The sequence below is a fragment of the Thalassophryne amazonica genome, chromosome 17 (genome assembly GCF_902500255.1).
Source record: "Thalassophryne amazonica chromosome 17, fThaAma1.1, whole genome shotgun sequence".
In the NCBI taxonomy this organism is placed as follows: Eukaryota; Metazoa; Chordata; class Actinopteri; order Batrachoidiformes; family Batrachoididae; genus Thalassophryne; species Thalassophryne amazonica.
The window spans coordinates 34,862,682-35,088,800 of record NC_047119.1 but is presented as its reverse complement, the minus strand read 5'-3'; the positions used below and the strand labels follow the sequence as shown (position 1 = coordinate 35,088,800).

General features: G+C 41.0%; 8 protein-coding genes and 1 long non-coding RNA gene across 13 annotated transcripts in view; 5 read left to right on the top strand and 4 right to left on the bottom strand.

Annotated features, from left to right (window-relative positions):
* The first annotated feature begins 28,811 nt into the window (after positions 1–28,811).
* slc5a1 (solute carrier family 5 member 1) lies at positions 28,812–50,254 on the top strand. The gene is made up of 15 exons (XM_034192869.1): positions 28,812–28,978; positions 33,058–33,129; positions 33,412–33,516; positions 33,712–33,771; positions 34,793–34,897; positions 34,995–35,100; positions 39,318–39,398; positions 39,505–39,713; positions 40,749–40,884; positions 41,761–41,868; positions 44,154–44,304; positions 45,536–45,704; positions 46,707–46,922; positions 49,568–49,673; positions 49,759–50,254. The coding sequence occupies exons 1-15, from the start codon at positions 28,847–28,849 to the stop codon at positions 49,974–49,976; spliced, it is 1,974 nt and encodes a 657-aa protein (XP_034048760.1). The 5' UTR covers positions 28,812–28,846; the 3' UTR covers positions 49,977–50,254.
* A 19,531-nt stretch (positions 50,255–69,785) lies between these two features.
* On the top strand, positions 69,786–84,558 carry rnf208 (ring finger protein 208). The gene is made up of 3 exons (XM_034192874.1): positions 69,786–70,188; positions 70,313–70,423; positions 82,458–84,558. The coding sequence occupies exon 3, from the start codon at positions 83,430–83,432 to the stop codon at positions 84,216–84,218; it is 789 nt and encodes a 262-aa protein (XP_034048765.1). The 5' UTR covers positions 69,786–70,188; positions 70,313–70,423; positions 82,458–83,429; the 3' UTR covers positions 84,219–84,558.
* si:dkey-106l3.7 lies at positions 78,584–103,720 on the bottom strand. 3 transcript variants are annotated; one of them, XM_034192871.1, is made up of 8 exons: positions 102,757–103,720; positions 91,400–91,561; positions 89,770–89,944; positions 89,590–89,666; positions 88,781–88,825; positions 87,093–87,187; positions 85,132–85,199; positions 78,584–81,209 (listed from the first exon to the last, which is right to left on the bottom strand). In XM_034192871.1, exons 1-8 carry the CDS (start codon positions 103,345–103,347, stop codon positions 81,145–81,147), a joined length of 1,278 nt encoding a protein of 425 aa, XP_034048762.1. In that variant the 5' UTR covers positions 103,348–103,720; the 3' UTR covers positions 78,584–81,144. The 3 variants fall into 3 exon arrangements, with proteins under 3 accessions (XP_034048762.1, XP_034048763.1, XP_034048764.1); XM_034192872.1 differs by having other exon boundaries at positions 91,409–91,561; XM_034192873.1 differs by lacking the exons at positions 78,584–81,209; positions 85,132–85,199 and adding an exon at positions 86,427–86,882.
* Positions 103,721–105,755: 2,035 nt separating this feature from the next.
* Positions 105,756–119,897, top strand: fam166b (family with sequence similarity 166 member B). Its single transcript, XM_034192163.1, has 5 exons — positions 105,756–106,198; positions 109,769–109,992; positions 110,597–110,751; positions 111,065–111,191; positions 119,281–119,897. Exons 1-5 carry the CDS (start codon positions 106,134–106,136, stop codon positions 119,493–119,495), a joined length of 786 nt encoding a protein of 261 aa, XP_034048054.1. The 5' UTR covers positions 105,756–106,133; the 3' UTR covers positions 119,496–119,897.
* A 7,331-nt stretch (positions 119,898–127,228) lies between these two features.
* Positions 127,229–148,604, bottom strand: LOC117529389 (iporin). Its single transcript, XM_034192158.1, has 11 exons — positions 147,994–148,604; positions 138,568–138,681; positions 137,114–138,437; positions 136,278–136,413; positions 135,211–136,197; positions 134,443–134,519; positions 134,139–134,313; positions 132,890–132,995; positions 132,750–132,796; positions 131,792–132,440; positions 127,229–128,341 (listed from the first exon to the last, which is right to left on the bottom strand). Exons 3-11 carry the CDS (start codon positions 138,380–138,382, stop codon positions 128,230–128,232), a joined length of 3,558 nt encoding a protein of 1,185 aa, XP_034048049.1. The 5' UTR covers positions 138,383–138,437; positions 138,568–138,681; positions 147,994–148,604; the 3' UTR covers positions 127,229–128,229.
* A 1,677-nt stretch (positions 148,605–150,281) lies between these two features.
* Positions 150,282–153,809, bottom strand: LOC117529393 (liver-expressed antimicrobial peptide 2). Its single transcript, XM_034192164.1, has 3 exons — positions 153,609–153,809; positions 153,029–153,168; positions 150,282–150,363 (listed from the first exon to the last, which is right to left on the bottom strand). The coding sequence occupies exons 1-3, from the start codon at positions 153,672–153,674 to the stop codon at positions 150,330–150,332; spliced, it is 240 nt and encodes a 79-aa protein (XP_034048055.1). The 5' UTR covers positions 153,675–153,809; the 3' UTR covers positions 150,282–150,329.
* scarb2c (scavenger receptor class B, member 2c) lies at positions 153,299–199,325 on the bottom strand. Of its 2 annotated transcripts, XR_004566007.1 has the most exons (14): positions 199,131–199,325; positions 186,610–186,767; positions 184,148–184,292; positions 180,953–181,144; positions 180,659–180,750; positions 179,916–180,035; positions 177,186–177,364; positions 176,737–176,855; positions 171,439–171,512; positions 170,332–170,383; positions 170,022–170,174; positions 166,794–166,904; positions 164,629–164,637; positions 153,299–153,311 (listed from the first exon to the last, which is right to left on the bottom strand). XR_004566007.1 is itself a non-coding variant. In XM_034192162.1 (12 exons), the coding sequence occupies exons 1-12, from the start codon at positions 199,251–199,253 to the stop codon at positions 166,848–166,850; spliced, it is 1,464 nt and encodes a 487-aa protein (XP_034048053.1). In that variant the 5' UTR covers positions 199,254–199,325; the 3' UTR covers positions 166,680–166,847. The 2 variants fall into 2 exon arrangements, 1 of the variants encoding a protein (XP_034048053.1); XM_034192162.1 differs by lacking the exons at positions 153,299–153,311; positions 164,629–164,637 and having other exon boundaries at positions 166,680–166,904.
* On the top strand, positions 167,782–170,010 carry LOC117529394. The gene is made up of 2 exons (XR_004566008.1): positions 167,782–168,567; positions 169,727–170,010. It is a non-coding gene; the product is annotated as an uncharacterized LOC117529394 (long non-coding RNA).
* Positions 199,326–202,858: 3,533 nt separating the features above from the next.
* The window catches only part of rai14 (retinoic acid induced 14), a 102,546-nt gene continuing 79,285 nt past the window's right edge, over positions 202,859–226,119 (top strand). Inside the window, exons 1-2 of one of the 2 annotated variants that reach the window (XM_034192159.1) lie at positions 202,859–203,149; positions 211,106–211,187. In XM_034192159.1, the coding sequence (XP_034048050.1) occupies positions 211,152–211,187 (36 nt within the window). In that variant the 5' untranslated portion in view covers positions 202,859–203,149; positions 211,106–211,151. The remainder of the gene's footprint in view (positions 203,150–211,105; positions 211,188–226,119) is intronic. The other variant, XM_034192160.1, reaches the window with a different exon arrangement.

Sequence of the window (226,119 nt, the reverse complement as noted above, 5' to 3'; positions counted from 1 at the left end):
TTCACGCATTATTTCAGTGGAACTTGTTAAACAGTCAGTATGATGTGTAAATATACTGTAAGGTAAACTCTATGTTCTACAAATGGAAATAAAAGTTGAGTTGCGATACTGTAAGGGTCAATTTATAGTTCAGTTTGTGTGATGTGCACACAAAGTGTTAGCTTCTCCGGTGCCACTGTTCCCATGTTGTGCACCTGGGTTTCAAATTACATCCAGTAGGGGGCAGATGAGAGCCTGAGTATGTGTAGCATTCACACGCTGGAAGATTATCTTTGCAATGTCACGCCAATAATTACAATACATTTCAAAGTCAAGCAGAGTCCAAATATAGTTCAAATGCGGGAGACTGCAAACAAGTTCCCGGAGGTCAAAACATTCATCAAATGTATTATTTTTTGTCTAGAAGTCACCTCTTCTCTGTACTTTGATGTCCTTTGTGCAGCTAACAGGTAGTGAACCTCATCTTAAGTTTTAAAGATGCATGAAAAGAATGGATGGAGCAATTACAGGATTGGGACTAGGTCATTTGTGTGCAGGTTCTCGCATACTTAAAGCTAGTATAAATTGACCCTAATGGAGATAATGAGAACAAGAGAGGAGGAGGAAAACCTCAGTCCACTCCTCCTCTTTGCCTTCATATTCAGTTAAGAGGGTGATGTGCAAACAACTCAGCTAAGGGCTTCAGGCTTTATGGGATGTCCCCAAAAAAATAAAGAAAGAAAGAAAAGAAAAGAAGAAATTAAAAGAACTATATTAAAAAAGGACATTAACTATGAATAAAACAACTTATGCAAATTTTCATGGTGTAGTAAATGTATTTTTGCGTGTTTGCTGTGTTGGAATGCATCTGAGTTGAGAATATTGATTGATGATGAACTGATATCGAACATTGCTGCAGCCCTCACTGTCATGAATATAATTCTTAATAAATATTTAAAACACCCCAGCAACATCAAATGGTTACTTGGAGCTGACTTTCATAATTGCTGCTATATACACTGTATAAAATCATGACATTAAGGGCCTATATATCCCACCTGGTGCCAAGTGACACAAAGTAGTGTACAACGCAACGGAAGTCCTATCCTGCTATCCAACAGATGCCATTGTCATTTTCACACCAAGCACCCACGTTCTTTAAAATGAGAGAGCACTTCCACTCATCTGTGTGACCATAGGTGTGTTCAGGGCTGGACTGGGACCAAAAAAATGGCCCTGGCATTTTTGGCAATGGCAGCCCGCCATGGTTATTTAGACGATATGTGAAGGTGCACGACATACCAGAGGATATATGTGCACATTATGTCGTTGTCCAAGGTGTATGCAGCTTCATTGTGCTCCTGCCTGTAGCTTAAGCCTCTCTTCCCTATGATTTTCACAATCTCCACTGCACATTCCAACACCTGACGTCTTTTCTTAACCTGCTCACAGTGTCACGTCAACTGTCTTCCCTCAAGGAGGTGACACACACGCACACACACACACACACACACACACTAGGGTGACCACCTCCAAACCAGCAAAGACGAGGTTGTGCACAAAACTCTATAGGCTAATATTATTATGCATGTTTTAAGTCTGACTGAATAAAATGAGTGTTGTAATAATTTCCTATGTTGAGCATTTTCACGTGTTTAGTCTACAATTTCCCCAGATACTATTTAATGAAGTTCTGTCTCTAATAATTTTAAATCGTTTTTAAATTGTATTAATTCTGTTTTCTAACTGTTCTTTTTCTTACTTTTTACATTTTCTGTTTTAACTCATTATTATTATTATTATTATTACACAAATCCCAAAACATTTTCATTAACTTCACAGGCGATCATCATTTATGTATGTCCTTCTGACTGTGTGCAAGCTTGTGTATGTAGGCTCCATCCCCCATATATACACACACACAGACACACACACACACACACATAGCCCTCCGCCATCTCTACGTCAAACATCCCTCTTCATAGTCATTTTGGCTGCTTCTTACCAGGCTGACAGTAGCTATTCTGACCTCCTCCCCAATCTGTCACAGGATCACGTCTCTCTCCTATTCCAAATCCCCCTGACTAGCTAATTATTCTCCTTCCTTCTCCAGCACTACACCTGCTGCCGCCGTCGAACTTGTGGTGGCAAAAGTTTGGCACACTTTTCTGCGTCCATATGTAGGGTTTTTAGCATTTTTTTTTTTTCCTCACAGCTTTTCTTGCACTTTTGTGTTTTATCCATTTCCACTCACTTTTTTTTAAACAGTGAAGTTGTGTGTGAGTATTTTATGTGTTTTTATGAGCCAGTTGTTGAAGAAGAATTTCTGTGACCTTTGTGGGACAGACAATAAAGTTTATTCTATTCCACTCTATTCTTGCCAACTCCGGTCAGCTGAAATGGCAAAATAACCTTGGGCTGAGATATTTCATTTGATTAGCCCAATGTCCTTCAAGACAATCAACCAATGGGCGTTACGGTCAATAAAGAAGATTTATAATATACTTATTTGCTTAAATTATGACAGGCCTGGGCTGGCCAAAAACTGCGTGCCAGCTCAAAAATGTGTGCCGGTACACCAGATGTCCTGTCCGTGACTGGGTGTGTTGGTGTTAAATGAGGTGTGGTCTGGTCCAGTGTTTGTGCTTTGATGTCTATGTGGTGCCAAAAAGCAATGGCACCACAGACCACCAACAGCCTGGTCTTTAGTTGAGCGCAGAATTGTTCTGTATTTATAGAACAGCACAATACACAGGCACGTTCACAATGTACACTCTGTACACTCAACAAAACTAAATTGAAAACAAAAGTGAACCATAATAAAACTGTAATGGAAAAATACAAAACTACACCTTGCTGCTTCACCTCAGGGACCTTTGGTGGCCAATTCCCAATGCAGAGCCAGAGTTACTAGGGCAATGCCAGATGAAAATCTTTTTTTTAATGTATTGCCCAAAACACACCTATGACTAATTAAGCATAAATACAACCTCAGGACAACCTATGGCTTATTTAGTGCTCAGTTTACACCACATGTAAATAGCAAAAATGAAATGGTTGTGCCAGAAATAAAATAAATAAAAAAATAAATGCACCTGAATGGAGTTAAATGGATATGGTTTTAAAAGTTGCTACACCAAAGACAGACTTTTCTAACTGCACAGAATTCCAAATGCTATTTCCAGTGTTGCTTGCTTTCCTGAGATAATTATTTTAATCATTTTAATCAACATATGAGTAATTGGGGGAATAGGGTTAAATGCAAAAGTCAGGGATTGAGAAACCTTTCCTGATTCATTATTAAGATCTGAAATTCCAACTTCCCAGTTGCTATCAGATACAGCAGACATTTGAAGGCACAAATGCACCAACTTGGATCATTAGATCACATGGTGATGCTTAACAACTCATGCAGAAACACTCCACATAATCTGACAGTGGAAAATCATCAGTGCTGTAGGCACGATATAAACTGGAGGAAAAGTCAACCCCAGATTCATCTGCACCACTGAGACATTCAAAATTTAATAAGGCAAAAAGGGTTGAGGGCAGTTCTAAGTAGTTCACAAACACCAACCAGCACCAATAAATGCCCGGCATTACGATATAAGCTGTGGAACGATTATCGGTAATCCCTGGCATGTTTTCTGACCCTGGGTCACATCTGAGTCCCTGAAAATCAATCAGATATTTTTCTAAAAGATAAAGTGCAGAGATGTATGTTTCTTCAATAATGTGCCTCCTCCCATCCAGCTGCCTCCTTCCTCTGTGACCTCCAAGTCTCCCTGCCCTCTGACCCCCTTTAGACCTCCTCATCTGAGTTTATCTAAATGCTCCCATCTGCTCCTTGGCTCCAAACTGCCCTTTGAGTCAACTGCACAAGCCTTGGGGCAGTTAAGAAAAAATTCCAACACGTTTAACATTCTTTGAGGAGTTTCAGCATCTCCTCTTTCACCGACTCCAAATCTGATCTTTGCCACAATAAATCCAGTCTTGTGATCCATGGAAGCCATTTGTATCTCCACGAAGCAACTCTACTTCCTCTGTCCGCTCTACAAGAGGGGTGCCCACAGCCAAGGCTCATCCTCGTATCCTCCTCTGAATTCAGTGTCTCCCTCAGCTGCTCCCAAATGAAGTCCAGACACATGATTTAACTTGTGCCCTTTTGAATGTCCCTCGTCACCATCCCACCGCTGCTGATCTCTTTGACTTCCTGATTGATATCATCAACCCCTCCCTGACATCTGGCTGTGAACCATCTGTGTTAGAGTCAGTCAGAGTGCTTCACAAAGCCTTGACCCATCTGACATCCATTACAGATGCTGAACCAGCATTTACTCGGTGGTATGTCAATGATCCAGGAACTGGACCAGAACCCACAACAGGAGCTACTGTTATTCTGGTTAAAACTAAGACACAAGACAGGCCGATTCACATTTAATCATTTTCAAATTCTAAATATTTATAAAGAATAATTATCAATGAGAGAGGATTTTTTTCTCTTCAAAGAGGCTTTAAGTGTTTGCACTTAAATCCTGAGCTGCTTACAACAGAATATTGGAGTTATGTAAGTGCAGAGAGATGGTCTTCAGGATTACTGAGATGTACAGTATGTTGCCAAAGAAACAGTCCTGTAAAAATGTTTTAGGCATTTCAGAATTCAGATAACAATGTGGTGTGTGAGCCATCCATTTTCTATACCCGCTTACTCCATTTAAGGGGGCTGGAGCCTATCCCAGCAGTCATAGGATGTGAAGTGGGGTACACCCTGCACAAGACCACCAGTGTTGTGTGTTGGGGGGGTGTGGCTGGACATTTTGGTGTTCTTTTCTTTTCTTTGCTCTCCAGGTGGTATGAAAACTGATTTGTCTGTGGAGAAGGTGCTGGCTGAAGAGTCCTTCACCCTCATCAACGTTATGTGCAGCACCTGTGGATGGTGCTCACGTGCAACCTTAAAGACTTTCAGCTGAAGCAGATAATGAGATTGCGTTCTGCATTTAAGCCATGTGTGATTCAAGCAGAATTGCCGGGAACTCGACCTTGTGATGTTCGTTTGTGAGACGCTGAGGACCGCGCCTGGGTTTGACACATCGTGCCTGTGAAGGAAGAAGGGTGAGGGACACATGCTGTCAGCACACATCTGAGATGATTAATTGTTTGACTAATTGTTGATAGTAACTTGGTATTTTGTTACGCAGTAGATTTGAATTGTGATGAGAATTGTGCAGCTCGTTTCTCACTGCCGTGGCGTGCAGGAGTGGTAATCCTCCACCTGTTGTGAGAAGCTGCTCATTTACATAAAGCTTAAATACAGACCTGAATGTGTTGCTGATAGTGTGTGCCTTTTGAAGGATATTGATTGTAGCTGCTGACTTACCTCACCTTTTCTATCCTTCGCAGAGAGTCGGTTTGTCGTGTCCACCTGGGGGGTGTTTGGCGGTAAAGTGAGTCCAGAAGCGCCGGGCTTCGATCCTTTTAGGCGCTGGAGAGCGTGCCAGCCTTCACTCCACCAGACTGACGCATTTTTTTGTTCATACACTTTGTTATGCACCAGAGGGTGGAAAAATAAATTGTTTTGTTATTGGAACCGCTTTCTGGTTATTTTAGCGCTGGGTTCCGTCAGACGCAGGTCCGCTCCTCAACCCGCGTCGACACATAACAGTAGTTCCCAGCCATTCCATAATGGACCCAGCGGCAGAGGCGGTTCCATTCGCCGAAAGAGTTCACGAACACTTGGAGAAAATATGGGAGCAATTACAGCATCTCGCAAACCAAATTGAACAAACAGACGCCTGTGTTACGGAGCTTGCAGCGCAAGCCGTTCCGCTTCCTGCTGCTCCAGCTGCGGCACCATCGATACCGGTGCAGATAACTCCGTCACCCAGAGATTCGGCGTTTGAACCGATTATTTGTCATCCGGAGCCTTATGCGGGAGACGTTGAAGCCTGTGCTTCGTTTTTGATGCAATGTTCTCTGGTGACGTATCTCCAGGTGTTCTGGGACAGGTGAAATAATACACACACACACACACACAAAAAAAAAAAAAATATTGTATGGGTTAATGTTTTGTTTTTTTGAATAGGGGTTATAATTTGTTTGGGAGTCAGAGGCGTGTCTGGTGGAGTGAAGGATAGGCGGTTAGAAGCCCGTCTGGACTCACTTGATCGTTGTTTTTTTATGTGTATTTAGGTATTTTCTGTTTGGGTCTGGGGTCGTTTTGTTTTGTTGTTTTTTATTTCCCTACTTCCCTAACCCCAACCTCACTTGCCCCAAGACCGTTCGTCTTGTGGGTTGTGGGGTGGTGCAGGTTGGTCACGCTGAGCGTTCTCAGAAGACCTCTGCACCTAGGGGGGGTTGTTAGGGGCGTTTTTCTTGGTTTGGTTAGGGCCCAGTTCCACTCCAGCCTCGGTGGGCCTTTGTACCGTTCGTCATTGGTGTTGCCGGGGTGTGGTGCAGTGGGAACATACCTCAGTCGGAGGGGTGGGCCGATCTGTTGCCGTTCGCCATTTCGGTAGTTCCACCCCTCCCGAGAGGCTGGGGTATGGTCGAGTTGGGGCATCGGACGTATTTCCGGTTTTCCGCTGCGCCTAGGGGTTGGGGCTGGGTTAGTTTTTCCTGTTCCCTTCCCCGGCTTGATGTTTTGTGCCGTTCGCCAAAACTGAGCCGCCGAGGGGCTCTGGGAGGGACCTGGGGTCTTTCGGGGTGCCGGGGAAGGTAACAGGGTTTAACGGTTGTTTTATTTGCCCCCGGGGTTGTTTAGGGTTGTCCTCCGGGGGTTGGACTTTGATTTTGTTTTGTTTCCTTCCGGGTTCCACCTCCAGGGTTGATGGGACGGTCCTCTGGGGGGGAATTGGTTTGTGGGGCCGACTAGCCGAGTGTGGCCGGGTCTGGGGTTCCGGGGTTGTGGGGAGGGTGCCTCCTGGGGTTTGATGGTACAGTCCTCTGGGGGGCGCTGTTTGCTCCATGTGTACCTGGGGACCTTTGTGGGATTCCGGTTCTGGCTATTCCTCCTGGAACCGGTGGTAAAGGCCTTCTGGGGGGTGTTGGGCTCTGCAAGTCGTTCTGGGGGGGTTGTTTGTTATTTTTCTTTTATGCATTTATGTTTGTATTGTGTTTGTGGGGCTGTGTTGGGTTTTTGCATTTGGGAGTTTTTCTTTTCTTCCCGGGGTTGGATGGGACGGTCCCCTGGGGAGGTTTTGGGTGGGTTTTATGTTTTTCTTTGTATGTTGGATTGTACTAGGGACTGTTTTGGGGTTTTTGTTGATGCCAGCCGGCCTTCCAGCTGCGGTGCCCTGTCCTGCTGTCTGTGGTGGACCTTGGGAGCGTTATGCTGTCTGCTTCTTGACGAGGACCCCGGAGGGAGGTGCTGTTCTCGGACCTGGTCTGTTCGGTCGCCGGGAGGCTTCCCGTTAAAGGGGGGGTACTGTTGTGTGTTGGGGGGGTGTGGCTGGACATTTTGGTGTTCTTTCTTTTCTTTGCTCTCCAGGTGGTATGAAAACTGATTTGTCTGTGGAGAAGGTGCTGGCTGAAGAGTCCTTCACCCTCATCAACGTTATGTGCAGCACCTGTGGATGGTGCTCACGTGCAACCTTAAAGACTTTCAGCTGAAGCAGATAATGAGATGGCGTTCTGCATTTAAGCCATGTGTGATTCAAGCAGAATTGCCGGGAACTCGACCTTGTGATGTTCGTTTGTGCGACGCTGAGGACCGCGCCTGGGTTTGACACATCGTGCCTGTGAAGGAAGAAGGGTGAGGGACACATGCTGTCAGCACACATCTGAGGTGATTAATTGTTTGACTAATTGTTGATAGTAACTTGGTATTTTGTTACGCAGTAGATTTGAATTGTGATGAGAATTGTGCAGCTCGCTTCTCACTGCCGTGGTGTGCGGAGTGGTAATCCTCCACCTGTTGTGAGAAGCTGCTCATTTACATAAAGCTTAAATACAGACCTGAATGTGTTGCTGATAGTGTGTGCCTTTTGAAGGATATTGATTGTAGCTGCTGACTTACCTCACCTTTTCTATCCTTCGCAGAGAGTCGGTTTGTCGTGTCCACCTAGGGGGTGTTTGGTGGTAAAGTGAGTCCAGAAGCGCCGGGCTTCGATCCTTTTAGGCGCTGGAGAACGTGCCAGCCTTCACTCCACCAGACTGACACATTTTTTTGTTCATACACTTTGTTATGCACCAGAGGGTGGAAAAATAAATTGTTTTGTTATTGGAACCGCTTTCTGGTTATTTTAGCGCTGGGTTCCGTCAGACGCAGGTCCGCTCCTCAACCCGCGTCGACACATAACAACCAGTCTGTTTCAGGACCACGTAGAGACAGACCAACACATTCATACCCACTGTCCATTTAAAGTTTCAAATTCACCTAATCTGCATATCTTTGGATGTGGGAGGAACCAGGAGCACACAGAAGGAATCCACGCAAACAGGGAGAGAACATGAAAACTAAACACAGAAAGGCCTCAGGTGGGTAGTGAGCCCACAACCTTCTTGCTGTGAGACAGTGCTTACCACTAAGCGTGATTTATTTTATTTTTTCAGTTAACAGAACATCAAATTTGATACAATTCTGTCCCAATTAAACTCAACTCTTTATTTTGGTTTTTACCTTCAGTGAACTGAGTGGGAAAATTTGTGAACTCAAATACTTATACAGTAGTGTTCAGAATAATAGTAGTGCTATGTGACTAAAAAGATTAATCCAGGTTTTGAGTATATTTCTTATTGTTACATGGGAAACAAGGTACCAGTAGATTCTCACAAATCCAACAAGACCAAGCATTCATGATATGTACACTCTTAAGGCTATGAAATTGGGCTATTAGTAAAAAAAAAAAAAAGTACAAAAGGGGGTGTTCACAATAATAGTAGCATCTGCTGTTGACGCTACAAACTCAAAACTATTATGTTCAAACTGCTTTTTTAGCAATCCTGTGAATCACTAAACTAGTATTTAGTTTTAGTTTTTCATGATTTCTTCACATCTGCGAGGCATTAATTTTGTTGGTTTGGAACCAAGATTTTGCTCGTTTACTAGTTTGCTTGGGGTCATTGTCTTGTTGAAACACCCATTTCAAGGGCATGTCCTCTTCAGCATAAGGCAACATGACCTCTTCAAGTATTTTGACATATCCAAACTGATCCATGATACCTGTTACGTGATATATAGGCCCAATACCATAGTAGGAGAAACATGCCCATATCATGATGCTTGCACCACCATGCTTCACTGTCTTCACTGTGAACTGTGGCTTGAATTCAGAGTTTGGGGGTTGTCTCACAAACTGTCTGCGGCCCTCGGACCCAAAAAGTACAATTTTACTCTCATCAGTCCACAAAATATTCCTCCATTTCTCTTTAGGCCAGTTGATGTGTTCTTTGGCAAATTGTAACCTCTTCTGCACATGTCTTTTATTTAACAGAGGGACTTTGCGGGGGATTCTGGAAATAAATTAGCTTCACACAGGCATCTTCTAACTGTCACAGCACTTACAGGTAACTCCAGACTGTCTTTGATCATCCTGGAGCTGATCAATGGGTGAGCCTTTGCCATTCTGGTTGTTCTTTTTTTCCATTTTGATGGTTGTTTTCCATTTTCTTCCATGTGTCTGTTTTTTTTGTGTCCATTTTAAAGCATTGGAGATCACTGTAGATGAACAGCCCAGAATTTTTTGCACCTGCGTATAAGTTTTCCCCTCTCCAATCAACTTTTTAATCAAACTACGCTGTTCTTCTGAACAATGTCTTGAACGTCCCATTTTCCTCAGGCTTTCAAAGAGAAACGCATGTTCAACAGGTGCTGGCTTCATCCTTAAATAGGGGACACCTGATTCACACCCGTTTGTTCCACAAAATTGGCAAACTCACTGACTGAATGCCACACTACTATTATTGTGAACACCCCCTTTTCTACTTTTTTTTAATAATAGCTTCATAGCCTTAAGAGTGTGCATATCATGAATGATTGGTCTTGTTGGATTTATGAGAATCTACTGAATCTACTGGTACCTTGTTTCCCATGTAACATTAAGAAATATACTCAAAACCTGGATTAATCTTTTTAGTCACAGCACTATTATTCTTCTGAACACTACTGTATGTGCCGCTGATATTTTTAAAGAGGAAAAACATGTCCTACAATAAATTTATCGGTCTACTTCTCTTACAGTTTCATTTATTTATTTATTTTCTTGAACAGGAATTGTCCCATCAGTGTGGCCAAGATATGATAAAGTTATGGAGGCAGTACGAATCCACCAGCATCAACAACCAGGAGTTTTGAGTACCATCTAGAAAAACAGCAGTTCACCAGTTCACTTTTTCCACATTTTATTAATGTTACAGCCTTATTCCAAAATGGAGTAAATTCATGTTTTCCCTCAAACCTCTACTCACAACACCCCACAATGACAACATTAAAAGTTTTTGTTTTTTTTTGCTTTTTTGTTGGTTTTTTTTTTTGTGATATAATAAGAAATCACATGTACATAAGTATTCACAACCTTTGATCAATACTTTGTTGATGCGCTTTTTGCAGCAATTACAGCCTCAGGTCTTCTTGAATATGATGCCACAAACTTGGTGCACCTATCATTCGACAGTTTTGCCCATCCCTATTTGCAGCACCTCTCAAGCTCCATCAGTTTGGATGGGGAGCGTCGGTGCACAGCCATCTTCAGATCTCTCCAGAGGTGTTCAATCAGATTCAGGTCTGGGCTCTGGCTGGGCCACTCAAGGACTCTCTACCATAGAAAACTGATTGGTGGATTGCTGCAGAGATGGTTGCTCTTCTGGAAGGGTCTCTAGGCCCTTCTCCCCCGATTGCTCAGTTCAGATGGGTGGCCAACTCTAGGAAGAGTCCTAGTGGATCTGAACTTCTTCCATTTATGTATGATGGAGGCCACTGTGCTCATTGGGACCTTCAAAACAGCAGAAATGTTTCTGTACCCTTCCTCAGATTTGTGCCTCCAGACAATCTTGTCTGTGAGGTCTACAGACAATTCCTTTGACTTCATGCTTGGTTTGTGCTCTGACATGCACTGTCAGCTGTGGGACCTTATATGTAGACAGGTGTGTGTCTTTCCAAATCATCTCCAATCAACTAAATTTACCTCAGGTGGGCTCCAATTAAGCTGTAAAAACATCTCAAGGATAATCAATAGAAACAGGATGCACCTGAGCTCAATTCTGAGCTTCATGGCAATGGCTGTGAATACTTATGTACATGTGATTTCTTAGTTTATTTTTAATAAATGTGCAAAAATTAGATTTACAGAATTCTGATTCTGAAAAACTCAAAAGAAAATTTTTTTCACACTGTCATTTTGAGGTATTGTGTGCAGAATTTTGAGGAAAAAATGAATTTCAGTCATTTTGGAATAAGGCTGTAACATAAAATTTGGAAAACATGCAGCGCTGTGAATACTTTCTGGATGCACCGTACAGTCTCAAGTCTTCATGAATATGATGCCACCAGCTTGGTGCACCTATCTTTGGGCAGTTTTGCCCATCCCTCTTCACAGCCCCTCTCAAGCTCCATCAGGTTGGATGGGGAGCGTCTGTACACAGCCATTTTCAGATCTCTCCAGAGACGTTCAATAAGATTCAGGTCTGGGCTCTGGCTGGGCCACTCAAGGACATTCACAGAGTTGTCCTGAAGCCACTCTTTTGATATCTTAGCTGTGTGCTTAGGGTCATTGTCCTGCTGAAAGATGAACCGTCACCCCAGTCTGAGGTTAAGAGGACTTTGGAGCAGGTTTTCATCGAGGATATCTCTGTACATTGCTGCATTCATCTTTCCCTCAATCCTGACTAGTTTAGTGTCTTCCAAACATGACGCCTGGCATTCACACTAAAGAGTTCAATCTTTGTCTCATCAGACCAGAGAATTTTGTTTCTCATTGTCTGAGACTCCTTCAGGTGCCTTTTGGCAAACTCCAAGTGGGCTGCCATGTGCCTTTTACTAAGGAATGGCTTCCGTCAACTGTGGGACTGTATATGTAAACAGGTGTGTGCCTTTCCAAATCATGACCAATCAACTGTATTTACCCCAGGTGGATTCCAGTTAAGCTGTAGAAACATCTCAAGGATGCTCAGTGGAAACAGGATGCACCTAAGGTCAATTTTGAGGTTCATGGCAAAGGCTGTAAATACTTATGTACATGTGATTTTTTTTTTTAAATAAATTTGAAAAAAAAAGTTCTTCACATTGTCATTATGGGGTATTGTGTGTTGAATTTTGAGGAAAAAATGAAGTTCATCCCATTTGGAATAAGGCTGTAAAATAACAAAATGTGGAAAAAGTGAAGCGCTGTAAATACTTTCCGGATGCACTATATATATATATATATATATATATATATATATATATATATATATATATATATATATATATATATATATATATATATATATATATGTATGTGTGTGTGTGTGTGTGTTTGTGTAAAAACAAGGAATCGGCAAGGGTATTAAAAAGGTATATGGAAGTAGTAGTAGTATATATATATATATATATATATACACATACAAGTATATGTTCCATTTGCTCTCAATAGACATGAAAATTGTCCATATGCTCCTCCTTAATAGAATGACCAGAATAAAAATGGCCTTTTCAAACAAAATGCCCCAATTTTTTCCATTCCAGTTTTCAAGTACATCATGAGCACAGCTGTAGCCATTTCTCCATTTATTTAATTTTATCTCCATTTCCATTGTGACATTCTATTTCCTCACCACACTTAAAGCAATTATTCTTTTCCATCCTATGCAAGTACTTCGTATGTTCCATTAACGTACAAAGATCACCAAGATAAGATTTCAGCACAGCAACCCATAAATAAATAAAGCATACATTTACGGCTTAGTGGTTAGCACTGTTGCCTCAAAGCGAGAAGGTCATGGGTTCAATTCCTGCCTGTGGCCTTTCTGTGTGGAGTTTGCATGTTCTCCCCATGTTTGCATGGGTTTTCTCCGGGTGCTCCAGTTTCCTCCCACATCCAAAGGCATCTTTAAATTGTCCATAGGTGTGCGAGTGGGTGTGAATGTGTTTGTTTGTCTGTTTGTGGCCCTGTGACAGACTGGCGTCCTGTCCTGGGTGTACCTCGCCTCACGCTCTATGACTGCTGGGATAGGCTCCAGCCCCCCACGACCCTTAATTGCACTAAGCGGTTGAAGATGACTGTGTGTGTGTGTGTGTGTGTGTGTGTGTGTGTGTGTGTGTGTGTGTGTGTGTGTGTGTGTGTGTGTGTGTGTGTGTGTGTGTGTGTGTGTGTGTGTGTGTGTGTGTGTGTGTGTGTGTGTGTGAGCATACATTTACAGTACTGTGCTATGCTGCCACCTGGTGGCAAAGAGACAACAGGCTCCATTCCCTCATGGCTCCATGCAGAACAAACAGTACAGACCTCCCAGTTTCCTGCAAAATGTGAGGTATAAACAACATTCCAGTTACGAGAAAACAACTGATATGTGTCAGCAGACACAGATGCCAATAAATCCAACCAATCCTAGTTCTCTACATGAGACGGTAAGTGTGATCAGAGGGATATAAAATTTTTGTGTACATCTGGAACTGGGGATCCCCCCCATTCACCAACACTGCAAGATAGGCATTTTTTTCAGTCCCCTAGTCATTTTTCTCATAGACCTCATTTAAGAATAAATTTAAAAAAAAATTGTACATGATCCCACAATCTGACTACAGGTTGGGATAATTATGGTTTTTATTGTTAAAATGTTTTATTATTTTTAAAGCCATATTATTACTCATATTTTTTATTTTAAATTATTTATTTGCATTTTGATTGAAGTCATCAGAAGATGAAGTGGCCTTTTGCCCATCAACTGTAGACTTAAAGGCGAGAATACACTTTGTCATCTCTTTAAGAAGGTCCCTTCTTTCTATATGGCTTACAGAAATATTATTTTGTAATGTAATTATTTTTACTCACTTTGTGTGTGCGTGTATTAAAATTAGCTGGTCGACTGCAGTGCTCAGCTCAGTCAGATAATCCTGTCTATGCCTGTGTAGTTAGTACAACAGTTCATAGAATACTACATCCTATTTTAACAGTAGGCCTCATAAAATCAAATATGTCTGAAATGTCTCGACCTGGTCTGGTGCCATTGGGAGGGCAAAACCTCCTCTTGGGTTTCAAATCAGAGCGCTCACCTACGGTGACCGAGCTTTAATCTGCACAGAGCAGTGGCCTCATTCCGATGATTGATTCTCATTCAACTGAATATTGATTGCCCCCTTTTAGAGATTTCAAGAAGCCATTTGTAACAAAACCAGGCGGATGTTTTCTCCATATCACTGCTGTACATCCACATCACCCAGGCTCAAGCATTGCAGGAGGATGTACTGATGCTGCTATGTTGTTTTACACACCCCCATCCCATCCATCTTTTTGACAGGCAAGATGGTATTACTAAAGGGGTCAGGTTGTGAAATGAAGTTATAGAATTTTAATAAATCATTTTTATTTATTATTTTGCCTGTATTTGATAGAACAGTGAAGACTGATCTGAAACTCATCTAACAGGTTTCCCAGCTCAGGCTTCAAGCCATGGATGCTGCATACCAAATGATGATGATGATGATGATCACATCCTCATAGTCCATTAGATCACCAACAACCCTGAGTGACATCACACCAGTGATGTCAAAGTTACTTTTTTAGTTACTTTTTTTTTACAGTAAATACAGTTTAATACAGTAAATTTATGCGGTTACTTCATTAGCAGCTTTATGCAATTACTTTATTAGAAGCTGCCGAAAACTTGCAACTAATAAGTAATGTAACTAATAAGGTAACTAGTAATCTAACTTGGTTACTCTTAAGATTGATCAATCAGCAATGTAACTAATCAGCAAAGTAACTAATAGTTATTTTTCTGAGTACTAAATCTTTAAAATAACCAAGTTAAATTACGAGTTACTTTATTACATTCAGCAGCTGCCGACAAGTTGTCTGCAGCTGCTAATGAAGTAACTGTATAAAGTAACTGTGAAATATAACTGTATAAAGTAACTAATGAAGTAACTTTTCGAAGTTGCTTTGGCAACACTGCACCACACATGCCTGTTTTGCAAAGAGTTTAGGTCACTGCATAAATTTTGTTTTATAAAGTGAAACAGGTTAATTCTGTTATACATGCTGACAATGAGATGCTCCAGATTGTGGCAGTGAACAATTTGTGTGGTATTGTCAAAAATTAAGCTACAAACATGCAACAACAGTAACTTCTACACAAAATAATAAATATATTTAAATTCAAAACCTGTTGAGCCGTGGCAGAGGTATTGAGTAATTAGAATTCACGATGAAAATGACTTGCAGCATTGCTATACATTCAGTGTTTAAACACCAACTTGAAATATTTAAAACAGAGTAACAGCTTTTACTTTTTAGTATTTTTTTTCAAAGTTTTGGTGAAACATTTACAGACACTGTGCTGAATCTGACTTAAATCGATTCGAAGAATATTTTTCTTCATTCTCCTTCTTGCTGCTCCGTGATAGTCAAAGGGCTTATAACCTTGGATACAGATGTCAGTGTTATAATGATAAACGACCCTACACACTGCAGATTCACAGGGTCAAAGTAGACTGGAAACACTGTGCCATTTCTGTTATTGGAGTGATACAGTGGATTTTTTTCCCAGGAACAAAGAGTTAAATACAAAAAATAAAGTACACGAGGCAAACGATAGTATGCATTTCCTTCTAAATGATCATAACCCCATTATACAATATATTTTTATTTACATGATCAGGGATATGTTAAAACTAAACAAAGGCTTTAAGGTAAATTATACTGAGTCTGATGTTTGAAGGTAACCCAAAATCAGTGGTGATGAGTAAATGGTGATGTATTACACTATATTAGCATGTTAACAGTAACTAACTACAGGCATATCACTAACCAGTTCTTCAGAATAGTTATTTTGTAAATCTCCTATATATTTGAGCACTGGCCTAAATCAGGGGTGGGCAATTCATTTTTACAAGGGGCCACATAGGGAACCTGAATTATGTCCGAGGGCCACACCATCGATAACTCGGCTGTCTCCCATTACAAATTTGACCAAAAATTGCCTATTTAATAGCTTTTATAGGTAATTTTTATTATTGTAATAATATGTAAATATTTAAATATACCTAAATAAACCTCTCTAATGATTTGCAACACACAAGCTTGACATTTTTAATATATGTAATAATAATCAGACCTCATGAGGGCCGGACAGAGATGTGCAAAGGCCCGCATGTGGCCCCCGGGCCGCAGTTTGCCCAGGTCTGGCCTAAATTTTCACTTGGTCCGTGACTCACCATCAATCATTCCACCAGGTCTGGTGCAAACTGGAACTAAACAAACAGACAGACACACAGAACTGAAAATAATACCCCTGCCTGCACCATTGTTGTCATTTTAATAAACTAAATTGATGCGCCTCAGAGTCTGTCTTTCTGGAATTTTTATACAAAAGTACAACATTAATGGTATTAGTTGCCTTTTAGATATGAAGCCAAATATTTCCATATTTGGAGTGAGGAATAAATCAGTTGAACCATACTCCCAAATATACTGCAGTGCCTGGTTTCTTTGACTTTATGATCCTCTTGACTTTCATTACTCTACAGAGACCCCTAGTGGTTGCTGATATTTTTATTACTTTAAACTTTTTTTTAGACCACATGCCTTTCTTGAAGAGTGAAGTGGTTTTAAGTGATGGTGATTGGAACAACTCTGAATTCAGATTTTTGTGCAAAGTTACGTCTGCTGAGACGCCAATAAATTACAAATGTGAACAGAAAACAATGTGGCATCCTTTTTCAAAGACAGGCACACAGACGAATGTATCAGAAGAAAGAAACAGAAAGAGACTTCTGCCCTTCTTTACAATGGGCCCTTACAAATTCTCAAGTGTCTTAAGATGAAAAGTAGTGTTTACTATGGGAGTGGTTGTTGGGGAAGTGTCGTGACACGGACCCACAACAGGGGGCATTAATGAAGGGACAATGGAATAACCAAAAAGTAACAATTTAATGTTGTGAAGGTGCACAACGTAATACAGACAGATACAAATATGCACTATATCAATCCGACAAAAAGGTGACGTGTGGCAGGCTCGAAGATAGGAGACGTCTGGTGCGAGAAGAGCCGGATCCCACACAGGCCTCACCACCAACGGACCTGAAGAACACCGGAGCCGCCAAGCCCTGCGCCCCAGGTGGCCACTGTCTTCAGCAGTCAGACCCGGTACTGCTGGCAGAAAACAGAAACAGTTCTGGATGAGTGTGAGTTCGCACACTCAGTAATCCCACAGTCTGTACACAATGAGGAGGGAGAACCTCCACCTCCAGCAACAATTTCACCAGTGCAGCTCCTGTTGGTCTCTTTCCTGGATGGAGTGAGAGGTGAAGAACGCCGTCCTCTCACTGTCCACCAATCCAGCCTCCGACAGAGCCTGCAGGAACACGGCTGCACACAGAACAATGTTTTGGACAACAATAATCACAGCAGAGAAGATTACCTGTATGGTAGAAGATTTCTCGGCGAGGAGGTGGAGTTGCAGTCCGGTCTTTGTAGTGGTGGTGATGGGTGACAGCTGGTGTTGATAGGTGACAGCTGTCACCTCCAGCCGCTCCAACGCCCTCTCGTGCTTGGAGCCCGCACTCCAAGCAGGGCGCCATCTGGTGGTGGTGGGCCAGCAGTACCTCCTCTTCAGCGGCCCACACAACAGTGGTGATGCTATGATGAAAGTACTTTAAATTACTTTTTATTTGCTGTGGACTTAAAGTGTGTGTGTAAATATAAATGTTTCCTTGTTAACGAACACACAAACACATATGGGTGTCATGCCTTTTATTCAATCCCAATGTATGTATTTCATTGTAAGATTTTTGAAGCACTTAATATTAATAATAATAATAACAATAATAATAACAATTCATGACCATTTCATCATTTTTGAAGAGTTACAATTATGTTAAGAAACACCTCTTTAGTATGTCGTATCGTATGGTATGTAAAAGTTTATGTATAAATACAGTAGCAAGCAGTGATTGACGGGGTCAGTTCAAGCAATGCACAGTGTGGGCGTGGAGGTTGACATAAATACATTTAAATGTAATGAGTACAATAAAATCTTCTGTTTTGCTGCATGCTCGTGTTAAGGTATGCCACAGTTGATAATCAATCTCACCCTCTCCCCTACCTGTCACACTGACAACCTGCACGTCTGACTTCAGATCATCCATAAATGTCCTATATGATCATCTTCTCTTTCTGTCTGGTGGCTTCATATGGCAGTTACAGCCAAAGCTACAACCCCTGGCAAAAATTATGGAATCACCGGCCTCGGAGGATGTTCAGTCATTTAATTTTGTAGGAAAAAAGCATGATGATGTAATGACAGCCATCTCCCCAGTGCCTTTACCTGACATGCAGCCCCATATCATCAATGACTGTGGAAATTTACATGTTCTCTTCAGGCAGACATCTTTATAAATCTCATTGGAACGGCACCAAACAAAAGTTCCAGCATCATCACCTTGCCCAATGCAGATTCGAGATTCATCACTGAATATGACTTTCATCCAGTCATCCACAGTCCACGATTGCTTTTCCTTAGCCCATTGTAACCTTGTTTTTGTTGTGTGGGCCGCTGAAGAGGAGGTACTGCTGGCCCACCACCACCAGAGGGCGTCCTGCCTGGAGTGCGGGCTCCAGGCACCAGAGGGCGCTGCCGCCTCACAGGAGCAGCCGGGGTGACAGCTGTCGCTTATCACCGACGACAGCTGTCATCAATCATCAGAGCTACAATGGTATATCAGCAAGACGGCATCTCCACCTCATTGCCGAGATATCGTTCTACCTGAAAGGTAATATCCTCAGCCTGACAGCTCGATAGAAAGCCTTTTTTTTGTGATTTTGTGAGTGATAACAGACTTTTTCTCCAACGAGAGGTGGAGGTAGCTTCCCTGCCGTGCAGATTGCTGGGTGCAGACACACCCACGTTTAACTGTGTTTTTGTTCCTCGCCAGCAGTACCAGGTCCGACACGCGGAGGCAGTGGCCACCTGGGAGTTCGGGACTTGGCGGCTCCAGTATTCCCGGGGTCTGGTGGCGGAGGAAATCGTGTGGTTCCGGTTCTGCTTTGGACAGGCGTCTCCTATCCTCGAGCCTGCCCACACGACACCTTGTAATTTGACCTTCGATCTATTGTGTGATCTGTTGTGTTTGTTGTGCATGTTCGCAACAGTAAAGTGTTGTTATTTGACCTATTCCATTGTCCGTTCATTTGCGCCCCCTGTTGTGGGTCCGTGTACTTACACTTTCCCAACAGGATATCTCGGCCAGCGTCATGGATCCCGAGGGGCGTCAACCGGCTGTTGAACGGCCAATGGAAGAACAGGGTGCACAGGCGTCCGCAGGAGGGGTGATCGGTGAGTTGCAGCGGATCCTCACCGCTTTCACGACTCGGTTGGATTTGATGACCGAGCAGAACGTCCTCCTGAACCGCAGGGTGGAGGCTCTCGCTGCGCAGGTGGAAGCGCGCCCTCCGGGCGCCGCTGCGGCTCTCCCTCCCGTCGACCCTGTGCGTAACAGTGACGTTCCACTGGTCGTTCAACGACCCCTCCCACCTTCCCCGGAAGCATACATAAGCCCCCCAGAGCCGTACGGAGGCTGTGTGGAGACGTGCGCGGATTTCCTTATGCAGTGTTCGCTCGTCTTCGCACAGCGTCCCGTCATGTACGCGACTGATGCTAGCAAAGTAGCTTATGTGATAAATCTGCTTCGTGGTGAGGCACGCGCTTGGGCTACAGCGCTCTGGGAGCAAAATTCACGGCTCCTTCTGACATATGATGGGTTTGTGAGGGAGTTCAGAACAGTGTTTGATCACCCAAATAGAGGAGAGACCGCTTCAGCTGTGCTGCTGTCAATGAGACAGGGGCGCCGGAGCGCAGCTGCCTATGCAGTCGACTTCCGCATCGCGGCTGCGAGGTCAGGCTGGAATAGCACTGCCCTCCGCGCCGCCTTTGTAAACGGACTGTCACTGGTTCTAAAGGAGCACCTGGTGGCTAAGGATGAACCGCGGGATTTAGATGGGCTTATCGATCTCGTCATATGATTAGACAATCGGTTGGAGGAACGCCGTCGGGAACGAGACGAAGGGCGTGGCCGGGCACGCGCCGTCCCTCTCCCTTCCGGTTCCGATCGCGTTCCGCCCTCCCCACGCTCCACGGCCCCTGCGCCTCGTGTGGTTACAGCTCCCCCTGTTGACGAAGCTATGGACACGAGCAGGGCCACATTTAGAGCACCAAGTAGACAGAGGAGGCTGGACCGCGGGGCGTGTTTTTTTTGTGGCTCGATAGAGCATCAATTGAGAGACTGCCCCGAGCGGTTAAACACCAACGCCCGCCCTTAGAGACTGGGCTAGGGGTGGGCCGAGACTTTCACGTGGGACACACCCACATTGCTACACGACTCCCAGTTACAATCCTGTATGAGGATTTAACCCTGAAGGCCCCAGCACTGGTGGACACAGGCTCTGAAGGGAATCTGTTAGACAGCAGATGGGCCAGGGAGATAGGGCTCCCTCTGGTGGCTCTTACCTCGCCTGTGCAGGTACGAGCACTAGATGGCTCCCTCCTCCCTCCAATCACGCATAGGACACCACCTGTAACTCTGGTGGTGTCAGGGAATCACCGGGAGGAGATCGAGTTTTTTGTGACTCCAACTACCTCCCGTGTGATCTTGGGGTTTCCCTGGATGTTGAAACACAATCCCCGGATCGACTGGCCGTCCGGGGTAGTGGTTCAGTGGAGCGAGACCTGCCATCGGGTATGTTTAGGTTCCTCGGTACCCCCCGGTTCCCAGGCTAAGGAGGAGGTCAGAGTCCCACCCAATCTAGGGACGGTGCCCGTGGAGTACCACGACCTGGTTGACGTGTTCAGCAAGGATCTGGCGCTCACCCTTCCCCCCCACCGTCCGTACGATAGTGCCATTGATTTGGTTCCAGGCGGTGAGTTCCCGTCCAGCAGGCTGTACAACCTCTCACGGCCTGAGCGCGAATCAATGGAGACCTACATACGGGACTCTTTAGCCACCGGGTTGATCCGGAATTCCACCTCCCCAATGGGTGCAGGTTTCTTTTTTGTGGGTAAAAAAGATGGCGGACTTCGTCCATGCATTGATTACAGGGGACTGAACGAAATCACGGTTCGCAATCGATACCCGTTGCCCCTGTTGGATTCGGTGTTCACGCCCCTGCATGGAGCCCGAATATTCACCAAGCTAGATCTTAGAAATGCGTATCACCTGGTTCGGATCCGGAAGGGAGACGAGTGGAAGACGGCATTTAACACCCCTTTAGGCCACTTTGAGTACCTGGTCATGCCGTTCGGTCTTACAAACGCCCCTGCGACGTTCCAAGCTTTGGTTAATGATGTCTTGCGGGATTTCCTGCACCGATTCGTCTTCGTATATCTAGACGATATACTCATCTTTTCTCCGGATCATGAGACCCATGTCCGACATGTACGTCAGGTCCTGCAGCGGTTGTTGGAGAACCGGCTGTTTGTGAAGGGCGAGAAGTGTGAGTTCCACCGCACATCTTTGTCCTTCCTGGGGTTTATCATCTCCTCCAACTCCGTCGCTCCTGATCCGGCCAAGGTTGCGGCGGTGAGAGACTGGCCCCAACCCACAAGCCGTAGGAAGCTGCAACAGTTCCTCGGCTTTGCTCATTTCTACAGGAGGTTCATTAAGGGCTACAGTCAGGTAGTTAGCCCCCTGACCGCCCTGACCTCACCAAAAGTCCCCTTCACCTGGTCGGATCGTTGCGATGCCGCGTTCAAGGAGTTGAAACGGCGCTTCTCGTCTGCACCAGTTCTGGTGCAACCCGATCCTAGCCGCCAGTTAGTGGTTGAAGTGGACGCCTCGGACTCAGGGATAGGAGCTGTGCTGTCCCAGAGCGGGAAGACCGATAAGGTCCTTCACCTGTGTGCCTACTTTTCCCGCAGGTTGACCCCGGCCGAACGGAACTATGACGTCGGCAATCGAGAACTCCTTGCGGTGAAAGAGGCTCTTGAGGAGTGGAGACATCTGTTGGAGGGAGCGTCCGTGCCATTTACGGTTTTCACTGACCACCGGAACCTGGAGTATATCAGGACCGCCAAGCGGCTGAATCCCAGGCAAGCCCGCTGGTCACTGTTCTTCGGCCGTTTTGACTTCCGGATCACCTACCGTCCCGGGACCAAAAACCAGAGATCGGATGCCTTGTCCTGGGTACATGAAGATGAAGTCAAAGCGGAGTTGTCGGATCCACCGGAACCCATCATCCCGGAGTCCACTATCGTGGCCACCCTCACCTGGGACGTAGAGAGAACCGTCCGGGAGGCCCTGGCACGAAGCCCGGACCCCGGGACTGGGCCGAAGAATAGACTCTACGTCCCACCAGAAGCTAGGGCTGCAGTCCTGGACTTCTGTCACGGTTCTAAGCTCGCTTGTCATCCCGAGGTGCGAAGAACCGTGGCAGTTGTCCGGCAGCGCTTCTGGTGGGCGTCCCTAGAGGCCAACGTCCGGGATTATATCCAGGCCTGTACCATCTGCGCCAGGGGCAAGGCAGACCATCGCAAGGCCTCGGGATTGCTACAGCCGCTGCCCGTGCCTCATCGCCCCTGGTCCCACATCGGCCTGGATTTTGTCAAGCTCCCAACAGCCCAGGAGACAGCGGACCTCCTGGTCCACCACGTCGTCCGGCTGCATGGGATTCCAACAGACATTGTCTCCGATCGTGGTCCCCAGTTCTCCTCGCACGTCTGGAGGAGCTTCTGCCGGGAACTGGGGGCCACGGTAAGTCTCTCATCCGGGTATCATCCCCAAACCAACGGGCAAGCAGAACGGGCCAATCAAGAAATGGAGCAGACCCTGCGTTGCGTGACAGCCGCGCACCCGGCGGCCTGGAGTACCCATCTGGCCTGGATCGAGTACGCCCACAACAGCCAAGTGTCATCCGCCACCGGCCTCTCCCCTTTTGAGGTGTGTCTGGGGTATCAGCCCCCGTTGCTCCCGGTGGTTGAGGGAGAGGTCGGTGTGCCCTCGGTCCAGGCCAACCTGCGGAAGTGCCGTCGGGTGTGGCATGCCGCCCGTTCTGCTTTGCTGAGGGCCCGGATGAGGACAAAGGCCCATGCAGACCGGCGGCGGACCCCGGCTCCTACGTATCGTCCTGGGCAGGAAGTGTGGTTGTCAACCAAGGACATTCCACTGCAAGTGGCCTCTCCAAAACTACAAGAACGGTACATAGGTCCATTTAAAATTCTCAAGGTCATCAGTCCCGCCGCAGTGAGGCTTCAGCTTCCGGCCTCACTGCGGATCCATCCCGTGTTCCACGTGTCCAGGATTAAACCACATCACACCTCACCCCTCTGCACTCCGGGTCCGACACCACCTCCTGCCCGGATCATCGATGGCGAGCCGGCTTGGACAGTGCGCCGGCTTTTGGATGTCCGACGGATGGGCCGGGGCTTCCAGTATCTGGTGGACTGGGAGGGGTACGGCCCCGAAGAACGCTCCTGGGTGAAGAAGAGCTTCATCCTGGACCCGGCCCTCCTGGCCGACTTCTACCGCCGCCACCCGGAGGCGCCAGGAGGCGCCCGTTGAGGGGGGGGGTCCTGTTGTGTGGGCCGCTGAAGAGGAGGTACTGCTGGCCCACCACCACCAGAGGGCGTCCTGCCTGGAGTGCGGGCTCCAGGCACCAGAGGGCGCTGCCGCCTCACAGGAGCAGCCGGGGTGACAGCTGTCGCTTATCACCGACGACAGCTGTCATCAATCATCAGATCTACAATGGTATATCAGCAAGACGGCATCTCCACCTCATTGCCGAGATATCGTTCTACCTGAAAGGTAATATCCTCAGCCTGACAGCTCGATAGAAAGCCTTTTTTTTGTGATTTTGTGAGTGATAACAGACTTTTTCTCCAACGAGAGGTGGAGGTAGCTTCCCTGCCGTGCAGATTGCTGGGTGCAGACGCACCCACGTTTAACTGTGTTTTTGTTCCTCGCCAGCAGTACCAGGTCCGACACGCGGAGGCAGTGGCCACCTGGGAGTTCGGGACTTGGCGGCTCCAGTATTCCCGGAGTCTGGTGGCGGAGGAAATCGTGTGGTTCCGGTTCTGCTTTGGACAGGCGTCTCCTATCCTCGAGCCTGCCCACACGACACCTTGTAATTTGACCTTCGATCTATTGTGTGATCTGTTGTGTTTGTTGTGCACGTTCGCAACAGTAAAGTGTTGTTATTTGACCTATTCCATTGGCCGTTCATTTGCGCCCCCTGTTGTGGGTCCGTGTACTTACACTTTCCCAACAGTTTTTTTCTGTTTAGGTGTTAATGATGGCTTTCGTTTAGCTTTTCTGTATGTAAATCCCATTTCCTTTAGGCGGTTTCTTACAGTTCGGTCACAGACGTTGACTCCAGTTTCCTCCCATTCGTTCCTCATTTGTTTTGTTGTGCATTTTCCATTTTTGAGACATACTGCTTTAAGTTTTCTGTCTTGATGCTTTGATGTCTTCCTTGGTCTACCAGTATGTTTGCCTTTAGCAACCTTCCCATGTTGTTTGTATTTGGTCCAGAGTTTAGACACAGCTGACTGTGAACAACCAACATCTTTTGCAACATTGCGTGATGATTTACCCTCTTTTAAGAGTTTGATAATCCTCTCCTTTGTTTCAATTGACATCTCTTGTGTTGGAGCCATGATTCATGTCAGTCCACTTGGTGCAACAGCTCTCCAAGGTGTGATCACTCCTTTTTAGATGCAGATCTGATTTGATGCAGGTGTTAGTTTTGGGGATGAAAATTTACAGGGTGATTCCATAATTTATTCCTCAGAATTGAGTGAGTCCATATTTTTTTCCCTCTGCTTGGTCTAAAAAGTAACCGTTACTGACTGCCACAATTATTTTTCCTGATTTCTTATAGTGTTTCTTAAAGCCAGAAAGTTGCCATTTGAAATGACTTTAGTTTTGTGTCATGTCTGTGATCTGCTTTTTTCTACAAAATTAAACAACTGAATGAACATCCTCCGAGGCCGGTGATTCCATAATTATTGCCAGGGGTTGTATACAACAATAAAAAAAAGTTATTAGAATAATGGCTCCCTTGTTTTACAGGAAGAATGTGTGTTCTCTGAAGTATTTCCTTGTTTAGACTTAGACTTAGACTTAGACAACTTTATTCATCCCACCAGGGGCAATTAATTTCAGCAGCCTGCATACCGGCACATCACAAAAAAAAAAACCCCAAAAAAAACATACTACATCCACATAAAATGTGCAACATACTACATCCACATACCCATACATCCACACCTTACAAGGAATTTAAAAGACGGATAGCAGAAGGAATAAAAGATTTTAACAACCGATTCGTCCTGCAGACAGGTGAAACATAACGATGGCCCGAAGGCAACAAAGAAAATTCACCTGCCAGCACATGTCCAGGAAAAGACAAAATACAATTTGCCTTCCTCACCATTTGCTGTTCACAAAAACTAGCTAGGTCTCTGGTTTCCACTCCAATGATCTTTGAACATGTCTTTGTGATACTATGCAAGCTACTTTTATCTTTCAGTGCCAGGCTAGGAAACCAGCAGATGAAAGAAAAACATAAAAGACTTTCAATAAAGGACTGATAAAAACGACCCATAATAACAGAACTGACAGAGAAGGACTTCAATTTGCGAAGGAGGTACACTCTCTGTTGCCCTCGCTTCACAATGTCTGCCGTATTTACGTCGAATCTCAACTTCTCATCAAAAAAAGTGCCCAGATATTTATATGCAGGAACTTTTTCTACAGCTTTCCCATGAATAATGCTGTCTATAGGAAACCCTTTGTTACGTCTAAAATCAATTATAAGCTCCTTCGTTTTAGATACATTTAACTCCAAGTGATTTGTATCGCACCATGAAACAAAATCAGCAAGGGCCTCCCCATGTCCTGACTCCTCTCCCTGAAGAAGGGACAGCAAAGCAGTATCATCAGAGAACTTAACTAAATAGCTGCGTTGCCTGACACTTCTGGATTCATCTGTATATAAGATGAAAAGCAAGGGGGAAAGAACACAGCCCTGTGGTGAGCCTGTGGACAAAACTAAGGAGTATGAAACGCGTCCATTTACCAAAACTCTCTGTCTCCTATTTGTTAAAAAGTCCGCCAACCATTCAACCATCTGGTGAGGCAATTTAAAATCACACCTTAACCTCTTAATTAAAAGGCAAGGCTGCATCAAGTTAAAAGCTGAAGAGAAATCAGCAAATAAAAGCCGAGCATGAGCTCGAGGCTTTTCCAAATGTCTGTAAAGACAGTTGAGAATAAAAAGCTTAGCATCTTCTACTCCTTTACCCGCCTGATATGCAAATTGAAGTGGATCAATATTCCCTTTCATATTTGACATTATCATATTCTTCATAATTTTCTCAAAGACCTTCATACACAGTGATGTAAGTGCCACAGGTCTAAAATCATTAAATTGTTTAGGAAATTACTTTTCGGGACAGGAATTATAAGTGATGATTTCCATAAATCTGGCACTCGGCCGCAACTATACTCAACAAAAATATAAACGCAACACTTTTGGTTTTGCTCCCATTTTGTATGAGATGAACTCAAAGATCTAAAACTTTTTCCACATACACAATATCACCATTTCCCTCAAATATTGTTCACAAACCAGTCGAAATCTGTGATAGTGAGCACTTCTCCTTTGCTGAGATAATCCATCCCACCTCACAGGTGTGCCATATCAAGATGCTGATTAGACACCATGATTAGTGCACAGGTGTGCCTTAGACTGCCCACAATAAAAGGCCACTCTGAAAGGTGCAGTTTTGTTTTATTGGGGGGGGATACCAGTCAGTATCTGGTGTGACCACCATTTGCCTCATGCAGTGCAACACATCTCCTTCGCATCATCCATGAAGAGAACACCTCTCCAGCGTGCCAAACACCAGCGAATGTGAGCATTTGCCCACTCAAGTCGGTTACGACGACGAACTGGAGTGAGGTCGAGACCCCGATGAGGACGCCGAGCATGCAGATGAGCTTCCCTGAGACAGCTTCTGACAGTTTGTGCAGAAATTCTTTGGTTATGCAAACCGATTGTTTCAGCAGCTGTCCGAGTGGCTGGTCTCAGACGATCTTGGAGGTGAACATGCTGGATGTGGAGGTCCTGGGCTGGTGTGGTTACACGTGGTCTGCGGTTGTGAGGCTGGTTGGATGTACTGCCAAATTCTCTGAAACGCCTTTGGAGACGGCTTATGGTAGAGAAATGAACATTCAATACACGAGCAACAGCTCTGGTTGACATTCCTGCTGTCAGTATGCCAACTGCACGCTCCCTCAAATCTTGCGACATCTGTGGCATTGTGCTGTGTGATAAAACTGCACCTTTCAGAGTGGCCTTTTATTGTGGACAGTCTAAGGTACACCTGTGCACTAATCATGGTGTCTAATCAGCATCTTGGTATGGCACACCTGTGAGGTGGGATGGATTATCTCAGCAAAGGAGAAGTGCTCACTATCACAGATTTAGACTGGTTTGTGAACAATATTTGAGGGAAATGGTGATATTGTGTATGTGGAAAAAGTTTTAGATCTTTGAGTTCATCTCATACAAAATGGGAGCAAAACCAAAAGTGTTGCGTTTATATTTTTGTTGAGTAAGTGACCTCTGAAAGATATAGAGGAGGACACTACTGAGTTGCTCACCACAATACCTCAGTGTACGTCCACAAATTCCATCTGGACCACAAGACTTCCTTACATTAACCTTCTCCAGAAGTCTTTTCACACTATCCTCGCTAATGATTATACCATCGTCAGTAGCAGAGGAAGTGCTCTCAAGGGGGAGTTTATCTGCAACCTCATAGTTCTCAAACCTAGAATAGAAACAGTTAAATGCATTCGGCAGATCCTCATCGCAGCTCCCCTCTACTTTAATTGGTGCTCTATTATTATCCTGTTGGACATTAGTAACTGAAGCCATAGATTTAATGCCTATCCTGGCTGCCCGCAGATCACCACTACTGTACATATGTTCTACCTTGTCTTTGTAAGCTCTTTTAGCTTTACAGATTTCGTTCCTAACCTCCTTGTTAATTTCTTTCTTTTCCACATTATCTCCTATATAAAAAAATTTTTTCTTCTTATTTAAAACACTCTTTAAATTTTTGGTGACCCACGGTTTATTATTGGCATAGCTAATAATATTCTTCTGAGGAATGTTGATATCCACACAGAAGGATATATAAGAGGAAACAGTCTGTGTCAGTTCATTCAGATCAGAGCATGTATCATAGAAAACCTCCCACACAGTCCATTCGAAGCAAGCCTTCAGTTTGTCGATGCAGTCTTCGGACCAACACCTCACAGTCTTTATAGTCCGCTCCCGACGTCTACAGACTGGCTTATAAGTCGGCAAAAGAAGAACACTATTATGGTATGAGGCTCCGAGAGGGGGCATACTGATGGACCTATAAGCTTTGGCTACTGAGCCATGCAGGTTGATTATTAACAGCACTATTTGCTAAAAGGTCCAACATTTAAAAAAATTACTTTCACAGCCACACTGTTGAAGCAGCAAATAATTACACACCAAGACAGAGTATCAATGAGTGACATATTTAGTTATTAAGTTACATAAAGACATTCTCTGTGGCTCTTCCTCTCTCCATCACTCCCAAACACGCCCCCTCGAACTTGCTGGACCAAAGGTGCATAAGTGTTCGCAAAGGTGATATACTCACTTACACAACTCTGCTCCTGCTCTCTGGTCACACTCTCAGGAAAATGGCAAACGATTACTTTGGGTTCTCCTTTCGGAGTACTGCCAGAAGCAACACGACTGTGGCGCTCAACAATCCGGCAGATATAGCCGTTATTGTGGTTTACTTTGTGGTAGTCTTGGCAGTGGGAGTATTGGTAAGTGTGGCATCTTAAGATAACCAAAATTAAAGTTACTCCTTGTGAACAGGTAATTCTAAAGATTACTATAATGATAAATGCTGTATTTTTAATTGTTTTTTTCTCTGTTACCAATACAAGCATTTTGTCTATTTGTTTGGAGTAATTCATGGTTGAGGATACAACAAATAACCAGTTTAGATGTTTAGATGTTTTTCATCCTCCTTTTCAAGAAATGTATGTGGAACACTGTGATCTCATTCAGTAATGTTGAATGTTTAAAAATGGCATAGTTAAATACTTAGTTTTATTGAAATATTTAGGTAAGAATTAAGTATAAAGCTAAATAATTAATAAATATGAAAATTTTGATATATATTACTCTCTAAGGAGAAGTAATTAAGTCCTATATAAGCCATGAGGCTCATTGTTGCTTATCTCCGGTGTCACAGACCGAACGGTCTGCCCCTAAAAATCGGTCCGCCTTTTGCATCTGCGCATGCATCATTTTGGACCACAGCGGCACGTCTGAGACGGCGTCTCTTCACCCAAAGCAATCAAATGGATTAATGGGATTATTAACCATCAGATGATAAAGGTAAACCCTCTTAAATCATTCTAAAGTCAGTTTTAAACAGAAACTAGGCTGTTTTAAGCAGAGACAAGGCGAAATTCCATGACACTTTGAAATGTCCAAAGCACAGTGAACACATCAGCTAGCAGCTCGTTTAGCCGTGGCTAAACCTTTTATGATGAAATAATGCTGAATTTATGTGGAAATGACAGTTGTGCTAAAGCTTCAAATATCTGTCGCTGAGATAGATGATGACTGGTGTGCAGTTCAAAGCAGAAACAAGGTGTTAATCCATGAACCGCATCATTGCGGGGACCGTTCGGTCGGCGACACCAGATTTAAATCACTAAATGTTTCGCTAAATATTTAGGTTCAACTTTTAACAAAACATTCCTAAATATATAGCTAAATGTTAAACTAACTATTTATCTAATCTTTACAATAGGTAAATCACTACAGCTGCTCCCTTGATTTTTCATACAGGGTCACCATAGTAGATCCAAGGTGGATCTACACGTTGATTTGGTACTAGATTCAGACCAGTTGCTTTTTCTGATGCAACTCTATATTACATGGAGAATGGGAAGGAGTGGGTTTGTACCAGGAACCTTCCACACTGGAAACAAGTACACTATCTGCTTGGCCTAAATATTTATCTCATTCAGAAATATGTAGATTAGAAGTATTTAATTTTTAGCTGTATTATTAACTACAGTAAATGATTCATGAAATATTTAGCACAGAATCTACACTGTTAAGTGTTTTAACTTTTGTTTGTTGGTTGTTTTTTTATTAACTGCAGACTCAAGTAATTCTACTATTCTTGTACTTTTAGATCGTACTGCGGTGTTTGACACAGTAGACCACACTATTCTTGCTAACATTTTGCCTAGCATTTTGTGAGCATTACAGGCGTGGCTTTAGAGTGCTTCAGTTCCAGCTTATCCCAGAGAACCTTTTCAGTCCACCTTAGTGACTCTGCATCGTCCTTATAGATAAATGTCGTTATGGGTAAATGTGGAAAAACTAAAAATATTTCAACATATATTAACTGTGTCCCATATATTTGGGCAAAATCAAAGCCATTGTTTCACAAATTTTAGAGATTTACTGTAGGTATTGCTCAAGTATGCTGAAATATGAGCATCAACAAATACTTCATTTTTGTTTACCACTTTTACAACAGAACATTTGATTCACTGAGACATAAAGGATTGTTTTGTTATTGTGCTATCACAGCATTTTGTTACAATTTTCTCACATCAAAATGTTCATATTTATTTGTTTAGTGTATAGTAACATTATAGTCAACCTTTTGAGTAATATTCAAAGATGTAGCAGTTTTTTTTTTCATGTTCCCTCTCTTTAAGACAGCTGCTAGATCTGTGCAGTATCAGGTCTGTTACTATAGAGGGTTTTCATGTGACGCATCGGTCACATCATTTTGTGTCCCGCGGCCATTCTGGATTACAACGCGGTGGCCACTGTGATACGCTACGTGCATTTGGCGAACACTTGCTGAAGCTTTAACGTCGGTGTGAAGAAGCCTTACGGCACCGTGGCGCTGAGAGAGATCCACCCCTAACAGAAATCCACTGCTCCTAGAATTTTATTTTATTCGGCAATAAAATTATATAAGAATACATAAAAATACCGCCAAGGATAACACAAGAACGCTTCCAATACGGATGCTTATTTACATTATGGTCCTCAAGCACCGAGCTGCTGATCCACAAGCTGCCCTTCCAGCGCCTGGTGAGAGAAATTGCTCAGGACTTCAAGATGACCTCCGCTTTCAGAGCTCCACTGTGATGCTCTGCAGGAGCCCGGCGAGGCTGACCTGGTTGGCAGCTTCCTAGTTCACAATATCGCAGTGTGACACTGTCGGTTAGTTTGTTACATCAACACTAAATTCACTATCTGGTACAAGATACGGATCCACTGAACCAACTGCTACACATCTATCACAATAAATAGCTTTATCTCGAGGATTTAAAGCATCGTCATAACTGTACATTCTCCCCATTTTTCTATCATGCGCCAGCCTCCTTGTAATCCAGAATGGAGACGGCACCTGTCCTGCAGCAAATCGGTCACGTGATTGAAAACCCTCTATAGTGAAAATGTCTCTCTATAAATAAACTTTGATGTTTGGAGTAACAAATTTTAAATAGAGCCTCAGTGCTGTTATTTATCTAGCTACTGTACAGTATGAAAACTGCATTAAAAAAAATGTAGCTGTTCAAAATTACTCTATTTGCTCTCAGTTACATACGTTTACTATTCTGATTTCTATGAAATAACTGTTTCACAAGCTGAACTCTGCTGCTGTAAATTGAAGATAAGCAAAAATGGCAGCACAAGAGAACTGTAACAGGAAGATTTTGATTTCAATTCCAGCTAGACCTTTAGAAAAGCAAACTCAGTCTCTGGCTTGGCCGACAGACAAGTTGTGGGTTGATCTCCACCCACCTAAACAACGTAATGGCTCGCACTTTAGTTCCTATGCCAAAGCACGTCTTGTCATTATTACAGCACAATTATCCTTGAACCAGGTCTCAAAAAGAAACATGAAAAAAGAAACATGACTGATAATATGACAAATTTTAAAACTCTTAGAGATCTGACATTGACTTTGGCCACCCTGGTTCTGGTATCTGACAATTACTCATTCAAAAGTGGATTCAGATATGGAACATGGAATGTTAGTCTTCTGCTATGAGCAGTGCTGCCACAGCTACTTTGAAAAAGTAATCCAATTACTGATTACTGCTTGAGAAAGTAACTCACTTTACTGATTACTCAGTTTTAAAAGTAACTAAGTTAGATTACTAGTTACTCTATTAGTTACTTTCAGCAACTGCCGACAACAACCCCCTTGCCATTTCAACATGAAAATGACAACCCATTTTGCCAATACTCACTTTATAGTCACCCTTTCTTGACTTCAATGAACATAAATACATATTTTATAAAAAATAAAATAAAGACATGTTTCTTGACCTCATAATTTACTGTTGACAGCACTGTAATGGTAAATCTTACAATTTCTAATCAACATTGTTTATAAATGTAACTATTAAATTCTTTCTAACGTTTTTCTAATATTTAAATTATTTCTAAACATTTTAGTTGTTGAAATTATTATTATTATTATATTAGTAATAATAGTATGAAAAAATGTCCCCCCCCCCCACCGCTCACGGGCCGCATTTAATGCTGCAATTGAGCCACAATACAAAAATAATAGTAGCGCACAGTGACTTGGAGAAGTAACTTTAATCTGATTACTGATTTGGAAAGACTAACGCGTTACATTACTCATTACTGAAAAAAAAAAGGTCAGATTAGAGTAACGTGTTACTAAGACACATTACTGGCATCACTGGCTTTGAGTATATCCATACAACCATGAATCACCACAGGAATGGTAGCAGTAAGAGTAGGTCCTTGTTGCTGATTATATATATATATATATATATATATATATATATATATATATATCTTTGTGCACACATTGCAGGCTATGGTACGCACCAACCGATCCACTGTCGGTGGCTTCTTCCTTGCAGGCAGGAGCATGGTTTGGTGGCCGGTAGGTAACAAAATGCTCTGAAATCATCATGTATGGAATCACTAATGGTATGGCAGATATACCATAAATTCAATCTGGCTGATACATTTTTATTGTCTTGTGTTATTTGCGTAACATTAGTGTTTATTCATTTAATTACACCTATAATTATACAACATTACATATCATAAGCCTTCCCACTTACTCACCAACTACGTCCTGATTTCAGATGTAGTACCTGCTTGGTTACTGAGTTTAGTGATTATGCATATATTTTGACAAATATGACCTAACACTCCCCAGATAGGAGCATCACTCTTTGCTAGCAACATTGGCAGCGGCCACTTTGTAGGGGTTGCTGGGACTGGTGCAGCTTCAGGAATTGCCATTGGAGGATTTGAATGGAACGTGAGTAGTCTCGTCTGATGGAGCAATTATACTGTTATCACTTCTTACACATTTTTAGCCTGTGACGCATATATTATAAGTTACAGTATCTCTACCAGGCGTCTTGATAATCCATGACACTTTGACCCTGCACTGTAAAAAGGTGGGAAAATATGGTGATATATTTTATTGATTAATGGTGTGACTGTGTTTCAGGCTCTTGTAATTGTGATCTTACTGGGATGGCTCTTTGTGCCCATCTATATTAAATCTGGGGTAAGCAGAACACATGCACCTCCTGGTGGAAACACAATCTTTTCAATACTTCATATTTACTCAATATTTAGGCAGATTTCAATGACATTTGTAAACTTGGACAGCTGACAGACTCCAAAAATACACTGTTGCAAAGTTTTAAATAAGCAAAATGTTGTTTCTTTGTCCATTCATCCAAGGGCCACACCAAATGATTGTAGGCCATTTTCAACTGTTTCTCAGTTTAAGAAAGCATGTGTGTTGTTTTATAGCTTTGTAATAACATGGTAATAAAGGATAATTACACCAACATTAGTGAGTAAAAGTACTGGCATTATGTACAATACATAGGAGGAATTATCTGCTATTAAGAATCACAATTAGAATAGATATTTCATTTGAATGAAATATTTATATTTTATTAACTTGAATTTAAACTTAATATATATCACTGCCCATACCCACTTTTTTATCAGATTGCTTGTGTTGTATGAACAATACTTAGACCATTTTGATTACTTTTATTTCTGATATTTATATCATTCTAAAAAATTAAATGACTGATCATTTTAGTTAATCTTGTACTTTTTGCCATAAATGAATTAAATTTTTTAAATTTTAATTACATATCATTGAAAACACAGAAATAATAAGGTAGCAATGAAGTTATACTAACATACCAACTTCATGTTCTCCCATTATTTGGTATTTTCAGTGGAGTATCTTCATAAACACAACTACATTCTATGATCTTACTGTGTGTTATCACAAAATAAGTTTGAATTTTATTTTCCATTTTGCAATTTCTTATCTGACTAGAAGACAAGATTGATGTGGTGCAATAATAGTGAAACAAGGCTGAAAAATGTACCTGCTTATACACTTATTGATAACCGTCATAGATGGTTTATATCACCATATTATTAGTAGATATCTCATTATTGCCATTTTAGCACCAGGCTGCAAAAGTGCCACACCAAAAACAGCTGATTACGACTAAGTCCACTACAAAGAAAACCTGATGAATTCTGGTTATGTTTAGGTGGTCACCATGCCCGAGTACCTGAAGAAGAGGTTTGGAGGACAGCGAATCCGCATCTATCTGTCTGTGCTGTCTCTTCTCTTGTATGTTTTCACCAAAATCTCAGTAAGTCTCAATCACACTAAATGTGTTTATCTCACATCTTTCACTTTTGAGGCAGTGCTTAATAATTTAAATGATGCGCTTTATCCTTTCCACTCAGGCGGATATGTTCTCCGGTGCGATTTTTATCAATCAAGCACTTGGGTGGAATATTTACATTGCTGTTGTCGCACTGCTGGCTATTACAGCACTCTACACCATAACAGGTCAGACCATTTAGCGCACATTCACTTCCTTTTCTGCTGAATGCACAAATTGGCCATTTCACTCAGAACACAACTATAAAAGTCTTATCTGCTTTTGAAACGTAGAATGACTGTATAGGTTAAAGTCTTTCTGGAGCTTGCACCCATACGAGTGCGTGCACACACCCATACACAAACAAATGGGTATCACAACAGGTCTCTTTGTGATTATGCATAGATAAGAGGAATCGGCCTTCTGTTGCTGTTGTACAGACGTATTACCACCTTATCTTCAACTTTACAGCTTTAAAGAGAACTTACATAATTCTGAATAATGAATTTATTATGATAAACTGGATGGAAGTGACAAACTCAGATCCAGCCTTCAACAACTTCTGAGCTGGCCTAAATCAACCAGATTATTAATTTCATGTGGTTGCTTTTATTTTGATTGAGTGCAATAACTTACAAAGTGGGATGCACTCTGCTGTGCAAATAGAAAATTATCATGGGGTGATTCTGCGCCAGGCCTGTTTGGGAAATCAGTTACCAGACAAGCTATAGTGTGGATGAACAACAATATAGTAAGTCCTTTTGGCTGCTTCCTTCTTTTCACTCGGGGTTGCCATAACAAATCCAAGGTGGATCTGCAAGCTGATTTGGCACAAGTTGATTTGGCACGTTTTATGCCGGATACCCTTCCTGACGCAGGTGCGCATTACATGGAGAACTGGCAGGGGTAGGTTTGAACCAGGAACCTTCTGCACTAGAAATGCCTGCTTAACCATTTGGCCATGCAGTTGCCATTAAGCTGACCTGTGTTGCTGTAAAACCTACCATTAAGCACTAGGGAAGTGTGGCCTGAGCTGCTTGGTCTGGTACCACTGCAACCTGGACCTGGATAAGCAGCAGCAAATGAATGAATGAATGAATGCCAAGCTGAAACAGTTACTGTTGCCAAAGAAAAAGATAATAGAAGATAGATAATTAATAGGACCAAAAGTTAACATAAGTCAAGGAAAGCAAACATTTGTTTAATAAAACTGTAATAAAATTAGGTGAACATGCTATAGTAGAAAAACTTAAAGGTAGCAAGCTGAAGTACATTTGTGGGGTGAATTTTTGGACTGGGTTAGGTGAAGAATTTCAGAGAATATTGAGTACTTAAAAAGATGTACAGAGGGAACACATGAAGAATGTATTCACATATAGAGGGGTTATGTCGATTAGATTGGTTTATAATTTTCTTATTGTTTGTATATTTATTGATATTTTTCTGCACTGGATCTGTATTAGGATAACACAAAACTTGGAGATTTACATGGCGATGTAATAAAACTCATTTAATTTAATACATGAATACTGAGAAGGGGGTATGAATTTATAATTGTATACTTCATTCCACTTCTTTGGCTGGTCCTGTGACTCATATTTTGAAGTGACATATATATAAAAATAAAATAAATAAATAAATAAATAATAAAAATAATGGAGCAGAAGGTGGTGCTAATGCTCCATTAAGTTGGATGCCAACTGCCATAAAAAAGAAAACAATCTGAATTAGGAGGACGTGCCTGAGTCTTAGAGAACATGGCCACAATAAATATAGGGAATAATCTTCAGACTCCTCACCACTCGACTGGTTCACAGTTTGTGGGACAGCCAGAACCACAAAAAAGTAAGGTTAGGCTATCTATAATGTTTGAAAAATGTACAAGAATTTCAAAAGGTTTAATTACATTTAATGAGGTAAAAACATGCACATTTAGCTCTGAACAGACTTTTTTTTCTGTTCAGGGGTGACAAGAAGCAGTTTACTCTTGATTTCTCTGTGCCTGGCACAATAACTTGAATGTTAGCTTCTACCTAACACAATGCTTGCATCATAAATAACTAATCTGAAAATTGTATTTGTTTTCCTTCTTGTTGTATCAAGCATTAGCACCATGTGTCAAAAATATATGGAACTTACAGACTGATAGAGAAGCTTGAATCTTCGACTGGACTGGGTTGCTTGACGCAAGGACGTTTCGCTTCTAATCGCAGAAGGTTCCTCAGCTAAATTTCTTGCTCTGGTAGTCTGACTTCTGTCTCGACTCTTGTAGAGAAGAATGACGTAGAGAGGTTGTAGGGAAGGTTCTTCTCTACAAGAGTCAAGACAGAAGTCAGACTACCAGAGCAAGAAATTTAGCTGAGGAAGCTTCTGCGATTAGAAGCGAAACGTCCTCGCGTCAAGCAACCCAGTCCAGTCGAAGATTCAAGCTTCTCTACTATGGAAACCACCTGGACAACTGAGAGCCTTCACAGAAACTTACAGACTGATGTGATGTTTGTCTTGATTTTTTTAAATTTATTTATTTTCCTCCTCATAATGCATTTTTGGACAGATGTGAGTAATACTCCAGTGCATTATATAGACTGGAAAATATGGCACAAGACTTTCCATGGCCTGTAGGATTGAATTTGACACCTTGAACATACTCATCTCCAGTGAATGACATTATATAGTTTTGTACATCACTAGCTATAATAAATAACATACAACCCCTGGCAAAAAATTATGGAATCACCGGCCTCGGAGGATGTTCATTCAGTTGTTTAATTTTGTAGAAAAAAAAGCAGATCACAGACATGACACAAAACTAAAGTCATTTCAAATGGCAACTTTCTGGTTTTAAGAAACACTATAAGAAATCAGGAAAAAAAATTGTGGCAGTCAGTAACGGTTACTTTTTTAGACAAAGCAGAGGGAAAAAAAATATGGAATCACTAAATTCTGAGGAATAAATTATGGAATCACCCTGTAAATTTTCATCTCCAAAACTAACACCTGCATCAAATCAGATCTGCTCGTTAATCTGCATCGAAAAAGGAGTGATCACAGGACTGACATGAATCATGGCTCCAACACAAGAGATGTCAATTGAAACAAAGGAGAGGATTATCAAACTCTTAAAAGAGGGTAAATCATCACGCAATGTTGCAAAAGATGTTGGTTGTTCACAGTCAGCTGTGTCTAAACTCTGGACCAAATACAAACAACATGGGAAGGTTGTTAAAGGCAAACATACTGGTAGACCAAGGAAGACATCAAAGCGTCAAGACAGAAAACTTAACGCAATATGTCTCAAAAATCGAAAATGCACAACAAAACAAATGAACGAATGGGGGGGAAACTGGAGTCAACGTCTGTGACCAAACTGTAAGAAACCACCTAAAGGAAATGGGATTTACATACAGAAAAGCTAAACGAAAGCCATCATTAACACCTAAACAGAAAAAAACAAGGTTGTAATGGGCTAAGGAAAAGCAATCGTGGACTGTGGATGACTGGATGAAAGTCATATTCAGTGATGAATCTCGAATCTGCATTGGGCAAGGTGATGATGCTGGAACTTTTGTTTGGTGCCGTTCCAATGAGATTTATAAAGATCACTGTCTGAAGAGAACATGTATATTTCCACAGTCATTGATGATATGGGGTTGCATGTCAGGTAAAGGCACTGGGGAGATGGCTGTCATTACATCATCAATAAATGCACAAGTTTACGTTGATGTTTTGGACACTTTTCTTATCCCATCAGTTGAAAGGATGTTTGGGGATGATGAAATCATTTTTCAAGATGATAATGCATCTTGCCATAGAGCAAAAACTGTGAAAACATTCCTTGCAAAAAGACACATAGGGTCAATGTCATGGCCTGCAAATAGTCCGGATCTTAATCCAATTGAAAATCTTTGGTGGAAGTTGAAGAAAATGGTCCATGACAAGGCTCCAACCTGTAAAGCTGATCTGGCAACAGCAATCAGAGAAAGTTGGAGCCAGATTGATGAAGAGTACTGTTTGTCACTCATTAAGTCCATGCCTCAGAGAGTGCAAGCTGTTATAAAAGCCAGAGGTGGTGCAACAAAATACTAGTGATGTGTTGGAGCGTTCTTTTGTTTTTCATGATTCCATAATTTTTTCCTCAGAATTGAGTGATTCCATATTTTTTTCCCTCTGCTTGGTCTAAACAAGTAACCGTTACTGACTGCCATAATTTTTTTTTCCTGATTTCTTGTAGTGTTTCTTAAAGCCAGAAAGTTGCCATTTGAAATGACTTTAGTTTTGTGTCATGTCTGTGATCTGCTTTTTTTCTACAAAATTAAACAACTGAATGAACATCCTCCGAGGCCGGTGATTCCATAATTTTTGCCAGGGGTTGTACAAACTGATCTACTATTTCATTGCACCCCAGGTGGATTGGCTGCAGTGATCTACACCGATACCTTACAGACCATCATCATGATTGCTGGATCATTCATCCTTATGGGCTTTGGTAATATGGTATTTTCCTTTTTGTTTTTGTGTCTTTTAAACAAAATTTTATCATTTATTATGAAATCAAAACTGAAAGGTCCTCTGATTAATCACTTGTTCCACAGCTTTCCAAAAAGTGGGTGGCTATGAGCGTTTCCATGAGCTCTACATGCAAGCAATCCCTTCTATCACGGCTAACTCCAGCGCCAACTGTTACACGCCTCGTCCTGATTCCTTCCATCTTTTTAGGGATCCAATTACAGGAGACCTGCCATGGCCGGGGATGGTGTTTGGACTCACCATAATAGCTGCCTGGTATTGGTGCACTGATCAGGTACTGCTAGAACTACTATGTGACAATACTGGTGTGGTTAGCACTGTTGCCTCACAGCTAGAAGGTTCTAGGATCACTTCCCACCTGGTCCTTTCTGTGTGGAGTATACATGTTTTCCCCATGTTTGCGTCGGTTTCTTCCAGGTACTCTGGCTTCCTCCCACTTCCAAAGACAAGCAAGTTAGGTGAATTGGACAGTTTAAATTGATTGTAGGTGTGATTCAGTTTGTGGCCCCGTCCAGGGTGTACCCTGCCTCTCACCCTGTGACTTCTGGGACAGGCTCCAGTCCTGCTGTGGAACATAATTGGAGCAAGCAGGTATAGAAAATGAATAAATGGACTACAAATATGAAGGTACTGCTGACACCTTTTACCAAATATGTGATATTAATACAGTGTACATCTGTTCTTGCACATGGGCACTCAAGTGGCCTTCGCTGGCCTGCTGTAAGAGGGCATGTGCTTTTAGTTACACTTTAATGCAACCACAGAGATTTAGACAAGATTAACAACCAGACAACACTGATTCTCACTGAAAAATAATATCCTTATTCAAATGTTGCAATTTTTTTATCATGTTCAGTTAAAAGAATTGAATTGCCTCCACCAAATATGTTATATTATTAACAGCATTGTTTTACTGGATAGATCTTAGCAGGATTATGCAAAAACTAACAAACCCATTTTAATATTACTTAGTGGATTAGTGGGGCATACCAATTCAGATTAAGAGGCAGATCCTGACTATGATCATTAATTCTGGACTTTGACCTGGATGACACAATCGATGTGATTTGGATCCAGAGCAGTACCATCCCAGCTGACCCACCAACTTCAGCATCCCTGCATCGCTCTTGGGGACTGAGATGTGTTAGAACAGTGCAGGCACATAGTTCAGTAATCAACATCAAACTTCAGCTAATGGTTGGCAACTATTAAGTTAAATAAATGTCATGATCAATGCCATTTGTCAAATTTGCCATTTGCCATATTGTGTATTGATGCTTTCTTGCTGTGGTGTATTATTTCTCTTTAGGTGATTGTCCAGCGTTGCTTGTCAGCTAAGAATTTATCTCACGTTAAGGCTGGTTGTATCTTATGTGGCTACCTGAAGCTGCTGCCTATGTTCCTCATGGTTTTCCCTGGAATGATCAGCAGGATCCTCTATACTGGTGAGTGTGTTGTAGCTGATAATATTTCTATTAGGTAATTGTGTTGGCTCAAGTTCATATGTTGTATTTTCCAGAGTATAAGTTACACTGGAGTATAAGTTCCACCAGAGTGTAAGTCACACATTATTTCTGTACGTGGAACCCACTTTTTAATCACAGTGTTCCCCTGTGAGTGAGTTTAGCAATGAACAGGAACTCAGTGTAGCACATGTGCACGCCACAGTGTGTGCTGTTATCTAACATAAAGACTTTTACATTCCAAAAACAAGCAACATGGACAAATAAATGTGTATTTGACAATATATAGGATACTATTTGATGCAGTTTGGACAAAAGAAATCATCAGATGAACATGGATGGAGAAGTAAACAGTGGATTTATACAGGAAGCCCTCAGCCTGTGGTGTGTACCATAAGGACTTTTAAATTCCAAAAAAAGGGCAAATAAATGTGCAATGGACAATATACTGGATGTTATTTGATGCAGATGAACAAGGACTGCTAGACCACAGTGGTGGAAACACAGTAAAAATGTGAGTACATTTCTTTTTTTTATCAGCTCTCTAATTTATGATATTTGTGCATTTTTATAGTGTACTTATATTATTGGGATTTATTCTGTTATTACTGAAGGTTATTTTGTTTAGTGCATTAATTCCTGGGAAAGCTCTAGATAAGCAGTTATTATTACTGAACAAGTGATTTTTAAATATCATTCGTACTGTAAAAACTGGGTTGTAGGACCTCCTAAACTACTAAAAAACCCAAACAAAAAAACAAAAAAACACAACTTATACTTTGGAAAATAATTGTATACATGTGTAATGTCTAATTTATTGTGTTAGTGTATAAACACAGCTTCCTGGTTTTATTCTAGATGAAGTAGCATGTGTCGATCCGGTCGAATGTGAAAAATACTGTGATGCCAGTGTAGGCTGCAGCAACATCGCTTATCCCAAGCTGGTGGTGGATCTCATGCCTGATGGTGGGTGATCCCAAAACCCCTTGTCTTGCTTTGCAAGTTACAGATGTCTCATTTTCATTTTTATGTTCTCTCACTACAATCACAGTATGCAGAACATCATAAAGTTGTGCCGCCATCTGTGTGTGTGTGTGTGTGTGTGTGTGTGTGTGTGTGTGTGTGTGTGTGTGTGTGTGTGTGTGTGTGTGTGTGTGTGTGTGTGTGTGTGTGTGTGTGTGTGTGTGTGTGTGTGTGTGTGTGTGTGAGAGAGAGACAGTCAAAACATTCTTGTGTTTTAGGGATTCTGTGCCTACTAATGAAGCTAACTGGCATTTTGAGAAACATATAAAAGTTATAGAACACCAGAAAGCTTACATTTAAATATACCAGAGGTACATATTGACAACATGTACTCATGTGGCGCATGCGTTATGCCCTTCCTGACTCAACTCCAGATGGACGTGCATTACACAAAAATAAATGTTGGGCAGTTGTTTTGATTAATGATTGGCATTTGGCTTATGTCTAAAACAGGTTAACCCTGGCAGTGCCGGGTACCCCAGCTATATATATATTACAATTTACAACACGGGCACCTAATGTGGAATAGATGATGCAAAATATCACAAGGATGTTTGCATCAATTTTCATACTACTGAGAATACCCTCATGTTGGTCTTGTGGCCACATCTAATCAGTGGTGTGCAGAGGAACAATCATATTTGCGTCACTATCACGTGGAGTAGACAATCCAACACGTGTGTCACTGTGATATTTGCACTGATTTGGAAACGAACAATAATGTAGGGTCATTACATTGACATTTACAATGACCACCGCCCACTTAGACCTCCTACCTTCATTTGCATAACATTGCAATTATTAGATATATCCAGTATATGGTGGATGCTGCAATCTGTGTGGAACAGATGGTGCAACAGGTGTTACACTGCATATTATCATTTATTTAGAGGTAGAATTGATATATGATAGACACTTAATATTAACAGATGCCGCCCTTACCGTATGGTCAGACAAGCTACAAACAGCCGCCCTTACCGTATGGTCAGACAAGCTACAAACAGCTGCTGTTTGTCACTTGATGGGCATTCCTGGGCGTTCCCAGCTTGTAGACTTGATCTTACTGTGCATAATGTTTAATGATATATTATAATGGTTGAGGAAACCCGACACTGTCAATAAGAGGTTTTCTCCATGCTCCATGAACCAAAGTTTGATTTATTTCAGTAAAACGTGTTTCACAGTGACACTCCTGTATCAAATTTAGCTTGCTAACATCTAGATAGCAGGATGTCTTCTACATCACCTCAGATGCATTATTAACTGGTTACATAAACCAGTAATAAAGAAAACTGTAAACCAGTTAATAATGAAAACTGTGTTCTATTTACATATGACTTTTTTGGTATACAAATTACACAAGAGTATAAGTCACAGGAGTAATTATGCTTTCCAGTCATTTTAGTATTGCATAATTATTTGCAACTGTGTTTGTATGGTATTCTACTGGTCAGTACACTTACAAAGAAATTACTTATTATTATTATTATTTAATAAAAAAGATAGCTCACATATATACTTTTGTTGGAAATGACTTCATGTTGACATGCCAATAAAAAAGGGGGGAGGGGCATCAAGCACTACTTTTAATATAACTCTGGGATGCCTAAAACATTTGCACAATCACGCTGTCTTCAATCTGATTGCCAGTCACCGTGTAGCATCGCTAACCATAAGCATAAAACAGCATTCTCGTTTATTTTGCTCCACCTAGGTGGCAGTATAGTATCTACTTGACTCTTGTTGCTGTAAAATGTCCACTCTGAGTGAAAACGAATGGCAGTTTGTCTATTTGGTTCTGTGTCGTGTAGGAACTATCACACTGAATAGTGATTTGTGGAAAGTTCATACATACACTATGTGAATACCTCACATGGAATCAATTTTTCAACATGACTCAACTATGATACTTACACACATTTGATTTTAATTTTGGAGATCAGACTATATCTCTCCAGTTCATAGTAGTGGAAATGTCATCATGTGGAGTAGATGGTGATAATTACCTTGATACACTTCCCATTTTTACATTCCAAACGGAATACTTTGGCTCAGGGTATCACAGCTAGTAATCATAATTCCAGCGGCCTTCCATGGACAAGCAGACAGCACATTCTGATTGGGCCATCAGCCTACCTCAGCATCCTGATGGAACAATATGCACTCAGAGTGCATCTTATCACTTTTATTTTCTTTCACCTCTAAATCTGTCATTGGACCTGTTTTAGGCCTGCGAGGTCTTATGCTGTCCGTGATGCTCGCCTCTCTGATGAGCTCCCTCACATCCATCTTTAACAGTTCCAGTACTCTCTTCACCATGGACATCTACACAAAGATTCGTCGTTCTGCCACTGAAAAAGAGCTCATGATTGCCGGCAGGTAAGAGAAGCATGTTTGATCAGTGGTGGGCACAGCTAACCGAAAAGTTAGCTTTGATAGCCATTAAACCGCTAACTGAAAATTTAGCTTTTATATCACTAAACCGATAAACTGCTAAAAAATGTAGCGGAAGTTACCACTAACAGCTAGCTTTTAGTATTGACTTGGTTGCGGCCACATCGAATTACACTGTCGGCTACTGATAAGCCAGTTTCAAGTTTAAGCGCCGCAGGGACTGCTGGGCAGGATCACAAACACAAAACAGAGACACAAAAAATAAATAAATAAAAAATAAAATCCCAAACACTGTCATCATCTTTATCAAAAACAGTAAATCGTAGTATTAGAAGTCACAGTTTATCTGTCTTACCCAGCTGTGGCTCGTTATAGCTGGTAACTGGTTTAATTGCTCCAGTTAACTCTGTTGTGCGTGGTGCCGACAGACTGGTGTGCACGTTGCAGCTTCTTACTTGAACTTGGACTTTATTTCTCAAACTCCGCAACACAAACATTCCTCAGCTTCAGGCTTGCAGACAGCTGTAACTTTTGATTCGGATAGACATTTACAACTGGTTGCTGGACATGTGCTCCAATAACGCAAACTCTAAAAACACTTGCACACACTGCATCACAGAGGAGGAGTTTGAGAACACTTCATTTCCCATAATGCAGAGTGGGTTTTATGCATACATTACCCACAAGGCTAACCTCTGCCTGTAACAATATTATATATTTATAAACTGTTACCGCAGCTATGGCTCAAACATTTTGCGTTCATAAACACAAAAGAAATGTATGAAAAATAAATAAATAAAAATACTGGCTTTTGAGCTGCTTACATACCGTTTTTGAGCAGTGTCTTCTCTTACCAGTGCTTGTGTGCTTTTACCTGTGAACTGGAAGTGTTAGCTAGCTCTCTGATTTCATACACAGGAACTAACATGTTTGATTTTAGGGTTTATAAATGTTTTTGACAGTTAAATTTACTCACTTTTCCTGTAAAAAATGTTAGTGGATTGAAAGTTAGCTGAGCTAAATTTAGCGGAAGCTAATTGGTCCGCTGATGGTTTTCAAAGTTAGCTGAAAAGCTAATCCGCTAACGAAAATGTTTGCTTTGATCATTAGTGGTTAGCGAATTAGCAGAATTGTGTGTTTTATGTCATTCCTGATGGTTGTTAAATGTCATCTTCGTTATAACTACTAACATGCGTGCTTGTGCTTTTGTTTACAGATTATTTATGTTGGTCCTGATTGGTATAAGCATAGCATGGATCCCTATAGTGAAGTCAAGCCAGAGCGGTCAGCTCTTTGACTACATCCAGTCTATCACAAGCTACCTCTCTCCACCCGTTGCAGCTGTGTTCACTCTTGGTATCTTTTGCAAACGTGTCAATGAGCCTGTGAGTTATTACTTCAATCATCTCTTTGTTTTCCCATTTAAATGAACACAATTTATGTAGTCTCTGGTGACATAATTGTGAAAAAAAAGGTGGGCAGTTTCATTCAGTGGATTACAAGGATGTTAACAACCAAGGTCTGAGGTAACATTGCTTTATTGCTCTGAGTTACTGGGTAATTGCATGACATCTGATGGTAAATATGCTGAAAACACATTTATTGATGATGATTTGTAAAGGCAAAATCCTGAAGTTGTACAGAACTCAAGTGATCAGTTTGAGTTATACTTCAATTAGCAGTCACATCCAGACCACTCAATAAGCTGTTTTTGGAAACTGTTGGAGAATGTCAAATTTGCATATATTTCATATCAAATCTAGAAGATGTCTTTTAAGATACTTTCACCAAATGGTCATCAGTGTTGCCTCCTCTACCACAGAAAATTCTGAATTTGTGCCTCGTCAGATCTTTGCCATAAAATGCGAATGATAAACACTACAATAAAAACAATCCATTTTTTTAATGATGATCTATTAAAGAAATACACTGGCTATAGCATATTCTGCCATGCAAGTAACTTTAAGAATGAATGTGAAAATCCACATTTACCAGAAAAACAGGAAAACAATTCATTACACACAACTAAACAAAGAATCTGCTTTGCACTTTTCCTTTTATCTCTTTAAAATATGTATGCAAGGTAAGTTTTCATTTGTGTCTTATAGCCATCTGACCTTATGACATCACAAAAGTCTGATGGGGACAAAACTCGGAATTCTGACTGCTCTCTTCTGTTAGTGTATTTCCTCATGCTTTAACACTTGCAACACAGCATTTCTTTGATCAGTTACAAGCCAGACACGTGGTACCAAGGCCAATCATTATTACATTATAGGACTTCTGTAACACTGATTAGTTACTTTATCACTGTTGTTATGCTCAGATAGAATAACATTTTATTGAGTTAATTTACTGCTAAGCTAAAGTTTTTTTCTGTTCCTCAGGGAGCATTTTATGGCCTCACAATCGGCCTGTGCATTGGCCTGACCAGGATGATTGCAGAGTTTGTCTATGGGACAGGCAGTTGTGTTGATCCCAGTAACTGTCCAACTATCATATGTGGAGTTCACTACCTCTACTTCGCCATCATCCTGTTTGTGATCTCCTGTATCATCATCTTGGCAGTTTCCCTCTTGACCAAACCCATCGATGAGATACATGTACGTGACTCCTGTAAGATAAGACAAAACAAGACAAAAGTTAATCAGATTTTGTTAGTAACAATCTGTGGAACAGCATAACATAATCAAAATACAAAGTAAATGCAACTCTATGGAATTATAGTTCCACAAAAACAAAGAAGTCAGTTTTCATGCTTTTGTACACATAACATAATGGATATGGACTCTTCTGTAAATGCTTGCTTCAGCTATTTCACAACTTGCTGACTTACCGGTAATTATTTCATCTTCAAATCTAAATCTAAATCTAAAGAATAATAATAATAATATAATAGTAATAATAGTAAAAATAATAATAATTATTTAACTATATGTTTCTCCTCTTCAAGTACGAGGTCTGTTAGAAAAGTATCCGACCTTTTTATTTTTTGCAAAAACCATATGGATTTGAATCACGTGTGATTGCATCAGCCAAGCTTGAACCTTCGTGCGCATGCGTGAGTTTTTTCACGCCTGTCGGTTGCGTCATTCGCCTGTGAGCAGGCTTTGTGTGAGCAGTGGTCCACCCCTCTCGTCGGATTTTTATTGCGAATAAATGTCTGAATGATTTGGAGCTTTGCTGCATTAAATTTTTCCAGAAACTGTGAGAGACCTCCAGGTGGACACCATTCGGAAAATTCAGATGGCTTTCAGGGACGATTTTATGGGGATTACACAGATTAAGGAGTGATCCAGCCGGTTTAAAGACTGCCCACAGCATCTGAGAGCGCGGCGCACTCCGAGCGCCAATCGACAGGCTGACACCCCGCTGTAACAACCAGATCATTTCCAACGTGAAGGCTTTGTTGATCTGGGACGTCCTCTGACTTCCACAAAAATGGCAGAAGACGTGGACATCAGCATTTTTTCGGCACATTCCACTGTTACAGGAGTTTCTGTCATGGAAAGAGAAGCGGAGGGATGCGCCACGGAGCCGCTTATGGCGCGGGACAAAAGCACCTCCGTGTTGGTCTCATAGGATGGCTTTCAGATGGCTTTCGGTGGCTTTTCAGTCGTGTGACTATCCGAGAAATTGTGCATGAGCTGGACATGCCAGAACATGTCCTGTGAGGCTTCATCACAGCGTTGCTTAGGAAACGGAGCGGGACGCGGTCAAACTTTATCTAAGTTCTGGGTCTTTTAGTGAAGCTTAGGGCTAGTGGCCGGCGATCACCTTATTATTTCTTCTGTTTTTCTTGTTGCTTAATGCCTACAAAATATACAATACTTGTTGTCTTTCTGATGTCTGATTCTGTTTTTTCTCTCTGTTTGAGGTGCGGCTCCATCCAGAGATGGGTGTGGTATCTGTTTCTGCAACCCACCTGTTCGGTGCACCAGCAACATTTCCTGTATATTCGTTTTTTGAATTGTTTTGTAAATTGTGTAGGTAGCATGGCCCAAGCAGGGGGTCACCCTTTTGAGTCTGATCTGCTTGAGGTTTCTTCCTCAAATCATCAGTGGGAGTTTTTTCTTACCACTGTCGCCTGTGTGCTTGCTCTGGGGGTTGGTAAGGCTAGACCTTACTTGTGTGACGGGCCTTGAGGCAACTTTGTTGTGATCTGGCGCTATATAAATGAAAATAAATTGAAATTGTTATGACAGAAAAACTGCCTGCTTCACTGGATTAAAGGTTCAGTGTCTCATTCCCAGAGCAAATGCTATGGCCATCAAATAATGTGTTTTTAACCTTTTCAACATTATTTATGACCTTTTCAGCATTATTTATTTTATTAACTTAGACTTTGACAGAAACATGCGAAAAATAACTTTGATATTACAAAAATGACAACATAAATGTCATTTTTTGTCTATTATTCTTGCTTTCGATGCATCTAAAACCAGCCAAAATGAATTACAATAGGGTTTGCCAATAACATTTTAATCGTATAAAATCCTATAGCTTCAGAGGGCTAGCTTCAGTCCCCTCGACCCCGGCGGTGACCCGTGATCACGTAAATTACCTGACACTAAAATGGTCCTAACTAGAGCCTTGGTGAGAAGTAATGGCAACATTAGAAGGGGGTATATGCTTTAGCATCCCGACATTTTATGGAATGTGCTGCAAGCCTGAAATGCAGTAGATGATGTATAATAACAAATTAAATTAACGTGACCACACAAAACATGAAATATCTGCAATGGAACAAAAGTCATGTAAGAATTGTGGGTTTTTCTATGCATTTTTATAACAATTTTGGGGTTGTACACAAATTGATACAAGGTGTTTTTATATCAGTTCTAGGACAGGTACATTTGAAATATAATCAGTTTTATGTCATCAGCAGCTTGTTTCAAGACTGATTAAATATTCATCACTAGGGAGCTAATTAATAAGGATTTTAATGCAGAAAAGTGGCCAACATCATCATTGTTTGATTTTGCTCTTTGACTTGGTTCCTGAAGTTATCCTTCATTGTGTTTCTCCCATATTACACATCAGAAGTCATTTTATTGCATTTTTTTCTTGTGCATTCAGAACTGACATTATCCATACTTACAGAAAGTAATCTGACTGCATTACTTTAATATTGTGATACTTGGATGAGGTGACTAGTGATTAGTATGTTTAATGGAACACATCGTACCCGTCTCAACCCTGAACCTCATACTGTACATTTCCATCTCGATTCCCTATTATTTTGTAGTTGTATCGTTTGTGTTGGAGTCTGAGGAACAGTAAAGAGGAGAGGGTGGACCTTGACTTTGACGAATGGAACGAGAACCAGGAATCCAATGATATGGAAGAAGAGGGTAAAGGTGTTCACACAATGTCTTCTATAAAGACAGACACACAACTTGACACAGAAAGACAAATTTTTGCCTTCTTCATTCACAGAACCTGAAGAGCAGAGAAAAAGCTTTTTTAAGAAAGCACTGGACTGCTTCTGCGGCCTGGAGAAGAAAAAAGGCCCAAAACTAAGTGCAGAAGAGCAGGCGGCAATCCAAAATAAGCTCACAGACACATCGGAGGTGCCTTTTTGGAGGAACATTGTCAATGCTAATGCTCTCATCCTGCTGTGTGTGGCTGTATTCTGCCACGGTTTTTTTGGTTGAGACCAAAAACACTGAAAATATCAGTGGACTCCAGCTGACTTATAACTCTTGGCTAAGACAAAGTGGATAAATTATATTTAAACCGCTTCTTCTGATATGAATGTATGTCATCTGTGGCATAATCACCAGCTCATTCAACTATGCTCCTCTCAATCTGTCATTACCCATAATGCAACATACTGCTACGCAAGTGCATGCGTCAAAAATCCTTGCAAAAGTACTAGCGTTAATTTTTTTTTGTTTTAAGAATGCAAGCATAAATGCACTGAAAATCTTGCTAACAGATCCCTAACCTGCAGTGATCTCAAGACAGCCATATTCCTGAAATATCTCATGTTAGCATTTATTTTGTGAATTCATGCATAACAGTAGGTAGAAGCACCCGACACAAGTTCAAGTACTTTAGTGGAAACCTTTTTTGTGAAACTGTAAGTAGATATATAAATAATGAGATGGAAATAAGGGTTTTATTTTTCCCCCGTCAAGAGTGCCTTGTTTTGTGTTAAAATTTATTACGCAGGTACCAAAAAGCACCTTGTGGATTTATACAGATTTTTCAAAGGAGATGGCGTTCCACATTCGTCATTTTAGAAGATTAACGTAGCTCACACCCAGAGTGCTAGTATACAAATAATGAATGTGTATGAGTTCAATGGTACGAATATTTCATGAGGTGAAAGCTGAAACATACCATTCAATGAGGCGATGCCGAGTTAAATGTTATTTCCAGCTTTCACTGAATTAAATATTCATTCCATTGAAAGAATGTAAAAACATTCATTATTTGTTTTATATAACGGCTAAAATAGATCCTTGACATTTGATACTGTATTAATTTATAAACAACAGAAAAGAGACTTACATTTTGGTGTTCCACTGCTGCTAAAGTCCAACACGAAATTTAAATAGCAGTCCAAACTGTGACGCGTAGTCCAGTGATGCTGTGCACTGACTTCGCACCCCGCCCCCACCAAAAAAAGACTTTGTGAAGTTCCTCAGTGCAGCAAAATCACGTCTGCTTTTCATCTGAATGACTTTTCATGCCTCCAGATGGCTTACAGTGGAGTGGATTTTGTGTGTGTGTGTGTGTATTAGAAGAACTAGCACCGTCAATTAGCTCTTTGAAATCGTCGTCCGGCAGCAGCACAAACTCCGCCATGTTTGTTTTTAAAGCTAAGCACTGTCCCACTTGTGTGTGTGTGCACGCACACACTCACTCTAGTGGGATGGCGCTGGTGGTGGTGGAAGCGTGCTCTTCTTTTCTTCTTTTGGCTACTCCTGTTCGGGATCGCCACAGCAGAAGCATGCGATGGTACCAAACATATGGAACCAAAGTGCACTCTAAATGCAACAATGGGACAAATAATCCATGTCACGTGACAGACAACCCACCAATCAAATGGCAAGGATCCACTCAGCCGTTATATAATACAGTAAATGACACAGCTATTCACAAAATGTCCTACACCAGGGTTTCTGCAATGGAAGAATGCTGATTTTATGACAGAACAGCAGCATTTATCACCCAATCAATATACTCGATTATTGCAGATCATAAATGTACATAAATTAGATACATGACAAAAAAAAAATTAGGTCAAAGGAATTGTAACAGAAATGTATGTGGTGTGGTTATAAAGAGCTTAAAGAGACCTTCAAAATGGTGTTTAAATATTTGTTCTATGTGAAATATGAATAAAGTTATGAGCATTTGAAGTTCTGAAGATCTTGGTAATTTATGTCTTTGGTCTTAAAGGAAAAACAACCAAAAGCTGTGACCAGTTTCTCATAATTTACATTTCAAAATGAAGGTACTATGTCAAACCTAATTATTAACTCATTTTAATGTGTGTTTTGCAATGATCTGTCATTTAAACACTGTTCTCAATTTTGCCATGTCTGCTGTCTTGCCAACTCGGCATTTTGGAGGATCATACAAATATGCATTTGAAGGCTTCAATCACCACCAAACTTCGCAGAAAGGTAGATTATTACATGAATTAAATGTTCTATATGATATGAAAACCGATCTTACTCACCTTCAAGATGAATTTCTTTGACATTTTCAATGCAAAGTTTCAATCACGAAATTTTCTAACTTAAACGCGTCACAGGAATGCTGTTCAATAACGAGGTTGCAGGGGGGATTTCAACTACCTCATCAAATGGGGAATTTTTGATTGCCAAAAAATAAATGCATTCCACGAAATGTGAACTCAGCACGACTCCCTGGAAAGTCTCTCAGTCCAGGTACAGCTGATACATCCACAGCAGTGGACGCCATAATTATGGTAGGTCATATGCACATGCCTACATAAATGTAACTATTAGGACCATTGTGAAAAATTCTACGACGTGCTGTAGCCACAAGCAGGCCAACAGCATTCACTCAGTTCTAGTTGTTAACTCTACCTGATTCTTATTGTAATCCTGTCCCTTACAAAGTACAAAGTCAAACTATTTCTCAATTTAAATTTATTCAAAGTCACACTGAAAAGCAGGCCTGGATTCACATAGATGCAGCCCACACAGGGGCTCCATCTTGTGAGAGACCCTGAACAAAGCCCCACAAGTAGTTTTTATAAACAACAATGTAGGCGGTACAGCGGTAACCATGCTTAAATGTAACCATTTAAGCATCGCAAACACTTTATATAGTAAAAAATAATATGTATATGTCGCGGACACGAACGAGCGAAGCTCTTCAGCATCTCATCATGTCATTTCCGGTTTGCGGTTTCATCTACCATCGGTTTGTGGCTTTTTAGGACAATGTTGTCCGGTTTGTGGCTTTTTCCCCACTGGGCAGATTTTTTTTGTGCCATTTCCAGTTTGTGCCTTCGTCTATCATAGAGCGAGCTTTGTGGTGCTACTGTTGTGTGGGCCGCTGAAGAGGAGGTACTGCTGGCCCACCACCAACAGAGGGCGCCCTGCCTGGAGTGCGGGCTCCAGGCACCAGAGGGCGCTGCCGCATCATGGGAGTAGCCTGGGTGACAGCTGTCACCCATCACCAGACACAGCTGTTCTACTCAGCACCGAGGTATATCAGGAGGACGGCGTCTCCACCTCAGTGCCGAGATATCGCCTTGAGATAGAGGTAAACTACTCTGCAGCATATTCTGTATATTTGATAATACGTGTTAAACCTTTCAGGACAGCTGACTACCGAAAGCCAATTGCTTGGATAAGTACTCACCTTCCTGTTTTAACGTGACGAGAGGTGGAGGCGGCTTCTTCCCTCTCCGTGTTACTGGGTGCAGCCGCATCCACACCTGTGTGTTTGTTGCTCTCTCTTGCCAGCAGTACCGGATCCGACGAGCGGAGGCAGTGGCCACCTGGGACTTCGGGACTTGGCGGTTCCAGTATTTCCAGGGTTCGGTGGCAGAGGAGATCTGGGTGGTTCCGGTTCGACTCGGACGGACGTCTCCTACCTTCGAGCCTGCCCACACGACACCAGCAGAATTCGGCTTAATCCCAAATTGTTGATTGTTGTATTGGTTGTGCTCGTTTCACAACAGTAAAACTTGTTATTTACCTTCTCCATTGTCCGTTCATTTGCGCCCCCTGTTGTGGGTCCGTGTTCCTACACTTTCACAACAGCTACATGGCGCTTCGCTCATAAAATATAACAAATAAGCACACAGATATATCTAATATAGTTGTGTCTGTCTCAGCACTTAGCTTTTAGCATTTACCATGAAATAAGTGGACGACTCTAGCATGCAGTGCACCAGAACAGAATGAAGAACAGCAACACTTGCTACAAACTTGTAAAGTCAGACACTAACAAGGCTATGGGTTGCCGTGGAGCCATGTCACTTCCGGCAAAGTGGCCAATCCGAAGGCGAGAATTCATACTTCCGTGACTAGCCGTCCGATGCAAGCCACCTCAGACTGCATCCGCCCTTTTCGGGTTTCAAATCCCGCAAAACCTCGGAGAGGTCACCGCGCTGCGAGATCTCAGTAACATTAAGAACTGCATTGAGACGCTCTGATCACGCTGCACTTTAACCACTGCACATGGACAACAGCATTAACATCGCAACATAAAACTATTTTTATATTGTGCCTAAAACTCTCATGAATATATTCTCTGGGTTTATAGACGTTATTGCGTTTGTTTTATGTAAACATGCGAGAATCACAGGCTGTCTCTCTGTTATTTTCAATGGGAGCTGCTGTGAGCTACGCTCGCTTCCTGTTCATGTCATTCTGGGGGAAAGTGGAGTTTGCTGTTTAACGTCTTGATTATTGTTCTTTACAACACTGTTTGTCCTCTTTGTTCCAGACTAATATATACAATATGTCTGAAAATTGGTTTCCGTTTATTAAATTTGTTATGTTTTAGCAAGTTTTCAGGGTATTATGCATGCAGTCTCTTATTAATGTGATGAAAAGCATAAAAAAATACATTTTTGTAGTATAATATTCATTTACAATTGCCATCGTGTGGATTCTCTATGTTGTTTTGACTGCAGCAACTCTCTGGCACGCAAGGGATTATGGGATACATGAAAACCCTGGATTGATTGTCTGTTGAAATCAGCTGGTTTTGTTTTGTCTCTAAGTTGCTTCTAACAGCCAGCTGATAGCGCTCACTGCCTCAAACAATGAGATTTATACTCCAAGCTGGCCTGAAATGAACCATTGTACATTAAATTGACTTTACTGACGAGTCTGACCCCTTTAAAAAGTGACCAAATTACATGTATTTGTATTGAGCTTGGAGATGTCATCGGCCAAAAATGGCAACCAGGGGGCGCTTGGTGTAAAGTCCGCAGCAACCCACAGTGAATTCATTATTTTTTTTTTCCCCTAGTAACTGTGTAGAACCAGCTGAGCAGTTGTCAAGGGCCTTTGAGTTCAATTCACCACCATAAAAGTGCTTACCAGTTATTAGAAGTAGCCACAAAACGCAGTTAGCTTTTAGCATGAAGCATACGGTCTGTAAATCATTTAAAATAAAGCTGTCTACCAAATGAATCACTGCAACTAACAGAGAGCTATCTAATTATCACTATACTCACAGACGAGGTCAAATCCAGAAAGAAATCACAAGGATGAAGGTGGATGTAAATTAAGGTATTCATCGCTCCACTCTCGGCAAAATGGAGGATCTGCTTTTAAACTGCTTGCTTTCCTATTATTCACCACTAGGTGTCATGAGACACAATTTAACTCAAATCTAGGGCCAGAACACTGTGTATATACTGTGTAAACCTAGAGGTTTGAAAAGTGGGATTGGGATTACAGGATCTTTGTATTAATTCACTGAAGTAGGAAAACCACTGAAGTGGGTAAGGTCCTAAATCGTACATTTTCAGCACTCTGTGAGTCATCAATGTAAAATGCTTTGAGTGTCTGTGTGGAAAAGGTCTAGAGAAATGCAGTCCATTTATTTGTATAACAGTTTATGTTTGTTAGCTTCTTGTTCTTTGCTGTTGTGGTTGCAAACACATCCTACTTTTGTGTTTACTACAAATATGGGGTTTGAAATTAATAAATTCATATACAAGAACAGAGATTCCAGATTGACTTCTTGCTACCTAAACAACCTTTGCCTCAATTACGAGTACTATTAGCTGGCATAGCTTTAGCAGTCAGCTGATTTTGCTATAAAACATTTTGAATAAAAAATAAAACTGTTAAAAAAGAGACAAACAAACGTGTCCCTGTACCATTTAAATCTGTTTTATAATACATTTCATGGGTAAAGAAAATAATATTTACATCACAGAATCCTCTCACCTTTACCTGTTTGCCGTTATAGAGGGTTTTCAATCACGTGACCGATTTGCTGCAGGACAGGTGCCGTCGCCATTCTGGATTACAAGGAGGCTGACGCGTGATAGAAAAATGAAGAGAATGTGTTGTGTGGGCCGCTGAAGAGGAGGTACTGCTGGCCCACCACCAGAAGGCGCCCTGCCTGAAGTGCGGGCTTCAGGCACGAGAGGGCACTGCCGCCTCAGGAACAAGCCGTGGTGACAGCTGTCACCCATCATCCGTGACAGCTGTCACTAATCATCACATCTGGTATAAAAGCAGGAAGACACCTCCACCAAACTGCCGAGATATCATCTTCATCTGGAGGTAATACTCTCAGCCTTTTTGTGAGATTTATAAATCTGTTATTGTGAGTGTTTGCAGGAGAACCGGTCGTTTTTGCGGAGGCTGTGCAAGACAGCGCTCCTTTTCATCTGAGACCGCTGCAACGTGTTGAGTGAGAGGTGGAGGTGGCATTCCCACCATTGTTACTGGGTGTTCACACACCCACCCTTTGACTGTCTTTTGCTTTCTGCCAGCAGTACCAGATCCGACACGCCGGGAAGGTGGCCACCTGGGGACTCCGGGACTTGGCAGCTCCAGTATTCCTCGGGTTCAGGTGGCGGTGGAAATCGTGTGGTTCTGGTTCGTTTCCAGACGGGCGTCTCCTATTGTCGAGCCTGCCCACACGCCACCTTTATTAATTGACTGTTGCACATTCTGAATCTGCTGTGTTTGGTTGTGACATTCACAACAGTAAAGTGTTATAATTTGTCTCCTTCCATTGTCCGTTCATTTACGCCCCCTGTTGTGGGTCCGTGTCACTACACTTTCCCAACAGAATGTACAGTTATTACGAGGCTTTAAATCCTCGAGATAAAGCTACTTATCGTGATAGATGTGTAGCAGTTGGTTCAGTGGATCCGTATCTTATACCAGATAGTGAGTTTAGTGTTAATGTAACGAACTGGCCGACCGTGTCACACTGCGATATTGTGAACTAGGAAGCCGCCGACCAGGTCAGCCTCGCTGGCCTCATGCAGCGCATCACAGCGGAGCTCTGAAAACGGAGGTCGGTCTTGAAGTCCTGAGCGATTTCTCTCACCAGGCGCTGGAAGGGCAGCTTGTGGATCAGCAGCTCGGTGCTCGAGGACCACAATGTAAATAAGCATCCGTATTGGAAGCGTTCTTGTGTTATCCTCTGCAGTATTTTTATGTATTGTTATATAATTTTATTGCCGAATAAAATAAAATAAAATTCTGTGAGCAGTGGATTTCTGTTAGCAGCGGATCTCTCACAGTGCCACGGTGCCGTGAGGCTTCTTCACATCGACATTGAAACTTGTGCAATTGTTTGCCAAATGCACGAAGTGTAATCACAGCGGCCACCGCGTTGTAATCCAGAATGGCCACGGGACACAAAATGACGTGACCGATACGTCATATGAAAACCCTCTATAGCGCTGCAGGCTACAGCAACATAGTGGAACTCAATCCTTAAATTCCCTAAAGTTAGCTACACCAGTTGACTGAAAAACTGACATTTATTCAAAATCCACCAGAGATTCTAACATTCTCTGACTGATCCGGTCACTGGTATCAACCAAACAAATTCCCACCACTTACATAATGCATGATGTACTTTCTAGCTTTGGTATGCTTTGAAATTCTAGCATGATTAAAAACGGTTCCTTGTCAGATTACAATAAACTCTCCCTCAGTTTTTGAGCCCTTCTCCACCAGGGGAGCCCAACACAACAGACTAATGATGAACAGGCATGTCGATTGTGACCACCAAAGTGCGCTGTGGTGTACTGGAAATGGTTGCTAAGTTGCTTCAGCAAACACTACAAGAATTCAAATTGTTATTCTAATTGTTATAGTGCTTAGTAATGAATTTTGCTTTTTCTATGGCTAAAATAATGTTCACCTTGTCCACTGTGCTTGTGCAACAACTAGATCGCTGTCACGATGTAGGAGTCAGCCAATCAGAACCTGATGCTGAGGTTTAGAACTCCATGACTCGATCACCTCATAGTTGATAAACATGTCTGGATCCAGAACTTTGTGTGAAATGGTGGGGCTGAATAAATAAACCCATGAACAAGAACCTAGTCGAGTTCAGAAACAGGAGAATGAACGTTTCACTTTTAAAAACAATGGACAAAACACAAATGATAACCACTGGACATCTGACAAGCAAGACAGCGGCGGACCTAAAGGAGATCATACTTTAACCTGACTGTATCAGTTGTTGTGTGTAAAGCAGATTTTCCTGTTGTTGTGTCTGTAAGCTTTGCAAAATGCTCGAAATCTGCATTGTCAGATGGGAAATAGTGATGATTGTTTTCATGTAGTACACAATTAATTTTCCAAAATAAAATATACTTTTTACTATACACAGTGTTAAATAAACTCTGTCATAGGGTTAAAACGGGTTTATCATGTGAGGATAAGTTGTATAACTTTAAGAGTATTTACAGTGTGATAGATTTACTGCCCCAGATTGTGTTTTACTCTGCAAAATTTACTGTGTAGCCACTTTTAAAATGCTTATTTACACATTTACAAAAAACAAATTCAGCCAACCCACCACTAAATAATCATGCAGAATCCCACTAAAAACCTCTGGAGCCGCCGCTGTATTAAACGCAGTGTGAAAGGATCAAGGGTGTCTGTTTAAATCGGTGTGGTGTGGTCTGGCTCACACTGCATGTGTGCTTGTCAGAACTGCAAGATGGGGGATAAAACAGTAAAAATTATGAATGTACGTACAATTCAGATCCAGGACAGATCTATCAAAAGATGCACTTACTATAGAAGAATATTTCTGATTGCTTCATGTCATCATTTATGGCTTATATATGATAGCCAAAATTGTATTAAAAATTATCTGTTGCTATTTTTGTTTGTACCTAATATATATATATATATAGAGAGAGAGAGAGAGAGAGAGAGAGAGAGAGAGAGAGAGATACATACTTTATTAATCCTTAAAATAAAGTATGCTGTTCAATTCTAACCATTTTAAAAAATTTGATGGTGTGTGTACTACATTTTCCTTGAGGCATGTTGTATCATTATGTGTGTTCAAAGTCCATGAGTCGTGTTTTTTTCCCCAAATCTGTGCTCATTATGTTGTCCTAACTGTTAATGAATAATGAACGTTTCAAGGATTAGCAGCTGTGGATTACAGACAGTACAATTTAATATTTTTATGCCCTCTCGGGCCCACTGTCATCATTTCTCGGTTAAAAAAAACCAGGATACTAATTTATTGACAGAGTTGTCACCACATTGTTTCCTTATCTCTAACCGTTTTTCCCCACTCGACGACACACCCGCCGAGGATCAAACTCTGGTTATTGGCGACTCTGTTTTGCGAAATGTGAAGTTAGCGACACCAGCAACCATAGTCAATTGTCTTCCGGGGGCCAGAGCAGGCGACATTGAAGGAAATTTGAAACTGCTGGCTAAGGCTAAGCGTAAATTTGGTAAGATTGTAATTCACGTCGGCAGTAATGACACCCGGTTACGCCAATCGGAGGTCACTAAAATTAACATTAAATCGGTGTGTAACTTTGCAACTCTGGGCCCCTCCCCAATCAGACCGGGAGTGACATGTTTAGCCGCATGTTCTCCTTGAATTGCTGGCTGTCTGAGTGGTGTCCAAAAAATGAGGTGGGCTTCATAGATAATTGGCAAAGCTTCTGGGGAAAACCTGGTCTTGTTAGGAGAGACGGCATCCATCCCACTTTGGATGGAGCAGCTCTCATTTCTAGAAATCTGGCCAATTTTCTTAAATCCTCCAAACCGTGACTATCCAGGGTTGGGACCAGGAAGCAGAGTTGTAGTCTTACACACCTCTCTGCAGCTTCTCTCCCCCTGCCATCCCCTCATTACCCCATCCCCGTAGAGACGGTGCCTGCTCCCAGACTACCAATAACCAGCAAAAATCTATTTAAGCATAAAAATTCAAAAAGAAAAAATAATATAGCACCTTCAACTGCACCACAGACTAAAACAGTTAAATGTGGTCTATTAAACATTAGGTCTCTCTCTTCTAAGTCCCTGTTGGTAAATGATATAATAATTGATCAACATATTGATTTATTCTGCCTTACAGAAACCTGGTTACAGCAGGATGAATATGTTAGTTTAAATGAGTCAACACCCCCGAGTCACACTAACTGTCAGAATGCTCGTAGCACGGGCCGGGGCGGAGGATTAGCAGCAATCTTCCATTCCAGCTTATTAATTAATCAAAAACCCAGACAGAGCTTTAATTCATTTGAAAGCTTGACTCTTAGTCTTGTCCATCCAAATTGGAAGTCCCAAAAACCAGTTTTATTTGTTATTATCTATCGTCCACCTGGTCGTTACTGTGAGTTTCTCTGTGAATTTTCAGACCTTTTGTCTGACTTAGTGCTTAGCTCAGATAAGATAATTATAGTGGGCGATTTTAACATCCACACAGATGCTGAGAATGACAGCCTCAACACTGCATTTAATCTATTATTAGACTCTATTGGCTTTGCTCAAAAAGTAAATGAGTCCACCCACCACTTTAATCATATCTTAGATCTTGTTCTGACTTATGGTATGGAAATAGAAGACTTAACAGTATTCCCTGAAAACTCCCTTCTGTCTGATCATTTCTTAATAACATTTACATTTACTCTGATGGACTACCCAGCAGTGGGGAATAAGTTTCATTACACTAGAAGTCTTTCAGAAAGCGCTGTAACTAGGTTTAAGGATATGATTCCTTCTTTATGTTCTCTAATGCCATATACCAACACAGTGCAGAGTAGCTACCTAAACTCTGTAAGTGAGATAGAGTATCTCGTCAATAGTTTTACATCCTCATTGAAGACAACTTTGGATGCTGTAGCTCCTCTAAAAAAGAGAGCTTTAAATCAGAAGTGCCTGACTCCGTGGTATAACTCACAAACTCGTAGCTTAAAGCAGATAACCTGTAAGTTGGAGAGGAAATGGCATCTCACTAATTTAGAAGATCTTCACTTAGCCTGGAAAAAGAGTCTGTTGCTCTATTAAAAAGCCCTCCGTAAAGCTAGGACATCTTTCTACTCATCACTAATTGAAGAAAATAAGAACAACCCCAGGTTTCTTTTCAGCACTGTAGCCAGGCTGACAAAGGGTCAGAGCTCTATTGAGCTGAGTATTCCATTAACTTTAACTAGTAATGACTTCATGACTTTCTTTGCTAACAAAATTTTAACTATTAGAGAAAAAATTACTCATAACCATCCCAAAGACGTATCGTTATCTTTGGCTGCTTTCAGTGATGCCGGTATTTGGTTAGACTCTTTCTCTCCGATTGTTCTGTCTGAGTTATTTTCATTAGTTACTTCATCCAAACCATCAACATGTTTATTAGACCCCATTCCTACCAGGCTGCTCAAGGAAGCCCTACCATTATTTAATGCTTCGATCTTAAATATGATCAATCTATCTTTGTTAGTTGGCTATGTACCACAGGCTTTTAAGGTGGCAGTAATTAAACCATTACTTAAAAAGCCATCACTTGACCCAGCTATCTTAGCTAATTATAGGCCAATCTCCAACCTTCCTTTTCTCTCAAAAATTCTTGAAAGGGTAGTTGTAAAACAGCTAACTGATCATCTGCAGAGGAATGGTCTATTTGAAGAGTTTCAGTCAGGTTTTAGAATTCATCATAGTACAGAAACAGCATTAGTGAAGGTTACAAATGATCTTCTTATGGCCTCGGACAGTGGACTCATCTCTGTGCTTGTTCTGTTAGACCTCAGTGCTGCTTTTGATACTGTTGACCATAAAATTTTATTACAGAGATTAGAGCATGCCATAGGTATTAAAGGCACTGCGCTGCGGTGGTTTGAACCATATTTGTCTAATAGATTACAATTTGTTCATGTAAATGGGGAATCTTCTTCACAGACTAAAGTTAATTATGGAGTTCCACAAGGTTCTGTGCTAGGACCAATTTTATTCACTTTATACATGCTTCCCTTAGGCAGTATTATTAGACGGTATTGCTTAAATTTTCATTGTTACGCAGATGATACCCAGCTTTATCTATCCATGAAGCCAGAGGACACACACCAATTAGCTAAACTGCAGGATTGTCTTACAGACATAAAGACATGGATGACCTCTAATTTCCTGCTTTTAAACTCAGATAAAACTGAAGTTATTGTACTTGGCCCCACAAATCTTAGAAACATGGTGTCTAACCAGATCCTTACTCTGGATGGCATTACCCTGACCTCTAGTAATACTGTGAGAAATCTTGGAGTCATTTTTGATCAGGATATGTCATTCAAAGCGCATATTAAACAAATATGTAGGACTGCTTTTTTGCATTTACGCAATATCTCTAAAATCAGAAAGGTCTTGTCTCAGAGTGATGCTGAAAAACTAATTCATGCATTTATTTCCTCTAGGCTGGACTATTGTAATTCATTATTATCAGGTTGTCCTAAAAGTTCCCTAAAAAGCCTTCAGTTAATTCAAAATGCTGCAGCTAGAGTACTGACGGGGACTAGAAGGAGAGAGCATATCTCACCCATATTGGCCTCTCTTCATTGGCTTCCTGTTAATTCTAGAATAGAATTTAAAATTCTTCTTCTTACTTATAAGGTTTTGAATAATCAGGTCCCATCTTATCTTAGGGACCTCATAGTACCATATCACCCCAATAGAGCGCTTCGCTCTCAGACTGCAGGCTTACTTGTAGTTCCTAGGGTTTGTAAGAGTAGAATGGGAGGCAGAGCCTTCAGCTTTCAGGCTCCTCTCCTGTGGAACCAGCTCCCAATTCAGATCAGGGAGACAGACACCCTCTCTACTTTTAAGATTAGGCTTAAAACTTTCCTTTTTGCTAAAGCTTATAGTTAGGGCTGGATCAGGTGACCCTGAACCATCCCTTAGTTATGCTGCTATAGACTGCTGGGGGGTTCCCATGATGCACTGTTTCTTTCTCTTTTTGCTCTGTATGCACCACTCTGCATTTAATCATTAGTGATCGATCTCTGCTCCCCTCCACAGCATGTCTTTTTCCTGGTTCTCTCCCTCAGCCCCAACCAGTCCCAGCAGAAGACTGCCCCTCCCTGAGCCTGGTTCTGCTGGAGGTTTCTTCCTGTTAAAAGGGAGTTTTTCCTTCCCACTGTAGCCAAGTGCTTGCTCACAGGGGGTCGTTTTGACCGTTGGGGTTTTACATAATTATTGTATGGCCTTGCCTTACAATATAAAGCGCCTTGGGGCAACTGTTTGTTGTGATTTGGCGCTATATAAAAAAATTGATTGATTATCTGTAGTTCAAGCTACAGTGTGTAGAATTTAGTGTCATCTATTGGTGAGATTGCAAATTGCCTTATGCAACTGCCAGTCATGATTTTGTTTGTTTCATTCCATGTCTGTGTGACATACTTTGCAATAGTCTGCGTGAGAACTCATAACCTCCAGGACAAGAGGCAGACACTCTAACCACGATGCAAAAACCCATGGGCTCTAGTGTCTGTTCTAGAGCGCCTTTCGGATTGCACAGCACCTCCTGTTGGCCTCCCTTAGATTGCTAATCAATGCCCCTATTCCTACACACTGTAGCTTTAACATACTGAGAACAGCAGCACCTTTAATGTGCACGATTAGTGAATGATTTATGGTTTGTGCCCCAGACTAAAGTGTTTTTCTCTGTGTAATCCTGATTCTTCACCAGCTTTATTTAACTTTAAATCAGCTTTGATAATATGTGTGGCAGTGATTTTCCTAACAAAGCGCAGTGGAAGGTACGAACATGGTGGCCTCAGTAAGAAAAGGCACTTTGCTTGCTGCATCCCAAATGCCATCTGTCAGCCACGGTACCCGCTCTGATGAGTAATGAGCGGACCATATATGTTTAGAAATCCTTTAAAATTGCCAACAAACACACACTTGACAGTGATACACGACGTGTTATGAGAACAGGTCAGTATTTGAAAAAAGGAGCCAAAACGATCTTTAGTAATGATAAATTCATAATATACGTTGTTAAATAATACTCGTTTGAGCCTGCCTGGTCGGTATGTTTGTTTCATTAAGTCCAAACCTTCCTTTTGGAGAATGACATTCTTTGCTATTATGTTTCTTTCCAATAGAGGCTGAAAACCAAGAAGGGAAAAAACATATAGGAGAAAGAATTAAACATGTCCAAAACTGCGGTGAGTGTCATATTATAGACAACTTCAGGGTCCTGTGAACCTTTGTGCACGTGGAGTGGTTCTAGTTGCGTGCTAATGTGGTGTTGCATGGACATTTGTTGTTTCCTCAGTTATTGGGAAATTAAGGACCTTCTGGGATGAGACTATCAGTCGGACATAACCTGGGTGTGATTCGTCCTGGGACTTGGAAAAAAAAACGTATATATACATTAACTTACATTTGAATGCCTTCGGTGACCACATTTCATGCTGGTTTGCATTTCTTTTCTTTGTGCATGATGAGCAGTGATGCCATTTTCATTATACATACAACTGCCAAGTTGAACCACAATTCCAAGCACGCAGGGGATGAAAACTGTTGACTTATTCAAAATGGCTGATCAAACAGCATCCGATAAAAACTACTGTAATTATCACGAGATAAAGAGGGATATCATGACGTCAAAGCTGTACAGGATGCAACTGATGAATAGGGCAGTGCAGTCTCGTTTTAACCCCTGCGTGACATGGCGGGATTTGACCATTTCCGGGGACAGCCGGCACGAACGCAGCAGCCTGGGTATTAGTCTCTCCCCACAAACAGCGTCACTTCAAATGGAAAAATGGTGTACTATTATGTTTTCGGCTGTAATCACTGAAGCAGTGGCAAGAAGTCCAGTTTTTCGGTTCCCATTGGAGAAGGGAAGACGAGGCAAATGGGAGAGGTCGTGACGGTAAGTGTTAACCTAGACCAGAGTAGCTGCATTCTTCCACCTGCACAGCTCCCTCGAAACGTTTGAGCTCTGAGTTATAAACAAACTGCAACACATGTCCACTTTCCACTGCATTGTCATTTTTTTCTTTGCATTTTCACTGTCACTGCATATAATTTGCCCAGAAACTCAGATGGTTTCTGATGGGGGCTGTACACAAATTACGTCATATTTTACCCCGTTAGCTCCCGCCCTCAAACGAGACTGTGCTGCCCAATTTCAAGCTCAAAGGGTAGGGTTAGCTTTGAGCAGAATCCTACATTTGAGTAGTTTAAATCACAATAGGTGCCATACTAACAGAAATTCGTGGTTTGCACACGGTACCATATCAGTAGCACCAGCATAACTGGCTAGTAGCCATACTAGCTAGCTAGCACTACTCTTCAGGCTATTTATGGAGCTAGATCACTATCAAGGGCAACCGTGATTATTGCATGCCTGTTTGTCACAGTTAGAAGCCGTGACATTCTGAATGCATATGAGATCCGGACTTTACGAGCAAAGTTGGGTCAGATTACTTTGAAATGTACCCATCACTGTTAAAATGTTAATTCATTTAAAACTAGAAGCACTCAGAGAGTGCAAACCTCCGCCAAGGCCATGGGGTCACTGACGCCATAACATCTACACGCCGTGGAATCATTGAACCTAAAAAAGTCTAACAATGTTTGCTCAGTAGTAAAAAAAGTTTCATCTGCTGTGACTGGATAGCATGTATCCTTAGCGCTTGGCATCACAGTTTATTGCAAATTGCACCTTTCCCAGAAGCTACTGTCACCTGAGCACTGATATTGATATTGCATGTGCTTGTAGACAAAAACAAATGAGAGAAATTCAATTTATTATTCGACTAAACAGCAAATATATTCATTTTTTAACATTTATGAAACACTTCTCTAAACAAGGAAATAGGGTCACTGACCCTAAAGAGATTCCCTCCTTGGCACAGTGATCTATTTCTTTTTGTCTCTTTCTCTAAAATTGTATATAATAATCATTAGATTATTAATATATAAACAAAAATAAATGTAAGAAATATTACAATTTGAAAACAAATGCACCCGAACGTGATGACAGCTGCAACTGCTTAATGCTAACTTTAACATTGAAAATGCCATAGACATGCTAACACATTAGCATCGGGATCTGGATCATGATCCGGATCACCACTAAAATTTAATCACTTGTTCCTCTTGTCATTTCCAACCACTCCACAAAATTTCAACTAAAATAAATGTAAGAAATATTACAATTTGAAAACAAATGCACCCGAACGTGATGACAGCTGCAACTGCTTAATGCTAACTTTTAACACTGAAAATGCCATAGACATGCTAACGCGTTAGCATCGGGATCCGGATCGTGATCTGAATCACCACTAAAATTTAATCACTTGTTCCTCTTGTCATTTCCAACCACTCCACAAAATTTCATCAAAATCCTTTCAAAACTTTTTGAGTTATCCTGCAGACAGAAAGACAAACAAACAAACGCGACCGAAAACATAACCTCCTTGGTGGAGGTAATGAATTATTAGGTTACTTTGATATTTGTAATAGGGTAATACAAATAGTTCTACCTTATTTTATTTTGAGATATGTAAATTTGAAATCAACATCAGAATTTGTGTCTGCTAACTTGACAGTGAAATAAACTTACAGGACTTACAGACTCTGATCCGCTTCAATCTATGATATCCAGGGATAGGCACCAGCAACAATGGGCGTCAGGGCCTGTATAGAAGTTACTTCATCATTAACAACAGGGTACAGCACACAAAGTGTTGCAGTTCCTACAGTGCAAATTATTAACATTTCTGCCATTCTTTTACATCTGAGGGTTCAAAGTGCTTTCGTGATGCCTCATGTTTACCCATTCACCAGGCTACCATAGAAGACCTTCTCTGCTACAAAGCTATTTGAGCTTAGTGCCTTGCACACAGCACCGCCGTTCGGCATAAGCAGACTACGCAGCCTGCGTGGGGCACCAACCATGTTGCACTAGTTTGCAGGGCCTCCAATTGACTGAAAAATGTGTTGAAATTATTACATTATTACATTTCAAAATCAATATTAATTATTTATGAATAGGCCCATCGTTTTTGTCTTTAAACATTGTGTAGGCCCCTACCCCATTACTTAATTGGGACAAATTAACAGTTTTTTTGCCTAATATAAAGCCCCCATCCACCCCTGCCCCGATTCCCTGAAATGGTACAGCCCTGTTTGCGTCTTTCTCTGTTCGCTGTGTCGCCTAACCAGGGTTGCCAGATGTGACGATTTCCAGTCCAATAAATGCTCAAAAATGCAAGGAGGCACTAAATCCTGCGCAATTTGAACTGAGTTTAGTTGGTGGGGGAACTGTAGAGTGCTCCATTCCCCCTTAGGGTAAGGAAAGGGTGACACCTGCTGGTAAACTTTTGCATTTGTTGTGGTTGTGTATGGTTTCTCAATGCCACTACTGTTTTGCTTGATGTGTAGTATTGAGCATTTTAATATTTAGGTATTTTTCTATGTGTCCATAATTTAATATAATATAATGGTTTCATGTAGTTTTCCTATCATTATGGAATACACCGGATACTAGATAACATAATATAATGAAGTGTTTTACGGGGGGGGGGGGTTTCTCTTGTATGGGGGTAGGGGGGCCTCCCTGAGCAGTTATGCTTAGGGCCTCCAAAAACTTAGCAGCAGCCCTGCTTGCACAAGTACATTTTGTTGTACAGACAAGAGTCAACACATAGCCAGTCTATACACAGGTACTGTGATTGCTATAAGGAGCAGTGGCAAAAACTCCAAATGTTTCCGAGGAAAAACTGACAGTTGTCAGGAATGTGGTTCCTATACACAAAACAAAAATGGTGCCAAATAGCACCAAGAGTGATTCTTTTAGAGCAATTAATGGTGCTATATAATACTTGTATGGACTGGGTATAGACTGTAGGGGCGTAGCTTAGGTGCCTTGATTGGCAAGGAAAGGTTTATTGACCTTGACTTTGTGGATCCTGCGGTGATCTTTGTGGAATCAACTGGATACCCTGTTTGCAGCCCTTGAAAAGCTAAATGATGAATCAGAATGTCTGGGATTACGATCATCTTGGATCAGAATAAGATCCAGGATGTCAGTGACTTCCTGGATTCAGCCATCTGAAGTGTATCTGTGTGATGAAAGTGTGTTATGTGTCGGACGCAGCCCGGAGAACCGACCAGCGTTTGAAGGACCCAGTATGAAATAAGCAGAGCACGGTACAAAGGATAACAGAGTTTAATAAACATAACAGTGATGTGATACGAAAACAACAAAAGAGTGCGCGGTCTGGCGTGGTGGATTGCGGTGCGCTCCCAGCAGCGCTAACGGTCCGGAGCCAGAAAACTGTTCGGACCCAAGGACCCCTCCGACACCCCCCAGGTGGCCGCGACAAACCGAGTCTGTGAAAGAAGAAATCACCATGTGAGTCCACACTCACACAGAGAGACCACCCAAAGGTGCACAAACAGCAAACACTTCCTGGCTTAATTGCAAATCAGCTTCCCACCCTGCAGGCATAGAACACCCTGTTCACAAAACTCCACTGCAGTGAAAGCTGATTTAAACGACTAACATACAGCTCAATATAATAAGGTGTGAGGGACACTACATTTACTGACTGTATAAATGTTAGTCACAAAACCAAACGTACCTCAGGAAGTGTGCTGACGAGCGTGAGACCTCACCCCCTCCTCTTTCACAGACCATGCATCAAACCTGGACGTTCTCTGCATCCACTGATGGGAGATGGCTCTAGAGAGGACAATCTCACCCGTCTGGTCACAAGGTCGAGTCTCTGGCCAATACACACTGTGTACTCCAGTCTTAAATGCCACCATGTTCCAATCCATGTAGATGCACCACAGCTGTGAGTCCTGACGAGCCGCAGGTGATCAGCCTCAGGTGATCAGGGTGAGGTCCTGATAAACTCAGCTACACAGCCACTCAGTCCCAAATGCGCACCACCTGGGAGGAAAACCAAAAGACAGAAACAGAAGACACACAAAAGCCAGCCAGGCACGCCAGCCACAACAAAAGTGCTGAACTTGTAGAAACTTTCACGTATCTCGGCAGTGACATCCATGACTCTGGGTACTCTTTGAGATCAAGAGACGAATGGAAAGAACTCATGGAGTCAATGCAAGATGATTTTGTGGTGTTGTGGATGCTGGGACACGAGGTACCAAAGCATGCTACCACATCTGAGTTGACTTGATTGACAAGAGTAGCTGGGAAGCAGACAGACACTCCTTTGATTCATGGACAATACGCTTTCTCACTCCAGTAGAAAGAAATATGTCAAAGTCTAAATATTTATGGGCCTACCGTAATTGCATTGCTTTTCATACCATCATGCATTTGATGTCCACATTATGTAAGCACAACCCTCTTATCCTCATTGAAATTCAATATCAAACCTTTTTTTTTTAGAACTCTGATCTGAGGATTATTATTGGTCAGCAGGGCCGCTTGAGACTACACTTACTAAAATCCTTGTTATGCAATAACAACATACTGGATGTCCAGATTTGTGCCATAAGCTTAAGACACCTCCTTTGGATTTCTGAGTAAATTTATAGACATAACATTTGGCGGTTGAGTCTCATTAAAGGATTTAAAACCTCATGAAGGAGCCAACACAAATAACTCCTCTTTAAATGTATGAATTGATTCTTGAGCCTCAGTAATTTTTATATTTCCAGTCAACAGTTACGTATTTATAGTAATTTCATGGCTTGTTTGCCCTTTTCAGACGTGCTGCTCTCCTCATATTAGATTTAATTGCATCAGCTTCCTGCATTTCCCGCATGCCTGCAAGACAGCTGCACAAACCACATGCACACATGTGCATATGTGTGTGCGCATTAATATTGCATCGAAAGTGCAAAGCTTTCAAGCAAAGTAATATTCAGGTTCTTCATTGGCTGAAATATCCTCTCTGGGTGAAAAAAAAACACCCTTTGTGATCAAGCCTGCAGAGGCACTGCAGCGTGCACTGCAGAGAGAGAGAACAGGAGAGAGAGACAGACAGAAAGAGAGAGGAGTGAAGGGGTGGGCAGATGAAACAAGCCATATACATAGAGAGGCATCCAGAGAAAGAGACAGAGAGAGAGAAGGAGAGAGGGGGAGAGAGAGTGTGTGCACGTACGTGTGAAAAATGTGCATGTGTGATTGAGTGTGTGTGCATGTAGTGAGAGAAGCAGACGCAGAGGAGGAGAAATGAACGGCTGCTGAGATACAGGAGGGCTAAAAGCAGAAGAAAAATAGAGCGATAGGTACCCCCCCACCGCCCGAGACCAGAACGAAAAGAAAGACCAGGGGGATTAAGAAAGAGGTCACATAGGTCAACGCATAGAAACCGCTGACTGAAGGAGGAAAGAAGAGGTATGGAGAAAGAAATTCTCGAAGGAGATGGTCAGCTGCATATGAGAAGAGAAGGAGCAGGCGTGAGAGAGTGAAAGACGAAAGGTACGAGAGGGGAACGGAGGGCAAAAAAGGGGATGTGGTGCATTATCAGTCAAAACATGACGCATCCACCTTGTAACAGCTTCCTCCGTCCTCCATCTTTTCCTCACTCCGCTGCTGCTGATAGAATGAAAAGAGAGCGTTTGTCCTCGCGGTAAGATGCCATCCTGCGCCGTCACACCAAAGAGGAAGACGTGTGCCGTCTACGACGTTGTGAGGAGCTCAGAAATTGGGAAAGGTGAGAGTGAGGCGTTCAGTTTGAGATCTGCATGTTACAGTTAATGCTTTGCGGGAATCAAACCCACGTCCTGCTGGGATCTCAGACAGTCAGAGGTGCTTTGTTTTGATGCATTGCATTAATCTGGGATTTGCACGGTTGTTGCATCGCGGTTGTCCATTTTGCAAGCTCACACCTGCACACTTGTTTGCAGACACATGTCGGGACAGAGTGTTTCTCTTGTGATATTTGACAAACATCCGCTCAGGTGGCTGGTGGCGGGTTGGGGTGGGGGTGGGGGTGCTGACGGGCATGGGGCAGAAACAGCCTTTTCTGTAGCTGTCAGCAGCACTGGGACATCGATGCTGCAGAGAGGATGCTCGCTACACCGTGCTCTGATTGCATAACTGCTGGTTCTGGACGCACCCCTCCCACATGTGAAGCAGCACAATGAATCCGGTCCAAACATTCACATATTTAGATGCCTGACCTCCTTCACGCAGACGATTTCACTTTGGCTCTCGTGTCACATGAGAACAACAATCGCTTCTACGTCGACCCTGCACGAAGACGACTTTCTTAACAAAAATCGAACATCTTAATCAATCAGTCCTCTGCTGTACTTATTGAGCAGCTGTGCATTTACACATAAAATGTCCATGAGGTCTGTTTCAGGCTGGGTGAGCTCCTGTCGCGCTGCGCTCTGCCATGTTGCAGAGACGGAACAAAGAGCACTTGGCTGTAATGAATTTCGAGGCAAAATGGCCGATGTCTTCCATAAATGACAAAAGTCTGAATTACTAAAAACATCTCCTGCTCACAAACTCACTAAGCACTTTAAACATTGTGCAAAAACACAATCATTGCAATCGCCAACATGTAGGAGTGTGCAAACACAGGTGGAGTGAGTGGTCCAAAACTCTCACAGTCACTCTTCATATCATGATATAATTCCTGAGAAAATGAACAAAATTTGCATGTATCATCTGCATATATACAACACTCTGTAATTTTAAGCGATTGACAGTTCACCTTTGTGAGCTACTGTCAGGCCAGTAAATCTGTGGATTTTTCCTGAAAACATGTTAATGCCGTAACATGTTATGTAAAAAAAGTGCACCATACCCCCTGCACATTCAAGCAAAGAAGTCGGGATGTTTTTGTTTGTTTGTTTTTTAACCAGCCTCAGTATGAATATAGCTGACATGTTGCTGTTAGTATGTGACACAGGGGTGCAAAACTGTCCTCTGGTCAAGAGAAAACATGAATGATTGAGCAAACAAACTAATGAAGGAATAGGTAGCCACGTAGATCGGTTGATGCATACAAACGTATATAGATGATGTACTCACAACCTGATATCCACACCTTGAATGGGTGGAGTTGGCACATATTAACAGCCAACTGTGCTCACAACCTAAAGTTAAACTCTAGATGTGTGTAGTTCACTTGTTTTATTTGACGTAGCACCTAAACTATGCTGTGAAATACTGAGTGACATGCAGAGGTTGTTTCTGGAATCCATATTATTATCACTGTATTATTGTTAATTATTGGATTGATAGGTCAGATTGGGCGTCAAACTTTGTTGTCCCTTACTGTCATTTCCTTTGTTAGGGCAACATGGTTGCCAAAGCTCCTGGTTCAACACCACCCCTGCCCATTCTCTATGTAATGTGGAGTTGCATCAGGAGGGACATCCAAATCAACATGTGGATCCATCTCAGATCTACAGTGGTGATCCGGAGTGAAAATAGGGAGAAGCCAAAGGGACTTAATAGTGTCGTATTCTTGGCCGTACCTGAGTGAGTGAAGATAATGGATTTGTATTCGTTTGGTGTTTGCCATTGTGCTAGTCTGCTTTGTGTAAACCTCCCAAAATTTCCTGTATATTTGTATTGTCGAGTGTGTCGGTAGCATGGCCCAAGCAGAAGGTCGCCCCTTTGAGTCTGGTCTGCTTGAGGTTTCTTCCTCAAATTATCAGAGGGAGTTTTTCCTTACCACTGTTGCCTGTGTGCGTGCTCTAGAAGTTGGTAAGGTTAGACCTTAATTGTGTGAAACACATCGAGGAAGCTTTGTCGTGATTTGCCGCTATGTAAATGAAATAAATTGTATTGAATTAAATAAATTGAATTGAAATGATCAGATCTCAGAAGCTAAACAGAGTATAGGTCTTGATGTGTGAGGGGGTGGGAGACTTCATAGGAAGACCATGTACAGTACAGGTTTCTCCTGGTAAAACTGGAGTTGTGTGAGGAAGGGCATGCAGATCTGTACTGATCCGCTGTGACAACCCTGATGAAAATACGGGCAGCTGAAAGACAAACAAAAGCATCTGCTTATTGTACTTATACCCTGCTTTGTTGTGATTTGGTGCTATATAATTTCAATTTATTCAATTTATAAAGCGTCAAATCACGACAACATTTCCCCAAGGCACTTCACACAAAACACAAAACAGTTCAGAACAATTTAAAATGAATTAAATACAATAAGTTAAAAACACAGTTAAAAAAGCAAAAATTAAAAGTATAAAATTTAAAAAGAGTAAACACACTATAGCACTGATGGAAAAATAGTCTTGACTTGAAGGTCTCCACAGTATCGGACTGTCTTATCGACACTGGGAGACCATTCCACAGTACTGGGGCATGATATGAAAAGGCCCTTTGAATGACAAACTTTTTCTTCACCCTCAAAACACAAAGCAGTCCTGCATCATGTGAGCGCAAGGCCCGGGACGGTACATAGGGTTTAATCGGATCAGCTGAAAAAGTCGGTGCCAGTCCATGAACAATTTTATAGGTGAATAATAGAACCTTAAAGTCTGATCGCACAGAGACAGATAGCCAATGGAGGCATGCCAAAACAGATGTAATATGGTCAAGCCTTCTGCTCTGTGTCAAAAGTCTGGCAGCAGCATTCTGAACTAACTGGAGACCTCTGATACTAGACTGAAAATAGGACATTACAATAATCTAGTCTGGAGGAAACAAATGCATGAATCAGGGTCTCAGCATCAGCCATGGACAAAATGGGACGAATCCTTGCTATATTTCACAAATGGAAGAAAGCATCTCTCGTAACATCCCTACTATGGGGACCAAAGGACAACACAGGGTCAAAAATCACCCCAAGGTTCTTCACCCTGTCCGTATGATGCATATATAAATGAATTTAAATTGAAAGTTAGACCTTAGATGTGCTCTCTGAATCTCAATCTGACGCTTGGGGCTCGGTCGGAACAGCTGATTTGCATTACTTGCGTAACATGCTCACTACCTGATTTTAGGGCCTAGGTGTGTGCATGTAGCATGTATAAATGGCCTGATGTGCGTAGCCTTAGGTGTGGGTAGTTGATTTGTATTATTCGTCGAGTGTGGTCACAGCCAAATGGTGGGTTTTTTGTTTATGTAGGGGACTTGTGTTATTCCTAGGCTACGCTCACAACCTGAAGTTGGACTCTGTCTGTATGAATTTGACTTGTATAATTTGCCTAATACACTCACAACCTGGAGCTAACGTCTCGTTTCTATATACTGTGTCCATATTATATGCCATCTTGTGTTCAATGCAAGGAATTGCATTTCTTTATGAAGGTGACAGCAGCCATGACAGGCTAATTTTGCCTGTTTTTCATCATCCAGATGTTTGGAATATGTCTACGGAATACTATAGAGATAAAAACAAGAGGCGAGAAATTCAACTCTTACAGCTACTAAACATAAGTGATATCGCAATGTGCTAAAGTTACAAAATGAACTTTCTGTTCACTTCTCAAACTATACTTAGTAACTGAAATGAAGGAGTTAGCTTATTTACTCTCCAAAACACATTAGCTTTCCAAAGCTCGCTTCCTGGCACACAACATAAATAGTTTCCACAGCAAAAGTTCAATTTTTCAGTGTAGTATTGGAGGTAAATTCCACAGACATCATGAAGGTTTCCATAGAAATGAATGGTCATCACGGCTACGTACAGCGGTATGTGGGAAAGCGCCATAAGTGGTGGGTGTGTGAATTTGACACCAGTGAATAGGACATCACAGGACAACTCATCCTTTGATGAAGTTTTGGTTATTAGATTGTAATTATGGTGAATTCAAATGCATTTGCAGACATTTCAGATGTACTTTTAGAACAGATAGCCATCAGCAGAGGCAACCTGGTGACTCATTTATGACACGAGGCTTCGTCCAGAGAGAGAGAGAGAGAGAGAGAGAGAGAGATGAAGGAAGAGAGTGCAAATGAGAGAAGATAGGAATGTTCTCGGAGAATGAATCAACCATGACCGATAGTATGCATATTAAAGCCTTTTCTGGTTCCTCGTTGGCTCTCTTCTCCCCATTTGTTTGTGCATCCGCTGGAATGCACAGGGCGGTGCAGGGTGTGGACATTTATGTGTGTCTGCAGCACTGTGTGTGTGTGTGTGTGTGTGTGTGTGTTTAATGAGGAATTTGCTGTTGTGTTCAACTCATCGAGCATCTTTGTCCTCCCTCTCCCTCCTTCTCTCCTGTTGGGCGTCTTGCTTATGATGGAGAGGTCAAATGCCTGCCATGATTTCATTAGTGTGTTGATTCGTCAGCAGATCCAGAGCTGTGTAGCCTCTGTGATAATGTGGCGGCTGGAGGAGAGAAGAGCTCCTTACGTAATCGTCGATTAGGATGAGACAAGGCCGGCCCAACAGCCGGCAATCTCCACATGTTATCAGCCCGCTTCACCAAATCAGAAAAGAATTTCAGCCGCTTCATCTGCTTCAAGCTCAAAGGCTCGTGCAGACCGGACACTGAACTTTGACACCGTCAAAGATTTTTGTTAAAAGCTGTTTACACCAGAACAGGTGAAGAATGAAGAATTTTCTATATTTTTATGAAAAAAGGTAAAAACAGAGATGGGATGAAGTCACTGTCAAGTCATTCTCAAGTCATGAATCAGCAAGTCTCAAGTCATGAATCAGCAACTCTCAAGTCTCAAGTCAGCTTGCAAACAATTGGTGGTCATTATGACTTGAGACTTGCTGATTCATGACTTGAGAGTGACTTGGTCCCACCTCTAAAAAAAATAAATAATAATAATAAAAAACCTAATAATAATAATCCACATCTGGGTTCCAGTGATCACTGAAATTAAATGTGTCCGTCCTCTTAATAAGATTGATTGGTCTAACAAAATTCATGGAGCTCAGTTGGAAAACGTTTGAGAAATTGACTGAAATATATATATATATATAAAAATGTCCAAAATCTTTATGGAAAAAGAAAGTTAAAAATAAATAAATTAATAAACATCCACATCCACATTCCAGTCAACACCAAATTATCATTATCATTAATGACTTTAAAAAACAATAATTGGGTGAACAAGTTTGAATTTATTTTGGTTCTACTCTAATTCCCACAAGGTCAAAATTATAAATACAATCACAAATATATACATACACCCCCACTAATATTTGGTTAAGCATCCCTTAACAAGCTGCACCTCGACCAGACACTTTTGGTAGCCATCATTAAGCATCTGGCATAATTCTGGCTGGATATTTGATCACTGTTCTTGGCAGAATTGATAGAGTTCATTTAAATTGGTTGGTTTCCTGGCACAGACCCTGCTTTTAAGCGTAGTCCACAAATTTTCACTCGGGTTGAGGTTGGTTCTTTGGGACTCCATTCCAGAAGCTTAATATTATCCTGCTTTATCCAACCCAGAACCAGTTTGATGTGTGTTTTCGATCATTGTCCTGTTAGAACACCCATTTGTGGTCAAGTTTCAACTGTCTCGCTGTTAATTTGAGGTGACGTTGACAAATTTGGAGGTAGTGCTCCGTCCACTTTTTGCAATGCAATAGTACCACTGGTAGCAAGAAGGCCCAGAGCATGATGCTACCACCACCATGCTTGACAGTTGGTACAGTGTTCTTAGTTTGAAAGCCTCACCTTTAGTACTCCAGACATATCCCTTGTTATTGTGGCCAGATAGCTCAATTTTTGTCTGGTCTGACCATAAAACTTTTCTCTGGAAGGCATTGGTTTGTCTATGTTGGTAGCTGCAAATTTCAGTCTAGCTTGGAGGTGTCAATTTTGGAGCAGGAGGTTCTGTCTTGGTCGGCTCCTTCTCAGTACATGGCGATGTAAAACTCACTTCACTGTGGACAGTGACACTGGTCTTCTAGCACTTTCCAGTTCATGGCAGGCTTGAGCCTTGTTGGTTCCTGGGTTGTTCATGAACATCGTAACCAATTTCCTGTCATTTGCGGGTGTCAGGTTGGATCTTCTTACAGACCTTGACAAAGTGGTGACACATCAAGGTAACTTGTACATATATACATTTGTTTGAGCTATTTATCTTGGAATCTGCAGTAGAAACGGCTCCAAGAGACCTTTCCAACTTGTGTAAATCTACAGTTCTCCTTCTTAGATCTTCACTGAGTTCCTTGGACTTTCCCATTCTTATGAGTATTGGTCAATCCAATGAATGCTGTTGGACACATGCTTCTTATGCTGGAAAGAGAAACTGCCAGTTGTAGTCAATAATGAGGAATTAATAGGCCTTTTGGCCTCATCACATTACAATGAAGACATTGTAGAACCACTTCAACACCACTTAATAAATGAATGTATGTGTATATTTGAGCTTATATGTATAGTTTTGGCCATCTTTATTAGACAAGGTCCAAAGTACAGTGCATCCAGAAAGTATTCACACCGAATCACCTATTCCACATTTTATGTTACAGCCTTATTCAAAAATGGATTAGATCTTTTTTTTTCCCTCAAAATTCTACACATAATACCCCATAATGACCACCTCCGTGTTAGTCTCACAGGACGGCTTTCAGGTGGATTTCAGACGGCTGTCGGTTGCTTTTCAGTCATGTGATTATCCGAGAAATTGAGCATGAGCCTGGACATGCCAGAACATGTCCTGTGAGGCTTCATCACAGCGTTGCTTTGCGCCATGCGGCTCCACCGCGACGCACGGAACTCTGCTCCTCTTTCCATGACAAAAACTCCTGTAACAGTGGAATGTGCCGTTCATTTCTAAACTGGACGCTGTCTTGATCCGGTATGTCATCTGACTAGCACAGGAATTGTGAAAAGACGTGGACATCAGCACTTTTTCGGCACATTGAGACAGACATGCGGAGGAGTACCGCGCATCGCGGTGGAGCCGCATGGCGCAAAGCAACACTGTGATGAAGCCTCACAGGACATGTTGGGGCATGTCCAGCTCATGCTCAATTTCTCTGATAATCACACGACTGAAAAGCAACTGACAGCCGTCTGAAATCCACCTGAAAGCCGTCCTGTGAGACCAACATGGAGGTGGTTTTGTGCCGCATAATGAACGGCTCCGTGGCGCGTCCCTCCGTTTTTCTTTCCATGAAAAAAACTCCTGTAACAGTGGAATGTGCCGAAAAAGTGCTGATGTCCACGCCTTCTGCCTTTTTGTGAAAGTCAGATGACGTCCCGGATCAACAAAGCCTTCACGTTGGAAATGATCTGGTTGTTTCAGCGGAGTTTGAGCTTGTCGATCGGCGCTCAGAGCGCGGCACGCTCTCAGCAGTTGTGAGCGGTCTTTAAACCGTCTGGAGCACTCCTTAATCTGTGTAATCCCCATAAAATATATTTTTATGATATGCAAAATAAGATGTTAAATTGCAGATATCAATTTTCTGGTGCGTTTAACAAGGTGCTAATGGGATGCTACGCGGGCTACAGCCCCATCAAGCACCACCGGCAACAGCGACAGGAACTAGGACACGTTTTATTCCTCACTGTTTTATGAAATGTGCATGAATGCATACAGAACATACAAAAGAAAATGCAGAGCAAGAAAATGGATATTTAGGGTTTTGCAGCACTGCAGTGTGAGCAAGAGCACAGCTGTGTGCGTCAAGAGATTCATCATAAAAAGATACAGTGCATTAAAAAACAAACCTTCCTCCCTGCAGCAACGCACACATTAAAAGTCACGATGGGGCTCATACGGGTTGTTTCAGCAGTTCAGACTGTTAGGTGCACCTCTCTTGTGTGAACCACAAAGGTCGGAGGGGAGGGGTAGGAAACCACTGAGACGTGCACAGATAATGAAACCAGAAATAGAACCCATGACCAGCACTGTGTTGCCTCTCCTCTTTCTCTCTTCCTCACCATGTACATCACCTCATCTGCTCAAGAATTTCTTTTTTTTTGGCCTCTGATGAATCATGTCTGTTGACAACCCAAAGCTGAGAATGAAAGATGCGTCATCCGCCCACTGCTGTGTGTCAGCTATTGTGTTTGCACAAAAATGATCATCCGCGCACTTGTTCTTTTTTCCGAAACCCACACATGCTGCATGATAAAAACGCTCCATGCAAGAATCCACTCAAATCATGGCTGATTCTTACGCATGTTAATGTCTGACTGACGCAAGACCGATAGCAATTGTTAACAGGTAGCCTGAGGAAGCCAGAATTGGGCCGCAACAGTGTCACAGTCACCTGCTGTAGCCGGTTTGTCACAAGTTTTTAGTGTGCATTTTTGGAATGTCTCACAAACAGCTGTTTATTCAAGGAAATGGAACCAGAGACTTATTATACCTACATAATTATCCAAAATATGTGTGAGAATATGTAGAATTTCTGATTCAAAATAAAGGATATTAAAAATTCTTGTCACTACACTCAATTAAAGAAACATGTTTGAAGTTGTTCCATTTAATCAATGAACTGGAAAAAAAATTCCAATTTACCAACCAGGATTTTTGGGTCCAGGTGACAAAACCAAATGCAGTATTTAAATTTTTACTGTGTATGTGGCGATAACGTTGTTTTTTATTATTATTATTATTATTTTATTTTATTTTTTTACTAGATTGGTTTAAAATTTCCAAAACCACTGATTAATAATTGGGCAACACAGACCCTCTTTAGAGTGCATACTGTAGTTCCACCCAAAATGCAGTATACCTTGTAATATTAAAGGAAATAGTTTTCTCCAATTTAATATATGTGCTACTACTACTACTAATACTACTACTGCTACTACTACTACTTGTCATGATTCATGGTGTCTTGGCCCTGAAGGTTGTAGGAGGCATATGCAGACTCACAGACACAGGTGCAGGATTAAGAAAAAGGGCTTTATCTGGTAAGCAGGCAACAGGTTTGGTACACAGGATATCAGTCAACATAGTGGAGGTACAGGCAGGCAGCAAGCTGAGGCAAAGTCCAAAAACAAGCAACGTTCCAAATACACAGCGTCAAGGAGTTCACAGAGCTGAGGCAGAGGCAGAGTCAAAAAATGAGCAGAGTTCAGGGATTAGACAAGGCAGAGATCGATAACACAAGCAAGGTCAGAAATACAAGAAGACAAAACAGGACTATGGTGTGAGGCTGGAAAGTGCAAAAATACAACAAGCTGGCGAGGGACTGTGAGACTATTAGGCCTTAAATACTAGTGGAATAGTCAGGGTGAGAACAGGTGTGCTGTGCAGAAGGTGCTGGAAGGGGGTGTGACCAGGGAAGACAGAGGTAAGAGCAAGAGAGTGCACTGAGGCAAAAGCAAAGTGAACTGGGGCAAGATAACTAAGTGGCAGAAAAACCACCGGTGCAAAACGTAACATTCTTGACAAACCATAATAAACGTGAACAAAACAAAAGGACAAAACTAAGAACTAAAGTGGCGAGTCAAAAAGTGGAAACCCAGAAAACTAATGATTATAACTAAAACTAGATTGGACCTGTTACAGAAAAATGAATACAATAAAAGTGGCAAAGCTAACTATTGGTTAAATAGAGAATAAATGCTGAGCAGAAAATAAAACCGGTGACTACATAATGAAGCAATGAATAACTGACACACAATAAACAATAACAGAAAATAAAGCCCAAGACTAACAGAACACAGCCTGACACTAAGACACTGAAGATAAATAAAGCAAAACCAGAGAATATATAACTACTACAGAAGATCATGAATAAATGAATGACTACACAACTAAAGGATAAACAACGCATGAACCGGTTACTACAGTATACACAATGGAAAGCAATAAACAAAATCTTAAAAGACAAAGTATGAATATATGGGAAATAAAACTAGAGAACCACAGAGGAAATAAATCAATAAACTAATACCTAAACCCTGAACCGGGGCCAACTATGACACTACTACTACTACTAATAATAATAATAATATTTTTGCCTTAACAATCTTTTGTTGTTGTTGTTAAAAAAAAGCACGAATGCACCCATTGACAAATATGGGCCCAGTCCCGGAGCCTCGCACCCCGCCGCTGCAATTGGCCTGTTTCATTTGTGATTAAATTCCTCTTATAAATAAACCCGCCTACTTCAGTAGAATATTCAGAGTACATGATGGAATATAACCATAAAAAATACATTTTAAATAAGTTATTTTAAAATGTTTGGATTTTGCCATTATATGTATAATACTATAGGTTGCATTCCATTCAACAAAACTTTATGTATGAATAAAACATCTTCATGTTATGATGATCATTAAAAACCTGTTTTAAAATCATTTATCCCCTTATTGTGTTCTTCACAAACTACTACATGCAGAGTTCACATTTGCATAGATCCAAATTTTGTGTTTTGACTTCAAAGTAGAACAAATACTAAAAGTGGCTGTACATCAAACGTGAGGAGAGCAGGTTGTCCATTAATCAAACGGTCGGTGGTTTGATTCCTGCTTCTTGTTGCCTATGTTTTGAAGTGTCCTTGAAGAAGAGGTTGAACTACAAATATCCTCCGATGTGTCTACTTCTGTGACGGGTGAATGAATGTGATTGAAAGAAACTTCCTGTAGGATGAAAAATGAGTAAGCATGCATTAGCTGGATATTTTGTAGCATACTGGCTACAACAAAGCAATGTGACCCATTTGCACTGTGCCCCAGAACAAGTGGCAAGATATTAATTATTGTCTGGCCATCACAGGGTGCAACATTCATACAGGAACAGTTGAGTGAAGTATTCCATATTTATAGAAAACTCTCAAAGATTTATAGCATCTATAAAGAATATGTGAATTTAAAGCCACAATGTGCAAGATTTAGGGGTGTTTCTTAGCAGAAATAGAATATGCCATTCATAGCCATCTGTTTGAATTTACCTATTTACCTGCACTAACAAATCAATCTGTTTTCATAAACTTACAATGAGGCCTTTATATCTAGTTGGGAGTTGGCCCTCCAGTGGCCAGTAAGTGTTTTGAAATGAACTATCAATACACTTACTGGCCACTTTATTAGGTACACTTTGCTAGTACTGGGTTGGTGCCCCTTTTGCCTTCTATTCTTTGTGTCATACTTTCAACAAGATGTTTGGAAACATTCCTCAGAGATGTTGGTCCATATTGACATGATGGCATCATGCAGTCACCCATTCAACCAGTCTGCCCATTCTCCTTTGACCTCTGATATCAACAAGGCATTTTTGTCCACACAATTGCCGTTTACTGGATATCTTCTCTTTTTTGTACAATTCTCTGTAAACCCTAGAAATGGTTGTGTGTGAAAATCCCAGTAGATCAGCAGTTCCTGAAATACTCAGACCAACCCATCTGGAGCCAAACTCCGTGCCACGTTCAAAGTCAATTAAATCCCCTTTCTTCCCCATTCTGATGCTCAGTTTGAACTTCAGCAAGTCATCTTCACCACGTCTCGATGCCTAAATGCATTGAGCTACTGCCATGTAATTGGCTGATTAGTTATTTGTGTTAACAAGCAATTGAACAGGTGTACCTAATGAAGTGGCCGGTGAGCGCATATTGCTTATTGCAACAGAAGCAAGGGAGCATGAATCCCTTTTGCAAAATAAGTGAAAGCATGATGGGAAATAAAATCATGACTAGTGATGCCATCATGCCTCTGCAGCCTCACCACTAGATGACACTAAATCCTACACACTGTAGCTTTAATGTCAATTTGCAATCATAGATGTAAGTATTTCCTTTACAAAACTGTGACAAAAATGTACTTTCCTAACATGTCTTCAACATTTTGCATATCACAGCAGCTCAAAGCAGTTGTATTTTTCTCATTTCACAGGTTCATGGACCAAAGGAATCTTGGGGTCAGCAGTTAAAAGTCTGTAAACAGAAGACGGACACGGAGGCATCCTTCAGCCTGTTATCAACTGGGAGGACTGTCTGAAAGTTCAAACCTCCTTCACTCCCATTTCTGAGGAATTCAGACACCCTGGAGTGAAGGAATCACTCCAGCTTTCTTATAAAGAACACCTCCCAAAAAAGGACCTTGTCGTTCTTCTTATCAGCAAGCCCCAAGAGGGTCATACAGGGTCAAAAGATCACACTGGGTCAAGAGCAAGGAGAGATCAGAGGTTATTTTTTTTACAAACACTCAAGAATGTGTTTAAAACACCTGCTGCCAAAAAAACTGAATGTTAACCTCTGACTTAAGTTTCCCTTGACAGGCCACAGAACGCTCGAACTTTGCTGAACTACCTGATCACAACCTCACCACCAACTTGTACTGTATGTATATATATTTATATTTAAGTGAGCATCAGTGTGTGTATATGAGATTATTTATCGCTGAGTAAGAACATATCTTTGTGCTAAAATACTAAATGTCCTTGTTTACAAGCAACTGCAAATATTCATTACAGACAGCACAGAATCATCGGCATATGTGAGTTACCAGATTTGAAAAAAAAAAAGGCCTTTAAGTGATTAACACTGTTCAGATTTTATAAACTGGACTGTTATATCATCTGTACATATCAGCTGACAGAGTGTAAGATTAACAGATAGTAACAGCTTCAGATTCTGGTGCTCTGGCTGAGCTCTATCTGTCTTCGCCTCACAAAGACTCAGGCTAACAGCAGCACCCGGCCAGGTGGCACCTCTGAGGGAATCATGAACGGAATCATCCGGCCTCATGTTCCCTCGAATGGCTGACTTCAGAGACAAACCTTGTCCACATTTTCTAAACCAGGCAGGGGTGTCCAGCCCTAATTAGAACCTCAGTCTATCTGTCTTTCACGCCCAAAAAGCACGAATGTCCTGCCTTAGGCGTCAGACCGTTACCATCCCTATGGACACCGTCAAGATCATCCAGTCGGAGAAGTTCCCCAGAGAGTGTCCTGTACCGGTCACACAGCCACGCTATGCTCCGCCTCCCAGAGTGGCTTGGGATGGTGGAGGTGAGGGTGAAATCATTGTCAATCAGGCCTGCAGTGATTTAACCCTGGAAATGCCGGGGACTGGCATTGTTCCACCCCGGCCTATGGTGTCTCCTCCAGCGCCTGTGACTCACAGGGAGCAGAGCTTCCTGGCCCAGCGCAAAACTAGTGCCAATGAAATATGCTACCACCAGTTCCACTACAAGATGGAAGATGTTATAGTTAATCAGTATGTGCTTCGATCCTCCTCCACTTCTTCCTCCACTTCCTCCTCCTCATCTTCTGGGCCTGTGATGCCTTGCGAGCCACTGGATTGCCCAACCTGCGGACACACCTACAATTTCACCGGTAAGCGCCCACGTATCCTGTCCTGCCTGCACTCTGTGTGTGAGGAGTGCCTGCAGATCCTCTATGAGTCCTGTCCCAAGTATAAGTTCATCTCATGCCCGACATGCCGACGTGAAACAGTGCTGTTCACCGACTATGGCCTGGCTGCTCTGGCCATCAATACCAGCATCCTGAGCCGTTTGCCGTCTGACCCCAACGGGCCCGTGCAGTGGGGCGGGGATGCCGACCGCAGCTGCTACCAGACTGTGCGCCAATACTGCCAGTCAGCCTGCACCTGCCAGATCGCCAACCCCTTGTCCTCTTGTGGCATCATGTAGACGAGGTGGGAAACTGCAGGCATGATTCAACACGGCCCGACTATTTTCATCTAATCTCTCACCATCCTGCCAATCCCTTCTCTCACATACAGTAAATAAATCTTCTCACAGATCTTATCTCTATATATTTAATAGCACAGATGGATGCTGTGTGGGACTAATGGATGGCAGCAGTTCAGTAAATAATAAATAAATGTATTTTATGTATGGACTGAAATCCTATTCACCCTCTCTCGTTTGGTTGGATGTGTTTGTCATTGACGTCTCTTTACATGGGAATGCCATGGGAGGACTGTCCCCCAACCTAGGTGAATAAAGATCAAATAAATGACTAAATGACCTCTGTGTGCCAGTATGGGGTATTTGTTACACCTGTTACACAGTAGAAAGAATAGAACTGCAGAATATTACATTTCCTTTGCTGACAGTGACAAACCTACCTCCTCTACAATAAAGACACATTTCAGATTGAACAAGGGAGCATTAAAAATCAATTCAACATTAAAATCACCATCAGTAACTTACAATTTCATACTGAGCAGAACAAACCAAATTATAAACTGGAGACCCCTAGATATCTGGACTGTATAGTTCCTGCACCAGTTTCCTTGTAATGTTTATACTGTTAAATTACAGTGACAATAAGTCAGAGTAAAAAAGAATCCTGATTGAGACAATTTGATTCATTTTTAAACTGCACAACATCAGGATTTATATACCTTTATATAGCTAAATACAGCTGTGGTTTCATGTCAAGTCCCACAAATTCTACAACTGTTTTCATAGACTCTCCATTGCTTTAAGCAAAATTTTTGCCACAATTGACATTTATGGATACAGGTGGGGTCTTCCGACAATACTCTGCTTACATTTCATCCATATTTGAGTCTGTTTTCTGAAAACGTACACATACCAGTGAAATGGAGCAATATCACCGATAATCTTGCGGGCAGTGTAGTCAAAGTTGGAGCAAGACAAAACCTTAAAGCAGAAGTACACAGAAAAGAACATCAACACTGGTGGACTATTTTAAGAGGGTATATGGGTGATTCTTTAACTACGGGCACTATTGGCCTTGTAAATGTAATTTCCACCACACCATTGCCTTACAATATAAAGCGCCTTGGGGCAACTGTTTGTTGTGATTTGGCGCTATATACATGTGCTCTGATGTCACTGTTTATCTCCATAGAAACTACCCAAACAATCTTTCATACAAACTGTTTAGGGACATTACAGTGTTGTGGTGGAAATTACGGCAATAGTGTGGGACAACTACATTTTGTTTAAAAAAATCACAACAGTTGTATGACATTGAATACCCCAATTATGTTTTGATTATTTTACCGATATTTTATTCAGAGATATTTTAAAACATTAGAAAAAAACGTTTCTTTACCATTCATTTTTATCATTGAAGATCAAAAGTCTGGGTGTGGGACAAGCACAAAACGGCAATATTTGCATATAATGATGCTGAAAAAAGGTGAAAAAGTCATCATAGACTACTAGAACAAATTTCTTAACACACTTTCATTGTAAAGATAACTATAAAAGTGTGAAATTTCCCCTTTTTTCTGTTTTTCATACAATATGATCAAAGGACATAATAAGTGCCCGTAGTCTAAGAATCACCCATATATGTACAGTAATTTTGTCGTGAAGACTTGACTCCATCTGAATATGCAAATGTATTTAAATAGTGTGGTTGTGTCATGTTGATGGTGCCATAAGTGTGTACTGTGTTTGATACTTTTCTTTTAAACTTTGCATCATCAGTGTTCATCGTGTATTTTTGACAGCGAGCTTTAATACCTGTTTTAAAGACATATGCTGACCTATATTAGCGTTCTAAAAAAGTGTAAAGTATGGCCCCTTTAAGTGTCACGGTTTGATTTTCACAGCCTTTAGTTTACAAAAGACTTGGACACAGTAGGTCTTGTACCAACTCAGACAATTGAGACAAATTTGGTATTAAGGAAATTATCAAAGCCATTAAAATGAATCTTGAGGATAAACGCTCCATGAAGGTGGCTTGAAGTTGAGGATGTGTAACCAATCTTTATCTTATTTTGCGAACAAACAACAGCATTTGATGGATATGGAGCATCTTGACACAGAGTCAGCACAGTTTTTCATTACTATTAACACAGTAGGAATTATAAAGAGAAGACAGAATTACAATATTTGATAATTCTAGTGTAACATAAAGTGCATTTTTTTAATCAAACTACACATTTTAAAAATGCCATTCCTGCAATCAAGTGTAGTTAATCTAATTGTGTCAACCGGTCCCACAAAATTTGTTAAAATGAGCTTTTCACATTTAAACAATCAAGTCTTAAGGAATTGGTTGACATAACTAGATTAAATAAACATAACATCAAATTTTTTTATCATAAGAGTGAAATTACAACATAAAATTATTTTCTTTACATCAATTCGCTACCAATTTTTTGCGTAGAAAATGACAGCATAAATAATAAAAACAACGACACAGTGCAAAATAAATAAACATGGCAGTATGCTATGCATCCTGTAAAGCTTCCCATAGATATGTGCATCTCGCAGTGCACTCATGCAGGTTGGATTTTCTTTTGCCTCTTGAAGAGTTGGCTCAGCCGTCGCCGTGCTGTGCTTTTCTCCAGCGAATTACTCTGTTGGCTTCACAGGTCAAACACAAGGATTTGTCAGACAAAGACGAGACATGACCATCGGCAAATATAAAAAGAGAAGTGATGCCTAATGTGTGTGCTTTGTGAGGAACAGAGACTGAAAATGAACTCTCTGCCTATGTTAGCTTAGGACCACTGCGTCAGTGTGACCGCGTCAGAGCATAGTGTACGCTTCCTCAGAATGTCACGCTTCACTCACCTCGCATTGTCTGCCACAGTGTACACTTCTCTTCTCGAAGGGATTTTTATTTTCCAGGTCCTGTTAGGTTTATTTTTCTGCACCTTTGTGGGCTCCTGAGTAGACACAGTGACAATTTGATGAAATATAAGTGATTAGTACAGAAAATACACACAGCTGATTTCCCACCATTCTCATTATGAGTGAGTAAATAAGTCCCATTAGGCCAGAGCAGACGCAGTGTCTTGTCCAAGGATACAAGTAGCCTGAAGCAGAAATACATGGAATCGAACCACCGGTCTATCAGTTGGTAGTCCAGAGCAGGTGGCCCTGTGCTAATCTCATTATGAATCATTATTTATTCTCAAATGTTGCATGTGCTCATCCTTGTATGCATGAGTGTTCGCGTTTCCGACATCAACGCCACATCCCGTGTCGTCAGCTTCCCTCAAGGGAATTACATTTCTTACGATTATTTTCCTGTCTGTGCCTCAGTTTGAGAAGTGAGAAGGTAAATGACATAACGCAGGGAAAGTCATAAGCAAAGCCTACTGAATCCGGGGATACACACCAGTGCCAGTGGGCCTCAGGGCCTATAAATTTATGTCTTCTTCTCCTTCCTCTTCTTCTATATTTGCTAGCCATGGTTTAGATGTACAAACGTCTGTCCTACTGAAGCATAAACTGTTATTAAAAGCAGCTAAATATTTAATTGTTATGGATTATTAGCCTTGTTGATGTCATTTGACAAGACTCTGTTGGTGTATCTGGTGGTTTGTTTGTTTATACAGTGCCTTGCAAAAGTATTCAGCCCCTTGGTATTTCAAATACAAAAAGTAAATCAGGCATCTCAATATAAAATTTCAAAATTATCTCTCTTAGACTCAAACTGAAAGTAAATCTCTACATCTTGATATAAATTAATAATGAGTTTAATTGCCAGTTTTCTTCAGACAAGTCAGGGGATGGATACATGAACATTTCCAAGCCACTGAATATGTCTTGAACTTTATTTACATCAGTTATGAAGAAATACAAACAATATGGCACTCTATGTTAAATCTGTGTGGAGTAGACAGTTCTCAGAAACTGAGTGACTGTGCAAAAGGAGAAGAGTGAGGAAAGCCACCAAGACACCCAGACAACCCAGAAAACATTACAGGCTTCTGTGGCTGTGATTGGAGAAATTGTGCATAGTGCATGTTTTGCATTTTGTATCCCCAGTTATACAGTTTCACGATGAAGTGGTATAGAGGAGGGTTTTCTTAAAAAGAAGACCTGAAAGTTCATCTACAGTTTCCCAGAAGGTACATCTGAGATGCAAGCCTAGATTTAATATTTTGGTGAAAGAAAACCCTTCCACTATGTAGCTCGTGTTTGCATTCAAATACTGCATTAATTAAATTCATTGTTTTGTTCCCCAACTGAATAGATAAACCCCAAAAGACAAAATATAGCGACCAGGTTGAAACGTGTCCAAGTTCGCCTTTAATAACTGATCGCTGAAAGTTTGTATCAGCATAATGCTAATAACGTTAACCCATGTGCTAGTTCAATTAAATAAGAAAAGTCAAACTGACTGAATGTTTACCTGTGCCAATTTCTTTAAATAACAGCCATCAAACTGAACATCATAAAATCTTTTAGAAACAAAAGCGGCAAAATTGTTTGATAAGTGCAATGCACAAATAACACCCTCAATTACGCACCTTGAAAGTTTTCTTCTGTGACACCATCTTTGCTTCTGCCCCATTCTGTTAATAGAATTACGAAAAAAATTTTGACTAAATAAACGTTTACTTCATTACACTTCAATCAACATTTTTGTGGCTTATCTAAAAAAATTACATTTTGTTCAAAAACAAATAATACTTTAAATAATTGCTTTTTAAAATTCTCACCATTTTGAAATTGTTGAAAATGTTTATCTTCAAAACACTTGTAAAACTAGATGATACTGTTTCATAAAATTCTTTCAATACACTGAATAAAGGAACTGCACATCCATAAAACGTTTAGCTTTTAAAAATATTTGAAACACTAAACAGTAAGCTCCATGCTAGCTTCTGTTTGTGGCTATCACTAGCTAGCTATTCCATGTTACCTAACTTTATGAAATACCACCCTACCGAAATTTAAACCGTTCTTAAAAACATAGTGTTATAATTTGGAATATTGTGCAAAACAATACTAGGGAACACAAATACACTTCATTTATGTAATAGTTTAATTAACTGATAGCAGAGATGATTAGCATGTACTGTAGCTGCCTTACAAACGAGCCCGTTAAGCTTGCTTGCATATAAACTATGTATTTGACTGTGTATTAATTATATTTATTGGTTTGATAATGCAGTTGTAACTTTTCATAGCCCCATCCTGTCAACACAGCGGCTGCGGCACCAAACTTCAAGCAGCCCCTCCCATTTCAACGGACATATTGCAAATGCTGTAATTAGAAATATTCTATAACTGATATTTTAAAAGCCTTCATTATGTATAGTTGAAGGTATTTTACCTGCTTTTTCTGATCTTCCTCTTCTGTCAGGTCATATGCACTGACACAGTGCCCCCTGTTGTCTGCTTTCAACATCCCTGCAGCAAACACACAAACACTTTTCCTTCAAACAGCCTAGACATTTCTATTTTACCTTATCTTAAATATCTAAACAAAGCATACAAATTGAGGATGACTCACTTGAGTGCAGTGTGGTCTCTGATAATGATCGCTGCAGAAACTTGTGATTAATATAATTATTTTCTTGCTGTGTTCCACTGGTAATATCCACCTCATCTACATTTTCTGAAAGTTCTTCACAAGAAAACAGGTAATCTTCTGCAGCATTGCGGTCATGTTGGCAATCATTTGGTTGCTAAGAGAATCAAATGGTAAAGAAGAGAATGGTGTTAAACCATAATTCATCTAAAGGCCCGGCTGCAAGTGGGTAACTTGTCATCACTAGTCTGTCAGGTGTTATTTAGTAACACTGTCACAGCTTCCTCAATTATCACATATTACAGCAAAAATCTGCCCTATATAGACGCATTTACGGTGTCAGATCCCGAGCGTAATCACATTCTCGCTGGGGAGGCCGAGATTTCGGTGTCAGTGTAAACAAGCATTTGCAGCAACTTGTTTGTAACATTGCATCGCTATGGAGGTGAGCTCAACCAAAATATGTATTTAGGTGTTTAACTAAGATAATCGTGAGTCTTTAATGTGAGTTTTATAAAAAAAAAAGTGTTTCGCTGTTAGGGTTGCGTGTCGGGAATCGGTTCTTTTCGGGTATCCTTAAGAAATTATTCGATCCATCAACATCAATAGCCTTTTTGCTTAACGATTCCCTTATCGGTCCTTCAGAGTGGCTGTTGTTTTGGGGGGTGTTTGTCAGGAAAATAATAATTTCTCTACATTGATTACAGACCCTGCAGCCGGTCTGTATAATCAACCATTTCTGCAGCGCAGTGCTCGATATTCAATCTGCTGCTTTGTTGGTTCTTTGTTTTATTTCGCTTTATCTTAATTTAAAGAGCATATGTCTGTGAGTAATATTTACCTTTTTTATGTTAAACAGACCTGTTATGGTCTTCTAAAACAGTTTGATAGATGTATTTTATAACTTAAAAATGGGACTGATGCTAACGCGTTAGCATGTCTATGGCATTTTCAGTGTTAAAGTTAGCATTAAGCTGAGCCATTATCAAGCCTTTCTCCCCAGCGCGCAAAGGATTCTGGGATACTCTAAAACCGTGACTACTCATAAACACCCCCATTTTGTGTTACCCTGGTGACAAGTGCAGGATCCTGATACGGGATCCAGATCATTTCATTCAACCAAGACGCCTGATCAAGGTAAGAGAGTTTTAGCCTCCCTAGCTGGGAGAATTCTACAACTTGAGTCTCATACTGAAGTTGTGAGACATCAAGAAGTTAGTGAAGAGGACACTCATGACTTTATAGAGAGACATAAGAACATTCCATAATTTATATATCTACATGATTTACCTGCGTTATTTGTTCTACATAATTCATGTGTATGATTATTCTTTAACTATTTTGTGATTATATAGATCAGACCTAATGTGTTATGCTATTTATTATCAGCACAAGTGTTGAATGAACGTTGTTGGTGTAGTGAGCAAATGAGTTGTTATTAAATGCCGTTGACGATGATTATATGGTTCTTGTTATTTATTTTTGTTGTAATGTGTGATAAATATCTTATTACATGTCTGTTTATGTATCACACCCTGTATCATGCCCCGATGTATCTGTATAAGGTATACTTATGTGACCTTGTGACACTGTCATGTATGAATGCTTTCACCTGATTCACCTGCATAGGCCGGTGCTGCCTCAGGTTGTTCATCTCTATCGATAACGCACGACTACGCATCTGCTGCTTGGCGACGTTTTCCAACATTTGGCATACCTGCTCCAAGTAGCTGAGACCAGGACTCAGTTCTTTCTTCTCCCCTTGATCAGGATCCTGCACACACCATTAAGTAAACAGAAGAAACGTACAGGGAGAACTTTAGTGACCATTCAGGTTTAGTCAGGTTTAACTTTCTCCTGAAGAAGGTATTAAAAAGGAAAATAAAATATTCGTTATGGAATTCCCTCCAGGTAAATATGTTCTCTTCATTAAAATGAGCTGTAATTTTGCAGGACATTTCAAAAATAATCTGACATTATAATACTTGGTTTTCAGCAGAAACTAAATTTTGTCAGTTTTGTGAAATTTGAAAGGCCATACAGTTCTAACTGTAGATGATAATGCATACAGTTGGCTGGAAACTGCTAATTGGGCAGCACAGTCTCATTTCAGGGCAGGCGCTAAAGGGGTAAAATATGGCGCATATGATGTAAATTCTCTGCTTCCGAGGATAGAAACATGGCTTTTTCTCTGAGTTTTTGGACAAATTACAAGCCACCAAAGTGAAAATGCAAAGAAAAAGTGACAATACGGTGGAAAGTGGACATGTGTTGCAGTTTGTTTATGACCCGGAGCTCAAAAGTGTCAAGGCGGTTTTGCAGGTGAGAGAATGCAGCTAATCTGGTTAGCTGTGTAGGCTAATACTTACCGGCGCAATGTCTCCCATTTGCCTCGTCTTCCCTTGCCGAAAACAAAACACTATGCTGTTTTCCTGTGAATTAACGCTGTTTGTGGGACGAGCAGAGCCGGCCCAAGGCATACGCCAACTACGCGGTCGCTTAGGGCCTCCATGCCACCAGGGGGCCCCGAGAGCACCAAGACGTTGTGATAAAAAAGTAAATATATACATGAAATTAAAATAATATTGAATAATTTAAACAAAATTGTATTACACCCGAAAAAAAAATAAATTCATTTTGACAAAATACCAATACTAGGTTAATTGATGCCTCCTGTTGGCTGCTGCCACTGTTGGACAAATTTAGATGCACCGCTTGGGTCAGGTGGTCGATGACTAATCGTGAGGAATGAAGTGAGCACAAGTCATGTCTCAGAAAAGAAATTATCCCTCTGGAGCGGAGAAAAGAAAAAAGAAGAAGTTGGAAGACGAGAAAAAACAGCAAGACAAAGGTAGGTTTGTATGTCCAATATTACAATTTTTGTCGTCATTATTTGCGAAATGATCCGTTCGGAAGTCAGAGGCGACTGCAAGGGAAGCTCAGCTTCCCCTAAAATGTCAAAAAATAAGTGATCAAATATATACTGTTGTGTGTACATGCTGGGCTTTGTCCCGCCCATCGGATGCTCAGCGTGTGTGGGGGTCTATGGGGCAGTGGGCTGGCCTCGGCTTAAACATCCGTGGGAGCATTTTCATTCTGTTCTAAGTTGAACCAGAGACTTTCCTAATCCTCTTGGCGGCATTTTCTTTGTTAAAAGCGACTAGCGACAAATCAAGCTTCTATTTATAGTGTTTTTTTTTTTTTGTAGCTGCTTGTGTTTGGAGACTGACTTCTATCACTCTTTCTGACTTCTATTGCAGTTTCTGTCCCTACCGATCAGCAGGTGCTGCTGAGCTCCTCCACCGTCACAAAGCACATAATGCACAGATAACACACACATAATGGCAGACAGTTTGAATGTTGTGGACCGGATTTTGGTGAAGCCATTTGATAGTCTTCCTTACGAAGAAAAACTTAAACAGCAGGGCAGATCAACTCCTCAGATTAATGTGGTGCAAAAGGTGGGGAAAAGTAGCTCAGCTCTCAATGGTTTGCAGGCCAAAGTTAAAGCAATAGCCCCCAGTGCAATGTTTGTGCACAAACATTGCTGTTATGTTGTGGATTTCTGTGTTCATTCTGGAGATTATTTAAGTATTGTATTTATTATTTAAATATTTAATTTTGATTACAACTTTATTTTTCTGTAAGATAATGTGAATGTCATTTGATTCTATTTTGTATTTGGATATTGAACATTTTGCACACCATTGCACATCTGAAAGAAATTAAACTATTTAACGTGTTTACTATAAATGCAGTCTCCTGCCTGCTGATGTTACTTTCAAATAGTTAAATTAATGAGCCATACTTATACATCACTCTGTATGTAGAAGTTAATTAAAACATATTTATGAGTTTGCTACCCCTTTAAGCTTAAAAACAAGAATGACACCTGTTTGATGTAAGATAATTACAAATAATGCTAATGATTGTGGGTACATTACACACACAACAGTGTAGCCTATGGAATAATGAGGCATCTGGTTCTGAGGTGATGGTAGGGGGGCCCCCAAATGAAATTCTGCTTAAGGCCCCATAAAGGCTTGGGCCGGCCCTGGGGACGAGACTAATCGTCAGGCGGAGTGTGGGAGTGTCAGCACAAACCGTTTGGAGGATGGGGGTTTCGGCAGAAACCATTTTAAACTGGCACATCTTAAACCAACAGGTCTGCTAGGTGACAGCAAGTATGCTTTAAGTTTATGAGCTGGGTTGAATGGTTTGTGCTGGAACTCCCACATTCTCTGCCGTGTTCATGCTGGCTATCCCCAGATGTAGTCAAATCCCGCAACATCACATAGGGGTTCAAACGAGACTGCGCTGCCCTATTTATGGGCCTTCACATTGAGACGTAGAGATGCTTCAAAGGTGACATTCACCTTCATTCATTCATTCATGTAGAATAGAATAGAATAGAAATCAGAATGAGGCAGTGTTTTTTGTTGTTGTTTTTAAGTGTTTGCCATAATGGGCATTAGGGGAATTTTTTTTTTTGCTGTCAGATTTGTTGTTCTACTTTTCTTCTATTCTATCCCTGTAGAAGTAATTCCCCTTATGTCTAAATAAATTAAAATAAAATAAGTATGTATAACACATTATTAATATTAGACAAAATCATAACAATAAAGTGCTCACTTTAAATAGTTTTCATAAAGAAATGGAAGCGTGATGATTTTTTTTAAACTTTATTTACATATATATACTTATATGTAAAGTATTTATATGCTTCCAGGCCAAAAGTCTCTGTGTTTATACATTAAATTTGTTCTTGCTGGAATAAATGTGCAGTCATGAAGTCCCTGATTTGCATTCCATTAGGTAAGTTTTTACCGTATGTCATCTCCTTTACTGTAACTGCTAAAATAATTGCAGCACTTTCTGAACTTCAGCTTGAAGTGAATGAAATGTGCTCCTTCACCTTGTCTGATAGATTATTTTTGCATACCTTTCTGTTAAGACAATGTCAATAGAAAGTTCAACTCATCAGCAAAGGTACAATTACAAAAAAGAGTAATTACATCCACTTGGCGTTCAGCGTGCAGTGATTCATTCGTCAAACCCTCAGAACTGATACAAAGGAAGATATGCACACACACACACACCCAGTAACTTGAATGACAAATGTCTTTCAACAGCTTAAAGTGCCGTGATACCTGCTTTGCAAACATTTCAATATGTGCAAGGACTAATGCAGGCACTGTCACAGTACTGTATTTTCTGGAGTAAAAGTCGTACCTTTTTTTGCCCTGTCAACAATTTAATTTGGGAATTTTGTGAAGTGTTATTGCCGTATTTCTTCTTATTTTTAACATTTATTCATTTTCTATACTCGCTCACTCCAGTCAAGGGAGCCACACACACACACACACACACACACACACACACACACACACACACACACACACACACACACACACACACACACACACACACACACACACACAAACACATACACAATGAAGAGTCACCAATCCACCTAACCTTTGGATGTTGGAGGAAGCCAGAGCACCCGGAGGGAACCCACACAAACACGGGGAGAACATGCAAACCCCACACAGAAAGGCCATAGGTTGGGAATCGATCCTATGTGACATTTGTGCTTTGAGGCAGCAGTGCTAACCACTAATCCACCGTGTCACAGAGTTTATTTTGTGTAGTGCTTGAATAGCTGGGAAAGTGCTGTATAAATAATCATACTATTATTAATAGAAAATGTGTGATTTTATGTATTTATTTTGGTATGTAATTTGCACCGAAGTAAAATCACAGGACCACCCAAACTAGCAAAACAACAACAACAAAAACAACTTACAGTCATGGACATAATTACTGGCACCCCTATATTTTATGTACACCTTTTAAAATATGGTCAGAAGTAAATGCAAACAGATTAATTTTGTTTAATCAAAAATACTCTTAAAAATGTCTGAATTTATTTGGCAACAACAAAACAAAACAAAACAAAACGCTTTCATAAAGTGAAAAAAAAAAAATCCTGACATGAAATGTATGCTGGAAACATTTATCAGCACCCTTTGATGAATTTATAGTAAATCATCACTTTTACAGTGCTTTTTCTTTAGACATTTCAGGGGACGGATACATGAACATTTTCAAGTCACTGATTTTGTCTTGGATGTAATTTACTTCAAGAAATTCAAACAGTACTGTCTGGTAAATCTGTCTGGAGGAGGCACCTCTCAAAAACTGAATGACTGTGTAAGGAGACTAGTGAGGAAAGCCACCAAGACACCCAAAACAACTCTGAAGAAGTGATAGGCTTCTGTGGCTGTGGTTGGACAAATTGTGCACAGAGCAACTTTGGTCTGTTGCACCACCACTCACAGCCTAACAGTGATGTGGAGCAGAGAAGCATTTTCATACCACAGAACAGATCAAATCTAGGCTTGCATCTCCCATGTACCTTTTGGCAAACTGCAGGTGAAATTTCACATCTTTTTAAGAAAATCCTTCTCTGTGCCGTCCATCATGAAGCTGGATAACTGGTGATGCGACATTTAAAAGTTATACTGTGCACAGTTGCGACAATCACAGCCACAGATGCCCATAACTTCTTCACAGTTGTCCTGGGTGACTTGGTGGCTTTGCTCATTCACATTCTTCTTGCACAGTCACTCCATTTTTGAGAACAGCCTCCTCCAGACACATTGATCACACAATACCACACTATTTGTATTTCTTAATAGTCCGGTCACACGGCATATGACGATTCCTGAACGAAGGAAAAAAGTAAAAAAGTCACAAATCATTGAGAAAACATGGACAAATGAGCTTTTGACTTTTCCCATCACTGAATAGCCTGCGAATCAAGAGCACAAAAGGAATGAAAGAGGAACAAAATGAAACTGATCTCGATGCTTTAAACAAAACGTGCCTGGAGCCACTGCTGGAGCAGTGTCTGTCTGCATCCTGCTCTGCGTCCCAGGACTCGGCACTGGGATGGAGCGCCTGAGTCCTGGAGAAGCTGCAAACAGAAGCACGTGATCCAACCCACTGTGGAGATCTGTGCACACGTTGGTGGATCCACTTGCTCTGGTTGCTCGTCGAGAACAAAAGAGAGATCATCTCCTCATCATCAGAATCCTCACTGTCTGGTTCAGACTCTGACGATGTACTACGTGCTCCGTCTTGCTCCAATTAAAAAAAAAAAACCTGAAGCACTTTGCTTGCAGCTGCATATATTTGCTTTTAATGTATGCGTTCTGTTGTGTGTAGCCCTTGCTGCACTCCTGCTTTCGTTTTTTTTTTTTGCATTGTAGAAATGCGCTCCGTTCTCAAAACGGTAAAGCAAACAGCACTCAGGTTTCCAGAAGTACAGCGGGACACACTGCTTCCTTGTCAGGGCTGGGAACATGAGATTGCAAAGTTCAAAGTCCTTCTGTGTCCCCCACAAAAAGTAGAAAATATTGCCATTTAAAATCACAAGAAAACTTAAAACTTCCCATCTCGTTTCAGCATTGAGAGCAAGACGGGGGGGGAGATAGCGCCGTCTCTCTCTTTCTGCCTTTTTTTTTCAAAACCCTGGTGTTTTTATCACCAATCAAAGCTGTTCACATGCGAATGTCTGATGCTGCTGAAACCTTTTTCACACTTGATGCTCAAACTCACGCTTCTGTAAGCTGCCGCCTGGTTTGCACAAACCAAGGTGCAGTTCACTCTGAGAGATCACAGCACACAACACAAAATGTTATTACATCGTGTCGGCCCTCAGCACCAAGGCAACGAGGCTGATCGCACTCCTGCAAAGCCCCCCCCACACTGCAAACAAATACACAGCCATCAAGGATCGTATTGGCACTCAGCAGTGCCACGGCAACAAGGATCACGGACTGCGCTGGCGGAGGAGGCCAACAAATTCTTCTTGGCCAGCCAACGAAAGTCAATGAAAGTTCAGATTTCTTGTTTCTTTTGGGCTTCGTTGCCATGCGTTAAGTGCCGTGTGACCGGGCCTTAAAGATTGGTGTAAATGACCTCCAAGACATATTCAGTGACTTGGAAATGTTGATGTATCCATCCCCTGACTTGTGTAAAGAAAACTTGCTGTAAAAGTGATGATTTACTTTAAATTCATCAAGGGGGGGGGGGGGGGGGGGGGCAATAATTGTTTCCAACATATATTTTATGTCAGGATTTGTTTGTTTCACTTTATGAAAGCATTTTGTCTTTGGACATTTTTAAGAATATTTTTGATTAAACAAAATTACTTGCATTTTGCATTTACTTCTGACCATATTTTAAAAGGTGTACATAAAATATAGGGGTGCCACTAATTCTGACCACGACAGTACGTATATGCCGGAGACATGCGGATGCTGGTAGCCAACCTCAATGACTACCGGCCTGTTGCGCTCACACCAGTGGTGATGAAGTGTTTTGAAAAACTGGTTAGAAGTCACATCATGTCATTCATAACCCCCACTTCTGAGAATCCTCAGGAAAAAAAAACATAAACCAGAGATTGCTTGTGGATTTACTGCTCTACCATGGAGAGCATCCTCACATACTGTCTCTGTACGTGGTTTGCCACCTGTACTGGGGCAAACAGGAAAGAGCTCCAGAGGGTTACCAAAATGCCAGAGAAGATCACTGGGTGCTCTCTACCCACACTGGGGGACCTTCACAGCTCTTACTATCTCAGGAGAGCCAACACCATCCTAAAGGACTCATCCAACCCTGGACACTCTCTGTTTGAGCTACTGCCATCAGGCAGACGGTACAGGACCATTAAAGTAAGTACAAATAGACTGAAAAACAGTTTCTACCCAATTGCTGTTAGAGCTTTGAATGCCACTGGAACCAAATAACCAGGTCACATGCCACACTTGAGAGCAATATTTGTTTCTGTGCAATGTCCACTGCCACTGAAATATCCACAGTTTTGTACATACTTTTCTGTTTTTTAAAAATATGCAATCTCTTTTTTGCTATTACGTTCTTATAGTTTTTTTTTTTTTAATTTGCGCTCTGGACATACCTCTTTCATTCGGCTAGATTTTCTGTTTGTTTTTTTTTCTTCTCCAGACCTTTCAAGTCTGCATGTGCTTTACTCAGGTTTATATCTGCAATGAAAGGCTTGAACCTTACATTTCACTGTGCTGGTTACAATGACAACAAAGAATCTGTATCTGTATCTATATGATAAGTCCTGTTCGCTCTACTGAGGTTTCAAATCTCGTAAAATCTCACATTGAGAAGTGCATTGAGACGCCCAGACAATGCTGCAATTTAACAGCTGCTTGCTGACAATGGCATCATCATCACAAGGTAAATCTTTGTGTATTATGCCTAAAACTCTCGTGAATATATTATGTAGTTTTTTTTAGTCATTATTGTGTTTGTATTATGTAAACACATGAGAATCTCAAGTGATTTCACTGTTATTTACAATGGGAATTGTGAGCCACGATTGTTTCCTGTTCATGTTGTGGTGTTTGTGCTTTGTTCCAGAGTAATATATATAATATATAATATATATAAGATGTCTGAAATTAAGTTTGTGTTTATAAAGTTCCATGCAGTTTAAACGTAGCAGACATGGAATATTTGGAATATTTGTTTTTGCAAGTTTTCAGGGTCTCATGCAGCAGTCTCTTGTGTTATGTTATGAAAGGCATAGAAATGTACGTTTTGGTAGTATAATGTTCATTGTTGTCATGGGCATTCTCCATGTTGTTTTGATTGCAGTGCCTCTCTGGTGCGAATGGGATTGTGGGATATCTCAACAGGGCGAATGCAGCTGATGAGGCCCATCGGACCGGTGCTTATCCCTGTTACTGTAGGTTCTCCCCCTGAATGGAGCACCAGTTCATCATTTGTATAGTTCCCCCCCCAGCCAATAACAGTACCCACTTACAGCTGGGTGTACTGGGACAATACAGATGAAGTGTCTTGTCCAAAGGCACGGACATAACTAGAGCACCGAGCACACAGAGGGCAAACCTCCGCCAACAGTAGTTTCCAATTCCCCAAAATTTTACTTTGGGAAAAAAAATTAAAGGTCAAAGTCCTGTTATAAGTGGTTTATTGTGGTGTTGTCAGGTTTTGTTTTTTCAGCTTTTTCGATTTCTGATTTTATTTTCAGATAATTTTCACAGAACATTGGTTACCTCTGCTATCTACATTTTATCACTGCTTTTTGCACTTGGTTTCTGACTGATAACGGGAAAACAAACAGGCATAAAATTGAAACCTCCATCCAATTTTGGTGGTGTAGGTAAATCCATAACAGAAAAATGAGAGTGAGTGAGGCACTTTTGGTTGAGATATAATGCAAAATGTACACGAAATGGGCTTTTCAATATTAAATTCAAAATTAAATTCAATATTCAAATTCAAAAATCAACATTCTGGATCAGATCCTAATCAAACTTTGTCAGGTGATAGTGAGTGCCACTCTGCACCTCACCTTCAAATATGAGAGTGATTGGGGCAAGTTTCATTAAGATATAATGTAAAATATACATGAAATGGCGTTAAATGGGTTAAATGTAAATGGCCACAAAAGCTGTAATCTGGATCAGATTCAGATCAGACTTTGTCAGTCGATAAAGGATAACATCATATATAAGGCTCTCAAATGTTATTGTTCATTCGGCTGCTCCCGATTTTGTTCGGGGTCGCCACAGCCAGATCCGCATTGGTAATTGGCACAAGTTTTACGCTGGATGCCCTTACTGACGCAACTCCAGTTTCACCTGGAGAAACACACACAGCCGCTGGTGTTCCAAAGAGGTCTCCCATCCAAGTACTAACCAGATCCTGCCCTGCTTAGCTTCTGAGATCTGACGGGATCAGGCTGACACAGAGCAGACCAGCTGCATATAAGGCTCTCAAATATTGAAAGAAATTTGATCTTTTTTGACAGAGTTATGAGTTTTTGAAAATTTGTTCAAGACAGGGATTTTTCCAATTTTCCTGACTTTGGCCTTTGACCAATGACCTAGAAAACTGAATCCGTTCTTGACTATCAGGATATGAATCATCATTAAAAACGTCATAATAATATATGAGAAATTGTGGGTTTCAGGCTGTTCACAAACAAGCAGACAAACAAACAAACGGGGTGAAAACATAACCTCCGCCCAACTTCATTGACAGCGGTAACAAGCAGACTGAAGTGCACACCTGGGAGTTAGAATTTCAGCACCTACATCATAGGGCCATCTGTTCTGACTATTTAGTGCTGGTCAAAAAGTTAAGTTAAATTTGTGAGATGTCAAAGGGATCTTCACCTCCATCTCTTCCCCACGCATGTGACTTCATTGTTCTTGTGACTGTGGGAGTCGACGAACCCGGGCAAACTGGTTTATGAGTAGTCTCACCCAGTGGTGTCAAAAGTACACACATTTGTTACTTAAGTAGAAGTACAGATACTGCAGTTTAAAAACACTCTGGTAAAAGTTGAAGTATCAACTTGACCTCTTTACTCAAGTAAAAGTGAAAAAGTATGTGCTCCAAAACCTACTTAAAGTATAAAAGTATAAAGTAACCTTTAAAAAAAAAAAGGTAGATGCCACTATATGAATTGAAAGCTTAATTTAAAAACTGATTCATTCTACATGTGGCCCAAGACCCAAAACCCAAAATTACCCCCCAACACCACCTACATGAAAATGTTTCAATTCTAGAAGCTCTGAAATGCAATCTGGGGCTATTCCAGACAATAAACTGCAGTGAGTGCAGCATCCATTTAGTGAAGGGGGGAAAAAAACACAACTTTCCTTATTCAAATTCATTCCCGTAGTATTCTGCTCTTACTAGGATGCAGCAGTTTTCTAGTTTGGCAGATAGTTCTGGCGAAATCACTGAAGAAATTAACAAATTGAAAATATGGTTTGACCGAAACAAACTGTCATTAAGACAGGGATGAAATGGAGGTGTAAGAGTCACTACAAGTAGGTGTTCACAGGAAACATTTATTTATGTATGTTCATTGCTTTTATATTTTCTGTTGTGTTTCTATTCAGGTTCTTTTTGCCTCTTTCTCTAAAATTGTATATAATAATCATTAGATTATTAATATATAAACAAAAATAAATTTAAGAAATATTACAATTTGAAAACAAATGCACCCGAACGTGATGAGAGCTGCAATTACTTAATGCTAAGTTTTAACATTGAAAATGCCATAGACATGCTAACGCGTTAGCGTCGCTCCCGTTTTTCAGTTATAAAATACATCTATCAACTGTTTCAGAAGACCATAACAGGTCGGTTTAACATAGAAAAGGTAAATAATACTCACAGAAGTATGCTCTTTAGGGTTTTAGCGGGGGAAAATTAAGCGAAAGAATAAACGAAGCGATAGGTCGAAGCATTGCTTCAATCTGCGAACCACTGTTTCGATTGGTTCACGGTTCAAAGCAAAGCCGTGCTGCAGAAAAGTTGATTACAGGCGCATGACGTGAAATATATATATATATATATATATATATATATATATATATATATATATATATATATATATATATATATATATATATATATATAAAAACATTAAACTGAAGCCAAGAGTAACGAGGCTGTTTGTTTAAAAAATGTAAGGAATAGAAAGTACAGATACTTGTGTGAAAATGTAATAAGTAGAAGTCAGAAGTAGGCAGAAAAATAAGTAATGGAGTAAAGTATAGATACCTAAAAAGTGTACTTAAGTACAGTAACGAAGTATTTGTACTTCATTACTTGACACCTCTGGTCTCACCGCAGACAGAGTTGACGAGTTGCAACCATGAAAGAGCTCTGCGCCTGATAAATTCCTTGCTTTCCCAGTTCAAAAGGAAAGCTACTTTGTGTTTCTATGAAGCACAACATTCCCGCTGGTGGAGAAATGGTGGAGTTTCTTGCACTCTTGTCTTTAGGGTCGCGCACGACAATACATGAAACTCATGCAATATCATGTGTGCTCAGCAAAGCACACATGGTATTTTTTGTGTCTGATTTAACAAACCTCACCTTTAATGTTGTGTGAACTGGCTCCACATCATAATTTGAGGGCAGAGGTCGCTTGTTCCTCGTGGACATGTGCCTGATTGGCACTAACTCTGTGATCGCCCTACTCTCCCGAAGACCTCCCGAGTTCTGACCTTTCACTAAGACTGACGAGTACCGTTTGGGTGGCAGTGATGAGCGAGACCATTCCCTGTCATCTGCCTGGGAGTTGCACCTTGAATGTTTGGGGTCAATCCTCCGAAGCGCTTGTTCCAGTTTAAGGTGGGATTCCACCCGCAAGGGCGAAGACGGTACGTAGAAGACGGGAGACTCTGATGGGGAGTCGAAGGTGAGTTTGTCACCATTTCCGTCTGGCGCTACTGCATCCATATCTGCACCGTCTGTCAACTCGGGGTAGCATGTAGCAGGAGACGTGTCAGAACTGGCCGTCTCCACTCCAGAATCCACCGATTCCGAGCACATATGTGCCCCGGCATAGGAAGAAGCAAGAGGAGATTCTTGGTTTTTAATCTCAGTCCACTCCGATTCGCAGCACGCATCTTCTTCTGTCACCCACGTCTCCAGGAGGTTTCCAAAGCTCTTGTAGAGATTCATCTCTCTAAAGGTGAGCGAGAAGAAGGAGCCAGAACCTCACCACTATCTGCAGAGGTGGTGATTGAAAAACATGCCTCTAGCCCTTGGCTACGCCTCCTCATCAACGCTGCAGGTCGGTACCTGCTCATTCCTGTCGAACACGGGCAAGAGAACACAGCAGCGTTTGAGTAAATGTTTGATTTGTCGTCACACCTGTCATAAATCCAGGTGAAACAAGAACAAGTTGTGACTCGGACGCCCTCCTTCACCCCGGAGTGACTCTTGATTTGCACGCCGTACAAATCCAAGAGCTGCTTTTGAAAAGTTTTTCACAGAAATATCACTTCACTGACCGACATTCTGCACCACCCTGAGGGAAGGCATGTCAGCTGAATTCTTCTACACAGGTGGAATGTGGCGGGTTTGTAAGAAGAGCGCGGTATCTTCATTGCAACACTGACACATATCTGATTTTTGAGGAATGTGTAGAATGTGTAGAATTTCTCTTTGTAGATATGATCTGCTTTCGACGAGGAAACAGTGACAGTGCGTCATCAGAGGGTATTTTTTTTTCTTGGTTTGTAAGTATGTTTACCACAATGCCAAGACAAAAGATTTGTCACAATATGCGTCACTTGTCATGTTTAGGTATGTGAATGTCAGCTGTTTGTTTGTCTAGTGTGACTGACAGCACATGCATGTTTGACATTTAAGAATCTTAACACTTATCACAAGATCTGATCTCTGGTGGCTTATGATTGCTCACTGTGTCTGTCATCATCTGTTTCCTTTTATGTCATTTGTGGTACCTTCACTTACAAATGAAGGTCCAACACGTTTCCCCACAGTGCTAACACTAGGATATGTAGCATAGCAGCGCTGTTTGACCCTCGAACAGCGGACTGAGAAAATGATTTTTCAGTGTATTAGTGAATCCTTTATTTGAACACAAAGGAATAAAATTATAGTGGGCCTGAAGGAAATTATGCCACAGATTCACGACAAAAGGTAGGTTCACACCTGCAGGGGTGCAGGCCACATGCACTTGAGTGATGCAGAAATAAAGTGTTTTGGCGATGTCTCACGGGGTGAAAATCAATCTCAAACTATGTTTTTGACATGTTCAAAATACGCACTGAGATTCTTAATTCCGCAACTAGTTTTAAAGCTACAGTCGGCCAAAGAGGTGTCCCAGTGGGCAAGAGTAGTGTCACAGAGGTGTCATGGTGGTACAAGAGTAGTGCCCCAAAGGTGCCATGGTAGTGCAAGATTAGTGCCATAAAGGTGCCACAGAGGAGTAAGAGTAGTGACACAAAGGTGCCACAGTGGTGTGAAAGTAGTGCGACAGTGGTGTGAGACTAGTGCCACAGAGGTGCCACAGTGGTAGGAGAGTAGTGCCACAGAGGTGCTACAAAGCTGGCAAAGCGATGTGAGAGCAGTGCCACAGAGGTGCTATAAACATGTCACAGTGGTGTGAGAGTAGTGCCACAAAGGTGCCACAGTGGTGCAAGATTAGTGCCATAAAGGTGCCACAGTGGTGTGAGAGTAGTGCCACAGAGGTGCCACAGTGGTAGGAGAGTAGTGCCACAGAGGTGCTACAAAGGTGCCAAAGTGGTGCGAGAGTAGTGCCACATAGGTGCTACAAACATGTCACAGTGGTGTGAGAGTAGTGCCACAAAGGAGCCACAGTGGTGTGAGAGTAGTGCCACAGTGGTGTGAGAGTAGTGCTACAGAGGTGTCACAATGGTGTGGGAGTAGTGCCACAGAGGTGTGAGAGTCGTGCCACAGTGGTGCGAGAGTAGTGCCACAGAGGTGTGAGAGTAGTGCCACAGTGGTAGGAGAGTAGTGCCACAGAGGTACTACAAAGGTACCAAAGTGGTGCGAGAGTAGTGCCACAGAGGTGCTACAAACGTGTCACAGTGGTGTGAGACTAGTGCCACAAAGGTGCCACAGTGGTGTGAGAGTAGTGCCACAGAGGTGCTACAATGGCGTGAGAGTAGTGACACAGAGGTGCTACAAAGGTGCCACAGTGGTGTGAGAGTAGTGCCACAGTAGTAGGACAGGAACCCACGCAAACACGGGGAGAACATGCAAACTCCATACAGAAAGGTCACAGGTGGGAATCGATCGCATGACCTTCTTGCTGTGAGGCAACAGGGCTAACCACTAAGCCACTACGCTGCCCATTCGTACACTAATGTTAGGGTGCCGCCATACATGGCACTCAGCTGCACACTGAAAGCAACTGGGGGTTTTAAGGAGCTTGCCCAAGGGCCTGATTTTCTGGCCTAGCAGGGATTTGAAATGAGGATCTTCTGGTCTCAAGCCCACCGCCCCCGTCTGGAAAAAAAAGTTGTACCACACATGCACGATATCGTTCCAAAAAAATCGGCGACTATTCCTGAGGGGGCTGTGATGAAGACTGTTGGCTGCTCTCCAAGTGTTGGAGATCTAATGTGTGTGTTAAATATGGCACAGTATGAAAAAAGCAGAAGAGAAGTGGATGTCTCCAGTAGTGCTGGTGTGACTCACCTGAGTGTACCCATGTGTTGTTACAACCATCCCCAGTCTCCCCTAATTGCGGCATAAAATACTGGTCATATGAACCAGCTAGAAGCTAAACTAATTCTGCCTTCAAATACTGAACATTGTGGTGCATTTATGTTCTTTTCCCCACTGTTTTCCACCATAATACGCCCTGTTGTGAGTGTGCTGGTCTGGGATCAGTTTGCTGCCGTTTGACGCTCAGCAACCAGCAAACAACACACAGCGAGTGCGCTCCTACTTTTACCTTTTAAAGGGTCAACATGGAGAAATACTCGCCGAAATTCAGCAAAGTTCTTCTCACATCCGATCCACATTACATACCAGGGTAAGTACTGTTTCAGAAAAACGATTATATGACAAATAGCGTCAGCTTTACGGATGTAAAAAAAAAAAAGAGCTGAAGTTGTACCTTCCACAGTAGCTAAATGTTTAATGAACACCAGAAAACATAATAGAATAATTAGACTGTATATCAGTGACCCCTGTAAAAAATTTTTTTCTAGATTTTAATTTTAAAGTATTTGTAAATTAAGGTCTACTGTGGAAATAGGTTTCTCATATTCTCGTGATAACTTTTTAGTGCTCCTATGACAAATGTTTGCTCTGCAAATATTTTTATTTAAATATTTTATTTTACTAGAATTGTAACGTATTTTACATATTTATGTGTTATATCTGTACTGAATTGTAAAATGAATAAATCAATTAATGTGATGTCAGTCTGGCATTAACGCTAATGTGATCATTTTTGGTGTAGCTAATGTTGGTGTCACACCTTATTTTATGGTAAGATGTTTTGATCATGTGTCTATCTTCATTCACCACACACAGAAAAACTAAATATAATATAAATGTACCAATACAAGCAAGTTATTTCAGTTCCCGCTACACAAATTATGTCTTAAAGAGGTCATATTGTGCAAAATCTGTTTTGAATCTACATTTTGCAATTAAAAATTTCCATTTCATGTTAACAAACTCCCACAATTCTATGTGTGCGCATACAGAAAATCCTGTGGTATTTTGTGAGCTAAATGTAGGCCTTAAACAGCTTGTTTTAAACATTAGTGATGTATGTCACAGAAATTCAATCCTGTAGGCAGGTTTCCATTACCCTCCAAACTGCGCAATTTGAAGTAGCGAATTGAAAATATATTTTACTTGAGCTCTTGGCAAGATTCTGTTGTACCTGCATTACTGTAAATGTCCAGCAGGTGGAGAGATTACTCCATTTCAAGAACTACCAACCTGTTGCTTATATATAGAAGATGGAAACTTGTTTAAAAATAAACAAAACCCAACCCCACCTCTAAAATCACAAAATACATCTTCCCACTTACATGAGATGGTTTATCATGTGATCAAAACACAAAAAAAGTCTTATTTTTGAAAAACTGCAGTGAAACACTTTTTTTTTTGTTATTACAGGTCACTTGACATACAGAAAGCATCACATAACACTCAAATATATGACTCAGTACATGTGGATGAAATACAAGACGGAGAGCTTGTTAAACGAAATACCAATATTTAGCAGGACTTGCGTTCCATTGTTATTACTAAGGAATTTACAGTTACTCATTACTCACAAGAGCCTCATTAGAATGAAAGCTGTCGTGAGAAGACAGACCCCAGCAGTCACATTCCATCACTTCATGGAAATGCTGTCATTTCGCAATTGTTCTTTCTTGACATTCTGAAAATATTTCTTACCCATTGTGTAAATCTGTTGTGGAAACCCAGGTAGTGAGACCTCCTTCACAGGAGCCAGACACAACAAACTGGTGATACATATGGCTTTTCGTGCATGACCATCAGAGCATGCTTTGTGATCAGAGATCCAGGTGTGTTATGTGACAAAAACCTTCAGCAAAAGCTGTAATTATTTGGGGTTGTTAATTTTAAATCATGTGGTACTTGGTTGTGCAGTCTTGCATTAGCAAAGCCCAAAATAATTTTTTCCTCTGATATCGCCCTTTTGTGACAGCTCGGTCGCAATGATGACATCAGAGCTCTCAGCCAATCAGCACCTGCTGGTCACGTTAAGAGCATGATGGTGCCCACACTCCACAAACATACTTAGATCCAGACCCTTATTTTAGTTGGCAGAGTTAAAATAAGTGGCTGTTATGGACATTATTTTAACAGGCTTTAATAAACTCATCACAACAACAAGCATAAAACTTTCCTATTAACAAAATAAACTGACGAAGGCACGTTGACCCAGTCTGCTTCTTGCTAAAGGAAGGGGTGTGGCCAGAAGCAGCTCTTTCCCATTTTAAACAATAGGTACTGAAACAACTTGTTTGTGTGCCGACCTGAAAATACTTATTTTATTAATATCTATTGGGTATTTTTGGCTAAATCCTTTAATATGTTTTTACAACTAACCCTTTATTAGCATGCTGAAAAGTCAATAATATAATCCATTAATTTTTTTTAATATCTATCTATAAAGCAAGAAAGGTGTGTGTGTGTGTGTGTGTGTGTGTGTGTGTGTGTGTGTGTGTGTGTGTGTGTGTGTGTGTGTGTGTGTGTGTGTGTGGCTTGCATATCTCTCTGACTGTTTGCCAGATCGACCTCAGCTTTCGGATCTGGCTTGTACATGACACAATGATGTGCATCCTTTATTATGAAAATTTGGGGGAATTAATTTTGAAACCTTTATTTTGATTAACATTGTAACATTAGCGCGACAACCTGCCTGAATTAGGTCGGATACTGGCCGCCATGAGTAGGAATCCCCACTCCTAAATGACCAATAGAAATGCAGCGCTTGCGCCACACCCCCCTGAATTAGGTCGGATACTGGCCGCCATGAGTAGGAATCCCCACTCCTAAACGACCAATAGAAATGCAGCGCTTGCGCCACACCTCCACACTTGACCAAAGTGAGGCTGACCAACGCTGATGTCAGTGTCTTGGCGGCCAACCAATCACAGGCTAGGAGAGAGAGAGAGAGAGAGAGAGAGAGAATGAGAGAGAGAGATAGGTGTCCGGCCTAATTCAGGCCGGTTGTTGGGCTATTGTAACATTCGTACTTCCAAGATGGCGTGGCTCGGTGATGTTACTGGTAGCAAAGTTAAACAACATCAGAGAGTTCATGTTGCTTACACCGTTTCACAATAAAACATTTAATGCCAGCATCCAAGCAAATACTTTTACTGTGAAAGACATGCTGCCAGTGCTTCTTGAAACTGAGTTTAACTTGACAACACTGAGGAGACCTTAGCTAAAATCTATTTTTTGCTAACACCAACAAATTTCCCATTATTTGTATAATGTTTCAGTAAGTACATAAGCTGAATAAAATCTTATATTTGCTGTGAGTTCAAGTTTAAATAAACTGTGTTCAGGAGGTGGGATACTGATTTGCTGTTTCAAATATTCTAAATGTTCTGTTTAATTTTTTTCTGACTCTCTTCCAATAACCTGTTTCATAGGAATCCTTTTATTTTAATATAATTGTTAACAAAATAGATTTTTTTAAACAATATGAAACGCTATATTCAAATAATTATACAATATAACATAAGTACACGCTTTTCTACATCCCACCTTCAAACATAGCCTTATGCGACCAGCCATGAAAAATCTACTTAATCTCCAATTTTCTAGAGGAATACAAAATTCCTACAGGCACTGCACTAGTGTTGAATAATAAATGTTGTTACTCTTTGGATTTTCTTTGCACAACACACGTTGTGGGTACTGCAGAGTAATGTGCCTCTGTAATCTGCCAAAAAAAGTATGACACTCTTTTAGAGAATGGAGTAGTTGCTTAAAATTAGTCTGCAGAACTGTTAAATTTGTATTTATTCCTTTAATATTTCTTACTTTCCAGAATTGTTACACACTGTAGATGTACTGTGATCTTTTTACCTTGTGATTTCAGTTACACAGGCTACTGCCCACAGCTGAAGTACAGTGTGGGTAAACCCTACGCCAAGCACACAGCAGACCTGCTGACCAGTCCTGAGGTGAAACACTCCAACCATCTGGTCCTCCAAACGGGTCAGGTCCCCTCAACTGAGTCTTACCCCGGATTAGGGGACCAGATCTGGAGAAGCAATACAGAAACAGAGAAACCCACAAGGAAGTCGATACCAGGATTCACAGGTGTCACCTGCTGTGCACAGGGCAAACAGGTTTTAGCTATAAATGAACTCTTACACTTCTAAAGGTTGGTCACACAAGTTACATACCTGGAAAAGAAGTCTGCCTAAAAGGACCTCAATGTCGTGTTTGGAACAAATGAACTCTAGAAAACTAGTAGCCAGTAAACCACTATTGATCAGTATTTATATTGTGTATTTGTATTTATATTTATATTTGCAAACTGTTCTTTTTTTTTTCTCTTTTGATACTTTGTGTGCTTCTTGCTCTGAGTGCGGCTGTACAATGCTGCTGGAACCTCAGTTTCCCTGAGGGAGTCTTCCCAAGGGATCTATAAAGTTCTATCTAATCAAATCTAATCTAATCAAGAGAAATAACCTGATAATCAGAGTCAAACTATAACCAATATGAATATGACAGAAAATATAGCACATTGTTTAGAAATACTACTAACTGATGTGTGATGTCATAACACCCAGTGTGATGTCATAACACCCATTGTTATAGCACTATGTTTAGTATTTTATTTTGCATCTCCCAGGCAATCAAGTCATTATTGTACACATGTGAAACATAACATTGTTTTTTTTCTCCCTCTCTGTTTCAGGCTTCATTCCAAATCGTCGTAATTATTTTGCATGCACCTACACTCAGATGTGCCACAAAGCTCTGTCTGAGTTTTATCGCAACAGGATTTCAAGAATTCACCGGCAATCAATGGATTTGCCACCTGTCGTCAACTACACCAACCAACGGCTTCAGGTAACCTCGATCTTTCTCTAACTATCTCATATGTTGGCGCTGTACCAAGGTTAACCCTTGTTTAATAATCCATGATGGAGATCCAGTTTCTGTGCACTGTAATGTGAAACCCCCCCCCCCACACACACACACACACACACACACCACAGATTCAACAATTATAGCATTAATTATTTCTTTACATTGCTAAGAGGAATGATAGCACTGATTCACAAAGTTGCCACAGTGTTGTGCAGCATTTGGGATTCGTTTGTATTTTATCTGGGAATCTGTCATTCATGTTTAACTGGTTCTCTCTCATCTTTGGGTCCAGAAATTGAACAGCCCTCTGACAACGATCACTGATGAACCGATACCTTACAAGCCACTGACCCCCTGGAAGCCCCCAGGAAAACCATACTCCATGGGTGACGATAACCCACACAAGTACTTCATCTCAGGTATAATATATTATTCGGACAGCCGTGAAGTCTGAAAGTTCAACTATCTGAGGCTGAAGTCCACTACATTAGTTTACAAAAATTACTTCCACTTCATGTTAGCAGTCGTATATGTGGAGGGGAATTCTTCACAAAGGTCTCTATTGTAATTCTGCAACCAACTGCAATTAAAAATGTAATGCAATGCTAAAATACCCTCGGCCGTATGAGCATAAAAATAGGAAACAGAATATGGCCTTTTGACCTCTTAAAATAGGTCAAGGTTAGCCATCTTTGAACTTGTCCAAGGTTTGTGTCCCAAGAATGTTCTCTGTGAATTTGAAGACCCTGGCAGTAATAGGACTGGACTTATGCTGAGTACAGACGGACAAACGGATGGACGCAACATCTTCGCAATACCCGATGTCCATATTTTGGCCATTGGTAATAAACAACCACCAGATGGTGCCACGTGCATTGAAAATGGAATAAGAAGAATGATGAGCATTTCCTACATTGCCATTCGGTACTTTAACATTACCCATTTCTGCTGGTGGTCCCCCTGCGCTTCCCAGAATGCACTGCGGCGCCAGTAGAGTTCTGGTGTCTCACGCATGTAAACAGTGGCTAGCGAGGATGTGGATGACGTTGATTCAGCGAGTTCACAGCGATTATGATGATGCCACCATCTCCCAAGTTGAGAGGGTTATCTAGAGGAGGTGTAGCACCAGTGATGGACTTCTGCCATGTCCTGACGTTGTCTTATTGTCCATACTTCACGGTTTGTTTACATTGTGCCCTGAACCGGAACTCTGCTGAAACTGACCTCTCGCGTGAGTCTCGGACCGGGAGATGGCGCAAGATTCACAACTGCGAAACAGAGAATGGTATCCAGCACAAGTAAAATGCAGTAGTAGTAGTAGTAGTAGTAGTAGTACGATTTTCTTCAGCAGCTGAGGTCTGTAAAATCTTAAATAAATCTTTGCATAACCTAAAATTAATTAAGGTAATTCATGTGCACTAGCCAAAATTTCACATGGCAGTCTCGCAGTTTGAGCCCTGAAGACTTCTTTTGATAATGACAGTGTACAATTTGCTATGTTTTTGTTTATTACTACGAAGTGTACATTTTGCACCTAGCGCACCTAGCCATATTTGACCAGCTCTCCTCGCTGATTGGCTAGTTCAAATGACATCATCGTAAAGGGTATTTCAACATGGCGGCGCCCTTCGCATTGAGTGTTGGTATTGGGAAAGTGTAGTGACACGGACCCACAACAGGGGGCGTAAATGAACGGACAATGGATGAACCAAAAGATAACAATTTACTGTTGTGAATGTGCACAACGGAATACAGACAATCAGATTTAGAATTCAGTCAATATACAAAGGTGACATGTGGGCAGGCTCGAGGATAGAAGACGTCTGTCCAGAGAAGAGCCGGGTCCCACACAATTTCCACTGCCAACGGATCTGGAGCACACTGGAGCCGCCAAGTCCTGAATCTCCAGGTGGCCACCATCTCCAGCTGTCAGACCTGGTACTGCTGGCAGGAAGCAGAAACAGCTTATGGTGGGTGAGTACGCACCCAGCAAAACAGTCAGCAAACAGTCAGTTTCTTTCTGTAGGAAAATCTCCACCTCCTACACAGGAACACAGTTTGTGCAGAGCCTGAAAGTGCTACTGATCTGGTTTGGAGTGAGGGGTGAAGAGCGTCACTCCTCTACAAACCACAAACCCAGCTCCCAGCTGAAAGTAGTTAACAGGTACTCCTGCAAAACTCAGAGAATAAGAACACGTGTGTACAGCACAGACAAACGGCTGAGAGTTTTACCTGACGGGTAGAACGATACCTCGGCAGGGAGGTGGAGTTGCCGTCTGGCTTTTATGGATGGATGAAATGATGAGATGATGAGTGGCACCTGTCACTCCCGGCTGCTTCCTCGAGGCGGCTGTGCCCTCTCGTGCCTGAAGCCCGCACTTCAGGCAGGGCACCCTCTGCTGGTAGGCCAGCAGTACCTCCTCTTCAGCGGCCCGCACAACAGGACCCCCCCCCAACGGGCGCCTCCTGGCGCCCGACCAGGCTTGTTGGGATGTCGTGTGTAGAAGTCGGCCAGGAGGGCCGGGTCCAGGATGAAGCTCCTCTTCACCCAGGAGCGTTCTTCAGGTCCATACCCCTCCCAGTCCACCAAATACTGGAACCCCCGGCCCTTTCGACGGACATCCAGGAGCCTGCGAACCGTCCAAGCAGGCTCCCCGTCGATGATCCTGGCAGGAGGCGGCGCTGGTCTGGAGGTGCAGAGGGGCGAGGTGTGGCGTGGTTTGATCCGTGAGACATGAAATACCGGGTGGATCCGCAGTGAAGTTGGGAGCTGTAGCTTCACTGTGGCTGGGCTGAGGATCTTGAGGATCTTGAACGGTCCAATGTATCGTTCCTTCAACTTAGGGGAGTCCACTTGTAAGGGGATGTCCTTTGTTGAAAGCCACACCTCCTGCCCGGGCTGGTATGCAGGGGCCGGGGAACGCCGGCAGTCTGCATGGGCCTTGACCCTCGTCCGGGCCTTCAGCAGGGCAGAGCGGGCGGTGCGCCACACCCGACGGCATCTTCGTAGGTGGGCCTGGACTGAGGGGGCACCGACCTCTCCCTCCACCATTGGAAACAATGGGGGCTGGTACCCCAAACACACCTCAAATGGGGAGAGGCCGGTAGCAGAGGACACTTGGCTATTATGAGCGTACTCAATCCAGGCCAGGTGGTTACTCCAGGCAGCCGGGTGCGCGGAGGTCACACAGCGGAGGGCCTGTTCTAGCTCCTGGTTCGCCCGCTCTGCCTGTCCGTTCGTCTGTGGGTGGTACCCGGACAAGAGGCTCACGGTGGCCCCCAGTTCTCTGCAGAAACTCCTCCAGACTTGAGAGGAGAACTGAGGACCACGATCCGAGACAATGTCAGTTGGTATCCCATGCAGACGTACAACGTGGTGGACCAGGAGGTCTGCGGTCTCCTGGGCTGTTGGGAGCTTCGGGAGGGCCACGAAGTGGGCCACCTTGGAGAATCGGTCCACTATCGTGAGGATGATCATCATGCCCTGGGATGGCGGGAAGCCCGTGACAAAGTCCACGCTGATGTGTGACCAGGGGCGATGAGGCACCGGAAGCGGCTGGAGGAGTCCCTGGGTCTTTTTATGGTCAGCCTTGCCCCTGGCACAGGTGGTACAGGCCTGGACGTACTCCCGGACGTCGGCTTCCATGGACGCCCACCAGAAGCGCTGCCGAACCACTGCCACAGTTCTTCGCACCCCTGGGTGACAGGAGAGCTTGGAACCGTGACAGAAGTCCAGGACTGCAGCTCTGGCCTCTGGTGGGACATATAGTCGATACTTCGGGCCGGTCCCCGGGTCCGGGCTCCATGCCAGGGCCTCCGGGACGGTCTTCTCCACGTCCCAGGTGAGGGTGGCCATGATAGTGGACTCAGGGATGATAGGTTCCGGTGGATCTGACAGCTCAGTTTTGACTTCCTCTTCATGTACCCGGGACAAGGCATCAGATCTTTGGTTCTTGGTCCCGGGGCGGTAGGTGATCTGGAAGTCAAAACGCCCAAAGAACAGTGACCAGCAGGCTTGCCTGGGGTTCAGACGCTTGGCGGTCCGGATGTACTCCAGGTTCCGATGGTCCGTGAAAACCGTAAATGGCACCGCAGCTCCCTCCAACAGGTGTCTCCACTTCTCAAGAGCCTCTTTCACCGCAAGGAGTTCCCGATTGCCCACGTCATAGTTCCGCTCTGCCGGGGTCAACCTGCGGGAAAAATAGGCACAAGGGTGGAGGACCTTATCGGGCTCCCCGCTCTGGGACAGCACGGCTCCTATCCCTGAGTCAGAGGCATCCACTTCAACGATGAACTGGCGGTTAGGATCGGGCTGCACCAGAACTGGCGCAGTCGAAAACCGGCGTTTCAACTCCCTAAACGCGGCTTCGCACCGATCCGACCAGATGAAGGGGACTTTAGACGAGGTCAGGGCTGTCAGGGGACTAACCACCTGACTGTAGCCCCTAATGAACCTCCTGTAGAAATTTGCAAAGCCGAGTAACTGTTGCAGCTTCCTACGGCTTGTTGGTTGGGGCCAATCTCTCACCGCCGCAACCTTGGCCGGATCAGGGGCGACGGAGTTGGAGGAGATTATAAACCCCAGGAAGGACAAAGAAGTGCAGTGGAACTCACACTTCTCGCCCTTCACAAACAGCCGGTTCTCCAACAACCGCTGCAGGACCTGACGTACATGCTTGACATGAGTCTCAGGATCTGGGGAAAAGATGAGTATATCGTCCAGGTATACAAAGACGAATCAGTGCAGGAAGTCCCGCAAGACGTCATTTACCAAAGCTTGGAACGTCGCGGGGGCGTTGGTGAGGCCGAACGGCATGACCAGGTACTCAAAGTGACCTAACGGGGTGTTAAATGCTGTCTTCCATTCGTCTCCCTTCCGGATCCGAACCAGGTGGTACGCATTCCTAAGATCTAGTTTGGTGAAAATTTTGGCTCCATGCAGGGGCGTGAACACTGAATCCAACAGGGGCAACGGGTATCGGTTGCGAACCGTAATCTCATTCAGCCCTCTGTAATCAATGCATGGACGGAGTCCGCCGTCTTTCTTGCCCACAAAAAAAACCAGCACCCATCGGGGAGGTGGAGTTCCGGATCAGCCCGGCAGCTAACGAGTCCCGGATGTAGGTTTCCATTGATTCGCGCTCTGGACGTGAGAGGTTGTACTACCTGCTGGACGGGAACTCAACGCCCGGGATCAAATCAATGGCGCAATTGTACGGACGGTGTGGGGGAAGAGTGAGTGCCAGATCTTTGCTGAAGACGTCAGCGAGATCGTGGTACTCCTCAGGCACCGCCGTCAGATTGGGGGGGAATTTAACCTCCTCGTTAGCAGTCAAACTGGGGGGAACCGAGGATCCTAAACACTCCCGGTGGCAGGTTTCGCTCCACTAAGTCACAACCCCAGACGGCCAGTCAATCCGGGGATTGTGTTTTATCATCCATGGGAAGCCCAAAATTACGCGGGAGGTAGAAGGTGTTACAAAAAACACAATCTCCTCCCGATGATTCCCAGACACAACCAATGTTACGGGTTGTGTGATTAAAGGAAGAAGGGTGCCATCTAGCGCCCGTACCTTCAATGGTGACGGAAGGGCCACTAGAGGGAGCCCTACTTCCTTTGCCCATCTGCTGTCCAACATATTCCCTTCCGACCCCGGAAGGGAATATTATGATGATCCACGCTTAGCCCAGTCTCTAAAGGCGAGTGTTGTTGTTTTGACCGTTTGGGGCAATTTTTCTGTATGTGCTCCTTTGAGCTGCAAAGGAAACACTCCCCATTGGCCAGCCTCCTCAATCTGTCATCTGGTTTCATTTTAGCCCTGCTCGTTTCCCTAGCAACGTCAGCAGGGGGAGCTGTTGCCACACGGAGTCCTCTGGCTGTGGAGCGTGGGGAAGACGGCTCCCTTTCGGACCCGGAAGGAAGAGGGACAGCTCATGCCTGACCACCCCCTTCGCCTCGCTCCCGTCGACGTTCTTCTAATCGATTGTCTAATCGTATGACTAGGTTGATAAGCCCGTCTAAATCCCGCGGCTCGTCCTTAGCCACCAGGTGCTCCTTAAGGACCAGAGACAGTCCGTTTACAACGGCGGCGCGGAGTGCAACAGCATTCCAGCCGGCCCTCGCTGCCGCGAAGCTGAAGGCGACTGCATACTCGGCCGCACTCCGACGCCCCTGTCTGATAGACAGCAGCACGTCTGAAGCGGTCTCGCCTCTCTTAGGATGATCGAACACCAGTCTGAACTCCCTCACAAACTCAGTATATGTTGTTAGGAGCCGTGAATCCTGCTCCCAGAGCACCGTAGCCCAGGCGCATGCCTCACCTCGAAGCAAATTAATAACATAAGCCACCCGGCTGGAGTCCGACGCGTACATGATGGGACGCACTGCAAAGACGAGCGAACACGGCATTAAGAAGTCTGCACACGTCTCTACACAACCTCCGTACGGTTCCGGGGGACTTATGTATGCTTCAGGGGATGGTGGGGGGGGTTCGTTGAATGACCATTGGAACGTCTATATTAAGTACCAAGTCAGCAGGAGGAGGAGCTGCAGCCGCGCCCCGTGTGGGCGCTTCCACCTGTGCGGTGAGAGCCTCCATCCTACGATCGAGTATGACGTTCTGCTCGGTCACTAAGTCCAACCGAGCAGTGAAGGCGGTCAGGATTTGCTGCAACTCACCTAACACGCCTCCTGCTGGCGCCTGTGCACCCTGTTCTTCCATTGGTTGTTCACTCAATGGTTGACGCCCCTCGGGATCCATGACGTTAGCCGAGATATCCTGTTGGGAAAGTGTAGTGACACGGACCCACAACAGGGGGCGTAAATGAACGGACAATGGATGAACCAAAAGATAACAATTTACTGTTGTGAATGTGCACAATGGAATACAGACAATCAGATTTAGAATTCAGTCAATATACAAAGGTGACATGTGGGCAGGCTCGAGGATAGAAGACGTCTGTCCAGAGAAGAGCCGGGTCCCACACGATTTCCACTGCCAACAGATCTGGAGCACACTGGAGCCGCCAAGTCCTGAATCTCCAGGTGGCCACCGTCTCCAGCTGTCAGACCTGGTACTGCTGGCAGGAAGCAGAAACAGCTTATGGTGGGTGAGTGCGCACCCATCAAAACAGTCAGCAAACAGTCAGTTTCTTTCTGTAGGAAAATCTCCACCTCCTACACAGGAACACAGTTCGTGCAGAGCCTGAAAGTGCTACTTATCTGGTTTGGAGTGAGGGTTGAAGAGCGTCACTCCTCTACAAACCACAAACCCAGCTCCCAGCTGAAAGTAGTTAACAGATACTCCTGCAAAACTCAGAGAATAAGAACACGTGCGTACAGCACAGACAAACGGCTGAGAGTTTTACCTGACGGGTAGAACGATATCTCGGCAGGGAGGTGGAGTTGCCGTCCGGCTTTTATGGATGGATGAAATGATGAGATGATGAGTGACACCTGCCACTCCCGGCTGCTTTCTCGAGGCGGCTGTGCCCTCTCGTGCCTGAAGCCCGCACTTCAGGCAGGGCGCCCTCTGGTGGTGGGCCAGCAGTACCTCCTCTTCAGCAGCCCACACAACAGTTGGTGCTAATTTTTTTTCTTTAAATGCCATTTTGGGTGACATGAAGTCGTTTGAATCGGAACAGAAAATCACCTACTGCTGGAGGGATTCTTGGACGCTAAAAGCAGCTCAAAAACGTCGCACAGACGTGCCCGAAATTATTTCCACCGTGTGGCTAAAAGCGCCGGTGGACATAATTTTGGGTGTGGCGGTGGAAATTATTTCGGGCACAGTGGAAATAATTTTTGCAGTCTTGGTAATTTTCTGTGTAGGGCGGGGTTGATAAAACCTGCAAATTCAAGACAGAATAAAAACGAAAATACAGAAGTCCACATCAGCACGTGTTTTTATCCTGTTTTCGCTCTGTCAGTTTCATGTCTGCAAAACTTTCGATCGGTCCACCCCTGAAAATAGTGAATGGTAAAATATGGCAATTTTCAATAATGAAAATCACCAATATCGAGCTACTATCATGAATGTGAAATAAGGAGATTTTAAACTCTAGTCGCCTTTAGGTTCCTGACCGACCGTGGCCATTCCGTTCCGGCGTGAATTAATTTAGACGGCCGGCAAAACAGCACAACCCGCCATTTTGCAGGTGCCACGTATGGCGAAATATTGTCCAGTTCAACTTTGCTGAGGGCGCCGCCATGTTGAAATAAACTCTACAATGATGTAATTTGAACTAGCCAATCAGCGAGGAGATCCGGTCAAATATAACCTGCCTTATTACTATGAATTAATGGTGTTTGATTGCATTTGGTTGTCATCATTACACAGGTATAGTCTTCCTTGGCGGTCAAATAGTGAAAACATGACTACCCAAAATAGCTCTAGAAATCTAGAAAGATGTCAGAGTTCTGCTGTTTTCATTTTGTATCTCGTCTTACTACAATTCTTATCTGTTGCAACAATGTGCCATAGATTTACTCACAATGTCTCCATGCAGGCTTCACAGGGCATGTGCCGAAGTCCCGTTTCCTATTTGGCTCAGGTTACCCCATCATCACCAATAAGGCGCTGATCCAGTTTGGGAAGCAACTGCGTAGTGACCCAAGGGACAGTACCCTGCCTTCCATCCCTCCTGTCAGTCCATCAAGCATACATGTGGCATCGCTATATGGAGGGCACAGCCCGTCAGGTCTTAGCATTATAGCTGTATGATCTGACTCACTCGAAAAGTAGTCCGTGCTGTCTAATCCCAAACTATATGTATATCTCAGAAATTGGCACAGTGAAGTGAAGGCATGAATGAGTCATGTTAACATTGCAAATATTGTTCTGGACTGGGAGAAAAAGTGACAAATCAGGACAAGAAATGAAGGCAAACATTTTCAGACTTTATTCACAAAGGTTGATTGTCACTGAGCACCAGAGGAAGCATTCAGAGACTGAGGGGGAAATCAAAGCAGGGACAGAACAGTTTCACAGATTTCACATGATTTACGTACATTAAATGTTCCCTGTTAAACAAATACAGCGAAATTAAAACTCATTTCCCCTCAAAGTATACCTGACACACATAAATACCTGAAACGGCCACAAGATGGCTTACATTTGTGCAAACTACTGTTTTTGTTCATTCATGCACCTAAATCCATGCTGGGAGTTTGAGCATAAACAAGATACTGTAATTGAAGAAATCAGCCAAACAAGGCTGGTGCCTGGTGATACAGTGCCCTCCAAAAGTTTTTAATTACATTTTAATTTGTTTATGCCATTTCAAATACAAAAAAATACAAAAAAATAAAATTTCTAAAATGATCTTAAATCCAAATTGACAGCAAATCTGTACAACTTTATATAAATGAATTAAAAATACAAAAGCTAAGATGATGGGTTATACAAGAACACTTTGGTATAATACATCTAAATAATCAGTTTTATTGCCAGTTTTCTTCAGACATGAACATTTCCAAGATCTTCTTTCACCAAAGCATCAAATCTACACTTGCATCTCAGATGTACTTTCTGGCAAATTGTAGCTGAACTTTTAGCTCTTCTTTTTAAGAAAATCCTACTCTGTACTACTTCACCATGAAGCTGCATAACTGGTGATACAAAATGCAAAACATACACTGTATACAATTTCTTCAATCACAGCCACAGAAACCTATAACTTCTTCCAGGTTATCTGGGTGTTTTGGTGTCTTTCCTCACTACTTTTCTTGTACAGTCACTCTGTACTTTTGAGAACTGTCTACTCCATACAGATTTACCATAGAGTGCCATACTATTTGTATTTCTTCATTATTGAAGTAAATAAAGACCAAGACATATTCAGTGACTTAGAAATGTTCATGTATCCATCCCCTGACTTGTCTGAAGAAAACTGGCAATAAAACACATTATTTACAGGTATTATACCAAACCATTCCATTACCTTGAGCACTTTGAGGTTCTATGGAATGTAAAGTGCGTTATAAATAAAATGTATTATTAGGGCCCGAGTAGGCAACATCCTACGAGGACCCTATTGTAATTACGCTGTTTATTATTATTATTATTCTCACTCTTGAAATCGAAATTTCGGCCTCTTCCCATGCTCAAAAACTCACCAAACTTTCCAAAGTCGTCCGGCCGGATCCGAAATTCGATATTTTGGGGGCGTCGCACATGGTCGCAGAAAAATCGCGAAATAGCGCCCCCTAGACATTTTCAAAAACCCCTCCGCATTGGGCTTTTTTCGTCGTAGCCTCACGAAATTCAGTACACATATTTACCATGCCAGGACGCACGAAAAAGTCTCTTATTGTCATGGTGAAATATCGACAGGAAGTCGGCCATTTTGATTTTAAGTTTCGATTTTGAGCAAATTTTTGCCATTTTTGGCCATTTCCACTACTTACATTTGAACGAACTCGTCCTAGGGATTTCATCCGATCGTCTTCAAATTTGGTCAAAATCATCACAACACAATGGTGATCAAAAGTTATCAAAAGATTCTAATTAAGTCAAAAGGCGTGGCTGCTAGTGGTCGTCAAACTTTGGCGAGCTTTTCGGAGCACGCCATTTCACTTCGAACAGCTGTCACGCCTACATACTTCATCGTAGATCCTTCAAACGTGCTGGACATGATGAGGGCTCCGCCCTGAACGTCTACATATCTTAAGTTCCCACCTGCGCCATAGCGCCCCCCGGTGGTGGCGTGAAATGTCCTATTTTTACTTTAAGAGGGCCTGATGTCACATAATTAACCCAATCAACTTCATTCCACTTCTAAAACATGCAGAACAAATTGGTGAACGTAGGCGATGAACGCCGTGAAGTTATGAGTAACGGCGTCCATGTGGCGGTGTGCCGAATATTGCCCATTCGCCATGAAATTACGTTCTTCATTTTGACGGCTTTAATTTTGTCACATCATCATGAAAATTGATACACAGGTCGAGCACGACAACCTCTTACAATTCATATGGGCGTCGCCCATGGGCGGGGCAAAATGCCTCAATAGTGCCCCCTTGAAACATTTAAAACCCCCTCCCCATAGGGGTTTTTTTGGAGTAGGGAGATGAAAATTGGTACACATGTGTGACTTGCATAGATGTACAAAAAAGTCTCTTGCACCATGGGTCTATTCCAAACAGGAAGTCGGCCATTTTGAATTTTCTTCTCAGTTTGGCGTGATTTCTACATGTTGTATTTGAACGAACTCCTCCTAGGGATTTTGTCCAATGCACTTCAAATTTCTTCCAGATCACCCAGAGACGATACTGACCAAAAGTTATCGAAAGCTTTTCTTTATGTTGAAAGGTGTGGCCGCCATTTTGACCCTTCGCCATGGAACATTATACTTAAACAGGTATTGAAGTCACATAGTTAACCCCATGAACTTCCTTCCACTTCTAAAACATGCAGAACAAGTTGTTGAATGTAGGCGATGATCGCCGTGAACTTACGAGTAACGGCTTGTGTGGCGGCATACCAAATATCGCCCCTTCGCCATGAAATTACGTTCTTCCTTTTGATGGCTTTAATTTGGTCATATCATCATGAAAATTGATACACAGGTCAAGCATGACAACCTCCTACAATTCATAGGGGCCTCGCCCATGGGCGGGGCAAAGTGCCTCAATAGCGCCCCCTTGAAAATTTCAAAAACCCCTCCCCATAGGGGTTTTTTGGAGTAGGGAGATGAAAATTGGTACACGTGTGACTTGCATAGACGTACAAAAAAGTCTCTTGCACCATGAGTCTACTCCAAACAGGAAGTCGGCCATTTTGAATTTTCTTCTCATTTTGAAATGATTTCCACATGTTGTATTTGAACGATCTCCTCCTAGGGATTTTGTCCAATGCACTTCAGATTTCTTCCAGATCACCCAGAGACGATACTGACCAAAAGTTATCGAAAGCTTTTCTTTATGTTGAAAGGTGTGGCCGCCATTTTGACCCTTTGCCATGGAACATTATACTTAAACAGGTATTGAAGTCACATAGTTAACCCCATGAACTTCCTTCCACTTCTAAAACATGCAGAACAAGTTGTTGAACGTAGGCGATGATCGCCGTGAACTTACGAGTAACGGCTTCTGTGTGGCGGCATACCAAATATCGCCCCTTCGCCATGAAATTACGTTCTTCCTTTTGATGGCTTTAATTTGGTCATATCATCATGAAAATTGATACACAGGTCAAGCATGACAACCTCCTACAATTCATAGGGGCCTCGCCCATGGGCGGGGCAAAGTGCCTCAATAGCGCCCCCTTGAAAATTTCAAAAACCCCTCCCCATAGGGGTTTTTTGGAGTAGGGAGATGAAAATTGGTACACGTGTGACTTGCATAGACGTACAAAAAAGTCTCTTGCACCATGAGTCTACTCCAAACAGGAAGTCGGCCATTTTGAATTTTCTTCTCATTTTGAAATGATTTCCACATGTTGTATTTGAACGATCTCCTCCTAGGGATTTTGTCCAATGCACTTCAAATTTCTTTGACAGCATCCAAAGATGATACTGACCAAAAGTTATCGAAAGCTTTTCTCTATGTTGAAGGGTGTGGCCACTATGGTGCCGCCATTTTGACCCTTTGCCATGGAACATCAAGTCATGATAACTCCTTCATGCTTTGCCTGATTGACTTGAATCTTCACATATATGATGACGGTTGGCCCCTGAACACACCCAGCCCCTCTGTTTCTACACTGAGTGCCCCCTAGTGGATGAACAATCAACATGTCATAACTCCTTGATGCATTGTGTGATTTGTTTAAACTTTTAACTGTGTGATGAGCGGTTGCCCCTGCATGCACATGCCCACATGTGGTCACAAGGGCACCCACTGGCCTGGGTAGGCGATTGCGCGGAACGAGAGCCCGTATATGACTGCTTGCAGTCCTAGTTATTATTAGGGCCCGAGTAGGCAACGTCCTACAAGGACCCTATTGTAATTGCGCTGTTTATTATTATTAGGGCCCGAGTAGGCAACGTCCTACGAGGACCCTATTGTAATTGCTCTGTTTATTATTATTATTATTATTCTCACTTTTGAAATCGAAATTTCGGCCTCTTCCCATGCTCAAAAACTCACAAAACTTTCCAAAGTTGTCCGGCCGGATCCGAAATTTGATATTTTGGGGGCGTCGCACATGGTCGCAGAAAAATCGCGAAATAGCGCCCCCTAGAAATTTTCAAAAACCCCTCCGCATTGGGCTTTTTTCATCGTAGCCTCACGAAATTCGTACACATATTTACTATGCCAGGACGCACGAAAAAGTCTCTTATTGTCATGGTGAAATATCGACAGGAAGTCGGCCATTTTGATTTTAAGTTTCGATTTTGAGCAAATTTTTGCCATTTTTGGCCATTTCGACTACTTACATTTGAACGAACTCGTCCTAGGGATTTCATCCGATTGTCTTCAAATTTGGTCAAAATCATCACAACACAATGGTGATCAAAAGTTATCAAAAGATTCTAATTAAGTCAAAAGGCGTGGCTGCTAGGGGTCGTCAAACTTTGGCGAGCTTTTCGGAGCACGCCATTTCACTTCGAACGGCTGTCACGCCTACATACTTCATCGTAGATCCTTCAAACTTGCTGAACATGATGAGGGCTCCGTCCTGAACGTCTACATATCTTAAGTTCCCACCTGCACCATAGCGCCCCCCGGATGGTGGCGGGAAATGTCCTATTTTTACTTTAAGAGGTCCTGATGTCACATGCTTAACCCAATGAACTTCATTCCACTTGTAAAACATGCAGAACAAATTGGTGAACGTAGGCCATGAACGCCGTGAAGTTACGAGTAACGGCATCCGTGTGGCGGCGTGCCGAATATTCCCCATTCGCCATGAAATTACGTTCTTCCTTTTGATGGCTTTAATTTTGTCATATCATCATGAAAATTGAAACACAGGTCAAGCACGACAACCTCTTACAATTCATAGGGGCATCGCCCGTGGGCGGGGCAAAATGTCTCAATAGCGCCCCCTTGAAACTTTCCAAAACCCCTCCCCATAGGGGTTTTTTTGGAGTACGGAGATGAAAATTGGTACACGTGTGCCTTGCATAGACGTACAAAAAAGTCTCTTGCACCATGAGTCTACTCCAAACAGGAAGTTGGCCATTTTGCATTTTCTTCTCATTTTGCAATGATTTCCACATGTTGTATTTGAACGAACTCCTCCTAGGGATTTTGTCCAATGCACTTCAAATTTCTTTGATAGCATCCACAGATGATACTGACCAAAAGTTATCGAAAGCTTTTCTCTATGTTGAAGGGTGTGGCCGCTATGGTGCTGCCATTTTGACCCTTTGCCATGGAACATCAAGTCATGATAACTCCTTCATGCTTTAACTGATTGACTTGAAACTTCACATGTATGATGACGGTTGGCCCCTGAACACACCCAGCCCCTCTGTTTGTACACTGAGCGCCCCCTAGTGGATGAACAATCAACATGTCATAACTCCTTGATGCATTGTGTGATGTTTAAAATTTTAACTGTGTGAAGAGTGGTTGCCCCTGCATGCACATGCCCACATGTGGTCACAAGGGCACCCACTGGCCTGGGTAGGCGGTTGCGCGGAACGAGAGCCCGTATATGACTGCTTGCAGTCCTAGTTATTATTATTATTATTATTCTCACTCTTGAAATCGAAATTTCGGCCTCTTCCCATGCTCAAAAACTCACCAAAATTTCCAAAGTCCTTCCGGTCAGATCCGAAATTCGATGTTTTGGGGGCCTTGCCCATGGTCGCAGAAAAATCGCGAAAAAGTCTCTTACTGTCATGATGAAATATCGACAGGAAATCGGCCATTTTGATTTAAAGTTTCGATTTTGAGCAAATTTTGGCCATTTTTGGCCATTTCCACTACTTACATTTGAACGAACTCGTCCTAGGTATTTCATCCGATCCGAATATTGACCATTCGCCATGAAATTACGTTCTTCCTTTTGACGGCTTTAATTTTGTCACATCATCATGAAAATTGATACACAGGTCGAGCACGACCTCTTACAATTCATAGGGGCGTCTCCCATGGGCGGGGCAAAATGCCTCAATAGCGCCCCTTTGAAACTTTCAAAAACCCCTCCCCATAGGGGTTAAGTTGGAGTAGGGAGATGAAAATTGGGACACGTGTGACTTGCATAGACGTACAAAAAATTCTCTTGCACCGTGGGTCTACTCCAAACAGGAAGTCAGCCATTTTGAATTTTGTTCTCATTTTGGCGTGATTTCCACATGTTGTATTTGAACGAACTCCTCCTAGGGATTTTGTCCAATGCACTTCAAATTTATTTAACAGCATCCACAGATGATACTAACCAAAAGTTATCGAAAGCTTTTCTCTATGTTGAAGGGTGTGGCCGCTGTGGTGCCGCCGTTTTGACCCTTCGCCATAGAACATCAAGTCATGATAACTCCTTCATGCTTTGCCTGATTGACTTGAAACTTCACATGTATGATGACGGTTGGCCCCTCAACACACCTGGCTCCTCTGTTTCTACACTGAGCGCCCCCTAGTGGATGAACCATCAACATGTCATAAATCCTTCATGCATTGTGTGATTTGCTTGAAATTTGAACTGTGGGATGAGTGGTTGCCCCTGTACGCACATGCCCACATCTGGTCACAAGAGAACACACTGCCCTGGGTAGGCGGTCGCGCGGAACGAGGGCCCGTATATGACTGCTTGCAGTCCTAGTTATTAGGGCCCGAGTAGGCAACATCCTACGAGGACCCTATTGTAATTGCGCTGTTTATTATTATTATTATTATTATTATTATTAGGGCCCGAGTAGGCAACGTCCTACGAGGACCCTATTGTAATTGCGCTGTTTATTATTATTATTATTAGGGTCCGAGTAGGCAATGTCCTACGAGGACCCTATTGTAATTGTGCTGTTTATTATTATTATTATTTATTATTATTATTATTATTCTCACTCTTGAAATCGAAATTTCGGCCTCTTCCCATGCTCAAAAACTCACCAAACTTTCCAAAGTCATCCGGCCGGATCCGAAATTAGATATTTTGGGGGCGTCGCACATGGTCGCAGAAAAATCGCGAAATAGCGCCCCCTAGAAATTTTCAAAAAGCCCTCCGCATTGGGCTTTTTTCGTCGTAGCCTCACGAAATTCGGTACACATATTTACCATGCTAGGACGCACGAAAAAGTCTCTTACTGTCATGGTGAAATATCCCTGAGTTTGAGTTTAATGAAGATAATTTTAGAATTTTTCTTTTGTTTTCTTATTTTTTCTTCTTTTTTTGCATTTGAAATGGCATAAACAAATCAAAATGTGTTAAATACCAAGTGTTCCAATACTTTTGGAGGGCACTATTTTTGGCATGACTAAGATTATGTTGCTTGTTTGACTATTTTATGAATGCTACAGCAGTGTAGATACTAACAACAACACAAGAAATTTATGTTTTTTTGGGGGTTTTTTTTGCACCACTGGAATGGCAGATGGTCCCGTATACACCAAGGAAGTACAAAACAAGAGAAGGTAAAATAAAAATACTTTCTGTAGACTTTAAATAGAAATGGTGCCATTTACACCCATTTATCAAGCTGTATTATGAAGAAAAGTGTATCTCACAGTTAAAATAAGTGCACACTTCAGTGTGCACGGTGAAATCAGAGGCAGCATAGATCTGGTAACTGTATGAAGACAACTGACCGTGACCTTCAACAACAAACAGACGAGGGCAAAAGTAGGGAATATATCAGAGTAAAATTTAGTGCGATTGTCCACAGGTCAGAAGAGTTGATTAAAATTTGGCAGTGATCTGGACCTGCCTCAAAATTTTTTCTTTTGTTTTTTCTATTTTACGACATCACAGAGTTCTATATGTACATGCCCTCCTCTGTCGCTTGGTAGAGGTAAGAATAGTTGCATTAATAACTCCTTTGTCCATCTTAAATCATGTCTGCATATTGATTAAGCCTTAATTCAGAAAAAACTGCATAATGCTCAATCATGAAGTTATACCTTAGAAACAAATTGTATACAATTATTATATTAGTATTATACAGTACATAGTCATGTTCTGCAGCAGTTGTTCATATAACATAGGAGCACTGCAGTTAAAAACTGGAATAGTAATCAAAATGAATATGTTGTGATGCTTAATCACAGAACATGATCATGGTCTTGATGTTGAACATGTTGATTGATATAATAATATTGATGAAATAAGCACAAAACCAATTTAAATATAACATGTTGTGATTCAGTGTATGACCCTATTAAACTGATAATATGATTACCTTTTTTTGTAATTGTTGATCAATACAACAACCATGGCTGATTCACAGCCTTATAAATCCGTCCATCCATTTATTTGCTAAACCAACTTGTTCCAATTAACAAAATTGGTTTGTTGGTTCTCGATATTAAAACGTTTCAGCTGTGCCTCCCTCCCACAGAGGGTGTAGTTTTCAGTTGTCCTGGTCTTTATCAGTCTGAGTTCCACCTATCTTCATTGACCTGATGGACTGAGCCAACAATCCAAATTGTGACCGATCCAAATGTAGCCACTGAGACGGCCGTCTGAAAGCAGATAAAGAGTTATTGATTATGGGTCCAAGGATACCAATCATGTCCCATTCAGAGACAGACTACCAGTGATTAAGTACAAGAATAAAATCTAGTAGTCAACTGCAGAGGTGTCCTGATTTCCCCTTACCTAATGTGTAAGCAACAATGTTTTTGCGTTTGCCTACATCATATTAGGTAGATGGATTTTCCAAAATTTCTGCTGTTATAAATGCTTGTAGAAATCGATTTGTGTACTTTACAGTCATTTGTTAGACAATACTGGATAGTACAAATACAGTTCCTTTTTTAATTTATTATTGGGTAGTGGCTCTGCTACCTAACTTCCATGGCGCAAAGACTTCAGTTGCTTTCACATGCTAGTTTATAGTGGCAGGGGCAGTTATATTACCCATTCTTTCCTACTGAAATATAAAGTGTTCTAAAAACAGGTTATCATACTTTGCAGTCAGTTGTTATATAATACTGGCTAGCACAAATAAACTTCCTTCAGACAGTTCATTTACTATTGGATACTGGCCATGCTAGTGCTAGCTAGTCTGTTTCACACTCACGAGCGCCACTAGCTTATCTTATGGCAAGCTAAAAGTGGACGCTCTCGTTATGGCCAAACTGCTAGCCAGTTTCTGGGTATTCTGTGTTAGTATGCGCCCGCGGCCAACGTGCTGGATGAATTCCTGCGCAAAAAGTAGTTCCCAGATAACAGTGATATATTCCTGTGAGATAATGAGTATATCTCATCTAAATCAATTCTAAAATTTACCAGTAATAAAATTATAAAGCTAACTGAAGTTTTAAGAGTCGCCATAATAAATATTTAAGAAACTTAAAGTTTATGAGCACCTTCATTTGTTATTGCTCAAGCACATTATAAACACTGACACAATGGATTTTGATGTGGAAAAGTTCAGAAATGTATGACTAGAATGGTTTGATTACCATTTACAGTTGGTGATGAAAGACTTTGGTGTTAACTTCGTGTTAAAGTCAGAACAAGAAGCTGCACTGAAAGAGATCTATTTGGGGAGAGACATATTCTGTGTGTTGTTGCTCCAACGAGAGCGGCACGATGAGCAGGGTGGCGAAAGTCGTCCGGCGAGCCCAACCTGTGGTCCCACAAGTCCAAAATAGCAGAGATGTCGGTCCAATGAGAGTGGCACTCTGAGCAGGGTGAGTCTGTTTGAGTGAGCCAATGGCTTTCCATTCGCTTTCCATCCAGTTCATGGTGGTGGGAATCATTTTAGTTAACATGCTAAATAATCTATTTATATAAAATTCTGCTTTACCAAAGTATAAAGTAAACTAAAAACAGAATTAATTTATTTGCAGTCTGTTATGAGATTAATTTCTAAATCTGTCCTCTTCAATTAAGTGAGTCACTAAAATGGATCTCCATTCCAAGTTGTTTATTAAATTATTTTAAAGACCTTACAATAATTTCTTAGCAATCTGGATGCAACTGTTTTAAATATGACCCAACATTCAGTAAATAATTTGCCTCTATTTAGCACAAAGGCTGTGTGTGTTTTAGCATATATTTAAACCTGCATTAATCCAAGTATGCACTGTTCATCTGGTCCAGCAGGTGAACAAATAAGTTATACAACCCCTGGCAATAATTATGGAATCACCGGCCTCGGAGGATGTTCATTCAGTTGTTTAATTTTGTAGAAAAAAAGCAGATCACAGACATAACACAAAACTAAAGTCATTTCAAATGGCAACTTTCTGGCTTTAAGAAACACTATAAGAAATCAGGAAAAAAATTGTGGCAGTCAGTAACAGTTACTTTTTTTAGACCAAGCAAAGGGAAAAAAATATGGACTCACTCAATTCTGAGGAAGAAATTATGGAATCACCCTGTAAATTTTCATCCCCAAAACTCACACCTGCATCAAATCAGATCTGTTCGTTAGTCTGCATCTAAAAAGGAGTGATCACACCTTGGAGAGCTGTTGCACCAAGTGGACTGACATGAATCATGGCTCCAACAGAGAGATGTCAACTGAAACAAAGGAGAGGATTATCAAACTCTTAAAAGGGGGTAAATCATCACGCAATGTTGCAAAAGATGTTGGTTGTTCACAGTCAGCGGTGTCTAAACTCTGGATCAAATACAAACAACATGGGAAGGTTGTTAAAGGCAAACATACTGGTAGACCAAGGAAGACATCAAAGCGTCAAGACAGAAAACTTAAAGCAATATGTCTCAAAAATCAGAAATGCACAACAAAACAAATGAGGAATGAATGGGAGGAAACTGGAGTCAATGTCTGTGACCGAACTGTAAGAAACCGCCTAAAGGAAATGGGATTTACATACAGAAAAGCTAAACGAAAGCCATCATTAACACCTAAACAGAAAAAAAACAAGGTAACAATGGGCTAAGGAAAAGCAATCGTGGACTGTGGATGACTGGATGAAAGTCATATTCAGTGATGAATCTCGAATCTGCATTGGGCAAGGTGATGATGCTGGAACTTTTATTTGGTGCCGTTCCAGTGAGATTTATAAAGATGACTGCCTGAAGAGAACATGTAAATTTCCACAGTCATTGATGATATGGGGCTGCATGTCAGGTAAAGGCACTGGGGAGATGGCTGTCATTACATCATCAATAAATGCACAAGTTTACGTTGATATTTTGGACACTTTTCTTGTCCCATCAATTGAAAGGATGTTTGGGGATGATGAAATCATTTTCAAGATGATAATGCATCTTGCCATAGAGCAAAAACTGTGAAAACATTCCTTGCAAAAAGGACACACAGGGTCAATGTCATGGCCTGCAAATAGTCCGGATCTTAATCCAATTGAAAATCTTTGGTGGAAGTTGAAGAAAATGGTCCATGACAAGGCCCCAACCTGCAAAGCTGATCTGGCAACAGCAATCAGAGAAAGTTGGAGCCAGATTGATGAAGAGTACTGTTTGTCACTCATTAAGTCCATGCCTCAGAGACTGCAAGCTGTTATAAAAGCCAGAGGTGGTGCAACAAAATACTAGTGATGTGTTGGAGCGTTCTTTTGTTTTTCATGATTCCATAATTATTTCCTCACAATTGAGTGATTCCATATTTTTTTTTCCCTCTGCTTGGTCTAAAAAAGTAACTGTTACTGACTGCCACAATTTTTTTCCTGATTTCTTAAAGCCAGAAAGTTGCCATTTAAATGACTTTAGTTTTGTGTCATGTCTGTGATCCACTTTATTTCTACAAAATTAAACAACTGAATGAACATCCTCCAAGGCCGGTGATTCCATAATTTTTGCCAGGGGTTGTAGAATTGATCTCTAATGGTGAATGAGTGATAAAGCATCCCTGAGTGAGACAACAAAATGTGATGAAAAGATGTGGACAATGAAAAAGATATACAAGTTGTATACTGCTTGAACACTTTTACAGTGTCACATTATACATGTTTTAACAAAATAGGGTTAATACTTGCTTTTTTGCTTGTTCCCCACTGTGAGTGTGAAGAATTGTGTTTGTTCTGGTGGAAGTAGCTGCAGAAGCTCCAAAGAGCTTGGCCCATCGCAGCTCAGCACATGGACTCTGAGACTGAATGCAGGCTGATGCAGTTGGGGTTTGTTCTTCTGCCCTTTCCTCATCTTGTTCTTTGTCTATACTTATTTGAGACCAAGTATCAACACAAGTTTGGGTACAGCCCTCCTCTTCCATAACATCGACTGGCCAGCACTGTGGAACATGAGCTGATGACGGACTCCTTTTGGTATGTGTATCTCCTTGTTCCTTCTTGAGGCAACTTGAACGCTGAGCAGTGGGAGACAGTTGGTGATGTGAATGTGGAGACTGTGTTTTGTGATGACTGTGCCTCCCATCTGTCATTCTGTCTGCTTGCAGTTGGGGCCAGCTTGTCACTAATAGGGCTGAGCAAGGTGGAGGTGGAGATCCACCCTGCTCTTCAGGACACAGCTGTCTATTACGTAACAGTCGGTGCTCCAGGAGTAAATTGAGGTCAAAGGGCAGCACTGAGAGCGGTTGCAGTAGAAGTAGTAGCTCCTGAAACATAGGCTGGCACCGCTCCAATGACATGGCCAGAAACCCCCAAGGATGATAGTACATATTCACCACACCTGTACAGGAAGTAATATATGTGAAAAATATATGTAGACAAAACAATCTGCAAATACTAGTGGAAGTTTTGTGCACAGATTAGTGAGTATGTCTCTGCTAAGGTGCAAAACTACCAGATTTTGTAATGACAAAGTGTTTATTTGCAGAATTACTTGAAATCTTCAGAGCCAAGCTCTATAAAACCTGGTGGAATATGGTCCACCTATTGACCAAGAGTGACATGTGCATATGGGTATTTTTTTTTTTTTGTCAATTTTCACAAAATTGTTATTTAGAAACAAATGTGCATTCACTTAATGTGCACTCACCCTTTTGACTCTGAAGGTGGCTGAGCCAGAATTCTAAAGCTCTCAAACTGAAAGACACCAAAGCAGCAGGTTAGCACATGATGCTTGTACTAAATTAAAATTCCTTAGGGCCACAAAAATGAGATAGACTAATTGCTTACTTAAGCAAACCCATGATGAAGGCTCTCAGTCTCATGCAGTGGCTGCTGAGTTGGGGACACTGTCTGATTTTGGCGACTAGCTTGTCAAGTACTCGAGTGGATGGACCTGTAGTAGTTAGCGTTAACAAAGAATGTTCTTCAACAGCATTGATCCATCAGGACAAACCACCAGCTACAACTGTTTGGCTCAAGTTATTCATTTGTAGCAATAAATTATCAATTATTCCCCGAACTGAGTACCATATTACCCAGACACTGCAGATACAGTCCCTTCACATAATTCATTTATTAATAACTAGCAGTCTCACTGGCTAACCATCAGAGGTGGGACGAAGTCACTGTCAAGTCATTTTCAAGTCATCAATCTGCAAGTCCCAAGTCAAGTCAGCTTGCAAACAATTGGTGGTCATTACGACTTGAGACTTGACTTGGGATTTGCTGATTCATGACTTGAGAGTGACTTGATGGTGACTTCGTCCCACCTCTGCTAACCATCTTGCTAGCTGTTGGTGCCTACTCTAGTTTTCTCCACACTAGCATATGGCAGCAAAGTCCCTACCGAAAAATAAACTGTTTTACAAAGCGTGATATTATTTACTGTCAGGTGTATTATAATATAGTATAGTACAAATTCACTCCCTTTTTGCGACTGCTAATTTATCATCTGGTTAGCAGCAGTGTTAGCTGTCTATATTAGCATGGAGGTGACTCAGAGTGTGATGCTTGTTTGTGAGCTGAGCAATTGTTGTTTAAACGTGTTTATTATGTGCTGTTGGTCTATTACGCAATTAGTTACATTGTTTAATAGGTCAAGCGTGCAGTTGTTATGTACTTGTGTGTACTTGCAGCCTTGTCTGCAATGACAACACAGTAACTGCGGCACTTAAGTCCACTGTTATTTTGATAAACCAACTGTGTAAAATTTGTATTGTCACACAATCTTCTATCATTGTGAACTTATCATTAATTAAACACTGAAAACACTGAGGTATTGTTGATAAGAGGAAGAAAAAAATAAAACACAAAGGTTTTAAGCCTTTTCTCCAACAAATGCAATTTTGTTCACATAATTTAAAAACATTACAATTATTTCTTAGATGCCTCGATGTGACTCTTTAATTCAAAGGTGAGCATGCACACTAAATGATCTTGTAAACATTTATCGGCTTCATCACTCAAAACAATCTACTGAATAAAATAAATGGCTTTTGTTGGGTCATGAGTTTCTTATGTATTTACATATGCATACCCGTCCTAATTGAGACTTCCACCACACTCCAGGAATGGTTGTGGCACTGCCCGATAATGAAGTCTAGTTTGTGATCTCTAAGTCCATCTTCTAGAATGTTCTGGATGGACGGACACAAGTGTTCAAGGACTAAACCAACAATAGTGGGACTCTGAGAACTGTTTCCTAGACGTATCTGTGGTGGGAAACAGAGATGGAATGAAGTACTGTTTAGTTAAATTATCTTTTGTGCTGGTGCAATTTATTCAACTGCAGTAAATCAACTTCATTTTGGTACTTTATAATCATGACACAGCTTTATTACCTTTTCTTCTGGGTCTCTACTGCTGCCAAAATGAGCCATTATCAAATCCATGGCCCTGCTGACAGACCTCAGCAAACCTAGACAGTCAAAATCCAAAACGTAATATGTATGTACATGCATTTAAAACATCAATGTTGTGTTTAAATGCATCAGCTCATGAGGTCGGGCAGTACAGTACAAATGTGAGATGACGAATTCACGGTTGCTGGAATCCAAATGGTAATGAGAACTAAAGAAAATGTGGCTTTAAGCTTTAATCCTCACTGCCTTCCATTTCTCCGCCTTTCTCCTTCATCACACGCTGCCTACTCTCTGCAAATGTCATGGTAAATTCTTTATGCATGCTGAAGCTGCCAAATGTGCTGCGCCAGTTTTCATACGATTGCATTTCCACCACGAAAACCAACATATTAGCATAAAAAATTATTCAGTTTATTATTACAAAACCCAGGCACTGATTCTCCTTCTGCATTCTTTGTCTGTCATTGTAGTTGGACGCATTGAAGCTTGCAGTTGCAGTCACATAGGCTACAGAGCAGAAAGCTCAGCCAATCCAGTGCAGGCAGAATTAAAAATAGGTCATCTTTGAGAGGAAGCCCCTTCAGGGTATTGAAGGCATGACTGCAATACAGTGGTTTCATTGCTATGCTTTAGAAGAGCTCATTGCAGGATACATAATCCAATCACACAGGGTTTTAGATAGAAACACTCAACACCTCTTCTAACAATAGAATTTAAAGCATGGCATAAAATCGGTTTGAGCCTCACCTTTCCTCTGAAGATGGCTGATAGATATGGACTCGTAAGACATGTCTGGTGAGAGGCAGAACTCTGATGGTGGCCTGTCACTCCTGATCATAGCCCCACTGTGTTCATTTTGACTCCCAAGGGAGTCCCGGGCTTGCTGTGGATTCAGCCCAGAGTCAGCAGAGAGGAGAGAACTCAAAGAGCTGAATGGGGCAACAGAGGAAAGGGCTGTTCTAAAACTACCTAGAAGGATGCCAGATTCATGAGCATGTGGTGACCTCTGTTGTAGCTGTGAGACTTTAGGAGGAGAAAGCTGTGGGCACGGATGGGTGGTGTCAGTGGTTAGAAGTAAGGTGGGTGGTGTACATGAGAGCAATGAACTGTATGGGCCATGACACTGGGAGTGGTTAGAACTTGTTTCACTTTTTAACGTGGTGTTGTCACGAGTCTTCTCAAAGGTGAGGTCTTGGCAAGTTGGAATTTTAACAATGTTGGACTGATTTTGGTTGGCAAAGAGTGGCATATTAGGATTAGTGTTGGTCAAGTTAAAAAAGGTGTCGGTGTGAGTTTTGCCTGAGCGTGAACTTGTGTTATTTTGAACCTCAACCAGTGTGGGTTTCTGTCTGGTATGTGTTGGATTGGAAGTGATTTCGGATGAATGTGGGTTTTTATGTCCTTGGCTCCAGATGTGTCTGTGGCCGAAGCACTCGGGGCTTGGGGTGCAAGTGGAGCAGGTGTCAGAGCTTGAAGGAGCCTCTGGGAAGATGGAGCAGTGGCTGCCCTTTGGTGAAGCCTGAAAGCTGGTTTTGCCTGTAAATTTGCAGCGTGGTTGAGAACTGCTGTACTTGCTGCTCTTTCTATTCATGTACTGTTCCAGAAGACAGCCCAGATGCTGGGACTGGGATGGAGGTTTGCCTGCAGGGGCGAGAACAAAGGGCTGGATGGGCAGCGATGTAGGCCTCTGGGCCTTGTTGTAGCGTACTGCAGGATTTTCCAGTGAACTTGCTCCTGAGTAGAAAGAAATACTCATTTCATTTCTTTAACTCGTATTACAGCTTTCCCAGTAGTTTTAGCAACTCGACTCTTACCCATTGCCTTGGTCTTTTCCTTTGCACCACTGTCACAGTGCTCCTGGTCCACAACTCCAGATAGCCGGTTGGATGCAGTGCTTGTACCTTGGCATTTAGTGCTCTGAGCTCTACTCTGCATCTGAAAATCTGAAGACTGGTTGGAACATGGGGAATAAGATATGTGCAACAGGTTTTGGAATCGATCTCTCTCAGCTGAGGTTGTGACAACTTGATAATCACAGGTCAGGCATTGAGGGGAATTAAACCAAGGTCTACACTGTGCTTCTTCATGAGCCTTCTCCTGCTGCTGATATGGAATAAACAATAGGACAGACATCCAAATCCCACAGAAAATGACACATGTATTTCAACAGATCATGCTTTTAAGTTGGGCTCCCAATGCTGATTTTTGGTTCCAGCATATGCTCCCATTCCAAAAATGAGGAAATCAGGTCTGATTTAATTGAAATAAAATGGAAATTTTGTGTTTCTACTATTGATGCAGACTACACCCAAGTACAGACAAGTCCCATGACATGAGTGTTTGTGCGCAGTGAACTGCAAAATGCTACTCCATACAGTCTATGTATGCGGTACTACTGAGGTTATTACCACATTTTTCCACAAAGCTCCCACGGTTATTACCACATTTTTCCACAAAGCTCCCACGGTTATTACCACATTTTCCCATAAAGCTAAAATTTTTGATGTTTTTGCAACAAAAACATACACAGTTGAGTGTCAACTATCAGCAATGGGGGACCAGCATAAGCTTTAAAGAATGCGTATGTTTGCATTTTGAAAACGCAGTTAGTAGGATATTTTATAGGGAGGATATTGTATTAACGGCTTACCTTCTGGACTTTTTTTTGTTGTCTCTTTTTCTTTTGATGAACAAAACACCTCTCACAGGGAGGAAAAGTGGTGTTGTGGCCCAGGCCTTCAGGGCAACTGGTGAGACTGGACCAAGCTGGGCTGGGTGACCGGGAATAAAGGTCACAAGTCACAAGCTTGTAGTACTTCTGGTTGGTGCCTATGGCCAGTGTAGCCTTGCTTTGGAAGCAGGCTGTCAGGTCTGACACCTCCAGAGATGTGAGACCCTTGGGCAGTGGCTCCAGGGTGTAGAGATTACAGTTAGGGTCAAGACTCTGAGGAGACCAGCAAGGGGCAGCTGTCAGGCCAGGCGCCTCTTTAGAGGGAGAGTTGATGGTTAGGCCACCATCTTGGAGGACCACTGCTGGAGTTGGAGTAACAGGTTTGAGGTTAAGGAATACAGCCCCCTCAGAGGAATGTGAAGGTTCAATTGCTGGACTGCTGAGGTTATGAGGTGTGGCAGGGTTGTTGCTCTTGTTATAGATTGCGCAGAAGTTAACCAGTACACCATCAGAACTATTACAGGAAGAGTCGGTGCAACACTCTGGGTGACTGTTGGAGAACAGCTCGGAGGAACACGCGTACTGACGGTGAGCATAGCAGAACATGTTATCCTTCAGTTTGGGTGAGTCCTGCTCTCCATTAAAGCACTGGGGTTCAGTATGCAGTGAGTCCAAGTGATCAGGACTCTCTCCACCCAATGTTGCTTCTTCACCACCCCATATATTGTCCATGACTGTAACTGGCATTGTGTGATTTGACCAGTTGGAATTCCCATGCAACAAAAAAGAGGAGTCCTCATGATACTTGTGCAGATTATCTCCACCGATGTCTTCCTCTTCTTCATCGTCATCAAATTCTACATTGGGAAGGAAGGAGTTATGTGGCCGTAGACTACCTCCAACACGTGAGCTTTCTTTCTTCAGGTGGCAGCCGATGTCCTCTGGTGACGAGGTGGAGTCATACCTCCCGCTGCTGTCGCTGCCTCCTTCCTCCTCTGCTCGCTCCTCAGTGAGGCTGCTGTAACTACTGGAAGCATGCCTTCGGCTGCTGCTGTAGGTCTCCTTCCTGTTGAGTGAGTTTTGCTCTGGCAGGGAGACAGCACGGGTGAGTCCCATTGAGCATGGCCGACTAGACCGCTTAGCTGAGCTGCACAGGGACTGGACAGAAAGCTGCCAATTGGGAAGTTGAACCACAGGGAAGTGGCGTTCAATCAAGGTGTCCCCTGATAAACTGGATGCTCTGATCATTGTCAGAGAGGAGAGTGGATGGTGGCAATCTTCTCCATGGTCCAAAAGTGAAAGCCTAAAAGGTAGGATAATGGAATAATTAGGAACAATGGTTGCTTAAATCCACACCAAAATACACTTATTAATATGAACATGCTTGATTAATTTGTTTATCCACATTCATGCATTATTTTTTGAGATATTACCTGAAATGTAGTTGCACCTTTATCCAGATCTGATGAAAAATCTCATCACATCTTCCTGTACACACAGCACACCTCTTCACACTGAAATCCTTTCAAAGTTTTTGAGATATCCTGCTGACAAACAAATGGAAACATTCAAATGAAACAAATGAAAACATTCTCATTGGTGGGTGCAAAAATGCCACTCAGGACAGTATTAAAACTCAGTGTCACTTTAGTTAATTTTGATAAATGACACAAAGGGACTACTACACTGAAGTTGCCCCCCCCCCCCCCCCCCCCCCCCCAAAAAATATACAAATATAATGAGAGCGAAAATGTCTTGGATTAATATGATTTATTTATGTAATAATCTTGATGTTGAATTGAAGGAAGACATTACAGCTCAAGCAGTATGGTTTAGTACTTACAGAACACCTTCAAGCTGTTTTGTTTCTTTGTTTTTTTACTTAGTGTCCCTGAAAAACAAATGCATGGCCACCTTTTGGGGCCACTGTGGATGAATCAGATTAGGAAAGTGCTACGATTGGCCAATGGTGAGAGTTTCTTCTTCCATTTCTGTGTAGAAGAAGGCAGCATAAGTCCTATATAGACCCTGAAGTTCATTGGTGCCAATACTTATCTGCAGATTCCATAGCGTAAAGCGATTGAAAGTCTACGGCTCCCCCTGCAGGTACCCATTTAAAGCTGGGTTGACTAGGACAATGCAGATGATGTATCTTGTTCAAGGACACAGACAGGTAGCATGTTTATGAACTGGTTCCATGACAAAATCCCAACAGACAAAATCCCAACGGACACTATCCCAGTGGACAGAATCCCAACTTCTTATTACAAAAATGGACAAAATCTCAGTCTCATTCCAAATTCCCATCTGTTGTTAAGAGTTTCCAGCGTTTTCAAAGTAGCAATCCGATGATCAGGTGCCAAAACCTGAGTGCTGTGTTGAGATGACACCATAGTTCTTTACAGGTGTCAACTGCATGAATATAGCACACTAACCCTAACCCTATTTTATTTTATATTTCTATTCATATTTATTCATGAGACTGGGATTTTGTCCATTTTTTTAATAAGGAGTTGGGATTATGTCCATTGGGATTTTGTCCTGTCACTTTATGGATCAAACCCATGTCTACATATGGGTTGCCTGTCTGCTTATCCCACTGAGCCACCTGCTCAACATTTCTTTGTGATTTTAAGGGAAATAACTTAGCAATACAGCCCCAATGAAATTTCCAGTATTGCAATAATCTTTCTGTGCAGCAGTCAGAAAAAAACCCTGCTGGCAGTATTGCCACCTAGCTATGGCAGTTAGATGATTTGTGTCAGGAGGAGGGGAAGGACTGGAGGTATTCTTGGTTGGTTGCCAGTCAGGATCCAGGGCCTGTGTAGGTCTGCTCTTGAGTTTTCTCAGATTTCTGCACATAATTCAGGCAGGATGATTAGTTTATGTCGGTGTTAGACTCCTACCTCATAGCCCGAATGACATGTTTAGAACTTGTTTTCATGTTTCCAAGGGAGGTGTTGCAGAGATTTTCTTTGTAAACCTGCTGCAACAGAACAGTGATACGATAAAGTCATAATACAGAATCGGAGACTAATGCTGTCAGACTGTTTTCTCACTCCACTGGTCCTTTAGTCAAAGTCCTACAGTGTCGACTGCTTCCAGCCATCAGCACAGCCTATCCTTCATAATTCAATCAACCATCAACAAAGCCCTCCTCCCTCTGCGAGGACCAACTGCAGTCGCTCATCATTCCTCAGCTGCACTGTAACTAGGGCAGCTGTACTGCAGAGACTGTAGGAGTAAGTACATTTTCACATCACTTTAGTGGACAAATTGGACTTGAGCAACATAATGCACAACCAGACTCTTGGTCCTGCTCAGCAGTCTTCACGTCTTCAGACAGACGCTTGTGCCCAGCCCTATTTGGAGCCTCACAGTAACAAAATTAGTATGATATATGTGAGAATATTTCTATCCATCAAATCCAGAGGACTCGTTTGCAGGTAAATGCTAGAAATCCTTTACAAATTCCAAACATGGAGTCCAACCATCTCCCAGAAGTGATGCTGATACAATTAGCTAATTATTCAGTATAGCTGGTCAGCAAAAAATAATCACCTATTGATTACTACTGTAGTATGTTATTAATTTAAAGAAAGTGACAATTTAGTTGTCACAAGAGTTGATAATGGGGTTCGTCTGATCTGCGGAAAACATACATTTTAGGTTGGATCAAAACCACAATGTAAATGCCTGAAAATCTAAAACTTTTATTATATTATTATTGTGATACATTCAGTATGAAGCCAGTGACCTAATTTGTCACCTCAGCGATTAATTTGAATGTGCAGTGCACCTGCAAAGTATTCACAGCGCTTCACTTTTTCCCCATTTTGTTGTTACAGCCTTATTCCAAAATGGAGTAAATTATTTTTTCCCCTCAAAATTCTACTGACAACACCCCATAATGACAACATGAAAAACAGTTTTCTGAAATTTTTGCAAATTTATTAAAAATTAAAAACTAAGAAATCACAAGTACATAAGTATTCACAGCCTTTGCTAAATACTTTGTTGACACTCCTTTGGCAGCAATTACAGCCTCAAGTCTTCTTGAATACGATGCCACAAGTTTGGTGCACCTATCTTTGAGCAGTTTTCAAGCTCCATCAGGTTGGATGGGGAGGGTTGGTGCACAGCCATTTTCAGATCTCTCCAGAGATGTTCAATCAGATTCAGGTCTAGACTCTGACTGGGCCACTCAAGGACATTCACAGAGTTGTCCTGAAGCCACTCCTTTGATATCTTGGCTGTGTGCTTAGGGTCACTGTCCTGCTGAAAGATGAACCGTCGCCCCAGTCTGAGGTCAAGTGCGCTCTGGAGCAGGTTTTTATCTAGGATGTCTCTGTACATTGCTGCATCCATCTTTCCATCAATCCTGACTAGTCTCCCAGTTCCTGCTGCTGAAAAATATCCCCACAGCATCATGCTGCCATCACCATGCTTCACTGTAGGGATGGTGCCTGGTTTTTGCCAAACATGATGCCTGGTATTCACACCAAAGAGTGCCGTCTGGCAACTCTACCATACAGGCCCAATTGGTGGATTGCTGTAGAGATGGTTGTCCTTCTGGAAGGTTCTCCTCTCTCCACAGAGGAATGCTGGAGCTCAGAGTGACCATCGGGTTGTTGGTCACCTCCCTGACTAAGGTCCTTCTTCCCCAATCGCTCAGTTTAGACCAGGAGTGCCCAAGTTCAGTCCTCGAGATCTACCTTCCTGACACTCTTAGCTGTCTCCCTGTTCCAACACACCTGAATCCAATGAAAAACTCATTAGCAGGCTTTTAATGAGCCTTTCATTGGATTCAGGTGTGTTGGAGCAGGGAGACAACTAAGAGTGTCAGGAAGGTAGATCTCGAGGACTGAACTTGGGCACTCCTGGTTTAGACGGTTGGCCAACTCTAGGAAGAGTCCTGGTGGAACTGAACTTCTTCCATTTATGAATGATGGAGGCCACTGTGCTTATTGGGACCTTCAAAGCAGCAGAAATGTTTCTGCACCCTTCCCTAGATTTGTGCCAATCCTGCCTCGGGGTGTACAGACAATTCCTTTGACTTCATGTTTGGTTTGTGCTCTGACATGCACTGTCAACTGTGGGACCTTATATGTAGACAGTGTGTGTCTTTCCAAATTATTTCCAATCAACTGAATTTACCCCAGGTGGACTCCATTAAATTGTAGAAAACATCTCAAGGATGATAATGGAAAGAGGAAGCACCTAACCTCAATTTTGAGCTCATGGCAAAGGCTGTGATGCTTATGTACATGTGATTTCTTAGTTTGTTTATTTTTAATAATTCTGCAAAAATCTCAAACTTTTCACATTGTTATTATGAGGTATTGTGTGTAGAATTTTGAGGAAAAAAATTAATTTCATTCATTTTAGAATAAGACTGTAACATAAAATGTGGAAAAAGTGAAGCGCTGTGAATACTTTCTGGATGCACCATAGCTTTTGTAGCACAAATCTGATGTACAAAAAAGCACAGGTTAGGCAGTTGAGCACCATATTCTTCCAGCTCTTCCTCATCGAACCATGTCATCTCTTTCAGACACCCCCCACCCACCACCCCATTAGCTTTTACTTTTATTTCCATTTTAAATTTTTGCTGATGTTGAGTATCGTGCCATGTAAACAACAGAAACACTCGGAACTCAATGTTTGAACTCAGGTTTGAGTGAATTCAAAGTCGCACTGACATTATTTTAAACTGCAGTTCAACAGCACAGGTGGAAAGTAGGCCACTGTGAGTGAGTGTCTGTCTGCAGAGGACAGTTTACTGCAAAGTGTATAAAACATCAGCAGCAGACTGTGTGGAACAGAGCTCCATGTTATGAGCCCTGGCGCTCACTGAGCTGCTTCACTGCAAAAGTCTGTCACATCGAGTCAGACAGGAGCTGTGACACTGCGACCCGGAGTGACTGCGTCCACATCGTCACGTGTGTTATCAGACACGTCTGCTGTAATGAGCATCATAATCAGCAGACACTGATCAGATATGTTTGACCTAAATCAAAGACGTGAAGACAGGATGGGTTAGAGTTGACAAAAAGCTTTATTTTCATTATTATCCATTTTATTGATTTGAACAAGAGGAGTACTCCATGTGTGCTGAGGAAGCACTTTGCTCTCATTTAGAAACAATGATGACGAGATAAAAGGAAAACGTATCTCAGCTTGATAACCATGCACCATAACTTTTTTTGAGGTATCCTGCCATCAGATGGCTGGGCAAACATTGGCAATCATATCACCTCTGCCCTCCTATGTTGGTTAGCAGTTTTTTGTTTTTGTTTTTTAAAGTTAGATTTAATCCAGTCCGAGCAGTGGCAGCCTTCATGGCCACCAGACTTAATTTCAAAGCTACATGCAACTTCAACCACACCTGCACTATACCCTGCAACAAGCCTACAAATATCCAGCAGGTGGCAGTAGGGTATGTGGTGTGTTACACAAGGCAAACAAAAGTTACTTTATGCAATGATTGTGGTGTGCAAAAGTTAAGCACATTTGGAGAGAAAGTGGAGTAACAGGAAGAGGATGGAAGGAGAGGGACAATAGTAGCCAGTAAGCCAGTAGCGGGCAGTATTTCTGGAATTTATATTTGTATTTACATTTTGCAAATTGTTTTTTATTTTTTATTTTGATACTCTGTGTGCTTCTTACCCTGTGTGCTGCTATACATTGCTGCTGGAACTTCAATTTCCCTGAGGGGGTCTTCCCAAGGGATCAATACAATTCTATCGAATCTAATCAATTTATCCTCATTATCAACATTATAGCATTTACTGTTTATTATGTGGACTCAATTATCCATCTGTTCCTTTACTCACTGGATATGTGTCTTAGGGCCCCTTCACACATAGTGCGAATTTGGTCAAAGTGCGCATTTAAGCAGGAATCATATGCAAAAGGTGTAAATTCGTAGCTGCCTCGAACACCTCGGTGACACACATGAACATCTAACACCACTCGTTTGGCACTTAAAAAATGTGTGGCCATTCATACTATCATCACTGGACTGGACCACCAGTTCATGTGGACATGCAGAAGGCGATCTGAACGTCACGTCTGTCTGACAGAACAGTGAGCGGTGCGCTGCAGGACCATGTGACAGGCCAACAGTACGACAAATACGGCCCTTTCAGTCACATATCAGCAGAAATACATCGTACCAAATGCCGTTTGGTCAGTTATCACAGCGCTTTTTTCTTTTTTTAGAAAATACGTTTATCTGCTTGTTCATTTTAACCATTTCACGCTCCTGTTATGAGACTGATTGTGGGGCAGTGGTAAAGTTTCTGTTTGGTAATCAGAGCGTGTGGGTTCAAATCCTGTGAGTAGCTTTTTTTTTTTAATTTAACCAGGGTTATTTAACCACTGGGTTCTGTATTGGGTCTCCTTTTATGTATTATTTATATCAACCCAGTGATATTCACTAATTATACAGCTGTTTTTTTATTTTATTTTCCTCCACATCAGCAGTACGATGTGGTGCACCTCGTCCCACAGTGCGAGCAGCTACAGCAGTTCGCACTGTGTTCCTGCTCGAATGACACCATCGTGCATAATCCCGCGATGTTTCGTGGTGCACTAATTCGAACTGTTTCACCCTAATTTGACCAAATTTGCGCTATGTGTGAGGGGGCCCTTAGGTATGTCATATTATATAACTGCTGAGTGGATCCTTGTCATTTGATTGGTGGTTTGTGTGTCATGTGACATGGATTATTCGTTCCATTTACCGTGCACTTTGGTTCCATACGTTTTGTACCACTGCACGTTGCAAACACCACCCATGCACACACTAGTGGGGGCGGCGTTTAGCTAAACATGGCAAAGTCTGTTTTGCTGACAAACGATAATGTGAATGAGCTAATTGACGGTGCTAATTCTTCTCACACACACACACAAAACAAATCCACTACGCCACAAGTCGTCTGGAGGCATGAAGAGCTGTTAAGGAGATGAAGTTAGTATGAAAAGCTAGAGAAATTTCTGAAGTGATTTTTCGCTGGAGTGAGGAAGTACACAAAGTCTTTTTTTTTTTTTTTTGGAAGTACACAAAGTCAGTGCACAGCATCATGGACTAGATCGTCAGAATTATTTTTGGTTTGTTTAAAGTTTATTTAAAGCAGTGACGCACCAAAATGTAAGTCCCTTTTCTGTTGTTCATAAATTAATATAATATCAAACCGACAAGGATCAATTTAGCCATATAAAACAGGTTAAGATCTGTGAGCAGCAATATGGTTTCATGCCGAGAAAGAGCACTACAGCTGCAATGTTTGCTCTGAGAATACTGTTGGAGAAGTACAGAGAAGGACAAAGAGTTACATTGTGTATTTGTGGACTTAGAAACAGCTTATGATAGGGTGCCAAGAGAAGAGTTGTGGTATTGTATGAGGAAGTCTGGAGTGGCAGAGAAGTATGTTAGGGTAGGGCAGGACATGTACAAGAATAGTGTGACAGCGGTGAGATGCGCAGTAGGAATGACAGACTCATTCAAGGTGGAGGTGGGATTACACCAAGGATCAGCTCTGAGTCCTTTCTTGTTTGCAGTGGTGATGGACAGGTTGACGGATGAGATCAGACAGGAGTCCCCATGGACTATGATGTTTGCAGATGACATTGTGATCTGTAGTGAGAGAAGAGAGCAAGTTGAGTCTAGTCTGGAGAAGTGGAGATATGCTTTGGAGAGAAGGGGAATGAAAGTCAGTAGAAGCAAGACTGAGTACATGTGTGTGAATGAGAGGGAGCCCAGTGGAATAGTGCGTTACAAGGAGTAGAAGTGGTGAAAGTAGATGAGTTTAAATATTTGGGGTCAACTGTTCAAAGTAATGGAGAGTGTGGTAGAGAGGTGAAGAAGAGAGTGCAGGCAGGGTGGAGTGGGTGGAGAAAGGTGGCAGGAGTGATTGTGACCAAAGAATATCAGCAAGAGTGAAGGGGAAAGTTTACAAGACAGTAGTGAGACCAGCTATGTTGTATGGTTTAGAGATGGTGGCACTAACGAAAAGACAGGAGGCAGAGCTGGAGGTGGCAGAGCTGAAGATGTTGAGATTCTCTTTGGGACTGACAAGAATGAACAAGATTAGGAATGAACATATCAGAGGGACAGCTCAGGTGGGGCAGTTTGGAGACAAAGTCAGAGAGGCGAGATTGAGATGGTTTGGACATGTGCAGAGGAGGGACCCGGGGTATATAGGGAGAAGGATGCTGAGGATGGAGCCACCAGGCAGGAGGAGAAGAGGGAGGCCAAAGAGGAGGTTTATGGATGTGCTGAGAGAGGACATGCAGGTGGTTGGTGTGACAGAGGAAGATACAGAGGACAGGGTGAGATGGAAACGATTGATCTGCTGTGGCGACCCCTAACGGGAACAGCCGAAAGACAAAGAAGAAGAATATAAAACAAATAATGAATGTTTTTCTTTTCTTTCAATGGAATGAATATTTAATTCAGTGAAAGCTGGAACATACCATTCAACTTCAATATCAAAAAACAAAAAGTCACTCACTCATTCACTCATCAACCGCTTAGTTCAATTAAGGGTCGCAGGGGGCTGGAGCCTATCCCAGCAGTCATAGAGCGCAAGGCGGGGTACACCCTGGACAGGACACCAGTCTGTCACAGGGCCACAAACAGACAAACAAATGCATTCACACCCACTCGCACACCTACAGACAATTTAAAGTTTCCAATCCACCTAACCCGTATGTCTTTGGATGTGGGAGGAAACCGGAGCACCCAGAGGAAACCCACGCAAACACAGGGGGAACATGCAAACTCCACACAGAAAGGCCACAGGTGGGAATCAAACCCATGACCTTCTTGCTGTGAGGCAACAGTGCAAACCACTAATCCACCGTGCTGCACAACAAAAAGTTTTTGAATTTAAATTTTACTTTCATTTGTATGCAAAAACTTTGTGTGCAGAACAGGATTTCAAACTGATCTCAGATCAGTTTGAATTCAGCTGTGCGTTTAATGGCAGAACACTGAGCTGAACTGATGGAACTGAAAACAGAATGGATTAAATGAGCATAAAATCCATCTGTACAGTCTTAATTCTGTTCCAAAAAACTTCAACTGTGCTGGGAATTGATTCAAACCCTGCAGCTTGCAGCTCAAACCTCCCAAATTATTCAAAATAAAGTGAACGTTAAGACACACAAAAATCAGCAGATGCTCACAAGGGAATATTTATATTAAACATATTTATATAAAAATATATTAATTATATTAAAAAAAAGATTTCTATCAGTCGTTTCAGCACTGGGCAAAATCTTAGATTCTTTAAAAAGTAATAAGAAGATTCACTGATAAATAATTTATGAGTACACTAACATGACATAACTTTACAAAGAAAAAAACCCCAAAATGACCACCTTTCATAACTTTAAAGCAGATATTGCTCACCTCGTTGTAACACCATGTTGATCAATTAATTATTCATTGATTATGTTTGTTGTCTTGGTAGAATGATGCATTGAGATGGACAGATACAAAGTCAGCAGTTTAGTTATTAATATGAAAAGATCTGTTATTCTATTTGATAAAAAACACAAACGTCCAAAACGTCTTCTCTTTTATTAAAAACAAACAAACAGAAAATAACATTTGATCATATCTGAGCTGCTAATGAACTAAAAACATAAACACAAAACGCTGCATGCATGTGTGCACGTGCCTTGGTTATTACAGCTAAAAATAAAAAAATGCACCATGAAATACAAGCAATTCCACGTTTATGCAGACAACGAATAAGACAAATCAAACAATCAATCCTGTCTGCACAATAAACTGATGAATTTGCATTAATGTGCAGAAATAAGAGCGCAGGCGCCATATCTCGTACCTGTCTGAGATCCTGTTCTTGTGTCTAATCTGCAGGGTGTCTGAAATCCGTGCTCACGTCCAAAATGTTCGAAAATATCAAATTATTTATGTGGGAGAAAAAAAAATCACGTGTTCCGGTTACGCAGCAATCTGAGGTTATGAACCTGCTTTAAAAAATTGTTTTTTAAAAAAGCGCAAACACAAATTAATTTAAAAGTTGATAAGGTCTGGCTGTAATTTGTAAGTGACCAATGAAACCGGTTCGACTCGGAGGTCCGGACAGACAGAGAGCGGATCCACAACGAGCAGCATGGCGACTGCGTCACGACAGAATCAACCAATGAGGAGGGAGAAACGTACCAAAAAAAAAAAAAAAAAAAAAATCGAATACATAGAAAAGTATGTTTCATTAGACAGATTTCATATTATATATATATATAATTTATTTTTCAAAGGTGGTTATACATTGTGGAAAGTTTCTATAATGAGTTGGAATGGCCCATATCCGCAAAGCAACTCAAAGTCATTGCAAAGAGCTCCTAAAGATTCCTGGCAAGGAATCTAAGAATGAGCCAGAAGTTGTCTGAGAGCAAGTCAGAGCAAGGAGGGGACAGAAACCTTTATCTTTGTGAGGAGGCAGGGTTGACCCTGTTGCTAGGCATGACACAGTCCTCTAAGAGCTGTGATTGGTTGTCACGGAAGGGGGAGGAGAATCCTAGCAGTGGTTACACATTACCCCTCTCTCTCTCTCTCTCTCACTCACTCACTCACTCACTCACACACACACACTTTGGAGACACAAAAACTTTTTTCCCACTTGTGTGCTGCTTGTGCGTCCGTTTTGTCAGACCCGGTGCCAGAAAAAAAAAATATTAAGGGGGTGATGAGTTTAGCATCACCCCCCCCCCCCAAAAAAAAAGTGCGCGCAGGAGATGTGCGCTCCTGTAAAGCTTGTGTATTTACACTGCACCGTTGTAAGAGACTGACTAAGAGTGAAGAGTGATGACAGGATTTTTTTACATTATTATTTGAACGTATAGACCCTTGGTCAAGTGATCTCCTGCATACCACAGAGCCGGTGTTCTGTCGAGATGAGGTGCGCCAACTTTCGACACTCTGAGCTGTGACATACCTTGGCATTGTCCAATAGGAACGACGCGTCAGGCCAAAACACGGAAGACTCGTGGCAGAAACCACTGATCTCTACAAAATGGATTGGACCAAACCAATTGATGCAGGAACCACTGATCTGTACAAAACATTAACATGTGACAGGACTGCTCATTTATAGAGCAGTTTTCTGAAGAAAAATCATTGGAAATGTTTTTTTGTTGTTACCTCAAAATTTCTGATTACTGTTAAAAAAAAAGTTTAGAACACTTGTAATTAAAATAGGTAAATAAATCAATAAATGGTTCTTTAGAAACCTTTCATCTGTATTAAAACCACCTGTTATTTCAGATTAGAGAATTTCTTGTTTAACATAAGGAACCTCAGACATTTATTTTTAGACAATAAAATAACATGGAAACTTGTATATTTTTTGAAGTCTGGTAGATTATTTATATCTTATTTCAACCAGAAAAACAAACAATAAATAAATACAAATGTTTATTATAAATGCAAAAGGAAATAATTTAACAATGACTGCAGTGTGATTGTAAAGTAGGATTTCTGTGACATAAACCTCATGATGTTTTATATATATATATATATATATATATATATATATATATAGTCATTTAAACTTGTAATTTTGTCAAAATATGTAATTGCCTTTAATGTTATCAGGACGCCCCCTCGTGGCGCCGGGAACGCGTTTTGTACTATGATCAAGGTGAAATGACAGTGAAAGTGTGTGTTTAGGTGTATAGTATTTGTTCATTGGGGGTTCGGTATGGACGGGTGGGTGTGCGTGTTTGGGGGTGGATTCGTCGGGCCTATAGTGGGATGGTCCAGAGGAAAAATGCCAGGGCCGAAATTTGTATATATATATATATATATATGTGTGTGTGTGTGTGTGTGTGTTTAGTGTTTTGAAACAGCAAATCATTTTATGAAGCAATTGATTTATTCACACTTCAAGTGCTTTAAAACAGTAAATCATTTTACGAAGCAATCGTTTCATTTTCACTATTGAGTTTTTTCAAGGGTTCAAACTTGACATGTTCTCCCACTAACGCTGTTGATCTGGTACAGTTCCAGATCAAACTGGTTCAGCTGAATCCAGGGACAATTATGTACAATCTGAAATGCTTCATTGTGATGTGACACTGTATCAGAACTAAAACTTCATACAGAATAAACACAGAGATCATCGGTTGGTGAGGCAGGTGTTTGATGTGTTTTTCTGCATCATGTGGATTTCCTGAAGGAGCAGACATTTTTCCTGTAAAGATACATAAAGATAAGAAATTTTTATTACAGTGTCAGGTTTCAAACAATGAATCATTTTCTGAACCAGTTGTTTCATCTTGTGTTTCAGATGTTTTGAATCAGTGAATGTGTGCATAACACATGATGCGACTTATAATTTGGAATTTATATAATGAAATTCATTTTATTAAATTGTTTGCTTTAACAGTTTTTTAGTTGTTTTTTTTTAGCATTTTGAAGACATGAATAATGTGCTGGAGAAATTGTTTCACTTATTGGGATTTACTGGAAAGAGTTTCATTTAGTGTTTTCAGAGTTTTGAAACAGTGAATCATTTTTAAAACAATTATGCGAGGTCTGTCAATAAGTACGGTCCTTTTTATTTTTTCAAAAACTATATGGATTTCATTCATGTTTTTACGTCAGACATGCTTGAAACCCTCGTGCGCATGCGTGAGTTTTTCCACGCCTGTCAGTGACGTCATTCGCCTGTGAGCATGCCTTGGGAAGGAGTGGTCCCGCCCCCTCGTCGGATTTTCATTGTCTGGAAATGGAGGAATGAAAAGGACTTTTTTTCCATCAGTATTTTTTCAGAAGCTGTTAGAGACTGGCACCTGGAAACTATTCGAAAAATTTATCTGGCTTTCGGTGAAAATTTTACGGGCTTCACAGAGAATAAGGTCTGTTACTACAGCTTTAAGGACCCCTTTAAGGACGTTCGGCGTGCCGCGCTCCGAGCTGCGACGACGCGGCACAAGCCACCGGACCATTTCTAAACGGATGGCTCTGTGAATATGAGACCGTCGTGTGCTCTTTCTCTGGTTATCACAAGAGCTGGACATCAGCCATTTTCTGGCAGATTTCACTTTTAACAAGAGATTTTGTCATGGAAAGCCGTGCGGAGACTTTGTGCGTAAAGACCGATTCGCTTTGGAAGCGAGACAAAGGAACACCTCCGTTTCGGCGTGTCAGAGGACAAGTTTGGACATGTCTATCTCGGCTTTCAATTCTTACCAGTCCAGTAAGTATCAGTGAAATTGTGGAGAGTTGGACATGTCCAAACCTGTCCTCTGACATGCCGAAACGGAGGTGTTCCTTTGTCTCGCTTCCAAAGCGAATCGGTCTTTACACGCGAAGCCTCCGCGCGGCTTTCCATGACTAAATCTCTTGTTAAAAGTGAAATCTGCCGGAAAATGGCTGATGTCCAACTCTTGTGATAACCAGAGAAAGAGCACACGACGGTCTCGTATCCACAGAGCCATCAGCTTAGAAATGGTCCGGTGGCTTGTGTCGCGTCGTCGCAGCTCGGAGCGCGACATGCCTAGTGTCCTTAAAGGGGTCCTTAAAGCTGTAGTAACAGACCTTATTCTCTGTGAAGCCCGTAAAATTTTCACCGAAAGCCAGATAAATTTTCCAGGTGCCAGTCTCTAACAGCTTCTGAAAAAATTCTGATGGAAAAAAAGTCCTTTTCATTCCGCCATTTCCAGACAATGAAAATCCGATGAGGGGGCGGGACCACTCCTTCCCAAGGAGTGCTCACAGGCGAATGATGTCACCAACAGGTGTGGAAAAACTCACACATGCGCACGAGGGTTCAAGCATGTCTGACGTAAAAACATATGAATGAAATCCATATAGTTTTTGAAAAAAATAAAAAGGACCGTTACTTTATTGATAGACCTCGTATATGATTTAGTTTTGAAGCATTTCAAAAAGTGAATTTTCTAAAGCAGTTATTTCATTTAGTTTTTAGAGTGTTTGAAAATGTGAATCATTTTCTAACCAGAGGAATCCCTACTTTGCACAAGATGCAACCACAGTGTTTCAAGACATTTGAACCATTAACTCATTTGCTGAAGCAAGTGTTCCATGCAGTGTTTTGAAAAATAAATAAATAAATAAATAAAAAACATTGAATCACTTCAAGAAAGCAAATGTGTCATGTTGGATCTTTGAACATGCCAACATAGCTCATCATTTTATATCATCTAATTTATTTAAGTCTGAAATTGTGTTTAAAAGCAATTGTTTCATTTGACTGTCTTGGGAGGGGTTTAAATCTGAAATCCACCTCCTGAGCTATGCCTATGTGATACGCTTTCCCTCCACATTTTTGTTCACATTATGCACCATAGGTCAAAAGTAGGACAGGAATTCCCAAAGTGTGGGGAGCTGCCTCCCTCAGGGGCCATGAAGGTTGTGCAAGTGGGCTCTGACAGGTCATTCAAATTATATAAATACAAACATTGTTGAGTTTCAATTTTGTAATAATGTTTAAATTATCCCAAAAAATATGTCCGGTTATTTTTGCCCGAGACCAAAATATGGCCATCGGGTATTTCAAAAACTTTGCATCCGTATGTCAGTGCTCAGCATCAGTCCAGTCCTATTACTGCCAGGGTCTTCAAATTCACAGGGAACATTCTTAAGACACAAACCTTGGACAAGTTCAAAGATGACTAACCTTGACCTATTTTAAGAGGTCAAAGGGTCATATTCTGTTTCCTATGTTTATGCTCATACAGCCGAGGGTATTTGAGCATTGCGTTATATTTTAAAATGTAATCAGAAGTAATGAAGCCATGGGGTTTAAATATCTTGTGGCATTCCTAAATTTGGGTATGGCTGCTGTTGGATTTTTGGAATTATCCCAGATTAATCGGAAATCTTTGCTGTACCTGCAGAATTTGGTGGCACACTCAGAGTGATCTTTACAGCTGGAACCTGCAGATTTCAGGCTGTTCCAGCGCCACAACAGTGAGCGTTTGGTCCGCTGGATCAGACTGTTCCACTCTTCAGGCACAGGCAGGGAAACAACCTGTGAAAAAAAAAAACAGGAATAACATCCTCCAAGAGCTGCAACTGCACTCATGAGCAAAAGCACAATATTTGTTTTGAGCAGAAAAGTTGCCATTATCTTCCACTCATCATCTTTCCACCACTAAAAATGCTTTTGATGTCCTCCGCTGTCACAAAGGGGGTAAACGGAATAAATAAATATAAACTGAAAACTAATGGGGCACTCAGTAGAGTGCAGGTCTATCAAAGCACAACTTCATCTATATGTGCAGCTGATCTTTTATTGAGATTAGAGGAACCGATGAAGCACAGAAAACTTTCAAAATGTTGACAAAAGTGGGGGGAGCAATCCCCACCCCCTCCACCAGGTTTAAAGAAATCAGACCATAAGTTTTTATGGAGGGTGAGTCGGGTGATGAACAAACAAATCTATAAGAAGCAGCAGAGTTCTGGACTTACTTGGATGGCACAAATCAGAAACAGGACCATAGAAAACAGGATGATTCTGTGCTGAAGAGTCCTCATGATGATTCACATTAAGAGTCGTGGCAGAGTTGGGACGGTGCTTCTTCTTTTTGCTCGATTATTAAGGTTTGAAAGGGACCACAGGGAGGAGTTACAACCAGACAGATAATCGTTCACTGCTACTATGACAGAGGTTTGGCAGACATGTTGAGCTGGAGAGAGATGACAGAGCAAAGCTCTTGTTGTCGCTTATCAGTTTAATAATACCTACCGAGGTCAAAGGTCACCTGCAGGGACTCAAAGCACACACTGACCTGGTATATAAAGATTCAAGATTAGTTTATTTGCCATTTGTAATAAAAAAAAAACCACATAGGAAATGGTTGTGCAAAAAGCTCAGTGCATCACACACAAGAAAACAACATTAGACAGACATGGAACAAATTATCACATAAAGACACATTGACACTGTGAAATACAAGGTACAGAGATCAAGTTAAAAAGTTAAGATCAAATAAATTAAATAAAATAAGGTGCTGTCAGGCTTAAAGTGCACTAATCAGGCTGACCACAGCTTGTGGGAAAAAGCTCCTTGCATAACGAGACGTCTTACACCTAATGGAGCAGTACCTTCTTCCAGAGGGAAGAAGCTCAAACATGACTCTTCCAGGGTGGTCAGAAGGCTCATTTATGATCTGAAAAGCTCGGTTTAAGAGTCTACTTTTGTACAGAGCCTCCAGCACAGGCAGGTCACAGTTCACAATTTTTTTGGCTGAGCGGACCACCTTATATAACGCCCTCTTGTCTTTGGCAGTAATGTTTCCAAACCAGACAGTGATGGAGCTAACAAGAAGACTTTCAATCGTGCACCGATAAAAATTCACAAGGATTTTAGAGTTCATGGTGAATTCTCTAAGTTTCCTCAAGAAGAAGAGACGCTGACGAGCCTTTTTAACAATATTTGTGGTGTTTTTGTTCCAAATGAGATCATTGGACAACGTCAGCCCAAGAAATTTACATTCTTCCACAATTTTGACTTTAGAGTCCTCAATAACAAGAGGTGAATGGCTGTTATTTCGACCAAAGTCAACAAGTTCACAAGTTTTAGAAGTGTTCAGGAGCAGATTATTTTCTTTGCTCCAATCCACAACTTTCTGTACCTCAGCTCTGTAACAAGAATCATCATTTGCACTGATCAACCCAATGACAGTTGTGTCATCAGCGTATTCAACTATGTGATTACTGTCATGGGAAGCCACACAGTCGTAAGTGTACAGAGTAAAAAGGATGGGACTAAGGATACATCCTTGAGGGGAACCAGTGCTCACAAACGTTTCATCAGAAAGACAGCCATTCATTTTCACTCTCTGAGATCTGTTGGTTAAAAAATTAAAAATCCACTTACAAATGGCATCACCCAAACCAAGAGTCTTAAGTTTGTTTTAAGTTTGTCTTAAGTAACAAGTCTGGATGGTGGATCACTGCTTCGATTGGTTCAAGGTTCAAAGCAAAGCTGCACTGCAGAAAAGTTTACAGATTACAGAAAGATTACAGACCCGCTGCAGGTCTGTAATCGATGTAGAGAAATTATCATTTTCCTGACAAACAACTGCGCAACTGCAAAAAAGCCTACCGGACATGCCTCATGACAAATCAGCCTGACTTCGCTGCAGTCACTAGTAATCAGTGGTGTCTCTGGGTGAAAACATGACTTTTTTCGTTTGTGTGTGTGTGTGGGTTGTTTTTTTTTTTTGTAACGAGTAACTGCATGGCGCATAGAAAATGTATCAGAATAGAAGTATACAATTAAGGTCGGAAATGTAGTGAAGTAAAAGTGAAAGTAAGCTGAATTTAAAAAAACTCAAGTAAAGTACAAAGTCTCCCAAAACGTACTTAAGTACAGTAGTGAAGTATTTTTACTTCGTTACTATACAACACTGCTGGTGTCCTTAGACAGCTCTTTGGTCTTGGCTATGGTGGACAGGTTGGAGTGTGATTAATTGAGTGTGTGAACAGGTGTCTTTTATACATGTAACAAGTTCAAACAGGTGCAATTAATACAGGTAAAGAGTGTAGAATAAGAGGGCTTCTTAAAGAAAAATTAACAGGTCTGTGTGAGCCAGAATTCTTGCTGGTTGGTAGGTGTTCATATACTTATTTGCAGCAGTAACATACAAATAAATTATTAAACTAGAAGCACTGAGAGAGTGCAAACCTCCGCCAAGGCCATGGGGTCACTGACACCATAACATCTACACGCCGTGGAATCATTGAACCTAAAAAAGTCTAACAATGATGTTTGCTCAGTAGTAAAAAAAAGTTTCATCTGCTGTGACTGGATAGCATGTATCTTTAGCACTTGGCATTGCAGTTTATTGCAACTTGCACCTTTCCCAGAAGCTACTGTCATCTGAGCACTGATATTGATATTGCATGTGCTTATAGACAAAAACAAATAAGAGACAAAATTCAATTTATTATTCAACTAAACTGCAAATATATTAATTTTTTTTAACATTTATGAAACACTTCTCTAAACAAGGAAATAGGGTCACTGACCCTAAAGAGATTCCCTCCTTGGCACAGTGATCTATTTCTTTTTGTCTCTTTCTCTAAAATTGTATATAATAATCATTAGATTATTAATATATAAACAAAAATAAATTTAAGAAATATTAAAATTTTTCAAAACAAATGCATCCGAACGTGATGACAGGTGCAACTGCTAATGCTAACTTTAACACTGAAAATGCCATAGACATGCTAACGCGTTAGCATCGGGATCCGGATCACCACTAAAATTTAATCACTTGTTCCTCTTGTCATTTCCAACCACTCCACAAAATTTCTATAAACAAAAATAAATTTAAGAAATACTACAATTTGAAAACAAATGCACCCGAACGTGATGACAGCTGCAACTGCTTAATGCTAACTTTTAACATTGAAAGTGCCATAGACATGCTAATGCGTTAGCATCGGGATCCGGATCGTGATCCGGACCACCACTAAAATTTAATCACTTGTTCCTCTTGTCATTTCCAACCACTCCACAAAATTTCATCAAAATCCGTTCAAAACGTTTTGAGTTATCCTGCTGAAAGACAGACAAACAAACAAACAAACGCGACCGAAAACATAACCTCCTTGGCGGAGGTAAAAATCATACATTGTGATTTCTGTATTTTTTTTTTAGATTATGTCTGTCACAGTGGACATGCACCTAAGATGAAAATTTCAGACCCCTCCATGATTTCTAAGTGGGAGAACTTGCAAAACTGCAGGATGTTCAAATACTTATTTTCCTCACTGTGTATAGGCTTTGAAAGATTTGAAGGTCAAAATAGTTCACAGATTCTCACCAAATATGCACCACAGATAGATATCAGGCCATGGAAGACTCCACTGAATTTTGGAGGTGATCCAGATCTGGGATCAAGATTTCACTTTATGTAGGCGTTGAAGCATTACATCAAAACCAGAGGTGTCAAATCCAGCTTCAGAAAGTAAAAGTCCAGCCACATATTTGTTCCATCTTCCCAATAAACCAGCTGAGTGTAATTAGTTCAGCTCTTCAGGCAGGTGGATGAGCTAATTATTGAGATCACCTGTTTTTAGGTGCACAGGTATAAAGCAACACATGGGAGGGTTTTTACTTTCTGAAGCCAGATTTGACACCTCTGATCAAAACTAACTTAACGGATTCTCACCAAATGTGCCCGCAGATAGGTATTACGGCATGGAAGACTCCCTGAATTTTGGAGGGATCCGTATCCGGATTGACGGACGTCAGAAATCTCTGATTGCTCTTGTTTGGTATATTTTTCTTTGACTTCATCTTCTTTCTCTTTGTCGTTCGGCTGCTCCTATTAGGGGTCGCCACAGCAGATCAATCGTTTCCATCTCACCTGTCCTCTGTATCTTCCTCTATCACACCTGCATGTCCTCCCTCAGCACATCCATAAACCTCCTCTTTGGCCTCCTTCTTCTCCTCCTGCCTGGTGGATCCATCCTCAGCATCCTTCTCCCTATATACTCTGGGTCCCGCCTCTGCACATGTCCAAACCATCTCAATCTTGCCTCTCTGACTTTGTCTCCAACCGTCCCACCTGCGCTGTCCCTTCTGATATGTAATTTCTAATCCTGTCCCATTATCATCCACTCCCAAAGTGAATCTCAACATCTTCAGCTCTGCCTCCTGTCTTTTTGTTAGCGCCACGTCTCCAGCTGTGCAACATAGCTGGTCTCACTACTGTCTTGTAAACTTTCCCCTTCACTCTTGCTGAAATTCTTTGGTCACAATTACTCTTGCCACCTTTATCCACCCAATCCACCCTGCCTACACTCTCCATTACTTTGGACAGTTGACCCCAAGTATTTAAACTCATCTACTTTCATCAGTCTATTTCTTGTAACTGCACTATTCCACTGGGCTCCCTCTCATTCACACACATGTACTCAGTCTTGCTCCTACTGACTTTCATTCCCCTTCTCTCCAGAGCATACCTCAACCTCTCCAGGCTAGACTTAACCTGCTCTCTACTCTCACTACAGATCACAACGTCTGATCTGTAGTGGGCGGTCCTTAGCCTGTTGTGAATCAGTGGCTATGTGATTGGCTGCAAACTTAAGTGAAGTAGGCGGTTGTCATGCTCACGTTGCGTTCAAGGCGGTATGTAGAAATTTTATAGTGTATGTCTGCGTGTCACGCAACAAATCAGTGTTCCATCATGCCATCCAAATAGATGTGAATACTTTGGTTTTATCAATTAGACTGCTATAAAAAGACCAGATGGTTTTATCAATTACACATATATATACAGTAGTGTTCAGAATAATAGTAGTGCTATATGACTAAAAACATTAATCCAGGTTTTAAGTATATTTCTTAGTTACATGGGAGACAAGGTACCAGTAGATTCAGTAGATTCTCACAAATAGAACAAGACCAAGCATTCATGATATGCACACTAAAAAGTAAAAAGTAGAAAAGGGGGTGTTCACAATAACAGTAGCATCTGCTGTTGACGCTACAAACTCAAAACTATTATGTTCAAACTGCTTTTTTAGCAATCCTGTGAATCACTAAACTAGTATTTAGTTGTATAACCATAGTTTTTCATGATTTCTTCACATCTACGAGGCATTAACTTTGTTGGTTTGGAACCAAGATTTTGCTGGTGTACTAGTGTGCTTGGGGTCATTGTCTTGTTGAAACACCCATTTCAAGGGCATGTCCTCTTCAGCATAAGGCAACACCATTTTTCTTTAAGAAGCCCTCTTATTCTACACTCTTTACCTGTATTAATTGCACCTGTTTGAACTTGTTACATGTATAAAAGACACCTGTTCACACACTCAATTAATCACACTCCAACTGATCCATGATACCTGGTATGAGATATATAGGCCCAGCACCATAGTAGAAGAAACATGCCCATATCATGAGGCTTGCACCACCATGCCTCACTGTCTTCAGTGAACTGTGGCTTGAATTCAGAGTTTGGGGTTGTCTCACAAAACTGTCTGTGGCCCTTGGACCCAAAAAGACAGTTTTACTCTCATCAGTCCCACAAATATTCCTCCATTTCTCGTTAGGCCAGTTGATGTGTTCTTTGGCAAATTGTAACCTCTTCTGCACGTCTTTTATTTAACAGAGGGACTTTGCGGGGGATTCTTGCAAATAAATTAGCTTCACATAGGCGTCTTCTGTCACAGCACTTACAGGTAACTCCAGACTGTCTTTGATCATCCTGGAGCTGATCAATGGGTGAGCCTTTGCCATTCTGGTTATTGTTCTATCCATTTTGATGGTTGTTTTCTGTTTTCTTCCACGCGTCTCTGGTTTTTTTGTCCATTTTAAAGCATTGGAGATCATTGTAGAACAGCCTATAATTTTTTGCACCTGTGTAAAGTTTCCCCCTCACCAATCAACTTTTTAATCAAACTACGCTGTTCTTCTGAACAATGTCTTGAACGTCCCATTTTCCTCAGGCTTTCAAAGAGAAAAGCATGTTCAACAGGTGCTGGCTTCATCCTTTAATAGGGGACACCTGATTCACACCTGTTTGTTCCACAAAATTGACGAACTCACTGACTGAATGCCACACTACTATTATTGTGAACACCCCCTTTTCTTTTTTTTTACTAATAGCCCAATTTTATAGCCTTAAGAGTGTGCATATCATGAATGCTTGGTCTTGTTGGATTTGTGAGAATCTACTGGTACCTTGTTTCCCATGTAACAATAAGAAATATACTCAAAACCTGGATTAATCTTTTTAGTCACAGCACTATTATTATTCTGAACACTACTATATATAAGATCAGATGCTTTCACCAAATACAAGGACATTTGGATGTGATCGGCCATTTTGCAATATGCATCATGGAACACTAACACTCCTTTTACTACCAACAATCAAAGTCCCTACTCTCAATTCCACCCTTCTAGTTTTCCTCTTCTCCCGCTGTCTGTGGATACATTCTCCTCTTATTCTTCTTTGCCCAGCAGAAGCCCAATGTCTGCCAGCACCCTGTTGGGCAACAGCATTGGTGGCGGACACTGTTAACCCGGGCCTCGACTGATCCGGTATGGAAATTCGATTGGCTTGTTTTACGCCGGATTCCCTTCCTGACGCAACCCTCCTCACTGATCTGGGCTGGGGACATGCACTCAGAGTGCACTGGCTGCACACCCCATGTGGCTGCATGAGCTTTCCTTTGACTTCATAAAAATCAAAATTCTGGCAGATGTTCTTTTCCGGATGGTGGTTGTAATTATCAACCATTATAACGCAGGCAGAAGTATGTGCTCACTGAGTGCATGCCTGGTTGTGTTATGAATTTAAATCAAACGCTGTGTTCTGATTACTTAGAAAGTGACATGTACATATTGTCTTTCCTTTCCATTCAACTTTTCTTCAGGCAAAATCTCTAAATATGTAGCGTATTAACAACAGTGAAGATTCTCCTGCATGTGTAGTATTGTTGGTGGTGACGTGAAGAGCACTCTTCATAACATAGACACCTTCCATGACCACAAGCATTTAGCTGTAATGAAACACAATAACATTTGTTGTTACTATACAGGGGCCGTGTTACATTTAATTGCACAAATAGTTTTGTGTGAATTTGCTGTTGTGGATATGATTTTATAATGTCATGTTGGGACAAAATTAAATTCATTTATTTGCTTTTCCAGAAACTTCTCATTCAACACTAGAAATAAAGCCTTGCCTCAAAACAATGTTAAACATGAGTTTATTAATACAATGTTGGCAATGTCAGACTGTACAAACGGCTAATGCCCTAAAGGGGGAAAGAATAAAATAATAACAAAAACAGGGATGAGTTGTGCAGTGTTGATTTTTACTGTTGAGAAGAAGTAACGGCCACAAGAAACACAAATTTAACAGGTAGTGGTTAAAGAAACTGCAAAATTAAAAGCAAATAAGATATAATGGCACAGGACAACTAACTCATTTTTAAAATAAATTAAATAAAAAAATAAAAAAAACTCAATAAAAAGGCTTGTAGGGTAACCTACGAAGTGCAGAACTCACACACATCCCAAGTGGTAAACTGAATAAAAAGGTTTTCTAATGCATGAGACAAAACAGTTTCTGTGTAAAGTTAACAGCATTATGTTTATCAGACATGGACACTTTACTCAGGCTTACATTATAAATCAGTACAGTTAATAAAACAAATAACACACTCATGACATGAACAGTTTGTCGTTTCATTTGTGCAACATTTTTTCATACCAAGCACTCGAGAGTTTTGCAAACACCAGCATGGGACGAGACACAAAAACCTGGTGCCAGTGAGTTATGACTAAAAAAAGAAAAAATAAAGAAGAAAATGTAACACGAATACAGTATGGTTTATTCCGCAACAAGGAAAACATAAAAGCAATTAAGATTGCAACAGTTTTAATGTGATTTCGACTGATGAGTCCAGCAAAAGATGGAAAAACACCTCTTAATATGATAATATAAGATAATTCAAGTGGTATTCCAGAATGTCATCCTCACTGTGACTGTTTAAAAATTATTTGGAACATAAAATTCATTTGTGCCTGCAGTTTTCCAACAGGTTAAATCTGTCCATCAATCAAATCAATTTTATTTATATAGCCGCCAAATCACAACAAACAGTTGCCCCAAAGCGCTTATATTGTAAGGCAAGGCCATACAATAATTACGGAAAAACCCCAACGGTCAAAACGACCCCCTGTGAGCAAGCACTTGGCAACAGTGGAAGGAAAACTCCCTTTTAACAGGAAGAACCTCCAGCAGAAACCAGGCTCAGGGAGGGGCAGTCTTCTGTTGGGACTGGTTGGGGCTGAGGGAGAGAACCAGGAAAAAGACATGCTGTGGAGGGGAGCAGAGATCAATCACTAATGATTAAATGCAGAGTGGTGCATACAGAGCAAAAAGAGAAAGAAACACTCAATGCATCATGGGAACCCCCCAGCAGTCTAAGTCTATAGCAGCATAACTAAGGGATGGTTCAGGGTCACCTGATCCAGCCCTAACTATAAGCTTTAGCAAAAAGGAAAGTTTTAAGCCTAATCTTAAAAGTAGAGAGGGTGTCTGTCTCCCTGATCTGAATTGGGAGCTGGTTCCACAGGAGAGGAGCCTGAAGCTGAAGGCTCTGCCTCCCATTCTACTCTTACAAACCCTGGAACTACAAGTAAGCCTGCGTCTGAGAGCGAAGCGCTCTATTGGGGTGATATGGTACTATGAGGTCCCTAAGATAAGATGGGACCTGATTATTCAAAACCTTATAAGTAAGAAGAAGAATTTTAAATTCTATTCTAGAATTAACAGGAAGCCAATGAAGAGAGGCCAATATGGGTGAGATATGCTCTCTCCTTCTAGTCCCTGTCAGTACTCTAGCTGCAGCATTTTGAATTAACTGAAGGCTTTTCAGGGAACTTTTAGGACAACATGATAATAATGAATTACAATAGTCCAGCCTAGAGGAAATAAATGCATGAGTTAGTTTTTCAGCATCACTCTGAGACAAGACCTTTCTAATTTTAGAGATATTGCGCAAATGCAAAAAAGCAGTCCTACATATTTGTTTAATATGCGCATTGAATGACATATCCTGATCAAAAATGACTACAACATTTCTCACAGTATTACTAGAGGTCAGGGTAATGCCATCCAGAGTAAGGATCTGGTTAGACACCATGTTTCTAAGATTTGTGGGGCCAAGTACAATAACTTCAGTTTTATCTGAGTTTAAAAGCAGGAAATTAGAGGTCATCCATGTCTTTATGTCTGTAAGACAATCCTGGAGTTTAGCTAATTGGTGTGTGTCCTCTGGCTTCATGGGGAAACATGTATAAGGGAAACATGTATAAAGTGAATAAAATTGGTCCTAGCACAGAACCTTGTGGAACTCCATAATTAACCTTAGTCTGTGAAGAAGACTCCCCATTTACATGAACAAATTGTAATCTATTAGATAAATATGATTCAAACCACCGCAGCGCAGTGCCTTTAATACCTATGGCATGCTCTAATCTCTGTAATAAAATTTTATGGTCAACAGTATCAAAAGCAGCACTGAGGTCTAACAGAACAAGCACAGAGATGAGTCCACTGTCTGAGGCCATAAGAAGATCATTTGTAACCTTCACTAATGCTGTTTCTGTACTATGATGAATTCTAAACCTGACTGAAACTCTTCAAATAGACCATTCCTCTGCAGATGATCAGTTAGCTGTTTTACAACTACCCTTTCAAGAATTTTTGAGAGAAAAGGAAGGTTGGAGATTGGCCTATAATTAGCTAAGATAGCTGGGTCAAGTGATGGCTTTTAAGTAATGGTTTAATTACTGCCACCTTAAAAGCCTGTGGTACATAGCCAACTAATAAAGATATATTGATCATATTTAAGATCGAAGCATTAATTAATGGTAGGGCTTCCTTGAGCAGCCTGGTAGGAATGGGGTCTAATAGACATGTTGATGGTTTGGAGAAAGTAACTAATGAAAATAACTCAGACAGAACAGTCGGAGAGAAAGAGTCTAACCAAATACCGGCATCACTGAAAGCAGCCAAAGATAACGATACGTCTTTGGGATGGTTATGAGTAATTTTTCTCTAATAGTTAAAGTTTATTAGCAAAGAAAGTCATGAAGTCATTACTAGTTAAAGTTAAAGGAATACTCGGCTCAATAGAGCTCTGACTCTTTGTCAGCCTGGCTACAGTGCTGAAAAGAAACCTGGGGTTGCTCTTATTTTCTTCAATTAGTGATGAGTAGTAAGATGTCCTAGCTTTACGAGGGCTTTTTTACAGAGCAACAGACTCTTTTTTCCAGGCTAAGTGAAGATCTTCTAATTAGTGAGACACCATTTCCTCTCCAACTTATGGGTTATCTGCTTTAATCTGCGAGTTTGTGGTTATACATGGAGTCAGGCACTTCTGATTTAAAGCTCTCTTTTTCAGAGGAGCTACAGCATCCAAAGTTGTCTTCAATGAGGATGTAAACTATTGACGAGATACTCTATCTCACTTACAGAGTTTAGGTAGCTACTCTGCACTGTGTTGGTATATGGCATTAGAGAACATAAAGAAGGAATCATATCCTTAAACCTAGGTTACAGCACTGTTCTGAAAGACTTCTAGTGTAATGAAACTTATTCCCCACTGCTGGGTAGTCCATCAGAGTAAATGTAAACGTTATTAAGAAATGATCAGACAGAAGGGAGTTTTCAGGGAATACTGTTAGTCTTCAATTTCCATACCATAAGTCTGAACAAGATCTAAGATATGATTAAAGTGGTGGGTGGACTCATTTACATTTTGAGCAAAGCCAACTGAATCTAATAATAGATTAAATGCAGTGTTGAGGCTGTCATTCTCAGCATCTGTGTGGATGTTAAAATCGCCCACTATAATTATCTTATCTGAGCTAAGCACTAAGTCAGAGAAAAGGTCTGAAATTCACAGAGAAACTCACAGTAACGACCAGTGGACGATAGATAATAACAAATAAAACTGGTTTTGGGACTTCCAATTTGGATGACAAGACTAAGAGTCAAGCTTTCAAATGAATTAAAGCTCTGTCTAGGTTTTTGATTAATTAATAAGATGGAATGGAAGATTGCTGCTAATCCTCCGCCTCGGCCCATGCTACGAGCATTCTGGCAGTTAGTGTGACTCGGGGGTGTTGACTCATTTAAACTAACATATTCATCCTGCTGTAACCAGGTTCTGTAAGGCAGAATAAATCAATGTTGATCAATTATTATATCATTTACTAACAGGGACTTAGAAGAGAGAGATTTAATGTTTAATAGACCACATTTAACTGTTTTAGTCTGTGGTGCAGTTGAAGGTGCTATATTTTTTTTCTTTTGAATTTTTATGCTTAAATAGATTTTTACTGGTTATTGGTGGTCTGGGAGCAGGCACCGTCTCTACAGGGATGGGGTAATGAGGGGATGGCAGGGAGAGAGAAGCTGCAGAGAGGTGTGTAAGACTACAACTCTGCTTCCTGGTCCCAACCCTGGATAGTCACAGTTTGGAGGATTTAAGAAAATTGGCCAGATTTCTAGAATGAGAGCTGCTCCATCCAAAGTGGATGGATGCCGTCTCTCCTAACAAGACCAGGTTTTCCCCAGAAGCTTTGCCAATTATCTATGAAGCCCACCTCATTTTTTGGACACCACTCAGACAGCCAGCAATTCAAGGAGAACATGCGGCTAAACATGTCACTCCCGGTCCGATTGGGGAGGGGCCCAGAGAAAACTACAGAGTCCGACATTGTTTTTGCAAAGTTACACACCGATTCAATGTTAATTTTAGTGACCTCCGACTGGCGTAACCGGGTGTCATTACTGCCGACGTGAATTACAATCTTTCCAAATTACCAATTTCCAAGTTTCAAATTTCCTTCAATGTCACCTGCTCTGGCCCCCAGAAGACAACTGACTATGGTTGCTGGTGTCGCTAACTTCACATTTCTCAAAACAGAGTCGCCAATAACCAGAGTTTGATCCTTGGTGGGTGTGTAGCAGAGTGGGGAAAAACGGTTAGAAATGTGAACGGGTTGGCGGTGTACACGGGGCTTCTGTTTAGGGCTACGCTTCCTCCTCACAGTCACCCAGTCGGCCTGCTTTCCCGGCTGCTCGGGATCTGCTGGAAGGGAACTAACGGCGGCTGAGCTACCTTGGTCCGCACCGACTACAGGGACCTGGCTAGCTGTAGAATTTTCCACGGTGCGGAGCCGAGTCTCCAATTCGCCCAGCCTGGCCTCCAAAGCTACGAATAAGCTACACTTATTACAAGTACCATTACTGCTAAAGGAGGCCGAGGAATAACTAAACATTTCACACCCAGAGCAGAAAAGTGCGGGAGAGACAGGAGAAGCCACCATGCTAAACCGGCTAAGAGCTAGTAGCTGCGCTAAGCTAGCGGATTCCTAAAAACACACAAAGTGAATAATGTGTAAATAATTTAGAGGTGATTCAGCAGAGGGAGTGCTTTAGTTAAGGCACGTGAAGATTACACTGTGAAACAAATCGTTATCTAGTTATCTAGATCAATCTAACTGCGAAGATTAAACAGCTAACAGATACAGCAAAACACCACTGTGCTCCGGAACAGGAAGTGATACAATACCGCAGTGAGAGCCAACCACCAGTAGAGGCTTTACTGAAAATGACATCGTTACACATCACATCGCCTACATCTATCCATCCATTTTCTATACCAGCTGACTCCAGTTAAGAGTCGCGGGGGGCTGGAGCCTATCCCAGCAGTCATAGGGCTTGAGGCGGGGTACACCCTGGACAGGACGCCAGTCTGTCGCAGGGCCACATCGCCTATAAACAGTAAAAAGTACAGATATTACCATTATTTAATGTTTGGCTTTCTTTTTGCTGCTCTCAACTGTCAGCAAACACACACACACACACACACACACACACACACACACACACACACACACACACACACACTCTACACATTAGCACGATTAAAACTCGTTAACATTAAACATCAACTCATTCAACTTAAAAATGTATGAAATTTGCGAACTTCTGTCACTTTGTTTACTGAGCCAGTTTTATAAATGTATTAAAATACATGAATATGGTTTCAAAATCAATGTGGTGTTTTCAGTTAATACTTAAAAAAAAAAAAAAAAAACTGGATCCAGTGAAGTTTGGAAATACTGACACTGCAAAGACAGACATCCTTCTGTGTTCAGTCTGCAGTTTGGTGCTTTGAGCTGAGCAGCGGCTCTCGCTCAGCAGTAGTGCTCTGCAAAAAACAAAGACAATAGTTATTTTAAATCAATCTTTACTCTTTACAATCTATGCACTGTGAAAAATACAAAAAAGATAGCAAAAGAAATAAAGTAAAAAAATACAGTAAAATGGACTGAATCAGATTTATTAGGACTATTCTATAATCTATAGTATAATAGCCAAGCGGCCTCTGTGTGTGCATTCATCAGTTTAGTTAAGTGTCATGTTGCTGTTACCATGAGTGAGTTAAGTGTCATGGTGCTGGTACCATGAGTGGAATGTGTATTGCCTTTGATGTCTTCCGCCATCGTCTCCGCCTCTAAAAATAGAAGCACCTACTTGCGGCAGAATGCAGTATGTATAACTTGCGTGCGTATGTATAACTTCAATTACGAACAAATTGAGCATATTTGCCGTTTGGTATGTTTATGTATTTTAGGTCAAGGATGAATGCTGCAAAAACAGAACGCTGATACGATTAATATTTTTGGAGAAACTACGGATATTTAGGTGACATTGCTAATTCTATTCTGGACTAAAATGCCATTCCAGCAGGGGGCAGTAAATCATCTTTATATTAAAAGTGTAAGTGAATGCTTTTATTTAGTAAGTTCAGTGTAGGCACATAATATAATTGTGAATATGTTAAAAATACATGGATGACACAAGAAAGTGAAAGCACTTATTTCCATTGTGGACCATTTAAAAATCAAATGACAAGAAGTAAAAATAAAACAATAATAACAATAATGATAATAATAATAATAATGGTGTGTATATGATAACAAGAACCTAAACAACTTATAAAAACATTAAGACAGTAACTTAACATGAAACAATTACATAATTAACAGGAAAAAAGGGTTGAGTCCTTCTAAAAATGGTTGCGGTCTAAAGTTATAAAAACATTCTGAATTCACACACCATTCCAACTCATTATAGAAACTTTGCAGAATTTATGACCACCCTTGAAAAATATCTGCTACCTATTTTATAAACACTACCCAATCTAGAGCCCGTGGATCCCCACGGGCAACACGCTAATAATACTACTACTACTACTACTACTAATAATAATAAGTTAACAATTTAAGTTCAAAACAATTGCAGACTTTTAAAAAAGCAACTTAGAACATCAACAATTACACATCACTAAAGAACAATTGTGATAAAATAAAACCATTTAGTAATCGTAGTTGCTTGAGAAAAGTGTGTAAAAAGCATTTTTACATGGCTGCTTCATGAAAAATGTTGAAAGCTGCTGATTTCTACATTGAAAATGGAGACTTTATAACATCTGGGCAATAGAATGATCCATGTTTGAGAAGATTTTTGACTTTTGAATAGCTGTGCCACACGAGAAAGCAATGATCCCTCAGAAATGTTATAAATGAATAAAAATGTTGGAGACTGTTATATGTTGTGTGTTTATACACTGATCAGCCATAACACTGTGACTGCCTGCATAATACTGTGTCAGTCTCCTTTGCCACAAAAAACAGGCCTGACCGCATGGACACCACTACACCTCTGAAGGTGTACTGTGGTACCTGGCGCCTAGCTGTTAGCAGCAGATCCTCCTATTGGATCAGACCACAGGGCCCAACCTTCTCTACCCATGAACATCAATGAACCTTGAGATCACCGGTTGTCCTTCCTTGGACCATTTTTGGTAGGTCAGGGCTGTGAAATGAAAATTGTGAAATCTGAGGAAAATTTGCAGGGGGTCGGGGGGAGGTAGCTGCCCAGGAGCCGGGGTCTAGGGCCCTGTGGGGCCTCAGAATTAAATTTTTATCTAATGATACTTTTTCAGCATCTCCTGGAAGAACAAATCTCAAAATTAGTGGATATTTAAATGATCCTATATTCAACCTTTTATTTGACCTGTCGATGATGTTGAAATAACAGAATATGACGTGGAAGTAGGACCTGGTATGATTTTCCTTTTAATTGTAAACCAAATTATGCATTAACTCAGAACAATTAAACTACATAAAATTTATGAAGACTGAAAAGAGTGTTACAGCATTTCAAAAACCACAGCTAAAGCTTGGAGAATATTTGGAAAATCATAGTAAAATATCAATAACATACCTTATAGTAAAACGTCAGTTATATTCTTATGTAAATTCATGCAGCCTAAATCCATTCAAAGCCACAGTCTTTTTTACAATGAAAGAAAGTCTAGATTAGTGAAAAAAAAGTCACATAATCTTGTCTAAAATCCTGTTTGAACAGCAGAATATTTACTTTCCAGGGAGAGAAAAATTCTTACCGTGTTTTCCTGAGAGAGCACAGTTCACTTTTCCTGTTTATTTTATCTTTCAGGTGTGTTGATGAAGCCAGCGACAATTCCACGGATTCTTGTCCTTATAAGACTTTTTCAAACAGTCTTTCTCGCCATCTTCTCTCTGTGCGACGTCGGTCCGTGACACAGACATGCTGCACAAATCTTTTAAAAACTTGAAAGCTCTAAAAGTTTGGGATGTCCACATGCTAAGTTTAGCTTAAACGTCACACAGGAGCCATACAGCGTCGCCGCAGCAACCAGCCATTCCTGCTTTATGACAACTGTCGTAACAGCTACACTTTGAGTGGCATTTTTCGCTGCGAAAGTCCGCGGATCTGAGGAAACTGATTTGTATCTGTAACACACAGATCAGTGTCCGCGGACTTATAAAACTTACACGATGTCGTAAAAACAAAGAGAACGCTTTGCGATAAGCATTTTAAAAACTCAGTGATGATCATGATTAAAGAGTACAACACTAACACCCCACCCCTCCTCCCCATGATGAAATCTGCGGAATCGCGAAGTTTTCACAGCCCTGGTAGGTATTGGCCACTACGACTGGGAAAAACCCACAAAAAAAACTGCAGTTTTAGAGATGTTCTGGCCCAGTTGTCCAGCCATCACAATTTGATCCTTGATAAAGTCACTCAAATCTTTACGTGTCTGCATTTTTTCAGAACATCATTTTGAAGGACAAAATGTTAAGTCTGTGCCCAATATGTCCCACTCATTAACAGGAACCACTAACAACAATGTTCTGGCTGATCAGTGTTTCTATAAACAATGGAAACATTAAAAGCACAGAAATCACAACTATTTAAAAAAATTTTCTTTTACCTCTGGGACTTTCTGTTGGCACATCATAATCATAAAGATTGCTCCCAGAAGGACTCCGAGGCCAATAAATATGAACGGAATATTCTCCACCACATTCTGCTTGGAAACAATCGCCTGAAGCTTCACTGCCGACGCATCATCAATGACAGTGCTCTGAAGAAATGACAAGAGAAGTAATTAAAGCATCACGATACACAAGTGAGATAATCCATTATATATTTTATTACTATGTTCTTATAAGAGCGGATGATTCAAATTTGTCTGCAAACTGTCAATGATATAAAATATCTCAATGTGTGTGTTTTTGTACCTCATTGAGATAAACCACAGGGAAGACCACAGTCCTCACTTTTCCTGTTTGGCTGGAAGACAACAATCAATTCGGTTGTTTTTTTTCTGTACTTGTTTTTGTATGTAAGAAATAGATGATGAGTAGACACACAGAAAAGTTCATCTCTTCTAAACAGATGCGTACAAATCATTTCAGTCTGCATCTATGAGCATTGTGTCACCTGGTGCCAATCGAGGCACGGCACAGCGCACAACACACCGTCCTAGTGCCACTGCTAGTCTCCAATCCACACGGTTGTCATTTTTATGTGCAGCGGCCAAGCTGGCCACGGGTTTGGGTGAGGGGTTTGGAGGCCTACACCTGATGGGATATACTGAGATCATGAGATGGATGAGGAGCTGTTGCAGGAGCCAGGCGTTCAACATTTTCACCTCATGGAGGTGTGGTGGGTGCTCCCGTAACTGCTCATGTTTTGACACTATGCACGCAAATCCGTTTCCTCACCAGAAACCATGTGAGGCATCTATCTAAATAACAACGCGCAGGTTTCCAGCAAAAATCTCTCGCGTTGCACCCAAAACACTCCTATGATTAATCAAGAGAATAAATGCAATCCCTTTGTGCCATGCACTTTACTCTGGACTAAAATGTTGTTGTCCATTCAGCTGCTCCCATTTTTGTTCGGGGTCACCATAGCGGATACAGCCAGTTCCGCACTGGTATTTTGCACAGGTGTTACGTCAGATGCATTTCCTGACGCAACTCCAGCATTACCTGGAGAAACACACACAGCTGCTAGTGTTCCAAAGAGGTCTCCCATCCAAGTACTAACCAGATCCTGCACTGCAGCTGCTTACTCTGCCCTAAAATGAACTGTATAAATTGGAAAGCCGAGTCGGGCACAGCCCAAATACACTTGCTATGCATTTTAGACCATGTGCTATAAATCATCAAGATAGGGCCCATTAACTGAGGCTGACTGTCCAAAAGTCCTCTTACAATGAATACGTGGCCTAACTGCTTTACAACTGTATCACTATCTTGACTAGTCATACAGTAATTTTAGGTTGATCTATTATTAAAAAAAGTAGTCCTAATGAGACAGAGTACTAATGAGCCAATTACCTGAATCTTGGTACTTGCTGTACGTAGATGTTGATCTGAAGCCTCTTGGCTGCTTGTAGGAGGATTCCCGTAAGCTATAAAACAAAGTTACAATAAATAAATAAATCTGTTTCAAAACTATACTTGGACCTGTATTATTATATTACTATATGTTCCAAATTAGTACTTTGGAGAAACTCTATCTTGCAAGCATGGCTGTCAGAAATGATCTGAGAATTATCCCCCGACACATTGTGTATGTTTATTTCATTATATAGAATTTTTTTTATTTTATTTTAAGTGGATCAAGTAGAAAAACAAAAGTGAAGCATTGTGGATGTTTGTTCTACACAAAGTGCAGATGGCAACACCCCCCCCCCCCCCCCCCCAGATTTTATTACACACATCAAAGGACTTTGAACAACCTCATTAATCTCATGCAGTGGCACAAATGAGATAACAGTTATTGAACAATGTTGTAAAATCAAAACCAGTGCAGTGTTTACTGACTTCAAACTGCAACTCTGTCACAGATACAGTCCAGCAGAACCAACATGGACAAAGGAAAAACAAAACAAAACAAAAGCCTTTTATGGGATTATGGATGTACATTATAATTTTCAGAGGAGATTTAAAGAGGGCAGCACACAGTGAGTCACACACACTGACCGCTGTGCTCACCAGACAAACAACCTGCAGTGCATTTTAATTTCTTAAACTGCAGCCTTCTTCTTCTTCTTCTTTGTCTTTCGGCTGTTCCCATTAGGAGTTGCCACAGCAGATCAACTGTTTCCATCTCACCCTGTCCTCTGTATCTTCCTCTGTCACACCAACTACCTGCATGTCCTCCCTCAGCACATCCGTGGCTCCATCCTCAGCATCCTTCTCCCTATATACCCTGGGTCCCTCCTCTGCACATGACCAAACCATCTCAATCTCGCCTCTCTGACTTTGTCTCCAAACCGTCCCACCTGAGCTGTCCCTCTGATATGTTCATTCCAAATCCTGTCCATCCTCATCACTCCCAAAAAAGAATCTCAACATCTTCAGTCCTCCCACTTCCAGCTCTGCCTTCTGTCTTTTTGTTAGTGCCACCGTCTATAAACTGTGCAACATAGCTGGTCTCACTACTGTCTTGTAAACTTTCTCCTTCACTTTTGACGATATTTTTCGGTCACAAATCACTCCTGCTACCTTTCTCCACCCACTCCACCTTGCCTGCACTCTCTGCTTCACCTCTCTACCACACTCTGCATTACTGTGGACAGTTGACCCCAAGTATTTAAACTCATCTACTTTCATCACTTCCACTCCTTGTAACCGCACTATTCCACTGGGCTCCCTCTCGTTCACCTACACAGACTCCGTCTTGCTCCTACTAACTTTCATTCCCCTTCTCTCCAGAGCATTTCACCACCTCTCCAGGCTAGACTCAACCTGCTCTCTACTCTCACTACAGATGACAATGTCATCTGCAAACATCATAGTCTACGAAGACTCCTTTCTGATCTCATCTGTCAACCTGTCCATCATCACTGTGAACAAGAAAGGAAGAAGAATAGAAAGGACTCAGAGGTGATCCTTGGTATAATCCCACCTCCACCATAAATGAGTTTGTCATTCCTACTGTGCTCTCATTGCTGTCACATTATTCTTGTACATGTCCTGCACTACCCTCACATACTTCTCTGCCACTCCAGACTTCCTCATACAATATCGCAACTCTTCCCTTGGCACAGTCATAAGCTATCTCTAAATCCACAAACACACAATGTAACTCTTTCTGGCCTTCTCTGTACTTCTCCATCAGTATTCTCAGAGCAAACACTGCATCTGTAGTGCTGTAGTGCTCTACCTGTTTTCTAAGCCTAACTTCTAATACTCTTTCCCATAACTTCATGCTGCGGCTGATCAACTATATGCCTCTGTAGTTACTGCAGCTCTGAACATCACGCTTCTAAAAAATAAGACCCAGCACACTTCGTCTCCTCTCCTCAGGCATCCTCTCGCTTTCCGAGATTTTATTAAACAATCTGGTTAGAAACTCCACTGCCATCTGTCCTGCACATTTCCATGTCTCCACTGGAATGTTATCTGGACTAACTGACTTTCCACTCTTCATCCTCTTCATAGCTGCCCTCACATCACCCTTACTAATCTCTTGCACTTCCTGATTTACTGTCACCACATCATCCAGCCTTTTCTGTCTTGCATTTTCTTCATTAGTCAGCTCTGTCCCTTTGTCTGGCCAATTGGTCTTTTTCTTCTTCCTTACTATTCAGCCTCTTATACAGCTCGCTATATGCCTTTTCCTTAGCCTTTGCCACTTCTTTTTGCCTTATGCTGCATCTCCTTGTACTCCTGTCTACTTACTTCATTTCTCTGACTATCCCAAATCTTTTTCGCTGACTTCTTTCTCCTTATGCTTTCCTCGACATCTTCGTTCCACCACCAAGTCTCCTTATCTTTCTTCCACTGTCTAGATGTCACACCCAGGACCTTCCAAGCTGTCTCTCTCACCACAACTGCAGCACTTTTCCACTTGTCCGAAATTACTTCCCCTCCATCCAGTGCCTCTCACCTGCTCACTGAATTTCACACAACACTCCTCCTTCAGCTTCTACCATCTGATTCTTTGAACTCTCACACTCTTCTTCACCAGTCTTTCATGCTTGGGCACACTCTCCACCACCTCATCTAACTCACTCCAGAAATCCTCTTTCTCCTTCATCACACAACCTACCTGTGGGGCATATGCACTGATGATATTCATCATCACCCCTTCAATTTCCAATTTCACACTCATCACCCTGTTGGATACTTGCTTCACCTCCAACATACTCTTTACATACTTTTCCATTAAAATGACCCCAACACCATTTCTCTTCCCATCTACACCATGATACAACAACTTGAACCCACTACATATGCTCCTGCTCTTACTTTCCTTCCACTTGGTCTCTTGCGCACACAATATGTCTACCTTTCTCCTCTCCATCATGTCAGGTAGCTCTCTCCCTTTACCAGTCATACTGCCAACTTTCAAAGTCCCAACTTGCACTTCCACCCTTCTAGTTTTCCTCTTCTCCCACTGTCTATGGACACATTCTCCCCCTTTTCTTCTTCACCCAGCAGTAGCCCAATTTTTGCCAGCACCCTGTTGGGCAACGGCACCAGCGGTGATCGTTGTTAACATGGACCTCGACCAATACGGTGTAGAAATTTGATTTGTACTCTGCATTGTTGGGTTGGCTTGTTTTACGCTGGATGCCCTTCCTGACGCAATACTCTTCATTTATCTGGGCTTGGAACCGCCACTCAGAGTGTACTGGCTGCGCATCTCATGTGGCTGAGTTTGTAAATTGTGGCCTGGCATCATCAAAATAACTGAGCCCTCCATTCCATATGCAAGAGGCCATTATTTATTATGAGAGATACTGACAAAATAATGACAATGCCATCTGTACAAATAACACAGATGTATGGTCTGTGTGGTCCTGCACCGGTATGCAACAAATACTCCATACAGCCTCTACACAAACCACCACGATGCTTTTCCCGCAACACCTCGGCACGGTGCCGTGCTATGTGTGCATGTCATGGCAGCGTGCTTGCTGAGCTGCTCTGCATCCCGCCGAGCCACATTCTACAGCGTCACTATGAGCACCGGTTGCAGACTATGATTGTGTTTATTTATTTCTTATTTTTGGATTGTTTAATTTGTCACTATAGTAACCAAAGGGGTGCCAGAAATCTGCTATGGGAGCCTGGCTCAAGACTAAATCGCTGGAAATTAAATCCCGCTTGTGTCAATGCAAACTTAAGAGGTTTTATTAACAGCAGTATGTACGGTACATAAATAACTCAACTGCATGAAAAATGTAGAAAAAACAGTTTGCTGCTGACGGTTTATGTATCTGAGTGAATTCTTTGGTTGTGCAGCACAGCCTGTGAAGAATGATGACAAACAGCATCAAGACTCAAAACATTATTCTGATTTAATTCACAGCCACATTCCAAGTCCAAGTCATGTTCAAGAAAAACAAAGTTGACAACCTGTCTGGGAACATTCTCAGTCAACCAGGTATTCAAGTAGGGTGTATCAGATCAGCTGGTTTATTCAGCTTTAGTTCCTTGAACTCAGCCTACTTGAAAACTTCATAAGCATGAAGACAAATTAAAATTTATTTTTTGTGTAAGTTATTTGATTCATTAACTATTACACTATCATCTATCTGTCATTTGTTTGTGTATCTGTCACATCATTTGGATAGTTTTCATGGAAGTTATTATTTTCATATGTAACTACTGTGGTTGTGCACTTTAATGCTGCAAACATGATGTTTTCACAGCATGAAAGTAAATATAGATCTTTCATCTTAAAAAAGGGAAAAAAGTCATTTATGATAGCCAGAAACTGTAAAAATGGGAATTATCATAGGATTTTCAAATTTCCAATGACCCATAAACTATCCCTGCGCACTGAATGCTTCTGTTTGGAAAACTAACCAACTCTAAGCTTTAAACAGTGTGACTCTAAGAAAATTACTTCATTTTACACATCTCACTTAAAATGTCAACAAATAAACAATTATTAATGCCCTTTTTATATGCTGTAAAAAATGAATTATGCACTCCACATTCCACATGGGAAGCCTTGCATGGCACAACTGAGACCAATTTAGCAATTTTTTGAGTAAGAGAAAAGAATGGATGGAGAGTTATTAGTGGCACAGAAAAAAAACATAGTACATGTATAGCATGTGGAATCCTCCATTTTCCCTCATATTGGGAACACTTATGAACACATGTAAACATGTCAAATCTCTGTAAAATAAATTATCACAGAAATTGAAAATGTGACAAGTGCAAACAAAATGCTCAGAAATGGTTTAGAGTCCATAAGATTACGGATACCACATTTCCATTCACCCATGAAATTAAAATGCAGCTACACCTAATAAATGCTACAGGCCTTTTGTAGTGAAGTCAGACATGATCATGTAGGTTTAGTAATATTTCAATGTTTCTCTTTACTTAAGATATGCTCAAGTTGCTGGAGCTCACCTTTTATGACAGTTCTGCACCATGCATTTCTGTTTTTAACCAGTTTAAAAAATCTTCATGAATTACCATCAGCTTAGTTTTTACAAATGCACCATCTAGTGGTAAATATGGGTGTTACCGCTGTTGCTGAAATTAAATCAGTTTCCCACATTGTCAGTTTTATTTTTTTTGCACATGAAATAAAACAGGGGCATCAATTCAGGAAAACCAGATACTGTGGTGGAAGTGAGGAATGATATGAATTAATCCTACCGGGTTGATGTCAACAGTAGTTTGGTGCTGCTCCTTGTCAGGCTGCATGCCAAACACATCCTCAACAAATTTGTCATCTGCCTGGTAGAAGTGTGGTGAAGACATTACGATGGGGGCGCCTAAATGGACATGAGAGTCATTTAAAATAATGTGAGTGAAGAAACTAAACAGACAGATTAAAAAACAGAAGCTTTTTTTCATTATGATCCAACAAATGTGGGACGTAGTAGAAATGTTATACACCAACTTTTCATCCACATAAGACAAGGCATTGTATTCATACGTACTGTACAGTTATTTGGTAAACCCTCTGAACTGAAGCTAAAAATCAACACTACAAGCACATCTTAATTGTTCAATTTCAGCTGCGGTGGTGTACAGAGACAGAATCACAAATAATTGTATCACTGTCCAAATACTTATGGACCTGAACGTCAAACACGTTTCACCTTGTTTACATACGCTGACATTGAGAAGGCCAGAACCCATGCAATTTCCAGCAGGGACACAAAAGCCGGCGTTGTCCGGGTTCACGGTCAAATTGGCAAACACTTTGCTGGGAGGAGTGAAGCGATAACCGGGGATCCCTTTGACCGTCACGTCCTCCTCGTACAGGGTGTACAGTGACCTTCAACATAAAGCCACACAGCCTGGTTATTCTCTGCACAAACACAAATTCAACGTCCGATAAGTTGTTTGTTGTTATTTTTATTTCTGGTTAAAATGATTTTATATTGTGTTCTTGACAGATAAATTCCTTCAGGATTGCAGGATATTCTGCAATTTAAAAGCAAAGTGAACTATTTTGCAAACATTATTCAAATTAAACATCACCCTTGGTTTATATTGAAACAGTCATTTATTTTTAACATCAATGTACAGGGTGTTTTGGAAAAATTGATATTTCATAATCTAACAACTTGAGCATTTTGTGTTCAAATGATTGTAAATTTAAACAGCATGTGTAGAAAAAAACTAAAATTTCAATATTTCATATTTTTTTTCTTATAAGAAAAGGCATTTTGTGTGTTAGAGTATGCTCGAAGACAGTTGAACAAGACTGTACAGTGTGCAATTGTCAAAGAATTCCCTAAAAAAGCACCAACTGCAATGTATATTTGGACATGGCACAACAAGTTCAAAAAGGAAGGCTGTCTGTGCACGGCAAAAGGATGACCACCAATACAGTGCATCCTTAAAGTATTCACAGCGCTTCACATTTTCCACATTTTGTTATATTACAACCTTATTCCAAAATGAGGTAAATAAATTTTTCCCTCAAAATTCTACTCACAACACCCCATGGTTGTCCATTTTGGCTGCTCCCGTTTTTGTGTTCGGGGTCGCCACAGCAGATACAACTACACCCCATAACAAGAGCAATCTGTTGTGTGTGGGCCGCCAGAAGAGGAGGTACTGCTGGCCCACCACCAGTGGGCGCCCTGCCTGAAGTGCGGGCTCTGGACAAAATAGAAAAAAGACCATCCAGATTGTTAGCAGTGCAAAGTTCAAAAGCCAGCATCTGTGATGGTATGGGGGTGTGTTAGTGCCCATGGCATGGACTACTTACACAACTGTAATGGCACCATCAACGCTGAAAGGTACATCCAGGTTTTGGAGCAACACATGCTGCCATCCAAGCAACGTCTTTTTCAGGGACGTCCCTGCTTATTTCAGCAAGACAATGCCAAGCCACATTCTGCACGTGTTATAACAGCGTGGCTTTGTAGTAAAAGAGTGCGGGTACTAGACTGGCCTGCCTGCAGTCCAGACCTGTTGCCCATTGAAAATGTGTGGTGCATTATGAAGCGCAAAATATGACAACGGAGACCCCAGACTGTTGAACAACTGAAGTCATACATCAAGCAAGAATGGGAAAGAATTCCACCTACAAAGCTTCAACAATTAGTGTCCTCAGTTCCCAAATGCTTACTGAGTGTTGTTAGAAGGTGATGTAACACAGTGGTAAACATACCACTGTCCCAGCTTTTTTAAAACATGTTGCAGGCATCCATTGCATAACATCCCAACTTCAGTGGAATTGGGGTTGTAAATGGACCCCGTACGAAACGGGAGCAGCCGAATGGACGACAACAACAACTGTACATAGTCACTGGATCCTTGATCTCTGGACACAAATAAACAAAATCTGTAGTTTTTGTCAAGAGCATTTCCTTTCAGATATTGATGAGACAAATTTAACTCCATAGCCTCTGAGCTGCACTCTTGCAGCCAGCTGTGCTGAATGTCAGGATATAATTCATGAAGAACGCAGGGGGTCTTATTTTGGGGGAAAACACAAAACAAAACCTTTTGGTTTATTGTCTGTACTACAAAAAGAGGTGTCATTTGATTTAAAACAGCAATTCTCTTTGAAGTTATTAATTCCGGCCGGACTCTAACTTGACTCCGCAGGGAGCGATGCAGTGTTTGGAACTGTGGGAACGGAACGTAGGACAATTCTCGTTTCTTGCCTGTAACAAGACAAGAGTCCCAGTTAGTGTCTTTAATCCGCACAAAAGTGACTCATGACTGACTTCTTTAAGTGGCTTTAAAAGGGGTTAAGAAGCGGACTTTCCTCTTCTGAAAAGCAGAGAAGCAGAGAACCAACGAAGCAGCGGATTGATGCATTGTTTCGTTGCTTCAAGCACAGACACTGCAGAAGCAGCGGATTGCAGACCCACTGCGGGGTCTGCACTCAACGTAGAGAAATGATCATTTTCCAGATAAACACCCTCAAAAACAACGGCTGCTCTGAAGGACCGATAAGGGAAACGTTAAGCAAAAAGGCTATTGATGTCGGTGGATTGAATTTCTTAACGATTCTTAACGATTTCTTAACGATTCTTGAAAAGAAACGTTTTTTGATACCCAAGTCTATAAGTGAGTGTGATGTTAAAATGCAGAGCAGCAAAATTTGCCTTATATTATATATTTGTCTTATATTCGGTCCAATACGGTATTTCAACTTTCTTACTCCAACAAGGCAGCTGAGAGGAGAACAGCAATGGTCAGCAAAACAGAAGATCACAATACCTAAAGCTTTAGGTGCTCAGTTGTGCTGAACAGGCAAGTCAGCCAGACAAAATGAATTAAACTGCTGTGGGAACTTGTCACTGATTAAGTAGCACGTCTGAAAGCTGCATTAGTTGTTGCTGAGAGTTCAGTGTTTTACCCACCTGCACATGTCAGAGATGAACATGTAGAGAGTCTCATTCTTATTTATGACTGAATGAAAAAATGCTCCATTGGTTCCATTGATCATGTTGCACTCGTCTGTTGTCCACCAGTTCAATGAGCTACACACACACACACAAAATTAATGCCCTTCTCGTTATCTCCTAGAAGCACATCCACAGAACAAAACATAGAACAAAATCATAGAATTCCACTTTAATCCTAATCATGACCTTGAACCTATTTGCACACCTTTGTCTCTGCTGACCTCTGATCTCTATCCTGATCCCTCATATTTCCTGACCTTTGATCCTAATCACTCATTTTTGACAATGTTCCACTCATTTTTTTGATCATGTGCCCGACCTTAGATCCTGATTGCTTTGTTGATGTAATCAGGACCAAAGTTATTAGGATCAAAGTCAGGATCCACCTCTCGATCTGGATCCATAGCAACATTTAATGGATTCTTTCTTGGCAATCTGTTCAGCTAGTGATGGCAGATATTATACTGACTGTTATTTCACAAAAAAATTAAGAAAATCACTTTTCTTTATTGTTACCAAGCATGATCAAAGGAACACCCTAAACATACTTCTATTTAACAATCTTCAATCAATATTACCGTTTGTGCTATTCGATGTCTATATATTTAAATGGCATCATCAAAGGAAATGATCAGACTAGCTGTATATAGAGTGATACTAAATTTATCAGAATGCGCTAAAGTTGAGTAGACACTTACCTTTCACCATTCCACGTGTCCACTTGAGCAAAGTCTTTGTAGTTTTGTTGACCAGTAAAGAAAACATACTGTCCATCATCTGAAGCATTGCTCTGTAAGAATACCAGTAAAAACACAAAACCCCCCCAAAATTAGGTGACTACAAAGGGAACAAAGTATTTGTACGACAAAACTGAAACTTGATTTTATTCATTTTAAAAATCAACTCTGTCATAAGTTTTATCATTTGTAAATGAACCCTACAACTAAACAAAAGCTGTACTGTGGATAATCCAAGCAGCTGAACAATGAGACCTTGTAGAAGAGTCCAAAAACATCATCAAGTTCAGGGATGAAAAGTTTTAGAGTTTTGAGGAGACCATCTTCATATCCCCACAGCAGCTCTCTCACGGTACGGCTGGTGAACAGACCTTCACCTGTTGACCTCATGTAAGCCGAGATCATCTCGGCCACAGCAGACATGTCCTTGAATTTCTCCATCACCGTCTACCAAAGCAAAGAGGGGAAGAATTTCATTAAACATCATATTTATATTATTTTTAAATTTGATTTTAGAAGTTAATGAGGTTAAGGGGTATCTTTAAATAAGTATACTACTTATGTTTCCAACTAACAAGGTCAAAACTGACCGGAACTTGTGTTGCTGAACTTGTCCAAGGTCTCAGAGAGGTGACTTTGTGTACCAAGATTTATCCTGGTACACAAAATCTTTGGGAAGTTATTGCGTATACAACAACCATACAAACACACACGCTGGCATACATGCACACACACTGTCAAGCATTTGCTCTGCCGTCATTGATGCTACTACAAATACAACAGAAACACTAACGTAATGCATTCCAAAACAATCAATTTTGGAGTCTGCAGAAAAAGCCTGTTTTAGGCCTAAATTGTGTGTAGGGCTGGATAATTTCATGAAAAAGTCACAGTGCTATTATTGTGGGAAATATTAAGAAATGGTAAATGTATTGCCCTGTCATTCTGTTTCTTTAGTTAGCAAAATTTAGTGAGCAAAAGCATGGCAAAGTGTATTTTATCTTTTATTTAGCAACGAAATGAAAGGATAAAACAAACTGGTGGTATTGCTGTGTGATCTAACAATTTTCACTTTGCATACCAGCACCCCCAAACAAGCCACTGAGTGCAGCAGGGTTTTTTTTTAAAGATTAAAGATTACAGCATTTTCAGAGTACTACTGTTACATATGACACAGAAGTCTAAAACAACTTGATTCAGGCCTAGATGATGTTTATAACCAGAGATTTCCTGTGTGCACACTCACAGAATCTTGGAACTTTGGAGATGTTTAACATCAAACCTCAAACTCACAAAAGTGTAAACAGTAGATAAGTACAGATTTTATACAATATAACGCCAAACCTGAATGAAAAACTCCATGAATCATTTAAACTAGAACCGTTAAATCATCTTTGAGATAATAAACATAGACGAAATGTAAAGTCATAAGAACAAGAGATGGCATGATAGCACTTTATCATGTTCGGTATGATACGATACAGGAACCTTCAGTATCTAACGATACCAACACCAGGATGATATTGATTTTAACCCTCTGGAGTCCAGCGTACAATTGGCTGTTTTTGACTACTTTTGGTTTTACCCTCATAATTTACCTAAAAAACAAAAAAAAAAACAAAAAAAAAAACTTTGCCTTGTTTGGTGTCATTTGTTTCAGCACAACCTCACCTGTGTGACTTTACAGTTTTTCTTTTATTCTGACATACTGTATTAACACAGTGAACCTAAATTAACACAAAAACATAAAATCCAAATAGAAAAGGGTTTTTTTTTTTACTGTGAAAACCACAAACATGTTTAACAAATCATTTTTATAACTTAGAATATAAATATAAATTGTAAATTGCAAAAACATATGTACAAATGTAGCAAACAACAAAGTTATATACAAATACTCACATTAAAATGCAGGAAATGCTTCAGGTTTTTTTTTTTGTACAACTATTTACAATGCAATAAGATGCCACACAAATTATTTGTGCCACTCAGAAAAACAATTCCTGACCAACACAAGACCTCTCTGTCTTGTGTTGGAGATCTCACAGACCTAACACTTTGTAATTACTCCTGTTGTCCACCTGGAGGCAGCGTTGGCACCTATTCAGTTTGTCTTTGGTGGCTTTTTTTCCTCAGTAAGAAGGCCATATGAGGATGGTGATCAACCCGTCATGTGATTTTTCCACTGATAAAGGGGAAGATATCCCCCGGTCACATAACAGGAAAGAGAAAGACGTTCATGCATGTGTTGAATGCAGCAACTCCACAATCAAATACATGGGTTGATGATCAATTTTATTTGGTTTAGGATATGCATTTTCCACCAAATGATAATTGTAACTGCTCTGAGCAGAGAGGAGGAAAGAGGGAGAGAAGTCTGGTTCACATGTGTGCTGGACAAAATGCAGCATGAAGAGCCACTCCACACATTACATAATATTCAGGAAAAAGCCTGGTGAAAATTATTCATCATTATTCAGGTTTTACTGGGTCTATCAACACAATATAAAAAAAAAATAGTATATAGGGTGAAGTCTGCACTTTCAACACACATTCAAATGGAAACTCAGAGTGTGGGGGATTTGATGGTACGACCACTTAATTTGGTCATGTGTGTCAAAGGACTCCAGAGGGTTAAAACAAGTAATCTGTTAATAAATACATTTGTCTGGATGTAATTTGCTAACCAGCCATTTAACAAAACATCAACTCAAATTGTGAAACAAATAGTCTACTCCACTAAAGGAAAACATACATAGCCCGCAATGCAACTCAGATTTGCAAAAGCAGGCTTGGATTGGATCTGTTTTTTTTTTTTTTATTTACAATATCCGATGCTGCATTTTGGCTAATACTGAATCGATATCAATCCAAAATATGGGTTTGGTACACCCATAATAAAAGCAACTGTTTGCGAACTCTGCTGCTGCTACGTTTATTCATTCAACGCTGCAACAGCTTGCACTCAGACTGCAAGCCACTTAACTGTGCAGCCCGTATTCCGAATATAGCCGCAAAGTTTCTGCTTGCATGGTCACACAATTATACGGCTTTGGGTGTGTTTTTCCACCCAATCCTGACAATATTTAAGCTTGAAAAGGAAATAAAAATGGAATTTGTACAACCTTAACATTGTAAAGACAACAACAAATGCAACATGCTAAATGTAATAATGAAAAAAACAAACAACCAAAAAACAGAGAATAGATCATCCTATTTACACCCTGTGGAACACAAGGGTGCTAATCAAACTAAGAAAAACAGGAAAAAGGGTCATAACTCATAAAACACAAATCAGGGTGAAAGAATGAAGAATTACAGATGATAAAAACCAAATTTTTCTTGTGACGTTAGATTCATACTGAAATTTCAGTAATAATGTAATACAATGCGAGTTGGCTTTGACTGACCGATGCGTTCAGTGACAAAACTGCTAAGTCAGTGGCTCACCATGGCAGGGATGTTGACTGTCCTGATGACATCACTCTCTGGACCATATGACATATCAGGCTGGAATATGTACGTCTTCCTGTTGATGGCTGCAACTTTTGTGCCATTATCCAGGAATTCCACCTGCTCCATGGGTCTGTATTCTCTGCATGTGTTTAAAATAATGAAAAGAAAAATTAACTCCAGCAAAAGCAAGCAAGAATAAAACAAGAAGGCAAAATTGTTAATATGACCAAAAACATCTTTGCTTTTGTAGAGAACAGATACTGATGAGTAATCTGTTGCACAAGTACTAGATTTGGCTGACATAATCAACTGTATGTATATGAAAATGGCATTTGAGACACAATAACATGTGACTGTCAAAATAACAAAGCGAAACAGCATCTTAGTCATTCTTGAATAAATAGCCACAGTCAGCAACTGTGAGTCAAAAACCCCTGTGCACACAGAATTTCACTCTCTGTCTTGACAGGAACAGAATGATATATCAGTATTTTACAGACAAAAGCAATCTGTGCCAGCTATAATTCACTGTGCAATTTATAATGAAGAATATTAAGGCAAGATTCAATACAAATCAAACTACACTGATCGGCAACATATACTTCAATAGAATTTTCTTTTAAATACATGCATTTACTAGACACAGTTAAACCCAAAACACATGGCAAAATGCAAATGATTTAGCTTCTTGGCTCATATGCAGGGATTTTTCTTTTTATTTTGTGGCAGGGTTACTTCATGCTACATCTAAATGTGGCATCATTTTTCAGCCACAACCGAAAGACAAATGCTTGAGCGTGATGAAGTCTTGATTAAATTATTTTCAAATCAAATGAGCAGCTGAAAGTACGCTGGAGTGTTCTGCAGGGTGTGTCTGGCAGCACAAAATGAACAGACAAACAAAAGCTGAACAAACAGATACCTTCGAATACGTAGTTTGGTTGAAGACAGCAACTTTATATTCTGTGCATTTATTAATTAAGATATGCTCTTTCCAGTAGCATAATTATTTTTATGGTAGGCCCTGTCATATATCAACATCATAACTCAACGTATCTAAGACGAAGAAACTGGTGGTGGACTTCAGAAGACGGAAGACCCGTCAAAACCCAGTTACCATCAATGGAACAGAGGTGGACATTGTAGGCTACTACAAGTACGTGGGTATCCACATAGACAAAAACTGGACTGGACTGTAAACACAGATGCTGCGTATAAGAAAGGTCAGAGCCGACTAGATTTCCTCAGGAGGCTCAGATCTTTCAATGTCTGCAAAAATATGTTGCAGATGTTTTATCACTTGGTGGTCTCCAGTGTCATCGTCTACTCTGTAGTGTGCTGGGGCAGCAGGCTGAAGGCAGCTGACACAAACAGACTCAACAAGCTCATCAGGAAAGCTGGCTCTGTCCTGGGGGTTGAGCTGGACATGTCAGAGAGGAGGATGTTGAGGAAACTGTGCAGCATCCAGTACAACACCTCCCACCCCCTGCATGCCACACTGATGTCCTGTCAGAGCACCTTCAGCCATAGACTGAGACCACCGAGGTGCACCACAGAACGCCACAGGAGGTCTTTCCTACCTGTGGCAATCAAACTGTTTAATTCGCCCCCCTTCTGCGGGATGAATACATAACGAACAGAATTATTCAGTTACTCAGTTATGTGGAATACTGGCAAACATCTTGTGAAAATGTCTTCAGTCATGCCACATAACTTTGTTGTACATATTGTATAAAATAAAGTTCACTGTTTACTGTTCGTTACTCTGGCAAAATCATTTCCTTTGGGATAATAAAGTTCATGTTATTCTTATTGTTATATCAGCAATATGCATTTGAAATATAGCCATGACTTTGTTTTTTACTTTTAATACCTTATGCATGAAAAAAAAAGTTTCTTTTAGAAAAAAATGTAGTCATCAAAACAGTAAGACAGCATGACAAAAATAAATAAATAAAAATAAATATCTGACGGGCTTTAATGTGCAGATACACAGAATCTAAATTTCTCAAAGACAGAAACAAAAATTATTACTATATTTTTCAGCAAGCTACAAACTGTGGGTATTCTTTTACAATAGTCAAATACATCTTGCACCTAAGATCAAAGAAAATTTCATGCATTTGCATTCTGCATGGTGTTTCTTGGGAAGAACATTATTTTTTGAAAGAATGTTGCAAATTGGAGATGATCAGCCGACAACATTTTCTGAAATCTGTTGCTTTGAGGTGCATTTACCTTGCAGGCCTTTTACCAGTTAGTCAATGTTTTACATTACATCCTATAAAAATCTCTGACCAACCACAGTGTCAGTTTGATTGTAATTGCTGGAATCTTTTGTTAATTTTATTCTGTTTTCTTGATCCTACTCCTTCTCTTACATTTGTGTGGCTGTTTAATGATAGAGAAATGACAGAAAATCCTTTATTCTCTCTCTCTCTCTCTCTCTCTCTCACCTGTATGTGTAGGGTCCAACCTGCAGCACAGCTGGCCTTTCACCTTCCAGCACCTCCATGGGATTGGTCACGTTGAAGAAGTAAAACTGCATGTAGACAGGTGAGGGTGGGTCCTCCCACGCCTTAAAAACCTCTGTACCATTTTTTAACACCACGTTCTAGTGTGGGGAAAGAAGAAAAGAAAAAAACAGGGCAAAGTGCACTGGGTTACTTGCAACACATAGTTCAGTAATTAGTCTCAGCCCGCAAATATGCTGCTGTATAAGCAGCCACATCATGTGACTAACAGAAAAGCTCGCAGCCTGTCATGAAATCATTGGTTTAGATGTTGTCCTATTTCATTTCATATTAAAAGTAGGCCAACAGGACAAAAAGAAAACTAAATAACTAGAAACATTCCACTGTAAAAACAACTATTAATAAAACATGATCACTTTAATCATGTGATACTATTACAATCTGTACAACAAAACCAGTGGTGGGCACACTTCCGATAATCCGATAACAGATAATTATCGAAGATAATGTTTTCAGTATCGGATTATCTTTTTAGATAACTTTAAAAACCATTATCAGACCAATTATCTTCCGATTAATTTTTGTCCGATAACTTTTAAACCGATAAACAAAGCTGAACAGTGACAAGCATTTTTAAAATTAGTTCAGCACCCACCTGTTAAAAGTTTTGTAAAAGACGCATAGTTATAACCTTTGCAAACAGAAAAGAACTGCTTGTATAAAAAGCATCTCAATCCTCTGCAAACAAAGGAAAAACAGCCCCAAAAGGAAAAAGAAAAAAACATTTCCTTTAACACCATACCGATATGCTGGAAATATGACCTAAGTCATCCAGAGGCATACATTTTTAACTTATGGTTCAAATTTTAACCAAACTAATTTTGGATAAGTTATTTAAAATTACTGTCATGTCTGAAGTTTCATAAAGTAAAAATATCAGATATATGTTTTAGTTTTAAAGTAATGTGCTACTTTTTAAGGTTTTGTGAGCACATGCTCTGCCCCGCAGTGCATTTTGGGTAGGATGATGTAATCTCAGTACGTCACGACAGGACAAATGCATTTCAGACACTCTGTTCAGGCTCCACGGACAACAGCATTAAACTCTAGTGCCTAAAACTCTCTTGAATATATTCTCTGCGTTTATAGACGTTGATTTTTTTAATTGCGTTTGTTAAATTCCACGCATTTTAAATGTGAGCAGACAGGGATTATCTAGAATTTGTTTTGAAAGCCTCTACTATCTAGCATCTACTGGCCAGTAGTGTTCATGGCAGTGTCTGGGAACCAGTAGATGGCAGTGTTCTATTTATTTTGACCCCGGTTATGTCAGATGATTGTCAAATCAACTTTTCTGCTTTGCAAATGGCTTTTTTTTTTTACAAATGAAGTTTAAAAACAAAACAACTGCTAAATAATAATAATAATAACATTATTACAAGACAGCTCTGCAGTGTTTGCACAGGCACAGTGCGAACAGTTGGATGCTGCTTGTAGCTTTCAGCAGCAGGATAACCTCACGACGGCCGACCACAATAATATATCAAACAGGTTTGATTCTCATTTGACCATACGATCGGCGATCAGGAGGTGGTCGTCAGATGTTGACCGCAGCTTGATACTCCATGAACACTACACGATGCAGGACGCACAATTAACCTGAAACTTGGTCCAAAACATTCCTGCATGAAAAATCATCTTGCTCACTGTAAAGCACGTTTTACAACATCAAATGAATGTTGTAAAGAGAGAATGTGGAGAGAATGTGCGCAAACATGCGCACATTCTCTCCACATGCAAAAAATTTTGCAATGACACTTCCAGGGCTCCGTAAAAATGCCTGTTTTTACAAATAAAAAAAAATTAATATTTTACAAAAGCACATTTAAACACCAACACACGACACACGTCACATTAACGTGTTGGTTTACATAATGAATGACTGAACCAATCAGTGTTTAGCAGAGGCACGTTTACCCAGAATCCTTTGCGATCTGTCTCTTTGTTACAAAATGTCAGAATTAGTGAATTATTCAACATTAAAAGATATATGTTATATTTTAACTTTGTACAAATGACAGAATTGACATTAATGGAGTTATTCTGTCGGTATTAATGTTATTTATAAATCAACACCATAACTCAATATGACTTTATTTTTCAAGACCTCCGCATGACTAGACCTTTGTCGTTGATAGAGAGCTGGCTTTATGGCTGGTCTCAGGCTGCCTCTATGTTGGGAGGGCTGTAATAAAAGAAAGATAAGGATAAAAATAAAAGAGCTTCCAGCAGGGGCGGAATGTTGAAAGAAAAAAGTGTGGTCTCATTGTTTGGGTCTCAGGGTGCCTCTGTGCTCAAGACGCTGCAGTAAACAAGAGCTTCCAGCAGGGGCACACTGTTGAAAGAAAAAAGTGTGGTCTTATTGTTTGGGTCTGTTGTTATTTTTAATATTATTAGAAGCTATTAAATTTGTTTTACTAGTAGTTGTAAATGTGCCAGAGATAATATTGGAATTTATCTGTTATCGGTTATCTGTAACTTCCGATACATTTTTGGGTGGTTTATTGTTTTATCTTTATCGAAGATAACTTTTTAGTTATCTGATTATCTGTTATCAAAGTTAATTTTTTGGTTATCTGTGCCCACCACTGAACAAAACAATGTTATTATAAGAAGTTCATAATGAACAGATCAACACTGAGTAGACTAGTATGTTGACTAGTAGTCAACATACGCTTTAGCTTTATACATTCATTTAATCTCTACTTACTCCAACTGATGGTCACATAGTGGGGGGGGGGGGGGGATCCCAGCCATCAGGGGGTGAGAGGTAGGGTACACCCTGGACAGGATGGCAGTCTGTCGCACACTCACTCACATCTATGGTCAATTTAAAGTTTGCAATAGGGCAGCGTGGTCTCATTTGAACCCCTGCGTGATATCTCGGGATTTGACCATTTTGGGGGACAGCCTGCCATCACGCCACATAAACACAGCGTCACTTCTAATGGAAAAATGGAGCACTGTTTTGTTTTCGACTGCAATCACCGAAGCAGTTGTGAAAAGTGCAGTTTTTTCAATTCCCAGTAATGAAGGGAAGAAAGGGCAAATGGGACAGGTCGTGTCGTAAGTGTTAGCCTACACAGCTAACCAGACGAGCTACGTTCTCTCGCCTGCACAACCGCCTCAATATGTTTGAACTCCGGGGCATAAACAAACCGCAAAACATGTCCACTTTCCACTTTCACTTTGTTTGCCGTGTGATTTGCCCCAAAACGCAGAGAAAGTGCTGAAGTAGGATTTTTGCTTCATATGCCTAGTATGTTAACCCATTAGCGCCCACCCTCAAACAAGACTGCGCTGCCCAATTCACACGCTTTTTGGAAGTGGGAGGAAGCTGGAGCACCCAGAGGGACGGAAGGAACCCATGAACATGGCGAGAACGTGCTAACTCCACACAGAAACGACCAGACAGGAAGAGATCCCAGGACCTTACTGCTGTGTGGTAACAGTGCGAACCACTAAGCCACCATCCCACCCCTAACTTTAAACATTTGAATGTATTCATGCCATTCAGAAAAAAATCTCAGGCTTTCTTATGTCAATCCATCCATCGGTTTTCTATAACTGGGGGGGTGGCTGGAGCCTATCCCAGCAGTCATAGGGTGTGATGTATGGTACACCATGGACAGGACACCAGTCTGTCACAGAGCCACATATACAACCCCTGGCAATAATTATGGAATCACCGGCCTTGAAGGATGTTCATTCAGTTGTTTAATTTTGTAGAAAAAAAGCAGATCACAGACATGACACAAAACTTAAGTCATTTCAAATGGCAACTTTCTGGCTTTAAGAAACACTATAAGAAATCAGGAAAAATAATTGTGGCAGTCAGTAATGGTTACTTTTTTAGACCAAGCAGAGGGTAAGAAATATGGAATCACTCAATTCTGAGGAATAAATTATGGAATCACCCTGTAAATTTTCATCCCCAAAACTGCCTGCATCAAATCAGATCTGCTCGTTAGTCTGCATCTAAAAAGGAGTGATCACAACTTGGAGAGCTGTTGCACCAAGTGGACTGACATGAATCAAGGCTCCAACACAAGAGCAGTCAATTGAAACAAAGGAGAGGATTATCAAACTCTTAAAGGAGGGTAAATCATCACGCAATGTTGCAAAAGATGTTGGTTGTTCACAGTCAGCTGTGTCTGAACTCTGGACCAAATACAAACAACATGGGAAGGTTGTTAAAGGCAAACATACTGGTAGACCAAGGAAGACATCAAAGTGTCAAGACAGAAAACTTAAAGCAATATGTCTCAAAAATCTAAAATGCACAACAAAACAAAGGAGGAATGAATGGCAGGAAACTGGAGTCAACGTCTGTGACCGAACTGTAAGAAACCGCCTAAAGGAAATGGGATTTACATACAGAAAATCTAAACGAAAGCCTAAACAGAAAAAAACAAGGTTACAATGGGCTAAGGAAAAGCAATCGTGGACTGTGGATGACTGGATGAAAGTCATATTCAGTGATGAATCTCGAATCTGCATTGGGCAAGGTGATGATGCTGGAACTTTTGTTTGGTGCCGTTCCAATGAGATTTATAAAGATGACTGCCTGAAGAGAACATGTAAATTTCCACAGTCATTGATGATATGGGGCTGCATGTCAGGTAAAGGCATTGGGGAGATGGCTGTCATTACATCATCAATAAATGCACAAGTTTACGTTGATATTTTGGACACTTTTCTTATCCCATCAATTGAAAGGATGTTTGGGGATGATGAAATCATTTATCAAGATGATAATGCATCTTGCCATAGAGCAAAAACTGTGAAAACATTCCTTGCAAAAAGACACATAGGGTCAATGTCATGGCCTGCAAATAGTCCGGATCTTAATCCAATTGAAAATCTTTGGTGGAAGTTGAAGAAAATGGTCCATGACAAGGCTCCAACCTGCAAAGCTGATCTGGCAACAGCAATCAGAGAAAGATGGAGCCAGATTGATGAAGAATACTGTTTGTCACTCATTACGTCCATGCCTCAGAGACTGCAAGCTGTTATAAAAGCCAGAGGTGGTGCAACAAAATACTAGTGATGTGTTGGAGCGTTCTTTTGTTTTTCATGAATCCATAATTTTTTCCTCAGAATTGATTCCATATGTTTTTCCCTCTGCTTGGTCTAAAAAAGTAACCGTTACTGACTGCCACAATTTTTTTCCCTGATTTCTTATAGTGTTTCTTAAAGCCAGAAAGTTGCCATTTGAAATGACTTTAGTTTTGTGTCATGTCTGTGATCTGCTTTTTTTCTACAAAATTAAACAACTGAATGAACATCCTCCGAGGCCGGTGATTCCATAATTTTTGCCAGGGGTTGTAGACAAACACACGCACACCTACGGACAACTGAATGTTTCCTGTTCATCTAACCTGCATGTCTTTGGATGTGAGTGGACGCTGGAGCACCCGGAGGGAACCCACGCAAAACATGGGAAGAACATGCAAACTCCACACAGAAAGGCCACAGGTGAACCCACGACTTTCTTGCTGTGAGGCAACAGTGCTAACCACTAAGCCACTGTGTTGCCTGCTTCGCTATGTTGTAATTTAATATTACCATTTAAGCTAACAGTGAAAATAAATCTATATAGAACACATACATCAATCAAATACCCACCCCCAATAAAAAATGTGTTCCCTGCCTTATCAACACTTTTTCTAGAATGTTCTATGTAACCAACATAATTTTAAGGCTGGCCTGACTTGGAATTGACTTCTAGTTGCAAATTATTCTCAGAATTTGTACTTCCGCGACTGGCCGCCCTATGAAAACACACTCAGGCTGTATTACTTGTTTACTGAAATTAGCTGGTTTGGTTTTGTCTCTAACTTGCTTCTAACTGCCAGCTGATGGCTATCACTTCCTGGAACGATGAGACTTAGACACCAAGCTGACCTGAAATGACCTTGGTACATTAAATTAACTTTTGTAGTGACCAAGCTACACCTTTGAGACACAAATTCACCATAAACAGCTTTCAGTCACCAAGCACAAAGTAATATGTAATTTCACTGCGTCTTTTCCTGCCTGCCACAAAAAACTGTATCCACTGCAAATTAATGTCTGCCAACAGAACTCCTGCTTTATACATGTTAATGCCTTTTCATGTCCCATGTCCCACAGCGGGTGTTAACATGGCAAGGTGCAACGTGTATTCAATCCAGACATTAAAAGATCTCTTTCATGTCTTCCACAAACTGCGGGTGGCAGGCAACTACCTCTTCTTGGTCATATACAAATGATCAACAAATGATCCGGGACTCATTCTTTTCTCATGCTCGCCTGCAACAGCACTGAGACATGTAGATATCTTGCTCAAGGACACGCTGCCAGTCACGAAGAGCTTGGCTCCAAAGATCCACACTGGCGACTGGGCCATACTAAAATCCGAAATGGAGCAAAATGGGGACTGATAATCACTTCAGTCAATGGGTCAGTCTGCTCCATTTCGTTACGTTTTACTCCTGTTTTGTTATTATCAGTCTCCATTTCGCAAAAACAAAAAATTAAATAAAAGTACTTCATTGAATCATATTAAATCATATTTTGAGTCAGTCTGCTCCATTTCATTACATTTTAACCCCATTTCGTGATTATCAGGCTCCATTTCGCCCCATTTCACTCCATTTCGTATTTTAGTATAGTCACCGGCGACCCACAACTTTTACATTTGTGCTCCTGACATGACCTCTACACATTACAGATGAGTCTAACACCTTTGAAAAGTGACCAAATTACATGTATTTATTTGTATTGTGTTCTGCGAAGATTTCATCGGCCAAAGATGGCCACCAGAGGGCGCTCAGGTAAAGTCCGCAGTAGAGTGCCTTTCTCAGAGAGAGGGGCGACATGAGGAGTCGAAAAAACTGGTCACGTGACTCATGGGGCCATCTTGGGTTCAAAATAGCATTCGCTGTTAATCTGTCTGCATGGAAATCCAGCTATTTTATTTATTTATTCGCTGAAAATGCCAGGTTGTTGTGCATTTGGAGGCACAAATAGACACAGTAAGGGCTTCAAGATGCCCAGATTCGCTTCAGATCTTAACAGAAGAAACATTTGGGAAAATAAAGTCAGCTGTGTGGGATAGAAGAGACTTCAAAGTCAAAGTTTTGAGAGGTAAATTTATTGTTCAGTCCCATGTACAGTAAAACTCACTTAAACCGTCATCGTATAAACCAGATATTCGCAGTCACCGGACAAAAAAGTCCCAAAGTTTTGTATCGTTTTCCATGTAATAAACACTGTACATAATGGATTTTGTACAGCGGATTTTTCGCTCACATCGGATAAAATGTCTCGTCCGATTGCAATGTATTTCCATTAAACCCCTCTCATGTGGGACCGGAGTCATTTACGTGATTAAAAGCCCGACGGTTTATTTTTTTCACACCGTGCTCAGACTGTTAAATCAGATGCAAATGGCTGTGATTTGACACTTTGCTGCCTTCAGCCTTCATCTCTTATCCTATTTTAATAGTTTTTACAGTGTGCACAGATTAGATTTTGATAATGGATCAAAAACATTTGGCAAAAAAAAAAAAACGGAAATTCAGAGGAAATTTTGACCCGGTCATTAAGTGAGGCACACGTCCCAATTCAGGATTCCCGTAGATGTTCGGCGCCTCCTGATTTAACTAATCCGTTACATACATATGGCTCACATTGGATAAAATGTCTCGTCCGATTGCAATGTATTTCCATTAAAAACCACGAGCAGTCTGGACGTGCAGAGGTACAAATTAAAGTTCAGCTCTGACACTCGCCGATTTGAGGAAAGTGGGACCGGAGTCATTTCTGTCAGACTGGGACCTGAAGCCTGATGTGCACCTGTTAAATCAGACACAAAAGGCTGTAATTTGACACTTTTCTGCTTTTAATCCTTCGTCTCCCATCATATTATATAGCGCACATGCTGATAAATGGATCAGAAAAGTCCACACATTTACAGCACAAAGTCGGTAAAAGAGGAAAATGTACAGCTTGTAGGGGTGGTGGCCAAGTGGTTAATGCGCTTGGTTTCAGTGCAGAAGGTTCCGGGTTCAAATCCCACCCCTGCCACATTTCTCCATGTAATGTGGAGTTGCGTCAGGAAGGGCATCCGGCGTAAAACCTGTGCCAATTCAACATGCAGATGCTCGGACTTGCTGTGGCGACCCCAAGTACAAACAAGGGAGCAGCTGAAGGGACTTACTTTACCTTTGATTTGGAGGTGATGATTGTAGAAAGAAAAGCTTGTTGAGGGTCAAATTAGTCCAGAATAAAGCATAATCCAGAGACAGAGAACTTTAAAATTGTTACGCACGTCATTGCATGACACAAAGTTACACAGCTGCAGCTGCATAAATCAGGCTTTAACCTCCTAAGACCCGGAGGTTCTCATGAAACAAAACTTAGTATTATGGTCTAGACAGCCAAAAATATGTCCACATATGTGGATGCCAGGCCCTAGGAGGTTAAATTAATTAAATAAATCATCATAAATTGTAAATGTATGTCAATTTGATAGATTAACTATTTTATATTTATTTTGATAGTACCTGTACATGAATGTCTTGCTGTATGTGGTGAAATGATTTTAAAACTGTTGAAAACATTCAAGGTTCATTCAGTAGTTCAGCGCAATTGAACCCAAAATGGCACCATGTTGAGTTGATGCCACTCTCGAATGGGTTACCGCGGACTTTACACCGTGCACCCTCTGGTGGCCATTTTCTGGCCGATGAAAACATCACTGACCTCAAAACAAATACATGTAATTTGGTCATTTTTCGAAGGGGTCAATAAAGTCATGTACAATGTACAATGGTTCATTTCAGGTCAGCTTGGTGTATAAATCTCATTGTTTCAGGCAGTAATAGTTAGCTGGCTGTTAGAAGCAAGTTAGAGACAAAACAAAACCAGCTGGTTTCAACAGACAATCAATGCAGCCTGAGATGGTTTTCATCGGGCGGCCAGTCGCGGAAGTACGAATTCTCGCCTGGCCACTTCGCCGGAAGTGACATGGCTCCGCGGCAACCCATTAAGGCCCTCAAGCCCGCAGCAACCCATATTGGTGTTTTTTTTCCTGTCTTAGCGAAGAGATAATGATGTTTCAAGTTATCTTCTAGTTTATTTTTCATTTCACTTGTACAACCCCCGTTCCAAAGAAATTGGCACATTGTGTGAAATGTAAATAAAAACAGAATACAATGATTTGAAAATCCTCTTCAACCTATATTCATTTGAATACACCACAAAGACAAGATATTTAATGTTCAAACTGATAAACTTTTTTGTTTGCTCATTTTGAAATGGATGCCTGCAACACGTTTCAAAAAAGCTGGGCAAGTGGTATGTTTACCACTGTGTTATATCACCTTTCCTTCTAACAACACTCAATAAGCATTTGGGAACTAAGGACACTAATTGTGAGTGTCATGATTGGGTATAAAAGGAGCATCCCCAAAAGGCTCAGCCGTTCACAAACAAAGATGGGGCGAGGATCACTACTTTGTGAACAACTGCATGAAAAAAATAGTTTAAGAACAATGTTTCTCAACGTTCAATTGCAAGGAATTTAGGGATTCCATCATCTGCAGTCAATAATATAATCAGAAGATCCAGAGAATCTGGACAACTTTCTACACGTAAGCAGCAAGGCTGAAAACCAACATTGAATGCCTATGACCTTCAATCCCTCAGGTGGCACTGCATTAAAAACCAACATCATTGTATAAAGGATCTCACTGCATGGGCTCAGGAACACTTCAGAAAACCATTGTCACTTAACACAGTTCGTCGCTACATCTACAAGTGCAAGTTAAAACTCTACCATGCAAAGTGAAAGCCCTACATCAACAAGATATATATATATATATAAGATATATAGATATATAAGATATTTGAGCGCCTTGGGGCAGCTGTTTGTTGTGATTTGGCGCTATATAAGAAAAAAGTTGATTGATTGATATAGAAACGCCGCCACCTTCTCTGGGCCCGAGTTCATTCTAAATGGACAGACGCAAAGTGGAAAAGTGTGCTGTGGTCTGATGAGTCCACATTTCAAATTGTTTTTGGAAATCATAGACGTCGTGTCCTCCGGACAAAAGAGGAAAAATACCATCCAGATTGTTACCAGTGCAAAGTTTAAAAGCCAGCATCTGTGATTAAGGGTGTAACGATACATGTATTTGTATTGAACCGTTTCGGTACAGGACGTTTGGTTCGGTACAGGGCTGTGCACGGGTGAGTTCGCGTCGCATTCAGTGTTGCCAACTTGAAATTAAACAGGGCTTAAAGCTGGAACCATTGTGCTGTGCTTTACTTGTGGAAAGGTTTTGTTAAAAGCTGTTTACTAGGTATTTATTTTTTATAATATTTCATACATTTGTTGTTTGAGAACATTTTATTCAATTGTTGGTTTAAACAACAAGCAAATTTAGGTTTTGCATTTTGTTCCCATACTGTACTGAAAATGAACCGAACCGTGATCTCAAAACCGAGGTACATACCGAGCCGTGATTTTTGTGTATCGTTACACCCCTAATCTGTGATGGTATGGGGGTGTGTTAGTGCCCATGGCATGGACTACTTACATATCTGTGATGGCACCATCAATGCTGAAAATTACATCCAGGTTTTGGAGCAACACATGCTGCCATCCAAGCAACGTCTTTTTCAGGGACATCCCTGCTTATTTCAGCAAGACAATGCCAAGCCACATTCTGTGTTGGGAAAGTGTAGGAACACGGACCCACAACAGGGGGCGCAAATGAACGGACAATGGAGAAAGTCAAATCACAGAGTTTTACTGTTGTGAACTCACACAACAAACACAACAGATTTACAAATACAGCAGTAACCGAATTCCAAAGGTGTCGTGTGGGCAGGCTCGACGATAGGAGACGTCTGTCCGAGTCGAACCGGAACCACCCGATTTCCTCTGCCACCGAACCCCGGGGATACTGGAGCCGCCAAGTCCCGAACCCCAGGTGGCCACTGCCTCCGCTCGTCGGCTCCGGTACTGCTGGCAAGGAACAGATACAGTCAGGTGTGGGTGCGGCTGCACCCAGCAACACACAGGGTGGAAACACCACCTCCACCTCTTGTCAGGAAAATACAGGTGAGTGCAGGAATGTGAGTACTTATCCAAAATACAGTCTCCTGCTGTCTTTTCTCTTTCTGTGTAAAGGCAAAAAGTATTTAATGGTCAAAAGATGATCCGTTTGGCTGGATACGTTACCTCCTTGGTAGAGCGATATCTCGGCAATGAGGTGGAGATGCCGTCCTGCTGATATACCTCCCTGTTGATTGATATCAGCTGTCTCGTCTCAGGTGATGGGTGACAGCTGTCACCCTGGCTGCTCCTGTGAGGCGGCAGCGCCCTCTGGTGCCTGGAGCCCGCACTCCAGACAGGGCGCCCTCTGGTGGTGGTGGGCCAGCAGTACCTCCTCTTCAGCGGCCCACACAACATTCTGCACGTGTTACAACAGTGTGGCTTTGTAGTAAAAGAGTACAAGTACTAGACTGGCCTGCCTGCAGTCCAGACCTGTCGGCCATTGAAAATGTGTGGCGCATTATTAAGTGCAAAATACAACAACGGAGACCCCGGACTTTTGAACAACTTAAGTCGTACATCAAGCAAGAATGGAAAAGAATTCCACCTACAAAGTTTCAACAATTAGTGTCCTCAGTTCCCAAACGCTTATTGAGTGTTGTTAGAAGGAAAGGTGACGTAACACAGTGGTAAACATACCACTGTCCCAGCTTTTTTGAATGTGTTGCAGGCATCCATTTCAAAATGAGCAAATATCCATCCATCCATCCATTTTCTTCCGCTTTATCCGGAGTCGGGTCGCGGGGGCAGCAGCTCAAGTAAAGCCGCCCAGACCTCCCGATCCACAAACACCTCCCCCAGCTCCTCTGGGGGAACCCCAATTTGTTCCCAAGCCAGCCGAGAGATGTAGTCCCTCCAGCATGTCCTGGGTCTTCCCCGGGGCCTCCTCCCAGAGGGACGTGCCCGGAACACCTCTCCAGCGAGGCGTCCAGGGGGCATCCGGAAAAGATGCCCGAGCCACCTCAACTGACTCCTTTCGACGTGACGTGGAATGAGCAAATATTTGAACAAAAACAAAAAAGTCATTAAATATCTTGTCTTTGTGGTGTATTCAATTGAATATAGGTTGAAGAGGATTTGCAAATCATTGTATTGTTTTTATTTATATTTTACACAACGTCCCAACTTCATGGAATTGAGGTTGTAATTATGAACAAAAAATTGTATCCAAGTTTCTGAGAGACATTTCACACAAATAAAACTTGAAATGCCCTTGTACAATCAACAACACAGTATTTTTTTAACACTGTCAAATTAAAGTAAATAAACTCAGATCATCACTGCAGTTAGCGTCGCTGTGACGTTAGCTTCAAAGTTAGCTTTCGTTGTTTACCTTTTCAATCACAGAATACATCAAATGTGGAAACACCCCGGTCGTTATCAAAGAAATCCCCACGATCAAAATAACAACAGAAAAGACGCCGATGCTGTAGACACAACATGATTTCCACTGCATGATGACACAGCACAAACAGACACATCGGCTTTCGTTTCTGTTATTTTCACTGTCATCCGAGACACACAAACCCAAACAAGATAGTAATAACTTTTTTCACTTTGCTACCACACCTGACATAAACCTGGACCGTGCAGTTATATTGAAAACTTGATATGTTCAGGAAAATCTTTCGCATTTAATAAAAACAAAGATTAAATCCTCATCTTGCTTTATTAACCAAAAGTGTGACAGAGTAATGCGGTTGTTGAAGTTTCGTCTAGGGTAAGTGAACTATTCTGCAGCTGCTAAGTAATCTTTGTTTTAATCACATGACAATGACATAATTCTTTAAACCACCGCAGACTTGAAGCTCAAAGTAGGCAGCGCGTCTTCATATCCACTAGGGGGCGGAGAGGCATTTCAGACAAGGCGTTGCCAGTTGTCATACGAGAAATAAGTAATCATCTCAACAAGAACAAAACAAAAAGGTGTCCAAAATCAAGCCCGACAGAAAGGACCGACTAAAACAACAAATTATTCCACCCTTATTAAAATCAGTAATAATGTGCGAAAAGATAAAGAAACATGCTTTGTTTCTTTACATGAAAGTGTCAAACATTTGTTTGAGACTTTCCAGCTGGAATTCATGTTGGAATGTTTCAGAATTATTTGTTTTTATTATATGTATACCTACCGGTAGTTGTTTTTTTTCCTTTGAAAAAACGCTTACTGGAGTAACTTTTTTAAACACTAAAAAAAAAAAAAAAAGCTTACCCGATGTTGGATAATTTTCATGAGGATTCAAGTCGTGAAAACAGCAGCTGGGACCAGTATTTTTTTTTTTTGAGAAATCAGTATTTAAAAAAAATAAAAAAAACAAGCAAACAACAAAAAAAAACAAACAAAAAACAACGGGCCTATTTATGCCGCACTAAAAAAAAAGCCGCACTTCCACAATAAGAGCCTGTATTTCAAAATAAAAGCAGTCTGTCTATTCTCTAATATCCCAGACATCAGATTCAAATCTGGATATTTTCTGCGTGCGTGTGACCCCAAACCCAGAATAACTCCGTACAAAACAGGACCAAAAAGAAAGAAAGAAATTTGAACACTGTTACAGCGCAAATATAAAACTTCTGTTATTTGTAATTTCTTTACATGCAATATTGTGCTGGTTAAGCAGCTTCAGAAAAGCTTATTGACATCAACAAAAAAAAACCCCATCATTTTAGAAAATTGTACACACCTGAAAACAGATGAAACCTTCAAAAAAGACTTTTGATAAAATATAAAACATTTTTCTTTGTCAATCCTTAAAAAAAGTAGCATAATTGTAAACAGATTTTCCCCAAAAGTCAGCTGTCCTCCGTATAGAGTACAAACGACCACATCTAGAACCCGTGGCAAAGGTCAACATCCTAGTTTATTATTCAACAGCTAATGTTCTCTTTCAAAAATCAATGCCTCGCTCACTAGATGTCACTGTTGGACAGTTCTAAGAATTCACTGCGTGCATTATTTGTTGATCTGTATTGTTTTTGTTCGTTTCAGTCATAATAAAAATGCCTCGAGTCAGCAGACTCTGGTCTTCTATTATTATTATTAGTAGTAGTAGTAGTAGTAGTATTACAGAAGGTCAAAAGCTGTAAGATACTGCTAATTAAAAATGATTGTATGATTATGTCAAGACATGTCTCTGACCTACTGAATACAGGAATGTGTGGCTGATTCAAGACACTCATACACATGAAAAATCAGATCATTTGCTTTCAGTGGGTTAATATCTTACAGGTATCCCGGATTACTCATCGGGTGGTATCGATGTTTACAACCATATACTTCAGACATGTTCTTGCTTGCATTAATACAATTTATTTTGCAGTGATGTTGCAACATACGTCAGCTTGTAACTTCAGTATGACTTGTCAGACTGGTAGTTTCTCAGACATATTAGATTTAAAATATAATGGAGTTAAATTTGAAGATTTTTCTCCATAGAGATAAGATATGGCAATACAGAAATCCACAGAATTTGTTAAGCCATTAAATTTTTATATATTTTTTTTATTGTGGAGCTGGATGGAGCATAATTTATTTATGGTAGGCTGACAGAAGTACATGTGCAAATATGGATTTTAAAATAAATTTTGAGCGCATCCAGGGACATATGTATTTTCAGGTGAAGGGGGCCTGGGGCACCCCCCCCCCCAAATTTTTATAATCTATAGCCTTTTTCCAAATACTGACTCTCTAGTATAGTCATCATTTTTAAAACAATTTTCATCATTTTAAACACTGTAAATCTTCAAATTCTGCATGCAGCAGCGTTCATCACTCCGCCTTTGTTTATGTCACACCTTTCCCATGTTTTATTACACCTTTAGTCAGCGACTGGGAAGTGGGGTGCAACTCCTCAACTCCCTCTAGATCCACCACTGGCATCCTTCATACATGTGAATTCACACATGCAGTGCACAACATGTAAAAATAACTCACAAATATTTAAAAATCATCATCATCCTTCTGCCAGGACACAAGCGCAAATTTAGAACATTTGGACAAACCTACTGGTACAGCAGAGGAGGAAAAAATTTAATTTCTCTGTGTTTAGTGGTATATTAAGAAGTGTTGTTTTGATACCTTGTTTAAATTGTTTTAATTTAATTTAATGTTTTGTTTATGTGTATATTATCAACTGCATCAGTGCTTATTTGATACTCCTCATTATTTGTGGCAAGAAGGACCTGACAAAACTTAGTTTATTTTGTTTCTGATTATACTTCATTTGTGTGCATTGTGTAATATTAGAATATCAATGATTAGTTTATTTGACCAGGGATATTCATTCATTCATTCAATTTCAGTCGCTTATCCGGGTCCAGGTCGCTGTGGCAGCAGAGCGAGCAGCTCTTCCCACACTTTCCCATCTTCGGCCCAGTCCTGTCATTCTTCCCGGGGGATCCCAAGGCATTCCCAAGCCAGGTGATGTTATTTATTCAAATTATTTTCTGACAAAAAGAAAAAAAAAAAGAAAATGTGTTTGTTACCTGTGATGTGTTATGTGAATTTCCTATATAACATCTTTTTGGTGCTTAAGAAACCGGTTAGACTATAAGGAAGAACAAGTCAAAGAATATGAGAAACTGAGATTGAAAAGATTGAATTTATAATGGCCAATGTTCATTTTCTGGTTGCTTTATTGAGATGCCATATTCATGTCTGCAAGTGGAAAATGATGCTCAAAAACTACAATCATGGTGCCCTCTGTTCTGGCTACCCCTGGGTCTTTGTAAAGACAACATTGAAGTGCACACGTTACTCCGGGTATCCATATTGTTGATCAAGTGAACACACTTTGTGGAATTAAGAGATTCTCAACATACGTTTTCCAATTTTACCATCATCTTGAAAGCAACTTAATTTTCAAAGGGGGGGATGCTGCCCCATCAAGCTATACTCTGGAGCCGCCCCTGATTCAAACTTTAACACGCTCCCTCGCTTTGTGACAGCACTGTTCACATGCAGTAACTATGTTCAGCTCATATTATTAAGAGTTATTTTGCTCTTCTCTTCACGTGGGCGTGTTTTTGAGGGCGGTAATTCGAATGGATGAGGCACGGTGACGTCACACGGAGGGCTTTGGCAGCGGTCACGGGAGCGTCGGGAGTATGACGTCACTTTCCTAGTGGTTGTTGAGTCCGAGCAGGAGACAGAATTCTGTGAACAACTTTTACTGTTTCCGGACCAGCATTGTTCGCTTCTCCTTTATGCACCCTCCTGTTGGAGTTCTGGACCGTCGGCTCTCCGTCTTCACACCGGTTCGCTCGTTAATCCGGTTTTTGGCACAAAAAGCGGTTGTTGCGTGTCGGTGTCTTTATGTCTGCTGTCCTCCTTCAGCACACGGCGCTAACACGGTGAGTGAGTCCGCTCTTTTTTTTTCTTTTTGCTTCTTTCAAACAGTGTCTGGTCACTTGGACGTAATTTGAACCAACCTGAAAATTTCTTCTGTAAATGAAATGAGTCGCCTGTTTCAGTCCTGACGGCGCACTTAACGAAGACGTTTTGCTAAAATTTGCTAAAACAGTTGTAGCTTTAGCTCCATTTTTAATTCGTTTTTACATGTGCACGATAAACTGCCTGTTTTCACATAAAATGGGTGGATTTTGAAATTACACGCAGCATTGTCTTTTTAATTTTATAAAATTTTTTACAAAAGTGCTTTTATATGGAGGATATTTTGTACCAAAATTAAACAGAAATATTTGACATAAATGAATTAATGCCATTAATGATTTAAAAAAAAATACATCATAAAATTAAATACACAAACAATTCCTAGGTTTTCAATCTGGACCATATTGGAATTCTGCTACTACAAGAATTCAGAAAGTGTGCAAAGTGTCTTTCCGGAAGCAGAAGTATTGTTCAAATTTCCCAAACTTATGTATTAAAAAACACACACACACTCATTTCATAATCCTAACTCTATGCCAATAAAGATAAAGTCATTTCCATGGTTGCTGATGCATCTATATATTAAAAGCCAAGTGGCCTGTATGTGCATGCGTGTGTATGGCTTTGATCACAGACAAACAGGGGAGAGCTGACATTTTCCATTTGGTATATTTTATTTTAATTCAGGGATGAACACAGAAAAAACAGAAAGTTGATAGGACTAATATTTTTTGGAGAAATTGGGTATCAACCGTGAACAATGGATGTTGATAATTAATTCTGGTCTCACACTCCATTCCAGCAAATAATCTATATATTAAAAGCCAAGTGGCCTCTGTGTACATCTGTGTGTGTGTAACTTCAGTCATGGACAAACTAGGGAGAGCTGACATTTCCAATTTGATATGCTTATGTATTTTGGGTCAATCTAGAGCCCATGGAGCCCCAACGTGCTAGTCAGGTTTTTAAACCTCATTTCAACACTGGAAACATGAAGTATCCTTCCAGAAATGGTGGACAGAATCTGGAGTGCAAAAAACAATCTGACTTTGTCCAGATTCTGCATACTGCACAGAACAAATAGATGTAGATAGTAGACAAAATACTCAGATACTAATCGATACTGGAAATTAGTATTGGATGAGATAATCAATAGTGTGCTTGGTTTCAGTGCAGAAGGTTCCCGGTTCAAACCCCACCACAGCCACATTTATCTATGTAACGTGGAGTTGTGTCAGGACATGTGGTGTAAAACTTGTGCTACAACCCCTGGCAAAAATTATGGAATCACCGGCCTCGGAGGATGTTCATTCAGTTGTTTAATTTTGTAGAAAAACACAGACATGACACAAAACTAAAGTCATTTCAAATGGCAACTTTCTGGCTTTAAGAAACACTATAAGAAATCAAGAAAAAAATATTATGGCAGTCAGTAACGGTTACTTTTTTAGACCAAGCAGAGGAAAAAAATATGGAATCACTCAATTCCGAGGAAAAAATTATGGAATCACCCTGTAAATTTTCATCCTCAAAACTAACACCTGCATCAAATCACATCTCCTCGTTGACATTGACCCTGTGCCATGACATTGACCCTACGTGTCTTCTTGCAAGGAATGTTTTCGCAGTTTTTGCTCTATGGCAAGATGCATTATCATCTTGAAAAATGATTTCATCATCCCCAAACATCCTTTCAATTGTCCAAAATATCAACGTAAACTTGTGCATTTATTGATGATGTAATGACAGCCATCTCCCCAGTGCCTTTACCTGACATGCAACCCCATATCATCAATGACTGTGGAAATTTACATGTTCTCTTCAGGCAGTCATCTTTATAAATCTCATTGGAATGGCACCAAACAAAAGTTCCAGCATCATCACCTTGCCCAATGCAGATTCGAGATTCATCACTGAATATGACTTTCATCCAGTCATCCACAGTCCACGATTGCTTTTCCTTAGCCCATTGTAACCTTGTTTTTTTTCTGTTTAGGTGTTAATGATGGCTTTTGTTTAGCTTTTCTGTATGTAAATCCCATTTCCATTAGGCGGTTTCTTACAGTTCGGTCACAGACGTTGACTCCAGTTTCCTCCCATTCGTTCCTCATTTGTTTTGTTGTGCATTTTTCGATTTTTGAGACATATTGCTTTTTTCTGTCTTGACGCTTTGATGTCTTCCTTGGTCTACCAGTATGTTTGCCTTTAACAACCTTCTCATGTTGTTTGTATTTGGTCCAGAGTTTAGACACAGCTGACTGTGAACAACCAACATCTTTTGCAGCATTGCATGATGATTTACTCTCTTTTAAGAGTTTGATAATCCTCTCCTTTGTTTCAATTGACATATCTCGTGTTGGAGCCATGATTCATGTCAGTCCAATTGGTGCAACAGCTCTCCAAGGTGTGTTCACTCCTTTTTAGATGCAGACTAACGAGCAGATCTGATATGATGCAGGTGTTAGTTTTTGGGATGAAAATTTACAGGGTGATTCCATAATTTTTTCCTCAGAATTGAGTGATTCCATATTTTTTTCCTCTGCTTGGTCTAAAAAAGTAACCATTACTGACTGCCACAATATTTTTTCTTGATTTCTTATAGTGTTTCTTAAAGCCAGAAAGTTGCCATTTGAAATGACTTTAGTTTTGTGTCATGTCTGTGATCTGCTTTTTTTCTACAAAATTAAACAACTGAATGAACATCCTCCGAGGCCGTTGATTCCATAATTTTTGCCAGGGGTTGTAATTCAACATGTAGATCCACCTCAGATCTGCTGTGGCAACCAGAAGTGAAAACAAGGGAGCAGCCGAAGGGACTTAATTTTTTCCAACAGTTAACACACAACTTCACACAGCACTGCTGCGGAGAGGTAGGTGCACACCCCTCCCTAAACCGTTTAACCGTGTTAAATTCTAAGCGCAAACAAAAACAACAAAAAAACTCTGACTTTTCTGCTTTTGGTCTGAAGCGAGAACCAGTAGCACCTCGCAAGTCAGAGACCGCTGGTGATAAAAATGAAAGCTGGCCAAAAAAAAAAAACAAAAACGTTATGGTGCAGCCTTAGATGTGATGGGATTGACTCATTTAAGTGTCATTTTGTGTTGAAGCTGTGTCTTCCAGGTTTACTAACAGCTTCATGTTAATGCTGTGTTCAAAATGACTCCCAACTTTGAAAAGTCAGAAAACTACATTCACTTGATGAACTCGGGAAAGCAGTATGGATACACACAGTAATATGTTTGAGCTCTGTTGTCACCTTTTCCATAATTAGTTACACAAAGTTATTAAAAAAAATGTGTTCCAGCTTTTTCAAAATTATCCCAAACATTTTGATGTTGGACCATGTTTGGTATGCTATCTTATATGTTAAACTAACTGTCCCCAGAAACCGCATGTTATTTTTTGTGAAACTAATTTTTTTGAAATTTTATGTCTCTGTTTTCAGATGAAATTGGTAAAAGATGTATTGCAGTGAAAAACTTGCTGCTTTATAAGATACTGTGTATTTTCCAGCTATATTATTGCTAATTTCCCTTTTAGTATTGACAAAAATATCATTTCAGAAGTATTCTAGTGAGTGAGGTCCTTTGTGCTTGTGATCTGTGGCTGCATAGGAGATGTCTTATTTGCACATCAAAATATGTTATCATATTATAACTTCATTGATCAAATTTCTGTTTGGCTATTTATGAATGATATATTGATGAAAACTCTTCAGAAGCTATGATTTTGAGATTTACAATATCGAGAAATGACACACCCAAATTGTCTTGAATATTCTGTAGCATCTGTAGACAATGTCTTCTGAGTTTTATATAAGTGTTTTTGAAAGTACATTTGCTATTCTGATATGTCTGGATGCTCCCTCTCTGAATACATAGCAGTGTTGAATTCAATTCAGTTTATTTAGTTTATATAGCGCCAAATCACAACAAAGCTGCCAGAGGCGCTTCACACAAGGAAGGTCTAACCTTACCAACCCCTAGAGCAAGCACACAGGCGGTAAGGAAAAACTCCCTGTGATTATATTGAGGAAGAAACCTCAAGCAGACCAGATTCAAAGGGGTGACTCACTGCTTAGCCCATTCTACCAAAAAAGGTTTACAGTACAGAACACAACACAACAACAGACGAGAGTCCATTCAGCCGCCCAGTCCACCGTCGGGGGTCATCATTGAGCCACTTGTTGGATCTGTTCCTAGCCTGTCCTGCATCAGTGTTTTTGATTCTTCTCACAATGTGAGAAGAATCAAAAATAGATGGTAATAATTTTGAACTAGAAGCACTCAGAGTGCAAACCTCCGCCAAGGCTATGGGGTCACTGACGTCATAACATCTACACACCTTGGAATCATTGAACCTAAAAAAGTCTAACAATGATGTTTGCTCAGTAGTAAAAAAAAAAAAGTTTAATCTGCTGTGACTGGATAGCATGTATCCTTAGCGCTTGGCATCACAGTTTATTGCAACTTGCACCTTTCCCAGAAGCTACTGTCATCTGAGCACTGATATTGATATTGCGTGTGCTTATAGACAAAACAAATAAGAGACAAAATTCAATTTATTATTCAGCTAAACTGCAAATATATGAATTTTTTAACATTTATGAAACACTTCTCTAAACAAGGCCATAGGGTCACTGACCCTAAAGAGATTCCCTCCTTGGCACAGTGATCTATTCAACAGTTCAGTGTTACAACCAAAACTATGATACATACACTTTTCTTTCCTTTATATTTGACATCCTTGACCATGAAAACATACCACTAGAACTTGGAATCATTTTGATGTCTTTATTAGTTCAAAAGTTATTGTATAAAAACGATTTTTCGGTAATAGCGGTTTTCTTCTGGATCTAGCTCCATAACATTTGAAGCTACATCAAATCTGATGACATCTTACTGAATCAGTACAGATTCAGCTACAATTTGGTGTTAGTTGTGCATAGGGATGGGTATCGAGAACCGGTTCCTTTCGGGTATCGTTAAGAAATGATTCGATCCACCGACATCAGTAAGCTTTGTGCTTAACGATTCTGTTATCGGTCCTTCAGAGTGGCCGTTGTTTTGGCGGGTGTTTGTCAGGAAAATGATCATTTCTCTACATTGATTACAGACCCTGCAGCGGGTCCTTAATCAACTTTTCTGCAGCGCGGCTTTGCTTTGAACCTTGAACCAATCGAAGCGTGGTTCGCAGATTGAAGCAATGCTTCGGTCGATTGCTTCGTTTATTTCTTTCTTTCGCTTAATTTTCCCCCGCTAAAACCCTAAAGAGCATACGTCTGTGAGTATTATTTACCTTTTCTATGTTAAACCGACCTGTTATGGTCTTCTGAAACAGTTGATAGATGTATTTTATAACTTAAAAACGGGAGCGATGCTAACGCGTTAGCATGTCTAAGGCATTTTTAATGTTAAAAGTTAGCATTTAGCAATTGCAGCCGTCATCACGTTCGGGTGCATTTGTTTTCAAATTATAATATTCCTTAAATTTATTTTTGCTTATATATTAATAATCTAATGATTATTATATACAATTTTAGAGAAAGAGACAAAAAGAACCTGAATAGAAACACAACAGAAAATATATAATAGCAACTAACATAAATAAATATATACAGAAATAAATGTTTCTTGTGAACACCTAGTGACTCTCACACCTCCATTTCATCCCTGTCTTATTTAAGTTTAATGACAGTTTGTTTCAGTCAAACCATATTTTCAGTTTGTTAATTTCTTCAGTGATTTCCTCCAGAACTATCTGCCAAACAATAAAACTGTTGCATCCTAGTAAGAGCAGAATACTACTGGAATGAATTTGAATAAGGAAAGATGTATTTTTTTTTCTCACCTAAATGGATGCTGCACTCACTCCAGTTTATTGTCTGGAATAGTCCCATATTGCATTTCAGAGCTTCTACCCTTACCAAAAAGTAGTACATGCAAGTATGTTTCAAGTATACTTCCAGTTTACTTTTTATATACTTATCAGTACTATTTTTTGGTAAGGGTAGAATTCAAACATTTTCGTGCAGGTGGTGTTGGGGGGTAATTTTGGGTTTCAGCTTTTTTTGTTTTTCACCACTTTCATCCCTGAATATGAGTTGTGATTCACTTTTGTGTGGATTAAAGTTACTAACTGGGACTCCTTTCTTGTTGCGAGAAAGAAACGAGAATCATCCTCCGTTCTGTTCACACAGCTCCAAACGTTGCGCGGCTCTCTGACAAGTCAAGATAGAACGATAGAATTCAGTCTGAATTAATAACTTCAAAGCGAAACACAGTTTTGTTTATTTTTATTTATGTCCAGAGATCAAGGATACAGTGACTAATTTCATATTTATTTACTTTAAGACTCAAGGAAATACATAGAAAACCTGTAAAGCCTACTTTTAGTACAAAATTCACGAGGTATCGATAAGGAATCGGATCGATAATGGCATCGATTATAGATAAAACCTTATCAATACCCATCCCTAGTTGTGCATCTCTAGCTTCATTTGTCACCTCACACTGACACATTTTCTATTTTCCCTATATTTTTGCATATTCTGGATCACCAGATCCGGAATCCGGATCCGATCATCACCAAACTTTGTTGTTTGATAGAACATTTGACTATGTTACACTCTAATTTTTTTCAATCCTTTCTGCCTTGTTTTTGTGGAGTTACAAACTAGAATGTCAAAATTCCCCCTATCCCGCAATGGTGAAGAATCCTTTAAAAAAAACACTAAAATTTAATCACTTTTTCCTCTTGTCATTTCCAACCACTCCACAAAATTTAATCAAAATCCGTTCAAAACTTTTAGAGTTATCCTGCTGACAAAGAGACAGACAAACAAACAAATGCGACCGAAGACATAACCTCTTTGGTGGAGGTAATCATTAGATTATTAATATATAAGCAAAAATAAATTTAAGAAATATTACAATTTGAAAACAAATGCACCCGAACGTAATGACAGCTGCAACTGCTTAATGCTAACTTTTAACATTGAAAATGCCATAGACATCAAAATCCGTTCAAAACTTTTTGAGTTATCCTGCTGACAAACAAACAAACCCGACCGAAAACATAACCTCCTTGGCGGAGGTAATTATGTAGTGTCTGCAGACAATAACATTAGTTTATTAAGAGGGTATGTCGTCACATCTATGCATTAACCCTCTGTGGCCGATGCTGTCGTATACGACTGTTTATAAAAATGGAAAAAAGTTGTGAATCCTCAATTTTTAAAATCTGTTACAAGTCAGTTTGGCATTTCAACTTGAAACTTTACTCGTGAATAATTCATTTTAAATATGGTTTATTTTTCTGTCCTTTTGTTGTTTCAACTCTTACATTTTGTTAAAGTTAAATTTTGCATTGTTCAAGAAAATAATTAACCCACCCAAACACGATAACCAGTATTTCCACCAAAATTCATACATATCTATTTAAATTTTCTTTTAATATTTTGTATTTGCATGCAGACAAATCTATATTTGATTTGGAATGTTCACTCAGATATTTCTGCATATCCAAAGGTAAATTCAGGTATAAAACTATGAAAATTTCTAACAAAGAACAATGTCGTCCAACATCTTTACACACTCTATATTCAGCAACAAGTTCTTATCTAGATTTTGTGTGTAATGTGAAGAAATCCGTACACACATTTTACTCCCAAATCTGTCACCAGAAGCCAAAGGTTAAAAAAAGAAAAGAAAATTAGTACTTGCAGTCATGTGACTGAAGGAATAAAAAAATAGAAAATAAAATTAAACATGTATTTTCAAAACATTTTATTTGTATCATTTGCACTAAATCCCCCCCCCCACCAAAAAAAAACCCCCGAAACAAAACCAAATATAAAAAGCTGAGTGAGGCCAAGTTTAAACTTTTTTTTTTTCTCTCTGTCTCTTTTTCTCAGCTTTGACTGAGCGAGTGAGCAGGCGACTGCATGGACCAGACTGAAAATGAAGAGCCTTAAAGCCAAGTTTAGAAAAACTGATGTAAGTACTGTAACATATGTTTATGTTACATGTATATGTGCGCGCATGTGTGTGGTCATGTGCATGTGTGTCTGTCTGAACAACAATGTCAGCGTCTGTGTATGCAAGGCCTGGGGTTGATTTATAACCCCTTCTGAACTTTGGGGTGGGCAGTTCTTATTTTTGATATGCCTTTAAGAAAATATGAATGGGTTTAAAAATTGTTTGTCCTTGTTTGTTTTGGAGGTCACTTTGTGCTCGTGAGAAGATACAAATGTGCAAATTCACATGGTAACACATCACATCTTTTGAGTGTTAATAAGAATTTCTGGACCTTGAAATACATTTGAGAAATGGTTGAGAAATGCTGATTTTATATTTTTAATGTGACATAGCTCTCACATAGGAGATGTTTCATATTGGATTTTTGATTAATCCAAAAAGACTTGATCTCTTCAAGTAGTCTGGCTCTGTAATCTGACATATGCTGGTTCGATCCTGCATTCTGTGAATCAGTGTTCCATTTTATTTAGTCATTCCGTCTGTTTTACGTGAGAAGTGTGGCAGACTTCACAATGTATGACTCGCGCGTTGTCACGGTGACCATAATGTCAGGGAGGCAAATACCAGACAGGAAGAGTCTCGTAGCTTCCTGGCCCAATAGTTAAGTTTTAAGGACTGTTGGACATACAAGTAGTTTGGCGAATGGAGTGGAAATAGAGCAGGGAGCTGAGCGGCGGCTAAATGCCGTCCGTGTTCAGATGGGAAGAACTCGGCAAAGCCAATTCTTGATTTTTGTTAAATTACAGCCAAACATCTATCAGATACAACTAGTGCTTGCTGGTGTCTGGCTGGAAACAGGACTGCTGGCAAAGAACAAACTGAAATCCAGAGAGAGTAGCTACACTTACTCATTTATGAGACTTGATAAGGAATATTGGAATCCACAGGTGAAGCTTATTATTGAGGAATGTGCAGCCAAATGTGTCAAAGCAAACAACAATTGAGGTGAGAGATAAGCAGCTGCCTTTAAAATGTTTTTGCTTCCACTACCTAAAAGTTGCGGGATAATACAACCCCTGGCAAAAATTATGGAATCACCGGCTTCGGAGGATGTTCATTCAGTTGTTTAATTTTGTAGAAAAAGAGCAGATCACAGACATGACACAAAACTAAATTCATTTCAAATGGCAACTTTCTGGCTTTAAGAAACACTATAAGAAATCAGGAAAAAAAATTGTGGCAGTCAGTAACGGTTACTTTTTTAGACCAAGCAGAGGGAAAAAAATATGGACTCACTCAATTCTGAGGAAAAAATTATGGAATCATGAAAAACAAAAGAACACTCCAACACATCACTAGTATTTTGTTGTACCACCTCTGGCTTTTATAACAGCTTGCAGTCTCTGAGGCATGGACTTAATGAGTGACAAACAGTACTCTTCATCAATCTGGCTCCAAGTTTCTCTGATTGCTGTTGCCAGATCAGCTTTGCAGGTTGGAGCCTTGTCATGGACCATTTTCTTCAACTTCCACCAAAGATTTTCAATTGGATTAAGATCCGGACTATTTGCAGGCCATGACGTTTTGACCCTATGTGTCTTTTTGCAAGGAATGTTTTCACAGTTTTTTAGCTCTATGGCAAGATGCATTATCATCTTGAAAATGATTTCATCATCCCCAAACATCCTTTCAATTGATGGGATAAGAAAAGTGTCCAAAATATCAACGTAAACTTGTGCATTTATTGATGATGTAATGACAGCCATCTCCCCAGTGCCTTTACCTGACATGCAGCCCCATATCATCAGTGACTGTGGAAATTTACATGTTCTCTTCAGGCAGTCATCTTTATAAATCTCATTGGAACGGCACCAAACAAAAGTTCCAGCATCATCACCTTGCCCAATGCAGATTCGAGATTCATCACTGAATATGACTTTCATCCAGTCATCCACAGTCCACGATTGCTTTTCCTTAGCCCATTGTAACCTTGTTTGTTTCTGTTTAGGTGTTAATGATGGCTTTCGTTTAGCTTTTCTGTATGTAAATCCCATTTCCTTTAGGCGGTTTCTTACAGTTCGGTCACAGACGTTGACTCCAGTTTCCTCTAATTCATTCCTCATTTGTTTTGTTGTGCATTTTCGATTTTTGAGACATATTGCTTTAAGTTTTCTGTCTTGATGCTTTGATGTCTTCCTTGGTCTACCAGTATGTTTGCCTTTAACAACCTTCCCATGTTGTTTGTATTTGGTCCAGAGTTTAGACACAGCTGACTGTGAACAACCAACATCTTTTGCAACATTGCGTGATGATTTACCCTCTTTTAAGAGTTTGATAAGCCTCTCCTTTGTTTTAATTGACATCTCTCGTGTTGGAGCCATGATTCATGTCAGTCCACTTGGTGCAACAGCTCTCCAAGGTGTGATCACTCCTTTTTAGATGCAGACTAACGAGCAGATCTGATTTGATGCAGGTGTTAGTTTTGGGGATGAAAATTTACAGGGTGATTCCATAATTTATTCCTCAGAATTGAGTGAGTCCATATTTTTTTCCCTCTGCTTGGTCTAAAAAAGTAACCGTTACTGAATGCCACAATTTTTTTTCGTGATTTCCTATAGTGTTTCTTAAAGCTAGAAAGTTGCCATTTGAAATGACTTTAGTTTTGTGTCATGTCTGTGGTCTGCTTTTTTTTCTACAAAATTAAACAACTGAATGAACATCCTCCGAGGCCGGTGATTCCATAATTATTGCCAGGGGTTGTAGTTTAATATTAGTAAATTATTGCAATTTCAAGTCAGTTATGCAGTGAGTACAATAGAGTGTATTGTCCTAGAAAAATGTTGGGGCAAGGAATGGGCTGCAAGGTCACAATCGTTCCTCTTGGCTGATTACAATCTCACCTTTGCCATAGTTTTCCAGGCACAGCCTCCAGCCTTTTGATTGAATTATAACTCTTAAAAGTTGAATCTCATAGATACATTTTTGTAAATGGTGTTGGTTGGTTGAGATTGATGCCTATGGAGTGAGTTGTTTCTTCATTGAAATAGTCACTTGTAGGCGGTGTGAGGGGAAAAAGACAAAGGATGTTGCTTGGAAACAAGACTGAAGCCATTTGCAGTCATGCGTTCCTTCACATACCTCACACCCACATGCATCATCACACTCTTTGTAAGTCCCTTCGGCTGCTCCCTTGTTTGCACTCGGGGTCGCCACAGCAAATCCAAGGTGGATCTGCATGTTGATTTGGCACAGGTTTTACGCCGGATGCCCTTCCTGACGCAACTCCACATTACATGGAGAAATGTGGCAGGGGTGGGATTTGAACCCAGAACCTTCCGAACTGAAACCAAGCGCATTAACCACTTGGTCACCACCCCTGCTATCGCTTTGAAAATACATATTTTTATTACGTTTTCAGTTGTAATTGACATGAATCCCTGTTTTTTTTTTTTTTTTTTTTTTTTTTTTTTTTTTTTGAAAGAAATGATTTGTCAACAGGAAATACTAAACTTTGAAGTTGGCATCTATGCAAAAAAAGTAACAGCTGACCTGAGGGGGTGTAGTTTAGGATTACAATTGTTTCAAGTTAAACTGTACATCTAAAGGTAAATCTTACAAGACACGTGCATGCAGCAATACTTAAACCTTAGAGCCAGAGGAACTGGCTTAGTGCCCCTTAAGTCATGTTCACAACATTTTATAATCACTCTTTCTTTGATAACATATGAAAATCAAACTGATGGGATTTTCAACAGTTTTTTTTTTTTTTTTCAAAAAAAGCTTTTTTGTTCTAACCAGATGTACAATTCTGGATTATAGCCTACTCCTGTCTTTAATTCCTTTCTGTGAAACTGGTCCTTGGTAACCACTTCATATTAGCTTACAGAAAATGTGCATAATATGACATTGTCAAATGAGTCCTGTATAGCTGGGGCCTATTTACCATATAATGATAGACCAAGAATAGCAGTGTTTGACAGCTGCTCCCAACCAAACCATGGTTAGCACAACTGTAAAGCTTTAAATACACACAAAAAAGGCATACCGTGTTTTCCAGACTTTAAATTTTGTGTGTGTGTTTTAAACTTGTTTAGCTAGTCCTGCACCTTTCAATATTGAAGTGACTTATGAAAAAAAAAATAAAAAATACTGAATTGTCATTTACAGCCAGAAGATGGCACCATCTACAAGTGTGACAAGCTTTTCCTGTAAAATGATTTGAATGAGATACTGTTTCATCAATACTCAAGCAGAAGGTAGCCGTAATGCATCATTAAACAATGGATGCCAACTACTGAAAACAATGAAGATCTGAATGAGGTGAGCGGTAAAAAATTGGAGAAATTAACAAATCATATTCTCAAACTGAAAGACTATACTATTGAATAAAGACAGGCAATAACCTACATACTACTTGGAACTTGACTTGTTTGCATTCTGTGGGACAGTTAGAACATCAGCAACGGCTAGGCTGTGTTATAAAGATGTTTGTGTTATAAATAATGTGCTAACGACATTAATTTTGCTTCTTGCCGCATGAAGAAGTAGCACCACATTTCAAAAATAAGTGTGGGTTATAGACCAATGTGACTTAAGTTTTTTCATCCTTATGACTCATTTTTGGACAGATGTGACCGATACTCTGGTATGACATATAGTCTGGCAAATACAGTATATTCTCCCAAAGTGATATTTAGTTGGTTTGTTAGATAACTGATGCTCAAAAAGTAACAAATATGCAATTTGAGGGCCCGGTCCCACTGGTGTTTAGGAGGATTTGCATATGGATTGCACACAAAATTGGCTCATATTCGCTTAACATCCACAAATCCGTGAAACATGTTTGTATGAGTCGGCTGACAGCCGAACACGTTCGCAATTATCTGCAGAGGCATGTTTTTTCGTTACCAGGATTTTTGAGCTGCACAAAATTTTGGCTGCGGATGACATCCACCTTACATACTCCATACATACTCAATACACACACAATACATACTCAATCTATGCGCTGTATATACGCCGTCATCTGCTGATATCAGCAACTGACAGGGATTTGCGGCTTGGCAGCGGACTGGGACAGTGTGTAAAAGGGATATTTTGCGTGCCCATCATGTCCACATCATGAACTAAAATAAGTTGTAGCGACTGCATACAGATTGGCCATGAATGAAGCATTTTTATTACCTCTGCTTTGCATCTGATTTGCGGCGGATGCAAATCAGATGTGCTGTGTTCACAGGTGGACGCCGTTCTTTGTTCTACCGGCTGCCACATGCTCTGTGCTGAATGCTGCGTATATAAAATAATTATTTCATGGCGGATTAATCATTTTATTCTGCGAACTGGCTGTTGAAAACGGCTCTAATCACCTCCTGAATCACAGAGGAAGCTGCTGCTGGGCAGTTCGTGCGCGCACATGTGCGCGCCTAACAAGCTACAGAAAGCATTTTGAGCCGTCTAAAAAGGTAATTATTTGACTTGTTTACATTGTCAAGGCTTGATAAAACAGTTTTTCCTTCTTGTCTGCAGCTGTAACAGTATTTATTCCTATGTTTATAACAGATTTAACTTCTTGTTAAATCGTTCAGACGAGCTGCACTCTGATGTGATCAGCTGACGTCACCACTCTCCCTGTTCACTGCTTGTTTACACCAGTCAACTTGTCCAAGTCCAGCAATTGCTCCAGAGCCTGTATTGTTGGTGTGAATAGTGTGCCCCGAGTGGGCTTCTTTTATGACTGCAGTGCAGATGCCGTGCACACGCAACACGTGCGTGATGCATTCATAATACACCCGTAATACTGCCGTGATAATCACAGTGTGTCGGATCTGTTTCCTCACTACATGCGTTATACAACCGTGATTGTTCATCATATATTCGCTATATATTATTAATATATCCGTAATTCATACTGGGACATTTGTCATTTTTGGCCATTTTTGTTGCGGACGACAACGAACGCCCGTAATTTGTGTACTCACTTCATGTGCAATTAATCCTGTCCCCAATGGGACCGGGCCCTAAAATGATGTTGGTGAAGAAAATATAGAACAGAAGCAAATTGTCATTGACTGATTGATTAATCAAACAGTGCTTTCATACCATTATTCACTTTCAGCGAAGTTGGGCAGAAGTTATTTTTTCACCTGTTTGTTCATTTGTCTGTTTGTGAACAGCCTGAAACTCACAATTTTTCATATATCATTCTGAAATTTTTACAGAGGATTAATATCCTGATAAGCAAGAACTGATTCAGTTTTCAAGGTCAAAGGTCAAAGTCAGGGAAAATCTTGGAAAACTGGAAAAATCCCTATCCTTTAACATTGAACAAATTTTCAAAAATTCATAACTCAAAAAAGCTCAAATTTCTTTGATATTTCAGAGTGTTATGTACATAGTATCCTTTGTTGACTGACAGTTTTAATTTATTTTCATTTATATAGCACCAAATCACAGCAAAGTTGCATCAAGGCACTTCACACAAGTAAGGTCTAACCTTACCAGCCCCTAGAGCAAGCACACACGCGACAGCGGTAAAGAAAAACTCCTTCCCATGATTTGAAGAAGAAACCTCAAGCAGACCAGACTCAAAGGGGTGACCCGCTGCTTGGGCCATGCTACTGACACAGTTTACAAAACGAATTTGAACAAAACAATGAATTCAGTGGCCATAAAGATGCTATAAGTTCCATCCATCCATCCATCCATTTTCTTCCGCTTTATCCGGAGTAGGGTCGCGGGGGCAGCAGCTCAAGCAAAGCCGCCCAGACCTCCCGATCCACACACACCTCCCCCAGCTCCTCCGGGGGAACCCCAAGGCGTTCCCAAGCCAGCCGAGAGATGTAGTCCCTCCAGCGTGTCCTGGGTCTTCCCCGGGGCCTCCTCCCAATGGGATGTGCCCGGAACACCTCTCCAGCGAGGCGTCCAGGGGGCATCCGGAAAAGATGCCCGAGCCACCTCAACTGACTCCTTTCGACGTGGAGGAGCAGCGGCTCGACTCCGAGCTCCTCCCAAGAGACCAAGCTCCTCACCCTATCTCTAAGGGAGCGCCCAGCCACCCTGCGGAGGAAACTCATCTCGGCCGCTTGTACTCGCGATCTCGTTCCCCGTAGCAAAATTCAAACCTTTCATTTGAGGTTTGCTGAAACAAAATGCTGACTGTTAAGTGTACCATTCTGCAGAAAGTCAATTAAATAGCTTTGTAACACACAGAAATGGATTTACCGGTAATTACTTTAGCTCATTAGAAAGACTTGGCACAAGAGTGTAAACTGTGTCATTCTGTTGCCTGTAGACAAACGTGGGTCATGAATCAGGTCCATTGAGTTTAAAATTGGATGTTGAACTGGAAGAGTTGAAACCACAAATTATCAGAATCATGATGCTCTTTGTGATCATCAAAGAACTTGACTTCATGCTGCAATTCAACTAATTGACAATAATGACCAGAACTCGCACATGATGTTACCAATACTGATAAATAATGCCTTAAACATTTTCTACCCAGTAGGATCTACTTCAGTCTATTACACAAGCGTGCAGAAGATACGTTCTTTTTTTTTTTTAAAGGGTAAGATCCAGGACCAACCTCATGCTGATGTTGGTGTGTTCTGTGTACACAGTGGGTCTGATTTAGTAAAGGTTTGCTCAGTGTCTTGGTTAATTTATACCCGACTCTGCGGTTCTCCCTTATTGACTCACTTTGTCAGACAAAAAGACAAAGTTTGATCCAGATCTGATCCGGATTGCGGATTTTGTTTTGTTTAGTTTTTCATGTGAAATTGAGCTACAACAGTACCAGTGTAGGATTAAAGTTAAAGATTGTGTTTAAGAAGTGTAACGAAAAGCTGTTTTTGCATGTTTTACCTCTGAGCCAGTACCATTCCTCTGCTTTTTATAGAAGCCCTAAATAATGATAATAGGAGTTAAATATGTCTGTGATTCTATTTTAAGACGTGAAAATCAGTGACAGATTACACAGGAATGTTCCTCCAAAACCAGACATTGCTTTTTAAAACCAAATAACAGAAAGATGATGTCAACATACATGGTTTCATATTAAAGTCAGGATATTTCCTACTCCTTCGTATCATTCAGTCATTTAGACGGAGTTCAGGGGGTAGTTAAATCTTTACTAAATGTTTTATTCCCATGTACCTCCTGCAGTTGAATGAGTTGAATGATACAGGCAGTAAAGTTAACTCAGTAATTTCTACAACATTAGATGGAAACTGACATAAACTAATGCAACAGTTGTCAGTATTTTATTTATATGAAAAAAATTGGATCGTTTTCATTACCAGCTGCCGTTATATGTTAACGTTTTGACTTGTAATAACTTTGCTAAAACAAAGTGGAGCTAATAATGGCTCAGTTCTATTGATGTGTCCCACTATGGAAGCAGTTACAAAACATTTAAATGGAATGCAACCATTATTATTTTATTATTAACGTGCATTCTGCTGTTGAAAATATGTTTTGTCATTGATATATTCATGCAAAACAGTCATTTAACTAATCTTTGCTGCACTGAAGTTGCCATCAAGCACCCCTCCTGACCACAATAAAAATAAAATCACAATAAAATGCCTTGATGTGCACTGCTGCTGCAACAGCAGGACACACATACACAAAAAACCAGATAATGTTTATTTATTTATTTATTTATTGTAGCTGTGTAGGTGGAAAGGTGATGTAACACAGTGGTAAACATACCACTGTCCCAGCTTTTTTGAAACGTGTTGCAGGCATCCATTTCAAAATGAGCAAATATTTGCACAAAAACAATAAAGGTTATCAGTTTCAACATTGTCTTGTCTTTGTGGTGTATTCAGTTGAATATAGGTTGAAGAGGATTTGCAAATCATTGTATTCTGTTTTTATTTACATTTTACACAACGTCCCAACTTGATTGGAATTAGGGTTGTATTACCCAACCTTTTAGTGCACCTACAACTCCCCCCAGATTTCATAACTAAATTATGACTCATCTTTTGCATCTATGGAATATTTTTGAAATGTTTTCTGACGTGCCAGTATGTTTGTTTGAAATATAGGCTAATTGACTTTAGCTTTCCAGCTGAGCATTGCTAAAATTGCTCAACCAGTTGGTCACCAGAATGTGCTACTCGGTTAAGTAGACTGGCTTATTGCACTTAACTGCTGCACTGGAGATTCACTCTGTGCCTAAATTGTACTGAAAATGCCACAGACGCTGAAAGGGTGTATGTACTGTATTTCCAAATTTAATAAACTTTGAATGACTAATGAAACGTATGCATTTTTCCTGCTCTTTTTCCCCTCATTAAATTTGGCCAATGAACATCTGTGTATGCCGGTGCTTTAATGAAACAGCACGTGTTGCTTTATCAGTCTCAGATCACTGCACAAGGTCAAAGTGAACAAGGTATTTTTGTAGCTATGTACGAGGTCTGTGAGAAAACTATACGACCTTTTTATTTTATGCAAAAAATATATGGATTTGATTCATATGTTTTTACGTCAGCCAAGCTTGAACCTTCGTGCGCATGCGTGAGTTTTTTCACGCCTGTCGGTTGCGTCATTCACCTGTGGGCAGGCTTTGAGTGAGCACTGGTCCAACACTCTTTGCGAGGAAATGGCGGAATGATTTGGGCTTTGTGTGCAATTTCTTTGGTTATCACAAGAGCTGGACATCAGCCATTTTCCGGCAGATTTCACTTTTAACAAGAGATTTTGTCATGGAAAGCTGCGCAGAGGCTTCGCGCATCACGATGGATTCGCTGATGGAGCGAGACAAAGAACACCTCCGTTTTGGAGTGTCAGAGGACAAGTTGGGACATGCCTATCTCGGCTTTCAGTGGCTTACCAGTCGATTGAGTGTAAGAGAAATTGTGGAGAGCTGGACATTATCCAAGTACCTGACAGCTACGTGGACAGCACAGGCTATTTTGGCACTGCACTCTCGCGCACTTCGTTGTGACAATCCCACCCACTTTGTTCAGCTGGATACCATGCATTGTGCGCTGCTGCTATAAAATTATTATTTCACAGAGGATTAATCATTTTCTCCCAGAAAACACCTCTAATCGCTTCCGGAATCACAGAGGGCCGCTGGAGAGAGATCTCTCTCTCTCTCTCAGCTGTAAAAGTATGTTTATGACAGATCTAAGATCTCGTTATAATCAATCAGATAAGCTGTAAAGCGGTGCATTGACACAATAACTCACACGCAGTGTTTTTAACTGTTTGCGCAATGTTCATATATGTGGCTTATTATTCGAATAATCACTGAAATTTCTGACAAATCCATACGTGGCTCATTATTCATGGCTTTATTATTCCTTGGGACCAAGCTTAAGGACTGAGAATTTGAACAGCCCCATACTCACCACTAACATCCTCATTTGTCCTTGTAGTACCTCGTACACAAACTGCCCCACGCTGCTTTTGCTAAATTTTGAACGTCTTGAAATTAGTGCCATGCTCAGAAATGAGCCCCGCTAGGCGAATATATTGCCTCTAAGAGTCACAATTCTCCCATATTTGTTGAATAACTCGACTTGTACCAAAAAAAACATGCTTCGTGTCATTAATCATCATTCATTATTAGGCGGGACCAGGACTTTAAAGTGCCTTTACACTGTAAATAGATGTGAGGATGTCTTATCAGAAATCACTTGGATGGGTGGCAAATAGTCTTGAAGACCAACCAGGAATTCAGATGCTTTCAAGCAGACTTGAATGTCTCTTACTAGGATGCCTTGGAACCATCAAATTTAATTTAATACTTCACATTATTACTTTTATTTAAGCCTCATATTTTAAAACAGTCATAGTAGTTGTAAAAACCTTTATTGACCCAGTACTTTGCATCAATCTCTTGAGACCGTATTACCAAGACTTCAGTTTAAGCAGTGCCATTTTAAATGAGCTCATTTGATGAAACTATTGTCTTACTCCTGTCTTCCAACTACCACCCTCTCAGGCATTATGCTTATGAGCTTTGCTACACACACACACAAGCGTGCTGTCTTTGTTTAGTGACTGTGTGTGCTTTTTGGGGATTACTTTTAGAATTGCAACCTCGTTTTTGTGAAACAGTGCCAATGTTGGTTCTCATAAGACAGTGGTTGGAAAGAATTCTACAGGGAAGCTCATATTTCATGTCAAACAAATAAAGGTCTTTTCGGTGGAGTTGGGACACATGTTTGACACATCATCCTGTGTGTAGGGGTTTGTGGTGATTCAGAAGGATGTAGTCAAAAACAGAAAGCTTTCCAGAGATACCGGGGGGTTGGGTGGGGGCTTGGGCAGGAATAGCAGCTCCTTTCCACCTAAAGCCCTGGTCCCACCAAATAATGAACAATGAATAATGAGCCACGCAGCATGTTTTTTGTTTTTTTTTTTGGTACGAGAGGGTATTCAACAATTGTGGGAGAATAGCGGTTCTTAGAGGCAGAATATTCATTTAATGCGGCTCATCTGTGACCGTGGCGCTAATTTCAAGAAGTTCAAAATTTAGCAGCAGCAGCGTGGGGCAGTTTGTGTACGGAATACTATGAGGACAAACAAGGATGTTTAGAGGCGTATGTGTGTGTGGTGAGGACGAGGGTGTTAAAAGACTATTATCCGAGCACCTGGCAGCAACAAGGACCGGAGAGGCTATTTTGGACAGGCTTAGCCCTCTTCCGCACTACAATTCCACCTGCTTGTGCGTCAGATGCTGTATATAAAATAATTATTTTGTAGTCAATTAATCATTTTGTGTCAGAGCTTGGATGTTGAAAACACTTCTAATCGCTTCTGGAATCACAGAGGACATTTAGAACTTTTTTTGCCGTCTCTCTCTTGTGCTGAGGTGGAGAATGTATTTGAAACCGCTTAAAAGGTAATTATTTGTAATGTTTTTATTGTAATGGCTTGGTAAAACAGTTGCATGTTCATTCCTTCTATATAATCAGCTGTAAAAGTATGTTTGTGATAGATTTAACATCTTGTTGTAATGGATCAGATGACCTCTGCTGTGTGTGAGCACTGACATAATGAATCGCACTCACTCATGACTTCGCACGAGCATTTAGGCAGAACGCCAGCTTGCAAATGAGTGATTTTGCAGTGAATAACAGATGGACACAAAGTTAAAAGTTAGGTCATGGTGTCAATTGGCTGTGTTTTTAAAGCCGCAGAAGAAATGAAGCCAGCGAAGCCGTGGATGGAGAGGAAGCCAGCAAGAAGGAGCACAGAGGTGACTGTCCAGGAACGCAAAATGCTGTGCTCAAAAGAGCGATTTTGCAGGCATAAACAGATGAACACAAAGTTAAAAGTTGGATCACAGTGTAAAAATGACTGTGTTTAAAAAATGTGACATCTTGAATGGATGCTGTGAATTGAAAACCCACACTTTAAAGGGACCATGTGTGGGAGGGCTGGAGGTTTGGACCAAACCCATGGCTAAACATGCACATCCTGTCGCATTACTTGGTGCTACATGGATCATATGTGGCTTAATGTGGATCATATATAGCGATACGAGTCATTCGAGGATGGACGGGGCTCAAATGACAGGTCGGTCGTGGCTCACTAGAGGCTGATACATGGCAATGTGAGGTACAGAGAGGCACATAGAGGATCATTCTTTAAATAACCGCTGACACACCCATGTGTGGCTCATTATTCATGGCTCATTATTCAGTGGGACCGAGGCTTAAAGCAGTTACAGGCAGCATCATGCTAAATTAACTACTTTTGCACACTCATCTTGTTTGACGGTGCTAACCACTGGCATTGGGCTACTGGCGAATATCTCCGTAATGTCATTCACTGGTTTTATGAAAAGCGGGTTTCAAGCTTATATGTTGCTGTATTGTCAGTTCCTATCTCTGCCTGACTTCCAGCCAACTCAAATGGGTAAAGAGGTGAAGCATAGGCATGACTGGTGTGACTTGGGGGAGCTAAATGAAGCGTGAGCACTCCACTGTCTCACAGTACCAAACAAGCTAAAGATAACAGGCTAATCTTAGTTTGGGTGTTTGATTGCATATTTTTTTTGTGGAGTGGGCAGCTGTTTTCATCACTGGTTGTGCAGATATTAAAAAGTATGACTGGCATATTCCCTCAGTAACTGTTCCACCATCAGTGGACCTAATGTCACCAAGCTGCATGCTAATGATGCTAACATATAAATTAAATAATGCTAAAATTTCACTCAATGGAAATATGAAAGTGCAAATTTCTTTGATGATCCATTAGCACAATTAACCACACAACAACCCATGTTATCTCAGATATTTGTAATAAAATACTCAAAGGATAAACGTGGTTGTGCACAGCAGCAAGCAGCTTCTGCTAGCTGGACCTCAGCTTGTCTCTCACTCAAGGTGACTGCGCCCATAATAATTCATAATTTTATGGCTTAAATGACTTTAAATAATGAGTTATTAAAACAAAAATATCCCCATACATTTGCTATTTCAAACAGTTAAGGTGTTTCTGCTGGTGGGCCATCAGGTCATCAGCCGGGTCCATCCATCTCCAGACATTTCATTCTCTAACCTGGGACAGCAGAAGGTGATCAGTGTTCTACCTCTGATGGTCAGGCTTCCGTCTAGTATTGTCTTTCCACAGCCAGAACCAATTGGATGTACTCTCTGATGCTTGGGCCAGAGAGTTAATGGCTCTCTTCTTGGATCTCCCTGGTATCCTAAGGTTACTGTCATTTTCCCGCATGACACAGCGGAAAATCGTTGTGCACCTTCTTTGATGGGGACATTCCATGTCTACCAGCCTTTCTGTCTGCAATCAGAATGTCATACCTTGCATGGTTGTCTTTGCATGGAGTCTCACTCTGTACAGTTAGTTTTATCAGCACCACCTTTTTGTGGTGTCTACCTTAATAGGGCATCTGGTCGAAGTGTTGACTCAACTATAGCGGGAAACACCGGTTTCTTTCCAAGGTAGGCCTTTGGTTCCCTGTCTTTCGCCATACTCAGGATACCTCCTTTGTTCTTGCTTGTCAGAGGAGCATGTTCCCATTAGTTAGATTGGCTGTCTTTTTGATCCTTCTTCCTTTCTGTCTACAAAGTGTGAGCAGGAGCTCTCAAAACCTGGTCATATTGCCGTCTGTACTGGCCCTGACAAAGGGCAGCCTGGGTTGGCTGGTTTCTAGCACATTTGGCGCTTGGCCCACAGGGTCTTCTGTCATACCCCAGGTGCACAGGTTTGTTGGAGTTGGGAGAACGTCTTACACAGCCGTAAATAAGAACTGGAGTTGGAAAGGTCTATACTTCGATGTCTTTCCATGTCAGCACACTCTGCTCTGTTTCCTATCTTGTCCAGGTCCATTGGCTTGGCTTCCCATCTCCATTGCTTGCACATATCTAGCATCTTCCAATTTCTTCCTAATTTGTTTTTGGATCATTTACCATCTGTACTTTGGGTCTGCCCCAGCCCAACCTGGTTGGTGCCTTCCATCCTCTGCCTTTTCTGTCTTTGCACGCTGTTACAATATTGTCTCTATGTCAGAGTTGAGGCTGTGCTTCCTGTACTACCTCTGCTGTCTATTTGCTTCCTGTTTGTATCCTTACTTCTGCTTCATTCACTTTGGTGTCTCTTGAGTCCTTCAGGGTGATGGTGAGGTGTGCTTTCCCCACCATGAATTCTTCCACAGCCAAGGAGAGGGTCAGCTGGAACTGGGCTGATTTGAATAGTGAAAGTAACTTTACAGACCAAAACTGTTATTTTTTTTTATTAATTTAAATGTTGCACCAGGCAGTACACATGATTTTGTGCCGTAAAGTTGGAGATTTTTAATATGGGAGTTTATGGGGGAATGCCTAACTTTTGGAGTCGGCCTCAAGTGGCTATTGAAGGAAATGCAAGATTTGGCACTTCTGCGCTGGCTTCATTTTTCAGCACCGGCGGTTGGAGCTTTGTTTTGGTTGCTAATATGCGGTCTCAGCTTATGTACGGA

What these genes read in the sequence shown, in the direction of transcription:
- slc5a1 (XM_034192869.1), top strand. Translation starts at nt 28,847, where the DNA reads ATGGCAAACGATTACTTTGGGTTCTCCTTTCGGAGTACTGCCAGAAGC. An exon ending in TTGGAGGATTTGAATGGAAC is followed by an intron (nt 33,517 to 33,711) that starts GTGAGTAGTCTC and finishes ACTGTGTTTCAG; the next exon opens with GCTCTTGTAATTGTGATCTT. An exon ending in CAGCAGGATCCTCTATACTG is followed by an intron (nt 40,885 to 41,760) that starts GTGAGTGTGTTG and finishes GTTTTATTCTAG; the next exon opens with ATGAAGTAGCATGTGTCGAT.
- rnf208 (XM_034192874.1), top strand. Translation starts at nt 83,430, where the DNA reads ATGTCCTGCCTTAGGCGTCAGACCGTTACCATCCCTATGGACACCGTC.
- fam166b (XM_034192163.1), top strand. Translation starts at nt 106,134, where the DNA reads ATGGAGAAATACTCGCCGAAATTCAGCAAAGTTCTTCTCACATCCGAT. An exon ending in GTCGATACCAGGATTCACAG is followed by an intron (nt 109,993 to 110,596) that starts GTGTCACCTGCT and finishes TCTCTGTTTCAG; the next exon opens with GCTTCATTCCAAATCGTCGT. An exon ending in ACACCAACCAACGGCTTCAG is followed by an intron (nt 110,752 to 111,064) that starts GTAACCTCGATC and finishes CTTTGGGTCCAG; the next exon opens with AAATTGAACAGCCCTCTGAC.
- LOC117529393 (XM_034192164.1), bottom strand. Translation starts at nt 153,674, where the DNA reads ATGAGGACTCTTCAGCACAGAATCATCCTGTTTTCTATGGTCCTGTTT. An exon ending in TTCTGATTTGTGCCATCCAA is followed by an intron (nt 153,169 to 153,608) that starts GTAAGTCCAGAA and finishes TTTTTTTCACAG; the next exon opens with GTTGTTTCCCTGCCTGTGCC. An exon ending in TGTGCCACCAAATTCTGCAG is followed by an intron (nt 150,364 to 153,028) that starts GTACAGCAAAGA and finishes GTATCTTTACAG; the next exon opens with GAAAAATGTCTGCTCCTTCA.
- si:dkey-106l3.7 (XM_034192871.1), bottom strand. Translation starts at nt 103,347, where the DNA reads ATGAATCTCTACAAGAGCTTTGGAAACCTCCTGGAGACGTGGGTGACA. An exon ending in CAGTTCACACAACATTAAAG is followed by an intron (nt 91,562 to 102,756) that starts GTGAGGTTTGTT and finishes TGGTGTGTGCAG; the next exon opens with GATCCTGATCAAGGGGAGAA. An exon ending in GGCCTATGCAGGTGAATCAG is followed by an intron (nt 89,945 to 91,399) that starts GTGAAAGCATTC and finishes TGATTCTCTTAG; the next exon opens with CAACCAAATGATTGCCAACA.
- scarb2c (XM_034192162.1), bottom strand. Translation starts at nt 199,253, where the DNA reads ATGCAGTGGAAATCATGTTGTGTCTACAGCATCGGCGTCTTTTCTGTT. An exon ending in GACACGTGGAATGGTGAAAG is followed by an intron (nt 180,036 to 180,658) that starts GTAAGTGTCTAC and finishes GTGTGTGTGTAG; the next exon opens with CTCATTGAACTGGTGGACAA. An exon ending in TTCATCTCTGACATGTGCAG is followed by an intron (nt 177,365 to 179,915) that starts GTGGGTAAAACA and finishes TTTATGTTGAAG; the next exon opens with GTCACTGTACACCCTGTACG.
- LOC117529389 (XM_034192158.1), bottom strand. Translation starts at nt 138,382, where the DNA reads ATGATCAGAGCATCCAGTTTATCAGGGGACACCTTGATTGAACGCCAC. An exon ending in GGAAAAGACCAAGGCAATGG is followed by an intron (nt 136,198 to 136,277) that starts GTAAGAGTCGAG and finishes CTTTCTACTCAG; the next exon opens with GAGCAAGTTCACTGGAAAAT. An exon ending in GGAAGTCTCAATTAGGACGG is followed by an intron (nt 132,996 to 134,138) that starts GTATGCATATGT and finishes TAACTACTACAG; the next exon opens with GTCCATCCACTCGAGTACTT.